The sequence below is a fragment of the Rhinoderma darwinii genome, chromosome 5 (assembly GCF_050947455.1).
Source record: "Rhinoderma darwinii isolate aRhiDar2 chromosome 5, aRhiDar2.hap1, whole genome shotgun sequence".
Lineage (NCBI taxonomy): Eukaryota > Metazoa > Chordata > Amphibia > Anura > Rhinodermatidae > Rhinoderma > Rhinoderma darwinii.
The window spans coordinates 340,361,418-340,649,775 of record NC_134691.1 but is presented as its reverse complement, the minus strand read 5'-3'; the positions used below and the strand labels follow the sequence as shown (position 1 = coordinate 340,649,775).

Genomic DNA, 288,358 nt, shown 5'->3' with positions numbered 1-288,358 from the left:
TGCCCTCAATAATCTTATTATACCGCCATACAATGCCAAATATCACCACCATACAACACAATCGTCCATCTCATACTGTCATACAATGGCAAATATCCCCACCATACAGTGCCCTCATCCATCTCATTATACTGCCATACAATGCCAAATATCACCACCATACAGCACCTCATCCATGTCATTATACTACCATACAATGCCAAATATCACCACCATACAGTGCCCTTATTCATCTCATCATACTGCCATACAATGCAAATATCCCCACCATAAAGTACCCTCGTCCATCTCATTATACTGCCATACAATGCTAAATATCACCAACATACAGTAACCTCATTAATCTCCTTATACTGCCATACAGTGCCAAATATCACCACCATAGAGTGCCCTCATCCATCTCATTATACTGCCATACAATGCCAAATATCACCACCATACATCACCTCATCCATCTCATTATACTGCCATACAATGCCAAATATCACCACCATACACTGCACTTATTCATTTCATCATACTGCCATACAATGCCAAATATCACCACCATACAGTGCCCTCATTCATCTCATTATACTGCCAAACATTTCCAAATATCACCACCATACAGCACTCTCATTCATCTCATTATACTGTCATACAATGCCAAATATCACCACCATACAGTACCCTCATTCATCTCATCATACTGTTATACAATGCCAAATATCCCCACCATACAGTGCCCTCATCCATCTCATTATACTGCCATACAATGCAAAATATCACCACCATACAGTGCCCTCACCCATCTCATTATACTTCCATACAATGCCAAATATAACCACCATACAGCATCCTCATCCATCTCATCATACTGCCATACAATGCCAAATATCACCACCATACAGTGCCCTCATCCATCTGTGAAGGATGATTTATTTGCTTATATTCTCTGTATGAAATTACATTGTGAATTATCAAGCAGGATGCCGAATTACTAAGATATGTATTATGTGAAAGTGATGATAATGTGTAAATGATTTAGTTTCGTGCAGCAGCCATCTTGTCTGGAGTTCCCATCTTGGTTTTATTGTAGTGAATAGAAAAGTCATTGTTCCTTTAATACAAGTAATGTTGATTTCGTATGTTTTATCTTTGACCTTGGTTCCCATGCGAAGTTGGATAGGGAGGGAGATGGGAGGGAGATGGGAGGGTGGCAAGTATGCGTGAAGGAAGGTCTCCCCCATCTCCACGAGGACATTCTGTCCAAAAGAGATTAGACACCTGCAAAACCTAATGTGTGAAGAATTATAATGATGTATCTGGGATGTATTTTATTGTATGCTTTTTACTGAATAACAAATATTGTTACATTGTCTCTGATTGGTTTACCTCAAGCCGACACCCCTTCTGAATTTCAGTTTAACAGTTTGAGTTTGGTAATAAATCCTTCAGAGGAGCATTTTGAGCAGCGTCTGTGTGTTGTCTTCTCCTCTCTCGATATATATCGGTGAAATATCCTAATTAGGATTCTGACTATTTTTAACAGCAGTAATGTCTAAAAATGTTAGTGTTTTGTGTATGGGGTTAAAATCAGTTCCACTTTTTTTCATTTTTTATGTAATGTGTCTTATCTTCGCGCACGCGCAGTCGTCTGTAACTGCACCAAGCGAGAAAAATATTACAGCCGGCTGGATCTGTTTGTAAAAAGATAAAAGCTATACTGCAGATTAATGTGTTATAATGTGATAAGATTTAATGTTGGAATGTTTTGATGTTAATTCAAATGTATTAAACTACAGATATTGTGAGACACGGGGTCTTGATGATGTATGTGCCCCCTCTGTTCCTTATTCTTATGTACAGCTTATTGGTTTGCAGTAATTAATATTACCATATATATTATTTTCTGTGTTCTTGAATAACTAATTACATTTGTCTTGTTTTGTTTTCACACATGAGGCACGTGCTATGGTGCTGCCTAAATGTTATTTTTGAAAATGTGAGATGTTTTACAGGTAAATGGTTGCAGGTCATTTTAAAGATAAAATGTATTTTTGTCAGGAGAAAGTAATCTTTTTTTGTTCCAGGCTGTTGTGTATTACAGGGGGCTAAATTAGTGCCACCCCGATAGAGTGCCTAATTTTATTATGTTGACCTGTAGTTTTGAACCCTGCTACATTACTTTCGCAGAGACCAGATAGGAGGGAATGGTGAAGGGACTGATCAGGTAGTTTTGTTTTGTGTTTTATTTTGTTTTGAATTAATGAATTTGGTTCTAGGAGATCTACAAAATGTGTATGAGCTTCAAGGAGTAACCCAGATTAAATGTGTATGACAGTAACCTACATTTTGAGGTTTTTCTGTGTAGATGGTTCCAGATCCTTCCAGAACGGTGAATATGGCACTGGGTAAGCTGTGCTGTAGTCTCCACCCAATATGAGGTATTGTGTAAGAGACCATCCCCCTCCAGCAAATTTACACAGGAGGCGAGGTGACGTCACTCACAGATGAGTCTTTACAGATTTAGATGGGGAGAAGGCAAAACAAAAAAATTGTTTGAATATTGTTTATTTTATGCCAGATTTCCGTAACATATTTTGTTTGTTTTTGTATTAATCAGGTATTTACAGGACCTGGTGGGTGGGATTTACAAGTGTTCTGGATCATCAGATGAATGTGGAACAATAAAACTCCACCCTTTTGAAATGTTCTATCTATATGTGACATGGGTTTCCAATGTAAATTTGTAATGTAGACATACTTTATCATATACAGCATGTGTAGAACAGGATACGAGGCACAAGGTAAATTACCCAGAAACCACTCTCACCTTCTTGTTCATCTCAAGGAGCTGGAGGTGCTCGCTGAGGCTTGTAACCTGGCAGAAGGTAAGACGGCCGACATTTACACTGACTCTAGGTACGCTTTTGGCATCGCCCACAATTATGGGCCCATTGGTAGTAGGAACTTTATTGGATCATCGGGTAAGCCAATTGGGAGAGCAAGAGAGGACAGAACTGACAACAAGGATATATGCAGCCAGGTATCAGTAAATTGGCTTGTCCCTGGATACAATAATGCCACCGCTAGGTTTGTAGCAGCCGGCATGATGTGCGCATGGCATTACATAGGTAAAACAGCAAAGGTACCTGTGAAAAGTGCAGCCCGGCCAGATTAACAGTCCCAGCAACTGCAGAACATACAACTACCCGAGGTAGAAGTGTATGACAATGTGCTCATGTGTGTAGACCTGTTCTCAGGGGGGCCTGAAGCCCGGCCTGTATTTTCCCCACTGCAGACGTTGTGTGTAAGTGACAGGGGTACAATGTTATCCCAAGTATTGACCTGATGTTTGTACAATAAGATATCAGCAGTTCTCCAGATGTTATCCCTCAGTTAGTTTGTTTAACCCCTTAGTGACCACTAATACGCCTTTTTACGTCGGTCACTAATGGGCTTTAGGCTAGGCTGACGCCTTTTCACGTCAGCCTAGTCTAAGTCCTGCACGGGTCTCCCGTGCAGGCAGGAGCCGGGGCTCTGCTGTCTGATGACAGCTGAGCTCCTGCTCCAACGCCCGCGTCAATAGCGACCGCGGCATTTAACTTTGTTTACAGAGGGAGTGCGCTCCCTCTGTCACCCATCGGCGGCCCGCGAATGAAATCGCGGGTCTCCGATGGGGTGTCATGGCAGCCGGGGGCTTGATAAAAGCCCCCAGGTCTGCCCTGGACATATTCCTGTTAGGACGCGCCGGAGGCACGTCCTAACAGATTGCCTGTCAGATTTACACTGACAGGCAATAATGCTCTGGTATACGAAGTATACCAGAGCATTATAGCAGCGATCGGAATATCGCACAGTAAAGTCCCCTAGTGGGACTAATAAAATCAGTTATCAAAGTGAAATAAAGATTATTAATAAAAAGTACAGTAAAAAAATAAATAAAACCATTTTTTTCCATAAAAAGTGGTTTTATTTAGTAAAAGTGTAAAAAAATAAAAAAAGTACACATATGTGGTATCGCCACGACCGTAATGACTCCATTAATAAAGTTAATATGTAAATTAAACCGCAAAGTGAACACCGTAAAAAAAAACGCAAAAAACCATGGCGAAATTGCAATTTTTTTCCATTGCCCCCCAAAAAAGTCATAATAAAAATGAATCAATAAGTTTCATGCACCCCAAAACAGTACCATTCAAAACTACGTCTTGTCCCGCAGAAAACAAGCCCAAAAAATCACTACATTGATGGAAAAATAAAAAAATTACGGCTCTTGGAAAGCGACGATGCAAAAGCAAATAATTTTAGTTCAAAAGTGTTTTTATTGTGCAAAAGTCGTAAAACATAAAAAAAACTCTACATATGTGGTATCGCCGTAATCGTACCGACCCATAGAATATGGTAACATGTTATTTACGTCGCATAGTGAACGGCGTCAATTTAAAAACGCATAGAACAATGGCGGAATTTCAGTTTTTTTTTATAATCCCCCCCAAAAAGGTTAATAAAAGTTAATATAAAAATTATATGTACCCAAAAATGGTGCCATTAAAAAGCACAACTAATCCCGCAAAAAACAAGTCCTCATACAGCTATGTAGATGAAAAAATAAGAACGTTATAGCTCTTTGAATGCGACTATAGAAAAACGAAAAAAAAAATAGCTTGGTCATTAAGGCCTAAAATGGGCTGGTCACTAAGGGGTTAATAATTGTATTTAAGAAGTGTTGTGGGAATATTAAATACTGAAGTTAAGTTTCATGTAAAGTTCTGGACCAGCCTTAGCATTGGACTATCAGAGTCATGCGTCAGATAAAAGGTACAGAAGCGGAATATTCCCATTTGAAAACATTTTTAGTTGTTTGTTTTTTGTCGTTGTTATTGTGAAAGGAAAATTCTGTGCAGTGTTTGTGTGTGTGTGTGTGTATGTATATATATATGTATATAAAGAAGGAAAATGAGTTTGCATGTATTATTTCTAGTTATTGCTCAATGTGAACGTTTGATGTAAAGATGTTATTTGTTAATGTTTTTCTTCAAATTAATTATTTGATTAAGATCAATTAATGTTTATACAATGAAAAAGTTTGTTCTCCACAGGAAGAGTCCAACTGGGAGCGGAAGGCGTGAGAACCAGATTCTAACAGAATGTGGACGGATAAGGGAAGGTGAATCGGTAACACCCAAGGCACTCTTGATGGCTCTTGCATTGATGGTGTATGACCTCACATATGCCCCAAGACTGCAAGGATCGATTTGGTAAGATCTAATTGGTATGTCCCAGGCTTTACAGCTGTTGCTGCTAAATTCTGTTAGAGCTGTTTGATTTGCCTACAGAACAGTCCTGGCAGACCGGTGCCAACCTTATCATACCCACCTCCCACAAAGAGAAGAGCCCTTGAGAGGCCTTCCCATGCAATACAAATTAGAGTAAGAAAAATTGGTTTGCGACATTTGTCAGATAAACATGTGGAATCTGTGTATATTTTGATGAGCTGGAAATGTTCCAGGCAATCAGCTCAGATCAAGGTACAAATCCTGCTGGAAAGCGTGACACCAAGTGCAAATGAAATGTACCCAATAATTACACATCTTCTAGGTGCCCTGTCCATTGGAACAGAGAAGTTTTTCTTATATAAAAGGTGTTTGTTTGATTTAGTTTAAGGGCCTGACATTGTTATTGTATGTATTTAGAACAACTTTTATAGTACGTAGATGTTATCACCAGATTAGTATTTATTTTAACAATTGACAAGGGTTGGGGGTCCCCAGCAAGTGCCAGTAAACATGAACTAAAAGATTTTTAATACGATGAACTCCATTACTGAGGTGCGGCAGGCGCAGCCGGAGCCAGTACAACGCGTTTGTCATGAACTGACGGCAGTGTCACAATTCCAAGCAGCCGCCCAGACAAGTAACTTATCGGAGGAAGAGTACAGCTGAGCGGAGGGTTTGTGGTGGTCATAATAACACTCCACTAATCCGCCTACGTGGGATCTCACCCCAGGCTCACAGCATGAGGTGTTGTGTACAGCCCGGTGACGTAAACTAAAAGAGACGGGGTCTGAAAGATGAGAAGGACCAAACCAAGTCCTGATGACATCAGCAAAGTTCAAAGTAAGGACCAAAGACCTGAGTGAATCCATCAGCAGTATCAAGTGTTTTAATCAGAAGACAGGAGAAGAAGAGGACGATGATGTACATGACTTGTCAATACACTGGTGGGACCCCATACCCAAACCGGACATTGGTGATGGCATCATATTAGTTGTGGCCCTATTGATATATTGTTTGAGTTTCATAATCATAATATATAATTTCTGTAATTTAATATGAGAAAAAGGGGGGTTTGTGAAGGATGATTTATTTGCTTATATTCTCTGTATGAAATTACATTGTGAATTATCAAGCAGGATGCCGAATTACTAAGATATGTATTATGTGAAAGTGATCATAAAGTTTAAATGATTTAGTTTCGTGCAGCAGCCATCTTGTCTGGAGTTCCCATCTTGGTTTTATTGTAGTGAATCGAAAAGTCATTGTTCCTTTAATACAATTAATGTTGATTTCGTATGTTTTATCTTTGACCTTGGTTCCCATGCGAAGTTGGATAGGGAGGGAGATGGGAGGGTGGCAAGTATGCGTGAAGGAAGGTCTCCCCCATCTCCACGAGGACATTCTGTCCAAAAGAGATTAGACACCTGCAAAACCTAATGTGTGAAGAATTATAATGATGTATCTGAGATGTATTTTATTCTATGCTTTTTACTGAATAACAAATATTGTTACATTGTCTCTGAATGGTTTACCTCAAGCCGACACCCCTTCTGAATTTCAGTTTAACAGTTTGAGTTTGGTAATAAATCCTTCAGAGGAGCATTTTGAACATATCAGTGTGTCTGTGTGTTTTCTTCTCCTCTCTCGATATATATCGGTGAAATATCCTAATTAGGATACTGACTAATGGAGTGTGGCCTTGAGAGTCTGTTTGGACTCGTATAAATTTCAGTCTAATATATTTTGAGCGATGGATTTCCACGACACATCTCATCATACTGCCTTACAACACCAAATATCACCACCATACAGTACCCTCATCCAATTCATTATACTGCCATAAGATGCCAAATATCACCATCATACAGTGCCCTCATCCATCTCATCATACTGCCATACAATGTCAAATATCACCACCATACAGTGCCCTCATCCATCTCATCATACTGCCTTACAATGCCAAATATCACCACCATACAGTACCCTCATCCATCTCATTATCCTGCCAAACAATGCCAAATATCACCGCCATACAGTATCCTCATTCATCTCATCATACTATTATATAATGCCAAATATAACCACCATACAGTACCCTCATTCATCTTATACTGCCATACAATACCAAATATCACCACCATACAATATCCTCATCCACCTCATTATACTGCCATACAATACCAAATATCACCACCATACAGTACCCTCATTTATCTCATCATACTGTCATACAATGCCAAATACCACCAGCATACAGTACCCTCATCCAGCTCATTATACTGCCAAACAATGCCAAATACCACCATACAGTACCCTCATTCATCTCATCATACTGCCATACAATGCCAAATATCACCACTATACAGTGCCCTCAGTCATCTCATCATACCGCCATACAATGCCAAATATCACCATACAGCACCCTCATTCATCTCATCATACCACCATACAATGCCAAATATCACCACCCTACAGCACCCTCATCCATCTCATTATACTGCCATACAATGCCAAATATCACCACCATACAGTACCCTCACCCATCTCATTATACTGCCATACAATGCCAAATATCACCACCATACAGTACCCTCATTCATCTCATCATACTGCCATACAATGCCAAATATCACCACTATACAGTGCCCTCATTCATCTCATCATACCGCCATACAATGCCAAATATCACCATACAGCACCCTCATTCATCTCATCATACCACCATACAATGCTAAATATCACCACCATACAGCACCCTCATCCATCTCATACTGCCATACAATGCCAAATATCACCGCCATACACCACCATCATCCATATCATACTGCCATACAATGCCAAATATCACCACTATACAGTACCCTCATCCATCTCTTACTACCATACAGGGCCCTCATTCATCTCAACATACCACCATGCAATGCCAAATATCACCATACAGCACCTTCATTCATCTCATCATACCACCATACAATGCCAAATATAACCACCCTACAGCACCCTCATCCATCTCATTATACTGCCATACAATGCCAAATCTCACCACCATATAGCACCCTCATCCTTCTCATACTGCCACACAATGCCAAATATCACCACCATACAGCACAATCATCCATCTCATACTGTCATACAATGCCAAATATCCCCACCATACAGCACCTCATCCATCTCATTATATTGCCATACAATGCAAAATATCACCAACATACAGCACCTCATCCATCTCATTATATTGCCATACAATGCCAAATATCAGCACCATACAGTGCCCTCATCCATCTCATCATACTGCCATAGAATGCCAGATATCCTCACAATACAATGCCCTTATTCATCTCATCTTACTGCCATACAATGCCAAATATCACCACCATACAGTGCCCTCATCCATCTCATTATCCTGCCAAACAATGCCAAATATCACCGCCATACAGTATCCTCATTCATCTCATCATACTATTATACAATGCCAAATATAACCACCATACAGTACCCTCATTCATCTTATACTGCCATACAATACCAAATATCACCACCATACAATATCCTCATCCATCTCATTATACTTCCTACAATGCCAAATATCCCTACCATACAGTGCGCTCATCCATCTCATTATACTGCCATACAATGCAAAATATTACCACCATACAGTACCCTCATTCAGCTCCTTATACTTCCATACAATGCCAAATATAACCACCATACAGTATCCTCATCCATCTGTTCATACTGCCATACAATACCAAATATCACCCCCATACAGTACCCTCATCCATCTCATCATACTGCCATACTATTCCAAATACCACCACCATACAGTGCCCTCGTCCATCTCATCATACTGCCTTACAATGCCAAATATCACCACCAAACAGTGCCCTCGTCCATCTTATACTACCATACAATGCCAATTATCACCAGCGCAGCATTTTCTCAATATTATGCAGTGATATATACTGGCATAATATTGCCATATAATGCAAAGAAACACCAGCATCAAGTGCCGATGGAAAAGTGCACCTTTTTTGGGAGGGGGGGATTTTTGAGAGGTGAAAGTTTATTAACAAGTTGTTTGAAACAAATATCCTTCTCCTTACAGAATTATACAGCTCCCATAGATCTCAATACTAATGAGTTTGCCTACTGGAGGCTGAAGGCAGAACAAGTTTGATCATAGAACGCATGTGACGGCGTCTCTCACTAAACGGGTGGAGGGGGGGGGTGCTGATCACTAGGACCCCCCCCCCCCCCAGTGTAATTGTATACAATAGGGCAGATTTACTATGGTCTACAGCTAGAATGTGTCGTGAACTGCTCCTTATTTTGGAACGTTTCATTTTAGACTAATTTATGAAAAGATGTTTGCGCCTCACTACAAACTCGTGCCTGCAGGCAGATGTGGTCCTGTAGGGAGATGTGGTCCTGCAGGGAGATGTGGTCCTGCAGGGAGATGTGGTCCTGCAGAGAGATGTGGGCCTGCAGTACAGTCCTGCGGGAAGACGCGGGGCAATGGGCCTGCAGTGCAATCCTGCAGAGACGTGGGGTAATGAGCTGGATCTTCTATGATTTATGAAGTTGCATAATTGTACAGAGAAGTATGGGGGTACAGAGAAGTATGGGGGGGTACAGAGAGGTGGCCCATAGCAAATATCACATAAGCGCCCCCACCTGGTGCTTGTTCACATCAACACAACCGCCATTTAAATACAAGGAGACTCATTGGTTGTTTCAGCCGGGTGACCCTGGGTTAAATTCACCCCTTCCTTGTTTGATAATGATGTGAAGTCTATGAGGACGGAGAACACTTGGCAGAATTATACTGTACAGGAATGATGGAGCCAACCTGAGCTGTGGCCCCCTCCCCATTCATTGGGCCCCATAGCAGCCGCCTCTGTGGAATAATCCCCTTTGGATGAACATCTGCACCAAGAAAAGTTATGATTACAGATCTGCAGAACGGTCGCATCACTGGTTTAGGTCAGTGATCTGCAGCCTGCGGCTCTCCAGCTGTTGTAGAACTACAAGTCCCAGCACAACCTGACAGTTCACAGCTTTACCTTAGGGAGGCAGCAACTTTTAACTTTTTTTGTGTAGTCATTATCTAAGAGCCATAGCTTTATTTTTCCATTAATCGAGCGGTGTGAGGGCTTAGATTTTGCTGGACAAGCTGTAGATTTTATTGGCGCAATTTTACGATAGATGCGAGTTTTTAATCACTGTCCATTAGATTTTTTAGGGGGCGGATTGAACAAAAAATAAACAATTCTGGAATTTCTTTTTCAGTTTTCATCGTGAAGTGTAATTTACCTGTTAACTCTTTTCTGCACGTTGATGCGATTACGGCGATATCAAATGTATAGAATTTTTTTTTTTGTTTTACTACTTATGAACAAAAAAAATCACCTAAAATTATTTCTGTTTTTTCTGTTGACATTTTCTTAGATCCATATTTTTTTGTATGAATCTAAGAATACGAGGGCTTGAATATTGCAGCAAGAGTTGACGGTTTCTTCATTTATACCACCATTTTACATTCTGTTTTTTGGGAGGGGGGGGGGGGGTAAACAAAAACAGCAACCTAAGGGCAGATACAGACGGACGTTGCGTTTTTGCGCGCGCAAACAGCGGAGCGTTTTGCGCGCGCAAAAAACATTTGACAGCTGCGTGTGTCATCCGTGTATGATGCGCGGCTGCGTGATTTTCGCGCAGCCGCCATCATAGAGATGAGGCTAGTCGACGCCCGTCACTGTTCAAGGTGCTGAAAGAGCTAACTGATCGGCAGTAACTCTTTCAGCACCCTCGACAGTGAATGCCGAACACAATATACAGCAACCTGTTAAAAAAAAAGAAAAAGTTCAAACTTACCGAGAACTTCCCGGCCGTTGCCTTGGTGACGCGTCCTTGGCGACGCGCCTCTCTTGACATCGGGCCCCACCTCCCTGGATGACGTGGCAGTCCATGTGACCGCTGCAGCCTGTGCTTGGCCTGTGATTGGCTGGAGCTGTCACTTGGACTGAATTGTCATCCCGGGAGGTCAGACTGGAGGAAGAAGCCGGGAGTTATCGGTAAATCAGAACTTCGTTTTTTTTTACAGGTTCATGTTTATTGGGATCGGTAGTCACTGTCCATGGTGCTGAAACAGTTTAACTCTTTCAGCACCCTGGACAGTGACTATCTCCGGATGTCGCGTACCGGAAATTTTGACGGGTTCGGCCAAAACGAGTTTGGCCGAACCCGGTGAAGTTCGGTTCGATTGTCCGGGTTCGCTCATCTCAAAGACACTCCATTTGGATGTTTGGAAACAGAAAAGCATGTGGTGCTTTTCTGGTTACATTCATCCTTTTGACAGCTGGTGCGCTGTTTCAGTCGGTTCGCACGGAAGTGCTTCCGTGCGACCTGCGTGGTTTTCACGCACCCATTGACTTCAATGGGTGCGTGATGCGCGAAATACGCGGAGATATTGAACCTGTCGCGCTTTTTGCGCAGCTGACAAACGCTGCGCAAAAAGCACGGACTGTCTGTACTGCCCCATAGACTTGTATTGGTCTGTGCGTGGCGCGTGAAAACCACGCGGCCCGCACGGACCGAATACACGCTCGTGTGAATCCCCCCTAAGACTTCTACACTGCTTCTGTACACGACCAACCTAGAGGACATTGTTAAGCCTCCGGCTGCCATAGCCAGGTGGTCAAGTCACGGAAGGACCAATGTGGCAGTAGAGGAAGCCCCCAACTCTGTCTAGCAGTGTAGATGACGCAGATGCTATTGACCGCAGAATCCAAGGGGTTTAACGAACGATATCGGAGTTAGCTCGATTCCCGGCCAGTGCACTTGAGAGTCAGATGTTGATGGTGTGGTCTCCGCTACAGAGCAAGCGCCATGCAGGTGTAATATATGGCGCTGATGTTAAAGACTACCCGCCCTCGCTCCGTGTGTGAATGTGTATGTATGTATGTATGTGTGTGTGTGTGTGTGTGTGCGTGTGTGTGTATATATACATAAATATGTGTGTGTGTGTATATATACACTACCGTTCAAAAGTTTAGGGTCACTTAGAAATTTCCTTAGTTTTGAAAGAAAAGCACAATTTTTTTCAATGAAGATAACATTAATCAGAAATACACTCTATACATTGTTAATGTGCTAAATGACTATTCTAGCTGCAAACGTCTGGTTTTTAATGCAATATCTACATAGGTGTATAGAGGCTCATTTCCAGCAACCATCACTCCAGTGTTCTAATGGTACATTGTGTTTGCTAACTGTGTTAGAAGGCTAATGGATGATTAGAAAACACTTGAAAACCCTTGTACAATTATGTTAGCACCGCTGTAAACAGTTTTGCTGTTTAGAGGAGCTATAAAACTGGCCTTCCTTTGAGCTAGTTGAGAATCTGGAGCATTACATTTGTGGGTTCGATTAAACTCTCAAATTGGCTAGAATAAGAGAGCTTTCATGTGAAACTCGACAGTCTATTCTTGTTCTTAGAAATGAAGGCTATTCCATGCGAGAAATTGTCATGAAACTGAAGATTTCCTACAACGGTGTGTACTACTCCCTTCAGAGGACAGCACACACAGGCTCTAACCAGAGTAGAAAGAGAAGTGGGAGGCCCCGCTGCACAACTGAGCAACGAGACAAGTACATTAGAGTCTCTAGTTGGAGAAATACACGCCTCACAGGTCCTCAACTGGCAGCTTCATTAAATAGTACCCGCAAAACGCCAGTGTCAACGTCTACAGTGAAGAGGCGACTCCGGGATGCTGGCCTTCAGGGCAGAGTGGCAAAGAAAAAGCCATATCTGAGACTGGCTAATAAAAGGAAAAGATTAATATGGGCAAAAGCACACAGACATTGGACAGAGGAAGATTGGAAAAAAGTGTTATGGACAGACGAATCGAAGTTTGAGGTGTTTGGATCACACAGAAGAACATTTGTGAGACGCAGAACAACTGAAAAGATGCTGGAAGAGTGCCTGACGCCATCTGTCAAGAATGGTGGAGGTCATGTGATGGTCTTGGGTTGCTTTGGTGCTGGTAAAGTGGGAGATTTGTACAAGGTAAAAGTGATTTTGAATAAGGAAGGCTATCACTCCATTTTGCAACGCCATGCCATACCCTGTGGACAGCGCTTGATTGGAGCCAATTTCATCCTACAACAGGACAATGACCCAAAGCACACCTCCAAAGTATGCAAGCACTATTTAACGAAGATGCAAGCAGCTGGTATTCTATCTGTAATGGAGTGGCCAGCACAGTCACCGGATCTCAACCCCATAGAGCTGTTGTGGGAGCAGCTTGACCGTATGGTATGCAAGAAGTGCCCATCAAGCCAATCCAACTTGTGGGAGGGGCTTTTGGAAGCATGGGGTGAAATTTCTCCCGATTACCTCAGCAAATTAACAGCTAGAATGCCAAAGGTCTGCAATGCTGTAATTGCTGGAAATGGAGCATTCTTTGACGAAAGCAAAGTTTGAAGGATAAATTTATTATTTCAAATAAAAATCATTATTTCTAACCTTGTCAATGTCGTGACTATATTTTCTAGTCATTTTGCAAATCATTTGATAAATATAAGTGTGAGTTTTCATGGAAAACACAAAATTGTCTGGGTGACCCCAAACTTTTGAACGGTAGTGTATGGTCAGGGATCATTAGCATGTATATTGTTTGCAAAAATATCCTTACATACATATTTATATATATCAGTATATTACACAAAGAACTTGAATGGAACAAGATGGAGTCTGCATAAGGAACACGCCTATGGAAGACACCGCTCCTGGAATGCAAGAGGTGTGTACAGATGAACTCACAGCTGAATGGAGCCAATAGGGCTTAAGCATGTCCCAGCTTCTTACAGAGAAGATTCTTTGTAACCTCTTTGTTCAATAAAGTTTAATTGTACTTCCTGCTTCACTGAGGGAGGATCTCTACCAATATTTGTCTGTCTGGTACATGTCTTCCATGCATGCCCTCAGTTTCCAATTTACAGAGGTGGCTATTCGGTGTGAAATAACAGGGAAAAGGAAGGAACGCCCGACTAACCATCCTCTGGGTAATTAGGGACTAGATAGAAAATATAACTTGTCTTATACAGGGGCACGCGGGCACGATAAGACATGTGATAAGTCGTGGGTAATATTTTGGCCAGACCAAGAGAGTTGCAGACCAAAATGTCGTTATATTTTGGTTAGACTACAGAGTTGCAGACCAAAATGTTGTTCTATGTTGGCCAGACCACGGTGAACTGGTCACTAATGGGTTGCAGACCAACAATTGTTATATAGATTACGTGAAGGATATAGAAGGTTAGAATGGATGGTTTGCGGTCCATATTCAAATCATCAGTATCACCCGTACCCGGACGATCCTATTCGTATGATTTGGTGATGCATAGGGGAGGGCGGCTACAAGCCGGAGACTGGGCAAAAGGTATTCAGTGAGAACAAAGGGAAGTTGGAAATAAGAAAGGCATTGTATTATGTTATATGTATTATAAACCACAGGACTAGCCATCGCCCTATAATGGCGGCAGTCCCTCATGTTGGGTGTGTCCTCATTGTGGGCAGCAAAACCCCTCACAGATGAGCAATGTGTTTCCTGTGGGAGAGGCCGCCCCCCACTCCCTGATGAGTTCACGCCCGGCCCAACCAAATCAATATGAAATGATAGCCTTGCTAATTTTGTCATTTCCCTCAGTAAAGAGTTGACAGTAACACATGCTGCAGTGTTTTCTTCTATTCTAGATTCCGTCCCAGGGGTGCAGGACGCTGTGCACTGGTGAAAAGACACGTCATCATAATATAGAGATAGTGGCTAACAGATTGGACACTGTTACAGATTATGTGTTTGATGTTTTGAACGTAGATAATGCCTATATAATAGTGTGATGAATGATTGCAGATACGTACGTTATCTTGAGTTGTTGTACAGATGTGTGACTCTTGGAGGTTCATTGTATGGGAGAATTTTTGCCAGCATTGAAATTGTTAAGATTGTGAGAATAGAAGCTGTGAGGAGTGAGTGTGTGACCCCCTCCTGTAGAATTTGATGTAATGTGTGTGATGTGCGCAGTGTGAAGTCTGAAAAGCAGACTGATATAAGCTTATATATAGAGCATGGACTCATGAGACAAGGGATTACAATATTGCACTGATTTTAGATCTATATTGTATGCTCTTATTTTCAACAGCAGTAATGTCTGAAAAAAAATAAATTCTTAGTGTTTTGTGTATGAGGTTAAAATCAGTTTCTTTTTTTCTGTGTAAAGGAATGTTTCTTATCTTTGTGCATGCGCTGTTGTCCTAACCTTCACCCAGCGAGGACAATATTACAGACCGGTGGATATGTCTGCAAAATGATAAAAGTTACGCTGCATATTTATGTGTTATGATGTGATAAGATTTAATGTTGGAATGTTTTGATGTTAATTCAAATGACTTAAAATACAGATATTGTGAGACACGGGGTCTTGAAAATGTATGTACCCCCACCTTTCCCTATTTTTATATATAGTTTATTGGTTTGCAGTAATTAATATTACCAGATATATTATTTTCTGTTTAATTGAATAAATAATTACAATTGTTTTGTTTTTGTTTTCACACATGAGGCACGTGCTAAAGTGCTGCCTAAATGTTATTTTGGAAAATGTGAGATGTTTTACAGGTAAATGATTGCAAGTCATTTTAAAGATAACATTTATTTTTGTCAGGAGAAAGTCATTTTTGTTCCAGGCTGTTGTGTATTATAGGGGGCCGAACTAGTGCCCCCCAGATAGAGTGCCCAACCTTATTAAGTTGAGATGTAGTTTTGAACCATGCTACATTATTTTTGCAGAGTCCAAAAAGGGGCGAATGGTGAAGGGAATGATCAGGTACAATTTTGGTTTGTTTTGAATTAATGAATTTGGTTCCAGGAGATCTACAAAATGTGTATCACACAAAAAAACCTATAACTAGGAGTCTGACACACGAAAAAAATGGGTTAAAAAATATATGAAAGTTTATTAAATCAATTAAAATAAACACATATATAAAATTTGTAGAGATGCAAACCACAAGAAAAAATGGACAACCAGAACACATGTCACATCGAACAGCACAGTGCGACCAGGCTGAGCACACCTGTGTTAAGTAACAGTCATAATGGTGTTCAAACAGCCAGCCATGGGTCACTGAGAGGTACTGGGAGACAAATGCATCAACAGTATATACACATTGGTAATTAGTCTACACAGTATGTCTAGGGCAGTAGTACATCACAGTTCCAGAGAGAACAAGTACATCGAGTAGCGGGAAATAAAGATATATCCTAATGAACTGTGCATGATGTGCACATGTCTCTTACCCATGACAGAGTGCAAGTGACTGGCGTCCAACTTTCTAGGGAACTGTTTGGTGTCCTCCATTTAGGTATAGTATAAAAATGTGTATCAGACTCCAATGAGTAATCCACATTAAATGTGTATGAGAGTAACATAAATGTTCAGGTTTTTCTGTGTAGATCCTTCCAGAACAGTAAATATGGCACTGGGTATGCTGTGCTGTAGTCTCCACCAAATATGAGGTATTGTGTAAGAGACCATCCCCCTCCAGCAAATTTACACAAGAGGCCGAGGTCACTCACAGATGAGTCTTTACAGATTTAGTAGGGAAGGAAGTGAAAATTATCTGAACATTGATAATTTTATGTAAAGATTTTAGTAATTTTTATTTGTTTTTGTATTAATCAACTATTTACAGAACCTGATAAAAGTGAGATTCTCAAAGTGTTCTTGTAGCGTCCATGGCCGCGGGCCGTCGGGTTCACTCACCTCTCGACGCCCGCAGCCATGGATCCGTGAGCGCTGGTCCCCATCTCCTTCCTAGGAGACACCAGCGCTCACTTCAGCTCCGTTCTGATATGTCCCGTAGGGTGCGCGCGCACGCTCGTGCCTGGCCTTAAAAGGGCCAGCGCGCGCAAATAGGAAGTCGTCATCATCATCAACTGCCACGATTTCCTGGTCTATAAGAAGGCCCCAGGCCCCAGTCTGTCTTGCAAATGGTCCCTTAGTGTTTCCCGTTCCAGTTGTTACCCGTGACTTGTTCCGTTGCTGTGCCTTTAGTATCTAGTCGTGCCACGTCCCGTGTCATCTGCCACATCTGAAGGAATCCGCCACGTCCTGTGTCATCTGCCACGTCTGGAGGAATCTGCCACGTCCTGTGTCATCTGCCACGTCCGAAGGAATCCGCCACATCCTGTGTCATCTGCCACCTCCGGAGGAATCCGCAACGTCCTGTGTCATCTGCTACGTCTGGAGGAATCCGCCACGTCCTGTGTCATCTGCCACGTCCGGAGGAATCCGCCACGTCTGGCGCAACCTGCGACACCTGTGTCATCCGCCACATTTGGCGTTATCTGCTGCACCCTTCTCCATCTGTGCCAGAGCTGCGGCCACCGTCTGGACTATCCAGGTACCCTTGTGTGGGACATTGTATTTCTGGGGTTTTCCTGTTGTTTGGCCAGCTGCCTCCCCGCTACAGCAGTACGGCCTGCTCGCAATCTGCCATCTACCCTGGACGATCTTATCCTATGCGCCTCCCGGGTTGACATGATGAGACGGGAACGTTCCCAAGAGGTTCTCCGGGAGAGAGAACTTCCTAGGCTGGATTCTACTTTTCAGCAATCTTCCTCAGTCGTCCCACCAGAGGATCCCATGCAGAGTAACTTTGTGAAATTGTCTACCCAGGAGAAACAACGCAGATGCACTTCTGGACTTTGTCTGTATTGCGGCCTCAGAGGCCATATTGTGCGTTTGTGTCCCCAGAGGCCAGAGAGACCCCATTGCCTAGGATTGGTTGGAGAGACAACCCTAAATGGAACGGTACCTAATAAAGCCTTCTGTTCCAAGTTGACTATTCCTGTGACCCTAGTATCCGGCGAGAGGACGCATCAAGTTTCTGCCTACCTTCATCCAGAAAGAGCTTGTGGATCATCTTCAGTTGCCCACAGTTCCCCTAGAGACGTCTTTGGCTGTTGCCTCAGTTAATGGACTGCCTCTGCCGGACCCCATCGTTTCTAAAACCAAACCGTTGATGCTCCAGGTTGGAGTACTTCATTCTGAATTAGTTTCTTTCCTTGTTTTGCCCAAGGCCATCAATCTGGTTCCGCTGGGCTTGCCTTGGCTTCGACTACATGCCCCAGTCCTGGACTGGAATTCTGGAGAGGTTCTCCAATGAGGCTCCAAGTGCCATGGTTGTTGTCTGTTGCAGATCCATCCTGTCAATCCTCCTCTGCCTCAGTCATTTTGCGGGTCTGCCTCCCCAGTTTGCTCAGTATGCAGATGTTTTCAGCAAAAGGGAAGCTGAGACGCTGCCTCCACATTGGACTTATGACTGACCCATTGAACTGGTTCCTAATGCCTCTCTCCCCCGTGGACGGGTATATCCTCTCTCCTTGCCAGAGTCTCTATCCATGTCGGCCTATATCAAGGAGAATCTGGCGAGGGGTTTCATACGAAAGTCTTCCTCCCCGTCCGGGGCTAGATTCTTCTTCGTTTAAAAGAAGGACGGATCCCTTCGACCCTGCATTGACTACCGTGGTCTCAACCAGATCACAGTCAAGAACAAGTACTCGTTGCCACTTATTTCTGAGCTGTTTGATCGCATACGAGGAGCCAAAATTTTTTATAAGCTAGACCTGCGGGGGGCTTTTCGATCTAGTCCGGATTCGCCGGGGTGATGAATGGAAGACGCATTTAACACCCGGGACGGGCACTACGAATACCTAGTGATGCCCTTCGGACTGTGTAACGCTCCCGCAGTGTTTCAGGAGTTTATTAACGATATCTTCTGAGATCTACTCTATGTCTGTGTTGTTGTTTATCTCGATGATATTTTGATTTTCTCCACAGATCTGACGACTCATCAGAGGCATGTCCGTCAGGTTCTACTACAATTAAGGGAGAATCATTTATACGCCAAGCTAGAGAAGTGTGTCTTTGAGAGAAGTTCTCTTCCCTTCCTGGGCTACATCATCTCGGATCAAGGCCTCAAGATGGATCCTAAGAAAGTGAAAGCTGTCCTGGAGTGGCCACGTCCTCAAGGCTTGAGGGCCATACAGCGGTTCCTGGGATTCGCCAATTTCTACTGGCAGTTTATTCCTAACTTGTCTTCTCTGACGGCCCCCATCTCGACCCTTACCAAGAAGGGTGTGAACGCCAAAGTGTGGACTCCAGAGGCAGAGTCCACATTTATTATCCTCAAGAGAGCCTTCACTTCAGCCTCGATCCTCCATCATCCTGACGTATCTCGGCAGTTCTCTCTGGAAGTGGACCCTTCCTCTGTTGGTGCAGGTGCACTTCTGTCCCAGAGGAGCTCCAAAGGAAAGGCAGTAGTATGTGGCTACTACTCAAGACTTTTTTCTTCTGCTGAGCGCAATTACTCCATTGGAGATCGAGAGCTACTGGCCATCAAATTGGCCCTGGAGGAGTGGAGACATCTTCTAGAGGGCGCTGCTCACCCCATCCTGATCTTCACCGACCACAAAAACCTTACCTACCTTCAGTCTGCACAACGACTGAATCCCCGTCAAGCCAGGTGGTCGCTGTTCTTCACCCGTTTCCAGTTTGTGCTCCACTACCGTCCCGCGGACAAGAATGTGAGGGCCGATGCCCTGTCCAGATCGTTTGAGACGGAAGACACGGTGGAGTCCCTTCAGACTATCATAGACCCGTCCTGCATTGTCACTGATAATCCTCTGCAGGTTAGAGACATCCCTCCTGGGAGGACTTTTGTTCGGTTGGCAGACAGGAGAAGAATTCTCCGCTGGGGACACAGTTCTAAACTGGCTGGGCACGCTGGTGTCCGTAAAACCTGAGACCTGATTGCTCGTCACTTCTGGTGGCCCACGCTACCTAAAGATCTTCTGGACTTTGTCTCTTCTTGCACAATGTGTGCTTCTAACAAAGTGACTCACTCCAAGCCTGCCTGCTTCAACCTCTGCCTGTACCCAATGCCCCCTGGCAGCACATTGCGATGGACTTTGTCACAGACCTTCCCCCCTCAGCAGGATGCAACACTGTCTGAGTGGTGGTGGACCGGTTCTCTAAGATGGCACATTTCATCCCGCTGACCGGCCTACCTTCTGCTCCTCTTCTGGTGAGTCTCTTCATTCTACACATCTTTCGCTTGCATGGCTTGCCTCTTCACATCGTGTCAGATCGGGGTGTTCAGTTTACCTCAAGGTTCTGGAGAGCCCTCTGTAAACTCCTGGATGTGAGATTGGACTTTTCCTCAGCTTATCACCCCCAGTCCAATGGGCAAGTTGAAAGGATCAACCAGATCATGGAGAATTATCTCCGCCACTTCATCTCTTCACAGCACGATAACTGGGTACAGCTTCTTCCATGGGCCGAGTTTTCATACAACAACCACACAAGTGAGTCTACCAATTCCACTCCGTTTCAAATTGTATACAGTCAACATCCTAGAGTCCCTCTTCCTGTGTCGACTTCATCTCTGATACCCGCTGCTGACTCTGCATATGGGGACTTCCTGCGAATCTGGCAACAGACCCGGTCCTCTATTTTGCGGCTCTCTTCTCCTAGTATCTGCCTTTCGCTTCATGCGATCTACTGCCAGCAAAATAGAGGACCGGGTCTGTTGCCAGATTTGCAGGAAGTCCCCATATGCAGAGTCAGCAGCGGGTATCAGAGATGAAGTCGACACAGGAAGAGGGACTCTAGGATGTTGACTGTATACAATTTCCGGGGACTAAAGTCTGGCTGTCCTTTCGGAACATTCGCTTGAGGGTACCTTCATACAAGTTTGCTCCCAGGTTCCTTGGTCCTTTCGAGATCCTGCAACAAATCAACCTTGTCTCCTATAAGCTGCGGCTGCCTCCTACCCTCAGAATCCCCAACTCCTTTCATATGTCCCTCCTGAAACCAGTGGTCCTGAACCGCTTCAGCAAGACTTCTAGTTCCACAGCACAGTTGCTCCCAGCGGTCCTTCTGATGTATTCGAGGTAAAGGAGATCCTGGACTGCAAAAGGGTAGGAGGAAGGACTTTCTATTTGGTGGACTGGAGAGGGTTTGGTCCTGAGGAGAGGTCCTGGGAGCCAGAAGAGAGCCTCAGTGATACTGCTCTTATTAAAAAGTTCCTCTCTCGCTCTGGCCCGAAGAAGAGGGGGCGTAAGAGGTGGGATAATGTAGCGTCCATGGCCACGGGCCGTCGGGTTTACTCACCTCCCGACGCCCGCAGCCATGGATCCGTGAGCGCTCACTTCCGCTCCATTCTGCTGTGTCCCGTAGGGTGCGTGCGCACGCTCATGCCGGGCCTCAAAGGGCCAGCGCGCGCAAATAGGAACTCGTCATCATCATCAACTGCCACGATTTCCTGGTCTATAAGAAGGCCCCAGGCCTTCTAATCCTTGCCTGAGTGTTGTTAGTTTTCCCAGTCTTGCAAATGGTCCCTTAGTGTTTCCCGTTCCAGTTGTTACTCGTGCCTTGTTCCCTGTTCCTGTTTTCCGTGCTGTGTCTTTAGTATCTATTCGTGCCACGTCCTGTGTCATCTGCCACGTCCGGAGGAATCCGCCTCGTCCTGTGTCATCTGCCACGTCCGGAGGAATCCACCACGTCCTGTGTCATCTGCCACGTCTGGCGCAACCTCCGACACCTGTGTCATCCGCCACGTTTGGCGTTATCTGCTGCACCCTCTCCATCTGTGCCAGAGCTGCGGCCACCGTCTGGACTATCCAGGTACCCTTGTGCGGGACATTGTAGTTCTGGGGTTTTCCTGTTGTTTGGCCAGCTGCCTCCCTGCTACGGCGGTACGGCCTAGTGGGTCCACTAACCCGCTTCGTGACAGTTCTGGATTATCAGATGAGTGTGGAAAAGTGTATAACATTTGTTTTTATTTTAGAGAATGAAGACGCCACCCCTTTGAAATGTTCTATCTATATGTGACATGGGTTTTTAATGTAAATTTGTAATGTAGAAATACTTTATCATATACAGCATGTACAAGACAGGATACGAGGCACCAGGTAAATTATCCAGGAACCACTCTCACCTTCTCATTCATCTCAAGTAGCAGAGCTGGAGGTGCTCGCTGAGGCTGTAACCTGGCAGAAGGTAAGATGGCCGACATTTACACAGACTCTAGGTACGCTTTTGGCATCGCCCACAATTATGGGCCCATTGGTAGTAGTAACTTTATTGGATCATCGGGTAAGCCAATTGAGAGAGCAAGAGAAGACAGAACTGACAACAAGGGTATGTGCAGCCAGGTGTCAGTAAATTGGCTTGTCCCTGGATACAATAATGCCACCACTAGGTTTGTAGCAGCCTGCATGATGTGCGCACGGTATTACATAGGAAAAACAGCAAAGGTACCTGTGAAAAGTGCAGCCCGGCCAGATTACCCATCCCAGCGACTGCAGAACATACAACTACCCGAGGTAGAAGTGTATGACAATGTGCTCGTATATGTGTAGACCTGTTCTCAGGGTGACCTGAAGGCCGGCCGGTATCTTCCCCACTGCAGACGTTGTGTGTAGTGACAGGGGAACAGTGTTATCCCAAGTATTGAACTGGTGTTTGTACAATAATAAGATGTCAGCAGTTCTCCAGATGTTATTCCAAAGTTAGTTTGTTTAATAACGATATTCAAAAAGTGTTGTGGGAATATTAAATACTCAGGTTAAGTTTTATATAAAGTTCTGGACCAGCCTTAGCATTGGACTATTTGAGGCGTCAGTATTATGTTTGTGTAAATGATAACTTCTCAGTGCAAGTAGATTCCCATTTGAAAATATTTTTGTTATATATATATATATATATATATATATATATATATAAATAAATAAAAAGAAGAATCAGTTTGTATGTATCAGGTTTAGTTACTGCCCAGTATGAACGTTTAACATAAATCTGCCATTGTTAATGTTTTTCTTCAACTCAATTACTCATTATGCGATGCAAAGCTTGTTCTCCACAGGAAGTGTTCAACTGGGAGCGGAAGGCGTGAGAACCAGATTCTAACAGAATGTGGACGGCTAAAGGAAGGTAAACCGGTAGCACCCAATGCACTCTTGATGGCACTTGCATTGATGGTGTGACCTCACATATGCCCCAAGACTGCAAGGATCAATGTGGTAAGATCTAATTGGTATGTCACAGGCTTTACAGCTGATGCTGGTAAATTCTGTTAGAGCTGTTTGATTTGCCTACAGAACAGTCCTGGCAGACCGGTGCCAACCTTATCATACCCGCCTCCCACGAAGAGAAGAGACATTGAGAGGCCTTCGCAGGTAAAACAAACCAGAGTAGGGGGAGAAAAATTGTCAGATAAACATGTGGAATCTGTGTATATTTCTGTGAATAGGAGATGTTCCAGGTAATCAGCTGAGAATAAGATATAAATCTTGTAAAAAGGGGAACACCAAGTGCAAATACAATGTACCCAGTAAATACACATTGTCTAGGTGCCCTGTCCAGTGGAATAGAGAAGTTTTTCTTACATAAAGGTGTTTGTTTGATGTCGTTTAAGGGCCTGACATTATTATTGTATGTACTTAGAACAACTTTTATAGTGTATGCGGATGATGTTATCACCAGATTAGAATTTATTTTAACAATTGACAAGGGTTTGGTCCCCAGCAAGTGCCAGTAAACACGAACTAGAAGAATTTTAATATGATGAACTCCATCACTGAGATGCGGCACCAGCCTGAGCCAGTACAACGCGTTTTTCATGAACTGACGGCAGTGTCACAATTCTAAGCTTTCCAGAGGAAGAGGACAGATGTGCAGGGTTTGTGGTACTCACAATAAAACTCCACTACTCCGTCTACATGGGATCTCACCCCAGGCTCACAGCATGAAGTGCTATGTACAGCCCGTTGACGTATACTAAAAGAGACGGTGTCTGACAGATGAGAAAGACCAAACCAAGTCCTGATGACATCAGCAAAGATCAAAGTAAAGACCAAAGACCTGAGTGAATCCGTCAGCAGTATCAAGTGTTTTAAAAAGTAAGTGACCAGGTGGAGGATAATAATAAATCCCCCACTGGACACCACCGTACAGTCTGACTCCACAGAAGAGCAGAAGACAGGAGAAGAAGAGGGCGATGATGTACAGGACTTGCAATGAACTGATGGGACCCAAAACCTGAGGGTGATAGCATGAGATTGGTGATAGCATTATATTATTAATTGAGGCCCTATTGTTTATATTGTCTGAGGTTTATAATTATAATGTGTTTAAATATGCCAATCTGAGGAGTTTTATGTGGAGGTGTGAGGTGAAGGTCACTGGTTGTTGTCACTCATATGTAAGAAATACATGGCAGCAATGAGAGCCCGGAGGCTATGTTACTCGGGTGTCTTTAGGTTTGGGGAAGATGCTGCCCATGACCTGTTATATCTGCAGGGGTAAAAGTCCCATTCTTACAGTAAGTGGCAGTGCGACAATTATGACTAATACAAGTGCCGTGGAGGAGAAGTTTGGATTATTGCCAATATTAGTAGGTTCAACAGTCAAGAGGGCGAGGGGCTTAGAAGCCAGATTCGAGGGTCCATACCAGGTCCCTCTGATCTCGCCCACTCCAGTCAAGCCGGGATGAAGGCCGACATGGATCCACGCCTCGCACTGCAAGAGGGTCTCTTCCAAAGAATGACTATCACCATATACATCCTTATCCTTTTTCGTGTTATTGCACAGAGTGCTGAGGGGGGACATGTAGCAATCACCCAGGCTGATGGGGTGACCACTTCTTGTCATAATTCTTCTAATACACATGTAGCTACATACCAGTTTGGATTTGAGTCTGCATGCCATGAATAAGGACACAGACGTGTCAGAAACGCGTAGGCACATTTGAACAGGGCTTACTGCTATCCTTCACCTAACATTCATTCCTGTACTCTGCCACAGAACTACTCCATATAGTTCTATCATTTTTATCTTTGTTATACCAATAAAATTGGAACAGGAGTTCCTTTTTAACGCACACCCAGCGCTGGATCTTGGTTCTGTTTTTTCTTCCTGTTGTTTACCGCTGGCCGCGTGGGAATCCGGGCGCTGTCTGCACTCAGACACAACTAAACGGTGAGCTGGAGGTCTACCTCCCCCCTCTTCCCCATTCATAAATTTTGTGTTTGAATTTGAGTCTCTTATCCCAATTATTACCGTTAATAAATATGTAGACTGGATTAATTATACATATTAGAACCAGCAGCGGTTTGTAAATTATACCAAGACAACCATCCTGTATCCTGAGGAGAATAGGGAAAGTTAGGACCATTCCGAAACCTTGGAAGTCCAGGTACAAAGGGGGGTTACTCATAAGGAGTAGCTCGTCTCAAGCTGGTGAAGAAATCCAAAACCCCTACCCGCCTGGTTCGAGTGGTCAGTAGTAGGTTGCTAGGCAAGACTCAGGGATAGAGTAATAACATTTTTAGGGGGGACTGTCAGGGATCATTACCATGTATATTGTTTGCAAAAATATTATCCTTACATACATATTTATATATATCAGTATATTCCACAAAGAACTTGAATGGAACAAGATGGAGTCTGCATAAGGAACACGCCTAAGGAAGACACCGCCCCTGGAATGCAAGAGGAGTGTACAGATGAACTCACAGCTGAATGGAGCCAATACGGCTTAAGCACGTCCCACGTTCCTACAGAGAAGATTCTTTGTAACCTCTTTGTTCAATAAAGTTTAATTGTACTTCCTGCTTCACTGAGGGAGGATCTCTACCAATATTTGTCTATATATAGCGTGCAGAGTGGGAAGGGCTGAATGGCATGCTGGAAGTTGTAGTCTCACAGCAGTTAGAGGGGCAGGTTACAGATTTTTGGTTTTTGGTGCTTTTTAATGGAGACGACATATAACAATGTATCAGCAGTAAATTGTATCAATATAGAGAAGAAAATTGATATTATAAGCTGGAGATTATACAGAGATAAAGTCCTAATAAGGAGGAGTAACAATTCGCAGGATATTATAATAGTCTCACAATCTCCTCCTCATCACATCTGGGAAACAGCAGCGGGTCTAGAAGTATCCGAATATTATATGGAAGTGTTTGTTATAATGTATAGGCCTATATACCTGCTATATACACATTATTAGTCCATCCTGTACTCCACCCATCATCCAATCCAGTGTTATGTTATATCCCAATAATACAGACCCCATACTGTATATACGAATGATCGTCCTGGATGTATCAGTGTTATAATCAGTAGAAATGACTCCAGAATGACATTGTGTAGAAATAAAAACATTGTCTCCCCTTCTCCAAGGCTTCAGGGGCTAAGGGGGAGAATTTAGAGAACATTTCCTCTATATAGAATTGGATTGGCTGCTCGGCCTTGTACCGTCCCTTTAAATATCAGTTGCTGCTGCTCAAGATGTCACGGAATGTTGTGGATGTTGGCTCCGCCCCTGCACATTATGATATCACTCACATTATATAAGGAGCTGCAGAGCTGACACTCCTTTGAGGGTTGTAGTTGTTGGTGTCAGGTAAGTCCGCTGTGTCTGTGGCTCCTGTTGTGTCCTTCATTATCTTCTATCACGTCTCGTCCTCTTCAGCAATGGTCACTTCTGAGGAAAACCCTGACTTTTCCTCCTTTTGTAGGTTTAGAGTTGGTGAATTACAGAGAATCAGGTAAATCCATCTTTACAGTAAATGTACAATGTGTCTGATAACGCTCAGAAGCTGCTTCTAACCAGAGGACATTCTCATCTTCACTGTATGGACCAACATTATTAGTGACGCACATTACATAGAGACATGCCACTGCCAGGGGGCCCATAGTGAGAGGGGGCCCGGCCCTGAACTTCCCTCCTACTTCTTGACATTGGGTAATAGCATTTTCCTGCAGCCACCACTATGGGGAGCTCACTGTACACAGCTCCTATTATTAGTTCAATAGTAGTGTAAATCCATATGCAGTGAGCTCCCCCTAGTGGTGGCTGGAGACTGCCAGACCTTTATCATTTGCTTTTTTTTTTAACCCCTTCCCACTCAGTTTAATACATTTAGGTCGGGCTGAGCGCATCGTTTGCGCTTAGCTCAGTAATAGTACTGACTTGAGTTAACATGGCGCCATCTTTCCCCGGCACGTGTTTGAGCTGTGATACCTGCTGTTTCTGACAGCAGGCTATCACAGCTCAGTGTGCAGGGACCGATCGCGGTGGTCCCCGCCGATTAACCCCTTAGAAGCCAGGTTCAATAGCGTTCCCAGCTTCTTAGGGGTTAAAGCACCATTGACGTCCCGCGACACTATCTGGGCGCCAATGGCTGCTATGGCAACCGGATGCCTAACAGTGGTATCTGGCTATGCCATCTACGGAAGCCTAGTGGGTCATGACAAAGTCAAGGTGTCCAGTTTCCAAAATGAGGTCACTTTTAAGGGGTTTCCCCTGTACTGGTACCTCAGAAGCTCTGCAAATGCGACATGGCGCCCAGAAACCAATCCAGCAAAATCTACACGTCAAATAGCTCTCCTGCCTTTCTGAGCTCTGCTGTTTGTCCTACCAGAAGTTTATTACCACATATGGGGTATTGCCGTAGTCAGGAGAAATTGCTTTACAAATGTTGGGGGGGCTTTTTCTCCTTTATTCCTTGTCAAAATTAAAAATTCGTACCTTTTATCGGAAGAATGTGATTTTCAATTGCACAGCCTAATTCCACAAAATGCAGCAAAAAACCTGTGGGATCTAAATGTCCACTATACCCCTCGGCACTATACTCCTTGCGGCGTGTAGTTTGCCAAATAGGGTCACTTTTGGAGGGTTTCCACTGTTTTGGCACCACAAGACCTCTTCAAACCGGACATGGTGCCTAATAAAAAGGAGGTCTCATAATCCACTGGGTGCTCCTTTGCTTCTGAGGCCGATGCTTCAGTCCATTACCACATTAGGGCCACATGTGGGATATTTCTAAAATCCGAAGAATCTTGGCAATAAGTATTGAATTGCCTTTCTCTGGTAAAACCTTCTGTTTTACAGAAAAAAAAATTGAATAAAAAGGATTTTCTGATAACAAAAATGAAATTTGTAAATTTCACCTCTACTGTGCTTTAAATTCCTGTGAAACACCTAAAGGGTTAATAAACTTTCTAAATGCTGTTTTGGATACGTTGAGGGGGTCTACTTTCTAAAATGGGGTGTTTTATGGGGTTCAAAGCCACTTCAGGACTGAATTGGTACCTAAAAAAAAAGGCTTTTGAAATTGTATTCAAAATATGAGAAATTGCTGCTTATGTTCTAAGCTGTGTAACGTCCTAGAAAAAAAAAATAATGTTCAAAAAATGATGACAACATATAGTAGACATATGGGAAATGTGAACTAGTAACTATTTTGGGTGGTATAACCCCCGGTCTTACAAGCAGATGCATTTAAATTCAGAAAAATGCTATTTTTTTTTCAGATTTTCCCTAAATTTTGCTATTTTTCACAAATAAACACTGAATATATCGACCAAATTTTACCACTAACATTTAAAGCCCAATGTGTCACGAGAAAACAATCTCAGAATCGCGCGGATAGGTTTAAGACATTTAGAAGTTATTACCACATAAAGTGAAATATGTCCGATTTGAAAAATGGGCTCTGAGCCTTAAAGAGGCTCTGTCACCACATTATAAGTGCCCTATCTCCTAAACTCATTGGCATAAAGCTAAAAATCGCTCATAAAGTGGTAAAAATAGATAGTTTTTCTAAATAAAAAGCACTGCTGTCATCTACATTACAGCGCCGATCTCCTTATGGAGGAGATAGGGTACTTATAATGTGGTGACAGAGCCTCTTTAAGGCCCAAACTAGGCTGCGTCCTTAAAGGGTTAAGGGAAAAGGGGGCTTTAAGATTTAACCGAACAGAAAGATATGTGAAGTAGTTAAGATCACGCTAGACTTGATGGGTGCACATAGAAAGAAGTATTCGGCACACCAGTTTTTGAAGCTGAATTTTTTTGTAGTAAATGCCAGTGGCTTGGTGCGACGTTTCGGTCACAATCGACCTTCATCAGACACTGAGTCGTTCTGGGGACTGGTGTATCCTGTAAATCGGCGCTATTTGATAAATGGCAGCTGACCGCTTGGTATAGGCGCCTGTAACTGCTATAAATGACGGGGTTCTTGTTTGGATACCAGTGAGTGGGCTCTGTGTGTGGGTACCGATCTTGAGTTGCAGGTACAGGTTGGGTATTATTACCATTAAGTTGGTACTGAAGATCTTGGGTGTTGTAGAAGTCCTCAGTGGCTGCTATAGGTTGGGTCTTGGTGGTCCGGTCCAGGTAGAGGACAAGTATCAGTAAGTAGATACAGTAGATATGTGTACAGGTCTGGAGGTGTAGAGAAAACATGAGTATTGTGGTTTTAGTTCTAGGTTCAGGTCTTGAGATGCGGGTTCAAGTTGAGGTGGGGTCTGGTTAATTAGACTAGTTCATCACTCTCTTCTAAATTACTGTCTGATCTTAAGTAGATTTTCCTTATGGACTCTCGCTGTCTTATTTACCCCTAGTATTGAGAGAAGTGAAACAGAGATGATGGAGAAGGAGGTGGAGGAGACGGAGGAGGTGGAGTGGACGGAGGTGGAGGAGATAAACATTCAGCTGGAGCCGGAGGAGGTGGAGGAGCCGGAGGAGGTGGAGGAGCCGGAGGAGGTGGAGATAAACATTCAGCAGGAGACGGAGGAGGTGGAGATAAACATTCAGCAGGAGACGGAGGAGGTGGAGTGGACGGAGGTGGAGGAGATAAACATTCAGCAGGATGAAGATGATGTGGAGGAGATGGAGGAGGTGGAGGAGACGGAGGTGGAGATAAACATTCAGCAGGAGACGGAGGAGGTGGAGTGGACGGAGGTGGAGGAGATAAACATTCAGCAGGATGAAGATGAGTTGGAGGAGATGGAGGAGGTGCAGGAGACGGAGGAGGTGGAAGTGGAGGAGGTGGAGTGGACGGAGGTGGAGGAGATCAACATTCAGCAGGAGGAAGATGTGCTGGAGACGGAGGAGAAGGCGTAAGTGGCAGAGATGGACTTTCAGTTATTGCTGTATGTATATCCCTGTAAAGTATTGTGTAAGGAGTCAGGACGTTGATTTAATTGCATTATCAAAACTGGTGCAAAAATAAAAGTTGTGCCGTTGCCCATAACAACCAATCAGGTCGCATCTTAATTTTCCAATGGGCCATAGAAAAATGAGCGTTGCAATCAGAACTGCTCCTCCTTCACCTTACATGAGTTTTGATAAATCTGCAACATCCATAGTAAAAAGGCCACAAATTCTATCAATATGTTACATAGGACATAGAGCCCCAATGATCTCATTCATCAGGAAAACAGGGAAACCTTCATAATGTCGCTGGACTTCATACATATAAATGCAGTGATCTGATTGGTTGTTACTATGAAAATATGAGTTTTCAGAAATGACGACCAATTGTATTATTTATATGGATGAGAATATTCCTAAGCTGTATATTTAATGTTTCTCATTGTATTACTCAAACTGGTGGTGGTGGAGTGTGAACAAATCTGAGATACCAGTAGGGTAATTATATTATAGAATAATAAGAGAATATAAGCGTCTTCCTTACGAGGTGACACAGGAGTAGTCCCACCATATGTACAAATATATTATTATAAAGGAGAATTATGCTGTATAATTAGTGTGGAAGTACAAAGAAATAGATTCTGCAGTTTATTTCTATATATTTATCTAAGAGACTCGATATATCGATGACGTTTTTCTGTAAATTAGTCCAGATAGATAAGGGGTTAATTATATAGCGACATGGATTGTAGATATAATTTATTATTACTGGTAAATAATATAATTATCATTGGGGGGTGCCAAACATGCAGTATGTTATACCTTACAGGGGGGGGGGGATATGAAGGGGAATATGGGTAGTGCCTGTTAACCAGCCTGTGAAAAAATTGACAGCGCCTTTTATTATGGATACCATGTAAGTGTATAAAGCGAGCGGGGCCGAACCAAAACTGCTGGAGCCGATGGGGTCACAAACTTTATGTAACTTTAGAGCCGACTCATTACAGAACATTACACACAGAATTCTTTAGATTTATCCCATTACGTTAGAGGGATACAGAACAACTACTCCACAATCTCCATATAATCTGTGCCCCCAATAGAGGTCAGAATAAAATTTTGATTAGTTAGCAGATGATATAATTTTTGTTCAATGTCTAATAGAAAGGAAAAAGTCGAACTGGTGGAGGAGAAGGAAATATCAAGGGTGGAGGAAAAGGAGGAGGAGGAGGAGGAAATAGTAAGAGTGGAGGATGTGCAGGTGGAAGTTGAGGAGGAAGTGGCAGAAGATTATAAAGAGAACATCGCTGAGAACATGACAAGGTGAGTAGTCCAGATATAATGAGCTGATTATATGCAGACATTATAGACATATAATATCTATAGCCAGCTGTACAGAGAACTACCATTGGGGGCGCCAGTCATGTACCACATTGAACTTTAGGTGTGGCCAGAGACAGGAGTGTATGAGGGGTTTAAAGGGAAGGTGTCACGAAAAAAAAAATGTTTTATATGTTATTGCTTTTAGTATGTTATTAAAATAAATTTTATTTATTTGTGTTTTTGTGTTTTACTTTGTTCTTACTTTTACTTCTCTATGGGGGCTGTCATTTTTTTTTTCATCTCTGTATGTGTTGATTAATGACACATACAGAGATGGAATACGGCACATACATCCCCATAGTGAATGCAAACGAGAGCCGTTCCATTCACTGCAACGTTCGTCGTCTGTGTGGGAATGGCACATGCGCCGCTCCCACACAGTCCAAAAGGAAGGTCTTCGGCAGAGCGACATCCGGCGCCATTTTCATGTGGACCGGAAGCCGCGGCCGGACAGTAAGATGACTACTTCCGGTCGCGGCTTCCGGCCATATGTTCAGAAGCAAGGACTAGGAGCGGAGGCAGCAGGAGCAAGTAAGTTATGTCTGTGTATGTTCGTGTCATACGGTGTGATTACCACTGTATCTAATCCTCCTACACTGTGCAGTCGCTCAAAAAATGGCGGCACACAGTGTAGGAGGTTTGAACATTCAATCCCCTCCTTTCTCCTGGCACTAGCCCGGGGGGGTTCACACTTTTTGCAATACTTTGAGCTCCGTCTCATCAAGTCTCCACCGAACGTAACACATGACAATCTCAGTGCACATAACCTTATAGACTTATCCTGGGAAGTGTCCTCCACTCATCACATGGAGCTGATCTTATTTTCCTGCATTTTTCCTTTAGGACAAGACGCAGGTGGTGGAGACCGAAGTGCCTCAGAAGAAGCAGAGAGAAGTACATGTGAGTGATAGTTTACCTGCAGCGGCCACTAAGGGGAGCTCCCATTATAGTCTATAATAAATCAGCATGCAATGAGCTCCCCCTTGTGGCGGCAGAAAGATTGTAGATATAATTTATTACTGGTAAATAATGTAATTACCATTGGGTGCCAGGCAGACATGCAGTATGTTATACCTTACAGAGGGACTTGAAGGGGAATATGGGCAGTGATGGGCAGTGGCAGTTAACCACAGCTGTTTTTTCTATTATAGAATAAGAACAGTGGAAAACCCTCCTTATATGATGGATACCATGTAAGTGTATATAGCGAGTGGGGTTGAACTAAAACTGCTGGAGACCAAGGGGGTCACAAACTTTAGCGCCGACTCATTATAGGACATTACACACAGGATTATTTAGGTTTATCCCATTATGTTATAGAGATACAGAACAACTACTCCACAATCTCCATATAATCTGCGCCCCCAACAGAGGCAAGAAGAAAATTCTAAATTTGTTAATAGATGATATAATTTTTGTTCAATGTCTAATAGCAAAGAAAAAGTCGAACTGGAGGAAGAGGAGGAGGAAATATCAAGCGTGGAGGAGGAAATATCAAGCGTGGAGGATGTGGAAGTAGAGGAGGAAGTGGAGGAGGAAATATCAAGCGTGGAGGAGGAAATATCAAGCACGGAGGAGGAAATATCAAGCACGGAGGAGGAAATATCAAGCATGGAAGATGAGGAAGTAGAGGAGGAAGTGGGGGAAATAGTAAGCGTGGAGGATGTGCAGGTGGAAGTTGAGGAGGAAGTGGTAGAAGTCATCGCTGAGAACATGACAAGGTGAGTGCACAGTCCCGATATAATGAGCTGATTATATGCCGACATTATAGACATAGAATATCTATAGCCAGCTGTACAGAGAACTACCATTGGAGGGCGCCAGTCTTGTACCACATTGAACTTTATGTGTGGCCACAGACAGGAGTGTGTGAGGGGCTTAAACGTGTTTGAATTGGTGTTGGTTTAGAGGTTCTGGTAAGTTTATAGAACACAGAGCTGAATTTCCACGGCTATAACCCGGGGGTTCACATACTTTTTGCAATACTTTGTCAGGTGTCACGTTCTGTGGAGACTTAACGAGACAGAGCTCAATCTCAGTGCACATAACCTTATAGACTGATCCTGGGAAGTGTCCTCCACTCATCACATGGAGCTGATCTTACTTTCCTGGATTTTTCCTTTAGGACAAGACGCAGTTGGTGGAGACCCAAGTGCCTCAGAAGAAACAAAGAGAAGTACATGTGAGTGATTGTTGCCTTCAGTTTACCTGAAGCGGCCACTAGGGGGAGCTCCTATTATAGTCTATAATAAATCAGAATGCAGTGAGCTCCCCCTAGTGGCGGCAGAAAGAGTATTATAAAACATTTTTACAAATAATAAAACTGCTCCAAGGGTGGGGGGGATGTTCCAGGCACTAGGATCCCCCCTATGTTTCCTCATGTAGGAGTTGATGATTAATTCTTATCTTTCCCCCGCAGAATCCGAGAGAATAGACAACCAAGGTAAGTACAAGACTATGGACGACCCCTTTCCTCTTGTTTATTAGGGCCAATAAAGGTAATAGAGGAGGATCACCCCCATCAGGATCCTCATCTATTAGATAGAGCCGAGAGACGACCTCCCCTTAGAGGGCCATTTACAGCCCAACATTGAACACTTGAGTTTCCTGGAGAGCTCCCAAGTCTTGCCTCCTGATTGTGGGGGCACCTAGTCGCAGGACCCCCATAATTAGCTCATCTCTCCAGGACGTGTCCCAAGGTTGTCCAAAAGTGGTCACCCCAGTAATCCCCCTGCCCCAGTCTAAACCCTACTCGCCAGTCACCGCTGTCCCCACAAGACCCGTTCCCTCTCATGAAAGTCTCACCCTGGGTTTATTTTCTGTAGGTTCCCCAGATTTCTTTCCTGCTTCTTCAGCAATGACACCATCGAATAAGTGGCGCGGCATCGTGAGGAGTCGCTGAGGCTAAATTATTAGAAAGTTCCTCTGGACATTGTCATCTGTTGCAACAGACAACCAGGAGTCATACAGCGCTGTCCAGTGCCCCCCGGTCCAAAGCCGCACCAGAGGGCGTTCCTGCAGTGAAGTACTAGATCGCCCACCCCTGAGGATCCAGATGAAGAACAGGTTTGTTGGCCAGAACATTATTATTGGAGGTTTCCCATTATTGTATTTACTTAGTGTATAGTGTAAACCAAACATCTCCAAGAATGCAATGCAGCAGTACATTATAGATGTATAGGAAAAATGCTAATGGATGTTCAGTTCTGGTGGATGCAGCTCTGGTAGTGACTACAGTATCAGCTCAGTATCAGATGAATGAAGTAAATCTACAATGCTGCTCTCTTACAGGTGGAGCTGTATACTTTGTAACGCACTTTTCTTATCTAGCAGACTGTTCCACCCCGGAATCTCATTTCCGCTCTCCGACCGAGACCATCGCGCTCTCCAGGACTTCCAGTAACCGCACCGAGCAGGGACAAGAACCAGCTTCAGCCTGATCCTGCGGAAGTCTGACCCTCCCGGACTGACAGCAAAGACTCCAGACAAAAACCCTCGGCCCCTCGTTCAAGAACTCGGTATATGGTGAATTACTAGATATTCCATGGATGGCCACGGAAAAGTTTATAACATTTTACTTGTAAGAACGGAAAATCTTCAGGAAAATGGCAGAAAATAAAATATTATTCATTGTTCCTTACTCAGTGGAGTCTCCTTGTTGGTCCCCCTCCCCCACCGGCACTGGGAAGCTGTATGTTGAGTGCAGTTGTTCCCAGTAGTTGACCATTATGGTGACTGTTCCCCTTTGAGACATGTAATGGGTCGTGTAAAGCCATTCTGACAATCCGATCACATGTGAACGATTCAGGCCGAGCATGACTGCAGTGGAGGACGGGCAGTGTCATTGACTTCAGTGGGTTCTGTACAATGTATCACCACAGGGAAACCAGCGAGGATCTAGTGAAGGAATTGAAGTAACACCTGATACACTGTGTTATGTCTAGTGCAGGGTCCGCAGGGGTGGAGCATGAAAAAGTGCATCCGATGTGGGGGAGGGGAGACAAACGAGAACCTGTACGGACCAGCCTGAGTGTAAGATAAAAGTGGGATCATTTCCAGGACAGGCAGCTTCCACACTCACTAGGGGGGAGGAGATCTGAGGTATACCTCACATGAAGGCTATATGGCAAATTATATATCTGTGCTTCAGAAGACATTAATTTCATCAAACCAGCGGTGTAGTTATAGGTAAAGCAGAAGGAGCAGTCACACCCGGACCCTGGTACTTGAACGACAAGTAATCACCACCATACAGTGCCCTCAATCATCTCATCATTCTGCCATACAATGTCAACTATCACCACCATACAGTACCCTCATCCATCTCATTATACTGCCATACAATGCCAAATATCACCACCATACAGCACCCTCATACATCTCATTATACTGCCATACAATGCCAAATATCACCACCATACAGTACCCTCATACATCTCATTATACTGCCATACAATGCCAAATATCACCACCATACAGTACCCTCATACATCTCATTATACTGACATACAATGCCAAATATCACCACCATACAGTGCACTCATCCATCTCATTATACTGCCATACAATGCCAAATATCCCCACCATACAGTGCCCTCATCCATCTCATCATACTGCCATACAATGCCAAATATCCCCACCATACAGTACCCTCATCCATCTCATTATACTGCCATACAATGCCAAATATCCCCACCATACAGTGCCCTCATCCATCTCATTATACTGCCATACAATGCCAAATATCACCACCATACAGTACCCTCATCCATCTCATCATACTGCCATATAATGCCAAATATCACCACTATACAGTGCCCTCATCCATCTCATCATACTGCCATACAATGCCAAATATCACCACCATACAGTACCCTCATCCATCTCATCATACTGCCATATAATGCCAAATATCACCACCATACAGTGCCCTCATCCATCTCATCATACTGCCATACAATGCCAAATATCACCACCATACAGTACCCTCATACATCTCATTATACTGACATACAATGCCAAATATCACCACCATACAGTGCACTCATCCATCTCATCATACTGCCATACAATGCCAAATATCACCACCATACAGTACCCTCATCCATCTCATCATACTGCCATACAATGCCAAATATCACCACCATACAGTACCCTCATACATCTCATTATACTGACATACAATGCCAAATATCACCACCATACAGTGCACTCATCCATCTCATTATACTGCCATACAATGCCAAATATCCCCACCATACAGTGCCCTCATCCATCTCATCATACTGCCATACAATGCCAAATATCACCACCATACAGTACCCTCATCCATCTCATTATACTGCCATACAATGCCAAATATCCCCACCATACAGTGCCCTCATCCATCTCATTATACTGCCATACAATGCCAAATATCACCACCATACAGTACCCTCATCCATCTCATCATACTGCCATATAATGCCAAATATCACCACTATACAGTGCCCTCATCCATCTCATCATACTGCCATACAATGCCAAATATCACCACCATACAGTACCCTCATCCATCTCATCATACTGCCATATAATGCCAAATATCACCACCATACAGTGCCCTCATCCATCTCATCATACTGCCATACAATACCAAATATCAATACCATACAGCACCCTCATCCATCTCATACTGCCATACAATGGCAAAATGATTACATGGCCAAACCTTCATAGAACCATAGAGGGTGCATATGCAGGAAGCATAGAGCACCGGTTCAAGTGACAGGGCAATAAGGTACCCGCATCTATAAACGATTGTCCCAAGCAGTGTATCCATGTTACTGCACAAAGCCGATCTTGGAAAGATTTTCAGGGAGTAGAGATGACCCACTACCAGAGGCGAATCGTAATGAGGGCAATCCAGAATACGGGGACAAACACTCAGGGAGCACATTTGCTTCCGATTTTAAGCAAATTTCATCCATAAGCCAATGTCCTTCTGCTAATCGCATTTATATCAGTAAAGGCCGCTGCATAGTCTATGTCTCGCACCCCCCACCATAAAACACAGTATAAAACGTTAGTGGCATATTCCCACGTCTCCCCTAAATCCTTTGCCCCTGGCGATCCAGCGCTGAGGCTCCAGCGCCAGTCCCGGGGCTTGTTTACATGCAAGTAGCATGGGACCGCTGCAGCCAATCAGAGGGCTCAGAGGGGCTCTTGGGTGACAAATCATATTTCTGGCTTAATAATACAACATATAGCAGCTGATTGGTTGCAGCGGTCACATGGTATGTGCACGTAAACAAGCCCTGGGACTGCCTCTGGAGCTTCAGCGCTGGATCGCCGGGGGCAAGGATAGGTAATTATTGCTTTTTTGGTTTATTTTATTTGCAGCCCCTAAGACAAGATGTTCACGTCCCAGATAACCTCAAATACCAAATCAATCTGCATATTTTTTTTTTGGGCGCAAATAACATTTTATGTTACGGTCAGAAAATGGCAACATTTAGCAAAATCGCGCACATGGTCTGATAAAGTTGGCGCATGCGCGCTGGACACTTGCCTCTTTCTCATGGTTGGCGTATTTGACAGCAATATACTGCAGTAAAAAAAAGTGGTGCCTTTTTTTTTTTTGACACTTTCCAAAACTATTAAAAGTTGGCGTAAAAAGTGTCGAAAACGCAAAATAAATTTGATGCACGTGAAGAACTCTACGGTCTCTAGAAACGCCATTGTGAGTTATGACCATTTCCGGTTTACCTGGGGTATAATTCACACTTGCCAAGAATATCTGAAAGGTTCCCGGAAAAATGGGAGACCCCCCCCCGCCACACTCTCCCTTCCCCCGTCCCTGCGGTTTTTAATCCTCGTTACTCCTGGATACCGCTGCTGCAGACGTCCTGATGCCGGGTTCAGGGGGTCTGTATTTATGTAGGGGGACTGGGGTCTATTTATCTCAGGGGTCTAGTCCAGGGTCTGTCTGTATGCCCCCGCTAGGGTCTGTCTGTATGCCCCCGCTAGGGTCTGTCTGTATGCCCCCGCTAGGGTCTGTCTGTATGCCCCCGCCTGTGAATAACCATGATTATGTGGTTACAACGGCGTCTGACAAGGGGGATATATTATGCTGCAAGTGAACAGTTGGAAGCAGGAAAAATGGGGAAGTTAAAAGGCGTCATGCACACGGCCATTTCTGTTTTGCGTATCGCAAAACATGGATCCTTGTGTGTTTCATGTGCTGTCCGTTTTTTCTATGGACCCATACTCTAGAATGGATGAGACGGACCCAAAACACGGTCAGGAAGAGAACCAGTTCTATAATTTGAAGAATGGACATAGGGATACACAAAAAAAACAAAAAACGGATGTGTGCATGGCGCCATAGAAACAAAGGGGTTTGTTTTTTTTATCCACAAAGGGGAAGAAAATTGTAAAAAATAAAATAAAAGGATAGGACGCTGAAGAAAACAACGGTCGTGTGCATGAGCCTTTAGGATCTGAGTGACTCTGGCAAGGATTAGACGACTGGGTCAGACAACTCCAGAGCAGCCGGTCTTCTGGGGCGTTCCCGGTATTTAGTGGTCAGTACCTACCCAAAGTGCTGCAAGGAACGACAAGCGGTGACCGGCGACAGGGTCATAGGCGCACAAGGCTCATCGATGTGCGGGGGAGGGGAGGTTAGCCCGTCTGGTCCGATCCCACGGAAGATCTACTGTACCACAAATTACTGATAAAGTTACTGCTGTTTGTGATAGAAAAATGTCAGAACACGCAGAACATCGCAGCTCGCTGTATATGGAGCCGTGAAGCTGCAGACCGGTCAGAGCGCCCCCTGCTGACCCCTGTCCACTGCCGAAAGTACAAACAATGGTCACGTGATCATCAGAACTGGCGCAATGGAAGAAGGCGCCTGGTCCGATGAATCATGTGGACGGCCGGGTGCGTGCGAGTCACTTACCTGGGGGAGAGATGGCAGCAGGATGCATTATGGGAAGACAAGCCGGCGGGGGCAGGGTGAAGATCTGGACAATATTCTGCTGGGAAACCTTGTGTCCTGACATTCATGTGGATGTGACACGTATCACCGACCTAGACATTGCTGCAGACCCCCCCCCCCATTACAGGGCATCGGTATCACCTAATGGCAGTGCCCCCGCCACATTGTTCAGGAATGATGAGGAACATGAGAAAGAGTTCAAGATGTCGTCCATCAGTGATGCACTGGAGAACCGTCCGATCCACGGAGGCCGCACCTCACAACTGACAGGATCAGCGCTGACGTCTCGTGCCGGAGACCACGGGAACCTCCAGACGTCTTGTGGAGTCCATGACGAGGGGTCAGAGCTGTACGGGGGGCACGAGGGCGACTACACAACATGAAGGGGGTGGTTATAATGTTATGGCCGATCGCTGTGTATATATATTTATTTATTTCTATTACCATCTGATAATCCAGAATAGTTAATTATTTTAATGTACATCGATATCACAGACAACCCCAGCATTCTTGGCCCCCTTCATGGAAACGAGATACAACTCCTATTTCCATGAAGATTCCTCGGATCGGGGGATGTTACGACCTTTCGGATTTACCGAATTCCACATACGATCCCGGCGACGTTCACATAACAGTCATTTATCAACGAAACACAAAACGTGTTAAAAAAAAAAAAAAAAAAACAAGAATAAACCAACAATGTTTGTAAAATAAAACTGCATTTCTCCAGACGTGGGACGTTTACAGGCAAAAGAAACAAATGAATACAAACCATCCAAAAATGTACATTAAATTATACAAGTGTATCGGGTGAAGGTACGGTGTGGACTCCGCCTACAATGGGGGGGGGGGAAAGGAATTAAAAAATAAATTAGGGGGAGAGGATATGAAGCATTGGGGGAGGGGGATCGTTGGGGAGGAGTCATGAGGCTCGATGATTTCTCTTCCCTGCCCCCTGCTGGACTTCTATCAAATATACACCAATTATCAGTCATAAATAAGCCCCACCCATGAACAAGAAGCCCCACCCACCAATGCATGCAATTAGGGTGTACAGCTAGAGACAGGCTCCACCCAGCCATAGTGGAGGAAGTCCCTAACATAGTAAAGGGCATGTCCACTCCACCCACAGGCTCCGCCCACACAGGTATGGCAGTACTTATGGATATCCATCGTGCACTGGTGCCGGGTGCTACTGCGGCTCCAGGCAAAGAACATCGGTCTCCATCGCAGTGGCCTACAGGGGTGAAGCGGGAGTCTAGGAGTGGGCTTGGGTTACCATGAAGGGCGGGCAAGTAATGGACAATGTATGATCAGGAATAAAGATGGGAGTGGGGAACGCGCCATTTGGGGTGAATTATGGGGGACAGTAATCCGCAAAGTATGGATGCTGAAGAGCCTCATCTGCCGAAATTCTCTGAACCGGGTTACACTTCAGCAAGTTCTGGAAACAGAGAAGAGAATCTGTATGAAGAAAGAGTCTGAGAAAAGAGATGATCACGTGGGGCTCAAGCGGGAAGGAAATAAGAGACCCCTCCCCCAATCGTTAAAGTACACGCCCCCCCCCCCCCCATATATGCAATCACAAGTCTGGCTTAAAATGGTATTCTGACTTTTCTTTGGTTCCATAGTCATTAAATCTAATTATTCTGCATCTTTGTAATAAACTGCCGCAACCTGGAAACAATCAACAAGTAGGGCAGCCACTGCGCTATATAGCTATATATATAAAAAAAAAAACCTATATACTCCGAAAGTGGATTCTGCCCTACTGGTCAACGTAAAAAGCCACATCCGCTATACACATATGTATTCAAAAGACTAAGGCCTCGTGCACACTTCCAACACCGTTTACACTGCCGTTTTTGACGGATCCGTGTGCCCGGTTTAGCGGCCGTGTGCACTCTGTGTTTCCGAGCGCCGAGCATGGCACTGTCCAGGGTGCTGAAAGTTAATGGGCTACACTGATCGGCGGTAACTCTTTCAGCCCCCTGGACAGTACCATGCTCGGCGCTCGGAAAATACAATTTTAATGAAATAAAAAAATAAGTTCATACTTACATTCCTCCTGTCCGGCCTCCAGCGATGACGTTTCATCCATGTCACCGCTGCAGCCAATCACAGGCTGTAGTGGCGGTCAGTATGATGTCAGAAGGCCGGCCTCCAGGTATGACACTTCATCCCACGTGACCGCATCTGCAGCCAATCACAGGCTGCCGCGTCATACAGGAAGAAGAGGGACTCGTCACCAAGACAACGACCGGGTAAGTATGAACTGATTTTTCTTTTATTTTTATCAGCAGCCGCTTCTCTCTATCAGTGCTGGATAGAGAGAAGGGGCTGCCGATTAGTGTAATATTTCTGTAATGTACTTCTGCCCGCCCGTTGCTAGGCAACGGCTCCGTCACACACGGACGCCTTCCGTGTGCCTTCAGTTTTTTTGACGGCCCCATTGACTTGCATGGGCCTCACGGTCACGGAATCTCGGACCACAGTAGGACATGCTCTACTGTGGATCGGAACGGAGCAACGGGACCGTCAAAAAAAACTGAAGTGTGCATGGGGCCATTGAAATGAACGGGTCAGGGTGCGAGCCGTCAGAAAAACAGATAGCACCCTGAAGAAAAACACTGAAGTGGACATGAGGCCTAAAGAGAGATATCAAAAAAACTAAATATCAGATTTTTCAACAGCAGCTTGTTGATGGTTTCCAGGCAGCAAGAATTTGTTTGGTTTTCTACACAAAACAGACTAAAAAAAAAAAGTCAAGAGACAAGTATTACAAAGAGGCTGGACTGAGTCAATGGCCAGTCAATAAAACGTTCATTTACAGGTGTAGTAGTCTATGAATACTGGGAGTTGTAGTTCTACAACAGCCGGAGACCACGGATATACACAGACGGACTTGTGGCTGAGATACCTGTAATAAGTCTCTTCCAGTCGCATTCAGCTTAGGGACAACATTCACTAGAGACGTCGTAGCCGGATACATGGGGTAGGGCTGGAAAACAAAACGCAAACGATGCCATAACTAAATACACGATGGAAGATGAAGTCGCCGTGGAGATCCACAGGTCTGCACAGTATGACGAGGCGCCGCACTTTAAAGAGGTCTAAATAAAGTTTGTTGAAAACATCTCATGTACACGCCCCCTTTTCAAATAAAACATCCCCCAATAGAAACTCAGGGACTGAAAGGCCATAAATGGTATGTGGGCGTGTCCTTCATTCTTTTCAATAAGCTTTATTGATACAGTTTCAGAAAACACTTTTAATCCAGCATTTCACAGCCTGGCTCGACCTAATGGTCCAGAAGCAGCAAGATGTGGTAAACCGACTGTATCAACACCACATAGCTGCAGCATCAAGCTGTTGCTGCCATCTAGTGGTAAAGTATCAAACTACAGGTCATCACGGTTACACAACCACAAGCAACATACCCAAGGGAATACATAAGAACTTTATTTTTTTTATTAGAAAGTGAAAGGCGGAGTTCACACAGGGCAGATATACTACATAATAGTACACAGCGTATCCGCCCTGTGCGCCGCAGGGAACTCCGGGAGGAAAAGCGCAACAAACTGTGGTGCAGTTTTTCGCCCGGAACGTTCGCTGTGGAAAACTGCAGCCGCGGTCACACGGGATGAGACTGAAACGTCACAGCCGAGGTCACACGGGATGAAACGTCATCCCAGCAGACCGTGCTGGATGGAGGAACACAGACTTCTGGGTAAGGCCCCATGAACGCGACCGTAAATTTTTGGATCAAAATTACGATCCGTAATTACGGGCCCATACATTTCTATGGTCGACGGACACCTTCCCGGATGTCTACGAGAGTGTCCGTGCCGTAGAAACCTGACGGAAAAAATAGGACATGTCCTATTTTTTCATTTTACAGACCGTGCTCCTATACCTTATAATGGGAGCACGGCTCGAAAAAAACGGACGTCTGTCCGTAATTACAGGCACCGTCGTGTGCATGAGGCCTAAGTATGAGATTTGTATAAATTTTTTCTTCGTTGCGGTTTTTGCGTTGGAATCGCTGCGAACCCGCCACAAGAAAACGCAACAACTGCTATTTGTTGCAGGATTTACTTTCCCATTGAATTCACTGTGGAAAACCCGCAACAAATAAGCAGCGATTATGTGAATACAATTGTCGCGCTGCATGTCAACGTGAACGTTTTATCCGCTCAGTATTTACGCAGCGTGAGGACGGGATTTGTTTAATCTCATCCAATTTGCTGCTACTGTATTTTCTGCAGATTTTCCGCAACTAATTCGGTTGCGGGAAAACCCGCAGTATTTACGCAACGTGTGATCTGACCCTTAAAGGAAAACCGTATTGCGAAAAAAAAAAAAGATTGCAAATCTAATTTGTAGTTTTTCAGGGGTTTTCTGGATTTACTTAAAAGTTTAATAATTTTATCATGAAAAGTTCAGCAACTTTCTAATACTTTCAGGGAGATTTATCAAAACTGGCGCAGCATGGTCACGTTTTACCTACGTTAAACGTGTGCGTCCAGACAAAGCTCCCGACCTATACCTTACACGTAGACTGTGATGGCGGCCGGGTCCTTCAGGCGCTGGGCAGCAGGTAAGAGGACTACATTTCCAATATATAGTCACATGTTTTATTGGCAAAAAATTACCTGTGTGCAAAAATGTTATTTGGGCTGGGGGGATGGGTAATTATTTGCGTGGATTTGGGGTACCATTTATACATGGGTGCCTGCAACGTGCGTCCATGCCACAGAGGGTGCTGTTCATTATGGGAAAGGAATGTGTGTGTGTAAATGTGTGTATGTGTGTGTGTGTCCTCAATTAATTGATCATCAGAAAGTTCATTTATTTCAGTAATTCTATTCAGAAAGTGTCTCTCATATTCTATAGATTCATCACACGCAGAGGGATCTCGTATATTCTATAGATTCATCACACGCAGAGGGATCTCCTATATTCTATAGATTCATCACACACAGAGGGATCTCGTATATTCTATAGATTCATCACACACAGAGGGATCTCCTATATTCTATAGATTCATCACACACAGAGGGATCTCGTATATTCTATAGATTCATCACACACAGAGGGATCTCGTATATTCTATAGATTCATCACACGCAGAGGGATCTCCTATATTCTATAGATTCATCACACACAGAGGGATCTCGTATATTCTATAGATTCATCACACACAGAGGGATCTCCTATATTCTATAGATTCATCACACACAGAGGGATCTCGTATATTCTATAGATTCATCACACGCAGAGGGATCTCCTATATTCTATAGATTCATCACACACAGAGGGATCTCCTATATTCTATAGATTCATCACACACAGAGGGATCTCGTATATTCTATAGATTCATCACACGCAGAGGGATCTCGTATATTCTAGATTCATCACACACAGAGGGATCTCGTATATTCTATAGATTCATCACACACAGAGGGATCTCGTATATTCTATAGATTCATCACACACAGAGGGATCTCCTATATTCTATAGATTCATCACACGCAGAGGGATCTCGTATATTCTATAGATTCATCACACGCAGAGGGATCTCGTATATTCTATAGATTCATCACACGCAGAGGGATCTGTTTCCTGCAGTTTTTTCTTCTAATGTTGATGATTATGGGAACAGTTACTGTAAACCCCAAATTGTGTGTCTCAGAATATGAGAATATTGGGTGTTAGTTGCAGCTTGTCGCCTCCTGGTGACTTTCTAATCAGCGAATCAACACAAAACACCCGCAGAGGTTTCCCGAGTCTTTACAATGACGGGTCTGCAGCTCGGTGTCCACAGTCCTGGTATCAGAGGAAAGTACATTGTGCATTACATTGGGAAATCTCGGTCCCAGAGTCTGGAGGAAGAGCAGAGAGGAGTCAGTCCAAGTGTCCTGCGCTCCAGGGTGAAGTGTCCTGCGCTCCAGGGTGAAGTGTCCTGCGCTCCAGGGTGAAGTGTCCTGCGCTCCAGGGTGAAGTGTCCTGCGCTCCAGGGTGAAGTGTCCTGCGCTCCAGGGTGAAGTGTCCTGCGCTCCAGGGTGAAGTGTCCTGCGCTCCAGGGTGAAGTGTCCTGCGCTCCAGGGTGAAGTGTCCTGCGCTCCAGGGTGAAGTGTCCTGCGCTCCAGGGTGAAGTGTCCTGCGCTCCAGGGTGAAGTGTCCTGCGCTCCAGGGTGAAGTGTCCTGCGCTCCAGGGTGAAGTGTCCTGCGCTCCAGGGTGAAGTGTCCTGCGCTCCAGGGTGAAGTGTCCTGCGCTCCAGGGTGAAGTGTCCTGCGCTCCAGGGTGAAGTGTCCTGCGCTCCAGGGTGAAGTGTCCTGCGCTCCAGTGTGAAGTGTCCTGCGCTCCAGTGTGAAGTGTCCTGCGCTCCAGTGTGAAGTGTCCTGCGCTCCAGTGTGAAGTGTCCGCAGTCAGTGATGGTTTGGGGGCCGTGTCATCTGCTGGTGTTGGTCCACTGTGTTATATCAAGTCCGGAGTCAGCGCAGTGTCTAGCGGGACATTTCCCGGCACTTCACACTTCCCTCTGCTGACAGCTTTATGGAGATGCGGATTTCATCTTCCAGCAGGACTTGGCACCGGCCCGCACTGCCAAAAGTGCCAACACCTGGTGTAATAACCACAGTATCACTGCGCCTGATTGGCCAGAAAACTCACCCGACCTAAAACTCATATAAAATCTATAGGATATGGTCAAGAGGAAGATGAGACACCGGACACAACAATGCAGGCGAGCTGAAGACCGATATCAAAAGCAACCTGGGCCTCCATAACACCTCAGCAGTGCCACAGGCTGATACCCCTCCATGCCACGCCGCATTGATAACACCTCAGCAGTGCCACAGGCTGATCACCTCTATGCCACGCCGCATTGATGCAGTAATTCATGCAGAGTCGGAGCCCCGGCCAAGTATTGAGGGCAGATACTGGACAGACTTCTCAGTAAGATGACATTTCGGTATTAAAAATCATTTGTGAAATTGGGCTTCTATAATATTCTCATTTTCTGAGACACTAAATTTTGGGTTTTCAGTAACTGTTCCCAGAATCATCAACATTAAAAGAAAACAATGCTGGAAACAGATCCCTCTGCGTGTGATGAATCTATAGAATATACGAGATCCCTCTGCGTGTGATGAATCTATAGAATATACGAGATCCCTCTGCGTGTGATGAATCTATAGAATATACGAGATCCCTCTGCGTGTGATGAATCTATAGAATATACGAGATCCCTCTGCGTGTGATGAATCTATAGAATATACGAGATCCCTCTGCGTGTGATGAATCTATAGAATATACGAGATCCCTCTGCGTGTGATGAATCTATAGAATATACGAGATCCCTCTGTGTGTGATGAATCTATAGAATATACGAGATCCCTCTGTGTGTGATGAATCTATAGAATATACGAGATCCCTCTGTGTGTGATGAATCTATAGAATATAGGAGATCCCTCTGCGTGTGATGAATCTATAGAATATACGAGATCCCTCTGTGTGTGATGAATCTATAGAATATACGAGATCCCTCTGCGTGTGATGAATCTATAGAATATACGAGATCCCTCTGTGTGAGATGAATCTATAGAATATACGAGATCCCTCTGCGTGTGATGAATCTATAGAATATACGAGATCCCTCTGCGTGTGATGAATCTATAGAATATATGAGAGAGACTTTCTGAATTGAATCACTGAAATAAATGAACTTTTTGTTGATCTTCTAATTCATAGAGAGACTGGTATATATATATATATTATATTTAATCAATCATTTTATTTTTTATTTATTTAATAAATATACTTTTTACAAAAACACCCATGTCACATTTTTGCACTGATTGCCCCGGGGCGGAGGATCCCGGGAGGACAAGATCCGTGCCCTTCTAGCATTTTTCTGTACACAAATCACATATAATAATGCCGGACTGAGCTCAGCTTCCCATCCCCCGACTCACCTTATAGTCCGGTAATTTGGTCATGGCCGGCCATTGCTCCTCAGTCGGGGTTCCGAGCAATGTGAGTTTGGTTAAGGAAAAGTCACAACTACAATGTTGATGTTAGTGCCTGAAAAATGTGCCCCCCCCTCCCCCATGGGGTGTCACATCCACGGCTCAATAAGGATATCGGAAAATCCTCTTCAATTGGTCGTCTACATCGTTTCCGGGAAATAGCGGCCTCCCGGCGTTGGCCAGCTCTGTAAGAATGACAACAGGAAATGTGTGATGCACTGAAGTTTCAAAATTCTACATAAAAATTCCAATAATCCATCATCTGATGGTCCAGAAATCCCAATAAGAAAGCCCGTAATGAAAAGAATCCCGTGCCAGCGGAACAGTACAGTGATCTGATAGTCCGACACCGGTTCCTCTGCGGTGGACGGGGGCGATCAGGAGTCTCCTACATCAGGGGGCCATATATACACATGTATATGTTTGTGTTTTAGAAAGTCCAATAGTTCGGAATATCACATAATCTGCCACTTTGACAATCCATAGATACCGGATTATCAGAATATACTGAGACAATATAGGAAATCTCTCTGCTATCTAAGGATTTCTTCCGTGCAGGTTCTCTGCTCTATGCTGGTCTACGACCTTCCGATAATCCAGAATATCTGACAATTTGGCACCTATTCGATCCCATTGAGATATATATATATATATATATACACACACACACACCTGACATCGTTGTTCGGGGATCACTACCAATGACCATGACCACCCCTCTGCCGGACTATTAGCTAATTGTCTATTAATCTGGCAACTGGGATATTTTTTGCCGGATTATCAGAATTTCCGGATTATAGGAATTAACTTTTATTAATAATATTCTACATATACAAAACGGCAGCGAAACCTTCTAGGAAAACACTGATCAGTTAAATGGTGAAGTGTAAAATAAATATTTACCTGCGAAGATGCAGCCGGCCGACCACATGTCTATAGAAGTGGAGTACAGTTTGGCACCAAATAGAACATCAGGTGGGCGATACCAAAGAGTCACCACCTAGAGGGAGACATGGTAAAAGTGGAACATTCCATAGATAAAAGGGGAACCCCAGGCTGCAAAGTCAAAAGTATTGTAAAAAAACGCCAGGCTCACCTCAGCGGAGTAACAACGTACAGGTATACCGAACGCCCGAGCCAGACCAAAGTCCGCCAGCTTCAACTCTCCATTCTGAAAAGATGAGGTCACATGTAGAAAAAGCCAATATTAACTGCCCCAAGCTGGTAAAAAAAAAACCTCTTACTGAAATAACCACAGGGGGCAGTATTATAGTAGTTATATTCTTGTATATATGGGGCAGTATTATAGTAGTTATATTCTTGTATATAAGAGCAGTATTATAGTAGTTATATTCTTGTATATAAGAGCAGTATTATAGTAGATATATTCTTGTATATAGGGGCAGTATTATAGTAGTTATATTCTTGTATATAGGAGCAGTATTATAGTAGTTATATTCTTGTATATAGGAGCAGTATTATAGTAGTTATATTCTTGTATATAGAGGGCAGTATTATAGTAGTTATATTCTTGTATATAGGGAGCAGTATTATAGTAGTTATATTCTTGTATATAGGGGGCAGTATTATAGTAGTTATATTCTTGTATATAGGGGGCAGTATTATAGTAGTTATATTCTTGTATATAGGGGCAGTATTATAGTAGTTATATTCTTGTATATAGGAGCAGTATTATAGTAGTTATATTCTTGTATATAGAGGCAGTATTATAGTAGTTATATTCTTGTATATAGGGGGCAGTATTATAGTAGTTATATTCTTGTATATAGGGGGCAGTATTATAGTAGTTATATTCTTGTATATAGGGGCAGTATTATAGTAGTTATATTCTTGTATATAGGAGCAGTATTATAGTAGTTATATTCTTGTATATAGGAGCAGTATTATAGTAGTTATATTCTTGTATATAGGGGCAGTATTATAGTAGTTATATTCTTGTATATAGGGGGCAGTATTATAGTAGTTATATTCTTGTATATAGGAGCAGTATTATAGCAGTTATATTCTTGTATATAGGGGCAGTATTATAGTAGTTATATTCTTGTATATAGGGTGCAGTATTATAGTAGTTATATTCTTGTATATAGAGGCAGTATTATAGTAGTTATATTCTTGTATATAGGGGGCAGTATTATAGTAGTTATATTCTTGTATATAGGGGGCAGTATTATAGTAGTTATATTCTTGTATATAGGGGCAGTATTATAGTAGTTATATTCTTGTATATAGGAGCAGTATTATAGTAGTTATATTCTTGTATATAGGAGCAGTATTATAGTAGTTATATTCTTGTATATAGGGGCAGTATTATAGTAGTTATATTCTTGTATATAGGGGGCAGTATTATAGTAGTTATATTCTTGTATATAGGAGCAGTATTATAGCAGTTATATTCTTGTATATAGGGGCAGTATTATAGCAGTTATATTCTTGTATATAGGGACAGTATTATAGTAGTTATATTCTTGTATATAGGGGGCAGTATTATAGTAGTTATGTTCTTGTATATAGGGGCAGTATTATAGTAGTTATATTCTTGTATATAGGGGGCAGTATTATAGTAGTTATATTCTTGTATATAGGGAGCAGTATTATAGTAGTTATATTCTTGTATATAGGGGGCAGTATTATAGTAGTTATATTCTTGTATATAGGGGCAGTATTATAGTAGTTATATTCTTGTATATAGGAGCAGTATTATAGTAGTTATATTCTTGTATATAGGAGCAGTATTATAGTAGATATATTCTTGTATATAGAGGCAGTATTATAGTAGTTATATTCCTGTATATAGGAGTAGTATTATAGTAGTCATATTCTTGTATATAGGAGCAGTATTATAGCAGTTATATTCTTGTATATAGGGGCAGTATTATAGTAGTTATATTCTTGTATATAGGGACAGTATTATAGTAGTTATATTCTTGTATATAGGGGGCAGTATTATAGTAGTTATGTTCTTGTATATAGGGGCAGTATTATAGTAGTTATATTCTTGTATATAGGGGGCAGTATTATAGTAGTTATATTCTTGTATATAGGGAGCAGTATTATAGTAGTTATATTCTTGTATATAGGGGGCAGTATTATAGTAGTTATATTCTTGTATATAGGGGCAGTATTATAGTAGTTATATTCTTGTATATAGGAGCAGTATTATAGTAGTTATATTCTTGTATATAGGAGCAGTATTATAGTAGATATATTCTTGTATATAGAGGCAGTATTATAGTAGTTATATTCCTGTATATAGGAGTAGTATTATAGTAGTCATATTCTTGTATATAGGGGGCAGTATTATAGTAGTTATATTCTTGAATATAGGGGGCAGTATTATAGTAGTTATATTTTTGTATATAGGGGCAGTATTATAGTAGTCATATTCTTGTATATAGGAGCAGTATTATAGTAGTCATATTCTTGTATATAGGAGCAGTATTATAGTAGATATATTCTTGTATATAGAGGCAGTATTATAGTAGTCATATTCCTGTATATAGGAGTAGTATTATAGTAGTCATATTCTTGTATATAGGAGCAGTATTATAGTAGTTATATTCTTGTATATAGGGGCAGTATTATAGTAGTTATATTCTTGTATATAGGAGCATTATAGTAGTTATATTCTTGTATATAGGAGCAGTATTATAGTAGTTATATTCTTGTATATAGGGGCAGTATTATAGTGATTATATTCTTGTATATAGGAGCAGTATTATAGTAGTTATATTCTTGTATATAAGAGCAGTATTATAGTAGTTATATTCTTGTATATAGGGGCAGTCTTATAGTAGTTATATTCTTGTATATAGGGGGCAGTATTATAGTAGTTATATTCTTGTATATAGAGGGCAGTATTATAGTAGTTATATTCTTGTATATAGGGGGCAGTATTATAGTAGTTATATTCTTGTATGTAGGGGCAGTATTACAGTAGTTATATTCTTGTATATAGGAGGGCAGTATTATAGTAGTTATATTCTTGTATATAGGGGCAGTCTTATAGTAGTTATATTCTTGTATATAGGAGCAGTATTATAGTAGTTATATTCTTGTATATAGGAGCAGTATTATAGTAGTTATATTCTTGTATATAGGGGCAGTCTTATAGTAGTTATATTCTTGTATATAGGGGGCAGTATTATAGTAGTTATATTCTTGTATATAGAGGGCAGTATTATAGTAGTTATATTCTTGTATATAGGGGGCAGTATTACAGTAGTTATATTCTTGTATGTAGGGGCAGTATTACAGTAGTTATATTCTTGTATATAGGAGGGCAGTATTATAGTAGTTATATTCTTGTATATGGAGGCAGTATTATAGTAGTTATATTCTTGTATATAGGGGCAGTCTTATAGTAGTTATATTCTTGTATATAGGAGCAGTATTATAGTAGTTATATTCTTGTATATAGAGGCAGTATTATAGTAGTTATATTCTTGTATATAGGAGCAGTATTATAGTAGTTATATTCTTATATATAGGAGCAGTATTATAGTAGATATATTCTTGTATATAGGGGCAGTCTTATAGTAGTTATATTCTTGTATATAGGGGGCAGTATTATAGTAGTTATATTCTTGTATATAGAGGGCAGTATTATAGTAGTTATATTCTTGTATATAGGGGGCAGTATTACAGTAGTTATATTCTTGTATGTAGGGGCAGTATTACAGTAGTTATATTCTTGTATATAGGAGGGCAGTATTATAGTAGTTATATTCTTGTATATGGAGGCAGTATTATAGTAGTTATATTCTTGTATATAGGGGCAGTCTTATAGTAGTTATATTCTTGTATATAGGAGCAGTATTATAGTAGTTATATTCTTGTATATAGGGGGCAGTATTATAGTAGTTATATTCTTGTATATAGGGGCAGTATTATAGTAGTTATATTCTTGTATATAGGGGACAGTATTATAGTAGTTATATTCTTGTATATAGGGGCAGTATTATAGTAGTTATATTCTTGTATATAGGAGGCAGTATTATAGTAGTTATATTCTTGTATATAGGAGGCAGTATTATAGTAGTTATATTCTTGTATATAGGAGCAGTATTATAGTAGTTATATTCTTATATATAGGAGCAGTATTATAGTAGATATATTCTTGTATATAGGAGCAGTATTATAGTAGTTATATTCTTGTATATAGGGGCAGTATTATAGTAGTTATATTCTTGTATATGGAGGCAGTATTATAGTAGTTATATTCTTGTATATAGGGAGCAGTATTATAGTAGTTATATTCTTGTATATAGGGGGCAGTATTATAGTAGTTATATTCTTGTATATAGGAGCAGTATTATAGTAGTTATATTCTTGTATATAGGAGCAGTATTATAGTAGTTATATTCTTGTACATAGGGGCAGTCTTATAGTAGTTATATTCTTGTACATAGGGGCAGTATTATAGTGATTATATTCTTGTATATAGGAGCAGTATTATAGTGATTATATTCTTGTATATAGGAGCAGTATTATAGTAGTTATATTCTTGTATATAGGAGCAGTATTATAGTAGTTATATTCTTGTATATAGGGGCAGTATTATAGTCGTTATATACTTGTATATAGGGGGCAGTATTATAGTACTTATATTCTTGTATATAGGAGCAGTATTATAGTAGTTATATTCTTGTATATAGAGGGCAGTATTATAGTAGTTATATTCTTGTATATAGAGGGCAGTATTATAGTAGTTATATTCTTGTATATAGAGGGCAGTATTATAGTAGTTATATTCTTGTATATAGGGGGCAGTATTATAGTAGTTATATTCTTGTATATAGGGGCAGTATTATAGTAGTTATATTCTTGTATATAGAGGGCAGTATTATAGTAGTTATATTCTTGTATATAGGGGGCAGTATTACAGTAGTTATATTCTTGTATGTAGGGGCAGTATTACAGTAGTTATATTCTTGTATATAGGGGCAGTATTATAGTAGTTATATTCTTGTATATAGAGGGCAGTATTATAGTAGTTATATTCTTGTATATAGGGGGCAGTATTATAGTAGTTATATTCTTGTATATAGGGGCAGTCTTATAGTAGTTATATTCTTGTATATAGGAGCAGTATTATAGTAGTTATATTCTTGTATATAGAGGGCAGTATTATAGTAGTTATATTCTTGTATATAGGGGGCAGTATTATAGTAGTTATATTCTTGTATATAGGGGCAGTCTTATAGTAGTTATATTCTTGTATATAGGAGCAGTATTATAGTAGTTATATTCTTGTATATAGAGGGCAGTATTATAGTAGTTATATTCTTGTATATAGGGGGCAGTATTATAGTAGTTATATTCTTGTATATAGGGGGCAGTATTATAGTAGTTATATTCTTGTATATAGAGGGCAGTATTATAGTAGTTATATTCTTGTATATAGAGGGCAGTATTATAGTAGTTATATTCTTGTATATAGGGGGCAGTATTATAGTAGTTATATTCTTGTATATAGGCGGTAGTATTATAGTAGTTATATTCTTGTATATAGGAGCAGTATTATAGTAGTTATATTCTTATATTTAGGAGCAGTATTATAGTAGATATATTCTTGTATATAGGAGCAGTATTATAGTAGTTATATTCTTGTATATAGGGGGCAGTATTATAGTAGTTATATTCTTGTATATAGGGGGCAGTATTATAGTAGTTATATTCTTGTATATAGGAGCAGTATTATAGTAGTTATATTCTTATATTTAGGAGCAGTATTATAGTAGTTATATTCTTGTATATAGGAGGCAGTATTATAGTAGTTATATTCTTGTATACAGGCGGGCAGTATTATAGTAGTTATATTCTTGTATATAGGCGGGCAGTATTATAGTAGTTATATTCTTGTATATAGGGGGCAGTATTATAGTAGTTATATTCTTGTATATAGGAGCAGTCTTATAGTAGTTATATTCTTGTATATAGGAGTAGTATTATAGTAGTTATATTCTTGTATATAGGAGCAGTCTTATAGTAGTTATATTCTTGTATATAGGGGGCAGTATTATAGTAGTTATATTCTTGTATATAGGGGGCAGTATTATAGTAGTTATATTCTTGTATATAGGGGTAGTATTATAGTAGTTATAATCTTGTATATAGGGAGCAGTATTATAGTAGTTATATTCTTGTATATAGGAGCAGTATTATAGTAGTTATATTCTTGTATATAGGGGCAGTATTATAGTCGTTATATTCTTGTATATAGGGGGCAGTATTATAGTAGTTATATTCTTGTATATAGGAGCAGTATTATAGTAGTTATATTCCTGTATATAGGGTGCAGTATTATAGTAGTTATATTATTGTATATAGGGGGCAGTATTATAGTAGTTATATTCTTGTATATAGGAGCAGTATTATAGTAGTTATATTCTTGTATATAGGAGCAGTATTATAGTCGTTATATTCTTATATTTAGGAGCAGTACTATAGTAGTTATAGTTTTTTTCCCGTCTTCCATGTATTCTTACCCGGTTGATGAGTAGGTTTTGAGGCTTGAGGTCTCGGTGCAAAACGTTGCGACTGTGGCAGAACGCCAGACCTTTCAGCAGCTGATACATGAAGGACTATTGGAGACAGAGGAGCTGTGAGATTCGGTCACACTTTACACAAGGAACTGAATAAAACCATAACAATGTAGATGAATGGAAACCGTCACATCCAGACACAATTCAATGACAATGGACAACCTGCTAACGCGCTCCACGCTCCCCCTTCTTGGGCATGATGTTCAGTTATGTCAAATGTCATGAGGATGACAGATTTGACTACGTGTCGCTATTTGCTCTTTCGGTATCCAGTGTTTTAATAATTTTGTGTCTGTAATAAAATATGAATTTATTTTCTATAGTTGGATGTAAATGTTGCTTGATTTTTTCCTTGCTTTGATAGTCCTTTTTTGGAGGTAAGTAATGGTCAAACAATAACTTGTAATGCCAACATGTGGGTCACCGTATAATGAAAGTGGCAAAAAGATGGCATGAATACCGGATATGGATAGGATAGAATATAAGAGATATATATATAAAAAAAAAAAAAAAAAAAAAAAAAAAAAAAAAAAAAAAAATCGCTTTATAACCCATATATATCCAACTACAAAAATAAATTCGAATAGAACGCACGACGCGGTAATACACGATGCGCAGAGACGCCGGGGCGAAAATCACGATGCGATCAGAACCACGTACAATATAGGCCATAAAAACCACGACTAAAGACCCACAGACCCCATATGTAGAACAATGGCGCTAGATCAACAAAGAGCAATGGAAGTCACCGGAACAACTCACTTTTACGATTTCTGGGTCCAGGTCGCCATTACAGCTGTCAAAGTATTTTTTTAGATCCTGTAATACAAAGGACGGAGAAATGAATACGGCTTCGTTCACATCTGCGTCAGTGTCCCGTTCCGACGTCAGTCGACTACGCTATTGATTCCGGCAAAACGACGGAACCCTCGAACAACTGAGACAAACGGAAACCATAAGGACCGGACCCGTCACTATTGAAATCAATGGTGATGGAAACCTTTGGTTACCGTTTGTCAGTCAGGGTCCCGTTCTGACGGAAAGCTCCGATGGATGGGACCCTGGCGCAGATGTGAGCGAAGCCTAAGGGTATGTGCACACGCTAGCTGTCATTTACGGCTGAAATGACAGCCTGTTTTCAGAAGAAAACAGCTGCGTCGTTTCAGCCGTAAAAGCAGCTCCTCGTATTATGCGAGGCTTCTGAGACGCTCGTAAATCTTGAGCTGCTCTTCATTGAGTTCAATGAGGAACGGCTCAAATTACGTGGCAAAGAAGTGCCCTGCATATAATGTATAGAAGTGTCCCGCATATAATGTATATAAGTGTCCCGCATATAATGTATATAAGTGTCCCGCATATAATGTATATAAGTGTCCCGCATATAATGTATATAAGTGTCCCGCATATAATGTATATAAGTGTCCCGCATATAATGTATATAAGTGTCCCGCATATAATGTATAGAAGTGTCCCGCATATAATGTATATAAGTGTCCCGCATATAATGTATAGAAGTCTCCCGCATATAATGTATAGAAGTGTCCCGCATATAATGTATAGAAGTGTCCCGCATATAATGTATAGAAGTGTCCCGCATATAATGTATATAAGTGTCCCGCATATAATGTATATAAGTGTCCCGCATATAATGTATATAAGTGTCCCGCATATAATGTATATAAGTGTCCCGCATATAATGTATATAAGTGTCCCGCATATAATGTATAGAAGTGTCCTGCATATAATGTATAGAAGTGTCCTGCATATAATGTATATAAGTGTCCCGCATATAATGTATATAAGTGTCCCGCATATAATGTATATAAGTGTCCCGCATATAATGTATATAAGTGTCCCGCATATAATGTATATAAGTGTCCCGCATATAAATGTATAGAAGTGTCCCGCATATAATGTATATAAGTGTCCCGCATATAATGTATATAAGTGTCCCGCATATAATGTATATAAGTGTCCCGCATATAATGTATAGAAGTGTCCCGCATATAATGTATATAAGTGTCCCGCATATAAATGTATAGAAGTGTCCCGCATATAAATGTATATAAGTGTCCCGCATATAATGTATATAAGTGTCGCGCATATAATGTATATAAGTGTCCCGCATATAATGTATATAAGTGTCGCGCATATAATGTATATAAGTGTCGCGCATATAATGTATATAAGTGTCCCGCATATAATGTATATAAGTGTCCCGCATATAATGTATATAAGTGTCCCGCATATAATGTATATAAGTGTCCTGCATATAATGTATATAAGTGTCCTGCATATAATGTATATAAGTGTTCCGCATATAATGTATATAAGTGTCCCGCATATAATGTATATAAGTGTTCCGCATATAATGTATATAAGTGTCCCGCATATAATGTATATAAGTGTCCCGCATATAATGTATATAAGTGTCCTGCATATAATGTATATAAGTGTCCTGCATATAATGTATATACGTGTCCTGCATATAATGTATATAAGTGTCCCGCATATAATGTATATAAGTGTCCCGCATATGATGTATATAAGTGTCCCGCATATAATGTATATAAGTGTCCTGCATATAATGTATAGAAGTGTCCGGCATATAATGTATATAAGTGTCGCGCATATAATGTATATAAGTGTCGCGCATATAATGTATATAAGTGTCCCGCATATAATGTATAGAAGTGTCCCGCATATAATGTATAGAAGTGTCCCGCATATAATGTATATAAGTGTCCCGCATATAATGTATATAAGTGTCCTGCATATAATGTATATAAGTGTCCTGCATATAATGTATATAAGTGTCCCGCATATAATGTATATAAGTGTCCCGCATATAATGTATATAAGTGTCCCGCATATGTATATAAGTGTCCCGCATATAATGTATATAAGTGTCCCGCATATAATGTATATAAGTGTCCCGCATATAATGTATATAAGTGTCCTGCATATAATGTATATAAGTGTCCTGCATATAATGTATATAAGTGTCCCGCATATAATGTATATAAGTGTCCCGCATATAATGTATATAAGTGTCCCGCATATAAATGTATAGAAGTGTCCCGCATATAATGTATATAAGTGTCCTGCATATAATGTATATAAGTGTCCTGCACTTCTTTGCCGAGGCAGTCCATTTACGCGTCGTCGTTTGACAGCTGTCAAATGACGACGCGTAAATGACAGGTCGTCGGCACAGTACGTCGGCAAACCCATTCAAATGAATGGGCAGATGTTTGCCGACGTATTGTAGCCCTATTTTCAGGCGTAAAACGAGGCATAATACGCCTCGTTTAAGCCTGAAAATAGGTTGTGTGAACCCAGCCTAAGAGAGACAAGCGAAGGCTGGATTTACACGGATCAATTATTACCCCTTAACCCTTTAAAAACAGACATTTTTTTCATTTTTCACTCGCCGCCTTCCAAGAGCCATAACGTTTTTATTTTTCCGTCAATAGAGCGCTGTGAGGGCTGATTTTTTTGCGGGAGGAGTTGTAGTTTCTACTGTCACCATTTAAAGTACCATATAATGTACTGGGAAACGGGAAAGAAATTCTGTGTGAGCTGAAATTGGAAAAAACGTATTCCCCCATTGTTTTTTGTCTTTCGCCGTGCTGAAAAACGGCAACTTAACTTTATTCTGCGGCTCAATACGACCACGGTGACACCAAATTTAGAGAGTTTTTTTATTTTATCTTTTACAAAGAATAATTAAAAATTTTATTTTATTTTTTTTAAAGTGTTGATACATTCGGAGAGTCATAACTAATTTTTTGCGGGACGAGCTGTCGTTTTTATCGGTACATACAGCTTTTTGATCCCTTTATTTTTGCTACAGTGACCAACAATAACGGTATATTGTAATAGTTCGGACTTCTACAGATGTGGCAATAAAAATTCGGTTTATTTTTTACATTACTTCAGACGGGAAAAAATGGGAAAAGGTGTTTTTTTTTTTTAACTTTTAATATTTTTTTTTACTTTTAACAACTTTTTTTTTTTTTTTTTTACCCTCCATACTTCCCTATGACACTGATCACGTACATAATGCGTCAGGGGGTTAAAGGGTTATTCCCATCTCAGACATGTATGGTACAGGTAGGCGGCTGCTGGCTGTTGCTCAGCTGTTCCCCTAAAATGGTTGTACAGGATTAATAAAAACTTGGCTGCAATTTTCCAAAAACAGCGCCCCATCTGTCCACAGGTTAAGTGTGGTAATGCAGCTCAGACCCATTCGCTTCAATATAGCGGAGCTGCAATACCAGACACAACCCATGGACGGGTGTGGCGCTGTTTTTGGAAGATAGCAATGTTTTTCTAAACCTGGACAACCCCTTTTAACGCCTATAGAAGTGAATGGAGAGAGCCGCACACATGCACCTCACCAGACGGGACTGGGATCGAAGGACTCCCATTCTCCACAAAGACTCATGTCCCACAGGCGAGACCTCCACCCAACAGACATTTATGGCATATCCGGTGACTGTACGGCAGGTCAATACTATCTATTGCTCCCTGTTATCAGCCATCAGGCTAGGGAGAGTTAGGACTGATCACTACAATCCATTGACTGACATTTACCAGATGAGTTTAAATCGTAAAGTCTGCAAATAATTCCTCCTGACTGGACCCCCGGAGCATATACGAGGTCCGGCCACCACTCACCTGATCACAATACTCAAAGACCAGCGTCAGCTTCTTGTCACTGTGAAGAACATCGTGTAACCTGCCAACAAGCAATGAATGACAGCGTGAGGAAGAGCGGATGACTATGGCAGAGCCACGTGGGCTGTATGGTTCCCTGGTACCGAGCCGCATGGCCCCCCGTAAGCTGCAGCACAGACCCTGTCGGGTGCCGTACATACAGGAAAAATATAGCCATACAACTCCGTCCAGGAAAAAAAAAAAATGGGACAAAAATCTGGTTACTAAAGCAAGCGGAGGTAGTGAATACCATGGTGACTGCTGCCAAACTGCTTTCAACTTCTCTGCGCTGCTAATCCAGGTTTGATCTGCAGAGATCACGTCGTGTCAGGTTGCTAGGGATACACAGTCTTTTCAATACGGTTGTCAGGCAGGATGTCCCTAGCAACCAGTCTGTCTCAGTACTTCAGCTCAAGGCAAAATGGTTACTAAGCGGAGGGCAGAGAAGGGGCGAGGAGGCCGGGCAGGAATCACTCTTCACTTGTCTCTCTCACTGCCGTAGTAATCAGATTGGTGGCATATCCCTGTCAGTCCTCCAGATGGGACAGGGTCCCTGCGGAGAAACGCCATCCATTTCTATCAGCATTATACCCCTTTATAGGTCCCTAAAAAGCCGCCATTCTTTTATTTCTCCCTTCCCCCGATTGAGAAGTCTTTTTATCTCTCTACGTGCCGGACAGAGCGGTTTAGGTTCCCGCCACATTGGCGCCGAGTGGTGGAGACCCCCCCAGTGTCTTTTATTCATGTATTAGCATATCAGCCGCCAAAATGAACAGGGCCGATGGCGGGGGAAGGAGGCACCTAGGGGAAGCTCACCAATCAGGGGAAGGCAGGAATAAAAAGGTACGGTGGCGATTTAGCTTTTTTGGGTATTTGACGTGTCCCCTTTAATTGGCCCCCATTGTGCGTGCGACAGGACGATGTCCGTGCTAGAAGAATAGAATTAATACAGCGGTCGCCTTCTTACCTTACGATGTTCTTGTGTTTCAGCTCCTTCAGTAAGCAGATCTCTCGGAGGGCAGAGCTGGGGACCCCCTGTAGAGACAGATGGGGGTCTGACATATAGAGAACAGAGACCCCTTATACAGAGCACGTACCTTCAGCGACGCGGCCCCGCTCACCTCATCATCGTCGTCCAGCCTCACGCGTTTCAGAGCCACGATCTCATGGGTCTCCCGATTCTTCGCTTTGAACACCGTGCCGTAAGTACCTGCCGTGAGACGCAGCAGACGGAGTTTTATACCACACGGACTAACCATTACCAACTATACATTCCCTGAATGAGGGCGGAAGTGAAGAAAACTGGAAGATGGGCAGGAGAGACACGTCGTCACCGCTGCGCCATTCACAACACCACAAACTAAAGAATCAATGACATCATCAGGAATCACGACTCCCTGAGCAGAAACCTCCACACGGGGGACGCAGGACTGACACCAGCCATGTCTCTCCTGCCTCCTTGTTTCTATAAAGAACTGTTAGCATAGATGATACTATAGAGGAGGATGAGGACAGTAGTCCAATGCTATGGAGGAGGAGGAGGTTGAGGACAGTAGTCCAATGCTATGGAGGAGGAGCAGGTTGAGGACAGTAGTCCGACGCTATGGAGGAGGAGGAGGACAGTAGTCCGACGCTATGGAGGAGGAGGAGGACAGTAGTCCGACGCTATGGAGGAGGAGGAGGACAGTAGTCCGACGCTATGGAGGAGGAGGAGGACAGTAGTCCGACGCTATGGAGGAGGAGGAGGACAGTAGTCCGACGCTATGGAGGAGGAGGAGGACAGTAGTCCGACGCTATGGAGGAGGAGGAGGACAGTAGTCCGACGCTATGGAGGAGGAGGAGGACAGTAGTCCGACGCTATGGAGGAGGAGGAGGACAGTAGTCCGACGCTATGGAGGAGGAGGAGGACAGTAGTCCGACGCTATGGAGGAGGAGGAGGACAGTAGTCCGACGCTATGGAGGAGGAGGAGGACAGTAGTCCGACGCTATGGAGGAGGAGGAGGACAGTAGTCCGACGCTATGGAGGAGGAGGAGGACAGTAGTCCGACGCTATGGAGGAGGAGGAGGACAGTAGTCCGACGCTATGGAGGAGGAGGAGGACAGTAGTCCGACGCTATGGAGGAGGAGGAGGACAGTAGTCCGACGCTATGGAGGAGGAGGAGGACAGTAGTCCGACGCTATGGAGGAGGAGGAGGACAGTAGTCCGACGCTATGGAGGAGGAGGAGGACAGTAGTCCGACGCTATGGAGGAGGAGGAGGACAGTAGTCCGACGCTATGGAGGAGGAGGAGGACAGTAGTCCGACGCGATGGAAGAGGGATGAGGACAGTAGTCCGACGCGATGGAAGAGGGATGAGGACAGTAGTCCGACGCGATGGAAGAGGGATGAGGACAGTAGTCCGACGCTCTGGAAGAGGGATGAGGACAGTAGTCCGACGCTCTGGAGGGGGATGAGGACAGTAGTCCGACGCTCTGGAGGGGGATGAGGACAGTAGTCCGACGCTCTGGAGGGGGATGAGGACAGTAGTCCGACGCTCTGGAGGGGGATGAGGACAGTAGTCCGACGCTCTGGAGGGGGATGAGGACAGTAGTCCGACGCTCTGGAGGGGGATGAGGACAGTAGTCCGACGCTCTGGAGGGGGATGAGGACAGTAGTCCGACGCTCTGGAGGGGGATGAGGACAGTAGTCCGACGCTCTGGAGGGGGATGAGGACAGTAGTCCGACGCTCTGGAGGGGGATGAGGACAGTAGTCCGACGCTCTGGAGGGGGATGAGGACAGTAGTCCGACGCTCTGGAGGGGGATGAGGACAGTAGTCCGACGCTCTGGAGGGGGATGAGGACAGTAGTCCGACGCTCTGGAGGGGGATGAGGACAGTAGTCCGACGCTCTGGAGGGGGATGAGGACAGTAGTCCGACGCTCTGGAGGGGGATGAGGACAGTAGTCCGACGCTCTGGAGGGGGATGAGGACAGTAGTCCGACGCTCTGGAGGGGGATGAGGACAGTAGTCCGACGCTCTGGAGGGGGATGAGGACAGTAGTCCGACGCTCTGGAGGGGGATGAGGACAGTAGTCCGACGCTCTGGAGGGGGATGAGGACAGTAGTCCGACGCTCTGGAGGGGGATGAGGACAGTAGTCCGACGCTCTGGAGGGGGATGAGGACAGTAGTCCGACGCTCTGGAGGGGGATGAGGACAGTAGTCCGACGCTCTGGAGGGGGATGAGGACAGTAGTCCGACGCTCTGGAGGGGGATGAGGACAGTAGTCCGACGCTCTGGAGGGGGATGAGGACAGTAGTCCGACGCTCTGGAGGGGGATGAGGACAGTAGTCCGACGCTCTGGAGGGGGATGAGGACAGTAGTCCGACGCTCTGGAGGGGGATGAGGACAGTAGTCCGACGCTCTGGAGGGGGATGAGGACAGTAGTCCGACGCTCTGGAGGGGGATGAGGACAGTAGTCCGACGCTCTGGAGGGGGATGAGGACAGTAGTCCGACGCTCTGGAGGGGGATGAGGACAGTAGTCCGACGCTCTGGAGGGGGATGAGGACAGTAGTCCGACGCTCTGGAGGGGGATGAGGACAGTAGTCCGACGCTCTGGAGGGGGATGAGGACAGTAGTCCGACGCTCTGGAGGGGGATGAGGACAGTAGTCCGACGCTCTGGAGGGGGATGAGGACAGTAGTCCGACGCTCTGGAGGGGGATGAGGACAGTAGTCCGACGCTCTGGAGGGGGATGAGGACAGTAGTCCGACGCTCTGGAGGGGGATGAGGACAGTAGTCCGACGCTCTGGAGGGGGATGAGGACAGTAGTCCGACGCTCTGGAGGGGGATGAGGACAGTAGTCCGACGCTCTGGAGGGGGATGAGGACAGTAGTCCGACGCTCTGGAGGGGGATGAGGACAGTAGTCCGACGCTCTGGAGGGGGATGAGGACAGTAGTCCGACGCTCTGGAGGGGGATGAGGACAGTAGTCCGACGCTCTGGAGGGGGATGAGGACAGTAGTCCGACGCTCTGGAGGGGGATGAGGACAGTAGTCCGACGCTCTGGAGGGGGATGAGGACAGTAGTCCGACGCTCTGGAGGGGGATGAGGACAGTAGTCCGACGCTCTGGAGGGGGATGAGGACAGTAGTCCGACGCTCTGGAGGGGGATGAGGACAGTAGTCCGACGCTCTGGAGGGGGATGAGGACAGTAGTCCGACGCTCTGGAGGGGGATGAGGACAGTAGTCCGACGCTCTGGAGGGGGATGAGGACAGTAGTCCGACGCTCTGGAGGGGGATGAGGACAGTAGTCCGACGCTCTGGAGGGGGATGAGGACAGTAGTCCGACGCTCTGGAGGGGGATGAGGACAGTAGTCCGACGCTCTGGAGGGGGATGAGGACAGTAGTCCGACGCTCTGGAGGGGGATGAGGACAGTAGTCCGACGCTCTGGAGGGGGATGAGGACAGTAGTCCGACGCTCTGGAGGGGGATGAGGACAGTAGTCCGACGCTCTGGAGGGGGATGAGGACAGTAGTCCGACGCTCTGGAGGGGGATGAGGACAGTAGTCCGACGCTCTGGAGGGGGATGAGGACAGTAGTCCGACGCTCTGGAGGGGGATGAGGACAGTAGTCCGACGCTCTGGAGGGGGATGAGGACAGTAGTCCGACGCTCTGGAGGGGGATGAGGACAGTAGTCCGACGCTCTGGAGGGGGATGAGGACAGTAGTCCGACGCTCTGGAGGGGGATGAGGACAGTAGTCCGACGCTCTGGAGGGGGATGAGGACAGTAGTCCGACGCTCTGGAGGGGGATGAGGACAGTAGTCCGACGCTCTGGAGGGGGATGAGGACAGTAGTCCGACGCTCTGGAGGGGGATGAGGACAGTAGTCCGACGCTCTGGAGGGGGATGAGGACAGTAGTCCGACGCTCTGGAGGGGGATGAGGACAGTAGTCCGACGCTCTGGAGGGGGATGAGGACAGTAGTCCGACGCTCTGGAGGGGGATGAGGACAGTAGTCCGACGCTCTGGAGGGGGATGAGGACAGTAGTCCGACGCTCTGGAGGGGGATGAGGACAGTAGTCCGACGCTCTGGAGGGGGATGAGGACAGTAGTCCGACGCTCTGGAGGGGGATGAGGACAGTAGTCCGACGCTCTGGAGGGGGATGAGGACAGTAGTCCGACGCTCTGGAGGGGGATGAGGACAGTAGTCCGACGCTCTGGAGGGGGATGAGGACAGTAGTCCGACGCTCTGGAGGGGGATGAGGACAGTAGTCCGACGCTCTGGAGGGGGATGAGGACAGTAGTCCGACGCTCTGGAGGGGGATGAGGACAGTAGTCCGACGCTCTGGAGGGGGATGAGGACAGTAGTCCGACGCTCTGGAGGGGGATGAGGACAGTAGTCCGACGCTCTGGAGGGGGATGAGGACAGTAGTCCGACGCTCTGGAGGGGGATGAGGACAGTAGTCCGACGCTCTGGAGGGGGATGAGGACAGTAGTCCGACGCTCTGGAGGGGGATGAGGACAGTAGTCCGACGCTCTGGAGGGGGATGAGGACAGTAGTCCGACGCTCTGGAGGGGGATGAGGACAGTAGTCCGACGCTCTGGAGGGGGATGAGGACAGTAGTCCGACGCTCTGGAGGGGGATGAGGACAGTAGTCCGACGCTCTGGAGGGGGATGAGGACAGTAGTCCGACGCTCTGGAGGGGGATGAGGACAGTAGTCCGACGCTCTGGAGGGGGATGAGGACAGTAGTCCGACGCTCTGGAGGGGGATGAGGACAGTAGTCCGACGCTCTGGAGGGGGATGAGGACAGTAGTCCGACGCTCTGGAGGGGGATGAGGACAGTAGTCCGACGCTCTGGAGGGGGATGAGGACAGTAGTCCGACGCTCTGGAGGGGGATGAGGACAGTAGTCCGACGCTCTGGAGGGGGATGAGGACAGTAGTCCGACGCTCTGGAGGGGGATGAGGACAGTAGTCCGACGCTCTGGAGGGGGATGAGGACAGTAGTCCGACGCTCTGGAGGGGGATGAGGACAGTAGTCCGACGCTCTGGAGGGGGATGAGGACAGTAGTCCGACGCTCTGGAGGGGGATGAGGACAGTAGTCCGACGCTCTGGAGGGGGATGAGGACAGTAGTCCGACGCTCTGGAGGGGGATGAGGACAGTAGTCCGACGCTCTGGAGGGGGATGAGGACAGTAGTCCGACGCTCTGGAGGGGGATGAGGACAGTAGTCCGACGCTCTGGAGGGGGATGAGGACAGTAGTCCGACGCTCTGGAGGGGGATGAGGACAGTAGTCCGACGCTCTGGAGGGGGATGAGGACAGTAGTCCGACGCTCTGGAGGGGGATGAGGACAGTAGTCCGACGCTCTGGAGGGGGATGAGGACAGTAGTCCGACGCTCTGGAGGGGGATGAGGACAGTAGTCCGACGCTCTGGAGGGGGATGAGGACAGTAGTCCGACGCTCTGGAGGGGGATGAGGACAGTAGTCCGACGCTCTGGAGGGGGATGAGGACAGTAGTCCGACGCTCTGGAGGGGGATGAGGACAGTAGTCCGACGCTCTGGAGGAGGATGAGGACACAGTAGTCCGACGCTCTGGAGGAGGATGAGGACACAGTAGTCCGACGCTCTGGAGGAGGATGAGGACACAGTAGTCCGACGCTCTGGAGGAGGATGAGGACAGTAGTCCAACGCTATGGAGGAGGATGAGGACAGTAGTCCAACGCTATGGAGGAGGAGGAGGACAGTAGTCCAACGCTCTGGAGGAGGAGGACGACAGTAGTCCGACGCTCTGGAGGAGGATGAGGACAGTAGTCCGACGCTATGGAGGAGGATGAGGACAGTAGTCCGACGCTCTGGAGGAGGATGAGGACAGTAGTCCAACGCTCTGGAGGAGGATGAGGACAGTAGTCCAACGCTATGGAGGAGGATGAGGACAGTAGTCCAACGCTATGGAGGAGGATGAGGACAGTAGTCCGACGCTCTGGAGGGGATGAGGACAGTAGTCCGACGCTATGGAGGAGGATAGTAGTCTGATGCTATGGAGGAGGAGGAGGACAGTAGTCTGATGCTATGGAGGAGGAGGATGAGGACAGTAGTACGAGTCTATGGAGGAGGATGAGGACAGTAGTCCAACGCTATGGAGGAGGATGAGGACAGTAGTCCGATGCTCTGGAGGGGGATGAGGACAGTAGTACGAACCTATGGAGGAGGAGGACAGTAGTCCGCCGCTATGGAGGAGGATGAGGACAGTAGTCTGACGCTATGGAGGAGTATGAGGACAGTAGTCTGACGCTATGGAGGAAGATGAGGACAGTAGTCTGACGCTATGGAGGAGTATGAGGACAGTAGTCTGATGCTATGGAGGAAGATGAGGACAGTGGTACGATGCTATGGAGGAAGATGAGGACAGTAGTACAATGCTATGGAGGAGGATGAGGACAGTAGTCGGACGCTATGGAGGAGGATGAGGACAGTAGTCCAACGCTATGGAGGAGGATGAGGACAGTAGTCCAACGCTATGGAGGAGGATGAGGACAGTAGTCCGACGCTCTGGAGGAGGATGAGGACAGTAGTCCAACGCTATGGAGGAGGATGAGGACAGTAGTCCAACGCTATGGAGGAGGATGAGGACAGTAGTCCAACGCTATGGAGGAGGATGAGGACAGTAGTCCAACGCTATGGAGGAGGATGAGGACAGTAGTCCGACGCTCTGGAGGGGATGAGGACAGTAGTCCGACGCTATGGAGGAGGATAGTAGTCTGATGCTATGGAGGAGGAGGAGGACAGTAGTCTGATGCTATGGAGGAGGAGGGTGAGGACAGTAGTACGAGTCTATGGAGGAGGATGAGGACAGTAGTCCAACGCTCTGGAGGAGGATAGTAGTCTGATGCTATGGAGGAGGAGGAGGACAGTAGTCTGATGCTATGGAGGAGGAGGGTGAGGACAGTAGTACGAGTCTATGGAGGAGGATGAGGACAGTAGTCCAACGCTATGGAGGAGGATGAGGACAGTAGTCCGATGCTCTGGAGGGGGATGAGGACAGTAGTACGAACCTATGGAGGAGGATGAGGACAGTAGTCTGACGCTATGGAGGAGTATGAGGACAGTAGTCTGACGCTATGGAGGAAGATGAGGACAGTAGTCTGACGCTATGGAGGAGTATGAGGACAGTAGTCGGATGCTATGGAGGAGGATGAGGACAGTGGTACGATGCTATGGAGGAAGATGAGGACAGTGGTACGATGCTATGGAGGAAGATGAGGACAGTAGTACAATGCTATGGAGGAGGATGAGGACAGTAGTCGGACGCTATGGAGGAAGAGGAGGACAGTAGTCCGATGCTATGGAGGAGGATGAGGACAGTAGTCTGATGCTATGTAGGAAGATGAGGACAGTAGTACGATGCTATGGAGGAGGATGACAGTAGTCTGATAATAGGGCCCTTATGGCAATAAAATACCCCTATAAGTACGTGCAGGCCGCACATCCTCGGCCTTTCCTAGTCGCCTCCGCGGGTTTTCTCACCTTCTCCGATCTTTTCCAGCTTCTCGTATTTCTGCATCTCGCTGCTGTCAGGCCTCTTCCGGAATGCGCATGCGCGAAAATCTGACCACGCCCAACCTCTAATCTATGCATAAAGGACGAGCAAAAAGGCGTTCTCCTGACCAATAGCTATAGACTTTCGGATGACGTCATCCTAGAACTAATTTCCATGGTAATAAACAGACGCTGTGCCCGCCCATCTTTTGAGTACGCAGTTACCATGGGGCTGTGGGTGGAGCCATCCTCGGTTGTTTAATTTCGGCCATATTTGTACACCCATCATAAAGTTTAGAGGACACATTTTTTTTGAATGACAGCAAGCAGAGGTCTTGAAAACCGTGAATAGTTGACACAGAAAGCCTATTGGAGAACTGTATAACTTTTCATTATATTAATAAAAATATGTGCCGATTCCGGAAAAAAAATCCTTTAACCAATTACGCTTACCACCGTCTATATAGGACACAGCCGCAGTGACATGTCGTGATTAGTCTCTTGACTGCATTCTCCATAGGCTCAGAAATAAACGCATATCTGGTTACGACCTGACAGTTGTGATGTGACCAGAAGGATAGAGTTAAATTGACCCATGTACGGCGGACTTAGGCTTCGTTCACATCTGCGTTGTGTCATCCGTTTTAGCATATCCGTTGAAATAAAAAAGAAATGGACAGACTAAATGCAACGGAAGGTAAAATATGTTCGTGATATCAATGGTGACGGAAACATTGCTAATGGTTTCCGTTCGTCACCATTCCAACAAATCAATAGCGCAGTCGGCTCCGCTATTGATTCCGTCATTAAAACGGAAAACTGCCGGAATGGTGACGAACGTAAACCATTTGCAATGTTTCCGTCACCATTGATATCAATGGTGACGGAAACGTTAGCTGTGGTTTCAGTTTGACTTTCCGTTGCGGAGTTCACCCGACGGAAACCTCCGACAGAACCCTGGAACGGAAAGCCAACGCTGATGTGAACAGGCACTAACCGAGCACAACTGACACGAAAATAAAACCCATTGAAAGCAATGTTTTTTTTTTTACAGAAACGTTTACTTCCGTTCTTGTGATCCTCTGACGGATGCGCTAGAACGGAAGTCACAACACAGATGTGAACGCAGCCTTAGGCTCAGTTTAACATCACGTTATGGGACTGTGTTTGCCGCATATGGGGAAATCTAGTGGGATATACAACAAACTAACATAAAGCCCCGATTTATGCCTCTGTATACCATTACTAGGCCCACGTGCAAAAAAAAATCCCCGGATACAGTGAGGTATAGGTTTATTTTTTGCGGTGGACAACTGTGTAGCAAAGCACCCTACGTTTTCATATAGTTATAAATAACGGTAAACCAACATACCTGCCCGGCGGATACCATAAAGACGTTCTTTTAGCCGCTGTTGGGTTATAGGAGTCTAAGGCCCTGTTCACACAGAGTTTTTTTAACACATTTTATTGACGTGTCGTAAAACATGCCAAAAATGCCTCCGATTGATTTCAATGGGAGGCGGAGGCGTTTTTTCCCCGCGAATGGAAAAACCGTCTCGCAGGAAAAAGAAGCGACATGCCCCATCTTCGGGCGTTTACGTCTCTGACCTCCCATTGACATCAATAGGAGGCAGAGAAGCGTATTTCGCAGCATTTTTGCAGAATTACCTGCCTGCAAACAACTCTGTGTGAATAGGGACTTAGGCCCGTTCAGCATATGTGCCGAAAGCAGTGGCAGATCATTATTAGGGTGGTTCGGGCGGCCGCCCGGATCCCAAGGCTCCCATAGCCGCCCGAACCGCACATGATCGCACGGGCCCCCTCATGCCCGGTGGCGTCGCTAGTACCGGAGGGGGCCCCGGTGCTAGCGGCAGCCACATTCATTTGTATCTGAGTCCTCAGGACTCAGACACAGATGAATACTATAGGCTGCAGCTCACGTTAGGCCTGCAGCCTATAAGGCGCTGGGAAGACTCCCTGCGCAGGCCGGCGTGAAGAGGTTCTGCATCATGCCGGTCTGCGCATGCGTCTAGTCCGGAGGATTCACACGCGTCTAGCTTGAGCGGCCGCCACGGTGTAAGGGGAGTAAACTGTATATATTTTTTTAGGTGGGGACTATCGCTGTGTATATATTCAATGAGGGGGGGATTGCTCCATTACACTATATACAAGGGGGGGGAGCGCTGTGTGACACTATATACAAAGGGGGAGCGCTGTGTGACACTATGTACAAGGGGGGAGCGCTGTGTGACACTATATACAAGGGGGAGTGCTGTGTGACACTATATACAAGGGGGGAGCGCTGTGTGACACTATATACAAGGGGGAGCGCTGTGTGACACTATGTACAAGGGGGAGCGCTGTGTGACACTATGTACAAGGGGGGAGCGCTGTGTGACACTATATACAAGGGGGAGCGCTGTGTGACACTATATACAAGGGGGAGTGCTGTGTGACACTATATACAAGGGGGAGTGCTGTGTGACACTATATACAAGGGGGGAGCGCTGTGTGACACTATATACAAGGGGGAGCGCTGTGTGACACTATGTACAAGGGGGAGCGCTGTGTGACACTATGTACAAGGGGGGAGCGCTGTGTGACACTATATACAAGGGGGAGCGCTGGGTGACACTATATACAAGGGGGAGCGCTGTGTGACACTATGTACAAGGGGGGAGCGCTGTGTGACACTATATACAAGGGGGAGCGCTGTGTGACACTATGTACAAGGGGGAGCGCTGTGTGACACTATGTACAAGGGGGAGCGCTGTGTGACACTATATACAAGGGGGAGCACTGTGTGACACTATGTACAAGGGGGGAGCGCTGTGTGACACTATATACAAGGGGGGAGCGATGTGTGACACTATGTACAAGGGGGGAGCGCTGTGTGACACTATACACAAGGGGGAGCGATGTGACACTATATACAAGGGGGGAGCGCTGACACTATATACAAAGGGGGAGCACTGTGTGACACTATGTAGAAAGGGGGAGGGCTGTGTAGCACTATATACTGTACAATGGGGGGCAGTGTGGCACTGTCCACAGCGGTATGTGTGTGGAGCTCTTTACAGAGGGGGCTTTGTGGTGCTATTTACAAGAGGGGGGGGGCTGTGTGGCGCTATCTATAGGGGGCTGTGTGTAACTATGGGGGGATGTGTGATATATACAGTGGCTCTGTGTGGCACTATGTACAGGGGGCTGTGTGGCGCTATCTATGGGGGTGTGTAATATCTACAGGGGCTGTGTGTGGCACAATGTACAGGGGGCTGTGTGTGGCACTATGTACAGGGGGCTGTGTGTGGCACTATGTACAGGGGGCTGTGTGTATGTGGTGTTTTACAGCGTGTGGTATGATTATATTCAGGCGCACAGCGTTTGGTGCTATTATATTTAGGGGCACAGTATGTGGCACCATGATAATTTTATTTTCGTTTATAGGTGTGGAAATGTTGGAAAAGTGAAGGGCCGAAGACATCGGAATGGCAAATTCTGCCGAAATGGGTCATGGCCGGGAGAAGTCGTCATGAGCTCTGGACCAGATGGAAAAGAAAAAAAATACTAGAATCTGAGACGTCGTCACCTGTGAGTCACTAGATTTATAGAGAATCTGTCCCCTCTCCTGACATGTTTATTATAGGAAATCCTTGTATTTCACAAAAAGTCTTTCTGAACTCCAGGACTGATAGACAATTCCCCTTGTCAGGAGGTTGTGTCCCGGCACAGTGTGATACTGTCAGTATGTAACACCCATTTGTTAATGCTTGCCCAAAAAGGTAGTGTTAACAATAGTTGCGGTGCGGAAGGGAGGCCCAAGTTTAGGTAACAGCCCAGGGCCTATGGTCTACTTAATCCGCCACTGTCCGGAAGTATCACTTTGCCTATTTGCTGAACGTGACGTGAACGTAGCCTAAAAGAGGTTTCCGAATCCTGAGTAAATCAACTATAATTACTGTAAAATGAGAAGTTCTGCAACATTCAAATATACTTTATCAAACATTCACCATTTTGAAGATCTCTGCTTACGGTCAATGAACAGAAACACTGATGCACGGCTCATTACAGTGAATTTCAGATTTCTCGTATCAAACGTTGAAGCCAGGTGAGCAGGACTGGGTCACAACATGTTTTCAGACTCTGGATGTAGACGATAGTTTCCATTCATTGTCAGCAGGCAGAGATGTTGCCCATGGTGCGAAATTAAAGTGCGCAAAGTCTATTAGAAGGTTATAGAACTTTTCAGTTTACGATGATTTGGCTTTATTGACATAAGAACGGACCTCCTTACGGAACCACATTTTTACCGGTTTCTTGTCCTCCTGCGAGTTCGGCCTTCTCAGCAGGTCCGCCAGTGCTCAGCATCTAACATGTCTCCATCCACAGATAGACCAGATCTTACTCCAGTGTGATAGCACCTGCCTTGTCCCAATTCTTTGTACTGTTTATTTTCATTACATTGTTCTCCTATGAAGGGTTCTTGTGGTGTCCTGTACTGATCCTGAGTTACATCCTGTATTATACTCCAGAGCTGCACTCACTATTCTGCTGGTGGAGTCACTGTGTACATACATTACATTACTTATCCTGTACTGATCCTGAGTTATATCCAGTATTATACTCCAGAGCTGCACTCACTATTCTGCTGGTGGAGTCACTGTGTACATACATTACATTACTTATCCTGTACTGATCCTGAGTTATATCCTGTATTATACTCCGGAGCTGCACTCACTATTCTGCTGGTGGAGTCACTGTGTACATACATTACATTACTTATCCTGTACTGATCCTGAGTTATATCCTGTATTATACTCCAGAGCTGCACTCACTATTCTGCTGGTGGACTCTCTGTTTACATACATTACATTACTTATCCTGTACTGATCCTGAGTTACATCCTGTATTATACTCCAGAGCTGCACTCACTATTCTGCTGGTGGAGTCACTGTGTACATACATTACTTATCCTGTACTGATCCTGAGTTACATCCTGTATTATACTCCAGAGCTGCACTCACTATTCTGCTGGTGGAGTCACTGTGTACATACATTACATTACTTATCCTGTACTGATCCTGAGTTATATCCTGTATTATACTCCGGAGCTGCACTCACTATTCTGCTAGTGGAGTCACTGTGTACATACATTACATTACTTATCCTGTACTGATCCTGAGTTACATCCTGTATTATACTCCAGAGCTGCACTCACTATTCTGCTGGTGGAGTCACTGTGTACATACATTACATTACTTATCCTGTACTGATCCTGAGTTACATCCTGTATTATACTCCAGAGCTGCACTCACTATTCTGCTGGTGGAGTCACTGTGTACATACATTACATTACTTATCCTGTACTGATCCTGAGTTATATCCAGTATTATACTCCAGAGCTGCACTCACTATTCTGCTGGTGGAGTCACTGTGCACATACATTACATTACTTATCCTGTACTGATCCTGAGTTATATCCTGTATTATACTCCGGAGCTGCACTCACTATTCTGCTGGTGGAGTCACTGTGTACATACATTACATTACTTATCCTGTAGTGATCCTGAGTTACATCCTGTATTATACTCCAGAGCTGCACTCACTATTCTGCTGGTGGAGTCACTGTGCACATACATTACATTACTTATCCTGTACTGATCCTGAGTTACATCCTGTATTATACTCCAGAGCTGCACTCACTATTCTGCAGGACGAGTCACTATGCACATACATTTCTTATCTTGTACTTATCCTGAGTTAAAGACTGTAAAATACTCCAGAGCTGCACTCACTATTCAATAATTAGGCAGTTGTGCTCACCAGAAAATGAATATTCACGACACATCGTCTACAATACAAATAGACATCACATCACCAAGTTGTTCCTGGTCATACCAATAGAAGCCCCTGCTGCCAGTGACCGCCCGAGGATCATGATCTTTTCATGACGAGGGAGCCACATACCTGTAGACTTCAGAAAACCTTTTATTTAATTAGGGCAATAAACAATGTCAGACCTTGCTATAATACATCTGTATACTCCTATATACTCCTCATTTCCGAGAAACAGAACTATATAGAGGTTTTATTACTTATCTATATATCCTTACACAGGAGTAGTCACCACACACGTATTCTGTGTCAGATTCTATGTAATACTGGAAGATAATCTACCAAGAGCTCCTTTATCTGTAAATTGTGTGCAAAGTGAGACTAGGAGCAGCAATAAGGAGCTCCTCTCCTGTATACAGACGTGAGGATATTACATCAGCGAGGAGCTGCTCTCCCGTATACAGACGTGAGGATATTACATCAGCGAGGAGCTGCTCTCCCGTATACAGACGTGAGGATATTACATCAGCGAGGAGCTCCTCTCCCGTATACAGACGTGAGGATATTACATCAGCGAGGAGCTCCTCTCCCGTATACAGACGTGAGGATATTACATCAGCGAGGAGCTCCTCTCCCGTATACAGACGTGAGGATATTACATCAGCGAGGAGCTCCTCTCCCGTATACAGACGTGAGGATATTACATCAGCGAGGAGCTCCTCTCCCGTATACAGACGTGAGGATATTACATCAGCGAGGAGCTCCTCTCCCGTATACAGACGTGAGGATATTACATCAGCGAGGAGCTCCTCTCCCGTATACAGACGTGAGACTATTACATCAGCGAGGAGCTCCTCTCCCGTATACAGACGTGAGGATATTACATCAGCGAGGAGCTCCTCTCCCGTATACAGACGTGAGGATATTACATCAGCGAGGAGCTCCTCTCCCGTATACAGACGTGAGGATATTACATCAGCGAGGAGCTCCTCTCCCGTATACAGACGTGAGGATATTACATCAGCGAGGAGCTCCTCTCCCGTATACAGACGTGAGGATATTACATCAGCGAGGAGCTCCTCTCCCGTATACAGACGTGAGGATATTACATCAGCGAGGAGCTCCTCTCCCGTATACAGACGTGAGGATATTACATCAGCGAGGAGCTCCTCTCCCGTATACAGACGTGAGGATATTACATCAGCGAGGAGCTCCTCTCCCGTATACAGACGTGAGACTATTACATCAGCGAGGAGCTCCTCTCCCGTATACAGACGTGAGGATATTACATCAGCGAGGAGCTCCTCTCCCGTATACAGACGTGAGGATATTACATCAGCGAGGAGCTGCTCTCCCGTATACAGACGTGAGGATATTACATCAGCGAGGAGCTGCTCTCCCGTATACAGACGTGAGGATATTACATCAGCGAGGAGCTCCTCTCCCGTATACAGACGTGAGGATATTACATCAGCGAGGAGCTCCTCTCCCGTATACAGACGTGAGGATATTACATCAGCGAGGAGCTCCTCTCCTGTATACAGACGTGAGGATATTACATCAGCGAGGAGCTGCTCTCCTGTATACAGACGTGAGGATATTACATCAGCGGGGAGCTCCTCTCCCGTATACAGACGTGAGGATATTACATCAGCGAGGAGCTGCTCTCCAGTATACAGACGTGAGGATATTACATCAGCGAGGAGCTCCTCTCCCGTATACAGACGTGAGGATATTACATCAGCGAGGAGCTGCTCTCCAGTATACAGACGTGAGGATATTACATCAGCGAGGAGCTCCTCTCCCGTATACAGACGTGAGGATATTACATCAGCGAGGAGCTCCTCTCCCGTATACAGACGTGAGGATATTACATCAGCGAGGAGCTCCTCTCCTGTATACAGACGTGAGGATATTACATCAGCGAGGAGCTGCTCTCCTGTATACAGACGTGAGGATATTACATCAGCGGGGAGCTCCTCTCCCGTATACAGACGTGAGGATATTACATCAGCGAGGAGCTGCTCTCCAGTATACAGACGTGAGGATATTACATCAGCGAGGAGCTCCTCTCCCGTATACAGACGTGAGGATATTACATCAGCGAGGAGCTGCTCTCCAGTATACAGACGTGAGGATATTACATCAGCGAGGAGCTCCTCTCCCGTATACAGACGTGAGGATATTACATCAGCGAGGAGCTCCTCTCCTGTATACAGACGTGAGGATATTACATCAGCGAGGAGCTGCTCTCCAGTATACAGACGTGAGGATATTACATCAGCGAGGAGCTCCTCTCCTGTATACAGACGTGAGGATATAGCATCTTCTTCCAGATATATTATTAAATGAAGTATTTTTTCTCCTGCATCACTGGGATTCCTGGTTTTGTCTACGTATGAGCTCTGCATACAAGCCGCCCTTCCTCAGCAGCTCACGATGGGTTCCACTCTGAGAAAAAAAGACAAGAAATAGTTTCATTAGTGCCATCCCGGTCAGCTATAAAGCATAGCTCTGCTTCTGAACATCATTTTGCAGTTTATATCTAGATACAATGCAGAGTAATTTTGAAAATACTTTACTTTTTTATTTCGAACATATCTTATACTCTAGTCACATCCAGAGCAGCATTCAAAATTTTGTCTATGAAGATTTTCCGTCAGCCCTGCAGGACCACACATGAACCTACTGCCCGCTACCTGCTCTTTCACATTCAGTATGGAAAGTGTGACCAAAAGCAGCAACAAAGATATGACACCAGTAAGAAGCTCCTCTCCTGTATAGAATAAGGAAAATCTGACATCAGCAAGGAGCTCCTCTCCAGTATAGAATAATGAAGATCTGACATCAGCAAGGAGCTCCTCTCCAGTATAGAATGAAGATCTGACATCAGCATGAGCTTCTCTCCTGTATAGAATAATGAAGATCTGAAATCAGCAGGAGCTTCTCTCCTGTATAGAATAATGAAGATCTGAAATCAGCAGGAGCTTCTCTCCTGTATAGAATAATGAGGATCTGATATCAGCAAGGAGCTCCTCTCCAGTATAGAATAATGAGGATCTGACATCAGCATGAGCTTCTCTCCTGTATAGAATAATGAAGATCTGAAATCAGCAGGAGCTTCTCTCCTGTATAGAATGAGGATCTGACATCAGCAAGGAGCTCCTCTCCTGTATAGAATAATGAGGATCTGACATCAGCTTCTCTCCTGTATAGAATAATGAGGATCTGACATCAGCAGGAGCTTCTCTCCTGTATAGAATAATGAGGATCTGACATCAGCAAGGAGCTCTTCTCCTGTATAGAATAATGAGGATCTGACATCAGCAGGAGCTCCTCTCCTGTATAGAATAATGAGGATCTGACATCAGCAGGAGCTCCTCTCCAGTATAGAATAATGAGGATCTGACATCAGCAGGAGCTCCTCTCCTGTATAGAATAATGAGGATCTGACATCAGCAGGAGCTTCTCTCCTGTATAGAATAATGAGGATCTGACATCAGCAGGAGCTCTTCTCCTGTATAGAATAATGAGGATCTGACATCAGCAGGAGCTCCTCTCCTGTATAGAATAATGAGGATCTGACATCAGCAGGAGCTCCTCTCCAGTATAGAATAATGAGGATCTGACATCAGCAGGAGCTCCTCTCCTGTATAGAATAATGAGGATCTGACATCAGCATCAGCTTCTCTCCTGTATAGAATAATGAGGATCTGACATCAGCAGGAGCTCCTCTCCAGTATAGAATAATGAGGATCTGACATCAGCAGGAGCTTCTCTCCTGTATAGAATAATGAGGATCGGATATCAGCAAGGAGCTCCTCTCCTGTATAGAATAATGAGGATCTGACATCAGGAAGGAGCTCTTCTCCTGTATAGAATAATGAGGATCTGACATCAGCAGGAGCTCCTCTCCTGTATAGAATAATGAGGATCTGACATCAGCAGGAGCTCCTCTCCAGTATAGAATAATGAGGATCTGACATCAGCAGGAGCTTCTCTCCTGTATAGAATAATGAGGATCTGACATCAGGAAGGAGCTCTTCTCCTGTATAGAATAATGAGGATCTGACATCAGCAGGAGCTCCTCTCCTGTATAGAATGAGGATCTGACATCAGCAGGAGCTCCTCTCCAGTATAGAATAATGAGGATCTGACATCAGCAGGAGCTTCTCTCCAGTATAGAATAATGAGGATCTGACATCAGCATGAGCTTCTCTCCTGTATAGAATAATGAGGATCTGATATCAGCAGGAGCTTCTCTCCTGTATAGAATAATGAGGATCTGACATCAGCAGGAGCTTCTCTCCTGTATAGAATAATGAGGATCTGACATCAGCAGGAGCTCCTCTCCTGTATAGAATAATGAGGATCTGACATCAGCAGGAGCTTCTCTCCTGTATAGAATAATGAGGATCTGACATCAGCAGGAGCTTCTCTCCTGTATAGAATAATGAGGATCTGACATCAGTGAAGCATTAATCGCCTGCAAACAATAAGGCTCTTGTAAGAAGATATTCTCCTTTACTGAGCAACAAGGAGCTTACATAAGCCAGGAGCTCCTCTCCTTCTCAGCTCTGCAGCTCCGGATGTGAATTTAGCAGTTAAACTGAACACCTCGTTCTATGTTGTGTATGTAGCGCGGCGACTCACCTCAGCAATACGGCCCTTTGCCAAGACCACGATAATATCAGCATCCGCAATGGTGCTGAGTCGATGAGCAATAACCAGCACAGTGCGGCCGGATGAAGCACGATCCAGGGCTAACTGTACCGTCCTCTCAGACTCGGAATCCAGCGCGCTGGTAGCTTCATCCAGAATTAAAACACGGGGGTCCTTGAGGAGAGCGCGAGCGATGGCCACCCGCTGCTTCTGACCCCCAGAGAGGGTAACTCCGCGCTCACCTGTCAGTCAAGACAAACGGTATACAAAAAGAGAGGCATGATAGAACATTCACCGGTACAGGGGTGTCAGCGGGTAACACGGCCCTATTGTCACATATAGGGGGGTCTTTTTTTCCACTACTATGTGGGTGAGAAGATGAGTAGTTGGGAGATATTTTTAGCGCTCTTCAGTTCTGGTGATTATGTGAAGATCTGTGCATGTAGACATATATATGTATTTGGGGTATAATAAGATTTTTTTTATATTTTACAATTTATGTTTTATTCGTTTATGTAAAAAATTTCCCCGGCAGAAAAAGGGTTAAATAGAAATTTCATCGTATAGTGGTACTATAGAAAACAATCCCATAAACTGCGGGGTTTGATGCTAAAGCATTGCAGGACGGCCCGCCAATATCACATGCCCTGCATCCTGCCCGGTTACAGGCCGCTTTCTACTATGCAGTAATCTACTGCCTATTCACGGACTGCAGACGTCTCCAAACAGCAGCCTGTAGTCTGCTGACAGATAAAGGGAAGCACAGGCGGCCCTGCTACAGGGGGAAATTATAATTATAGGATTCTAATAGAGAGTTGTGATTTTAGACCTGCTGCGAGACTCACCGAGCAGCGTATTATATCCATCCGGAAAGTTCCGGATAAAGTCATCAGCATTTGCCAGTTTTGCAGCTTCATGGACCTCGGTGTCACTGGCGTCCGGTCGTCCAAAACGAATATTTTCCATGATGCTTGTTCCAAAGAGAACAGGTTCCTGAGTGATCAGAGAAGATGGACAATAAGCCGAAATATATGAAGTACCACAGAGAGATCTCCTCTGCCCCCTTATTACAGTGCAGTGATCTCCTGTCCCCTTATTACAGTGCAGTGATCTCCTCTGCCCCCTTATTACAGTGCAGTGATCTCCTTTCCCCTTATTACAGTGAAGTGATCTCATCTGTCCCCTTATTACAGTGCAGTGATCTCCTCTGTCCCATTATTACAGTGCAGTGATCTCCTGTCACCTTATTACAGTGCAGTGATCTCCTCTGCCCCCTTATTACAGTGCAGTGATCTCCTGTCACCTTATTACAGTGCAGTGATCTCCTTTCCCCTTATTACAGTGCAGTGATCTCATCTGTCCCCTTATTACAGTGCAGTGATCTCCTGTCCCCTTATTACAGTGCAGTGATCTCCTGTCCCCTTATTACAGTACAGTGATCTCCTCTGTCACCTTATTACAGTGCAGTGATCTCCTGTCCCCTTATTACAGTGCAGTGATCTCCTGTCCCCTTATTACAGTACAGTGATCTCCTGTCCCCTTATTACAGTGCAGTGATCTCCTGTCCCCTTATTACAGTACAGTGATCTCCTGTCCCCTTATTACAGTGCAGTGATCTCCTGTCCCCTTATTACAGTGCAGTGATCTCCTGTCACCTTATTACAGTGCAGTGATCTCCTGTCACCTTATTACAGTGCAGTGATCTCCTGTCACCTTATTACAGTGCAGTGATCTCCTGTCCCCTTATTACAGTGCAGTGATCTCCTGTCACCTTATTACAGTGCAGTGATCTCCTGTCCCCTTATTACAGTGCAGTGATCTTCTCCTGTCACCTTATTACAGTGCAGTGATCTCCTGTCCCCTTATTACAGTGCAGTGATCTTCTCCTGTCACCTTATTACAGTGCAGTGATCTCCTGTCCCCTTATTACAGTGCAGTGATCTTCTCCTGTCACCTTATTACAGTACAGTGATCTCCTGTCACCTTATTACAGTGCAGTGATCTCCTCTGTCCCCTTATTACAGTGCAGTGATCTTCTCCTGTCACCTTATTACAGTGCAGTGATCTCCTCTGTCACCTTATTACAGTGCAGTGATCTCCTCTGTCCCCTTATTACAGTGCAGTGATCTCCTGTCACCTTATTACAGTGCAGTGATCTCCTGTCCCCTTATTACAGTGCAGTGATCTCCTCTGTCCCCTTATTACAGTGCAGTGATCTTCTCCTGTCCCCTTATTACAGTGCAGTGATCTCCTGTCACCTTATTACAGTGCAGTGATCTTCTCCTGTCACCTTATTACAGTGCAGTGATCTTCTCTGTCCCATTATTACAGTGCAGTGATCTCCTGTCACCTTATTACAGTGCAGTGATCTCCTGTCACCTTATTACAGTGCAGTGATCTCCTCTGTCACCTTATTACAGTGATCTCCTCTGTCCCCTTATTACAGTGCAGTAATCTCCTGTCCACTTATTACAGTGCAGTAATCTCCTGTCACCTTATTACAGTGCAGTGATCTCCTGTCACCTTATTACAGTGCAGTGATCTTCTCCTGTCCCCTTATTACAGTGCAGTGATCTCCTCTGTCCCCTTATTACAGTGCAGTGATCTTCTCCTGTCCCCTTATTACAGTGCAGTGATCTCCTGTCACCTTATTACAGTGCAGTGATCTCCTGTCCCCTTATTACAGTGCAGTGATCTTCTCCTGTCACCTTATTACAGTGCAGTGATCTCCTGTCCCCTTATTACAGTGCAGTGATCTTCTCCTGTCACCTTATTACAGTGCAGTGATCTCCTGTCCCCTTATTACAGTGCAGTGATCTTCTCCTGTCACCTTATTACAGTACAGTGATCTCCTGTCACCTTATTACAGTGCAGTGATCTCCTCTGTCCCCTTATTACAGTGCAGTGATCTTCTCCTGTCACCTTATTACAGTGCAGTGATCTCCTCTGTCACCTTATTACAGTGCAGTGATCTCCTCTGTCCCCTTATTACAGTGCAGTGATCTCCTGTCACCTTATTACAGTGCAGTGATCTCCTGTCCCCTTATTACAGTGCAGTGATCTCCTCTGTCCCCTTATTACAGTGCAGTGATCTCCTCTGTCCCCTTATTACAGTGCAGTGATCTTCTCCTGTCCCCTTATTACAGTGCAGTGATCTCCTGTCACCTTATTACAGTGCAGTGATCTCCTGTCCCCTTATTACAGTACAGTGATCTTCTCCTGTCACCTTATTACAGTGCAGTGATCTCCTGTCCCCTTATTACAGTGCAGTGATCTCCTGTCCCCTTATTACAGTGCAGTGATCTTCTCCTGTCACCTTATTACAGTACAGTGATCTCCTGTCACCTTATTACAGTGCAGTGATCTCCTGTCACCTTATTACAGTGCAGTGATCTCCTGTCCCCTTATTACAGTGCAGTGATCTCCTGTCACCTTATTACAGTGCAGTGATCTCCTCTGTCCCCTTATTACAGTGCAGTGATCTTCTCCTGTCACCTTATTACAGTGCAGTGATCTCCTCTGTCCCCTTATTACAGTGCAGTGATCTCCTGTCACCTTATTACAGTGCAGTGATCTTCGTCACCTTATTACAGTGCAGTGATCTTCTCTGTCCCATTATTACAGTGCAGTGATCTCCTGTCACCTTATTACAGTGCAGTGATCTCCTCTGTCCCATTATTACAGTGCAGTGATCTCCTGTCACCTTATTACAGTGCAGTGATCTCCTCTGTCACCTTATTACAGTGCAGTGATCTCCTCTGTCCCCTTATTACAGTGCAGTGATCTTCTCCTGTCCCCTTATTACAGTGCAGTGATCTCCTCTGTCCCATTATTACAGTGCAGTGATCTCCTGTCCCCTTATTACAGTGCAGTGATCTCCTCTGTCACCTTATTACAGTGCAGTGATCTTCTCCTGTCCCCTTATTACAGTGCAGTGATCTCCTCTGTCCCCTTATTACAGTGCAGTGATCTTCTCCTGTCACCTTATTACAGTGCAGTGATCTCCTGTCCCATTATTACAGTGCAGTGATCTCCTGTCCCCTTATTACAGTGCAGTGATCTTCTCCGCCACCTTATTACAGTGCAGTGATCTCCTGTCCCCTTATTACAGTGCAGTGATGTCCTCCGCCACCTTATTACAGTGCAGTGATCTCCTGTCCCCTTATTACAGTGCAGTGATCTCCTGTCCCCTTATTACAGTGCAGTGATCTCCTCTGTCCCCTTATTACAGTGCAGTGATCTCCTCTGTCACCTTATTACAGTGCAGTGCTCTCCTGTCCCCTTATTACAGTGCAGTGATCTCCTCTGTCCCCTTATTACAGTGCAGTGATCTCCTCTGTCACCTTATTACAGTGCAGTGCTCTCCTGTCCCCTTATTACAGTGATCTCTTCTGTCCCCTTATTACAGTGCAGTGATCTCCTCTGTCACCTTATTACAGTGCAGTGATCTCCTCTGTCACCTTATTACAGTGCAGTGATCTCATCTGTCCCCTTATTAGTGCAGTGATCTCCTGTCCCCTTATTACAGTGCAGTGATCTCCTGTCCCCTTATTACAGTGCAGTGATGTCCTCCGCCACCTTATTACAGTGCAGTGATGTCCTCTGTCCCCTTATTACAGTGCAGTGATCTCCTCTGTCCCCTTATTACAGTGCAGTGATCTCCTCTGTCCCCTTATTACAGTGCAGTGATCTCCTCTGTCCCCTTATTACAGTGCAGTGATCTCCTGTCCCCTTATTACAGTGCAGTGATCTCCTCTGTCCCCTTATTACAGTGCAGTGATCTCCTCTGTCACCTTATTACAGTGCAGTGTTGATTCTTAGTCCACTTATTACAATGCACGGTCTGTCCTGCCGGGTGAAATCTACTTCTATTACTTCATCGTATATTTACACAGCGTGGATTCTGTAATTTACCTGGTTGATGTATCCGATGACCTCCCCTCTTAACCACGAGGGGTCAAGTGAACGGATGTCGACTCCATCCAGTTCCACCGCACCCTGGACGGGGTCATAGAAACGCTCCACCAGCGCAGCCACTGTGGACTTTCCTGATCCCCAACAAAAACAATGGTCAGTATGAATATTATACAGATGTCTATGAGGAAACAACGTGACAGCTGCTGCCCTATTCCGGTCACAGATTTCCGCAGGATTTGTTTATTACGGTTACTTATTTCACTGATCATATTTTCTCACCTCCCCCGGATTGTCCCACGATGGCCACCGTCTTACCAGGGGGCACATACAGGTCAAAAGATTTCAGGACTTCTTGACCCGGCCGAGTGGGGTAACTGGAGGAGCAGAATTGTATGTATTATTGTGCAGCACAGTCAGTGGTAACATGCTGTGTAATACTAGGACATGGTCAGTCATCTATGTCAAGGGGAACCACCAGACAGATGAAAAAAAGGCCCTTAAAAAAAAAAATGTGAAAACTGCTTCATAACCTCTTACTTCTAGGCTTAGATCTGAACACTTGAAGTTACAGGCCCAAAGCCTGAGGCTGCACTACTGAGAAATTCTGATAACCGATCCCAATCAGCATCCACAACCCCCTCACTCCTTCGCACTACACGACCACAGCGAGGAGGACATTGAGTGGAGCGGTGGTTAAGCATGCACCCTGCCGATCACTAGAACAGGGGTCTCGAGCCCCTCGATCCTTCTTACTGCACCCCCCGCAGTGAGGAGGAGCTTGAATGGAGAAGAGGTACAAGTATGCACCCTGCTGCTCCATCCTAAGTCTATGCGGCTGACAGAATGAGAATGGAGCGTCAGGGTGCGTGCTCATCCTCCGCTCCATCAAGCTCCTTGAGGAACGAGGGGCTTTGGACCCCTGTTCTAGTGATCAGTGGGGCTCCCAGCAATCAGACATTTGCCCTCTATCCTTGGGACATCCCCTTTAAATTAATTGTACAGGATTTGAAAATCATGGCTTCTTACAAAAACAGCGCCACCTTCTTCCAAAGGTTGTGTGTGGTATTACAACTCAGCCCCACTCATGTCAATATTGAACACAACGCATAGACAGGTGTGGAACGGTTTCTAGAAGAACGCCGCCATGTTTCTCTAGACCTTTACAGCCCCTTTAAATACTTGATTAATGGGCCTCAGATCAGGCGGTGACGCACCCTAACACACTAGCGCAGAATGGCAGGTGTGTAACAAAATGTACTAAAATAAATGCTATAAAATTCTATCGTAACCGTGCAAATATGTATTATGTCGCCTATGATGATTTGTCAGATCTTACCTGAAGGAGACATCTCTGAAGTTTATTTCTCCCGTTAGCTGAGGAAGTTTCTTCCCTCCTCTCAGTGGGATCTCTGGCTGTAAACGCATGAACTCAAAGACACGTCCCCCGGCACTGAGACCCCGGACCACCTAAGACACAGAAATACAGCAGATAAAAAGGGGAGAGAGGAAAAAAATATGTTTTTGAAAATATAAAAAAGCATGAAAGATTCAGGCCTGGTGAACTTTAGAGGTACGTTCACACAGGGCGGATACGCTGCGCAAAAACACACAGCACATCCGCCCTGGACCCCGCAGGGAATCCCGGCCGAAAAACACAACCAAATTGTGGTGCAGTTTTTCAGCCAGAATGCCCGCTGCGGAAAACAGCAGGTTAGAGATAAAAAATATTTTAAAAAAAAGAAAAAAAAGCTTATACTTACCCTTTGTCATAGCAACACGTCCCTTTGATGTCCTGCAGTCCGGCCTCCTGGGATGAAGTTTCATCCCTTGTGACCGCCGCAGCCTGTGATTGGCTGCAGATGTCACAGAGGATGAAGCGTCATCCCTGGAGGCCGGACTGGACACAGGATTTTTTTTTTCCCCGAGTTGGGATTTCTGCTGCGGAATCGCAGCTTTTCCGCCGCAAAATTTGCAACATTTGCTATTCGTTGCGTGATTTACCTCCCCATTCAATTCAATGGGGAAAACCAGCAACAAAAAAGCGATTCCGCAACAAATTGACAGAGTGAGGATTTAAAAAAAAACGCACCGAAGGTCAATTTATGATCATTTCGTCGGCTGATTTTTTACGCCGAGTGGGGACGAGATTTGTTCAAACTTCATCTTTCTGTGGCTACTGAAATACGCTACCGATTTTCTGCAACGAAATACGTTGCGGAAAAACCGCTGTATTCATGCTACGTGTGAACATACCCTAAAAGTCATAAAATCCAGACCCCTCCCCCACCAATGCCAAGAGGAGTCAGTGCTGGAGCGGACTATAATAAGGACCGTTCTTGGGGTCCAAGTTTTTATAATGCATCTGATTGATGAGCTAAAAGTATTTTTCAGACTGCCCCTTTAAATATGAGGGATTTGTATAAAATAGGGATCAGTGATCCTTACACTTCTCGCTCTTCCTACCTCTACACCCCCAGATCTCATTGGTCCACGGAACTCACCTGTCCAAAGAGCACCGAAGTGTTTGCCATAGACCTGTGTAAAATACAATACAGTCAGGGGGTACCATGGTAGCGGTGCCCCCCCCCCTCCTAATTACGTCGAAGCACCGGATGACGACTATCGCCGCGTGGACGAACCTCTGTACGGTCTGAGATGCCACCAAGAAGGACATGAGGTCACCGGCCGAGAGTTCATTTCCTGCCATCAGTGATCCGCCCGCAAATATGGTCCCCAGGACGATACCTGCCCGGACGGAAGAGAGGATCAGTATACAGTATATACAGCTCTACACATACTGTATGTCCCATATAGCACCTAGGACCCTATAGAACAACCACTTCATCTATACAGCACAGATAACCCTTATAGGTCGCAGCCTCATATATTGTATAGCCTATAAAGCATTTGGGGCCCTATAATATTCCAAACAGCACTGATGACCCTATATATAGGATCTCATACATATTCCATACAGCCATAGAACCCTATAGACCGAAGCCCATACATATTCCATACAGCACTGATGAACCTATAGAGAGGATCTGATGTATATTCCATACACTAATAACCCTATAGAACAACACAATCCATACAGCAAAGGTGACCCTTATAGTCAGAACGTCATATACTGTATGGCCCACACAGCATGGAGGCCCCTGTGGAAAAAAAACCTCACAATTATTCCATACAGTACAACTGAATGTATTTAGATCTGTCCCATACGGCACTGATGACCTTAAAGACAGGATATCTATAAGACCCCATAGACAGACCCTCGTGTATACTCCATGCAGCAGACGTCCCTTGTAGTCAAAACCTTGTAAACCGTATATATCTATAAAGCATCAGGGACGCTATAGACAGAATATATTCTACAGACACTGACAAAATCTTCTATCTATTCCATCCAGCAATGAAGTATATAAGTGGTTACCCTATAGACAGGATCTCCCGTGTATTCCAAATGGTACTGGAGACCCTGTATACAGAATATAATATATGACCCATTTGGCAGTGGTGAATATGGACCATAGTCTCATGTATATTCCATAAAGTAGTCGTGACCCTATAGAGAGTATACATCATATGGCCAGTACCGCACCAATGACCCTATAGAGAGTATACATCATATGGCCAGTACAGCACCGATGACCCTATAGAGAGTATACATCATATGGCCAGTACAGCACCGATGACCCTATAGAAAGAGCCTCATGCACAGTAAATGTAACTCACAGTTCAGAGCGATGTTGGAGAGACCCTGAAATACGGCGATTCCAACACCCAGAACTTCATTCACCTGAGAGGACTTGTCGACCTCGGCGGAGTACGTCCTGTATGGAGGAAACACGGACAAGTCACCGGATACAATACAATGACACAATAGTTCTATCTGTATCTAGGAAAGCTGGGTGACAAGCAATATGGCCGCCAGTGGTTGTCACCCGGCCGGAATCACTAGTGCTAATATTTCCTGTGCTTAGTGTAATACTGCGCTCTCCAACACTCACGCCACCTCGCGGTCTTCCATGGCGAAAGCCCTCACCGTGCGCACATTTCCTATCGCCTCATCGGCCACACCTGTCGCTTTGGCAATCTGAAGTATGAGAAAACGGAAAACAAAATATATTGTAAACACGACTGATCACGCTCATGTGCCCCGTGGCTATATCCTTAGGGCGCGGTATAATCAGATGAAAATTGAGAAACTCTATACCTGTTCCTGAGCGCGGCGCGACAATCTGCGCAGAAAAGAGCCAATAACGGCCCCGGCTCCCACCAGCACGGGCATCACCACCACCAGGAGTCCGGTCAGTTTTGGGGAGATGTAATAGAGGGATATGAAACAGCCAAATGTCTGGGTGATGTTCCTGAGCCCCTGCAAGTCATAGCACGAAACGCGTCACCACTACACGGGTCACAACCAGTAACAAGAGTCACCCAGCTTTCTAAAGACCCTGAATGGCATACAAATCTGCATTGTGTAGCATTGTATTCTTGCCCCCATTCATTATTGGTAGAAGAACATTCATCGGATCTCACCTGGGATATGACCTGCTTGAATGCGGACTTGAACTCCTGGACGTCGGAGGTGAGACGATTTACTAAGAGGCCGGTCTTCTGTGCGTCAAAGAAAGCCACATCCTGGCTGTGACGGGAAGAGGATCAGAGATGAGGAGGGTTTGTTACAATGTGTCAGAAGGTAAAAGCATTTAGCCTGGAGTCCAGGAAAGGAGAGAAAACGGTGTTGCTGCTGTGTTAAGTACGGTCTTCACGGATACATTGTAACAAACCCTCAGCCCTGTGAATAGGACTAGAGCAGCCTCTGAATGTGAAAAAACGAACGTTCCCATGTTCACTGACAGCAGAGATCTTAATAATAGTACAGAAGTGAAACCGCCAGGCGACAGCACAGCTACGGAACGGCAGGCGACAGTGCTACTAGGACAGAGCGCACAGCGCTACCGTCACAGAGCGACAGCGCTACCGTCACAGAGCGACAGCGCTACCGTCACAGAGCGACAGCGCTACCGCGACAACGCTAACGCGACAACGCTAACGCGACAACGCTAACGCGAAAGCGCTACTGCGACAGCGACAACGCTACTGCGAGAGAGCGACAGCACAGCTAGGGAGCGGCAGGCGACAACGCTACTAGGGGCCACCAGGCGACAGCGCTACTAGGACAGAGTGCCAAGCGACAGCGCTACTAGGACAGCGCTACTGCGACAGAGAGACAGCGCTACTAGGGGACACCAGGCGACAGCGCTACTGCGACAGAGTGACAGCGCTACGACAGAGCTACTACAACAGAGCGACAGCGCTACTAGGGGCCGCCAGGCGACAGCGCTACTAGGGGCCACCAGGCGACAGCGCTACTAGGGGCCACCAGGCGACAGCGCTACTAGGGGCCACCAGGCGACAGCGCTACTAGGGGCCACCAGGCGACAGCGCTACTAGGGGCCACCAGGCGACAGCGCTACTAGGGGCCACCAGGCGACAGCGCTACTAGGACAGAGTGCCAAGCGACAGCGCTACTAGGGACCGACAGACGACAGAGCTACTACGACAGAGCGCCAGGCGGCAGCACAGCTAGGGAGCGGCAGGCGTCAGTGCTACTAGGGGCCACCAGGCGACAGCTCTACTAGGGGCCACCAGGCGACAGCTCTACTAGGGGCCACCAGGCGTCAGTGCTACTAGGACAGAGCTACAAAGACAGAGTGACAGCGCTACAAGGGAACGCCAGGCGAAGGCGCTACTAGGGAACGCCAGGCGACAGCGCTGATCTCCACAGGAGAAGATGTGGAGTAGTCAACCGGAGTATAACGTTTGGGTTCTGCCGAGCTGACCTAGTGCCTCCATATGTTGATCATCAGATCAGATGGCAAATTAGACGCTGTTAGATGACAATATGCAGAAGGAAACCTGCGGATTTGCAGACAGGACACAGGACTGTAGAATACTCACTGCAGAAGGGATGTGAACAAAGCCTTCCTCATACTCCCAGCAACTCGCTCCCCGACACGAGAGAGCAGAATGATATAACCGCATGTCAGCAAGCCCTGAGTGTGTATACAAGCAAGAGTCAGTCACCGAATAGAAATATATACAGGGTTAATAAACCAGATATCACCCCCTACTGGTCAGATAAGGAAAGGACATGCAGTCTGTGCCTCCACACCATTCATGGTGACAGACTAATAACAGGAACTAGAATTCATAATATCATTGGCTTATTATAATATTAATGAAAATCTCAGCCCTGCAGCGCAATCTCTCCATAATGCAGGCGGCAGCAATACCATCATTAACCACTAGAGGTCCCTCCATTCCACAACACATTCTCTATATATACAGCATATACAATGTTAGCTCCAATTACTTGCTGAATATTACAGAAACTGAAAGAACACACACTAAATATATATATATAATAGCATCCCCTGTATTGACAAAAGTTATGGACTACGCTTCATTAAAGTGAAGAAAAAAAACAAAGGGTAAAAAGAAATAGAAACTGCCTGAACGAATAAAAAAAGGACACTTTGGGCCCATTATAGCGAAGTCTTACATTGAACATATATAAAATTTGGGAAAAACCTTCATCCCTTTAGCAGAATGCAAAGTCTCCAAGATGCTGCTGCCTGCAATACCATCCCTGGCCACTGAGGGCAAACGTATGTACAGCAAGGACCCTAAGAAGTCTAATAAGGCCCTGTTCACACAGAGGATTTTGAGGGCAGAAAAAAATGTTAAAGCAGATTTTCACCTGCCTGCACATTCTTGCCACGGTTTTCTCCCAGTGGCCATTGAGGACCGCAGGCAAAAACACTGCGAAAAATACTTTTTCTGCCTCCCTTTGATATCAGAGGCAAAACCGCTGCAAGAAAGAACATGCAGCCTCTCTATCCCGCGAGCGGCTTAAAGCCACTGCGGGAAAATAACGCCTCCGATTGAAATCAATGGGAGGCGGTTTCAGGCAGTTTTTTGGCGCTGATTCCAAGGCACTTTCCGCATTAAAATCAGCGGCATAAAACCCTGTGTGAACTGGGCCTATGAGTGCCGTGTCACTGCTCCGTGCAATGCGGAGGTTGTATGGAGCCATAACACGGCCATGGGCATGAGCACTATGATTGCAAGCTCTTCAGTCTGTCCATATGCCGCAGTCCAAACTTTCACTTCCAATAGTGAACTACTTGTTCTCAGGGTCACTCATTTACAGCCTACTAAAGATCCAATGTCACAGCTCACCTGGGCTGCATACAAAGACAGCAACTTCATGGCCGGACCGCGAACATCCCGGATGTAGTCCCCAGCGTGCTCCCGTGTGTAGCGGGACACCACATTCACCAGATCCCCCAGGATAAGTGGAATCTGTATATTCAAGAATGCTGCACCGAAAGCCAGCTAAAGAAACAAGAGAAAATGGTAAAACAACAGGGGCTATGCATGTCTATAAAGCTTGGGTGACTCCGTGACTAAACGATAGCTGTTAAAAACAGCTGCTGTTGGAATTACTGTGTACATACATTACTTATCCTGTACTGATCCTGAGTTACATCCTGTATTATACTCCAGAGCTGCACTCACTATTCTGCTGGTGGAGTCACTGTGTATATACATTACATTACTTATCCTGTACTGATCCTGAGTTATATCCTGTATTATACTCCAGAGCTGCACTCACTATTCTGCTGGTGGAGTCACTGTGTACATACATTACATTACTTATCCTGTACTGATCCTGAGTTACATCCTGTATTATACTCCAGAGCTGCACTCACTATTCTGCTGGTGGAGTCACTGTGTACATACATTACATTACTTATCCTGTACTGATCCTGAGTTACATCCTGTATTATACTCCAGAGCTGCACTCACTATTCTGCTGGTGGAGTCACTGTATACATACATTACATTACTTATCCTGTACTGATCCTGAGTTACATCCTGTATTATACTCCAGAGCTGCACTCACTATTCTGCTGGTGGAGTCACTGTGTACATACATTACATTACTTATCCTGTACTGATCCTGAGTTACATCCTGTATTATACTCCAGAGCTGCACTCACTATTCTGCTGGTGGAGTCACTGTATACATACATTACATTACTTATCCTGTACTGATCCTGAGTTACATCCTGTATTATACTCCAGAGCTGCACTCACTATTCTGCTGGTGGAGTCACTGTGTACATACATTACATTACTTATCCTGTACTGATCCTGAGTTACATCCTGTATTATACTCCAGAGCTGCGCTCACTATTCTGCTGGTGGAGTCACTGTGTACATACATTACATTACTTATCCTGTACTGATCCTGAGTTATATCCTGTATTATACTCCAGAGCTGCACTCACTATTCTGCTGGTGGAGTCACTGTGTACATACATTACATTACATATCCTGCACTGATCCTGAGTTACATCATGTATTATACCCCAGAGCTGCACTCACTATTCTGCTTGTGGAGTCACTGTGTACATACATTACATTACTTATCCTGTACTGATCCTGAGTTACATCCTGTATTATACTCCAGAGCTGCACTCACTATTCTGCTGGTGGAGTGTGTACATACATTACATTACTTATCCTGTACTGATCCTGAGTTACATCCTGTATTATACTCCAGAGCTGCACTCACTATTCTGCTGGTGGAGTCACTGTGTACATACATTACTTATCCTGTACTGATCCTGAGTTACATCCTGTATTATACTCCAGAGCTGCACTCACTATTCTGCTGGTGGAGTCACTGTGTACATACACTACTTATCCTGCACTGATCCTGAGTTACATCCTGTATTATACTCCAGAGCTGCACTCACTATTCTGCTGGTGGAGTCACTGTGTACATACACTACTTATCCTGCACTGATCCTGAGTTACATCCTGTATTATACTCCAGAGCCGCACTCACTATTCTGCTGGTGGAGTCGCTGTGTACATACATTACATTACTTATCCTGTACTGATCCTGAGTTACATCCTGTATTATACTCCAGAGCTGCACTCACTATTCTGCTGGTGGAGTCACTGTGTACATACATTACATATCCTATACTGATCCTGAGTTACATCCTGTATTATACTCCAGAGCTGCACTCACTATTCTGCTGGTGGAGTCACTGTGTACATACATTACATTACTTATCCTGTACTGATCCTGAGTTACATCCAGTATTATACTCCAGAGCTGCACTCACTATTCTGCTGGTGGAGTCACTGTGTACATACATTACATTACTTATCCTGTACTGATCCTGAGTTACATCCTGTATTATACTCCAGAGCTGCACTCACTATTCTGCTGGTGGAGTCCCTGTGTACATACATTACTTATCCTGTACTGATCCGGAGTTACATCCTGTATTATACTCCAGAGCTGCACTCACTATTCTGCTGGTGGAGTCCCTGTGTACATACATTACTTATCCTGTACTGATCCTGAGTTACATCCTGTATTATACTCCAGAGCTGCACTCACTATTCTGCTGGTGGAGTCACTGTGTACATACATTACATTACTTATCCTGTACTGATCCTGAGTTACATCCTGTATTATACTCCAGAGCTGCACTCACTATTCTGCTGGTGGAGTCACTGTGTACATACATTACATTACTTATCCTGTACTGATCCTGAGTTACATCCTGTATTATACTCCAGAGCTGCACTCACTATTCTGCTGGTGGAGTCACTGTGTACATACATTACATTACTTATCCTGCACTGATCCTGAGTTATATCCTGTATTATACTCCAGAGCTGCACTCACTATTCTGCTGGTGGAGTCACTGTGTACATACATTACATTACTTATCCTGTACTGATCCTGAGTTACATCCTGTGTTATACTCCAGAGCTGCACTCACTATTCTGCTGGTGGAGTCACTGTGTACATACATTACATTACTTATCCTGTACTGATCCTGAGTTATATCCTGTATTATACTCCAGAGCTGCACTCACTATTCTGCTGGTGGAGTCACTGTGTACATACATTACATTACTTATCCTGTACTGATCCTGAGTTACATCCTGTATTATACTCCAGAGCTGCGCTCACTATTCTGCTGGTGGAGTCACTGTGTACATACATTACATTACTTATCCTGTACTGATCCTGAATTACATCCTGTATTATACTCCAGAGCTGCACTCACTATTCTGCTGGTGGAGTCACTGTGTACATACATTACATTACTTATCCTGTACTGATCCTGAGTTACATCCTGTATTATACTCCAGAGCTGCACTCCCTATTCTGCTGGTGGAGTCGCTGTGTACATACATTACTGATCCTGAATTACTTCGGCTTGTGCTGCCCCCCTCAGATTTCCCCTGTACCCCCTCTCAGAATCTGCTTACAATGACGGCCGTGATCAGCGCCAGAAGCTGCGGTCGCAGGAGCTTCCAGAACTCGGTCCAGCAGAACTCTGGTTCCGGTCTCTCCCTCTCGGACACGACGGGCGGATGGAATTGCACCTCCAGCTGGCACAGGGCGACCTTCCCTCCCAACCCCACAAAGGCTGGGCTAAGCAGAAGTGCCAGTGTCCTGCCCTTGTTGGTGGTTCTGCCAGACCAGCGGGTGGCATCTCGGAGGCGGGCATAGAGCTTGAGGCGTGGAGACGCAGGAGGAGACCGTGAGATGCAGGAGAGCTGGAGGTGCCTGGAAGAGAAGGTCAGACATCAGAGGGTGTCATGCAATCCTGCCCTTCTCTCTCCTATTCCTCTGGCTTTATATGTGTCAGTCCTCACTGTCGCTCTTGTATTCTATTCACGAAGCAGGATCCGGATGGGCAGGACATGGGGCCACAACCTTTGCGGTTTGTCTATTTCTCTTCGCAGCTAAAGGCTAAAAACTTGCAGCCTATGCAAATCTCTGGACAAGAGTATTTTTCATTCACTGCCAGCTAGCAGAGATCTCTTTAATGCAAACCGAATGCAGTGCTTGTAGCTCTACAGACGCTGGGATTTGTAGTTCTACATCCTGTCATGTCATTTGTCAGGGGACAGCCCGAGCCAAATGGAAGGACAAGAAAGACACTCAGTCTCGACCTCCCCGGTGTATGCCGGGAGTTGTAGTCCCTCACTCGCTGAAGAAACTACGCTTGCCGGCGGGCTGTGCGCGTGACGTCACATCTTACCTGACAGGGCCCGGGCAGCGGCGTAGCCCAGCCTGCATAAAGTGCAGCAGCATGACCGGCAAGATGTACCGGTGACCCCTTCACACAGCTCCACCCTCACCGGGAACAGTCCCACCTCAAATCACACTCATTGGCTAAATGTTGATCATGTGATCAAGAAAGGGGTGGGGCGGCAACAAAAACTAGTTTTTCACGTGGACCCGAATAATAAAGCGGGACTCGTGCGGGAGCCCGGGACTGAGCCACGGAGCCGCTTCAGCGTCAACGTATTATATGCCTATGAAGCACCAATCAGAAGGCGTGTATCATGGTCATGTGATCTTCGTGACAGGGCGGGAACGTCAGAGCCACTAGACCTCAACCTCTGAGGTAACAACCTGAGAAGTCACGTGTCACCCCCCATGTGACTGACAAGATGTACATACTACATTACTTATACTCCAGAGCGTAGATCAACCAGCATTCCCTGCGTGTTCAACGTCTGCACAGAGCTTTCTCAGGTGTATTGCATTCTGGGATATGTTGTGTTTACACCCGGCTCTGTACTGTCTAAGGCCTCGTTCACATCTGCGTTGGGGTCCCGTTCTGGTGTTCCGTCCGAACGGGAACCTGAACAGACACAAACGGAAACCAACTGTGATGGAAACGGAAACCTCTGGATTCCTTTTGTGTCTGTTCAGGGTCCCGTTCGGACGGAACACCAGAACGGGACCCCAACGCAGATGTGAACGAGGCCTTAGCGCAGCTATTAAACGGTGTGTGTAAATACATTTGTTCTTTCCTATAACAATCGGCAGAATCGTGAATGCAGCTCTGGAGTATATAGCTCTGGATGACATCAGAACTCACTGTTTCTAGTTGTATTTAAAGGGTAACTAAACTTTCAAAAAACTTTTGATATGTCAGAAGTTTTGATCAGTGGGGGTCCGAGCACTGAGCCCCCGATCGACCGATCGCTAAAACGAAGCGACAGAATCACTCGGGTAAGCGCTGTACATATCATTAGATACAAAAGCTGAGCAGACAGTATCGCACATGATAGGCTTAGATACAGCAGCTAAGAAGTATCACTTCATGATAGCATGAGATACGCAGCTCAGCAGACAGTATCACACATGAACGAATTAGATACACAGATCAACAGACAGTATCACACATGATAGGATTAGATACACGGCTCAGCAGACAGTATCACACATGATAGGATTAGATACACAGCTCAGCAGACAGTATCACACATGAACGGATTAGATACACAGATCAACAGACAGTATCACACATGATAGGATTAGATACACAGCTCAGCAGACAGTATCACACATGATAGGATTAGATACACAGCTCAGCAGACAGTATCACACATGATAGGATTAGATACAGAGCTCAGCAGACAGTATCACACATGATAGGATTAGATACATAGCTCAGCAGACAGTATCACACATGATAGGATTAGATACACAGCTCAGCAGACAGTATCACACATGATAGGATTAGATACACAGCTCAGCAGACAGTATCACACATGATAGGATTAGATACACAGCTTAGCAGACAGTATCACAGGATAGCATTAGATACACTGTTTAGCAGACAGTGACACAGGATTAGATACACAGCTCAGCAGACAGTATCACACATGATAGGATTAGATACACAGCTCAGCAGACAGTATCACACATGATAGGATTAGATACACAGCTCAGCAGACAGTATCACACATGATAGAATTAGATACACGGCTCAGCAGACAGTATCACACATGACAGGATTAGATACACGGCTCAGCAGACAGTATCACATGATAGGATTTGATACACGGCTCAGCAGACAGTATCACACATTATAGGATTTGATACACGGCTCAGCAGACAGTATCACACATAGGATTTGATACACGGCTCAGCAGAGAGTATCACACATGATAGGATTAGATACACGGCTCAGCAGAGAGTATCACACATGACAGGATTTGATACACGGCTCAGCAGACAGTATCACACATGATAGGATTAGATACACAGCTCAGCAGACAGTATCACACATGATAGGATTAGATACACGGCTCAGCAGAGAGTATCACACATGACAGGATTTGATACACGGCTCAGCAGACAGTATCACACATAGGATTAGATACAGCAGACAGTATCACACATGATAGGATTAGAAACACGGCTCAGCACACAGTATCACACATGATAGGATTAGATACACAGCTCAGCAGACAGTATCACACATGATAGGCTTAGATACACAGCGCAGCAGACAGTATCACACATGATAGGCTTAGATACACAGCTCAGCAGACAGTATCACACATGACAGGATTAGATACACGGCTCAGCAGACAGTATCACACATGATAGGATTAGATACACAGCTCAGCAGACAGTATCTCACATGATAGGATTAGATACAGCAGCTCAGCAGACAGTATCACACATGATAGGATTAGATACACAGCTCTGCAGACAGTATCCCACATGATTGGATTAGATACAGCAGCTCAGCAGACAGTATCACACATGATAGGATTAGATATAGGGCTCAGCAGACAGTATCACACATGATTGGATTAGATACACAGCTCAGCAGACAGTATCACACATGATAGGATTAGATACAGCAGCTCAGCAGACAGTATCACACATGATAGGATTAGATACACAGCTCAGCAGACAGTATCACACATGATAGGATTAGATACATGGCTCAGCAGCCAGTATCACACATGATAGGCTTAGATACACAGCTCAGCAGACAGTATCACACATGATAGGATTAGATACAGCAGCTCAGCAGACAGTATCACACATGATAGGATTAGATACACAGCTCAGCAGACAGTATCACACATGATAGGATTAGATACATGGCTCAGCAGCCAGTATCACACATGATAGGCTTAGATACACAGCTCAGCAGACAGTATCACACATAACAGGATTTGATACACGGCTCAGCAGATAGTTTCACACATTATAGGATTAGATACACAGCTCAGCAGACAGTATCACACATGATAGGATTAGATACAGTGGCTCAGCAGACAGTATCACACATGATAGGATTAGATACACAGCTCAGCAGACAGTATCACACATGATAGGATTAGATACACAGCTCCGCAGACAGTATCACACATGACAGGATTAGCTACACGGCTCAGCAGACAGTATCACACATGACAGGATTAGATACACGGCTCAGCAGACAGTATCACACATGATAGGATTAGATACAGTGGCTCCGCAGACAGTATCACACATGACTGATTAGATACACGGCTCAGCAGACAGTATGACAGGATTAGATACACAGCTCAGCAGAGAGTATCACACATGACAGGATTTGATACACGGCTCAGCAGACAGTATCACACATGATAGGATTAGATACAGTGGCTCCGCAGACAGTATCACACATGACAGGATTAGATACACGGCTCAGCAGACAGTATCACACATGACAGGATTAGATACACGGCTCAGCAGACAGTATCACAGGATTAGATACACAGCTCAGCAGAGAGTATCACACATGACAGGATTTGATACACGGCTCAGCAGACAGTATCACACATGATAGGATTAGATACACGGCTCAGCAGACAGGATTAGATACAGCAGTCAGGTGACATGAGTCGGGGGTTGGACACTGCTCGGCAGGCCTCCGGCCTGGTGTGTGCTGCGCTGCGGCAGGGAGGGGGTTACATCTTGTTGTCACAGATCTGGGCCTTGTATTACACAGCTGAGCAGCCAGTCAGGAGGCAGGGAGGTCCCTACAACAGATCCCGCCCCCTCCTAATCCCTGACCAGCTGGAACATTACAATAGCACAGACAGGGCCCCCAGCAACAAAACCCCCTCCAGCAAGAGGCAGAGCCGTCACCCCCCTGTGCCCCCCGTCACCCCCTGCCCGCAGCTGCTCCAGGGACACGGCAGTATCTGCAGCATGCAATGACAAGAGGAGCCCCGGACAGACTGGGACAAGGTGAGACCTGATCCCTCTACTTTCTGTGTATAATCAGGGTCCTTTAAATGGTGCGGCGTCCGCGGGCACGTTACAGGGGTCTATAGGCTCCGCCGGCCCCGGTGCAGCTGCTGTACAATATATCCCGGCTATAGAATTCCCAATATACGGAAATATTACACCCGTGCGGTGGTCCGTCCATGACGGGAGTGTGGACTGCAGCGGAGGATGGGTGTCATAATAGTATCACACGGGCCAGGACCCCAGCCCCACACTGACCCCGACCCAGTAATAACGTCCGGTCATTATATATAGACATTATACAGCCTGAGCGATCACTGACCCCGACCCAGTAATAAAGCCCGGTCATTATATATAGAGACCTTATACAGCCTGAGCGATCACTGACCCCGACCCAGTAATAACGCCCGGACATTATATATAGAGACCTTATACAGCCTGAGCGATCACTGACCCCGACCCAGTAATAACGCCCGGTCATTATATATAGACATTATACAGCCTGAGCGATCACTGACCCCGACCCAGTAATAACGCCCGGACATTATATATAGAGACCTTATACAGCCTGAGCGATCACTGACCCCGACCCAGTAATAACGCCCTGTCATTATATATAGGGACATTATACAGCCTGAGCGATCACTGACCCCGGCCCAGTAATAACGCCCGGTCATTATATATAGAGACATTATACAGCCTGAGCGATCACTGACCCCGACCCAGTAATAACGCCCGGTCATTATATATAGAGACATTATACAGCCTGAGCGATCACTGACCCCGGCCCAGTAATAACGCCCGGTCATTATATATAGAGACCTTATACAGCCTGAGCGATCACTGACCCCGACCCAGTAATAACGCCCTGTCATTATATATAGAGACCTTATACAGCCTGAGAGATCACTGACCCTGACCCAGTAATAACGCCCGGACATTATATATAGAGACCTTATACAGCCTGAGCGATCACTGACCCCGGCACAGTAATAACGCCCGGTCATTATATATAGACATTATACAGCCTGAGCGATCACTGACCCCGACCCAGTAATAACGTCCGGTCATTATATATAGAGACATTATACAGCCTGAGCGATCACTGACCCCGACCCAGTAATAACGCCCGGTCATTATATATAGAGACATTATACAGCCTGAGCGATCACTGACCCCGACCCAGTAATAACGCCCGGTCATTATATATAGAGACCTTATACAGCCTGAGCGATCACTGACCCCGACCCAGTAATAACGCCCGGTCATTATATATAGAGACCTTATACAGCCTGAGCGATCACTGACCCCGGCACAGTAATAACGCCCGGTCATTATATATAGACATTATACAGCCTGAGCGATCACTGACCCCGACCCAGTAATAACGTCCGGTCATTATATATAGAGACATTATACAGCCTGAGCGATCACTGACCCCGACCCAGTAATAACGCCCCCCTTTTCATAATATTCAGAGAATCTCTAGTGACTGGTATAGTGCCAAGGGACTGGCGCAGGGCAAATGTGGTGCCTATTTTCAAAAAGGGCTCTAGGTCTTCCCCGGGTAATTATAGACCAGTAAGCTTAACATCCATCGTGGGGAAAATGTTTGAGGGGCTATTGAGGGACTATATACAGGATTATGTGACAATAAATAGCATTATAAGTGACAGCCAGCACGGTTTTACTAAGGACAGAAGTTGTCAAACTAACCTAATCTGTTTTTATGAAGAGGTGAGCAGAAGTCTAGACAGAGGGGCCGCTGTGGATATAGTGTTTATATGAGAGGAGAGCAGAAGCCTAGACAGAGGGGCCGCTGTGGATTTAGTGTTTTTGGACTTTGCAAAGGCATTTGACACTGTCCCCCATAGACGTCTAATGGGTAAATTAAGGACTATAGGTTTAGAAAATATAGTTTGTAATTGGATTGAGAATTGGCTCAAGGACCGTATCCAGAGAGTTGTGGTCAATGATTCCTACTCTGAATGGTCACCGGTTATAAGTGGTGTACTCCAGGGTTCAGTGCTGGGACCACTATTATTCAACTTATTTATTAATGATATAGAGGATGGGATTAATAGCACTATTTCTATTTTTGCAGATGACACCAAGCTATGCAATATAGTTCAGTCTATGGAAGATGTTTGTGAATTACAGGCAGATTTAAACAAACTAAGTGTTTGGGCGTCCACTTGGCAGATGAGGCTTAATGTAGATAAATGTAAAGTTATGCATCTGGGTACCAACAACCTGCAGCATCATATGTCCTAGGGGGAGCTACACTGGGGGAGTCACTTGTTGAGAAGGATCTGGGTGTAATAATCTGCAGCATCATATGTCCTAGGGGGAGCTACACTGGGGGAGTCACTTGTAGAGAAGGATCTGGGTGTAATAATCTGCAGCATCATATGTCCTAGGGGGCGCTACACTGGGGGATTCACTTGTTGAGAAGGATCTGGGTGTACTTGTAGATCATAAACTCAATAACAGCATGCAGTGTCAATCAGCTGCTTGTAAGGCCAGCAGGATATTGTCGTGTATTATAGAGGCCTGGACTCGCGGGACAGGGATGTAATATTGCCACTTACAAAGCATTAGTGAGGCCTCATCTAGAATATGCAGGTCAGTTCTGGGCTCCAGTTCATAGAAAGGAGGAAAAATACAAAGAAGAGCAACGAAGCTAATTAGGGGCGCGGAGAATCTAAGTTATGAGGAAAGATTGAAAGAATTAAACCTATTTAGCCTTGAAAAAAGACGACTAAGGGGGGACATGATTCACTTATATAAATATATTAATGGCACATACAAAAAATATGGTGAAATCTTGTTCCATGTAAAAACCCACTCAAAAAACAAGGGGGCGCTCCCTCCGTCTGGAGAAAAAAAGGTTCAACCTGCAGAGGCGACAAGTCTTCTTTACTGTGAGAACTGTGAATCTATGGAATAGTCACCGCAGGAGCCGTCACAGCAGGGACAGGAGACACCACAGGAGCCGTCACAGCAGGGACAGGAGATGGCTTTAAAAAAGGCTTAGATAATTTCCTAGAACAAAAAAATATTAGCTCCTATGTGTAGAAATTTTTCCTTCCCTTTTCCCTTCCCTTGGTTGAACTTGATGGACATGTGTCTTTTTTCAGCCGTACTAACTATGTAACTATGTAACTATGTAACTATGTAACTATGTAACTATGTAACTATGTAATATATAGGGACATTATACAGCCTGAGCGATCACTGACCCCGACCCAGTAATAACGTCCGGTCATTATATATAGACACATTATACAGCCTGAGCGATCACTGACCCCGACCCAGTAATAACGCCCGGACATTATATATAGAGACATTATACAGCCTGAGAGATGACTGACCCCGGCCCAGTAATAACGCCCGGTCATTATATATAGACATTATACAGCCTGAGAGATCACTGACCCTGACCCAGTAATAACGCCCTGTCATATATAGAGACATTATACAGCCTGAGCGATCACTGACCCCGACCCAGTAATAACGCCCGGACATTATATATAGAGACCTTATACAGCCTGAGAGATCACTGACCCTGACCCAGTAATAACGCCCTGTCATATATAGAGACATTATACAGCCTGAGCGATCACTGACCCCGACCCAGTAATAACGCCCGGACATTATATATAGAGACCTTATACAGCCTGAGAGATCACTGACCCTGACCCAGTAATAACGCCCTGTCATATATAGAGACATTCTACAGCCTGAGCGATCACTGACCCCGACCCAGTAATAACGCCCGGTCATTATATATAGAGACCTTATACAGCCTGAGAGATCACTGACCCCGACCCAGTAATAACGCCCGGACATTATATATAGAGACATTATACAGCCTGAGCGATCACTGACCCCGGCCCAGTAATAACGTCCGGTCATTATATATAGAGACATTATACAGCCTGAGCGATCACTGACCCTGACCCAGTAATAACGCCCTGTCATATATAGAGACATTATACAGCCTGAGAGATCACTGACCCCGACCCAGTAATAACGCCCGGACATTATATATAGAGACATTATACAGCCTGAGCGATCACTGACCCCGACCCAGTAATAACGTCCGGTCATTATATATAGAGACATTATACAGCCTGAGCGATCACTGACCCCGACCCAGTAATAACGCCCGGTCATTATATATAGAGACATTATACAGCCTGAGCGATCACTGACCCCGGCCCAGTAATAACGTCCGGTCATTATATATAGAGACCTTATACAGCCTGAGCGATCACTGACCCCGACCCAGTAATAACGTCCGGTCATTATATATAGAGACATTATACAGCCTGAGCGATCACTGACCCCGGCCCAGTAATAACGTCCGGTCATTATATATAGAGACATTATACAGCCTGAGCGATCACTGACCCCGACCCAGTAGTAACGTCCGGTCATTATATATAGAGACATTATACAGCCTGAGCGATCACTGACCCCGACCCAGTAGTAACGTCCGGTCATTATATATAGAGACCTTATACAGCCTGAGCGATCACTGACCCTGACCCAGTAATAACGCCCTGTCATATATAGAGACATTATACAGCCTGAGAGATCACTGACCCCGACCCAGTAATAACGCCCGGACATTATATATAGAGACATTATACAGCCTGAGCGATCACTGACCCCGACCCAGTAATAACGTCCGGTCATTATATATAGAGACATTATACAGCCTGAGCGATCACTGACCCCGACCCAGTAATAACGCCCGGTCATTATATATAGAGACATTATACAGCCTGAGCGATCACTGACCCCGGCCCAGTAATAACGCCCTGTCATTATATATAGAGACATTATACAGCCTGAGCGATCACTGACCCCGACCCAGTAATAACGCCCTGTCATTATATATAGAGACATTATACAGCCTGAGCGATCACTGACCCCGACCCAGTAATAACGCCCGGTCATTATATATAGAGACATTATACAGCCTGAGCGATCACTGACCCCGACCCAGTAATAACGTCCGGTCATTATATATAGGGACATTATACAGCCTGAGCGATCACTGACCCCGACCCAGTAGTAACGTCCGGTCATTATATATAGAGACATTATACAGCCTGAGCGATCACTGACCCCGACCCAGTAATAACGTCCGGTCATTATATATAGAAACATTATACAGCCTGAGCGATCACTGACCCCGACCCAGTAATAACGTCCGGTCATTATATATAGAGACCTTATACAGCCTGAGCGATCACTGACCCCGACCCAGTAGTAACGTCCGGTCATTATATATAGGGACATTATACAGCCTGAGCGATCACTGACCCCGACCCAGTAATAACGTCCGGTCATTATATATAGAAACATTATACAGCCTGAGCGATCACTGACCCCGACCCAGTAATAACGTCCGGTCATTATATATAGAGACCTTATACAGCCTGAGCGATCACTGACCCCGACCCAGTAATAACGCCCGGTCATTATATATAGAGACATTATACAGCCTGAGCGATCACTGACCCCGGCACAGTAATAACGCCCGGTCATTATATATAGAAACATTATACAGCCTGAGCGATCACTGACCCCGACCCAGTAATAACGTCCGGTCATTATATATATAGACATTCTACAGCCTGAGCGATCACTGACCCCGGCACAGTAATAACGCCCGGTCATTATATATATAGACATTCTACAGCCTGAGCGATCACTGACCCCGACCCAGTAATAACGCCCGGTCATTATATATAGAGACATTATACAGCCTGAGCGATCACTGACCCCGGCCCAGTAATAACGCCCGGTCATTATATATAGAGACATTATACAGCCTGAGCGATCACTGACCCCGACCCAGTAATAACGCCCTGTCATATATAGAGACATTCTACAGCCTGAGCGATCACTGACCCCGGCACAGTAATAACGCCCGGTCATTATATATAGAGACATTATACAGCCTGAGCGATCACTGACCCCGACCCAGTAATAACGCCCGGACATTATATATAGACATTATACAGCCTGAGCGATCACTGACCCCGACCCAGTAATAACGCCCGGTCATTATATATAGAGACATTATACAGCCTGAGCGATCACTGACCCCGACCCAGTAATAACGTCCGGTCATTATATATAGAGACCTTATACAGCCTGAGCGATCACTGACCCCGGCCCAGTAATAACGCCCGGTCATTATATATAGAGACATTATACAGCCTGAGCGATCACTGACCCCGGCCCAGTAATAACGTCCGGTCATTATATATAGAAACATTATACAGCCTGAGCGATCACTGACCCCGACCCAGTAATAACGTCCGGTCATTATATATAGGACATTATACAGCCTGAGCGATCACTGACCGCCCGGTCTTTATATATAGAGACATTATACAGCCTGAGCGATCACTGACCCAGGCCCAGTAATAACGCCCGGTCAGTATATATAGACATTATACAGCCTGAGAGATCACTGACCCCGACCCAGTAATAACGCCCGGTCCTTATATATAGACATTATACAGCCTGAGCGATCACTGACCCCGGCCCAGTAATAACGCCAGGTCAGTATATATAGAGACCTTATACAGCCTGAGCTATTACTGACCCCCCTCCCCCTGATAACGTCCGGTCATTATATCTATAGACATTATACAGCCTGAGAGATCACTGACCCCGACCTAGTAATAAAGCCCGGTCATTATATATAGGGACATTATACAGCCTGAGCGATCACTGACCCTGACCCAGTAATAAAGCCCGGTCATTATATAGAGACATTATACAGCCTGAGCGATCACTGACCTTGTATTGATCCTGTTTTACATCCGGTATTTTCCATCAAATCTGCAATCACTATTCTGCTGTTTTTTTATTGGAGACAGTCAGCAAGTTTGTGGACAGAACCCCTCCCCCGAACCGCTTAGCTGAGCTCCTACGATTCAGGGGGGCAGTTAGTTGTTCATACATCCGATATCTGTACTGTGCCTGGTGTACAGACGACCCTTTCTAGAATGCAAATCACTAGAGCAAGCACTGTACAGACGCTGAACAAGCCGGGAATGCTGGTAGATTTCAGCTCTGAAGAATTATGACTGCATCTCTGGAGTATAATATAGGCTGCAAATGCTCACTTGTCGTTGATCGCTTTTTTTATGAAGGCATAAAAATTGTATGCGGACAGCACGTCCCCTCATGTAAACGGCAGTGCTGACGACAATAATGTATCGTGTGTGAGAGGAGGAGGGACGAACGGAACCCCTCACCATCATTGCTATGTGACAATGATCGTAAATGAGCGCCGATCAACCTCCTATGTCGTCAATCAGCGCTCGTTACAGACGGTTTATCTGGCAATAGAAAAGAACCCTTAGGATCAGTAGGAGATAAAAATAAGTAATGTAATGTATGTACACAGTGACTCCACCAGCAGCATAGTGAGTGCAGCTCTGGAGTATAATACAGGATATAACTCAGGATCAGTACAGGATAAGTAATGTAATGTATGTACACAGTGACTCCACCAGCAGAATAGTGAGTGCAGCTCTGGAGTGTAACTCAGGATCAGTACAGGATAAGTAATGTATGTACACAGTGACTCCACCAGCAGAATAGTGAGTACAGCTCTGGAGTATAATACAGGATATAACTCAGGATCAGTACAGGATAAGTAATGTAATGTATGTACACAGTGACTCCACCAGCAGAATAGTGAGTGCAGCTCTGGAGTATAATACAGGATGTAACTCAGGATCAGTACAGGATAAGTAATGTAATGTATGTACACAGTGACTCCACCAGCAGAATAGTGAGTGCAGCTCTGGAGTATAATACAGGATATAACTCAGGATCAGTACAGGATAAGTAATGTAATGTATGTACACAGTGTCTCCACCGGCAGAATAGTGAGTGCAGCTCTGGAGTATAATACAGGATATAACTCAGGATCAGTACAGGATAAGTAATGTATGTACACAGTGACTCCACCAGCAGAATAGTGAGTGCAGCTCTGGAGTATAATACAGGATGTAACTCAGGATCAGTACAGGATAAGTAATGTAATGTATGTACACAGTGACTCCACCAGCATCATAGTGAGTGCAGCTCTGGAGTATAATACAGGATATAACTCAGGATCAGTACAGGATAAGTAATGTAATGTATGTACACAGTGACTACACCAGCAGAATAGTGAGTGCAGCTCTGGAGTATAATACAGGATGTAACTCAGGATCAGTACAGGATAAGTAATGTATGTACACAGTGACTCCACCAGCAGAATAGTGAGTGCAGCTCTGGAGTATAATACAGGATGTAACTCAGGATCAGTACAGGATAAGTAATGTAATGTATGTACACAGTGACTCCACCAGCAGAATAGTGAGTACAGCTCTGGAGTATAATACAGGATATAACTCAGGATTAGTACAGGATAAGTAATGTAATATATGTACACAGTGACTCCACCAGCAGAATAGTGAGTGCAGCTCTGGAGTATAATACAGGATGTAACTCAGGATCCGTACAGGATAAGTAATATAATGTATGTACACAGTGACTCCACCAGCAGAATAGTGAGTGCAGCTCTGGAATATAATACAGGATGTAATTTAAGAATACTACATCAGAAATAGTAAAGTTGTCTTCAGAGATACACTTTGAAGGATTTTCATAGTATGTATAATTTTATTAATTCAGAAATATTCCTTACTAAAGACTTCACGTTTTCCCAGGAGTGATCTTGTCTCTTGGACCCGGTAGGACGGTTCTGTTCTCACGTTATTGTTCCTGTACATTTGCAGATCTGTCAGTGATTTCTTCTACCAATCAGTTCTCTCTGTAGGGAGTGTAAGTTACGTCCTATTGTGGCTGACGTTATTATGTGGTCACTGGTTGTCGGGATCGCATCCCAGGAAGACTCCCCATGGCACTCCATCTGCCCCAAGGGGGACATGCTAGGGATCGGACCCATCACAGAGCTCGTCTGCTCTGCTGTCCCCTGCCATGATGAATCCGGAGCGGTCCGTGTTTTACCAACCCGGACCTGTTTAACTATGGTATTGCCAATATGGGCCTATCCTGGGAATCTTACCGGCAAGGTCCATGTAAAGAATAGGGGATTCCTTAGACTCCGCACCCTCTGTTTACCTGTGCCAACTCTATAAGGTCTCATTGATTTATCCTCTTTGCCTGCTGCCAAACCTCTCCTATGCTACAGTGAACTCCACTTTTGATAGGTTTGTATAGTGCCGCTGAAGTCTATAACTGTTCCACTCTGCTACTCTGCATCACAACTCCTCAGCGATCACTCTAGTGCCGACCTACACTAGACGGGACGGGCATCCAAGAACGCTCTTGGACTTACTGTCTGGATGGAGCGTAGCATTGGTATATGTCTGGCTCTATTATAAGGCTCTTGGAAGGTACTGATCCTCCTTGCGGAGATCCAGCTGGCAGTGCTCCCTGGGAAAAAAAAATATGCTAAATATTTTTTTCTCTCTCTACCTCTCTGGTGCCACCTATAAGTAGCTCTCCTGTAAGTGCACGACCCATTATACAATCTCGAAATGTGACTCTGGTTAATAGCCAAACCAGGGACCCCCCATCTATAGGCAGCGCGGTGTAGGGTTCTGGTTGGCTGAATGAGATGCCTCTGACGCAGCTTTTTGGAAGGTCCTGATTCTCCTTGCGGAAATCCAGATAACACACGGCTCTTGTGTACAACCAGAAGCTCTGACAGAGCCTCTCCGGTGATACCCGGCATATGGACGTGTATCAGGACTGTATCTAATCCGATCATGTTATACTGTCTACTGGGCTGCTGTATCTAATCCAATCATGTGTGATACTGTCTGTTGAGCTGTGTATCTAATCCTATCATGTGTGATACTGTCTGCTGAGCTGCTGTATCTAATCCTATCATGTGTGATACTGTCTGCTGAGCTGCTGTATCTAATCCTATCATGTGTGATACTGTCTGCTGAGCTGCTGTATGTAATCCTATCATGTGTGATACTGTCTGCTGAGCTGTGTATCTAATCCTATCATGTGTGATACTGTCTTCTGAGCCACTGTATCTAATCCTATCATGTGTGATACGGTCTGCTGAGCTGCTGTATCTAATCCCATGTGTGATGCTGTGTATCTAATCCTATCATGTGTGATGCTGTCTGCTGAGCCGCTGTATCTAAGCTTCTGGATAAAACGTCTTCCTTCAGACCGAGTCTTGTGCAGTTTATTTTGGTCTGGTTCTCGTGATGCTGGAACATCTGTATAATTAGAGGCTGCAGGCAGGGGGCGCTGTCTGTCGGTTCCCCCGCACTGTGTGATTGGTCGGGATGTGACATGAGGATCAGCTCAGCAGTGAGCAGCAGGTGGAGCAGGATGGCGTGTGAAGGCGACGTCCTCGTGTACCAGCAGTGCCGCATGACAAAGTCCTTACTGCACAGCAAACGCTGCCACTAATCTGGTGTCCGCTGTGGTTCTAGCGCAAATGACTCCCTTCTATTACTTTATAGGGAAGTCCTTCTATATACGCACGTGTTATATGTTCTGTTTTTATTAAATCGCCAGGGAGACCCCACAGATCGTCCCAGATGCTTTTCCCCATTTCTTCAATTATATCTGACTCCGGGAAACTGGGTGACAACCAATAAGGTCGCTGGCCGAGCTGGAGGTATCCCCACACTCTTGAGTGGCAATTGTACATTAGTTTGAGACTGTCCGAACGCCTATCAGGGCTCCGGGAAAGCTGGGTCGGTAGCTGTAATTATCCAGCGTTGCGCTTCTTCCTCCGCCATGATAACGCGCTGTGTGTTTACGGTCCTCGCAGCCTGTGCGTGGCGCCGGGTGACTCTCGGGTGACTGGTGTGTCCGGTGACGGGGGACAATGTATTTATAATATTCTGGAGAATGAAACGTGAGCTCCGGCCTTGTTATCTCATCACTGTAGTCGTCATCTGGGCCGGGGGTGAAGGATCGCTGCCCCGCCCTGACCGTGCATAACTAGGGAGGCCTCCTCCAGTATTGGCTTTATATATAAAGGGGGCCTCTAACTCCAGAGTCCAACACATGAAATGTAAAGAATCTGCCCAGTGGCCGATCTCAATTAGTGTGGACAACCCCTCCCCGTATGAAGGAAGCGGCGCAGCAGGGGCGCCCCAACTTCTGCCGGGACAGGTAAGTAATGGTGGGCACTGTGTGGCCGGCTCTGTTATGGTGGGGGCACTGTGTGGCCGGCTCTGTTATGGTGGGGGCACTGTGTGGCCGGCTCTGTTATGGTGGGGGCACTGTGTGGCCGGCTCTGTTATGGTGGGGGCACTGTGTGGCCGGCTCTGTTATGGAGGGGGCACTGTGTGGCCGGCTCTGTTATGGAGGGGGCACTGTGTGGCCGGCTCTGTTATGGGGGGGGCACTGTGTGGCCGGCTCTGTTATGGTGGGGGCACTGTGTGGCCGGCTCTGTTATGGAGGGGGCACTGTGTGGCCGGCTCTGTTATGGAGGGGACACTGTGTGGCCGGCTCTGTTATGGAGGGGGCACTGTGTGGCCGGCTCTGTTATGGAGGGGGCACTGTGTGGCCGGCTCTGTTATGGAGGGGGCACTGTGTGGCCGGCTCTGTTATGGAGGGGGCACTGTGTGGCCGGCTCTGTTATGGAGGGGGCACTGTGTGGCCGGCTCTGTTATGGAGGGGGCACTGTGTGGCTGGCTCTGTTATGGAGGGGGCACTGTGTGGCTGGCTCTGTTATGGAGGGGGCACTGTGTGGCTGGCTCTGTTATGGAGGGGGCACTGTGTGGCCGGCTCTGTTATGGAGGGGGCACTGTGTGGCCGGCTCTGTTATGGAGGGGGCACTGTGTGGCCGGCTCTGTTATGGAGGGGGCACTGTGTGGCCGGCTCGGTTATGGAGGGGGCACTGTGTGGCCGGCTCGGTTATGGAGGGGGCACTGTGTGGCCGGCTCTGTTATGGAGGGGGCACTGTGTGGCCGGCTCTGTTATGGAGGGGGCACTGTGTGGCCGGCTCTGTTATGGAGGGGGCACTGTGTGGCCGGCTCTGTTATGGAGGGGGCACTGTGTGGCCGGCTCTGTTATGGAGGGGGCACTGTGTGGCCGGCTCTGTTATGGAGGGGGCACTGTGTGGCCGGCTCTGTTATGGAGGGGGCACTGTGTGGCCGGCTCTGTTATGGAGGGGGCACTGTGTGGCCGGCTCTGTTATGGAGGGGGCACTGTGTGGCCGGCTCTGTTATGGAGGGGGCACTGTGTGGCCGGCTCTGTTATGGAGGGGGCACTGTGTGGCCGGCTCTGTTATGGAGGGGGCACTGTTTCTAGTAGTATAACCGGCACTCCCAAGTGTGGCCCTTCATACTGGTACAATCTGGGCCCTTCGAATAGTCTGTGATCTCTATAAAGGAAGAACCCCCCCCCCCCCTCAGAATATCCCCCATAAACCAGAGAGGAGGGGGTCTCTGGATAGGACAGTTATTGTACCAAGCACAAATTAATGTAGAGGGTCCCGATCGAGAGACCCCCTCTATCTGCTGGACAATCCCGTTCTATGTTGAGGGGCCCCGGGGACCTGTGTAATGATCAGCGTGTTACCTGCCGTTTCATACCCCAAAAAAAGAAAGAAATAAGGGCCCTAATTGCAGAACCCCCTGCCTAAAGGTTGCTGTAGAAGATAGCCCCCCCCCCCATAAGAACCCTTCCATCGATGGACCCCTATAAGGGTCCCCGTCACTGATAGGGGTCCTTATGGGTAAGCAATCCACAATAGGGGCTCTTATGGGGGCTATCCCTGCTAGAAGCCTTTATGGAGGGGCTGTCATGGATGCCCCCCCATAATGGCCCTTTCGTGGATAGACCCCCATAATGGCCCTGTCGCCTGCTGTTGTCCGCCCTTCACGGGTCTGAGTAGATGGCGGCTGTTTCCGGCTCATTGTGAGTCACTTTCTAATTACCAGTGAAGTGTTCCCTCAGCTATGTATGAATGCAGTCGCCCCACATATCACCGGGTGGTGGCCCAGCGGGCGGCACGGAGGTCACACGTGTCAGGGCCAAAGTGCCACCTCCAGTTTTAACCCTCGCACGACTCCTAATCTATTCCCTACATGTAAAGCTACGCTCGATCCATAGATATGATTTATTTTCTAACATTCGCTCTATATTCGGCTTTTTCCATATGGAATTGTTATGGTCGTGTGAATGACGCCGCTTACTCTGTGGGATTTAAAGGGGAAGTCCATGAACGACGCACCACAAGTGCTCTAATGTTTCTAGGTATTTTTTTCAACTTTATCCCCATGAGCAGATATCAGAGACGGCAATGGAGGACGCCGCCGAGATCCTGTCATATGAAACGTGTGTACATTGTTAGAATTCTATTTCCCCTTTAAAAGTTAGAGGACGGCCGTGTGGCGGCTTTTGCCCGGGTCGGCCGTGTGGCGGCTTTTGCCCCTGTCGCCCGGGTCGGCCGTGTGGCGGCTTTTGCCCCTGTCGCCCGGGTCGGCCGTGTGGCGGCTTTTGCCCCTGTCGCCCGGGTCGGCCGTGTGGCGGCTTTTGCCCCTGTTGCCCGGGTCGGCCGTGTGGCGGCTTTTGCCCCTGTTGCCCGGGTCGGCCGTGTGGCGGCTTTTGCCCCTGTCGCCCGGGTCGGCCGTGTGGCGGCTTTTGCCCCTGTCGCCCGGGTCGGCCGTGTGGCGGCTTTTGCCCCTGTCGCCCGGGTCGGCCGTGTGGCGGCTTTTGCCCCTGTCGCCCGGGTCGGCCGTGTGGCGGCTTTTGCCCCTGTCGCCCGGGTCGGCCGTGTGGCGGCTTTTGCCCCTGTCGCCCGGGTCGGCCGTGTGGCGGCTTTTGCCCCTGTCGCCCGGGTCGGCCGTGTGGCGGCTTTTGCCCCTGTCGCCCGGGTCGGCCGTGTGGCGGCTTTTGCCCCTGTCGCCCGGGTCGGCCGTGTGGCGGCTTTTGCCCCTGTCGCCCGGCTCGGCCGTGTGGCGGCTTTTGCCCCTGTCGCCCGGCTCGGCCGTGTGGCGGCTTTTGCCCCTGTCGCCCGGCTCGGCCGTGTGGCGGCTTTTGCCCCTGTCGCCCGGCTCGGCCGTGTGGCGGCTTTTGCCCCTGTCGCCCGGCTCGGCCGTGTGGCGGCTTTTGCCCCTGTCGCCCGGCTCGGCCGTGTGGCGGCTTTTGCCCCTGTCGCCCGGCTCGGCCGTGTGGCGGCTTTTGCCCCTGTCGCCCGGGTCGGCCGTGTGGCGGCTTTTGCCCGGGTCGGCCGTGTGGCGGCTTCTGCCCCTGTCGCGCGGGACGGCCGCGTGGCGGCTTCTGCCCCTGTCGCGCGGGACGGCCGCGTGGCGGCTTCTGCCCCTGTCGCGTGGGACGGCCGCGTGATGCCCATTCAGGGCTTCTGCCTCTGTGACATACAACGATCAGTGTAACTCTGGCGGGACGGTTATATAACGCCCATTTCTTTTACCGCCGTTAACGTGGTCTAGTGATTCCTGTGATTAACCCTTTATTGGCAGATTTTTCATTGTGTTGTCTCTATACAGTATACGGTTAATGCCGCTGTCTCCGTGACTGGTGATTATATCCCGTGTTGTGGTTGGTTGCTGTGAGCCGGGTGGAGTTTGTCGCTTGATGTCCTCAGGCGGCGGCTGGAGTGTAATCCTGCAGATTGTAATCACCTGGAGTCGGTGCAGACAGGTGACAGCAGCGGGCGGGCTGACAGGAGGATCACACGAATCCCTGGCACTGAGACTGGCAGGTAAAGCTGAACGTCGTGTCTATAGTCCTCCTGAAGGACTGCGGGAGGACTGGACCCATCACTCTGTCCCATAGATTACAATGGGTGAATCGATTCGCCAATTACTCGCTTCAATTGATCCAATGGCGAATTGATTCGCAAGTCATAAAAACGTAAATAGCGCAAAAAATCTATTTTTTTTTTGTCTGCGGTGTTTGGCCACTTTTGCCCGTTTTGGGAGATTTTACGGTCGGGTTTCCTACGCGAGGCTGACCGCTAACTGATATATGAGGATTTACCTATTGGATATTTTTTCGCCAGCGTATTTTTCAGGGGAAGGTTTCGGCAATAGTCTCCCGTGTAGGGTGCTATAGGCCGGTTTTAAAAGACGCTAACGGGCTGATATGTTTATGGGGTGATGGCTGACGGAATGGTCTAACGTGATACAGCCGACTGCGCTCTGCTTAAAGGAGAACTCCACTTTTGTACAACGATTTACAGCCTTCCGTAGTGATGATCTACATAAAATGTTTAGTAACTTTCTGAATACTTTGCTCTACATATCTGGTACTGATCTTGAGTTATATCAGGTCTTCTACTCTAATCACATCCAAAGCTGCATTCAAAAATCTGCTGATTTCCTCTTCTCAGAACATTGTGGATCTCCGGTGACAGTTACATAGTTAAAGCTAAGCTGTTCGGTCAAACTCGCTATCTTTTTTATTTTATTTATTTTTTTAAGTTGCGACCAGCAGAATTTTGAAAGCAGCTCTGGGTGTGACTAGAGAAGATGACTTGAAAAAGACAAATAGAAAACAATGGTAAAGTACGGCACTTGCGAAGGTACTAAACTTCATGTATATCTGAAATGTTGAAAGCGGGATTACACTGGATAAGGTCCCTTTGTTGCTATTGAATATTCAGGAGTCCGAGAAAGCTGGGTCACCCTCCCCCTCTTGGAGACGTATTAACACAATGGTTGTCACCCAGCTTTTCCACAGTCAGAAAAAAAATTAGGCGTTTCTGATTTCTATCAATCTTAGGGGGAAATGTTCATTTAAAGAAGTATAAATAAAGTTGATTGAAGGAAACGCAATAGATAGACATTCCTCATCTGTGTCACTCGCCATAGTCACCGTCCCCCGTCTGTAGCAGCGGGTCCTGATAACTGCCCCCGGGGGCAAAATGTTGACATATAATACATTACAGATTGTGAGCACGTGCTTTGTTCTCTTCAATAAACTTTATTTATACCGTCCTGGATCGCCCCTTTAAGGGCCCCTACTTTGTGTCTGGCCATAATACAGGATACGTGAATCTGGGAGGGTGTCCGGGAGCCGGGGTGACTCTTTATACGTCACCTCTTACACTTGTTTATCCGGAGTGCACGTGGCCTGTGTCACTGTCACTTGGCTGCCGGCCAGAACACGGTGTGCCCTCAGCCTGGGAGAATCGCTGCTTGTGGATCTCCAGGAAAAGCTAAGAATAATCCTGGTTATATCCCCGGGATCGGACGGGCGTAACGATTCTACACTCTGGTCCAGTGTATAGTCAGACATTACAATCTGTGCCCCCCCCCCCCCCCGTATCCCCGGGGTCCCCATAGTGCAATGTACAGGGACAAGCCGCGTCCTGTCAACTCCGCATATAGGACTGTATTTACAATTAGCTGGCTTTATCCCGGCACCGACGTCACATTTCCCAGCATTCCCTGCTGGTTCAGTGTCTGTTCTGGACTCCAATCATCTCCAGAGCTGCGCCCACAATTCTGCTAGCTTATTCATGATGGCCCTGACGTCCCATCCTCCAGGGTCTTCTGCTGGTTCAGTGTCTGTTCTGGACTCCAATCATCTCCAGAGCTGCACTCCGAATTCTGCTGGCTTTTTCTTGGCACTGACCTCGCATCTCCCTGCGTCGCCTGCTGGTTCAGGGTCCATACAGGTCGTGCTCCATTGTATATTGTGGGAGATGATTTCACCACATCATAGCCTGATGTAGGAAAAGAACAGAGGTTTTTGCATTTTAGGCTCTTCGCTAAGCTGGTAGGGGTGTTTCTGGCATATTGCATGTGACTTCCAGCAGAATTATTAATGCAGCTTTGGATGTGAGTGGAGTATAATATAATAATCATTTATCGGTTAACCTCCGTGATTGTTTGTGTTCTCAGCTGAGCTGGAGTGGGCGATGTCTTGAGAATGGAGCCTCAGGAGCAATTCCGAGAGTATCAGAGGTTAGAAGACTTCGAGGAGGATTCACCGCCAGGAGAGGACGACTTACTGGTGCATGTCCCAGAAGCCGTCAAAGGTGGGAGTCCGGCTAGAAACTGGCGCGGTCAATGGTCCTCCTGCGTTATAGCGACAGAGACTTCTTGTGTATTTGACCCTTTTATGGCCCTAGTCATTTACATTACAAATTTGGTGCCGTTCCGGCATCGTCAGACATTGGAATCCCCTCCGTCAGTGCTGTGTGATGACGTGTCATCCAGTACTGTCACATGACTGGTCACAGCGGTGACGCCACTATGGATGACACGTTCTGGCGCAGCGATGGCAGCAGTAAGGACACTATGGACGAAGCCCATACATTGTGTTACGCCTGTTGTATGGGGCCGAGGGACGGGACATGACACCGCGATTATCTCTCTGCCGTTTATTGAAACGCTGTGTCAGGCTCCGCCCCCTCAGCCGTTGTACTAGGTAAAATACTATTTAGCAGTTTTGTCCGGAGTGTTCCTTTAAGTCATGACTGTATTTAATTATTCGCCCTGGATTAGAGGGGTATTCCCATATGAGACACTTATGGCATGGCCACAGGATATTCCATTAATGGGTGCAAGTTGCACCGCGGTACCCCCACATCCAGACGGAGAGGTGGCTGCCCATGTGAGCGTCTCTCCTTTCACTTCTATGGGAGTTACGGAAACAGCCGAGACAAGTGACGACCTCTAAAAGAAAGGACGGAGAGAAAAAGTTGCAGGACGGTGCTGTTGACTGAGGTCTGAGGCTAAAAAGTTGCAGGACGGTGCTGTGGACTGAGGTCTGAGGCTAAAAAGTTGCAGGACGGTGCTGTGGACTGAGGTCTGAGGCTAAAAAGTTGCAGGACGGTGCTCGTGACTAAAGTTTTAGGCTTTGTCCTTTGTGTCTCATGTTTCTTTCCTTCCCCCTCCAGACTCCTGGCATCACATTAAGAACTTGGACAACTTTTTCACCAAGATATCCTTTCCAGCGAAACCTACAGTTACCACACAAGCTGCGTAAAACGTTCCGGGGGACGGATGAGGGTTTGTTGGAAAAAGATTCCCAGGCCCAATAATCTCTCCTAACGAAGAAGCTCAAGGACTTGCTCCGTCTATCACAGCTTGGAAGGGGGGGGGGGGGGGGGAGTCACCCGTCTTTCCCAGACCCCTGACATTCAGTAATACAAACCCTGCTCCGACATCGCTGCAGGAATCTGTGACCAGACCAGTGGGAGAAGTGATATAATAAGACACGGCTGACTAGATCATTTCTCCACCAGACAGTAGGGGGCGACTCAGGGATCTATATTTATGGGGGGGTATATTTTTCTTCTGTTATTTGCGGGGGGCACGGTCTTGGAAATCCCTGGGAGTATACAAGTACATGTAATGATGCTGCCCCCTGGTGGTGGAGCGGCTTCGCTGACAGTTCTTGAGTCTTTTTATACTTTTCCTTGACCGCACGCTGCACGTTTATCACTTTCACCAGAAGAATGGCTTCGCCTGCATGGTGCTGTCCGACTTCTTTGAACTTATGTAAGTAGAAACCTCTCCCTTATTAATTCTTCAGATCTGATCTGCAATTGTTTACCCTTCTGGTGTATCTAATCCTATCATGTGTGATACTGTCTGCTGAGCTCTGTATCTAATCCTATCATGTGTGATACTGTCTGCTGAGCCTCTGTATCTAATCCTATCATGTGTGATACTGTCTGCTGAGCCTCTGTATCTAATCCTATCATGTGTGATACTGTCTGCTAAGCTCTGTATCTAATCCTATCATGTGTGATACTGTCTGCTGAGCTCTGTATCTAATCCTATCATGTGTGATACTGTCTGCTGAGCTATGTATCTAATCCTATCATGTGTGATACTGTCTGCTGAGTCACTGTATCTAATCCTATCATGTGTGATACTGTCTGCTGAGTTGGTCTGATTGTCTATTAGCCACCCCTCCCTGGATCTATGTCCTTACACTTGTGGCTGGTGTAGATTGTAAGCTCTTGGGGTCTCTCCTTGTGTAATATCTGCCCCCGTTTTACCTCCTTTGCAGCCAGTTCCTGTTTGTCGTTACGTTCACCACCTTCTTGTTTCACTGTGTGGAATACGACGTCCTCTTTGCCAATAAACCTGTCAACCACACGCACTCAGGGGTCAATCCCGACCGAAACAAGGTGACCCTGACCGATGCCATTCTGTCTGCCCAGCAATGTGCCCTCAGGTATGTGCCATGATCAGAACGAATATTCCTTATCTAGTAATGTAAAACCGTCATCTTCGTTATATATTGTCTGTATACAGTGACTCCACCAGCAGAATAGTGAGTGCAGCTCTGGAGTATAATACAGGATGTAACTCAGGATCAGTACAGGATAAGTAATGTAATGTATGTACACAGTGACTCCAGCAGCAGAATAGCGAGTGCAGCTCTGGAGTATAATACAGGATATAACTCAGGATCAGTACAGGATAAGTAATGTAATGTATGTACACAGTGACTCCACCAGAAGAATAGTGAGTGCAGCTCTGGAGTATAATACAGGATGTAACTCAGGATCAGTACAGAATAAGTAATGTAATGTATGTACACAGTGACTCCACCTGCAGAATAGTGAGTGCAGCTCTGGAGTATAATACAGGATGTAACTCAGGATCAGTACAGGATAAGTAATGTATGTACACAGTGACTCTACCAGCAGAATAGTGAGTGCAGCTCTGGAGTATAATACAGGATGTAACTCAGGATCAGTACAGGATAAGTAATGTAATGTATGTACACAGTGACTCCACCAGCAGAATAGTGAGTGCAGCTCTGGAGTATAATACAGGATGTAACTCAGGATCAGTACAGGATAAGTAATGTAATGTATGTACACAGTGACTTCACCAGCAGAATAGTGAGTGCAGCTCTGCAGTATAATACAGGATGTAACTCAGGATCAGTACAGGATAAGTAATGTATGTACACAGTGACTCCACCAGCAGAATAGTGAGTGCAGCTCTGGAGTATAATACAGGATGTAACTCAGGATCAGTACAGGATAAGTAATGTATGTACACAGTGATTCCACCAGCAGAATAGTGAGTGCAGCTCTGCAGTATAATACAGGATGTAACTCAGGATCAGTACAGGATAAGTAATGTAATGTATGTACACAGTGACTCCACCAGCAGAATAGTGAGTGCAGCTCTGGAGTATAATACAGGATGTAACTCAGGATCAGTACAGGATAAGTAATGTAATGTATGTACACAGTGATTCCACCAGCAGAATAGTGAGTGCAGCTGTGCAGTATAATACAGGATGTAACTCAGGATCAGTACAGGATAAGTAATGTAATGTATGTACACAGTGACTCCACCAGCAGAATAGTGAGTGCAGCTCTGGAGTATAATACAGGATATAACTCAGGATCAGTACAGGATAAGTAATGTAATGTATGTACACAGTGACTCCACCAGCAGAATAGTGAGTGCAGCTCCGGAGTATAATACAGGATATAACTCAGGATCAGTACAGGATAAGTAATGTAATGTATGTACACAGTGACTCCACCAGCAGAATAGTGAGTGCAGCTCTGGAGTATAATACAGGATGTAACTCAGGATCAGTACAGGATAAGTAATGTAATGTATGTACACAGTGACTCCACCAGCAGAATAGTGAGTGCAGCTCTGGAGTATAATACAGGATGTAACTCAGGATCAGTACAGGATAAGTAATGTAATGTATGTACACAGTGACACCACCAGCAGAATAGTGAGTGCAGCTCTGGAGTATAATACAGGATGTAACTCAGGATCAGTACAGGATAAGTAATGTATGTACACAGTGACTCCACCAGCAGAATAGTGAGTGCAGCTCTGGAGTATAATACAGGATGTAACTCCGGATCAGTACAGGATAAGTACTGTAATGTATGTACACAGTGACTCCACCAGCAGAATAGTGAGTGCAGCTCTGGAGTATAATACAGGATATAACTCAGGATCAGTACAGGATAAGTAATGTAATGTATGTACATAGTGACTCCACCAGCAGAATAGTGAGTGCAGCTCTGGAGTATAATACAGGATGTAACTCCAGATCAGTACAGGATAAGTAATGTAATGTATGTACACAGTGACTCCACCAGCAGAATAGTGAGTGCAGCTCTGGAGTATAATACAGGATATAACTCAGGATCAGTACAGGATAAGTAATGTAATGTATGTACACAGTGACTCCACCAGCAGAATAGTGAGTGCAGCTCTGGAGTATAATACAGGATGTAACTCAGGATCAGTACAGGATAAGTAATGTAATGACTGTGCTCAGTGATTTATATGATCATTAATTCCAGTCTATTGCTCGTTTGCTTCCATGTGTAGGATTCAGGAAAGCGGCTGGATCATCTTCCTTCTTGTCATGGCGGCCATTTTCTGGCTTTACCGGCTGATTAAGATGTTCTGTAATCTTCTGAGTTACTGGGAGATCCGAAAGTTCTACATCCGAGCCCTGAAAATCCCCTCGGTGAGTGGTCGCCGGGTGTCGTGCTCGGTGCTGTACGTCTCGTCGCCGCACTGTACTCCATCTGTATATGGTAATTGTTTACGTTGCTCCTTGTGTTTCCGTCCCCTCATTGGCCTGCTCTTCTTCTCTTCTCGCCCCGTCTTGTAGGACGAGTTGTGTAACTTCAGCTGGCAGGAGGTTCAGGCCCGTCTCATCTCCCTGCAGAGGGAGCAGCCCATGTGCGTCCACAAGAAGGAGCTGACCGAGCTCGACATCTATCACCGTATCCTGCGCTTCAAGAACTACATGGTGGCCATGATCAACAAGAGCCTCCTCCCCGTCTGCTTCCGCCTCCCTCTGGTCGGAGAGGTCACGTTCCTCAGCCAGGGCCTCAAGTACAACCTGGAGCTTCTCTTCTTCTGGGGCCCCGGGTCCCTCTTCCAGAACAAATGGAACCTGCAGCCCAAGTACAAGCGTCCGGGGCAGAGACTGGAGCTCGCGCAGGAGCTGAGCCGCACCATCGTCCTCCTCGGACTGGCCAACCTCTTCCTGTGCCCATTCATACTGGTCTGGCAGATCCTCTACGCCTTCTTCAGCTACACCGAAGTCATTAAGAGGGAGCCGGGCAGTCTGGGCGCCAGACGTTGGTCACTCTACGGTCGACTCTACCTGCGCCATTTTAATGAGCTGACGCACGAGCTCCAGGCGCGGATGAGTCGCGGTTATAAGCCGGCAACCAAGTACATGAACTCCTTCGCTTCGCCGCTATTGGCCATTGCCGCCAAGAACCTGGGCTTCTTCGCGGGGTCCCTGCTGGCCGTCCTCATTGCACTGACCGTGTACGATGAAGACGTGTTGACCGTCCAGCATATACTGACCGCCATTACTGTACTAGGAGTCTTGGTCACTATAGCCAGGTGAGTGACCAGCCGTATGAAATCCTCTCAGGAGGGGTAATCGTTATGGTAGATATTGTGCGCAGGTGGAGTGTGGTTTAGTGTCTCTGCTTCATTCGTTATTCTGCCTGCAGGTCTTTTATCCCTGATGAGCACATGGTCTGGTGTCCGGAACAGCTGCTGCAATGTGTCCTAGCCCATATACACTACATGCCGGACCACTGGCAGGGGCACGCTCATAAGTCGGAAACCCGCGATGAATTGGCACAGCTCTTCCAGTACAAGGCGGTAAGTAGTGCTTGGGTCTGTGGGAAGCGAAATATAGTCGGGTATTGTACGGTGTGGGTCTCGCAGACATATGTAGTAGTGTTGGGTGGTGTAGTGTAGGTTCTGCAGTCATATGTAGTAGTGTTGGTTAGTGTAGTGTTGGTTCTACATTCATGTAGTAGTGTGGGTTTTGCAGTCATATGTAGCAGTGTTGGGTGGTGTAGTGTGGGTTTTGCAGTCATATGTAGCAGTGTCGGGTGGTGTAGTGTAGGTTCTGTAGTCATATGTATTAGTATGGGTTTTGCAGTCATATGTAGCAGTGTTGGGTGGTGTAGTGGGTTTTGCAGTCATATGTAGCAGTGTCGGGTGGTGTAGTGTTGGTTCTGCCTTCATGTAGTAGTATGGGTTTTGCAGTCATATGTAGCAGTGTCGGGTGGTGTAGTGTTGGTTCTGCCTTCATGTAGTAGTATGGGTTTTGCAGTCATATGTAGCAGTGTTGGGTGGTGTAGTGGGTTTTGCAGTCATATGTAGCAGTGTCGGGTGGTGTAGTGTTGGTTCTGCCTTCATGTAGTAGTATGGGTTTTGCAGTCATATGTAGCAGTGTTGGGTGGTGTAGTGCAGGTGTTGCAGTCATAAGTAGCAGTGTTGGGCGGTGTAGTGTAGGTTCTGCAGTCAGTCATGTAGTGTAGGTTCTGCAGTCATATGTCATAATGTTGGGTGGTGTAGTGTTGGTTTTGCAGTCATATGTAGCAGTGTTGGTTGTTGTAGTGTAGGTTCTGCAGTCATGTCGTGGTGTAGTGCAGGTTCTGCAGTCATGTCGTGGTGTAGTGCAGGTTCTGTAGTCATGTTGTGGTGTAGTGCAGGTTCTGTAGTCATGTCGTGGTGTAGTGCAGGTTCTGCAGTCATGTCGTGGTGTAGTGCAGGTTCTGTAGTCATGTCGTGGTGTAGTGCAGGTTCTGTAGTCATGTTGTGGTGTAGTGCAGGTTCTGTAGTCATGTTGTGGTGTAGTGCAGGTTCTGTAGTCATGTTGTGGTGTAGTGCAGGTTCTGTAGTCATGTTGTGGTGTAGTGCAGGTTCTGTAGTCATGTTGTGGTGTAGTGCAGGTTCTGTAGTCATGTTGTGGTGTAGTGCAGGTTCTGCAGTCATGTTGTGGTGTAGTGCAGGTTCTGTAGTCATGTTGTGGTGTAGTGCAGGTTCTGTAGTCATGTTGTGGTGTAGTGCAGGTTCTGTAGTTATACGCTGTATGTTGTAGGGTTTTCCACTGGACGGGCTGTGGGGTCATCCGGGTGTGTGATTTGCCCGTTCCTCTCGCCCTCCTCTTCATGTTTCTGCTGTTTGTAGGTCTTTATTCTAGAAGAACTTCTCAGCCCGATCATCACCCCGTTCATCCTGCTCTTCTCCCTGCGTCACAAATCCCTGGAGATCATCGATTTCTTTCGGAACTTTTCGGTGGAAGTTGTGGGAGTCGGAGATATTTGCTCTTTTGCTCAGATGGACATCCGGAAACATGGAAACCCGCAGGTGACCGAGAACGGGGCGAGGTCTAAGCCTAAAGTGAAGCTCCACTTAAAGGGGTTGTCCCAAGATTAACATTGATCAACAGGACCGGTAATGTGTGATCACTGGGGGCCCACCGATCACTAGAATGGGGGTCCGGAACCCTCCGCTCCTCATCACTGCACCCTCCGCAGTGAGGTGGAGTGTGAATGGAGCGGAGGACGAGCGCGTGCGCTGCTACTCCATTATAAGTCTATGGGACTGACGGAGGCCGCGGGGCGCAGCGCTCGGATGTTTCCGTCAGTTCCATAGACTTTTATAATGGCGTAGCGGCGCACGCGCTCGTCCTCCGCTCCATTCACACTCCACCTCACTGCGATGGTGCAATAAGGAGGATCCATTCTAGTGATTGTGGGGGTCCCGGGGGTGGCGCCCCAAGTGATCACACGTTTATTACCTATCCTGTGGATAGGTAATGAATGTTTATCTTGGAACAACCCCTTTTTATACAGTGTGGACACCTCTGCATCCATTTTTTTTTCGGATCGCTCCAATATGTCTAATATAGATTTTAAATCAAAACGACTTATTGCGCCATTTCTATCGTTTTTTGTTCACAGCTCATATGCAAACCGATGTGTCTCCATGTTTACAGATTATAAACAATCCCTCTGTAGTTGACCGACTCTCTCTTCTCCTAGTACCGCGTGATTGCAGGATCAGACTACACATTTGTTTGTAGTCTGTAACCATGGAGACACATCTGTTTGCATAGGAGCTGCAGACACAAAACAGGAGATTTTTCATCAAGAATATTTGAAAGTTGCTTCATTCCGATTGGAGATACGTTATAGCCGTAAAAAAAACAAATGGTTGCAAAAATGGCGCCAAGATTTGGCACCAGAGTGGTCTGCGCACGATGGGCATGTGCCCCAGGTTGTGTATACAGAGTAAATCACCTTGCGCCGTTTTGTCTTGCCCACAGTGGATGTCGGAGGGGCAGACCCAGGCCTCCGTGTACCAGCAGGCTGAGAATGGGAAGACTGAGTTGTCCCTGATGCATTTCGCGATCACGAACCCGCAGTGGCACCCCCCGCTGGAGAGCTCCGTGTTCATTGGCCACTTGAAAGAGAAGGTTCAACAAGACGCTGCCAATGCCCCCCCTGCCCAGCAGATTCTGTGTGAGGCCCCTATTTGCAGCTCTATCCTGTCTAATGAGTCTGGAACCGCGGTCAGTACTGTCCGGCCTTAGCTCCTCCCACTTCGCCATTTATGTTTTTTGCTTTTCGCCTTTGCTAATTCTTTTATATTTGTTTCCCTCTTTAGCCTGACAATTTGCTGGCCAGTGTCCTGGTTCATCCGGTCCTGACCGCCAGTGGATTACCTACCCGAGACCGCCGCTTTGCCCAGCCCACCACTACAGCATCTGCTGCGGCAAGTGTCCTGGCATCTCTGTCCGTGTCGCAGATTTCCAGTCGACCACAAGGGTTGCACTCCAATACTTCTCTGTACAACAGCGACCGCACTGTCCTACAGCAGAGGTCAGTGACCCGATCAGCAAACTTCGCTTATTTCCTATTAACCGTATTTCCACCATTTAGGACGATGGCGGTTAAAATCCGATTTAAAAATGGCGCATGGTTTTAACTGCAGGTTTTTTGTCGTACAGAGTTTTTAGATCATCTGTAATAGACCTGCAAATAGCCATCAATTCATTATTGTATAAAGTACAGTGAAGTTTACCGCTCAGACGGCACTGGTAACAGTCCAATATCATTCAGTATAGACACTCTCTCCCAGAAAAATGCAGTGGACAGTCCGCAATCCAATGAGGGTGTGGATGGTAATTCTTATCCTTGTAGTTCCACCAAGCTCCTTATCGTCTCCCTCCACATTCAAAGAACTCCTGGTAGGAAAAGGATCTTATGTCTCTAATAGATGGAAAAAGGAAGACACGTCGTGCAACACCCTCTGCAAAAAGATCGCTCCACGCCAAGTTTAATCCATACTCACAGAAGTAACAAGAAATAAAAGCATCAAGGTAAGTAAAAAACTTTACAATTTCTAGGCGGTGCGCCAAACACTCTGCCCAAAAATCCTAGTATTGTACATCGTAGGGCACCGAATATAAAGGATAAAATGACTCATAGTTTTATAAAAGCTCCTACAAAACCAATTATTGCGACAAAAGGATTTTTTTCCTGTAACAAGTGTAACGCTTGTAAAGAAGTGGGGTGTAATAAAAGAAAGGGGAATGTTACCTTTTTTATGGATGCCGAAAATATGAGATCAAACATTTGACAACGTGTAATACTAAAGGGGTTATATTCTCACTGCAGTGTCCCTGTGGGCAGTTCTATGTGGGACGCACAGGCCGCAAACTGAAAACTCGAATAGCAGAACACTGTAATAACATCAGAAAAGGCAAGATGGACCGTAGCGTGTCAGCACAACAGTCAATTCCACCATAAAGATCCCAAGGACACGAAATCCTTTGCTATTGAGACAATTGATAATCATTGGAGGGGGGAGGATTTTATTAAAAAAATGAGCGAACAAGAAAGTTTTTGGATCTATCCATTAAAAACGCCTCAGCCCTTAGGACTCAATTCAGACTTCGAATTGAAGTGTTTTTTATAAAAATGTTTTTTTTTTTGTTTATACAAGTACTTATTAATATTGGTGAGATATCATCTGATAGATATGCTGGTCCATATTGGTAGTTCCATGTTATGAAAACAATTATGCAAAAAAAAAAATAATGCCCTATGTATAGTATTAGTAAGAGACTTGTTCACACATAGCATTTTGACCAAGGGATCTTGTCTCAGCAGAACTCAATTGTTCTGATTAGCTGCAGCTCACTGAAGCTCTAGAGATTGGCCACAGTTCAGACTAAGTGGAAAAATAGAGAGAGAAAAAATAAAACTGATAAAATATAAATAGATCAGACTAAGGGCAGATACAGACGGACGTTGCGCTTTTGCGCGCGCAAAAACCATTTGACAGCTGCGTGTGTCATCCGTGTATGATGCGCGGCTGCGTGATTTTCGCACAGCCGCCATCATAGAGATGAGGCTAGTCGACGCCCGTCACTGTCCAAGGTGCTGAAAGAGCTAACTGATCGGCAGTAACTCTTTCAGCACCCTCGACAGTGAATGCCGAACACAATATCGAAAAACCTGTTGAAAAAAAAGAAAAAGTTCGTACTTATCGAGAACTTCCCTCCCGGCCGTTGCCTTGGTGACGCGTCCTTGGTGACGCGCCTCTCGACATCGGGCCCCACCTCCCTGGATGACGCAGCAGTCATGTGACCGCTGCAGCCTGTGCTTGGCCTGTGATTGGCTGGTGCTGTCACTTGGACTGAATTGTCATCCCGGGAGGTCAGACTGGAGGAAGAAGCTGGGAGTTATCGGTAAGTCAGAACTTAGTTTTTTTTTTTACAGGTTCATGTTTTTGGGGATCGGAAGTCACTGTCCATGGTGCTGAAACAGTTTAACTCTTTCAGCACCATGGACAGTGACTATCTCCTGACGTCGCGTACCGATAATTTTTTTTTGCCGGGTTCGGCCAAAACTAGTTCGGCCAAACCCGGTGAAGTTCGGTTCGGTTGTCCGGCTTCGCTCATCGCAAAGACACTCCGTTTGGATGTTCGGAAACAGAAAAGCACGTGGTGCTTTTCTGGTTACATTCATCCTTTTGACAGCTGGTGCGCTGTTTCAGTCGGTTCGCACGGAAGTGCTTCCGTGCAACCTGCGTGGTTTTCACGCACCCATTGACTTCAATGGGTGCGTGATGCGCGAAATACGCGGAGTTATTGAACCTGTCGCGCTTTTTGCGCAGCAGACAAACGCTGCGCAAAAAGCACGGACTGTCTGTACTGCCCCATAGACTTGTATTGGTCCGTGCGTGGCGCGTGAAAACCACGCGGCCCGCACGGACCGAATACACGCTCGTGTGAATCCCCCCTAAGTGGAAAATTAGAGACAGAAAAAATATAAAACAACTGATAAAATATAAATAAAAATCAATATAATGGATATGGGATGATTTGTGGAATCTAACCGACTATAAAGGTGGCAAATAGGCTTGTTTAGCATAATATATTATATATATTTTTTTACTTTTTAAAGAGATTAGGCATTTATATAAAAATAATAAAAGTGTATATATATGTATACGATTATGATGGTAAGATCAGATTATCTCTATATATTGCAGAGATCATTGTGGGTGTATATGTTTTTTTTAACCATTTTTTATGTATGTAAATTTATGTAAATTTAAATGATATGCGGCTTTATAAACCTGTTAATTAGACACGTCACACATGCCCCAGAGGAAGCCGGCAGGGCGAAACCCAGGGTCGGGCGAGAGTGTTTGGCGTGCCGCCTAGAAATTGTAAAGTTTTTTACTTACCTTGATGCTTTTATTTCTTGTTACTTCTGTGAGTATGGATTAAACTTGGCGTGGAGCGATCTTCTTGCAGAGGGTGTTGCACGATGTGTTTTCCTTTTTCCATCTATTAGAGACATAAAATCCTTTTCCTACCAGGAGTTCTTTGAATGTGGAGGGAGACGATAAGGAGCTCGGTGGAACTACAAGGATAAGAATTACCATCCACACCCTCGTTGGATTGCGGATTGTCCACTGCATTTTTCTGGGAGAGAGTGTCTATACTGAATGATATTGGACTGTTACCAGTGCCGTCTGAGCGGTAAACTTCACTGTACTTTATATATGTTATTTAGGGTATTTGTTGGATCATACCCAATTTAGTTTTGCCTGCTCCGGTCTGAGAGAGATTTTGTGGGTATTTGAGCCAAGAGAAACCACCATTATAATTCATTATTGTATACAGGATCGGGAGAACCGCCGCCATCTGTGTATACAGCGCCGCTCTGGTGGCAATGAGCTGGTACTGCAAAACAACAAGAATGACTCCATGTGCCGATCGATAATAATTGCAGTCACTTCATTCATTCCTTGATCCTGATGTTTTGTGTTCCATAACGTTCGTAGTTTGTCGGATGTTGGGGGTCGTTGTCCCTGTAATTAATGATCTTGTCTTCTCTATCAGCACCATGTCTCCGAGTGACTCCCAGATCCAGAGCATCTCCCGCTCGTCCCTTCTGGCCTCAGAATTTGCATCCGCTGAGATGAGCCTACACGCAATCTACATGCATGAGGCGAGTACACGCTCCTTACATACATGACGTCTGCGCTGCGCTCCGGTCTGTGTTGCTGCGCTGGTCCTCCATATAGTCATAAAAATCTTCTCTCTGTCTTCCAGGTCCACCAGAATCAGAACTCCTCACAGCGCCCTCTAGGGATGTGGCAGGTGGCAGACATGTCACCACATCAAAGGCAACCCCCAGGTACAATCCATCTCCTTATAAAGATTCATATACAGTAATAATCCCCCCCCTGCCTCGGTGGCGCCGCTCCCCTCCGCCTGGGCGGCGCCGCTCCCCTCCGCCTGGGCGGCGCCGCTCCCCTCCGCCTGGGCGGCGCCGCTCCCCTCCGCCTGGGCGGCGCCGCTCCCCTCAGCCTGGGCGGCGCCGCTCCCCTCAGCCTGGGCGGCGCCGCTCCCCTCAGCCTGGGCGGCGCCGCTCCCCTCAGCCTGGGCGGCGCCGCTCCCCTCCGCCTGGGCGGCGCCGCTCCCCTCCGCCTGGGCGGCGCCGCTCCCCTCCGCCTGGGCGGCGCCGCTCCCCTCCGCCTGGGCGGCGCCGCTCCCCTCCGCCTCGGCGGCGCCGCTCCCCTCCCGTCAGATTTGCCTCTTTACCCATCCTGCGGCCTCTTCATGGTGATTCTCCCCTCCGCCTCGGTGGCGCTCCCCACCGCCTCGGTGGCGCTCCCCTCCCCCTCCGGTGGCGCCGCTCCCCTCCCCCTCGCCGGCGCTCCCCTCCCCCTCCCCTCCCCCTCGCCTCGGCGGCGCTCCCCTCCCCCTCGGCGGCGCTCCCCTCCCCCTCGCCTCCGGTGGCGCCGCTCCCTTCCCGTCAGATTTGCCTCTTTGCCCATCCTCCGGCCTCTTCATGCTGATTCTCTCCTCCTTGCACACGGCAGGCAGCAGGTCCGGACATCAATCCGGGTATCAGGGTCTTCGTCTCAGTGGTTGGGAGGAGGAGGAACAGGAGGCAGAAGAGAGAACCCCCCTGCAGGCAGCGTCACCCGGACACAGCACAAGCAGCAGTGGAAGCAGTTAGCACGAGACGCCTGTGAGTTGGGGTACAAGGGGCACAGGAAGCCGATCTGATGGGGGACGGATGTGATTATATAGTATATTATAATGTACAGAAGAAGCTTTTATAATAAATTCTGTTCAATTTCAGGGTTGGGGAATGTAGTACCAGCAGACAGTATCACACCTGATAGGCTTAGATACACAGCTCAGCAGACAGTATCACACCTGATGGGCTTAGATACACAGCTCAGCAGACAGTATCACACCTGATGGGCTTAGATACACAGCTCAGCAGACAGTATCACACCTGATGGGCTTAGATACACAGCTCAGCAGACAGTATCACACCTGATAGGCTTAGATACACAGCTCAGCAGAGAGTATCACACCTGATGGGCTTAGATACACAGCTCAGCAGAGAGTATCACACCTGATGGGCTTAGATACACAGCTCAGCAGAGAGTATCACACCTGATGGGCTTAGATACACAGCTCAGCAGACAGTATCACACCTGATGGGCTTAGATACACAGCTCAGCAGACAGTATCACACCTGATGGGCTTAGATACACAGCTCAGCAGAGAGTATCACACCTGATGGGCTTAGATACACAGCTCAGCAGAGAGTATCACACCTGATGGGCTTAGATACACAGCTCAGCAGAGAGTATCACACCTGATGGGCTTAGATACACAGCTCAGCAGAGAGTATCACACCTGATGGGCTTAGATACACAGCTCAGCAGACAGTATCACACCTGATGGGCTTAGATACACAGCTCAGCAGACAGTATCACACCTGATGGGCTTAGATACAGCAGCACATACTATAACTTCTGTCCTTTCTTGCAGGTCCCTTTATTACATGACGTATATTTCTCCGGGATTTCAGAAGATATTGGTTTGTGCTTTTGCTTCTATGACAATGGATGGGGGGACATTTTGTGATATTCGCTATACACTAAGGGGCCCCGTGTCCCTCCCTCTTCTTAAAGGGACAGCGTTTGTATTAACGTCAATGACTTGAATAAGCTACTCGCCGTTTGTATCAGAAGAGATTAGAGTGTTTCCTTACAGTGTTATTATCTATGGTCTCCGACAACCTCAACTTCACCAATTTATGATCGACCGCCAGGACCAAGATCGCTGGTGGCCGACCTGTCCAGTCCCTGCTGCTGCTTTGTGGGAGCCTCCAGGCGCTTTCTCCACCTATCACCTCGATCATTGACCTAACACTACTCATCAATGAAGGCGCAGACATATGGGAGCACTCCGCCATCAACAGTGACGTCACAGCTGGTGGGTGGTGCTTCATCCCAATGGCGGATGCCGGGACATGCGGTTTAAAGGGACGCGTGTGTGTATCAGAAGTGCCTTTTGTACTGGGATGAGCTGCCTGTCCGTGGCAGAGGACCTGCATTTATATCTAAGCAATGCTGCGCCAAACACATTTCATGTGCTGCTCTCATCGATGCCTCTAGGGGGCGACGTCACCTGCTCAATGGGCATCCTAAACTGCACCAGCCCATTGGCTGATCCATATTCACTACAAAGCAGAATGACCCTTTTTATTAATGTGTTTTTTTTTTTTTAATTTTATTTTATTAAAGGGGGTCTCCATGAAATTAGATGCCAGCCGGTGACTACCCCCCCCGCCTCCATGGACATACTGCTCTCTGCTGCCTGCCTATTAGCATAACCTTAAATATGTACATTTTATCTGTTCAGCACTCAGAGGTACAAACCGCGGTAAAGACTCCAGTGCAGGATCGGGAGGCGGCGAATATTTTATACCGTGTATGGAAATAATTAAGGACGGTGTCCTCTATAACACGAATATACCACACGGGGGTCGGTTTCTGCTCAGGAAGTGAGATGTGTAAAGGGAAATGTCTCCCCTTCTTTATACGTGGCCATGGAGATGACTGACGCTAGTGCTCTCCGTTATCAGTCCGTACGGGGCCGGGCAGGACTAATATTTCTGACAGTCGTGAACGTCCTTTATTTAGGTCTCTGCCTCTATGAGGCTGGAGACAGGTGACAACTAACCCGCCCCCTATATCGGACACCTCCAGCCGCCGTCTGTCCGATAATCCGGAAGGGATGGGGGAGGGGGTTGGTACGTAGAGTATTGTACAGGTAAAGAATTTGGTGCTTTATGGGATATTGGATGGTGTCCTGGGTCACAGGGTCTGCTCCAACTGTATATAGTAGGGGTGCACTCAGAGGACGTGGAGCTGTTAACCATGACAGTGCCAAGCTGTGCCCATGGATGAGGAGGAGGGGGGGGGGCAGCTCTGTGCCGCCCTCTATAGACGCACTGCAGGCGCGGGCTACGGCATGGCTCATTTTGCAATAAATGTTTACATCCTTGTAGATAATAATGGCGTCCGTGTCATTTCTTCTTTAGTCGTTCTAGATATTCTATTGGTATAGAGACAAAGCGCTGGGGGTGGGTCGCTGCTGCGCGGAACCGGAAGATAATGCACCTACGTCTTCTATTGCTATTTATTGTGCGGTACAATTCTCTGTTATCAGCCATTCCAGGCCAGCAGGAGGCTGAAAAAAATGATAGAACCCGTCCTATTCTTGTCAGTAATTATGGCACGGACTCCCCCATAGAAGTCTATCGGCGCGTCCGTAAATAGGGACGGCTACTGATGTGCATCCGTATACTGTCTGTATATACGGGAGCGTTGCTAGGCAACAAGTTGATGACATCATTTGCAAGCTCGCTCTTTTTGTAAGGATCCGTATATATGGATGCAATACGGACCGTATTTACGGACACCCTTCGCTATATACGGATGCCTATATTTCGGGATGGATGAAAATCCGGTCGTGTGCATGGGGCTTTAGGCTGGGGAAACGCTGACCGGTTAATGCGATCTATTTTCTTCTGTTATCTGCTATTTGTGTCTTTCAATATCCAAAGCGTTTATCTTTCAGGAGCCTGGAAAATGCAGAGTCGTATCCGTAGTCACCCAGCTTTCCCAGAATCAGATATAAAGTTCTAGACATAGCCATTGAGATTATATATAGATGTTGATTGACTGATTATCACCAGCCCTGACTTCCAGCCAAATGTGCATGTTATTTCAACAAGGAGGGGAGATAAGTGGTGCCAGAGGCCTCCACTGCTGTTAATCTCCAGGGGAAGCAAAGAATTGGCCTAGAGAGCCAGGGCTGGGGAGAAGCGGTGGGTGCCCACCTAGAATGGCATGAAGCACCAGAATCTGGGTTTAAAAAATAAAAACCTGACTGCATTGGATGATGTAATGGCGGCTGCTTCTCTCGTTCATTATGGCGGAGCGCTGGTTATTAGCCATCCTGACAGCACTGCCGTCCAATGAGGGTGCTCTATCCTAACGAGAAGCTCTCATTGGTTGTGGACTGTACACAAGCAACGTGCTGTTTTGGAGTGAGAGCAGGAGGAGGCGCCGCTGATCAATCTGACTGGCGTATACTCTCCTGAACTGAGCATAGTATGTATGAGGGGAGGACAGGAGCACATTACCCCGCCCCTGAGGATCCTTGTTTAACGCCAGCCGGAGGGGCACAGTCTGGCAGCGTCGAGGGTCTGGGTCATGCAGGGTCCAGACCTGCCACTGCAGCCTGAGACATGAGACCTCACAATGACGCCACGTGAACCGACTCCGCCCGGAGAAGACGCGTGTCTAGCGACAAGTGACATATTCGTTCTTTATTAATGAGTATAAGACAATAACGAGGAGCAAAATATAAAACACCAACTAAATGTGCATCGTTATCACAGACACCTGCACAAGACCGAGGCGGCGATAACTCACTGATCACTCAGGCTATGTTCACACGGCTTCTTTTCGGCCGTTTTTCGGGCCGAAATGCGCTGAAAAATCGGTTTAGAAAAATAAATGAAGGAGGTGCTTTTATTTTTCCCTTCATTTCTTGAACTACTGTTGCGCGCAGCACACGGAAGTGCGTCCGTGTGCCGCACCCATTGCCTTCGATGGGTGCGTGATGCGCAAAAAACGCTCAAGTATAGGACATGTCGTGAGTTTGACGCCGCGGACACGCGCTGCCTGAAAAACACAGAATGTCTGAATGTCCCCATTGCCTTACATAAGTCCGTGCGACCCGCGTGATTTTCACGCGCGTATCACGGACGTGAAATACGTTCGTGTAAATAAGGCCTCAGAGTGATAGAGGCGTGAGGCACCCAGCACCTCGTATATCAAACACCAGGGGGAAAAGGCCTTGTTGCCCATGGCAGACATTTAAAAAAATGAAAGCTGGACTTTGATTGGTGGGCTCAAGCGCCGCAATGGCGACATTTTTATTTGTTAGGTGTGAATGCCAGGTATCACCCGCTGCACCCACACGCGGTTAATGGCGCCTGAGTATTTAACGTCTTCGTGGATCCCATTGTGACTTTACTCAACTGTAGTTTATTCAACTCATAAGAAGCTTTATTTAAAATCATGGTGCGCAAAACATGAAATCCAATCAGCTGTCAGCAATCGGGTGGAGTGCACGTTGTCTTATTAGGCGCTGACGTGTGATTGGCTGCTGCAGCGTCAGACACCTCGTAATGACAGATTTTTGGGGTGTCGCTCTCCGATGTGCTTGTATATAATAAGCGTGTGCCGTGTCTGCGCATCTCCCAGTGTGAACGCCGTCCTCCTCCGTGTTCAGTGCGGCCGTCACGTCTCTCGCTTCTCCTGCAGGGACATAGACTGACACCGCACACGAGACGTCACCTCCTGTGTCCTCAGTGTGATGCCAAAAATGTCCTCATGGTATCGGTTCTGGTCCTGGAGAGAAGAGAAGACGCTTAGGACAAAATCCATCTTCTAATATCCAATCAGATCTCACCAACCATACATCCACCTCCAATCTGATCTCACCAACCATACAATACATCCACCTCCAATCTAATCTCACCAACCATACAATACATCCACCTCCAATCTAATCTCACCATCCATACAATACATCCACCTCCAATCTAATCTCACCAACCATACAATACATCCATCTCCAGTCTGACCTGACATGCCATATAATACATCCACCTCCAATCTGATCTCACCAATCATATGATACATTCATCTCCAATCTGATCTCACCAACCATACAATACATCCGTCTCCAGTCTGACCTGACATGCCATATAATACATCCACCTCCAATCTGATCTCACCAATCATATGATATATTCATCTCCAATCTGATCTCACCAACCATACAATACATCCGTCTCCAGTCTGACATGCCATATAATACATCCACCTCCAATCTGATCTCACCAATCATATGATACATTCATCTCCAATCTGATCTCACCAACCATCCACCCAGCCATCTCCACTCTAATCTTACTAATCATATAATACATCCACCTCCAATCTGATCTCACCAACCATACAATACATCCATCTCCAGTCTGACCTGATATGCCATATAATACATTCACCTCCAATCTGATCTCACCAATCATATGATACATCCATCTCCAGTCTGACCTGATATGCCATATAATACATTCACCTCCAATCTGATCTCACCAATCATTTTCTACATTCACTTTAAATTTAATCTCGATGAACATCTAATACAACCACAGCAATCTGATTCTACCAAACATATAATACATCCCCTTCCAATCGTATTTTACCAACCTGATCTCAATACATCCATTTCCAATCTTATCTCGCCAACCATATAATACACCCACATGCGATCTGATCTTACTAATCATACAATACATTCACCTCCAGCCTGATCTCACCAATCCGATATCAATGAACATTTAATACAGTACATCAACTGCAATCGGATTCTAACAACCGTATATTCAATCCACCGCCAATCTGATCCCACTTTAAATTCAACACAGCGCCCGTACGTCGTACCCTCAGCTCCCCAATGTATTCTCCAGCTTCAACGATGCTCAAGTCCCCCTGAGACACAAGTATGAGCTGGACGGTCTGCAGGACGTCGGTGGCCATGGTGACATCCCCACATATGTACATGTGCCCGTTGTTGTGACGCAGCACGTCATACACGTGACACGCCAGCTGCGTGCGCAGGACGTCCTGTACATAGGTCTGAAAGAGAAGAAACATGGGCTCAGAGGTGCCAGGCCTGAGACATACCAGCCCGCATATAAGAAGCATATTCAGGGAAACTAAACCACAGTGACCGCCACAGTGACCTCGACAGCCAACGTCCCTCCATTACTATCGCATCAGAATGTCTTATGTGCTGGAAATAGGGCCAAATTCTGTGCTGGTGATACATCTTTATAGCAGTCGGAGCTCTGTTTTTTCTGATACAAAGTTCCAAATCTCCTGCATAGACCTAGTAACGTGATAAAATTCTGTCTAGCAGCAGCCACCACTAGGGGGAGCTTATCATATATTACGCAGAGAACAATGAGATCCATATAATCCATAAGCAGTGAGCTCCCCCTAGTGGTGGCTGCAGGCCTTTGTTTGCATTGACTGACAAAAATAAAATAAATGGCTGAAAAGTTTAACTGCCTGTTGTGGCCACTTGGTATAATAAATGCTGCTCCTCTGAACCTTCTTGAATTCATGAGGACCCACAACTTAGACTCTGCTATTCTTGAGAACAGCAGAGTTTGTCTCCCCTCTTTCAGAGGAGAGTGTGCTGATCACGGACTAGAAGTATAAGCAACATGTATTCTGGCAGGTGGCCACTAGATGGCGAATGAGATCCATGTAGAAATAACCCTATAAAAACAAACCTGCTCATTCATATAATCACCAATTAACTCTTTCCTGTGCAGGGTCATCTCTTACCTTTGGACAGTCCGGCTGGCGTGAGAAGGCCGTGTAGATCTGGGCGAGGGCTCCCCTCTTCTGGGCGTCAGAAGTTTCCTCCTTATATATATGGTCAAGTTCTGCACATCTGGATCCAAAAACCAAAGTCATTTCACCAACAGCCAGACCTAGAACAGAGATCAGATCCATGGAGGCGACAGTGATGGATAATGGGCCCCTGGATAAGTCAAGGGCCACTCACAATGCTATAGCCACCAAACAAGAGGCCTAGTTGTCCTTATTTTAATTTTCTGATCCAAAATTTAAAGGGTAGTCCACCTAAACAGAAAATTAACCCCCAGCTGTGAATACTATTGGTGGGGTCTGTTCCACCTCATGAAGTCCTCGCCACTAGTTCTCCTCATCTACAACATGGGAACTGAGTTGTCAGAGTACTTTTCAGGACATTCAGATTCTACTGGATACAGAGCCGCTAATTTTTAGACAAAGAATTGATTTATAGTCTGACAACCAAGTTCACACGCTCCTGTTGCAGGCAATAAAGTGGATATCCAGTCATACAAAGGTTTTCTTACCTTTATTTTCTAGATCATAAAGTCTCTGCTGCCAGAAGCCCCTGAAAGGCGCAATACCAGTCCCCGGTCCCACCAGGATGCACGGAGCATTAATGTCAAGTGGTAGACGGAAGGTTGGAGCCCTGCACAGAGAAAAGTATAAATGTTACATCACATCTAAATACAATATACATCATAGTAACAACTACGCAAAAGAGAAGTTATATATTTATACATAGGGAGCAGCATTATAGTAGTTATATTCTTGTATATAGGGGGCAGTATTATACTAGTTATATTCTTGTATATAGGAGCAGTATTATAGTAGTTATATTCTTGTATATAGGAGCAGTATTATAGTAGTTATATTCTTGTATATAATAGGCAGTATTATAGTAGTTATATTCTTGTATATAATAGGCAGTATTATAGTAGTTATATTCTTGTATATAGGGGGCAGTATTATACTAGTTATATTCTTGTATATAGGAGCAGTATTATAGTAGTTATATTCTTGTATATAGGGGCAGTATTATAGTAGTTATATTCTTGTATATAATAGGCAGTATTATAGTAGTTATATTCTTGTATATAATAGGCAGTATTATAGTAGTTATATTCTTGCATATAGGGGGCAGTATTATACTAGTTATATTCTTGTATATAGGAGCAGTATTATAGTAGTTATATTCTTGTATATAGGAGCAGTATTATAGTAGTTATATTCTTGTATATAGGGGCAGTATTATAGTAGTTATATTCTTGTATATAGGGGGCAGCATTATAGTAGTTATATTCTTGTATATAGGGGGCAGTATTATAGTAGTTATATTCTTGTATATAGGAGCAGCATTATAGTAGTTATATTCTTGTACATAGGGGGCAGTATTATAGTAGTTATATTCTTGTATATAGGAGGCAGTATTATAATAGTTATATTCTTGTATATAGGGGCAGTATTATAGTAGTTATATTCTTGTATATAGAGGCAGTATTATAGTAGTTATATTCTTGTATATAGGAGGCAGTATTATAATAGTTATATTCTTGTATATAGGGGCAGTATTATAGTAGTTATATTCTTGTATATAGAGGCAGTATTATAGTAGTTATATTCTTGTATATAGGGGGCAGTATTATAGTAGTTATATTCTTGTATATAGGGAGCAGTATTATAGTAGTTATAGTCTTGTATATAGGGGGCAGTATTATAGTAGTTATATTCTTGTATATAGGGGCAGTATTATAGTAGTTATATTCTTGTACATAGGGGGCAGTATTATAGTAGTTATATTCTTGTATATAGAGAGCAGTATTATAGTAGTTATATTCTTGTATATAGGAGGCAGTATTATAATAGTTATATTCTTGTATATAGGGGCAGTATTATAGTAGTTATATTCTTGTATATAGGGGGCAGTATTATAGTAGTTATATTCTTGTATATAGGGGCAGTATTATAGTAGTTATATTCTTGTATATAGGGGCAGTATTATAGTAGTTATATTCTTGTATATAGAGGCAGTATTATAGTAGTTATATTCTTGTATATAGGGGGCAGTATTATAGTAGTTATATTCTTGTATATAGGGAGCAGTATTATAGTAGTTATAGTCTTGTATATAGGGGGCAGTATTATAGTAGTTATATTCTTGTATATAGGAGCAGTATTATAGTAGTTATATTCTTGTATATAGGAGCAGTATTATAGTAGTTATATTCTTGTATATAGGGGGCAGTATTATAGTAGTTATATTCTTATATATAGGGGGCAGTATTATAATAGTTATATTCTTGTATATAGGGGCAGTATTATAGTAGTTATATTCTTGTATATAGGGGGCAGTATTATAGTAGTTATATTCTTGTATATAGGGGCAGTATTAGGGCGGGTTCACACGTGGCGGAATTTCACTTAAATTCCGCTGCGGACACTCCGCAGCGTTAATCCGCAGCGGTGCCGTTTGTCCATTGACTTACACTTTAATTTAGCAGTGTTCGTTTAGACGAGGCGTAAAATTCCGCTGCGGAGCATAGGCTGCGGAGCGGAATTTGGTGTCCGCAGCATGCTCTGTCTGTTGCGGAGCAGTGGCGGACTCATGGCGGAATTTCTCCATTGACTTCAATGGAGAGTCAAAATTCCGCAATGAAGTCCGCAGATCTTATGTGTGCTGCGGAGCGTATTCGTTTTACTACCATGACATTTCTTCATTCTGGCTGGACCTATGTATTTCTAGGTCTACAGCCAGACTGAGGAAGTCAATGGGGCTCCCGTAATGACGGGAGCGTTGCTAGGAGACGTCTGTAAATAGTCACTGTCCAGGGTGCTGAAAGAGTTAAGCGATCGGCAGTAACTGTTTCTGCACCCGGGACAGTGACTACCGATCTCAATATACATGTATCTGTAAAAAAACATATAAGTTCATACTTACCGAGAACTCCCTGCGTCTGTCTCCAGTCCGGCCTCCCAGGATGACGTTTCAGTGTAAGTGACGGCTGCAGCCAATCACAGGCCAAGCACAGGCTGCAGCGGTCACATGGACTGGCGCGTCATCCAGGGAGGTCGGGCTGGATGCCGAAAGAGGGACGCGTCACCAAGACAACGGCCGGTAAGTATGAAAATCGTTTACTTTCACTAGGGAAAGTGCTGTCCCTTCTCTCTATCCTGCACTGATAGGGAGAAGGGAAGCACTTTTCCCGCAGTCCGCAGCAGCTAGTCCGCATCAATGTACTGCACATTTTGTGCAGATCCGCAGCAGAATCTGCAACGCAGATTCTGTGCGGCATTGATGCGGACAGTTGCGGAGGAAATCCGCCACGTGTGGTCATGCCCTTATAGTAGTTATATTCTTGTATATAGGGGCAGTATTATAGTAGTTATATTCTTGTATATAGGGGCAGTATTATAGTAGTTATATTCTTGTATATAGGGGGCAGTATTATAGTAGTTGTATTCTTGTATATAGGAGCAGTATTATGGTAGTTATATTCTTGTATATAGGAGCAGTATTATAGTAGTTATATTCTTGTATATAGTGGCAGTATTATAGTAGTTATATTCTTGTATATAATAGGCAGTATTATAGTAGTTATATTCTTGTATATAGGGGGCAGTATTATAGTAGTTATATTCTTGTATATAGCGGGCAGTATTATAGTAGTTATATTCTTGTATATAGGAGCAGTATTATAGTAGTTATATTCTTGTATATAGGAGCAGTATTATAGTAGTTATATTCTTGTATATAGGGGCAGTATATAGTAGTTATATTCTTGTATATAGGGGGCAGTATTATAGTAGTTATATTCTTGTATATAGGGGCAGTATTATAGTAGTTATATTCTTGTATATAGGGAGCAGTATTGTAGTAGTTATATTCTTGTATATAGGAGCAGTATTATAGTAGTTATATTCTTGTATATAGGAGGCAGTATTATAGTAGTTATATTCTTGTATATAGGAGCAGTATTATAGTAGTTATATTCTTGTATATAGGAGGCAGTATTATAGTAGTTATATTCTTGTATATAGGGGCAGTATTATAGTAGTTATATTCTTGTATATAGGGAGCAGTATTATAGTAGTTATATTCTTGTATATAGGGGCAGTATTATAGTAGTTATATTCTTGTATATAGGGAGCAGTACTATAGTAGTTATATACTTGTATATAGGGGGCAGTATTATAGTACTTATATTCTTGTATATAGGGGGCAGTATTATAGTACTTATATTCTTGTATATAGGGGGCAGAATTATAGCAGTTATATTCTTGTATATAGGAGGCAGTATTATAGTAGTTATATTCTTGTATTTAGGAGCAGTATTATAGTAGTTATATTCTTGTATATAGGAGCAGTATTATAGTAGTTATATTCTTGTATACAGGGGCAGTATTATAGTAGTTATATTCTTGTATATAGGAGCGGTATTCTAGTAGTTATATACTTGTATATAGGGGGCAGTATTATAGCAGTTATATTCTTGTATATAGGAGCAGTATTATAGTAGTTATATTCTTGTATATAGGAGCAGTATTATAGTAGTTATAGTCTTGTATATAGGGGGCAGTATTATAGTAGTTATATTCTTGTATATAGGAGCAGTATTATAGTAGTTATATTCTTGTATATAGGGGCAGTATTATAGTAGTTATATTCTTATATATATAGGTGCAGTATTATAGTAGTTATATTCTTGTATATAGTGGCAGTATTATAGTAGTTATATTCTTGTATTTAGGAGCCGTATTATAGTAGTTATATTCTTATATATATAGGTGCAGTATTATAGTAGTTATATTCTTGTAAATAGTGGCAGTATTATAGTAGTTATATTCTTGTATTTAGGGGCAGTATTATAGCAGTTATATTCTAATATATATAGGTGCAGTATTATAGTAGTTATATTCTTGTATATAGGGGCAGTATTATAGTAGTTATATCCTTGTATATAGGGGCAGTATTGTAGTAGTTATATTCTTGTATATAGGAGCAGTATTATAGTAGTTATATTCTTGTATATAGGGGACAGTATTATAGTAGTTATATTCTTGTCTATAGGAGCAGTATTATAGTAGTTATATTCTTGTATATAGGGGCAGCATTATAGTAGTTATATTCTTGTATATAGGAGGCAGTATTATAGTAGTTATATTCTTGTATATAGGGAGCAGTATTATAGTAGTTATATTCTTGTACATAGGGGGCAGTATTATAGTAGTTATATTCTTGTATATAGGAGCAGTATTATAGTAGTTATATTCTTATACATAGGGAGCAGTATTATAGTAGTTATATTCTTGTATATAGGAGCAGTATTATAGTAGTTATATTCTTGTATATAGGAGCAGTATTATAGTAGTTATATTCTTGTATATAGGGAGCAGTATTATAGTAGTTATATTCTTGTTTATAGGAGCAGTATTATAGTAGTTATATTCTTGTATATAGGGGCAGTATTATAGTAGTTATATTCTTGTATATAGGGAGCAGTATTATAGTAGTTATATTCTTGTATATAGGGGCAGTATTATAGTAGTTATATTCTTGTATATAGGGAGCAGTACTATAGTAGTTATATACTTGTATATAGGGGGCAGTATTATAGTACTTATATTCTTGTATATAGGGGGCAGTATTATAGTACTTATATTCTTGTATATAGGGGGCAGAATTATAGCAGTTATATTCTTGTATATAGGAGGCAGTATTATAGTAGTTATATTCTTGTATTTAGGAGCAGTATTATAGTAGTTATATTCTTGTATATAGGAGCAGTATTATAGTAGTTATATTCTTGTATACAGGGGCAGTATTATAGTAGTTATATTCTTGTATATAGGAGCGGTATTCTAGTAGTTATATACTTGTATATAGGGGGCAGTATTATAGCAGTTATATTCTTGTATATAGGAGCAGTATTATAGTAGTTATATTCTTGTATATAGGAGCAGTATTATAGTAGTTATATTCTTGTATATAGGGGGCAGTATTATAGTAGTTATATTCTTGTATATAGGAGCAGTATTATAGTAGTTATATTCTTGTATATAGGGGCAGTATTATAGTAGTTATATTCTTATATATATAGGTGCAGTATTATAGTAGTTATATTCTTGTATATAGTGGCAGTATTATAGTAGTTATATTCTTGTATTTAGGAGCCGTATTATAGTAGTTATATTCTTATATATATAGGTGCAGTATTATAGTAGTTATATTCTTGTAAATAGTGGCAGTATTATAGCAGTTATATTCTAATATATATAGGTGCAGTATTATAGTAGTTATATTCTTGTATATAGGGGCAGTATTATAGTAGTTATATCCTTGTATATAGGGGCAGTATTGTAGTAGTTATATTCTTGTATATAGGAGCAGTATTATAGTAGTTATATTCTTGTATATAGGGGACAGTATTATAGTAGTTATATTCTTGTCTATAGGAGCAGTATTATAGTAGTTATATTCTTGTATATAGGGGCAGCATTATAGTAGTTATATTCTTGTATATAGGAGGCAGTATTATAGTAGTTATATTCTTGTATATAGGGAGCAGTATTATAGTAGTTATATTCTTGTACATAGGGGGCAGTATTATAGTAGTTATATTCTTGTATATAGGAGCAGTATTATAGTAGTTATATTCTTATACATAGGGAGCAGTATTATAGTAGTTATATTCTTGTATATAGGAGCAGTATTATAGTAGTTATATTCTTGTATATAGGAGCAGTATTATAGTAGTTATATTCTTGTATATAGGGAGCAGTATTATAGTAGTTATATTCTTGTATATAGGAGCAGTATTATAGTAGTTATATTCTTGTATATAGGAGGCAGTATTATAGTAGTTATATTCTTGTATATAGGGGGCAGTATTATAGTAGTGATATTCTTGTATATAGGAGCAGTATTATAGTAGTGATATTCTTGTATATAGGGGCAGTATTATAGTAGTTATATTCTTGTATATAGTTGCAGTATTATAGTAGTTATATTCTTATATATAGGGGGCAGTATAATAGTAGTTATATTCTTGTATATAGGGGGCAGTATTATAGTAGTTATATTCTTGTATATAGGAGGCAGTATTATAATAGTTATATTCTTGTATATAGGGGGCAGTATTATAGTAGTTATATTCTTGTATATAGGAGGCAGTAGTATAGTAGTTATATTCTTGTATATAGCAGCAGTATTATAGTAGTTATATTCTTGTATATAGGGGCAGTATTATAGTAGTTATATTCTTGTACATAGGGGGCAGTATTATAGTAGTTATATTCTTGTATATAGGGGCAGTATTATAGTAGTTATATTCTTGTATATAGGGGCAGTATATTGTAGGAGTTCTATTCTTGTATATAGGAGCAGTATTATAGTAGTTATATTCTTGTATATAGGGGCAGTATTATAGTAATTATATTCTTGTATATAGAGGCAGTATTATAGTAGTTATATTCTTGTATATAGGGGCAGTATTATAGTAGTTCTATTCTTGTATATAGGGGCAGTATTATAGTAGTTATATTCTTGTATATAGGGGGCAGTATTATAGTAGTTATATTCTTGTATATAGGGGCAGTATTATAGTAGATATATTCTTGTATATAGGGGGCAGAATTATAGTAGTTATATTCTTGTATATAGGAGGCAGTATTATAGTAGTTATATTCTTGTATATAGGGGCAGTTTTATAGTAGTTATATTCTTGTATATAGGGGGCAGTTTTATAGTAGTTATATTCTTGTATATAGGAGCAGTATTATAGTAGTTATATTCTTGTATATAGGGGCAGTATTATAGTAGTTATATTCTTGTATATAGGAGGCAGTATTATAGTAGTTATATTCTTGTACATAGGGGGGCAGTATTATAGCAGTTATATTCTTGTATATAGGGGGCAGTTTTATAGTAGTTATATTCTTGTATATAGGGGGCAGTTTTATAGTAGTTATATTCTTGTATATAGGAGCAGTATTATAGTAGTTATATTCTTGTATATAGGGGGCAGTATTATAGTAGTTATATTCTTGTATATAGGGGGCAGTTTTATAGTAGTTATATTCTTGTATACAGGGGCAGTATTATAGTAGTTATATTCTTGTATATAGGAGCAGTATTATAGTAGATATATTCCTGTATATAGGGGGCAGTATTATAGTAGATATATTATTGTATATAGGAGCAGTATTATAGTAGTTATATTCTTGTATATAGGGGGCAGTTTTATAGTAGTTATATTCTTGTATATAGGGGCAGTATTATAGTAGTTATATTCTTGTATATAGGAGCAGTATTATAGTAGATATATTCTTGTATATAGGGGCAGTATTATAGTAGTTATATTCTTGTATATAGGAGCAGTATTATAGTAGATATATTCTTGTATATAGGGGGCAGTATTATAGTAGTTATATTCTTGTATATAGGGGCAGTATTATATTAGTTATATTTTTGTATATAGGGAGCAGTATTATAGTAGTTATATTCTTGTATATAGGGGCAGTATTATAGTAGTTATATTCTTGTATATAGGGCAGTATTATAGTAGTTATATTCTTGTATATAGGAGCAGTATTATAGTAGTTATATTTTTGTATATAGGGAGCAGTATTATAGTAGTTATATTCTTGTATATAGGAGCAGTATTATAGTAGTTATATTCTTGTATATAGGAGCAGTATATAGTAGTTATATTACATACACAGGAATATAGCACTCCCCGAGCACTATCCTCTCCTGGTTCTAATATAGAAGATCTTACCCTCTTACAAAGCAGGGGACGGGCGCCCCAGGAGTCAGCTGGTCCAGCCATGTGGAGCAGACACCATAATGAAGAGGACCTTTGTTTTCTACAGAAGATAATGGGGAGGGGATTTTTGCAGCAGAAGACAATTATACATTATTTACAGATATACAGAGGTTCATGTATCGATTATTCTACACCAGAAAAATTCTGCGATCATGTCAGAATATGCGGCGCATAAAATGCAAAATTTCTTCATCCATTACGACAATTATTCCATAAGTAAGGGGCCGTGAATAAGTTATCATTATACTGTGACAAATTAAGCATCACGTTAGGCCCCTAAAAAAGAAAGGTGCAGATTTATGATGAGCGGCCGCTCCTACAGGTTTCAGTCCGGCTCACTGTACAATGTGTCGCAGGTGCCGCCATTTTTAAACACTCCATCAGGAGAAACTTAACGTGGTTTACAGATCAACCCCATAAATGTCCTACACCCCCTCGTACAATATATACTTACCCTGCGTGTGATACGACACCACTGCCACGGTCAGGTGGATCTGGTCGGGATAGGCTTCGAGGGAGGAGCTGATGGAGTAGTATCTCGGCTGGAGGAGAGGTAACTGGGTGAGGAGTAGTGAGCTGGGGACACTGATGGATGGGAATTCCTCCAGCACCTCCACCAGAGTAGGGCATCGGTGCCACTTCCACTCCTCGTACTGACGGGCATCCTGCAGGAGGTGGCATAAGTTATATTATATTCCTATTCCCGATTCTGGAATTAGCCTCCCTGGGAGATAAACCAATTGGGCGTATTAATGTCCTCTCAGTTCTTGGGGGATCCTACCTTCTATTATCTCTATATACCCTAATAAGCCAAATGTAGAGGGTTTATCCAAGGTTGCCTACCCTATAAAGTGCATATTCTTCCTCTTGACTTCACCATCAGAGATCTGCAGAGTTATATATGAAAGGCCTTCTGAGGGGAGGAGCCAAGGTAAACTCCACCCCCTGTTCCTCATGGGCGGTATAAACCTGAGCCACTCCCTTTCATTATCAGCACCATAATATCAGCAAACAAGGAACGCTTAGATCGGGAGTTTCCAAGTCGTCTTCCCTAGAAGAACCTTTTTTTCCCAGAATCGGAGAGGAAGTTTGTGACCGAAACTTCAAGTAACCCTCAGTATTAGTTATACCTGGCTGAGCGTCTCCAGTCTCTGCCGCTCCTCTTGATCCTCACATACTACGCTCAGCAGCTGCAGTAGTTGGGGTGTGGGGGGAGTAGTAATGTCCAGGTAATTAGTCAGTGCCTGTCGCAGTGTACAAGGTGGGATTCTAGTGTCGGGGACCCAGGTAGCCTTATTACCAGTCCCCAGCCCTGTGAGGATAAACATACAAAGCCTTAGACAAGTGACTGCAGTAAGGAGGACCACCGAGGAGGTGGCATCTCATACTTACGCCGGTTCGAGTCTTTGTCCAGGATTTCCACCTGCACAGTGTCGTTGGCGGGTGGAGGGTCTTCCACACGTTCCAGTAGAGATTGCACCAGTTCTTCTCGGTTACATGGGAAGACGCCTAAGTGGTCTCCAGGAGAATATCCCAGTTCACTCTGACCGTCGGTGTTCAGCTTCATCAAGATGGTTGAGCGGCTGGGGTAGAAGATGAGGGACAATGCAGGTGAGAGATATATGGAGATGTAAAGCCTACCTACGATCACAATGCCCCTTCCCGAAATACCCCTCACTAAACAGATATCCTATAACCCACAATGCTTCTTATTCCTGCACCTTTTACTCCTGGTCTTGCTTGTTTATATTTTATTCTGAAGCTGAAGACTTTCTTGTGTGGACTTGTCATGCTTCTTTATGCCTTAAAGGGGTCATCTTATGAGACATCCCCTGTCCATATGCCCTATTAGAGTATGTGGACCTTATAGAAGGGTTTCCCCCGCTCTGGACCTCTCTATAAGCCAGAATAGAGACCCGCTCTGTAGGATTAGCTCCTGTTCTGGCGGACTCGAGCCATCCAGGTATTACATAGATGGCCATTTATTTGAACAGCCGCCATGTAATACTACATTTCCCCTGCAGTGGCCGCTGTAGGAGAAATGCCTGGCTGTTTGCGGCTTCCCCCAGGGGGTTCTCTGCTGCTTTAATTCCTATTAAAGGGGCTTTCTCAAGTCTATGAAGTGGTAGTCTATTGTGTAGAAGACAGAAATTCTCCATGCACTGACTTCCTCTTGAGTTTGCGGTGGGCTTCTGCTTATACAGGGAAGCCAATCTGAACAAGCAGTGCTGCAGTTAAAAGCATGGGGAAGAATCAAAGCAGAAGCTTGATATCCTCCCCCTGAAGAGTTGGACATCGGACTACCTCAGACGTCAATAGACAATGCAGATAAGCCCGTACACAGGCACCAAGTCTATGATCCAAACACCTGAGCCATCACTTTACTCCAATTACTGCGCCTCACCTGGACTTCTCACTTTGTAAATTCTCCTTTAAAATTAATGTTGTCTCGTAGACCTTCCTTCTGTGCACCTGAAAAAGGCCTAAGGGAAAAAAATCAAACCAACTAGATCCAATGTAAAAATAAGTCTGCAGGGTAAAAAAAACAAAAACAAATGTCGCCCCCTAGTGGTGGGAGCTGGGTATTGAATGTATGGTTTGCTGCAATTTTTAGATTTTGAATGGAGTGAACCTTTAAGAAAACATCGAATAAGGGTCTGAAAAGAATTTCACACAGTAGGTTAAGGGTTAAAGGGGCATTCCGACCACCTTTATGTTCTCCAGTCACTTCTAAAGCTGCATTACACAATTCTTCTAGATGCTACTTCTTAAAGGGGTATTACCGGCTTAATAATAAAATGTTATTCTTTGTATAATGAAGAGTTATTGACTTTCTGTATCAATTTCTCACGGTTTTCAAGATCACCGCTTGCTGCCATTCAATAGGAACCTTTATTATTAAACAAAAAAAAACCTGTCCTGGTCAGGTGACGGCCAGACGGGTGCACGCCTAGTTACAAGACACCGCTCTGATAAACATACTGTAACGAGGTGTGCACCTGTGTCCAACACATGACCAGGACAGATTATGCAATATTGAATGACAGCAAGCAGAGATTTTGAAAAATATGAAGAACTGATGCAGAAAGTAAACTGGAAAATTGTAGAAATTATCATTATACAATGCGTAACCTATATTTACTGAAACTAGAAAATACCCCTTTAATAGACCTCCAGTAGCAGCCGGAGGGAACACCAAGGTTCCTTTATGGGGGTCTCTGAGAGTCCCCTAAATTAAAATGGGGGATGCAAACCCACCCAGTATTATACACACAGCTTCCTTACGCCCCTGCTCCGCCACCTCTGTCCAACGTTTTACCAGGCAACCATGCTAGTTAAATTTGCACCACCAATATCTTCCACTGTATTGCATACTGGGAGAAGTAGTTCTTTCTACATTGGACCACAGTACAGTGCTTGTTGTAAAGACTAGACCTCCTGGATTGCTGGTCAGTAGAGAAAACTGTACACTGAGCTGGCAGCTGTGAGGTCAGATCTGTGAATTGTGAATGCAGCTCTGGAGGCGATTGGAGTATGAGATGATCTAAATCAGGACAAGAGAAGTATTTGCAAAATTGCAGCTCTTGTCGTGTACATTGTATTCAGGTGTAAACTGTAAACTGGTGCTTTAAGGTGAGAACCAGGAACCTGGTGAAGCGCGATCAAGTTGGCGTTACAAATGGTTTCATGAAATACCGGTAATGAGGTCCGGAGAGGAGGCCTGGATGGACATGCGGTAATTTGACCTCTGCCAGCCGGCTTTGGCTTGAAAGAAGTCCTTGACCTTTAAGTCTGCGTCATCGCCAACGCAGAACGTGTCACACGCGGCCTGGGAAGGGGGAGGGGTAAAAGATGAGACCATTTAATTATCAGCATCAAGTATCAGTCTGTCTATGATGGAAAAATGGCGTCAAAACATGCAACAGGTTTATCAAAATGACACATAACAAAGGGGGCGTGGCCAGGCAGCTACATGGGACTGCAGGTAACACTACTACATTATCTGTAATCAGAGAGTTATCGCTGTGTGTTATCTGTGGTGTTACATAGGACTGCAGGTAACACTACTACATTATCTGTAATCAGAGAGTTATCGCTGTGTGTTATCTGTGGTGTTACATAGGACTGCAGGTAACACTACTACATTATCTGTACTCAGAGAGTTATCATTGTGTTATCTGTGGTGTTACATAGGACTGCAGGTAACACTACTACATTATCTGTACTCAGAGAGTTATCACTGTGTTATCTGTGGTGTTACATAGGACTGCAGATAACACTACTACATTTTCTGTACTCAGAGAGTTATCATTGTGTTATCTGTGGTGTTACATAGGACTGCAGGTAACATCTACTACATTATCTGTACTCAGAGAGTTATCACTGTGAGTACAGATAATGTAGATGTTACCTGCAGTCCTATGTAACACCACAGATAACAGAGAGTTCTCACTGTGTTATATGTGGTGTTACATAGGACTGCAGTTAACATCTACTACATTATTTGTACTCAGAGAGTTATCACTGTGTTATCTGTGGAGTTACATAGGACTGCAGGTAACATCTACTACATTATCTGCACTCAGAGAGTTATCACTGTGTTATCTGTGGTGTTACATAGGACTGCAGGTAACACTACTACATTATCTGTACTCAGAGAGTTATCACTGTGTTATCTGTGGTGTTACATAGGACTGCAGGTAACATCTACTACATTATCTGTACTCAGAGAGTTATCACTGTGTTATATGTGGTGTTACATAGGACTGCAGGTAACATCCACTACATTATCTGTACTGAGAGAGTTATCACTGTGTGTTATCTGTGGTGTTACATAGGACTGCAGGTAACATCTACTACATTATCTGTAATCAGAGAGTTATCACTGTGTGTTATCTGTGGTGTTACATAGGACTGCAGGTAACATCTACTACATTATCTGTACTCAGGGAGTTATCACTGTGTGATCTGTGGTGTTACATAGGACTGCAGGTTTGTGTTATTATGGTTCACAACCTGTGCAACGAATTCAGCTCTGCTACATCTGTTCTTATTTTTCTGTTGTGGTGAATAGGTTAATGACCTGACATCAGGGGACAGTAGCAGGTGGTTGGGGGACTGCAGGTTAATCATGACTCCATGCTGTCCCTCCCTCCTTATCACTCTCCATTTCCCCCTCTCAGCAGCAGGGAAGGAAAGCGATTGTGATAGAGGGGCTGCAGTGTTTATCCAGCACAGTCCAGGACAGACCCTCCCTAACATGAGGCCAGGAGGAAATGACAGCGAGACCCGAAGCCTGGACGTCCTGAGAACATAACATTACACCGACTACCACTTCACGCTTTCAGCGCAAAAGAATTGCAAAACTGATGCTACCCTTCCACATAGACTATAGAGAAATAATATAAAAAAATTATAATCTGTGGTGATCTTATCTTCTACTCCAGTTACAACCAGAGCTGTGTTCAAAAAGTCTGCTGGTACCCTGTTGCCAGTGCATTATGGGAGCTCAGACGATAATTACACATTTCGTTAGGTCACATGTCTAATGGAAATCAAGTACAGATAGGTTTCAAATACTAACAAGCAGAATAATGAATGCAGCTCTGGATGTGACCGAAGTACGAGGCACGACAAAACCAGGACCAAATAAGTCAATTTACTGAACATTATATGTGGATATGAACTAGTTTACGATATTGCTTTAAATCCGGTTGTATCCTCTTTAGTGATGTCACTTTTCATATCTCAGAGGAAAGCTACAGTATGGGGGAAGGAGGAAAGTTAGGAGGAAGCAGGGCGCTGGCGGAACACCATTGTCTGTCTTATCTTCTTGTAGATAAGGATGGGTGGTCTAGGTGACTAATGGTTTCCATTCGCACCCCCGTTTATCTGTGACACCAACTAAAATGTAGATTGTGTAACTGAGACGCGGCCAACAAAAAGTTGCAGGTATTTTTTGTTCTTCTTTTTGGGTGACTTTCCATATGAAAATTCATCCTGATGTATTGCAGTTTTTATACTGTCCACTAGATGTCAGCACAACAAATTACTGTCCAGACTAGTAATGAAAAGCATCTTGCTTTACACCCTGCTGTGAAATAAATGTGATTATTGTATTATCCCTGGAAGGAAAATGAAAAATAGCAAATAGAAAAAAATATTAAACATGGGGAGAAAGAATCACAGAATCAGGTGCCGAGACCTCCACAACCCGACTGATGGGGTGTCGGACATTAACGAGTATTTTCCCCAAAAAAGGAAAAACAAAATGACTTCCAAACAATCGTTTTTTTCTTTCCTGGACTCCAGAATGCCAAATCTGAACAGTAATGCGTTAATAGACAGATCTGCCATTCAGGAGCTGAGAAAAGCTGGGGTAGAACCTCCTTGGGGGCTGTAATGGTATTTATATTGGTCTTCACCCAGTTTTCCAAAAACCATTGCTAGCTCCTCTGTGCTAATTTAGTCTTGACTATTAGACCTAAATAATCTAAAACAGATCAGTTGCTAGGGACATGTTGCCTGACAACCTCATATATAAGGCGGTTACATTGTATCATTAGTAACCAGACAGAGTTGTCACATTTTGTCGTTCCTCTTCTCAGCCTGCACTATTAATCAGATTTTTGACTTAATAAATTTAGGATGATTTGCCAAGAGGAAACGATATGAGGCGGAAATATTCCTTTATGTAAACGCAGGTTCCCCCCAAACTCTGAGCTGCCATGTTATATGTTTTCACCTTGAACACAGCCATGGCCCAGGCGCGGAAGGATTCCTCCTGCCCACAGAGCTCATCTCCCTCCCCAATCTCCAGGATACGTTCTCCTCCCAGCTCCTCCAGTCGCGTGTCTACTGCGTGTCCGAAGGCACAAAAATGGGGGTACGCTCGAGAACCCAGGCCGAACACCGAGAACCTGGAAGACAAAGAAGAAGACAATGGAAGAACTTGAAGTGTATGGAAATTATGTTACAGTCTTAAAAAAAACCCTGTATGAATAGCAATTACCTAGTATATTAACATTTATATTTATTTTACTCTTATTTTCAGAGAATAAAAATTCCCTGCTGCCTTTCAATTACATCATATCTTATACTCTAGTCACATCCAGAGCTGCATTCACAGTTCTACTTGTTTCCTTTTAATTGTAAGGGTATGTGCACACACACTAATTACGTCCGTAATTGACGGACGTATTTCGGCCGCAAGTCCCGGACCGAACACAGTGCAGGGAGCCGGGCTCCTAGCATCATACTTATGTACGATGCTAGAAGTCCCTGCCTCGCTGCAGGACAACTGTCCCGTACTGTAAACATGATTATACTACGGGATAGTTGTCCTGCAGCAAGGCAGGGACTCCTAGCGTCGTACATAAGTATGATGCTAGGAGCCCGGCTCCTTGCACTGTGTTCGGTCCGGGACCTGCGGCCGAAATACGTCCGTCAATTACGGACGTAATTAGTGTGTGTGCACATAGCCAAAGACCACAAGATGGTAAATCTCCCTGTTACCCCCTGTTGCTTTAATGTCTGCAGAGCACATGTTCTGTTATAGTGAACAGCAGGAGACAGTAGAGAGCTTGATGGAAACCTCACATCTACCACAATTCATTGCAGCAACTGAGAAAGATCAGACAAATTGATCCCCTAAATCACCAACCTACGGAATGCAAATAACAAAGGGATGTCACTCAGCCAGTGTAACCTAATATTGGCAACCTGATTCGTAAGTGAAAGTTAAATTAGGCACCAATATTAATGGATTTGTAGTATAGACTTCAATATATTACCTGAGTGTCCCCAGGGGCCCCGCACTGTCAGTGTTGCTGGACTCCTTCCGCTTCTTCTTCCAAGTGGTGACAAGTTGATCAGTCTGGGACACGCTGTTAAAACGCGTCTTGTAGCTTCTGCAAAATCAGATTGGAAAAAAATGGTCATTACTAGTTGTGGGAGGGGGGAGAGAACAGCACCTCAAGTTTGACATAATAGATGTATGCAACAAAGCACTTGGTTTCCTGAAAATAGACAGTAGAATACTGCCCCCTATGTACAATAATCTAACTACTATAATACTGCCCCCTATGCACAAGAATATAACTACTATAATACTGCCCCTATATACAAGAATATAACTACTATAATACTGCCTCCTATATACAAGAATATAACTACTATAATACTGCCCGCTATATACAAGGGTATAACTACTATAATACTGCTCCTATATACAAGAATATAACTACTATAATACTGCCCCCTATATACAAGAATATAACTACTATAATACTGCTCCTATATACAAGAATATAACTACTATAATACTGCCTCCTATATACAAGAATATAACTACTATAAGGGTATGTGCACACACACTAATTACGTCCGTAATTGACGGACGTATTTCGGCCGCAAGTCCCAGACCGAACACAGTTCAAGGAGCCGGGCTCCTAGCATCATACTTATGTACGATGCTAGAAGTCCCTGCCTCGCTGCAGGACAACTGTCCCGTACTGTAAACATGATTACACTACGGGACAGTTGTCCTGCAGCGAGGCAGGGACTCCTAGCATCGTACATAAGTATGATGCTAGGAGCCCGGCTCCTTGCACTCTGTTCGGTCCGGGACTTGCGGCCGAAATACGTCCGTCAATTACGGACGTAATTAGTGTGTGTGCACATACCCTAATACTGCCCGCTATATACAAGAATATAACTACTATAATACTGCTCCTACATACAAGAATATAACTACTATAATACTGCCCCCTATATACAAGAATATAACTACTATAATACTGCCCCCTATATACAAGAATATAACTACTATAATACTGTCCCCTAAATACAAGAATATAACTACTATAATACTGCCACTATATACAAGAATATAACTACTATAATACTGCTCCCTATATACAAGAATATAACTACTATAATACTGCCCCCTATGTACAATAATCTAACTACTATAATACTGCCCCTATGCACAAGAATATAACTACTATAATACTGCTCCTATATACAAGAATATAACTACTATAATACTGCCTCCTATATACAAGAATATAACGACTATAATACTGCCCTATATACAAGAATATAACTACTATAATACTGCCCCCTATATACAAGAATATAACTACTATAATACTGCCCCCTATATACAAGAATATAACTACTATAATAATACTCCTATATACAAGAATATAACTACTATAATACTGCTCCCTATATACAAGAATATAACTGCTATAATACTGCTCCTATATACAAGAATATAACTACTATAATACTGCCCCCTATATACAAGAATATAACTACTATAATACTGCCCCCTATATACAAGAATATAACTACTATAATACTGCCCCTATATACAAGAATATAGTTACTATAATACTGTCCCCTATATAAGAATATAACTACTATAATACTGCCTCCTATATACAAGAATATGACTACTATAATACTGCCACTATATACAAGAATATGACTACTATAATACTGCCACTATATACACAAGAATATAACTACTATAATACTGCCCCTATATACAAGAATATGACTACTATAATACTGCCACTATATACACAAGAATATAACTACTATAATACTGCCCCCTATATGCAAGAATATAACTACTATAATACTGCCCCTATATACAAGAATATAACTACTATAATACTGCCCCTATATACAAGAATATAACTACTATAATACTGCTCCTATATACAGGAATATAACTACTATAATACTGCTCCTATATACAAGAATATAACTACTATAATACTGCTCCTATATACAAGAATATAACTAATATAATACTGCCCCTATATACAAGAATATGACTACTATAATACTGCCCCTATATACAAGAATATAACTACTATAATACTGCTCCTATATACAGGAATATAACTACTATAATACTGCCCCTATATACAGGAATATAACTACTATAATACTGCCCCTATATACAAGAATATAACTACTATAATACTGACCCCTATATACAAGACTATAACTACTATAATACTGCCTCCTATATACAAGACTATATATACTATAATACTGCTCCTATATACAAGAATATAACTACTATAATACTGCTCCTATATACAAGAATATAACTACTATAATACTGCCTCCTATATACAAGAATATAACTACTGTAATACTGCCCCCTATATACAAGAATATGACTACTATAATACTGGCCCTATATACAAGAATATAACTACTATAATACTGCCCCATATATACAAGAATATAACTACTATAATACTGCCCCCTATATAAGAGAATATAACTACTATAATACTGCCCCTATATACAAGAATATAACTACTATAATACTGCTCCTATATACAAGAATATAACTACTATAATACTGCTCCTATATACAAGAATATAACTACTATAATACTGCCTCCTATATAAGAGAATATAACTACTATAATACTGCCTCCTATATACAAGAATATAACTACTATAATATTGCCCCCTGTGTACAAGAATGTAACCACTATAATACTGCCCCTATATACAAGAATATAACTACTATAATACTGCCCCCTATATACAAGAATATAACTACTATAATACTGCTCCTATATACAAGAATATAACTACTATAATACTACTCCTATATACAGGAATATAACTACTATAATACTGCTCCTATATACAAGAATATAACTACTATAATACTGCCTCTATATACAAGAATATAACTACTATAATACTACTCCTATATACAGGAACATAACTACTATAATACTGCTCCTATATAAAAGAATATAACTACTGTAATACTGCCCCCTATATACAAGAATATAACGACTATAATACTGGCCCTATATACAAGAATATAACTACTATAATACTGCCCCATATATACAAGAATATAACTACTATAATACTGCCCCCTATATAAGAGAATATAAATACTATAATACTGCCCCTATATACAAGAATATAACTACTATAATACTGATCCTATATACAAGAATATAACTACTATAATACTGCTCCTATGTACAAGAATATAACTACTATAATACTGCCCCCTATATACAAGAATATAACTACTATAATACTGCTCCTATGTACAAGAATATAACTACTATAATACTGCTCCTATATACAAGAATATAACTACTATAATACTGCCCCCTATATAAGAGAATAGAACTACTATAATACTGCCCCTATATACAAGAATATAACTACTATAATACTGATCCTATATACAAGAATATAACTACTATAATACTGCTCCTATATACAAGAATATAACTACTATAATACTGCCTCCTATATACAAGAATATAACTACTATAATACTGCTCCTATGTACAAGAATATAACTACTATAATACTGCCCACTATATACAAGAATATAACTACTATAATACTGCCTCCTATATAAGAGAATAAAACTACTATAATACTGCCTCCTATATACAAGAATATAACTACTATAATATTGCCCCCTGTGTACAAGAATGTAACCACTATAATACTGCCCCTATATACAAGAATATAACTACTATAATACTGCCCCCTATATACAAGAATATAACTACTATAATACTGCTCCTATATACAAGAATATAACTACTATAATACTGCTCCTATATACAAGAATATAACTACTATAATACTACTCCTATATACAGGAATATAACTACTATAATACTGCTCCTATATACAAGAATATAACTACTATAATACTGCCTCTATATACAAGAATATAACTACTATAATACTACTCCTATATACAGGAATATAACTACTATAATACTGCTCCTATATAAAAGAATATAACTACTGTAATACTGCCCCTATATACAAGAATATAACGACTATAATACCGGCCCTATATACAAGAATATAACTACTATAATACTGCCCCATATATACAAGAATATAACTACTATAATACTGCCCCCTATATAAGAGAATATAAATACTATAATACTGCCCCTATATACAAGAATCTAACTACTATAATACTGCTCCTATATACAAGAATATAACTACTATAATACTGCTCCTATATACAAGAATATAACTACTATAATACTGCCTCCTATATACAAGAATATAACTACTATAATACTGCTCCTATGTACAAGAAAATAACTTCTATAATACTGCCCACTATATACAAGAATATAACTACTATAATACTGCCTCCTATATAAGAGAATATAACTACTATAATACTGCCTCCTATATACAAGAATATAACTACTATAATACTGCCTCCTATATACAAGAATATAACTACTATAATATTGCCCCTATATACAAGAATATAACTACTATAATACTGATCCTATATACAAGAATATAACTACTATAATACTGCCCACTATATAAAAGAATATAACTACTATAATACTGCCTCCTATATAAGAGAATATAACTACTATAATACTGCCTCCTATATACAGGAATATAACTACTATAATATTGCCCCCTGTGTACAAGAATGTAACCACTATAATACTGCCCCTATATACAAGAATATAACTACTATAATACTGCTCCTATATACAAGAATATAACTGCTATAATACTGCTCCTATATACAAGAATATAACTACTATAATACTTCTCCTATATACAGGAATATAACTACTATAATACTGCTCCTATATACAAGAATATAACTACTATAATACTGCCTCTATATACAAGAATATAACTACTATAATACTACTCCTATTTACAGGAATATAACTACTATAATACTGCTCCTATATAAAAGAATATAACTACTGTAATACTGCCCCTATATACAAGAATATAACTACTATAATACTGCTCCTATATACAAGAATATAACTACTATAATACTGCCCCTATATACAAGAATATAACTACTATAATACTGCCCCTATATACAAGAATATAACTACTATAATACTGCCCCTATATACAAGAATCGAACTACTATAATACTGCTTCTATATACAAGATTATAACTACTATAATACTGTCCCTATATACAAGAATATAACTACTAGAATACTGCTCCCTATATACAAGAATATAACTACTATAATACTGCCCCTATATACAAGAATATAACTACAATAATACCGCTCCTATATACAAGAATATAACTACTATAATACTGCTCCTATATACAAGAATGTAACTACTATAATACTGCCCCCTATATACAAGAATATAACTACTATAATACTGCTCCTATATACAAGAATATAACTACTATAATACTGCCCCCTATATACAAGAATATAACTACTATAATACTGCCCCTATATACAAGAATATAACTACTATAATACTGCCTCCTATATACATGAATATAACTACTATAATACTGCTCCCTATATACAAGAATATAACTACTATAATACTGCCCCTATATACAAGAAAATAACTACTATAATACTGCTCCCTATATACAAGAATATAACTACTATAATACTGCCCCTATATACAAGAATATAACTACTATAATACTGCTCCTATATACAAGAATATAACTACTATAATACTGCCCTTTATATACAAGAATATAACTACTATAATACTGCCCCCTATATACAAGAATATTACTACTATAATACTGCCTCTTATATACAAGAATATAACTACTATAATACTGCCCCCTATATAAAAGAATATAACTACTATAATACTGCTCCCTATATACAAGAATATAACTACTATAATAATGTCCCTATATACAAGAATATAACTACTATAATACTGCTTCTATATACAGGAATATAACTACTATAATACTGCCCCCTATATACAATAATATAACTACTATAATACTGCTCCTATATACAAGAATATAACTACAATAATACTGCCCCCTATATACAAGAATATAACTACTATAATACTGCCCCTATATACAAGAATATAACTAATATAATACTGCCCCCTATATTCAAGAATAGAACTACTATAATACTGCCCCCTATATACAAGAATATAACTACTATAATACTGCCCCCTATATACAAGAATATAACTACTATAATACTGCCCTCTATATACAAGAATATAACTACTATAATACCGCTCCTATATATAAGAATATAACTACTATAATACTTCCCCCTATATACAAGAATATAACTACTATAATACTTCCCCCTATATACAAGAATATTACTACTATAATACTGCCCCCTATATACAAGAATATGACTACTATAATACTGCTTCTATATACAAGAATATAACTACTATAATACTGCCCCCTATATACAAAAATATAACTACTATAATACTGCCCTCTATATACAAGAATATAACTACTATAATACCGCTCCTATATATAAGAATATAACTACTATAATACTTCCCCCTATATACAAGAATATAACTACTATAATACTGCTCCCTATATACAAGAATATAACTAGTATAATACTGCCCCTATATACAAGAATATAACTACTATAATACTGCTCCCTATATACAAGAATATAACTACTATAATACTGCCCCCTATATACAAAAATATAACTACTATAATACTGCCCCTATATACAAGAATATGACTACTATAATACTGCTTCTATATACAAGAATATAACTACTATAATACTGCCCCCTATATACAAGAATATAACTACTATAATACTGCCCCCTATATACAAGAATATAACTACTATAATACTGCCTCTATGTACAAGATTATAACTACTATAATACTGCTCCTATATACAAGAATATAACTACTATAATACTGCCCCCTATATACAAGAATATAACTACTATAATACTGCCCCTATATACAAGAATATAACTACTATAATACTGCCCCTATATACAAGAATATAACTACTATAATACTGCCCCTATATACAAGAATATAACTACTATAATACTGCTCCCTATATACAAGAATATATCTACTATAATACTGCCCCCTATATACAAGAATATAACTACTATAATACTACTCCTATATACAAGAATATAACTACTATAATACTGCTCCCTATATACAAGAATATAACTACTATAATACTGCCCCCTATATACAAGAATATAACTACCATAATACTGCCCCTATATACAAGAATATAACTACTATAATACTGCCCCTATATACAAGAATATAACTACTATAATACTGCTCCCTATATACAAGAATATAACTACTATAATACTACTCCTATATACAAGAATATAACTACTATAATACTGCCCCCTATATACAAGAATATAACTACTATAATACTGCCCCTATATACAAGAATATAACTACTATAATACTGCCCCTATATACAAGAATATAACTACTATAATACTGCTCCCTATATACAAGAATATAACTACTATAATACTGCCCCCTATATACAAGAATATAACTACTATAATACTGCTCCTATATACAAGAATATAACTACTATAATACTGCCTCCTATATACAAGAATATGACTACTATAATACTGCTCCCTATATACAAGAATATAACTACTATAATACTGCCCCCTATATACAAGAATATAACTACTATAATACTACTCCTATATACAAGAATATAACTACTATAATACTGCTCCTATATACAAGAATATGACTACTATAATACTGCTCCTATATACAAGAATATAACTACTATAATACTGCTTCTATATACAAGAATATAACTACTATAATACTGCCCCTATATACAAGAATATGACTACTATAATACTGCTTCTATATACAAGAATATAACTACTATAATACTGATCAGTGTGGACGCGCTCTGTCATAGAACACGTGGAGTGTGCGCAGATAATTGTCGCTTTCACCGCTTTTCTAGTCATAACATGAATAATGTGAGAACATAACTGGGCTCTAAAATTAATCTGAAGCGTTTCCTTCCCGGGGATCCTGTTTCCTGCTGGATGGGGGAGAACGTCATATAATAAATGATTTGTTCAGCCGTGTTCTCAAGAAATCTGATAATTAAGTATTCTTGGCTGGGGGAGGGGAGCGTCAGGTGGTGTATTATGGTCTTTAATCTGTATTATGTCCCAGGGCTGTAGTGACCGTGTAGCAGCCACCGGTCCAGTGCTATATACCGGTCACTGCAGGCAGATTCTCTCTATATTGATGTCTTATTGCAGCACATTATAAGATGTCCACAGAGTTATCATTATACCGCACTCGGGGGCCTCATTTTCTCTTTTTGACATAAAAAATGCTCAGTTAACTATAGCCAACAGAGGACGATGGGCATAAATCAGCAAGTGGGGTATACAAGGGGCCCATAGACCTGGAGCCATCGCTGACCATCCCCCTCCTCTCCCATATGTACTCACTTCTGTTGCTCCGGCTGGAGGGCAGATACGTTAGGTGAGGTCATCTCCATAAGTTCCCGGGCAAACTCCTATGGATTGTAAGACGCGCCATTAGACGTATATGGAGATGATGTAAGTATCGGAGATATTATAATGTGATTTTAGCAAGATGTAGTAACTCTATTTACCTCACCGTTCTCTGGTGGGTCACCGTTGCCAAATGTACTTGTTACTACCAGAACCAGGGTCTCGTGCTCCAGGTTGACCGTGTCATACTCGTCCATACAGATCACCTACCAAGAAAATATCATAAAGGCGAGGACTGGTGGGAATCATGAAGATGGCCTGACCAACAAGACATACATGGTGAAACTTCTATCAAAAACACCAACGACTACAGATCAATACCATTCCCCTACCATCAAGAGCAGAATTCTGCTCCTTAGTATCAACATACCTTGACTGCATCATCTACTTGACCAGCTGGGCCCACATGCACCAGGCAGACCCTCTGAAGCAGTAGGTCCTTTCATTCTTACTTCCACATGCCCAAGTCAAAATGGGATCTTGCTGCACAGACGGTGTGCCCCCACCAACATGACTGAGCCTGACCACATACCTATCCCCAATTCTCCCACACAACCAAAGATGAAGCAAGTCAGTCCATGCATCCCTAACCAAAGCATCACATCTTGACAGGTAAGAGTTTTCGAAAAAGAAATATTGACCATTGGCTAAACTAGACCCTTAATCCATCTGTCGCCTCCAATACTCTTGTTCTTTTGAAATAATCCCCAGACAACTTGAAGCAATAGTCTGATCTATAATTCCAAGGTCCCCGTCCTCTTGTTTGGTCTGTTAAAAAAACACTCACTGGGATTTCCTTACCCAAGTTACACTGCCCCCTGTTCAACAACTATCTTCTTACCTTGGGATCGAAGGCATACGTGAAGATATTGAAGAGCTTCTGAGCGTAGGCCTCTGATCGTCCGGTCTCCGTGGCATAGAGGATGGTGGCCTTCACCCTCCGAGCCATGGCTTTTCCCATCAATTTAGCGGAAAACTTCACTGCACTAAAAAACCAAGGAGAATCTGTCAATCCATTTTAGACTTTAATGTTGGGACATTTCCACCTGATATGTGGATCTTGACATGATACTTTTAGGATGTCATAGAAGGTCTTAGGACTGGTGGGTTTCTAGACCTCCATCCACCCAATAGGATAGTCCATTATTTATACAACAGTAGACAAGGTCAACATATTAAACTCCTGCATCATCTTATGGTCTTACTTTGCTACTTCCTTGAAGGTCCTCTTTCTGGTGATGGTGCTCTGAGATCCCTTCCAGATATGATTCTTCCAGCCGTCTGGCTGCAATATCAAATTATTATTGAGACGGTGTCAAGAAGTCACAGAACAGGTCATTACGGCAGAATAACTGGACAACAGATGATTAGATGGATCATAATACATGGTATCACCATCAGCTAAAATACTGGTGGTGGCACCTGCACAAAAAAAGGGTCTGAGAACAAGGAAAGGTCTCACCAACTATAAGGCATAAAAGAAACTCTGAGGTCCCGTCTTCTGCTCATTGGCAGCTGGGACCAGAGTTCTCACGTACCTGGTATAGGAAGGAAGGGGTAAGGTGGTAATTGACCATCTCTTGATGAAATACAGGAGTAAGACTGCCAGACAATGGTGGCACAATCCAAACCCAGTCTGCGGGGCAACCTCCGCGTAAGCGGGTCTCATGTTCCATGTGTTTCATGAAAGACTCTGTGGCTGCATGGTGGTCCACGATGGTGACTTTATCACTCTATAATAGAGACAACAGTAGACATGTTATTAGTGTTATATGTAATAGTATCCATGTTTATTTTTATACAGTCACCACAGGTTGTGTCGCAGGTTGCCTAGCAACCATATGTCTTCCCCTCTGGTGACTACCACTTGAGTACACATAGTATAAGTAGTATTACACACTATACAGAATCTAGGACTATGTCTCTTCATGAATTTCTTTACAGCTTGAGGTACTTTATGCTGCATAGCAACCTATTTTCTGGGTGACCACCATTTGAGTACATGTAGCTTACACATGGTCAGGGGTGGTTCTATTTGTTGTACAACAGACTACCTCCTCATGCTGAACAGACTTGGTGATAAGCTTCAAATAAGGGAAGGAAGGAGGTGTCGATGTAGGGTTACCTGGTAGCTATGTAGAACAGCGATGTTAATCTCCAGAGCAGCCCTGTCCTTCCACAAGGATGAGGTTTTTTTGGTGTCCAACCCGAGCCTCTTGGCCACATCCTGTGAATATAGTCATTGTCTAAATCAAGCAGGTAAATAACTAAACATAAAATGCGATAGTTCTGTGTAAATCCTGCCGACTACGCCAAAAATGACAGGACAAAAATACTAAGTATGTATAGATCTCCCAAATGCCGTATAGAAGAGCAGGTGCTTCACACTGAACCAGCACGAGCCACAAGGTGGTAAAAGGTCTTGCTGTCTGGGAGCTAGCAGGAAACCCGCAGGACTGTGAATGTGACTGGAGTATAAAACATGATTTAGCTCACAGTCAACACAGGATAAATAAGTTACTCACCATCATATGTAGATATAACCTCTAATGTGATGTTTAGTGATCGTGCTAAGCTTTGATAAACATACTATTCATCATCTCAGTCCCTGGAGCGTCAAATCTTTATAATAATTGACAACATTAGTCAGTAGGTCATGTATGTGACTGCCAAATGTTGCATTTGTATTTGGCTGACATATGAAGCGGTTGGATGGAGCCAGGGAATTGTTTATGGCAATTTTCCAGGGGGTCCTCAGGGTTTCCTGTGTACTATTCCAACACATATTGCATCCTGTATCTTCGGGAGCGGTGTTTGCTGCTTGCTGTGCGATTCTCATATTTCCTTTTAATCTCTGTGACGACCTCTGCACGTAGGGATGTGTTGGCTTATATATAGAACAATCATTCTGAGCAGTTACATAGCTATATCGAACATACTATAGAGAGTCTCACTATATTCATCCAGAAGGAGGCAGGTAAAGCATGTAAGGTACAGCTGTATATTATATTATATTATATACAAGCAAACCTGGAAGTCCAAAACGGTTCACAATATTCTATGTTATCTTACTTAATTTCTTATAATGAGGATTTTTTTATGCATCCTAAAATTTGATTAGCCTTTGCAGCATCTGTCTGACTCTAAACTTCAGCAATTTAGTTTGATTCACTATCTTCTTTTCTATCTCAATTTTTCAGAAGATTATTACACTACAACAGGGAGCTCCGAGAGCTTTTTTTGTAACTCCTACTTAATTCAGTGGAGAGTGAATGCCCATGCGTGGCCATAACTCCATTGAGAACAAGTAATGGAAACCACTCTCTGAGATTGCAATGAGGAACTGTAGATGGGCCAACTGAGCTTGGCCCTCCATAGCGAACATAGCAGCTGCCGAGACTTCTTCTATCATACATAAGTCTTATATGGAAAGAAAGGTACAACCCTCCACAATTCAATGTACTTACCTCAGATATATTATATCGATAAGAGTCGCACAGGTTCCGCATCCCAATTTCAGTGCTCATGTACCAGCCATTAAACGGCACCGCTGGGAACTCCAACCCTCCAATCTCCAGGAGTAAGCTGCTCACGGCAGGCAATGCGTACCACTTTAATCCCAATTCTGCAAACCACTCGTAGCTAGAGAGCAAGGGAATAAAAAGCAACAACAACAATATAGATCTTAAACGCATGTACATGTTTCTAAAATATATTTGATAAATATAGATAACATAAAATGATAGCAGAACAGGGTTCCTAAATCCCTAGGTTCAGTCACTGTGTGCATTCTCTTCCTATTGAAAACACTGTTTAAGTCTTCTCTGGCCTTTGGTAGGTATCAGACAGCTACTTCCTGTCAAAGAAGCTATTGTCAGCCATATTAGTTGACCTTGGGTTGCTTTTCTGTCACCCGGTCAACCAGAGGATCCAGCACTGCCTTCTCTCAGGTCTCCCCGGCAGTCAATCACAATAATAGAGCTAACTCCCTCATCCCTCTAACTGTGCAGAGACTTCATCATAAGGCTTTCGACACACAGACCAGAGCCTTTACCCTCTTTTATAGCTTATAAGACCATTAGTGAGGGAGGAAGTAGCTAGCTTCTTCTGCTAATTTGATTTTAATAGAAATCAATATAGTTGGGGCATAATTGTAAATCAAGACATCCTTGGAGGTCTAGCGAAATAAAGGGGGTACCAGAAAAATCTGCTAGTTTAGTTAGTTTATGGGCTTGAGGTAATGTCCCTGTTGAAAGGTTAATAGTAACTTCCTGTGAAGGAGTTTATGGAGGCCTCCTTGGAGGCCTAGAGCATTAAAGGGCTTGATGGTGCCATCCCTGGTGGTGAAGTGGTTTAATTGGTGTTCCCAACTTAGACATTTATGGTATATCCAAAAGACATGCCATAAATGTCTGATCGGTGCAGGTTCCAGAGCTGGGACCCACATTGATCTCCAGAACGGGGTCTCTGCTTGGAGACATCAAGGCGGGCAATGAGGTGGCCACGCGGCTCTCTCCAATCAATTTTATGGGAGTTTTGCAAACTCCTGAGCAAGTGGACTCGGCCCTTTCCATAACTTCCTGAAAATAGAACGATTAAAATATTGTTTATTAGATTGTTCATTAAAATGAGCTATCCTAGCCCTCAGTACAATATAACAGGCTCAGATGAGGTAGTCAGTAATGACTCCAAGTATCTCCAAGCTAACCTGGGATGCTGTAGCGTTCTTCTCAAAGCTGATTGGTAGCTAGAAAGGAGGCTCGGCACTCATCCTGCAACGTCATTGTTTTGACGTGTTCACTGCGGGTTGGTGCCTGGCCTAAGCTACGTCAGCAGAGTGGGTGGGATATGGCCTGTCAAATAGACCGGAACTTCGCCGGCGCGTGTGCGGCCAATGCATTAGAGTCGTACACGCGCCGTGAGGTTTAACAAGCACACAATTGTGCTAGCCGGCAGAATTAACAGTGAAACAAAAACTATATTGAAAGAATTGATAATCCCTGATGATGTGTCACTTATATATGTGGCACTGAAACGCGTTAGTCAGTAGAATATATCATGAGGGGAGAGGCGTTGCTTGGTGGTTGGAACTACACTATCACATCAGTACACCTCTCCTCATTACTGACTACCTCATCTGAGCCTGTTATATTGTACTGAGGGCTAGGATAGCTCATTTTAATGAACAATCTAATAAACAATATTTTAATCGTTCTATTTTCAGGCAGTCAATTTGATAATTAACGGAACGAAACATTCTATCATTGTGCTTATTTTGTACTTTCCATAACTTCCATACAAATGAATGGAAAAACTTCACCACTTCTCCAATCATTCTCCACCTGAATGCAGTAGCTGCCTTACCAGGCGAGATGGCCAGAATTGGGACCCGCCTCTATCAGATATCTACGCCATGTCTTGTGGATATGCCATACATGTCTGAAAACACCCCTGGAGGTCTATGGTGGTGATGGGGGTTGATGGACACATCCCTGGTAGTCTAGGGCAGTGAATATGGATAATGGTTAAATCCCTGGTGGTCTAGATCTAGCATGTCTCTACTCAATAGAAAGCCATACAGTTGAGAGCCTGAGACATAACTATATTAAAATATATATAGATTATTTTTTTTAAACCTGTGGAAATACACTTCTATGAATCTTCAGAATAGACACTAGTAATTTAGTTTCAGATGAAGACCGTATCTTTTGTTGGCCATCAACACGTTCTAATGAAAGATATGGAAAACATTTTGCTTACGTTGGGTGTCTCAGGGGGACCTCTAAGACAAGATCAGAAGGAATTTCGAAGACTTTTGGATCATCTCCATTGGCTTGTAAGAGAAGAGGCAACACATCAAATCTGCCACCTTTTGGTTTCCAGCCCAGCTGGACGCATAGCTGTAAGACGAAGAGTGGCGATTAAGGCCTTTGAGGAACATCTAGAGCTCAGAGCGCGACTCGTAGACCAATATTCTTTGGTCCAATATATTTCTTATTGTTAGCAGAGAAAGTGGAGATATTATGTGAAGATACAGGAGACGTAAGCTTTAACAATGAGTGGACACTGAGAACATATTGACCAATAGTGATGATGATTGGAAGACCCCAATGGAAACTCGAAAGGAGACAAAAATATTGAGCAGAAGATCATAAACCAAGAACGACATATGAGTATAACATGTTGACCAATAGTGATGATGACGACGACTTTGTAAGGAGATCATGATATTGAGCAGAATATCATAAACCAAGGAAGACATAGACTACATAAGAGAAGACTCAATGTATAAAGTTAGTAAAAGTTGAGCACCAGAGAAAATCCCACCTCGGTCAACTCAATGTTTATTGGATCTCCCACCACAGTCTCATCCTCCTTTCTATATCCCGCATAGCGGATTAACTGACTGTTCCAGATCCTGAAATCTGAGGTCCCATCTTTTCTCTGAGGGAAGATGGTGATGGCTGACCTGTGAACGTAACGAAATAACGTGAAAAACCCATAAGGCGATGGAGGCTACATCAAGATGCCTCAAATGAGGAGTGGGCAAAGTAGAGACCAAGGAGTTGGTGAATGTAAATTAAATGGCACCAATACCCCTTAAGGGTCTACTGTTCTCTTTGGGTACACCAGGATCATCGATAGAGCATTCAATGTACCCAATCATTGGTTTACACATGGTGGGCACCAGTTGTAGACCACCTCAGAGACTACTATGTATGCAACATAGGTGTCAAGCCCAGAGAAGGACTCATTAGTCGTGAAGGTGATCGTCCTTCTCTGCCCACCTGTCACACTGTACCTGAGGTTGCCTTTGTTAGTGGCGTATTTCATATGGTTGCAGATGTAGGTGAACATCTCATGCGTGCTCCGGCAGTCCCTGGCATCAAACAACTGCAGAGATACAAACATAAGATCTACAGCTTCTCGAATAGGAAATGCAATTCTATAATCCATAATAGAAGTCGTCCTAGATATTCCACAATCCGTCTTTAGACCCTGAAGTACCTGAAGCTTTGACCACTGTATCCTGCCCACGCATCGGGAAGTGTTCCTCCAAGCCTGCTTGGCGCCAAAGATCAGCTCCGTCTCTTTGAGTTGATAGGATCCTGTGGTGAGGATCTCCTGCTCCACCTCCTTCATTCGCTCGACGTGAGACTTTGACTGGGATCTAACAGATGCATGAACGTTGTATTACGGTAGGAATCTGGTATTATTTTAGAGTTTCTAAGAGGTGCTGATGAGGTTCAACGGACCCAAACAGATCTGACCACGTCCGACTAATAAATACCCTATGTCCTAAGATAACACTGGAGCGAGGCAATGACTTTCAGGGTAGCTACCTATAGATGGCGCTAGAGAGAGAGAGTTATAAGGAGCACAAGTCTCAGGATGTCAGGGCATGATTAGAGTAGTAGTCCTGCCACACCAACCCCTTACTGCTGCATCAGACATGGCCTGTATGGGGACGAAGATTGAAGGGATGACCAATGACGACAATGGACCCACCTCAAGAATAGATTTCAGAACGATCCATGCTTTAGAGGTGGTTCAGTATCCCCGACCCAACCTCGTGGTTTCCCAAGCAGCGATTTCGGACTTTTCTATGACAGGTATACCACAGGACATTGGCAAATCCTTCCCCTGTCCTATACAATGCAGAACTCCCCTGTCTCTACCCCATAGCTCTGTTCATCCTGAGCCTCCTGGTGTATTTAACAGAGCAGTAGGAGGCAAAGGAACTGTAACCCTGCACTGACAACCCTTACGGGCACCATGATGGCGGACATTAGCGTTTGGCACCTACACTCACCTTTTGATGGAGTTGTAGTACTGGTTGATGAAGTCCTTGGCTTTGGGAAGAAGTTCCTCTGGGGATTTTGGTTCTTGTGGTTGAGGACAGGTCATCTGGGGTGGCAACATGACGGAGCCCAAGCAGCGGGCCTTTGTGCATGCCACATCCTGCGTACAAGTGATTCTGTTATATTTGGAAAACTGGGTGTAAAGCAATACGGCTGCCATTACACCCCCCACGAGGATTGTCACCCAGCTTTGCCAAACCCATGAATGCCAAATCGGCCTGGTTACTTCTCCTGCTCGATTATTGCTGCATAAATAAGCAGATTAGCCATTCAGAAGTCTGGGAAAGTTGGGTGATAAACCTTTAGGGTATTGTAATGGATCTGATCACTTGAAGTTACAGGCCCAAAGCCGGGGGCTGCACTACTGGGAGACCCAGAGGACAAAACGTTGCCTTCTGATTTCATCCAGGGGCCATATTGTTACGGAAACCTTGTGTGGATCCAAATCACCATCCACATCAATGTCCACAGATTAAAAATAAAATTTAAGTTAGTTCGGATGTACATACTTTTGTGGATAGTCATTTGGGTGCACACAAGGTCATTTACTTTGGTATTTTTGTACAGATTGAGTTATTTCACATTTTTTTTTTACCATTCACAAACTTCTGCTGGTTGCCATTGGAAACAGACAGCAATTTAGCGCCTCAGTGCTGTCAGACATGTGACCTAACAGCCCAGCTCTAACTACAATTATCATCTGAACTCCCACAATGCACTGCTCAGAATTGAAAAGCAGTACAAATAAGGCTGTGTTCACATTAGCATTGGAGGTCTCGTTCGGAGCTTCCGTAGCTAATTTTGTAAGATTTGACTGGAGAATATTGATGCATGCGACAAACCCAAAGGACCCCATAATGGTGATTATGGGACCTCAGCTGGGACATGTCTATGTAGGATTATGGAGACTGTTGATATGGGTTCTTACCACTAGGTGGCGCTGGTAACTCACTGCTCTGTATTCCGCACATTACTTGATTGCTTTCCCTAAGAAGAGCTGCATGAATAGCGATTCCCTAATGTACCTCGTCCTCTAATATCAGCGCAAACAGGAATGATCCAATAATGTAAATGAAAGCCACAATAAAAGCAAATTGCCGGCAGCGACATAGGATGTTTATGACAGTCTGCCATAGCTCCATAGTCATCATACAGACTGCAACCTGTACCTTGTCAACAAGAGTGATAATGGAAGTGTATCAGGGAATTGCTATTCATGCAGTTCCCTAATATATTTGTAGGTTCCCCGAAGGAGAACTTTAAGGGAGCCCTGAATACACCTCAGTAAAGGAGTCTAAGTCTGCAGAACACATGGAGATCTCTGTTGTAGGGGGATGGATGCTCCACTATGTACATACAGTGTAGACTATAGATTTCAGGGTATGCAGACATTGTCCTACCTGCTTGGTCTGCACATTTAGCATGTCGTAAGACAGGGTCTGGTTCTCCCAGTTCTTGATGCGGAGACATTTCTGGTTCTGACCTCCGTTAGCTGTACTGTAAGGGAACATAAAAGGTCTGTAAATGTCAACTCATCGGACGCAGGACATATACCGTACTCCCCTCTGATCACCATGTAACAGTTTACATATAAAATTAATCTCCATAAACAGATCCTTATCCAGATCCAGATACTGATCCTGAGTTAGGCTGGGTTCACACGTGGCGGAATTTCACTTAAATTCCGCTGCGGACACTCCGCAGCGTTAATCCGCAGCGGAGCCGTTTGTCCATTGACTTACACTTTAATTTAGCAGTGTTCGTTTAGACGAGGCGTAAAATTCCGCTGCGGAGCATAGGCTGCGGAGCGGAATTTGGTGTCCGCAGCATGCTCTGTCTGTTGCGGAGCAGTGGCGGACTCATGGCGGAATTTCTCCATTGACTTCAATGGAGATTCTAATTTCCGCAATGAAGTCCGCAGCTGTCATGCACATGTTATGTGTGCTGCGGATGCGTCTTGCTTTTTTAACTTGACATTTCTTCATTCTGGCTGGACCTATGTATTTCTAGGTCTACAGCCAGACTGAGGAAGTCAATGGGGCTCCCGTAATGACGGGAGCGTTGCTAGGAGACGTCTGTAAATAGTCACTGTCCAGGGTGCTGAAAGAGTTAAGCGATCGGCAGTAACTGTTTCTGCACCCTGGACAGTGACTACCGATCCCAATATACAGCAACCTGTCAAAAAATAGAAGTTCATACTTACCGAGAACTCCCTGCTTCTGTCTCCAGTCCGGCCTCCCAGGATGACGTTTCAGTCTAAGTGACGGCTGCAGCCAATCACAGGCTAATAACAGGCTGCAGCGGTCACATGGACTGCCGCGTCATCCAGGGAGATCGGGCTGGATGCCGAAGGAGGGATGCGTCACCAAGACAACGGGCGGTAAGTATGAATTTCTTTGACTTTCACAAGGGAAAGTGCTGTCCCTTCTCTCTATCCTGCACTGAATAGGGAGAAGGGAAGTACTTTTACCGCAGTCCGCAGCAGCTAGTCCGCATCAATTTACTGCACATTTTGTGCAGATCCGCAGCAGAATCTGCAACGCAGATTCTGTGCGGCATTGATGCGGACAGTTGCGGAGGAAATCCGCCACGTGTGGTCATGCCCTTATACTCCAGAGCTGCACTCACTATTCTGTTGGTGGAGTCACTGTGTACATACATTACATTACTTATCCTGTACTGATCCTGAGTTACATCCTGTATTATACTCCAGAGCTGCACTCACTATTCTGCTGGTAGAGTCACTGTGTACATTACATTACTTATCCTGTACTGATCCCGAGTTATATCCTGTATTATACTCCAGAGCTGCACTCACTATTCTGCTGGTGGAGTCACTGTGTACATACATTACATTACTTATCCTGTACTGATCCTGAGTTACATCCTGTATTATACTCCAGAGCTGCACTCACTATTCTGCTGGTGGAGTCACTGTGTACATACATTACTTATCCTGTACTGATCCTGAGTTACATCCTGTATTATACTCCAGAGCTGCACTCACTATTCTGCTGGTGGAGTCACTGTGTACATACATTACATTACTTATCCTGTACTGATCCTGAGTTATATCCTGTATTATACTCCAGAGCTGCACTCACTATTCTGCTGGTGGAGTCACTGTGTACATACATTACATTACTTATCCTGTACTGATCCTGAGTTATATCCTGTATTATACTCCAGAGCTGCACTCACTATTCTGCTGGTGGAGTCACTGTGTACATTACATTACTTATCCTGTACTGATCCTGAGTGCCATCCTGTATTATACTCGAGCTGCACTCACTATTCTGCTGGTGGAGTCACTGTGTACATACATTACATTACTTATCCTGTACTGATCCTGAGTTACATTCTGTATTATACTCCAGAGCTGCACTCACTATTCTGCTGTTGGAGTCTCTCAGGATCAGTACAGGATAAGTAATGTAATGTATGTACACAGTGACTCCACCAACAGAATAGTGAGTGCAGCTCTGGAGTATAATACAGGATGTAAGTCAGGATCAGTACAGGATAAGTAATGTAATGTATGTACACAGTGACTCCACCAGCAGAATAGTGAGTGCAGCTCTGGAGTATAATACAGGATATAACTCTGGATCAGTACAGGATAAGTAATGTAATGTATGTACACAGTGACTCCACCAGCAGAATAGCGAGTGCAGCTCTGAAGTATAATACAAGCTGCAGGCTATATTAAACCCACAGCTTAATAACAGCAGGATACCATTCTACATTGCAAATATTTATTAGAGTCACATAGTAAGAATTACAGATCCAACAACAGTAACTTGTTAAAGTCTCCAAGTGATTTTCTCCTAATCTATGCATTAGGTGTTCATGGGTTAATGAGCAGAACTAAATGGGGTATTAATGTTGAAGCGGTTGTACAGGATTAGAAAAAGATGGCTGTTACCTTCTAAAAACACTGCCAAACCTGTCCACAGGTTGTGAGTGGTATTGCAGGTCAGTCCTATTTATTTCATTGGAGCTTAGCCGCAATACAAGAACCAACCGATGGACAGGTATAGCAATGTTTCTAGAAGAAAGCAGCCATGTTTTTCTAATCCAATCAGATCCTGTTCATTTCGAATCCACAAACAGCAGCATGTTGACAGTTTCCAGCTGGCAAGAGATAAATTATTATTTTTTGACTGGCACTGGACGATATTGAAAACAGCGAAGAGCATTAACAATGTGCTAAATTATACGGGGGGGGGGGATATGTGTAGCAGGACACGATGCACATGGATCTGGACGTGGAAAAGCTGACCTCGCAAACCAACGGACGTCACTTTCCTGAACAAAACAATGGAAATCCCGGCACCTTTCACGGCCGCTACGCTGGCTTGGGCTTGATGGGAAATGAGATGTTAATATTAAAACTGGGCTCGTCTTTCCTATATACTGGTGTGTACACCTGGGGAAAGTGCAGGAGAATAAGTGTGACCTCCAAGTCATCACCTCATGCCAACCAGAGACCACAATCATGGTGCTGATGAGGGTCAACGGACCCAAACAGATCTGACCACGTCCGACTAATAAATACCCTATGTCCTAAGATGACACTGGAGCGAGGCAGTAACTTTCAGGGTAGCTACCTATAGATGGCGCTAGAGAGAGAGAGAGTTATAAGGAGCACAAGTCTCAGGATGTCAGGGCATGATTAGAGTAGTAGTCCTGCCACAGGTTGGAGATCACTGCCCGAGAGTATTCTGCAAGTTGCAATATCTCATGTTGTCTAGCAGCGCTATATCAGGGAGGCCCTTTTTAGGGGTGAACACTTTGGTCAGACAGGGGAACGGGTAGGGGGAAAACTGAGAAAAGTATCGCACTATGCAGGTAAACAGTGAGATACATCACCCAAACCCTCCCCCGGGCAGAGCGCTACCTGAATCACTGTGCCCGGGGAAGCTCCTGATATCACCGTCTATATATGGACGGTGACGGTTGGACCTTTGACATGTCGGAATACTCGGCCAGAGGGTCCGCAACGCACTGGCTGGCGTTTCTGTTCCCCGGAGAAGTCTCATATATGGATAGTGATGTGATTTACATCCGTCACTTATAAGCTCCCATGTTAAAAACAGTAAACCGTGCAGTATACTTTTTATTTTTTATTTTGCGGGGTCCCTCAGGATGGAATAGTGTGATCTACTAGACTGTGCCATCCTCCAAAAAACATAATAATGGGTATACGGACATATACCAGCCCGACGGAGACTAAAAGGACACACATTATGGTCTCTGCTGGACTAATGGAGCCCTATAAACACGCGAATCGTAGAGCCAAAACGTGATGTGAACAGGGCCCTGACCCGACCGTTCCAGCATGGATGGAGCTATAATATATATATAATGACTTTTGCTTTATGTTGTGTGTATATTGATACATGTGTAATATGTGTAAAGTATTTATTAAACGTTACTCTGTATACCAGTTGTTAAGAAGCCAGCACTAAGTTGCCTAGCAACCCCCATCTTCCTGTCTGGGTGGCCACCACTTGAGCACATGTAGCGGTGTGTATGGGAGTGGTCACAGGAAGTTCTGTGCGCTGTACTATTTACTTCCTCTCCACGTGGCACATGAAATATGGAAGTTTAAAAGGGCCCGTCCAGGATTACTAAAAGTTGTATTTTTCAGTGTTTTTTTTTTTTTTTTTGTAATCCTCAACAATTTAGTGCAGGTAGAAGAGTGTAAGTTTAACCCCTTGCGCGTCACTTTGAGACTCCATTTAATGGGGGCGTATTTACCCAGTAGCTCATCTATATAGGGCTTCTAGTAGATGTAGTGGTGCTCGGGCTTCTCGTGGCGTGAGTCCTGCAGGGAGTAGTAGTCCCCAAAACTGACAGCATGAAAAATATGAGCCCCGATCTTATTTCTTATCATTGCTGCGACGCGTGGTCAGGGGAGATGGAGACGCAGCTGCCAAAATATAAACACAATGTCCAGCGCAATGAGATACGGGAAATTATCACCTGATCCGGTATTAAACCCCCCAACGTCACATGACCACCGTGCAGAAATACCGGACCAACGGTCGCCAAAAAGAACAGAGGACAAATTCACGAATGTCCATCATTGCTGGGGGGGAGCCAGGGTCCAGAATTTTATGGTTGTTCAAGATAGTCTGCAGAATATATCACTATGTGTCTGTCAGGAGGTAGAGGAGCGATGTTCTGCAGATCTGTAGAGAGGTCAGTGGTGTAATAATCTGCCGGATATATCACTATGTATCTGTCAGGAGGTGGAGGAGCAATGTTCTGCAGATCTGTAGAGAGGTCAGTGGTGTAATAATCTGCAGGATATATCACTATGTATCTGTCAGGAGGTAGAGGAGCAATGTTCTGCAGATCTGTAGAGAGGTCAGTGGTGTAATAATCTGCAGGATATATCACTATGTATCTGTCAGGAGGTGGAGGAGCAATGTTCTGCAGATCTGTAGAGAGGTCAGTGGTGTAATAATCTGCAGGATATATCACTATGTATCTGTCAGGAGGTAGAGGAGCGATGTTCTGCAGATCTGTAGAGAGGTCAGTGATGTAATAATCTGCAGGATATATCACTATGTATCTGTCAGGAGGTAGAGGAGCAATGTTCTGCAGATCTGTAGAGAGGTCAGTGGTGTAATAATCTGCAGGATATATCACTATGTATCTGTCAGGAGGTAGAGGAGCAATGTTCTGCAGATCTGTAGAGAGGTCAGTGATGTAATAATCTGCAGGATATATCACTATGTATCTGTCAGGAGGTGGAGGAGCGATGTTCTGCAGATCTCTAGAGAGGTGAGTGGTGTAATAATCTGCAGGATATATCACTATGTATCTGTCAGGAGGTAGAGGAGCAATGTTCTGCAGATCTGTAGAGAGGTCAGTGGTGTAATAATCTGCAGGATATATCACTATGTATCTGTCAGGAGGTAGAGGAGCAATGTTCTGCAGATCTGTAGAGAGGTCAGTGATGTAATAATATGCAGGATATATCACTATGTATCTGTCAGGAGGTAGAGGAGCAATGTTCTGCAGATCTGTAGAGAGGTCCGTGGTGTAATAATCTGCAGGATATATCACTATGTATCTGTCAGGAGGTAGAGGAGCAATGTTCTGCAGATCTCTAGAGGTCTGTGGTGTAATAATCTGCAGAATATATCACTATGTATCTGTCAGGAGGTAGAGGAGCGATGTTCTGCAGATCTGTAGAGAGGTCAGTGGTGTAATAATCTGCAGAATATATCACTATGTATCTGTCAGGAGGTAGAGGAGCAATGTTCTGCAGATCTGTAGAGAGGTCAGTGGTGTAATAATCTGCAGAATATATCACTATGTATCTGTCAGGAGGTGGAGGAGCGATGTTTTGCAGATCTCTAGAGAGGTCAGTGGTGTAATAATCTGCAGGATATATCACTATGTATCTGTCAGGAGGTAGAGGAGCGATGTTCTGCAGATCTGTAGAGAGGTCAGTGGTGTAATAATCTGCAGAATATATCACTATGTATCTGTCAGGAGGTAGAGGAGCAATGTTTTGCAGATCTGTAGAGAGGTCAGTGGTGTAATAATCTGCAGGATACATCACTATGTATCTGTCAGGAGGTAGAGGAGCAATGTTCTGCAGATCTGTAGAGAGGTCAGTGGTGTAATAATCTGCAGGATATATCACTGTATCTGTCAGGAGGTAGAGGAGCAATGTTCTGCAGATCTGTAGAGAGGTGAGTGGTGTAATAATCTGCAGGATATATCACTATGTATCTGTCAGGAGGTAGAGGAGCAATGTTCTGCAGATCTGTAGAGAGGTCAGTGGTGTAATAATCTGCAGGATATATCACTATGTATCTGTCATGAGGTAGAGGAGCAATGTTCTGCAGATCTGTAGAGAGGTCAGTGGTGTAATAATCTGCAGGATATATCACTATGTATCTGTCAGGAGGTAGAGGAGCGATGTTCTGCAGATCTCTAGAGAGGTCAGTGGTGTAATAATCTGCAGGATATATCACTATGTATCTGTCAGGAGGTAGAGGAGCGATGTTCTGCAGATCTCTAGAGAGGTCGGTGGTGTAATAATCTGCAGGATATATCACTATGTATCTGTCAGGAGGTAGAGGAGCAATGTTCTGCAGATCTGTAGAGAGGTCAGTGGTGCAATAATCTGCAGGATATATCACTATGTATCTGTCAGGAGGTAGAGGAGCGATGTTCTGCAGATCTGTAGAGAGGACAGTGGTGTAATAATCTGCAGGATATATCACTATGTGTCTGTCAGGAGGTAGAGGAGCAATGTTCTGCAGATCTGTAGAGAGGTTAGTGATGTAATAATCTGCAGGATATATCACTATGTATCTGTCAGGAGGTAGAGGAGCAATGTTCTGCAGATCTGTAGAGAGGTCAGTGATGTAATAATCTGCAGGATATATCACTATGTATCTGTCAGGAGGTAGAGGAGCGATGTTTTGCAGATCTGTAGAGAGGTCAGTGATGTAATAATCTGCAGAATATATCACTATGTATCTGTCAGGAGGTAGAGGAGCGATGTTCTGCAGATCTGTAGAGAGGTCAGTGGTGTAATAATCTGCAGGATATATCACTATGTATCTGTCAGGAGGTAGAGGAGCGATGTTCTGCAGATCTGTAGAGAGGTCAGTGGTGTAATAATCTGCAGGATATATCACTATGTATCTGTCAGGAGGTAGAGGAGCGATGTCCTGCAGATCTGTAGAGAGGTCAGTGGTGTAATAATCTGCAGGATATATCACTATGTATCTGTCAGGAGGTAGAGGAGCAATGTTCTGCAGATCTGTAGAGAGGTCAGTGGTGTAATAATCTGCAGGATATAACACTATGTATCTGTCAGGAGGTAGAGGAGCAATGTTCTGCAGATCTGTAGAGAGGACAGTGGTGTAATAATCTGTAGGATATATCACTATGTATCTGTCAGGAGGTAGAGGAGTGATGTTCTGCAGATCTGTAGAGAGGTCAGTGGTGTAATAATCTGCAGGATATATCACTATGTATCTGTCAGGAGGTAGAGGAGCAATGTTCTGCAGATCTGTAGAGAGGTCAGTGGTGTAATAATCTGCAGAATATATCACTATGTATCTGTCAGGAGGTGGAGGAGCGATGTTCTGCAGATCTGTAGAGAGGTCAGTGGTGTAATAATCTGCAGGATATATCACTATGTGTCTGTCAGGAGGTAGAGGAGCAATGTTTTGCAGATCTGTAGAGAGGTCAGTGATGTAATAATCTGCAGGATATATCACTATGTGTCTGTCAGGAGGTAGAGGAGCGATGTTCTGCAGATCTGTAGAGAGGTCAGTGGTGTAATAATCTGCAGAATATATCACTATGTATCTGTCAGGAGGTGGAGGAGCGATGTTCTGCAGATCTGTAGAGAGGTCAGTGGTGTAATAATCTGCAGAATATATCACTATGTATCTGTCAGGAGGTAGAGGAGCGATGTTCTGCAGATCTGTAGAGAGGTCAGTGGTGTAATAATCTGCAGGATATATCACTATGTATCTGTCAGGAGGTAGAGGAGCAATGTTTTGCAGATCTGTAGAGAGGTCAGTGATGTAATAATCTGCAGAATATATCACTATGTATCTGTCAGGAGGTAGAGGAGCAATGTTCTGCAGATCTGTAGAGAGGTCAGTGGTGCAATAATCTGCAGAATATATCACTACGTATCTGTCAGGAGGTAGAGGAGCAATGTTCTGCAGATCTGTAGAGAGGTCAGTGATGTAATAATCTGCAGGATATATCACTATGTATCTGTCAGGAGGTAGAGGAGCAATGTTCTGCAGATCTCTAGAGAAGTCAGTGGTGTAATAATCTGCAGGATATATCACTATGTATCTGTCAGGAGGTGGAGGAGCAATGTTCTGCAGATCTGTAGAGAGGTCAGTGGTGTAATAATCTGCAGCATATATCACTATGTATCTGTCAGGAGGTAGAGGAGCGATGTTTTGCAGATCTGTAGAGAGGTCAGTGATGTAATAATCTGCAGAATATATCACTATGTATCTGTCAGGAGGTAGAGGAGCGATGTTCTGCAGATCTGTAGAGAGGTCAGTGGTGTAATAATCTGCAGGATATATCACTATGTATCTGTCAGGAGGTAGAGGAGCAATGTTCTGCAGATCTGTAGAGAGGTCAGTGGTGTAATAATCTGCAGGATATATCACTATGTATCTGTCAGGAGGTAGAGGAGCAATGTTCTGCAGATCTGTAGAGAGGTCAGTGGTGTAATAATCTGCAGGATATAACACTATGTATCTGTCAGGAGGTAGAGGAGCAATGTTCTGCAGATCTGTAGAGAGGTCAGTGGTGTAATAATCTGCAGGATATATCACTATGTATCTGTCAGGAGGTAGAGGAGCAATGTTCTGCAGATCTGTAGAGAGGTCAGTGGTGTAATAATCTGCAGAATATATCACTATGTATCTGTCAGGAGGTGGAGGAGCGATGTTCTGCAGATCTGTAGAGAGGTCAGTGGTGTAATAATCTGCAGAATATATCACTATGTATCTGTCAGGAGGTAGAGGAGCGATGTTCTGCAGATCTGTAGAGAGGTCAGTGGTGTAATAATCTGCAGGATATATCACTATGTATCTGTCAGGAGGTAGAGGAGCAATGTTCTGCAGATCTGTAGAGAGGTCAGTGGTGTAATAATCTGCAGGATATATCACTATGTATCTGTCAGGAGGTAGAGGAGCAATGTTCTGCAGATCTGTAGAGAGGTCAGTGGTGTAATAATCTGCAGGATATAACACTATGTATCTGTCAGGAGGTAGAGGAGCAATGTTCTGCAGATCTGTAGAGAGGTCAGTGGTGTAATAATCTGCAGCATATATCACTATGTATCTGTCAGGAGGTAGAGGAGCAATGTTCTGCAGATCTGTAGAGAGGTCAGTGGTGTAATAATCTGCAGAATATATCACTATGTATCTGTCAGGAGGTGGAGGAGCGATGTTCTGCAGATCTGTAGAGAGGTCAGTGGTGTAATAATCTGCAGGATATATCACTATGTGTCTGTCAGGAGGTAGAGGAGCAATGTTTTGCAGATCTGTAGAGAGGTCAGTGGTGCAATAATTTGCAGGATATATCATGATCCATCACGATTGTTGTAAATAGATCAGTCCTCTCCATCCCGGATCTCAGGTCAGCTGAGCCTGTGTGTAATTACCAGTGCAGGTCTCATATTTACCTCTCTTTTCGCAGCCTTTGGCTCCTTGACATTCTGATCAGGATTTACACAGTTCACCTGGGGGTCTGGGGTCACCTGGCTGCAGGGAAGAGACATCGCAGGGACCCCCCAATCCATCAGTCATCCTTTTCAGGAAACAAATGCCTCAAAATAGGACAATAAGACTCAAAACTAATACACACACAGGGCACTCTACTCCCTAACACACACACACACGGGGCACTCTACTCCCTAACACACACACACACTGGGCACTCTACTCCCTAACACACACACTGGGCACTCTACTTCCTAACACACACACACACGGGGCACTCTACTCCCTAACACACACACACTTGGCACTCTACTCCCTAACACACACACTGGGCACTCTACTTCCTCACACACACACACACACACACACACACACACACACACACACACACACACACACACACACAGGGCACTCTACTCCCTAACACACACACACACACACACACACACACACGGGGCACTCTACTCGCTAACACACACGGGGCACTCTACTCGCTAACACACACGGGGCACTCTACTCCCTAACACACACACTGGGCACTCTACTCCCTAACACACACACACGGGGCACTCTACTCCCTAACACACACACACACACACACACACACGGGGCACTCTACTCCCTAACATACACACACGGGGCACTCTACTCCCTAACACACACACACGGGGCACTCTACTCCCTAACACACTGAGCACTCTACTCCTTAACAAACACACTGGGCACTATACTCCCTAACACACTGGGCACTCTACTCCCTAACACACACACACACACACGGGGCACTCTACTCCCTAACATGCACATGTGGCACTCTACTCCCTAACATGCACATGTGGCACTCTACTCCCTAACATGCACATGGGGCACTCTACTCCCTAACACACACACGGGACACTCTACTCCCTAACATGCACATGTGGCACTCTACTCCCTAACATGCACATGGGGCACTCTACTCCCTAACACACACACGGGGCACTCTACTCCCTAACATGCACATGTGGCACTCTACTCCCTAACATGCACATGGGGCACTCTACTCCCTAACACACACACGGGACACTCTACTCCCTAACACACTGGGCGCTCTACTCCCTAACACACACACATGGGGCACTCTACTCCCTAACACGCACACGGGGCACTCTACTCCCTAACATGCACACGGGGCACTCTACTCCCTAACACACACACAGGGCACTCTACTCCCTAACACACACACTGGGTACTCTACTCCCTAACACACACACTGGGCACTCTACTCCCTAACACAAACACACGGGGCACTCTACTCCCTAACATGCACATGTGGCACTCTACTCCCTAACATGCACATGTGGCACTCTACTCCCTAACATGCACATGTGGCACTCTACTCTTTAACATGCACATGGGGCACTCTACTCCCTAACATGCACATGGGGCACTCTACTCCCTAACATGCACATGGGGCACTCTACTCCCTAACACACACACACGGGACACTCTACTCCCTAACACACTGGGCGCTCTACTCCCTAACACACACACACACACACACACACACACACACACACGGGGCACTCTACTCCCTAACATGAACATGGGGCACTCTACTCCCTAACACACACACGGGGCACTCTACTCCCTAACACACTGGGCACTCTACTCCCTAACACACACACATGGGGCACTCTACACCCTAACACACACACACACGGCACCCTACTCCCTAACACACACACACAAACACACACACACACACACACACACACACGGGGCACTCTACTCCCTAACACACACACACACACACGCACGCACACACACAGGGCACTCTACACCCTAACACACACACACACACACACACACACGGGGCATCCAACTCCCTAACACACACGCACCGGGCACTCTACTCCCTAATGCACACACATGGGGCCCTCTACTCCCTAATGCACACACACGGGGCCCTCTACTCCCTAACACACACACATGGGGCCCTCTACTCCCTAACACACACACATGGGGCCCTCTACTCCCTAATGCACACACACAGGGCGCTCTACTCCCTAACACACACACACACACACGGGACGCTCTATTCCCTAACACACACACACACACCGCACTCTACTTACTATACATTAGTTAGCACTTACTCGCAGATACAGAGTGTGTCTGATTGACTACAACTTCCACAACCCGTCACTACTACTCAGAGCACCTACTCACTGATACAGAGTGTTTCTGATCCGCAGTTCAACTAATTCTGAAGGCATTTATTCACTGAGACACATTTCTGGCACACTTTGTATTGGTGTGTATGTGCTCTTAGTAGTAGTGACAGAGTGTTTCTAGACCACTTATTCACAAATATTCAGCACCTATTCAGTGATCTAGTGTTTCAAGCCTATCTACAAATATGGCACTTACTCACTAAAAATCCAGTTTTTCTAACCTACTTCCTCGATTAAAGAGCACTCACTGATCCAGTATTAGCCTACATACTAATGCTCAGAGTACCTACTCACTGAGCCAGTATTTCTAGCCTATTTACACACAAACTCAGAACACTTACTCACTGATCCATTGTTTCTGATTCACTTTCTAAGGACAGATCTTGGATTATTGCGTTTGCACGTTAAATTGCATTGCGATTTTGGAATGCATTGTTAGCGAATGGCAGTGATGACGTCGCATGTGTAGATTTCAACCTCAGTTTGTGCTGCCAAAGACGGCTGATATATTGCCTGTGAGTTTCGCAATTTTGCAGTGCAGTATATCATAACGCCATGGAGTCCTGGCCTTACTAGAGCACATATTCACTGGCACAGTGTTTCTGACCCACCTGCTCACTAATACCCAGAACACTTACTCACCAATCCCCAATGTACTTGGCTTAGTAGCTCATTAACTCACTAGGCCATGAGATTGATGGTAACTATACAGTGTACTCTCCAGCCGACCTCTAATACACAAGACACACAACTCCACATTCGCAAGTCGCATCATTTACCACATGACGGTGCACTTACTCACTGTTCACTATCACGCAGCGTACTCACTAGTCATTCCTGAGCACCTGCCCTTATCCTCGTACTTCTCCAGCTCTTATCGTCCCTACATCTGAAGTGTCCCTCAGTCTCTACGTCTGCTCCGTCACTTCCAATGACCTTTTTCATTAGTGAGCTATGTAAAGCCGGACACGGACACCCGATCTGGGCACATTATCAGGCGGTGTACTGAGCTATATCCAGTAATCGTGTGATTAGCACCTACATACAGACACCAGCGACACATACATTACACACACCAGCGACACATACATTACAGACACCATCAAAGTATACAGTGAAGGAAATAAGTATTTGATCCCTTGCTGATTTTGTAAGTTTGCCCACTGTCAAAGACATGAACAGTCTAGAATTTTTAGGCTAGGTTAATTTTACCAGTGAGAGATAGATTATCTAAAAAAAAAAACATAAAATCACATTGTCAAAATTATATATATTTATTTGCATTGTGCACAGAGAAATAAGTATTTGATCCCTTTGGCAAACAAGACTTAATACTTGGGGGCAAAACCCTTGTTGGCAAGCACAGCAGTCAGACGTTTTTTTTGGAGTTGATGATGAGGTTTGCACACATGTTAGATGGAATTTTGGCCCACTCCTCTTTGCAGATCTTCTGTAAATCATTAAGATTTCGAGGCTGGGAACGAGTGCTGGAGGCCCAGGACACTAAGGGGCTTATTTCGGTGCTATATAGTATGCTACTTACTAAATTCCTAGGAGATCCGTTGGTAGAGACTAGACGAAAATGGGAAGAGGATGTAGGGACGATAGCGGATGAAGAATGGGAGGAATTAATCGGATCGCCCAAAATAATCTCTATTAGTGTGGCACACAGGAGGTCGCAACTCTTTCTGCTGCATAGGGTGTATAGGACACCTAAGGTGCTGTGGCAAATGCGAATTAGAACAACAAAAGAGTGTCCCAGATGTATGTTTGATGGAGCAGATATAAAGCATATGTTTTGGAGTTGCCCAAAGCTGAATATATATTGGAAAGCAGTGAAGGGAATGGTATCTAGAGTATATGGTAGAGATTTCCCACTGGAACCTAAGATCTTTTTATTGGGTTGCATGGGGGAGGAAGGAGGAGATGGGGTAGAATTACTGGCTATAAAAAAGGTTCTGTACCATCATAGGAAATTAATTGCAAAATATTGGTTGCAGGCGGATCCCCCGGAGGTGGCTGAGCTAGTTGGATATGTTAATCACACAGTATCACTGGAACACCGAATATATCTAAAAAGAGGGGCAATGCATAAATATGAGAAGCAATGGAGTAAATGGGTGAACACCTATAGTAATGCGGCACATTAGATGGGATTTGAAGGTGGACTGACGCATATATATGTGTAAAGTATGGTGAAATCACGGGCAGGCATACAGGAAGGAGGGAAGAGGTGGAGGGACTTGGCGAATCAAGGAACAGAGGAGGTACTGCGAAAGGGGGGGGGAGGTCGGGTGTTAGGGTTAGGGAAAGGGATATATATACTGGTACAACTAATGATGATGGAAGGCAAAGTGTAATGTAAATTACAGGAATTTTGTTCTAAGCACAAGATGTTATGTTGGTACTTTGCTTTTTCTCCTGTTGACTGATTCTTTGTACTTTATCAGAAATGAAAAGGATGTATAATTCATGTTGTATTTTCAATAACAACTTGTCTGATTTAAAAAAAAAAAAGATTTCGAGGCTGTCGCTTGGCAACTCGGATCTTCAGCTCCCTCTATAAGTTTTCGATGGGATTAAGGTCTGGAGACTGGCTAGGCCACTCCATGACCTTAATGTGCTTCTTTTTGAGCCACTCCTTTGTTGCCTTGGCTGTATGTTTCGGGTCATTGTCGTGCTGGAAGACCCAGCCACGAGCCATTTTTAATGTCCTGGTGGAGGGAAGGAGGTTGTCACTCAGGATTTGACGGTACATGGCTCCATCCATTCTCCCATTGATGCGGTGAAGTAGTCCTGTGCCCTTAGCAGATAAACACCCCCAAAACATAATGTTTCCACCTCCATGCTTGACAGTGGGGACGGTGTTCTTTGGGTCATAGGCAGCATTTCTCTTCCTCCAAACACGGCGAGTTGAGTTAATGCCAAAGAGCTCAATTTTAGTCTCATCTGACCACAGCACCTTCTCCCAATCACTCTCAGAATCATCCAGATGTTCATTTGCAAACTTCAGACGGGCCTGTACATGTGCCTTCTTGAGCAGGGGGACCTTGCGGGCACTGCAGTATTTTAATCCATTACGGCGTAATGTGTTACCAATGGTTTTCTTGGTGACTGTGGTCCCAGCTGCCTTGAGATCATTAACAAGTTCCCCCGTGTAGTTTTCGGCTGAGCTCTCACCTTCCTCAGGATCAAGGATACCCCACGAGGTGAGATTTTGCATGGAGCCCCAGATCGATGTCGATTGACAGTCATTTTGTATGTCTTCCATTTTCTTACTATTGCACCAACAGTTGTCTCCTTCTCACCCAGCGTCTTACTTATGGTGTTGTAGCCCATTCCAGCCTTGTGCAGGTCTATGATCTTGTCCCTGACATCCTTAGAAAGCTCTTTGGTCTTGCCCATGTTGTAGAGGTTAGAGTCAGACTGATTCATTGAGTCTGTGGACAGGAGTCTTTTATACAGGTGACCATGTAAGAGCTGTCTATAATGCAGGCACCAAGTTGATTTGGAGCAGTAACTGGTCTGGAGGAGGCTGAACTCTTAATGGTTGGTCGGGGGTCACATACTTATTTCTCTGTGCACAATGCAAATAAATATATAGAATTTTGACAATGTGATTTTCTGTTTTTTTTTTTATATATATAATCTATCTCTCACTGGTAAAATTAACCTAGCCTAAAAATTCTAGACTGTTCATGACTTTGACAGTGGGCAAACTTACAAAATCAGCAAGGGATCAAATACTTATTACAGACTCCAGCGAAATATACATTACACACACCGGCGACACATACATTACACACACCAGCGAAGTATACGTTACACACACCAGCGACACATACATTACACACACCGGCGACACATACATTACACACACCGGCGACACATACATTACACACACCGGCGACACATACATTACACACACCAGCGACACATACATTACATACACCAGCGACACATACATTACACACACCAGCGACACATACATTACACACACCAGCGACACATACATTACACACACCAGCGACACATACATTACATACACCAGCGACACATACATTACACACACCGGCGACACATACATTACACACACCAGCGACACATACATTACATACACCAGCGACACATACATTACATACACCGGCGACACATACATTACACACACCGGCGACACATACATTACATACACCAGCGACACATACATTACATACACCAGCGACACATACATTACATACACCAGCGACACATACATTACATACACCGGCGACACATACATTACACACACCGGCGACACATACATTACACACACCAGCGACACATACATTACATACACCAGCGACACATACATTACATACACCGGCGACACATACATTACACACACCGGCGACACATACATTACATACACCGGCGACACATACATTACATACACCGGCGACACATACATTACATACACCAGCGACACATACATTACATACACCAGCGACACATACATTACATACACCAGTGACACATACATTACACACACCAGCGACACATACATTACACACACCGGCGACACATACATTACACACACCAGCGACACATACATTACACACACCAGCGACACATACATTACATACACCAGCGACACATACATTACATACACCAGTGACACATACATTACACACACCAGCGACACATACATTACATACACCAGCGACACATACATTACACACACCAGCGAAGTATACGTTACACACACCAGCGACACATACATTACATACACCGGCGACACATACATTACACACACCGGCGACACATACATTACATACACCGGCGACACATACATTACACACACCAGCGACACATACATTACACACACCGGCGACACATACATTACACACACCGGCGACACATACATTACATACACCAGCGACACATACATTACACACACCAGCGACACATACATTACACACACCGGCGACACATACATTACACACACCAGCGACACATACATTACACACACCGGCGACACATACATTACACACACCAGCGACACATACATTACACACACCAGCGACACATACATTACACACACCAGCGACACATACATTACACACACCAGCGACACATACATTACACACACCAGTGACACATACATTACACACACCAGCGACACATACATTACATACACCAGCGACACATACATTACACACACCAGCGACACATACATTACATACACCAGCGACACATACATTACACACACCAGCGACACATACATTACACACACCGGCGACACATACATTACACACACCGGCGACACATACATTACACACACCGGCGACACATACATTACATACACCGGCGACACATACATTACACACACCAGCGACACATACATTACATACACCGGCGACACATACATTACACACACCAGCGACACATACATTACATACACCAGCGACACATACATTACACACACCGGCGACACATACATTACACACACCGGCGACACATACATTACACACACCAGCGACACATACATTACACACACCAGCGACACATACATTACATACACCAGCGACACATACATTACACACACCAGCGACACATACATTACACACACCAGCGACACATACATTACACACACCAGCGACACATACATTACACACACCAGCGACACATACATTACACACACCAGCGACACATACATTACACACACCAGCGACACATACATTACACACACCAGTGACACATACATTACACACACCAGCGACACATACATTACACACACCAGCGACACATACATTACACACACCAGCGACACATACATTACATACACCAGCGACACATACATTACACACACCAGCGACACATACATTACAGACACCGGCGAAATATACATTACACACACCGGCGACACATACATTACACACACCGGCGACACATACATTACACACACCAGCGACACATACATTACATACACCAGCGACACATACATTACACACACCGGCGACACATACATTACACACACCGGCGACACATACATTACACACACCAGCGACACATACATTACATACACCAGCGACACATACATTACACACACCGGCGACACATACATTACACACACCAGCGACACATACATTACACACACCAGCGACACATACATTACAGACTGGCTGCAGAGCATTATATGGAGATCCCCAGCCAGGCTGCAGAGCATTGAGCCTCAAGTACACATCCGTGACCCTTTATATGGCCGCAAATCACGGATTTGCAAAACACAAACCGCAAACAGATGACTTCAGTATGCGGTCCGTAGTTTTAACGGACCAATTAATAGAATGGTCGAGACTGATCCGCAAAAACGGACAGGAATAGGACCTGTTCTATTTTTTGCGGAACAGGCCACACGGATCCGCAAAAAAAGGATGGCACACTGAAGTATTTCACTGAAGTGTGCTTGAGGCCTCATTCACACGAACGTCGTATAAGTCTGTGTGACGGCCATTAAAACAACAGCTGTCACACAGACGCATCTATTTCAATGGGGCCGGTCACACGGCTGTTGTTTTAACGGACTGTGTGAAGGGTCCGTTGACAAATAGAACATGTCCTATTATCTTCCGTTCTCACAGATCCCTCAATAGACTCAAGTCTATGAGGGATCCATGAAAACGGGTCCCACACGGGTGCAACTCGGATGTGAAAAACAGTCGTTTTTCACGTCCGAGTTTGCACTCAGTCGTGTGAATCTGGCCTTATACGGAGGTTCCCAGGCAGCAGAGCATTATATAGCACGATTTTTGCTGCATTTTTTCTGCGCACGCACGCACGCACACGCACACAGACTCTATGTGTCATCACAAGATTATATTCAGACGTTGCAATCGAGGTGTAGGTAAAACCGCATCCAAAAACGCAAGAAGTTTTTGGATGCGGTTTTTATCGCACCTCAACATCTGAATGTACCTTTAGGTCAGGATCCCACACACAGTGTCGATGCAATTTTTGGTTCTGGGTTATGCTCAAAATCCAAAGTGTATTCAAAAGGAAGGAAAGTTATACAGAAAAGACTGACGCGTCTCTTTCAGTCCATTCCTGTGTTTGGCTGAACGAAAAAAAAACTGCATCAAAACCTGTGTGTGTGATCCTGGACCGAGGCTGCATTGGGCGTGAGCCTACATTGGGTGTCTTGGTATACGTTTCTGTATCCTGGCTGGGGTCCGGAACATCAGCCCGTGTTGTCGCTGTGCCGCTTGAACCCATTTTTAACGAAAAAAGTGATAACGGAAAGAGGCGGCCACATGCCACCCTTAACATCCCGGACTGGCAGCGATCTTCTATCTTATTGGAAGACCACAACCAATCCCACCCTAAAATCCTGACCTATGATAATAGCATTTATGGTCAACGTGAAGGGTTAACCGGCACCAGCTGAAGTCCATTCATTTGTGAGGAATGAGCAGGGACGGGCTACGATCATTGTTCTGTTCACTAGCCGGATACAATGAGGGAACGCAGTGTTACATAGTTACAGCCGCGGGATCGTCTCGTGTTCCTCAGTCCAGGACCGGAGCGGTGGCCCCCAGGGGTCCACCGAAGGGTAAGGTGTTCTGGATTCGTAGACCGTTCACGCTGGGCCGTCTCCTCTCCAGAAATGACCCCAGCACTGGGCTGCAGAGCTTGCAATTACTGCGATGACGATGCGTGAATCACGTGATCCGGACATTTGACTCGCTACTTCACAAACAATCGTTAGGCGAGCGCCGCGTAAACCCCGAGATTCAGATGAGATTTACGGGTCGATCTGGTGATTTTATATTGTCCAGCTGTATAAATCCCCCGGCGTCTATTTTAATCCCCTATTAGCGTCTACCCGCAGGAGATCGGGGTGATGCCACAAGTGGGGGCTGGTGGACTCACCTGGGGGTCACCTTCTCGGTCAGGGGCACCTCCTCTTCCACCGATTCGCCCTCCTTGCGGCAGAAGTTTAGGGAGAATGGAGCCTGCAGGTCCTTGAGGTGACTGGCGGAGTTACCCATTGATAAATGGGTAAATCTCACTACCTAGAACTCTGCAGAGCAAGACTCAGACAGGAAACGTCTCTTCCTTTCCCCCCCCCCCCAAATAACAATGCTTAGGAGCAGCCCTTCCCGAACGAGGTAGCCCCCGGTCACCGCGTCTCTGCCCCCTGGACCACAGACCACCCTTCTAAAACGTCTTATCCTGTGAGTGATTTCTAGGAGGGGGCACCTGGCGTAATCTTACAATGACGCCACGCTCAAATTTCCTCACCCGATTATTACAACATGGAAACGGATGGTCCCAATCATTGCTTAACCCGTGTCGTGCCAGCACCGCGCCAAGAGCGTCCCCGAATACTGAACAATATAAGCCGGGAAATGTAAAGCTGCGTGGTTGTCAGAGACTGTATCACACATGATGGGCTTAGATACACAACTCAGTAGACTGTATCACACGTGATAGGAAAAGAAATAGCAGCTCTATCACACGTGATAGGATTAGATACACAGCCCAGCGGACCGTATCACACATGCTAGGATTAGATACAGAAGCTCAGACAGTATCACACGTGATGGGATTAGATACACAGCTCAGCAGACCGTATCAAACGTGATAGGATTAGATACACAGCCCAGCGGACTGTATTACACGTGATAGGATTAGATACACAGCTCAGCAGACAGTATCACACGTGATAGGATTAGATACACAGCCCAGTGGACCGTATCACACATGCTAGGATTAGATACACAGCCCAGCGGACCGTATCACACATGCCAGGATTAGATACAGAAGCTCAGCAGACAGTATCACACGTGATGGGATTAGATACACAGCCCAGCGGACCGTATCACACATGCTAGGATTAGATACAGAAGCTCAGCAGACCGTATCACACATGCTAGGATTAGATACAGAAGCTCAGCAGACAGTATCACACGTGATGGGATTAGATACACAGCTCAGCAGACCGTATCAAATGTGATAGGATTAGATACACAGCCCAGCGGACAGTATCACACGTGATAGGATTAGATACACAGCTCAGCAGACAGTATCACACGTGATAGGATTAGATACACAGCCCAGTGGACCGTATCACACATGCTAGGATTAGATACACAGCCCAGCGGACCGTATCACACATGCCAGGATTAGATACAGAAGCTCAGCAGACAGTATCACCCGTGATGGGATTAGATACATGGCTCAGCAGACAGTATCACACGTGATGGGATTAGATACACGGCTCAGCAGACAGTATCACACATGATGGGATTAGATACACTGCTCAGCAGACAGTATCACACATGATAGGATTAGATACACATCTCAGCAGACAGTATCACACATGATAGGATTAGATACACATCTCAGCAGACCGTATCACGCATAAGCTTAGATACAGCATCATGTTAGGACCTTAATACTAGGAAGGATTTTCAGGGATATATAGAGACGCCGCTCCGTCCGGCAGCCGCTTATCTGGGTGATCATATTGGGGTTCAGGCACTACACGCGTTGATTTACGTCACATTTCGTGTTGATCCGGCAGTCGGACCCCGCCGATCCTGCATTTATACCATATCCTATTCATATGTCATAAATGTCACTGGTGGAAAAGACTTCATTTCTTTAGTGACATCGCTGCCCACTCTTTAGTCTTAAGACCCTCAAAAAATGTGTGTTAGAAATCCTCCTCTAATACCGACCAAGAGCCATTCCTGGTTTATTTGTGACTTCTACTCCCGAGGTTATAGGGACGGAGAGTGACAAACCGCATTCTTCTGTTTCTGGGAAAGCTGGATGCCAACCAACGTGTCCCCATCACCACTCCGCTTTCTCAGAGTCCTGAGAGGATAGCGTCGTCATTCAGGACTATAGAAAAGAGGGGTGACGACCCCTGTACTAGCCATAATCACTACTACATTGATGGTCACCCAGCTTTCCTAGGAGCAGATATAATGAAGATACGACTGAATAACGTGACAGAAGAGGACGACACCTGGAATCCTGTGGATTATAAATACTGGAATAGGGGTAGGCTGCAAATTTTGGGTATAGTGAGATGCCATGTTGGGAGTTGTAGTACATCTAGACCCCATTTTATAGAATGAGATAAATACATATGCAACTTTTTCGGCATAAAACCCCTCCTGCAACCTGCATGTGTGAAACTACAACTCTCAGCATGCCTAGAAGACCGCAGATAGTGAGGGCTGGAGAGTCCCAGACCACCGATGTATCGGAGATCGGGGATTCTGCCTTGGAGGTTGTTCTTGCACGTACCCGTCTAGGAGTTGGGGTCCAGTCTGGGGGGACGTGGATTCCATCGTTGTCTGCAGGTAAGAATAGACCGACTCTGCTGGGTGTAGTGCTCCTCGAATCGCTGCTCCCAGGTGCACACAACCAGGATGGGGAGGTGTTTATAGGTATTCGGCACAGCCAAGGGCACAATTACGCAAAGTCACACGGTGCTGAGTTAGACCCGGGTTACACGGAGACTTTCTGCTGCGCTACCGATTAATTTTTAACTCTTGAGTGACCGCTGCAGTCCAATTAAATACATTGAGTTGTATACAATCTTGTGGACTGCAGCGGTCACTCAAGAGTTAAAATCAATCGGTAGCGCAATAAAAAGTCTCCGCGTAGCCCTGGCCTCGTGCACGCGACCGTAATTTTCATCCATCCGCAAATACGGAGCTGTAGTCATTTATAGTCATCCGCAACTTATCTGTATATACGGCGCGGTGTCCGCAAATACGGATCGTAGTGCATCCGTATATACAGGGAGGAACCTTGGGTAATCCCCTGGTTGTCGCATAGCAACGCTTCCGTAATTATGGAAGGGCCCATAGAGTTCTACGGGGGGTCCGTGACGTAATTACAGACAAAAAAATGACGTGTTCTATCATTGGCGGATGCTTTCTACCGCACGCGCACCCATCCGTAAATATACGTAAAGGTGTCCGTGACCCGTAGAAATGAACGGGTCCATAATTTAATCCGTAATTACAGATCCATTAATTACGGATGAGAACTACGGTCGTGTGGGTAATCACGGTCCGGCCGCGGACAGCCACCTGCATTTGCGGACCGTAAATATGGGAGCACGGTCTGTAAAAGCTAAAAACAGGACATGTCATATCTTTCGCGGAGCCTTTCTACGGGACGGACACGTAAATATCCGAGAAGGGGTCCGTGGTCAGTAGAAGTGAAGGGGTCCGTAATTATAGTCCGTGATTACGTGAACGGTCAAGTGCCGGGGGCCTAAGTGAGAGGTTGTGAGAAATCCACAAAAAAAAAAATCCATATCCACAGAGCAAACACGGACTGCAAGAGCAAGGACAACTAATCCTGCTCCACCTGCGTCCTAAAATCTATACACTGTTTATAAAGTAGCAAAAAAAAAAATGCTTTGGCTATTCCCCCCCACCCCGTTTATTCACCTGTTGTAAAACTACGACTCCCAGCATACCCTTGACAGTCTGCATCCCCCGTCCAATCAGTGTGGAATTCCTACTGATGATGTCATCAGTTTCCCCTTTTTCCCAAGGGTTTGATCTTCCAGCCAAATGTGTTTTGGGGCTAAGGGTATGTTCACACGGCCTATTTACGGACGTAATTCGGGCGTTTTTGCCCCAAATTACGTCCGAAAATAGCGCCTCAATAGCGCTAACAAACATCTGCCCATTGAAAGCAATGGGCAGACGTTTGTCTGTTCACACGAGGCGTAATTTACGCGCCGCTGTCAAATGACGGCGAGTAAATAGACGCCCGTGTCAAAGAAGTGACCTGTCACTTCTTTGGCCGTAATTAGAGCCGTTATTCATTGACTCCAATGAATAGCAGCGCCAATTACGTCCGTAATGGACGCGGCGTTCAAGCGCCTGCACATGCCGTTACGGCTGAAATTACGGGGATGTTTTCAGGCTGAAACATCCCCGTAATTTCAGCCGTTACGGACGCCCTCGTGTGAACATACCCTAAAAGGTGACCTACCAAAAGCAAGATATAAAGCCCCTTTTCTCCACAAAAGATATTAAAAACTTTTTGAATGACCTTAATGTGTGGGGATATCCCCATGACAGCACTTCCTGTCTTTTAGGATGTTCACATCCTAAGTGAGTTGAATTGTGGTAGTAAGGTTGTCCTTTTCAATACCCCCATGACAACACTGTACTCCCAGAGTATTTGACAGTAAGTGTTGTCATGGGGACACATTACCAAAAGAGCTGAAATGGACTGTCAAATCAACCAATGCCATCTCCACACTGGAATAAGGTAGTGAAAAACGGTTTTCACATATTTAATGTGCATGAAAGGAGCGGCGTGTATAATACTGTACGTTGTTCTCCTTTATCGGGGAGCTCTATTTTTGGAGCCTTTTTGGGAAGAAATTTTTGTAAACCTCAATGACCTAATTATATCTTGGATCAGAATATTTCCCATTAGACACCGGTGTTACTATAGGAAACAGACTTTTGGCCAGAGTTCTACTTATTGCAGACCCGTGAGCAGCGCAAGGAAAGGACTGGAACGCCTGCACCGGAGCTCTGTAAAACAAATGACAAAAATGGAGCTACACCTTTAAATGGGTTGTCCAGGATTTAAAGATATGGCTGCCGTCCACCTCTTGTGTGGTATTCTTGCAGCTCGTCCCCATTCACTTCAATGAAGCTGAGCTGCAGTACCAGACACAACCCATGGACAAGTGTGGCGCTGTTTTTGGAAGAAGGCAGCCATGTTTTTCTAATCCTGGACAACCCCTTTAAGTGAACCTGTCACCGGATACTGCTTGACAGTCACACCAATCGGAGTCCCCTCCTCTCTGAGATAAGAGGGGTCACATGACATGCATCCCTGCAACCCAGACTCCTAGAAAGCACAAAGAGTCAGGGGGGCGGAGCTCACATCTTCTGGACAATTAGAACATCAAGGAGCCAATTTATTGCTGGACGTGTGCCCAGTGTTTCAGTTTGAATAGGACATTGTCCTGATGCCCACATCTAACGGGACTACAAGTGCCCTCGAAAACCCGTCCTACAGCCCATCATGGATAAGATAGAAGTCGTTCTCCTGGAAATTTACTAAAAAAACAATCAACGACCACAAAAATCCTCAAGAAAAGTGTCAGAGGGGAAAAAAGTCATTGAGGTCGGAAGCTTTTACCGAATATTCGAGAAGATCGGAGGATGGGCAGGAAGTCCCGCAATGACAAATGAGTGAGGGGGAAAAATAAGAGCCCCCCTGTGAGTATTTATGGGGCTTCCTGATGTGACTCTACATACCCAAACACATCCAAGGGCATGGGCACCGCATCATGTATCCGCCATGTTCTCTGGAATGTTTAACCCTTTCTGGTTAAGATCGAATAGTAATATATTTGGACCTGCATACTGATTGTTTCCATGTATGAAATATACGGGGCTGGAATTTCTCTTTAAGGCAGAGTGCAGGGGCAATGAACAGGACAATAGGAAGATGATCGGAAGCCGAGCCGCCACGATCACTCATCACCGCGGTTACACAGTTCACCGCTGTACTCCGTCGTTACAGGTTTTCCCCGAAAATTCTTTATTTTGATGTTGCTTGCAGGAAATATTCAGCCTGTGACTCTCATGTATCGGCTCCTGGAGTCCCGAAGGGGATTGTAGATCTTAAAAAAAACAAACAAAAAAAAAAACAACGTTCTAATTGCGTTTCAATTTCTCACCATTTCCCAGATTTCTGCTTGCTGTCAGTGAATGGGAACATTCTTGTTTTTGTCCAGAGGCTGAAACCCTTAGGTCTGTTCAGGTTATGTTCACATTGTTACTAAAAAAAACTTCTGAAAATACGGAGCTGTTTTCAAGGGAATAGTCAATGAAAAACGGCTCCAAAAACAAGGTGTAAAAAAACGCCCCGTCGGAACAGAACGCTGTATTTCCCATTGAAATCAATGGGCAGATGTTTGGAGGCTCACAGAGGATTGTCTAGACTGTATACAAGTGTAGCAAACACTCAGCTGTGAGAAGTATTAGGGTATGTTCACGCGGGCTATTTTCGGCCGTTATTTGGGTCGCAAACATCCTGAAAAACGGCTGAAACATCGGAAGCAGAACGCCTCCAAACATCTGCCCATTGATTTCAATGCACCGCCGTTTTTCAAAATTGGCGCATAAAAATCTGCCGCGAAAAAGAAGTGCGTGTCCCTTCAGCCGTTTTTGGAGCCGTTTTTCATAGACCCTATTGAAAAACGGCTCCAAAAATAGCTGTAAAAAATGCAGCGAAAAACGCAACTTTGATTAAAAAACGGCTGAAAATCAGGAGCTGTTTTCCCTTGAAAACAGCTCCGTATTTTCAGACGTTTTTATTTTGTGTGTGCACACAGCCTATGTTCACACAGAGTTTTTTACAGGCAGAAAATTCTGCCTCAAAATTCTGTTTGGAATTTTGAGGCAGATTTTGATCTGCCTGCACGCCGTTTGCCGCGTTCTTCGCTCATGCCCATTGAGCGCCACGGGCAAAAACGCCACAAAATACGCTTTATCTGCCTCCCATTGATGTCAATGGGAGGTCAGAGACGTAAACGCCGGAACATAGGACATGTCGCTTCTTCTTCCCGCGAGACGGTTTTTCCACTTGCGGGAAAAAAACGCCTCCGCCTCCCATTGAAATCAATGGAAGGCATTTTCGGTCGTTTTTTGGGCGCGTTTTCAGTACATTATCCAGCAGGGGGCGACAATGAGCTCAGGAGAAAGTTCCTCCCAGAGTAAAGAGAATATAAACCGCTGCTGCGCCCTGATGCATGATGGGAGGGACATTCACAGTAGAAATAAAGGGATTTATTAATGCCTAATTTATAAAACGTCTTCCCCACATGACTTAGGAATGATCCCTGCGCCGGAGATCGTGATATCAGTGGTGACTAGGACTGCCCTTTAAGAACCTCAGCCGGGAACTTCGACCTCTCCAGGGACAAATCTTCTGTTCTGCCAGGCTGTGACCGCCCGTGTCCCCCGCACCACGCTGCCACCACGTCCTCGCCCTGTATCTTGTTCTGTTTAAACAGAAGTCCAGTTTTGGCAGCATGTCATCCCCTTCGTGCCTCCCCGTGTGATCAGGACTGGTGGTCCACCACTTTTTGACTGTCACCCCCCCCCCCCTTTCTTTCCTTTCCTGGGAAGGGAGGGGGCACAATCCCTTCCTCTGGCATTATTGGAAATCCGGCAGGACCTGGCAGTTTAGTGACGTTCGGACGCAGTCGACCCTGCAAAGAAAAAATATCATTCTTCTCAATGTTTTTCTAGCCCTGAGCTGCTGGTCCGCGTCTACTAAGCCGTGCTCTACCCAATGACCGGTCTCGTTTCATCCACCAGGGGTTGTAGTGCGCCGGTCCAGCAGTAACATAAACAGCTGAGCTGTTCTCTTTTCTGTGCCTGGATCCGCTGGGAGTATTGAGTATTAGGACCCATGGTCACGTATGAGGTAGAGGAGGGTATGAACCCCCCCCCCCCCTACTAATTATTGAGTTCAGGTGTTTCAGCCACAGCCAATAGGTGAATAAAATCCGGCACACAGCCATGTAATGCCCATAGAGAAACATCGCCGGTAGTACGGGTCGTAGTGAAGACTTTACACGTGGCACTGTAAAAACTCCATGACCGCAACCGAACGGCGAAAAAAATGCAAGTGTTCATTACCACATCGCAACGTGTCGTACTGGAGACTCTGTCACGTATACAAGGTATAAAGAAGTCCATTTAAATTGCGGAATTGCCGTTTTTCTGTCGCGGGTTTTCCTCTTTGAATTCAATCGGTAAAACCTGCCACAAATTGCAGATGTCGTGATTTTTTTGCGGCGGAGAAGCTCCGATTCCGCTGCACAAATCGAAACTCCGAAATAAAGTTATATTTACCCAGATCTCTCTGCTTCTGCGTCCAGCCTGGCCTCCAGGGATGACATTTTCATCCCATGTGACTGCTACAGCCAATCACAGGCTTCAGTGGTTGCATGGGATGAAACGTCATCCCAGGAGGCCGGGCTGCAGGACGTCAGAGGGACGCGCTGCCATGACCACGGGTAAGTATAGTTTTTTTTTTGCTATTCTCCACAGTGGACATTCCAGTTGAAAAACTCTACCATAATTTGGTGCGGTTTTTCGGCCAAAAGTCCCTGTGGGGACCAGGGAGGATATGCTGTGTAGCTTTATGCAGCGTATCCGTCCTGTGTCGACATAGCCCACCAGCGCACGCGTCCGCAATATTAGTGGCATCTGCGCGATCGGGTAAATGGCTCCGGTAATAGAAACTAATTAAGCAGCGACATCACAGAGGCGGGAAACGTACTATTCACCAATAGCATTGGATCTTTCCAGTCGTTATAGGGACGTTGTATACGTCTCCTAGGCGACTTGCAACCTCACTGTAATTACAACGGCGTCCCTCTGACGTCCTGCAGCCCGGCCTGTGATTGACTACAGCAATCACAAATACGCAACATCTTCTCTTTGTGGCGGGTTTGAGCTCCCCATTGTATTCAATGAAAAACCAGCGATTCCGCAGCCTAATTTGACATGGTCCGGATTTTTTAAAACGCACCGCAGGTCAATTTTATTAACAATTTTTCGGGCATTTTTTACGCAGCGTGTGGAGGGGATTTGTTCAAAACTCATCCCCTCTGCTGCTACTGTATTATGCTGCGGAGTCTCTATTTACACTACGTGTGAACATGCCCTTAGCGTGAGCGCACGGGAACAATAACCATATATCCGTATTTATACAAGTCAGCAGCTACGCACAACCAACGAGTCACCCCGCGGCAATGATAATATCAAAGTGTGAAACCGGATAACAAAACGCTCCCATAAGGATATAAGACAGGTCCTTCTCTATGAATTACAATATCATCAAAAAGTTCATTTATCTCAGTAATTAAATTCAGAAAGTCTCCCTCGTATATTCTATAGATTCATCACACGCAGAGGGATCTCGTATATTCTATAGATTCATCACACGCAGAGGGATCTCGTATATTCTATAGATTCATCACACGCAGAGGGATCTCGTATATTCTATAGATTCATCACACGCAGAGGGATCTCGTATATTCTATAGATTCATTACACACAGAGGGATCTCGTATATTCTATAGATTCATCACACGCAGAGGGATCTCGTATATTCTATAGATTCATCACACGCAGAGGGATCTCGTATATTCTATAGATTCATCACACACAGAGGGATCTCGTATATTCTATAGATTCATTACACACAGAGGGATCTCGTATATTCTATAGATTCATTACACACAGAGGGATCTCGTATATTCTATAGATTCATCACACGCAGAGGGATCTCGTATATTCTATAGATTCATCACACACAGAGGGATCTCGTATATTCTATAGATTCATTACACACAGAGGGATCTCGTATATTCTATAGATTCATCACACACAGAGGGATCTCGTATATTCTATAGATTCATCACACACAGAGGGATCTCGTATATTCTATAGATTCATCACACACAGAGGGATCTCGTATATTCTATAGATTCATTACACACAGAGGGATCTCGTATATTCTATAGATTCATTACACACAGAGGGATCTCGTATATTCTATAGATTCATCACACACAGAGGGATCTCGTATATTCTATAGATTCATTACACACAGAGGGATCTGTTTCCAGCATTGTTTTCTGTTAATGTTGATGATTATGGGAACAGTTACTGAAAACCCAAAATTTTGTGTCTCAGAGAATGAGAATATTATATAAGCCCAATTTCAAAAGTGATTTTTAATACCGAAATGTCGTCCTACTGAGAAGTCTGTCCAGTATCTGCCCTCAATACTTGGCCGGGGCTCCGACTCTGCATGAATTACTGCATCAATGCGGCGTGGCATGGAGGTGATCAGCCTGTGGCACTGCTGAGGTGTTATCAATGCGGCGTGGCATGGAGGTGATCAGCCTGTGGCACTGCTGAGGTGTTATCAATGTGGCGTGGCATGGAGGCGATCAGCCTGTGGCACTGCTGAGGTGTTATCAATGCGGCGTGGCATGGAGGTGATCAGCCTGTGGCACTGCTGAGGTGTTATCAATGCGGCGTGGCATGGAGGCGATCAGCCTGTGGCACTGCTGAGGTGTTATCAATGCGGCGTGGCATGGGGGCGATCAGCCTGTGGCACTGCTGAGGTGTTATCAATGCGGCGTGGCATGGGGGCGATCAGCCTGTGGCACTGCTGAGGTGTTATGGAAGCCCCGGTTGCTTTGATATCGGCCTTCAGCTCGTCTGCATGGTTGGGTCTGGGATTTCTCATCTTCCTCTTGACAATACCCTATAGATTCTCTATGGGGTTTAGGTCAGGTGAGTTTTCTGGCCAATCAGGCGCAGTGATCCTGAGGTTATTACACCAGGTGTTGGCACTTTTGGCAGTGTGGGCAGGTGCCACGTCCTGCTGGAAAATGAAATCATCATCTCCATAAAGCTGTCAGCAGAGGGAAGCATGAAGTGCTGGGAAATGTCCTGCTAGACGCTGCACTGACTCTGGACTTGATATAACACAGTGACCAACACCAGCAGATGACACGGCCCCCAAACCATCACTGACTGCGGACACTTCACACTGGAGCGCAGGACACTTCACACTGGAGCGCAGGACACTTCACACTGGAGCGCAGGACACTTCACACTGGAGCGCAGGACACTTGGACTGACTCCTCTCTGCTCTTCCTCCAGACTCTGGGACCGAGATTTCCCAATGAAATGCAAAATGTACTTTCCTCTGATACCAGGACTGTGGACACGGAGCAGCAGACCCGTCATTGTAAAGACTCAGGAAACCTCTGCCGGTGTTTTGTGTTGATTCGCTGATTAGAAAGTCACCAGGAGGCGACAAGCTGCAACTAACACCCAATATTCTCATATTCTGAGACACACAATTTTGGGTTTTCAGTAACTGTTCCCATAATCATCAACATTAGAAGAAAAAACTGCAGGAAATAGATCCCTCTGTGTGTGATGAATCTATAGAATATACGAGATCCCTCCGTGTGTGATGAATCTATAGAATATACGAGATCCCTCTGTGTGTGATGAATCTATAGAATATACGAGATCCCTCTGCGTGTGATGAATCTATAGAATATACGAGATCCCTCTGTGTGTGATGAATCTATAGAATATATGAGATCCCTCTGTGTGTGATGAATCTATAGAATATACGAGATCCCTCTGTGTGTGATGAATCTATAGAATATACGAGATCCCTCTGTGTGTGATGAATCTATAGAATATACGAGATCCCTCTGTGTGTGATGAATCTATAGAATATACGAGATCCCTCCGTGTGTGATGAATCTATAGAATATACGAGATCCCTCTGTGTGTGATGAATCTATAGAATATACGAGATCCCTCTGCGTGTGATGAATCTATAGAATATACGAGATCCCTCTGTGTGTGATGAATCTATAGAATATATGAGATCCCTCTGTGTGTGATGAATCTATAGAATATACGAGATCCCTCTGTGTGTGATGAATCTATAGAATATACGAGATCCCTCTGCGTGTGATGAATCTATAGAATATGAGGGAGACTTTCTGAACTGAATTACTGAAATAAATTAACTTTCTGATGATCAATTAATTGAGAAGGACGTGTGTATACTCTGAGCCAGGAATTAAATATTAATAATAATGGCTGTCAAGTAATGAAACCATAGGCTACATTCATTGTGCTATAAATGACATCATGCCACCGCTTCTAAAGACGCCTCCCTACATGTGCGCCATGACCTCCCCTCAAAGCAAAAATTATGAGTTCCCAGAACCATCAGGCAGGGAAGAACCCCTATATCCAGGTGGCAGCCTGCTGCCTGGAGGAGGAGGAGGTGGTGGTGGTGGCAGCGGCACCACCAAAACCAACAGCCGTCACCCCCTTCTGCACTACAATTGTATCTGCGTCTATAGGACGCAGGTACAATTGAATGATTCACGAGCACTGGCAGGGGAAAGAACATCAGTTCCTTGCCCTGCCATTCGGCGCCTTTCAATGATGCAGACGGCATGATGACGTCATCGCTCCCGACGTCGTTGCTAAGGAGGTCTGCATCGCTAGAAGTCGGCGCGGGAACAGGTGAGTGTATATAAAGTTTGTTTTTCAGTGAACATTGTGAGTGGAATTATCTACAGGGGGCACTGTCTAAAGCAGGCTCTATGGGGGGCACTATATACAGGAGGGTACTATCCACAGGGGGCTCTATCTACAGGAGGCTCTTTGGGAGGTATTATATATAGGGGGGCACTATAAAGGGCACTATCTACGGGGGGCTCTATAAAGGCCACTATCTACAGGGGTCTGTATGGAGGCCACTATCTACAGGGGGCTGTATGGGGGCCACTGTCTTCAGGGGGCTGTATGGGGGCCACTATCTACAGGGGGCTGTATGGGGGCCACTGTCTTCAGGGGGCTGTATGGGGGCCACTGTCTTCAGGGGGCTGTATGGAGCCCACTATCTACAGGGGGCTGTATGGGGGCCACTGTCTTCAGGGGGCTGTATGGGGGCCACTATCTACAGGGGGCTCTATGTAGGGCACTGTCTACAGGGGGCTGTATGGGGGGCACTATCCACAGTGGGCTCTATGTTTTTATAGTGTGTGACACTATTCTATTCAGAGGCACGGTGTATGGTGCTATTATATTAAAGGGCAATTTGTGCGGCACTATTTGAATTTTATCTTTTGTTTATAGGTGTGGAAATGTTTAAAAAAAGTGAGGATCCGAAGACTTCTGAGAAGCAAACTCTGCAGCAATGGGTCCTGGGCAGGGAGACGTCGTCATGGAGGTCTGGATCGGATGGATAAGCAAAGAGAAATAGAAAAACAAGAATCTGAGAATGTCACCTGCGAGTCACATTTAAATGTAAATGTTTATTCTCCCTGTGACTGATCAGTAATGTATTCACTGTATGATCTGTAGCGAGATGATGGGTGGTATCGATCTTTTTTGTGGAACGGCAACTCCCAGCATATCCATGCCGTTTTTAAGGCCATACTAGGAGCTGTATACCGGCAGGAGCCAAACTGAATTTGCAAATGATCTCTGTACGGAGCTGTATTTGTGCTGGTGCTGTATATACGTGCTGAGCTTTGTTCCGGTGCTGTGTATACGTGCTGAGCTTTGTTCCGGTGCTGTGTATACGTGCTGAGCTTTGCTCCGGTGCTGTGTATACGTGCTGAGCTTTGCTCCGGTGCTGTGTATACGTAAGGAGCTTGGTTCCCGTGCTGTGTATACGTAAGGAGCTTGGTTCCCGTGCTGTGTATACGTAAGGAGCTTGGTTCCCGTGCTGTGTATACGTAAGGAGCTTGGTTCCCGTGCTGTGTATACGTAAGGAGCTTGGTTCCCGTGCTGTGTATACGTAAAGAGCTTGGTTCCCGTACTGTGTATACGTAAGGAGCTTGGTTCCCGTGCTGTGTATACGTGCTGAGCTTTGTTCCCGTGCTGTGTATACGTAAGGAGCTTGGTTCCCGTGCTGTGTATACGTGCTGAGCTTTGTTCCCGTGCTGTGTATACAGTGAAGGAAATAAGTATTTGATCCCTTGCTGATTTTGTAAGTTTGCCCACTGTCAAAGTCATGAACAGTCTAGAATTTTTAGGCTAGGTTAATTTTACCAGTGAGAGATAGATTATATATAAAAAAAAAAAAAGAAAATCACATACTCAAAATGATATATATTTATTTGCATTGTGCACAGAGAAATAAGTATTTGATCCCCTACCAACCATTAAGAGTTCAGCCTCCTCCAGACCAGTTACACGCTCCAAATCAACTTGGTGCCTGCATTATAGACAGCTCTTACATGGTCACCTGTATAAAAGACTCCTGTCCACAGACTCAATGATCAGTCTGACTCTAACCTCTACATGGGCAAGACCAAAGAGCTTTCTAAGGATGTCAGGGACAAGATCATAGACCTGCACAAGGCTGGAATAGGCTACAAAACCATAAGTAAGACGCTGGGTGAGAAGGAGACAACTGTTGGTGCAATAGTAAGAAAATGGAAGACATACAAAATGACTGTCAATCGACATCGATCTGGGGCTCCATGCAAAATCTCACCTCGTGGGGTATCCTTGATCCTGAGGAAGGTGAGAGCTCAGCCGAAAACTACACAGGGGGAACTTGTTAATGATCTCAAGGCAGCTGGGACCACAGTCACCGAGAAAACCATTGGTAACACATTACGCCGTAATGGATTAAAATCCTGCAGTGCCCGCAAGGTCCCCCTGCTCAAGAAGGCACATGTACAGGCCCCTCTGAAGTTTGCAAATGAACATCTGGATGATTCTGAGAGTGATTGGGAGAAGGTGCCGTGGGCCCCTGTTACTATAGTAACAGACTGTACTTACTTTCCTGGTTCCGGATCGCAGCGGAGGTCCTGACGTCAAGAGCTATGCGCCGCGCACAACATCGAGAGGACAGAACTTCCGCCGCGGCTGAAGAGGAAGGTAAGATTAATATCCCTGTCTGCTAAAGCTGATTGGCGGGGTCCGACTCCCGGGACCCGCCAATCAGCTGTTTTGAAGGGGCCGTAGCACTCGTACGAGAGCTGCTTCCCCTTCATTTCGGTCACTTCATTCCGGTCACGCTGTGAATCAGTGTCGGCGATTCAGTGTGAGCGAGTAGTGAAATGAAGGGGAAGTAGTTCTCGTACGAGTGCTGCGGCCCCTTCAAAACAGCTGATTGGCGGGTCCCGGGAGACGGACCCCGACACATCAGCTATCGATGGCCTGTCCGGAGGATAGGCCATCAATGTTTAGGGACTGGACCCACCCCTTTAAGCCTACGATGTAGCAGGCTTAGATACATGGCCCATGAGACAGGATCACAGATTGTGTGATCCTGTCTGCTGGGCCCTGTATCTAAGCCAATCACATGGTAGGCTTTGATACATGGCCCATGTGTGATCCTGTCTGATGGGCCCTGTATATAAGCCTACCACACTGTAGGTTTAGATACAGGGCCCCAGCACACAGTAATCTTATACTGTATAAGATTACTGTCTGCTGGACCCTGTATCTAAGCCTACCTTGTGGTAGGCTTAGATACAGGGTCCCACAGACAGTATCACACATGGGCCCTGTATCTAAGCCTAACACGTGTTACTAATCGTTTTATTTGTGTGCTTTCTTACATGTTCGGCCGTTGGACTACGGCGGATTCCAGGACTACTTCGATGACGGCTTTTTTTTTTATTATCAATAAAATGGTTAATGAGGGTTGTGTTGTTTTTTTTTTTTTATTTCAATGAAATATTTTTTCTATGTCTTTGTGTTTTTTTTTTAAACTATATTACTATCGCCTTAATAATGGCTGCTGGCTGAGTGACAGCATCCATTGCTAAGGCGGGGCTTAGTGTTAGCCGGTGCAGAGGCTAACACTAACCCCCTTTATTACCCCGGTACCCACCGCCACCAGGGGTGCTGGGAAGAGCAGGGTACCATCCAGTACTTGACCATCTGTAGTGATGGTCGGCCACTGGGGCGGCCGCAGGCTGGTATTATCAGGCAGGGACAGGCCAGAAACAGTGGCCCTTCCCACCCTGGTGATGCTAGGCTGCTGCTGCTTTATTGTATCTGGCTGGTTATGAAAAATGGGGGGGACCCCACGTCATTTAAAAAAAATAAAATAAAAAATAATTGGAAAGAACGATGTCGGGTCCCCCCTCAATTTTCATAACCAGCCAGATACAACACAGCAGCAGCAGGCAGCATTACCAGGGTAGGTGCCACTGTTTTTGGCCTTCCCCAGCCTAATACTACCAGCCTGTGGCCGCCCCGGTGCCTGACCGTCACTACAGATGGTCGGGTACTGGTTCGTACCCGGCTCTTCCCAGTACCCCTGGTGGCGGTGGGTACCGGGGCAATAATGGGGGTTAGCCAGCGGCCATTACTAAGGCGGTGATAATAAAGTTTAAAAAGATACAAGCACATAGAAAAAATATTTTATTGAAATAAAAAAACACAACCCTCATTAACCATTTTATTGAGAATAAAAAAACGCCGTCATTGAAGTCCTCGAATCCGAAGTCCAACAACCGAACCTGTAAAAACACACAAAAATAATCAGTAACACATAAAGAAGCAAAATTATTATTCTTACCTTTCCTGGGTCCAGCGCTGGAGCCACAATGTCAGCAAGCTGAGTCCTGTATCTAATCCAATCATGTGTGATACTGTCTGCTGTGCCACTGTATCTAATCCTATCATGTGTGATACTGTCTTCTGAGCCACTGTATCTAATCTTATCATGTGTGATACTGTCTTCTGAGCCACTGTATCTAATCCTATCATGTGTGATACTGTCTGCTGATATCAGTATACCTGACGAAGGGACCAGTCCAGTCCAGAAACGCATCGTCTTCTCAATAAAAGATCTCCTAGATCCTATGCACTTGACTCCGTTCCTGATCCTCTTCAGCCTGGCGCCGATACCCGTAATTACACTGCATTTTTTTTCTCTTCACCTTCTGACTCTCACCTTGTCCTAGGTACTAAGGATTTAGCACCAAGGGACTGCAGTGGGTGGCAGCCGGCTATCTACACTTCACCACCTCATAAGAGTCTTGTAGGAGCGCCGCCATCCCCTCACGTTTTTGCTGTACTAACTCTGTCTCGAATGACCTGGACAAGGCATCGGCCCTCACATTCTTGTTGGCCGGACGGTCGTGGAGCTCGAACTGGAACCGGGCAAAGAACAGCGTCCACCTGGCCTGACGAGGATTCAGTCGTTGGGCCGTCTGGAGAGAAGTGAGGTTTTTGTGGTCCGTAAATATCAAGATGGGATGAACTGCGCCCTCTAATAGATGTCTCCACTCCTCCAGAGCCAATTTGATGGCCAGTAACTCCCGATCCCCAATCGAGTAGTTGCGTTCTGCGGAAGAGAAGGGCTTAGAGTAATAGCCACATACCATTGACTTGCCCTTGGAACCTCTCTGGAACAGGGGTGCACCAGTACTGACAGAGGAGGCGTCCACCTCCAAAGAGAACTGTCGAGAAACATCTGGATGATGGAGGATAGAGGCTGACGTGCAGGCACTCTTCAGGCTATTGAATGCGGACTCTGCTTCTGGAGTCCACACCTTGGCATTCATGCTCTTCTTGGTGAGGTTAGACATAGGAGATGTCAGTGAAGAGAAGTTTGGAATGAACTGTCTGTAAAAATTGGCGAATCCTAGGAAGCGCTGTATGGACCTCAAGCCTTGAAGGCGTGACCATTGCAGGACGGACTTTACCTTTTCAGGATCCATCTTGAGACCCTGATTCGAGACTATGTAGCCCAGGAAGGGTAGAGCATCTCTCTCAAACACGCACTTCTCCAACTTGGCGTACAGGCGATTCTCCCTTAACCGCAGCAAAATTGACAGACATTTCTCCGATGAGTCATTGGATCTGGAGAAATAATCAAGATGTCATCAAGATAGACCACAATACAGACATAGAGGAGGTCACAGAAGATGTCATTAACAAACTCCTGGAAGACCGCGGGAGCATTACACAGGCCGAATGGCATTACTAGATATTCATAGTGTCCATCACGAGTGTTAAATGCAGTCTTCCATTGGTCACCATGGCGAATCCGAATTATGTTGTAAGCCCCATGCAGGTCTAGTTTGGAAAAAATCTTAGCACCACGTATATGATCAAACAGTTCAGAGATGAATGGCAACGGATACCTATTTTTCACTGTGATGTGGTTGAGACGCCGGTAGTCGATGCAAGGACGCAGAGAACCATCCTTTTTCTTGACGAAGAAGAACCCGGCTCCTGCCGGGGAGGAAGACTTCCGTATGAAGCCCATCTCAAAGTTCTCTTTAACATAGGCGGACATGGACAGAGTCTCTGGCAAGGAGAGCGAATATACTCTACCACGGGGAAGGGAAGCACCAGGAACTAGGTCGATAGGACAGTCATACGCCCGGTGTGGGGGAAGCGTCTCCGCCTCTTTCTTGCTGAAGATGTCCAAAAATGCAGAATAATGACCAGACAATCCTGCCAAGGACCGAGGCAGAGGAGGCTGAGCTGAACGATTCTGTACCAGGCAACAGTTGAGACACTCGGGGCCCCACTGGAGAACCTCTCCATAATTCCTGTCCAGGACGGGGGCATGTAGCCAGAGCCAAGGCAGACCCAGCAGCACGGGGTTGACGGCCTTGGGCAGAACAAAGAACGAGAGGAGCTCGGAGTGGAGGGCTCCTACTTGGAGCCTCAGCGGCTTGGTCACAGCTATAATTGGGTCTGGCAGAGGTAGTCCATTTACAGATGCAACCATCAATGGCCTCTCCAGAGGGGTAGTGGGCAATTGGAGATCCACCAGGTCTCTACTAATGAAATTAGCAGCGGATCCAGAGTTCAGATACGCTGAGACTCGATGTGTTTTCTCGCCGGACACTATGGTCACGGGAATAGACAATTTAGACGAAAGTCCTTCTTTACCCAAGGTTGTCTCTCCCACCAACCCAAGGCTCTGGGGCTTTTGGGGACACAGACTCACAAGATGGCCTCTGAGGCAATATACAGCATCAGAACAAAGATCAGTACAGATATACATCACCGGAACCAATCTCAGTACATATATATATACAGTGCCAGAACCCAGCTCCGTACATATATACAGCTCCAGAACAAAGCTCGGTACATAAATACAGCAAAAAAGAAAAAACAAAAAAACCCTCTAGGATATATCAGCACTCACATGGGTATCCATACACATGTGAGTGCTGATATATCCTAGAGGGTTTTTTTGTTTTTTCTTTTTTGCTTTAATTACTAGGATAGCACCGTGTGGCATTCGGTCCACAAAATTTCTTGGGTTATTGGATATCAAATTTTTTTCTTTTTTACATAAATACAGCACCAGAACCAAGATCAGTACATATATACAGCATCAGAACAAAGATTAGTACAGATATACATCACCAGAACCAAGCTCAGTACATATATATACAGTGCCAGAACCGAGCTCAGTACACATATACAGCTTCAGAACCAAGCTCGGTACATAAATACAGCACCAGAACCAAGATCACTACATCTATACAGCACCAGAACAGGCTCAATACATATATACAGCATCAGAACCAAGCTCATACATGTATACAGCACCAAAACAAAGCTCCGTACATAAAAAAAAGCACCAGAACCAAGCTCACGACATATATACAACACGAGAACCAAGCTCAGTACATATATACAGCCCCAGAACCAAGCTCAATATATAAATACAACACCAGAACCAAGCTCAGTACATATATACAGCCCCAGAACCAAGCTCAATATATAAATACAACACCAGAACCAAGCTCAGTATATATATATATATATATATACACACACACAGCACCAGAACCAAGCTCAGTACAATGGTACGGCTATACTGGGAGTTGCTGTTCCACAAAAAAAAATCATACCACCCATCATCTTGCTGCAGATCATAGAGTAACTACAGTGCTGATTAGAGGCAGAACACTTACATTAAAGGGGTTTTCCCACAAGGGACGTTTATGACATATCCACAGGATATGTCAGATAGATGCGGGACCCACCTCTGGGACACGCACCTATTTCTAGAACGGTCCCTCCAAACCTCATTTTAGCTTTGTTTGTTATCGCTGATTTTATGGTTGGGAGTTCCGAAAACAGCGTAGCTCGCTGAGTTACGCTGTTTCCGTAACTCCCATAGTATTGAATAGCAGTTACGGAAGCAGCACAGCATGCGAGCTACGCTCTTTGCGTAACTACCATTCAGTGAGTTCTATGGGGCTTACGAAAACAGCGTAGCTCAGCGAGCTACACCGTTTTCACCTTCATGGTCGGAAATCAGCCGGCACACACAGAGGTAGAACGGGGTTTACGGGCCCCGTTCTAGAGATAGGTGCGGGTCCCAGAGGTGGGACCCGCATCTATCTGACATTTATGACATATCCTGTGAATCTGTCCCTTGTCATAAATGTCCCTTGTCAGAAAACCCCTTTAAGTTACTCACATGTGACGTCTTTTCAGATTCTAGTTGTTCTTTTCCTCTTTTTCTTCTCCCTCCGGTCCAAACCTCTATGATGACGACTTCTCCTGGTCACAGCCCATTTCTGCAGTTTTCCGCTCATATGTCCTCAGCTTCTCACTTTTCAAACATTTCTGCACCTATAAACGCAGATAAAATTTTCATGGTGCCACACTCTATGCCCCTGAATATAATCGTATCCCACACTGTGTCCCTGATTATACTCGCACCATACACTGTGTCCCTGATTATAAAAGCACCATAAACTGTGTCCCACACACACTACCCCATGTAGATAGTGCCCCCAAAGAGCTTCCTGTAGATAATGCCCCCCCATAGAGCCCTCTGTTGACATGGTCCTCCATAGAGCTCCCTGCAAACAGTGCCCCCCATAGAGCTCCCGGCAAACAGTGCCCCCCATAGAGCCCCTGCACACAGTGCCCCATAGAGCCCCCTATAGACAGTGCCCCCATGGAGCCCCCTGAATATAGTGCCCTACATAGATCCGCTGTAGATAGTGGCCCCAGGAGATCCCTGTAGATAGTAGCCCCTGTAGATAGTGCCCAATAGATAGTGCGCCACATAAAGCCACCTGTATATAGTGCTACACATATAGCTCCCCTGTAGATAGCGCTCCACATATAGCTCCCCTGTAGATAGCGCTCCACATATAGCTCCCCTGTATATAGTGCCACCCATATAACTCCCCTGTAGATAATGCTTCACATATGCTCCCCCTGTAGATAGTGCTCCACATACAGCCCCCTGTAGATAGTGCTCCACATACAGCACCGTGTAGATAGTGCTCAAAATATAGCCCCCTGTAGATAGTGCTCAAAATATAGCCACCTGTAGATAGTGCCACACATATAGCCCCCTGTAGATAGTGCTCCACGTATAGTGCCCCCTGCAGATAGTGGCCCACATATAGTCCCCCTGTAGATAGTGCTCCACATATAGCCCCCCTGTAGATAGTGCTCCACATATAGCCCCCTGTTAATAGTGCTGTACATTTAGCCCCCCTGTAGATAGTGCTCCACATATAGCCCCCTGTAGATAGCACTCCACATATAGCCCCCACCGTAGATAGTGCTCCACATATAGACGTCATTGCCCCGCTTGAGTCCGTAAAAGGCGGCGTTGTACGGCAAGTCATTCTGCCCTGCCAATCAGTATCTTTCAACGACGCAAGCGACGCAATGACGTCATCACGCCGCTTGCGTCGTTTTAAGGCGCTGATTGGCAAGGTGTCATTCCCTTCCATTCAACGACGCAAGCGGCGTTGGAAGGTGCTCGCTTATGCATGCAATTGTATCTGAGTCCTATAGAAGCAGGTACAATTATAGTGCAGGAGGGAGTGGCAGCAGCTGGTTTCTGTGGCGGCGCTGCCCCCTCAGAGAGGCAGCAGGCCGCCGCCCAAGGAGAGATTCTCATCTCGCCTCATGGACAGTGGGGCCCTACCTACACGTATCATACACATATCGTACACGTATCCTACACACATATTAATTCACTTTGACCACAAAATAAAATAAATAAATCAGACCCAGAGGTAATATTCTATGGCAGTGCGCTGCGTTCATACACTGTCTGAATACATATTTTTGCAATAATACTATGAAGCCAGGCCATATAGAGCTAAAGAGTGTATATGAGAGCTGCAGATATACTCTAAGGTCTTGTTCACATCTGCGTTAGGTTCTGTTGATGGGTTCCGTTAGACCTTTTCCTCAGGGGAACCCATGAACGGAAAGCCAAAAGGAAACCACAGCTTCCGTTCGCATTACCATTGATTTGGTTGCAATTGGTTTCCATTCCATAAAGTTTCAGTTTTTTAGCAGTTGACTACACTATTGTTTTTGCTAAAAAAAACTAAACCTTACGGAACGGAGACAAACCGAAACCATTTGCAACAAAAGCATTACCATTGAAATCAATGAAAACTATGGTTTCTGTTTGGCTTTCCGTTCATGGGTTCCTGACAGAAAGGTCTAACGGAACCCATGAACGGAAGCCCAACGCAGATGTGAACGAGACCTTAAAGGGGTTGCCCGGGCACATTCAATTGATGACCTTCCAGCTCCGTACACTGCATATAATCCGGTACCGGGAGGCAGCCGGAACAGTTAATCGGTGCGGGGTCTGGGTGTCAACCCCCTACGATCGTATACTGATGACCTATCCTGTGAATAGGTCATCAGTTGCCCATGCCAGAACAACCCCTTTAAAGAGGCTCTGTCACCAGATTTTGCAACCCCTATCCCCTATTGCAGCAGATAGGCGCTGCAATGTAGATAAGAGTAACGTTTTTTTTTAGTCGATGTAGCTACTTACCTGCAAACGCTGATGCTGCTGCAGAATCAAATGTAGCCTCTGGTGCCGATGTGTCCTCGCTCGTCCGACACGATGCAGGACCTGGGGCAGGAAGTGACGTCACAGCGTGATCTCTCGAGAACACGCTGTGTGTCTGCACTGCCAGAAGCTGGGTGGTAACGAAGAGAAGTGGATGATGCTGATTCGTCAGCATCATACACTTCTATTCACAACGCCCAGCTAGTAAAAGAAGTAAACACACCCAGATGTACATACACAAGACACGCCCAGATGTACACACACAAGACACGCCCAGATGTACATACACAAGACACGCCCAGATGTACATACACAAGACACGCCCAGATGTACATACACAAGACACGCCCAGATGTACATACACAAGACACGCCCAGATGTACATACACAAGACACGCCCAGATGTACATACACAAGACACGCCCAGATGTACATACACAAGACACACCCAGATGTACATACACAAGACACGCCCAGATGTACATACACAAGACACGCCCAGATGTACATACACAAGACACGCCCAGATGTACATACACAAGACACGCCCAGATGTACACACACAAGACACGCCCAGATGTACATACACAAGACACGCCCAGATGTACATACACAAGACACGCCCAGATGTACATACACAAGACACGCCCAGATGTACATACACAAGACACGCCCAGATGTACATACACAAGACACGCCCAGATGTACATACACAAGACACGCCCAGATGTACATACACAAGACACGCCCAGATGTACATACACAAGACACGCCCAGATGTACATACACAAGACACGCCCAGATGTACACACACAAGACACGCCCAGATGTACATACACAAGACACGCCCAGATGTACACACACAAGACACGCCCAGATGTACATACACAAGACACGCCCAGATGTACACACACAAGACACGCCCAGATGTACACACACAAGACACGCCCAGATGTACACACACAAGACACGCCCAGATGTACATACACAAGACACGCCCAGATGTACTTTAGAAAGCCTCATTTGCATAAATATAAAATAGCTTATAACTTGGCCAAAAATGCTCGTTTTTAAAAAAATAAAAACGTTCCTGTAATCTACATTGCAGCGCCGATCACATGCAATAGCAGATAGGGGCTGCAAAATCTGGTGACAGAGCCTCTTTAAGTACTATATGGCCTGGCTGCAGCAGTTGTCTGGGGTCTGAATTATTATTTTATTTTTCTAATTCTCTGTTATTGCGACATATATTATCTGTGGTCTGAATATATTTTTATTCAAGTAATGGAAGGGGTTTGTGTTCTGGAGACCAGTGAGTGTGAATAGGGGACCTGATTAACCCCTTCCCTCCGAAGACATTTTTCCGAATTTTTTTTTTTTTCTTTTTTTTTACTCCCCACCTTCCAAAAGCTTTAACATTTTTATTTTTCCATCGATCTAGCCGTATGAGGGCTTGTTTTTTTTGCGGGAGGAGTTGTAGATATAATGTACTATGAAACTGGGAAAAATAGCGATTCCTCCATTTTTTGGGAGATTTGTTTTTATGGCATTCACCCTGCGGTAAAAATGACGTGTTAACTTTATTCTGTGGGTCAAGACGGTTACAGCGATACCGAATTTATATTATGTTTTCATTTACCGAATTGACAATGTAACTATGTTGTTGGTGCATTATTTTAAAATTTGGGGCCCCTCTTGTCATTTTGCCTATAACCGGCCCTGGTAACTCTATACATTTATATGACACTGAGCGCCACTACTTGATCTCTTCCATAAGAGTTTTTTTTGCTTCCACGTGGAAAACGCTATTTCTTACTGTTCTTGGGTGCGGGGTGTACGTGCCTATTGACCTCTTCATTTAGATATATGCAAAGTAACCGGAGACGTCTGCCTTTTGACTGTGTCAGTCACTGGACTGCGCTGCTCTATGTCTCCAGTTCATACGTTTAGTATAACTTTTTATTAGTTCTGGATCTCCACGTTGTCTCCCCTTATACGCGACGCAGCAACATAATCAGCGCTATGTCGCATACAACGTCATGTCACAGCCCGGCGTCAGAACGTTCTATGAGGCGCGCTGGAGCGACAAGGGGACTCGGGCGCAAGAAGAGGCGCGGTGTGGTGATCATTAGGTAGGGGCCCTTACAAGGTACATAAAGTGACATTTATGCCAGCTAGGAGCTGGCGTAGATTTCCAGTGCAATTTACACCAGCGTTCTGGCGCAAATTATAATACATTATTGAGGCTGCGGTGGCCCCGTCCCCTTTACCCAAAGCGAGGGTGACGCAAAAAGTCTTCTGGGCCCTTTTGCGACTCTTCTATGCCAGTAAACTGGTGTAGAAAGGATGATAAATTAGCCCCTAAATGTTTCAATTCTTCACCATTTTCAAGATATGTGTTTGCTGTCAGTGAATGAGAACACTCTGCTTTACATTCAGAGGCAGTAAACCCTGTACAGAGCTAGTGCTGGATACAATTGTGTTCAGTCTAGACAATGCTCTGTGATTTACACACATGAGCAGCACAAATCTCATGTTTGCTACAATGTATCGGTTTGGATTCCAGGTTCTTTAGATCACAAAGCATTGTCTAGACTGATACATTGTACCCACATCTCAGCTGAGCGCAGGACTAGGTAGGTACAGGTTGACTGAATGTAAACCAGTGATCTCGTTTGCTCCCTCTATCAGGCTGGAGAGAGGATGACTGTAGTGTTCTTCCATGTGATGAGAAGTGCAGAAACCTCCCCTCACCCATGACCACTACTTTATGTCACACATCCCCAGTGCTGAGAACCTACGGAGACATTACATCCATAGGTGTGAGTCAGCTGCATAGTTAAAGGGCGTTTCTCAAAAGAAAAAAGATTCCTGGAAATCTCGGCCCGAGTCGTTACTCTTTTGAAGTTTTCTAATATTCTATTTTGGTCATCTATCTGAGTATTAGATGCAGGGCCCCATTCCTGCCTGTGTAAGTGTCAGTCTTCACTTTAATTCTGGTATTGTATTCATGAATCAGGAGGCGCTGGATGAACAGAGTTACCCGGTGCATGGATGGAGATTGGAAATGTGGGAGGAAATGGAAAAAGTGAATAAAACCGGTCAGATTCCTCTATGACGTGCGACTATCCTCAGTGGCAATGCTGCGCGTGTGACTGCGATCTACTGGGCAGCATCATCGTCCTTCATCCATAGGAGCTACCGCCACGTTATTCTGTCTCACCGTCATGGGAAGTCCATAGCCTGGCAGGCTGATACCCCCCTCCTTCATTGGAAACAATCTGTATTATAACAGACCCCTGCACCAGAGTACGGTCCGTGCATGGGAAGCGGCAGGGTGTGGGCCTTTCATCTATATATAGATGTAACGCTGTCAAATTGTGAACCACAAACACAATGCCCCGAGCTGAGGCTGTGAGATCTGCGGGACCTTCCACAGGTTATATCACGCTGCCTCACGTGCATCCGCCTGACACTCTTAAAGGGATCGTCCTCTGGGGTTAACCCATTACCATTAGACTCTCTCGCTCTGTAGACCCAGAATATCTATGCAATATGGTGGCAACTCCCCACAATCTACAAGACAGGGACATCATAGAGGGGGGTCCCAGCCCTAGACCCTCCTCTATTATCCAGACCAGAGAGTCGATAAGTAACAGTGACTTCTGCTCAGGAGGACTCGGCCCAGCCATATATTACATAGTCACATCTCCATGCGGGGGAAATATACGGACTGATGAAGCTTCTGAGGTTCCAGGAGCCGGACCTACAGTGGACAGATAATTGCCAGAACAGATTTTTCTTAGAGAAGGGGTCACCCTTGTGAGGTGACCCTTAAAGGCAATTTCCTGAAATGTATAGGACCTGGAGCATCCATGTAGTACAGCGGGACCCAATCTGATTAACTGATCTGTGCATCTTGTTATGGGGAAGACATTTTTGTAACCCCCCCCCCCCCCTATATATTGTTATTTGAGATATCTATGTTCTACCCTGCCAGGACCTTCCTCCTCGATGACATCACCATAACATTTCAGTTCCCAGAACACTTTGTTGTGGGGGAGCGTCCATACCTGCACAAGGTGGGCTCTGCTCAGCCTGCCTCTGTGCCAAATGGGATAGACAAAGCCGGTTTTAAGGGGATGGAAGCCCACTGGGAAATTACCAAGGGCCCCTGTATCCTAAGGGGCCCCCAAAGATGGAAACCCAGAAGCAAACTAAAACCACCAAAAATTATTTCGCGGTATATGCCACTTTATGGTGATATTATGTGTGCTGTATATGGCAGTATTATGTGTGCTGTATATGGCAGTATTATGTGTGCTGTATATGGCAGTATTATCTTGCACTATATGGTGGTATTATGTGTGCTGTATATGGCAGTATTATCTTGCACTATATGGTGGTATTATGTGTGCTGTATATGGCAGTATTATCTTGCACTATATGGTGATATTATGTGTGCTGTATATGGCAGTATTATCTTGCACTATATGGTGGTATTATGTGTGCTGTATATGGCAGTATTATCTTGCACTATATGGTGATATTATATGGGCTGTATATGGCAGTATTATCTTGCACTATATGGTGGTATTATGTGTGCTGTATATGGCAGTATTATCTTGCACTATATGGTGATATTATATGGGCTGTATATGGCAGTATTATCTTGCACTATATGGTGGTATTATGTGTGCTGTATATGGCAGTATTATCTTGCACTATATGGTGATATTATATGGGCTGTATATGGCAGTATTATCTTGCACTATATGGTGGTATTATGTGTGCTGTATATGGCAGTATTATCTTGCACTATATGGTGATATTATATGGGCTGTATATGGCAGTATTATCTTGCACTATATGGTGGTATTATGTGTGCTGTATATGGCAGTATTATCTTGCACTATATGGTGATATTATGTGTGCTGTATATGGCAGTATTATTTTGGCACTATATGGTGGTATTATGTGTGCTGTATATGGCAGTATTATTTTGGCACTATATGGTGGTATTATGTGTGCTGTATATGGCAGTATTATGTGAGCTGTATATGGCTGTATTATCTTGGCACTATATGGTGGTATTATGTGAGCTGTATATGGCTGTATTATCTTGGCACTATATGGTGGTATTATGCGTGCTGTATATGGCAGTATTATTTTGGCACTATACGGTGATATTATGTGTGCTGTATATGGCAGTATTATTTTGGCACTATACGGTGATATTGTGTGTGCTGTATATGGCAGTATTATTTTGGCACTATATGGTGATATTATGTGTGCTGTATATGGCAGTATTATCTTGCACTATATGGTGATATTATGTGTGCTGTATATGGCAGTATTATTTTGGCACTATACGGTGATATTATGTGTGCTGTATATGGCAGTATTATGTGTGCTGTATATGGCAGTATTATCTTGCACTATATGGTGATATTATGTGTGCTGTATATGGCAGTATTATTTTGGCACTATATGGTGGTATTATGTGTGCTGTATATGGCAATATTATTTTGGCACTATATGGTGGTATTATGTGTGCTGTATATGACAGTAAAATTTGGAAATATATGGTGGTATTAATTTAGTGTAGAAGTCTTGGTGCAGGGAGAGGAAGGAGGTGACCTGTGTCCATCACCTATTGTCAATGGTGAATCAGGTGTTCTCTATATAGAGGTGTTACCCGTCAGTGTAATCCTGCATGTGATGATATTATAATGAGATGACTGGTGAGGAGCGATCTATACAGAACAGGAATGATCAATCTATTATGAATGGTGACTCCTGTTATCTGTATATAGGTGTTACCTGTCAGTGTAATCCTGCCTATGATGATAATGAGATTAGCTAGGTTTGAGTTCAATGGTGAGGGAAACGGAAGCTGAGGTTTCCGTTTGCCTTTCCGCTGAGGGGTAAACCCGACGGAAACCTCCGACGTAACCCCTCAGCGGAACACAGAGGGTGATGTGAACACAGCCTTAAATAGGACGTCAACATTTTTTTATTTTGCGTGCGTTTTTTAAGCCAATGCCAGGAACGGAACATAAACAGAAGAAATATATTTTTTTTAAAAAAGGCCTTATAGGTCTCCTCTGCTGGATCCAATTCTGGTTTTAGCTTACAAATTTAATTAAAAATCTGCAGTAAATCTGCACTGTGGGAACCCAGACTAAGGCCTTATTCACACGAACGTGTTAAACAACGGCCGTCACACGGACCTATGTAATTTAATGTGGCCGCTCATACGGCCGTTGTTTCAACGGACCATGTGGAGGGTCCGTAAGAAATTAGGGCATGCCCTATCTTTTCACGCCTCACGCATTCCCTTCATAGACTCTGATCTATGGGGAATGCGTGATATCGCGTCCTGCAGCGCAGAGCACGAATGCACCATGGACGTGAAAAATGGCAGTTTTTCACGTCCGAAATGCGCAACGCTCGTGTGAATTCGGCCTAAGAGTTTGGCTGTGATTATTGCTGCCAAAGATAAAGCAACCAATTATAATGTGTAAGGGGGCTAATACTTTCCAGAGGAATAAAAAAATATTATATTTTAGCTTAAGATCAGTGTCCCTAATATACAATAACAGATTTTCTATAAAGGGAGCGAATACTTTTTCACAGCGCTGCGTAATAATAGTAAATGGACAAAGAAATAAAAGATTTAGCATTTTTATGAGCCAATAAATCTAAGAATATAAAATTACCTAATAAACACTGAGCGTCTTTGTTTTATGAGTGGGACAGAAGTACTGACTGTACCGGGTGACAGGGTGTACACATTACTGAAACGCAGTCATGGAGGATGTGGCGCTGTCACATGATCTGGCTCCAGTCAGAAAACAGCAACCTGTGAATGAGGAGTCATTTATACATTTTATTACAACTGCTGAGGAAATTACTGAGAACAAGTCATCATTCACCAGAAACCACACACAGAACTGGTTTTAGAAAAAAAAGTAAGTATCTGCTTATTCTAAAAACAATACTGCCCCCTATGTACAAGAATATAACTACTATAATACTGCCCCCTATGTACAAGAATATAACTACTATAATACTGCCCCCTATATACAAGAATATAACTACTATAATACTGCCCCCTATATACAAGAATATAACTACTATAATACTGCCCCCTATGTACAAGAATATAACTACTATAATACTGCCCCCTATGTACAAGAATATAACTACTATAATACTGCTCCTATATACATGAATATAACTACTATAATACTGCCCCTATATACAAGAATATAACTACTATAATACTGCCCCCTATATACAAGAATATAACTACTATAATACTGCTCCTATATACAAGAATATAACTATTATAATACTGCTACTATATACAAGAATATAACTACTATAATACTGCCCCCTATATACAAGAATGTAACTACTATAATACTGCCCCTATATACAAGAATATAATTACTATAATACTGCCCCCTATATACAAGAATATAACTACTATAATACAGCTCCCTATATACAAGAATATAACTACTATAATACTGCCTCCTATATACAAGAATATAACTACTATAATACTGCTCCTATATACAAGAATATAACTACTATAATACTGCCCCCTATATACAAGAATATAACTACTATAATACTGCCCCTATATACAAGAATATAACTACTATAATACTGCCCCCTATATACAAGAATGTAACTACTATAATACTGCTCCTATATACAAGAATATAACTACTATAATACTGCCCCCTATATACAAGAATATAACTACTATAATACTGCCCCTATATACAAGAATATAACTACTATAATACTGCCCCCTATATACAAGAATGTAACTACTATAATACTGCTCCTATATACAAGAATATAACTACTATAATACTGCCCCCTATATACAAGAATATAACTACTATAATACTGCCCCATATATACAAGAATATAACTACTATAATACTGCCCCCTATATACAAGAATATAACTACTATAATACTGCTCCCTATATACAAGAATATAACTACTATAATACTGCCCCTATATACAAGTATATAACTACTATAATACTGCCCCTATATACAAGGATATAACTACTATAATACTGCCCCCTATATACAAGGATATAACTACTATTATACGGCCCTCTATATACAAGAATATAACTACTATAATACTGCCCCTATATACAAGAATATAACTACTATCATACTGCCTTCTATATACAAGAATATAACTACTATCATACTGCCTTCTATATACAAGAATATAACTACTATAATACTGCCCATATATACAAGAATATAACTACTATCATACTGCCCCCTATATACAAGAATATAACTACTATAATACTGCCCCCTATATACAAGAATATAACTACTATAATACTGCCCCTATATACAAGAATATAACTGCTATAATACTGCTCCTATATACAAGAATATAACTACTATAATACTACCCCCTATATACAAGAATATAACTACTATAATACTGCCCCCTATATACAAGAATATAACTACTATAATACTGCCTTCTATATACAAGAATATAACTACTATAATACTGCTCCTATATACAAGAATATAACTACTATAATACTGCCCCTATATACAAGAATATAACTAGTATAATTCTGCCCCTATATACAAGAATATAACTACTATAATTCTGCCCCTATATACAAGAATATAACTACTATAATACTGCTCCTATATACAGGGATATAACTACTATAATACTGCCCCCTATAAACAAGGATATAACTACTATAATACTGCCCCTATATACAATAATATAACTACTATAATACTACCCCTATATACAAGAATATAACTACTATAATACTGCCCCCTATATACAAGAATATAACTACTATAATACTGCCCCCTATATACAAGAATATAACTACTATAATACTGCTCCTATATACAAGAATATAACTACTATACTACTGCCCTCTATATACAAGAATATAACTACTGTAATACTGCCCCTATATACAAGAATATAACTACTATAATACTGCTCCTATATACAAGAATATAACTACTATAATACTGCCCCTATATACAAGAATATAACTACTATAATACTGCCCCTATATACAAGAATATAACTACTATAATACTGCCCTATATACAAGAATATAACTACTATAATACTGCTCCTATGTACAAGAATATAACTACTATAATACTGCTCCTATATACAAGAATATAACTATTATAATACTGCTCCTATATACAAGAATATAACTACTATAATACTGCTCCTATATACAAGAATATAACTACTATAATACTGCCCCCTATATACAAGAATATAACTACTATAATACTGCCCCTATATACAAGAATATAACTACTATAATACTGACCCCCTATATACAAGAATATAACTACTATAATACTGCCTCCTATATACAAGAATATACTATAATACTGCTCCTATATACAAGAATATAACTACTATAATACTGCTCCTATATACAAGAATATAACTACTATAATACTGCCCCTATATGCAAGAATATAACTAATATAATACTGCCCCTATATACAAGAATATAACTACTATAATACTGCCCCTATATACAAGAATATAACTACTATAATACTGCTCCCTATATACAAGAATATAACTACTATAATACTGCCTCCTATATACAAGAATATAACTACTATAATACTGCCCCCTATATACAAGAATATAACTACTATAATACTGCCCCTATGTACAAGAATATAACTACTATAATACTGCCCCTATATACAAGAATATAACTACTATAATACTGCCCCTATATACAAGAATATAGCTACTATAATACTGCCACCTATATACAAGAATATAACTACTATAATACTGCCCCCTATATATACAAGAATATAACTACTATAATACTGCCCCCTATACACAAGAATATAACCACTATAATACTGCTCCCTATATACAAGAATATAACTACTATAATACTGCTCCTATATACAAGAATATAACTACTATAATACTGCTCCTATATACAAGAAAATAACTACCATAAGGGTATGTTCACACGATGAGAGGCATTTACGTGTGAAAAGACATACTGTTTACAGCTGCCTCGTTTCACACGTAAATGCTCCTCCTCGTAATTTACGAGGCGTCTGTGACGCTCGTAAATCTTGAGCTGTTCTTCATTGAGTTCAATGAAGAACGGCTCAAATTACGTTGCAAAGAAGTGCCCTGCACTTCTTTGCCGAGGCAGTCAATTTACGCATCGTCGTTTGACAGCTGTCAAACGACGACGCGTAAATTACAGGTCATCTGAACAGTACGTCGGCAAACCCATTCAAATGAATGGGCAGATGTTTGCCGACGTATTGTAGCTCTATTTTCAGGCGTAAAACGAGGCATAATACGCCTCGTTTACGCCTGAAAATAGGTCGTGTGAATCCAGCCTTATACTGCTCCCTATATACAAGAATATAACTACTATAATACTGCTCCTATATACAAGAATATAACTGCTATAATACTGCTCCTATATACAAGAATATAACTACTATAATACTGCCTCCTATATACAAGAATATAACTACTATAATACTGCCCCTATATACAAGAATATAACTACTATAATACTGCTCCCTATATACAAGAATATAACTACTATAATACTGCCTCCTATATACAAGAATAGAACTACTATAATACTGCCCCTATATACAAGGATATAACTACTATAATACTGCTCCTATATACAAGAATATAACTACTATAATACTGCCCCCTATATACAAGAATATAACTACTATAATACTGCTCCTATATACAAGAATATAACTACTATAATATTGCCTCCTATATACAAGGATATAACTACTATAATACTGCTCCTATATACAAGAATATAACTACTATAATACTGCTCCCTATATACAAGAATATAACTACTATAATACTGCTTCTATATACAAGAATACAACTACTATAATACTGACCCCTAGATACAAGAATATAACTACTATAATACTGCCCCTATATACAAGAATATAACTACTATAATACTGCCTCCTATATACAAGAATATAACTACTATAATACTGCCTCTATATACAAGAATATAACTACTATAATACTGCCCCTATATACAAGAATATAACTACTATAATACTGCCCCCTATATACAAGAATATAACTACTATAATACTGCCCCTATATACAAGAATATAACTACTATAATACTGCCTCCTATATACAAGAATATAACTACTATAATACTGCCCCTATGTACAAGAATATAACTACTATAATACTGCTCCTATATACAAGAATATAACTACTATAATACTGCCCCCTATATACAAGAATATAACTACTATAATACTGCCCCTATATACAAGAATATAACTACTATAATACTGCTCCTATATACAAGAATATAGCTACTATAATACTGCTCCTATATACAAGAATATAACTACTATAATACTGCCCCCTATATACAAGAATATAACTACTATAATACTGCCCCATATACAAGAATATAACTACTATAATACTGCCCCCTATATACAGGAATATATCTACTATAATACTGCCCCTATATACTAGAATATAACTACTATAATACTGCCCCTATATACAAGAATATAACTACTATAATACTGTCCCTATATACAAGAATATAACTACTATAATACTGCTCCTATATACAAGAATATAACTACTATAATACTGCTCCTATATACAAGAATATAACTACTATAAGGGCATGCCCACACGTGGCGGATTTCCTCCGCAACTGTCCGCATCAATGCCGCACAGAATCCGCGTTGCAGATTCTGCGGCGGATCTGCCCAAAATGTGCAGTAAATTGATGCGGACTAGCTGCTGCGGACTGCGGTAAAAGTGCTTCCCTTCTCTCTATCAGTGCAGGATAGAGAGAAGGGACAGAACTTTCCCTAGTGAAAGTAAAAGAATTTCATACTTACCGGCCGTTGTCTTGGTGACGCGTCCCTCTTTCGGCATCCAGCCCGACCTCCCTGGATGACGCGGCAGTCCATGTGACCGCTGCAGCCTGTGATTGGCTGCAGCCGTCACTTAGACTGAAACGTCATCCTGGGAAGCCGGACTGGAGACAGAAGCAGGGAGTTCTTGGTAAGTATGAACTTCTATTTTTTTTACAGGTTGCTGTATATTGGGATCGGTAGTCACTGTCCAGGGGGCAGAAACAGTTACTGCCGATCGCTTAACTCTTTCAGCACCCTGGACAGTGACTATTTACTGACGTCTCCTAGCAACGCTCCCGTAATTACGGGAGCCCCATTGACTTCCTCAGTCTGGCTGTAGACCTAGAAATACATAGGTCCAGCCAGAATGAAGAAATGTCATGGCAAAAAAGCAAGACGCATCCGCAGCACACATAACATGTGCATGACAGCTGCGGACTTCATTGCGGAACTTAGAATCTCCATTGAAGTCAATGGAGAAATTCCGCCATGAGTCCGCAACCAGTCCGCCACAACTCCGCAACATCCATTGCATGCTGCGGACACCAAATTCCGCACCGCAGCCTATGCTCCGCAGCGGAATTTTCCGCTTCGTCTAAACGAAGCCTACTAAATAGAAGTGGAAGTCAATGGAGAAATGGCTCCGCTGCGGATTAACGCTGCGGAGTGTCCGCAGCGGAATTCAAGAGCAATTCCGCCACGTGTGGCTTTGCCCTAATACTGCCCCTATATACAAGAATATAACTACTATAATACTGCCCCCTATATACAAGAATATAACTACTATAATACTGACCCCATATACAAGAATATAACTACTATAAGGGCATGACCACACATGGCGGAATTCCTCCGCAACTGTCCGCATCAATGCCGCACCTAATCCGGGTTGCGGATTACGGCTGCGGATCTGCACAAAATGTGCAGAAAATTGATGCGGACTGGCCGCTGCGGACTGCAGGAAAAGTGCTTCCCTTCTCCCTATTCAGTGCAGGATAGAGAGAAGGGACAGCACTTTCCCTAGTGAAAGTCAAAGAAATTCATACTTACCGCCCGTTGTCTTGGTGACGCGTCCCTCTTTCGGCATCCAGCCCGACCTCCCTGGATGACGCTCCAGTCCATGTGACCGCTGCAGCCTGTGCTTGGCCTGTGATTGGCTGCAGCCGTCACTTACACTGAAACGTCATCCTGGGAGGCCGGACTGGAGACAGACGCAGGGAGTTCTCGGTAAGTATGAACTTATATTTTTTTTTACAGATACATGTATATTGGGATCGGTAGTCACTGTCCCGGGTGCAGAAACAGTTACTGCCGATCGCGTAACTCTTTCAGCACCCTGGACAGTGACTATTTACAGACGTCTCCTAGCAACGCTCCCGTCATTACGGGAGCCCCATTGACTTCCTCAGTCTGGCTGTAGACCTAGAAATACATAGGTCCAGCCAGAATGAAGAAATGTCATGGTAGTAAAAACAATACGCTCCGCAGCACACATAAGATCTGCGGACTTCATTGCGGAATTTTGACTCTCCATGGAAGTCAATGGAGAAATTCCGCCATGAGTCCGCAACCAGTCCGCCACTGCTCCGCAACAGACAGAGCATGCTGCGGACACCAAATTCCGCTCCGCAGCCTATGCTCCGCAGCGGAATTGTACGCATCGTGTAAACGAACACTGCTAAATTAAAGTGAAAGTCAATGGAGAAACAGCTCCGCTGCGGATTAACGCTGCGGAGTGTCCGCAGCGGAATTTAAGTGAAATTCCGCCATGTGTGAACCCGCCCTAATACTGCTCCTATATACAAGAATATAACTACTATAATACTGCCCCCTATATACAAGAATATATCTACTATAATACTACCCCTATATACAAGAATATAACTACTATAATACTGTCCCCTATATAGAAGAATATAACTACTATAAGACTGCCCCTATATACAAGAATATAACTATTATAATACTGCCCCTATATACAAGAATATAACTACTATAATGCTGCCCCTATATACAAGAATATAACTACTATAATACTGCCCCCTATATACAAGAATATAACTACTATAATACTGCCCCTTATATACAAGAATATAACTACTATAATACTGCCCCTATATACAAGAATATAACTACTATAATACTGCTCCTATATACAAGAATATAACTACTATAATACAGCTCCCTATATACAAGAATATAACTACTATAATACAGCTCCCTATATACAAGAATATAACTACTATAATACAGCTCCCTATATACAAGAATATAACTACTATAATACTGCCCCCTATATACAAGAATATAACTACTATAATACTGCCTCCTATATACAAGAATATAACTACTATAATACTGCCTCCTATATACAAGAATATAACTACTATAATACTGCCTCCTATATACAAGAATATAACTACTATAATACTGCCCCTATATACAAGAATATAACTACTATAATACTGCCCCTATATACAAGAATATAACTACTATAATACTGCTCCTATATACAAGAATATAACTACTATAATACTGCCCCCTATATACAAGAATATAACTACTATAATACTGCCTCCTATATACAAGAATATAACTACTATAATACTGCTCCTATATACAAGATTATAACCACTATAATACTACCTCCTATATACAAGAATATAACTACTATAATACTGCCTCCTATATACAAGAATATAACTACTATAATACTGCTCCTATATACAAGAATATAACTACTATAATACTGCTCCTATATACAAGAATATAACTACTATAATACTGCTCCTATATACAAGAATATAACCACTATAATACTACCTCCTATATACAAGAATATAACTACTATAATACTGCTCCTATATACAAGAATATAACTACTATAATACTGCTCCCTATATACAAGAATATAACTACTATAATACTGCCCCCTATATACAAGAATATAACTACTATAATACTGCCCCTATATACAAGAATATAACTACTATTATACTGCCCTATATACAAGAATATAACTACTATAATACTGCCCCTATATACAAGAATATAACTACTATAATACTGTCCCTATATACAAGAATATAACTACTATAATACTGTCCCCTATATACAAGAATATAACTACTATAATACTGCCCCTATATACAAGAATATAACTACTATAATACTGCTCCTATATACAGGAATATAACTACTATACTGCCCCTATATACAAGAATATAACTACGATAATACTGCACCCTATATACAAGAATATAACTACTATAATACTGCTCCTATATACAAGAATATAACTACTATAATACTGTCCCTATATACAAGAATATAACTACTATAATACTGTCCCCTATATACAAGAATATAACTACTATAATACTGCCCCTATATACAAGAATATAACTACTATAATACTGCCCCCTATATACAAGAATATAACTACTATAATACTGCTCCTATATACAAGAATATAACTACTATAATACTGCTCCTATATACAAGAATATAACTACTATAATACTGCTCCTATATACAAGAATATAACCACTATAATACTACCTCCTATATACAAGAATATAACTACTATAATACTGCTCCTATATACAAGAATATAACTACTATAATACTGCTCCCTATATACAAGAATATAACTACTATAATACTGCCCCCTATATACAAGAATATAACTACTATAATACTGCCCCTATATACAAGAATATAACTACTATTATACTGCCCTATATACAAGAATATAACTACTATAATACTGCCCCTATATACAAGAATATAACTACTATAATACTGTCCCCTATATACAAGAATATAACTACTATAATACTGTCCCTATATACAAGAATATAACTACTATAATACTGTCCCCTATATACAAGAATATAACTACTATAATACTGCCCCTATATACAAGAATATAACTACTATAATACTGCCCCCTATATACAAGAATATAACTACTATAATACTGCTCCTATATACAAGAATATAACTACTATAATACTGCTCCCTATATACAAGAATATAACTACTATAATACTGCTCCTATATACAAGAATATAACTACTATAATACTGCTCCTATATACAAGAATATAACTACTATAATACTGCTCCTATATACAAGAATATAACCACTATAATACTACCTCCTATATACAAGAATATAACTACTATAATACTGCTCCTATATACAAGAATATAACTACTATAATACTGCTCCCTATATACAAGAATATAACTACTATAATACTGCCCCCTATATACAAGAATATAACTACTATAATACTGCCCCTATATACAAGAATATAACTACTATTATACTGCCCTATATACAAGAATATAACTACTATAATACTGTCCCTATATACAAGAATATAACTACTATAATACTGTCCCCTATATACAAGAATATAACTACTATAATACTGTCCCTATATACAAGAATATAACTACTATAATACTGTCCCCTATATACAAGAATATAACTACTATAATACTGCCCCTATATACAAGAATATAACTACTATAATACTGCCCCATTATACAAGAATATAACTACTATAATACTGCCTCCTATATACAAGAATATAACTACTATAATACTGCTCCTATATACAAGAATATAACTACTATAATACTGTTCCTATATACAAGAATATAACTACTATAATACTGCCCCTATATACAAGAATATAACTACTATAATACTGCCCCTATATACAAGAATATAACTACTATTATACTGCTCCTATATACAAGAATATAACTACTATAATACTGTTCCTATATACAAGAATATAACTACTATAATACTGCCCCTATATACAAGAATATAACTACTATAATACTGCCCCCTATATACAAGAATATAACTACTATAATACTGCCCCCTATATACAAGAATATAACTACTATAATACTGCCCCTATATACAAGAATATAACTACTATAATACTGTCCCCTATATACAAGAATATAACTACTATAATACTGCTCCTATATACAGGAATATAACTACTATACTGCCCCTATATACAAGAATATAACTACGATAATACTGCCACTATTTTCAGGATAATATATAAGAGCACCCTGATGTTGGACACCCCTCCGTATAACATCCCCTCCCCCCCTGCTGATAGAGCTGTGGCTGCTCCATGTATTTATGGGGTCGTGCTACTTTTCACACTGTCCTGGCCCTCGTGACACTTATTCTGGGAAGTCATTGATCTTGGAGAATGGAGAGATTTCCTGTGACACACGAGTGATGGACGCACCCAAAGATGAATTGGGAAAAAAGTTCACAGAGAAAGTTGTAGTAATGAAACACCCCCAGGTCTCCTGTTCTCGTGACTTCCTGCAGCTTAACACATAATTCCCAGAAAATACCAAAATGTCTCATGATTGTTCCTCCTTAATGATTATCTGGGGAGAGTATGACTGGTCCTTCCCTTATGTCACATCCTGACCAAATACATCACCCCAAAACATACCTCTTCCTGCCCTCATGAACCACCACCCCAAAAAAATATCTATATTCGATCACACGCATCAACCCCAAAAATACACCTCTCCGTGATCTCATACCGTACCCCAAAATCTGTCTCAGACCTCATATATTACCCCCAAAATACACTTCTCCCTGACCTTATACCGTACCCCAAAAATATCTCTCTCTCAGATATCATAGATCCCCACCAAAAATACACCTCCCCCTTAATTTATATATCACCCCCAAAAATACACCTCCCCCTTAATTTATATATGACCCCAAAAATACACCTCCCCCTGTTTTTATACGTCACCTCTCCGACCTTGTAAATGTATCTTCTAAGCGTCATATTCTTGTGAAGAGAAAGTGACATACTCTAATCTGACCAGGAGATGGCGCCAGTGGCGCAGTAGGTCAGATAACATTTGGAGGGGGAATGGCTGCCTCATGCCATGGAATATCACGCTACGTAACCTGAACTGCGCTCATTGTGAAGCCATTAGGGGCGACAATTATTTTTGAAAAATAAACATTTTTGAAATCGTAAACTCGACGCCACAGATAAGAAGTTTACGAATCTGCTTCAAAAATCGCGGACCAGTCTGTCAATTTTCTGCTTTCTCCCGGGATGTGGCCTTTATTGATGGAGCTGAAGTGTCCACAGGACTAAGTGCCACCTGAGGGCTCACATGTATAGTGCTGATCAGGGTGCCTACAATAATAGAGTGAGATAGAGTTCCCCCATGAACAGAGCCAGCCAGGCCCCCCGCCTGAATAGTGCCATCCAGGCCCCCCACCCCTAAATAGTGCAGCCAGAGTCCCCCCCTGAATAGTGCCAGCCGGAGTTATCATAGGTATAATGTAAGATGGTGGTCAGATGAATAGTGCCAGCCAGAGTACCTCCATAAGTACTGTCATTCAAAGTGCCCACATATGAAGTGTCACCCAGAGTATCCCCATAAATAATGCCAGACAGAGGGCCCATAGGAATAGCACCTGTTCCCATAAATAGCACCAGAGTATCCCCATGAAAATTGCCAGAGTGCCCCCTTGAGTAGTGCCATCTAGATTGTCGGTATAACTTATGCCAGCCAAAGTGCTCATAAATACAACCAGTTGGAATTCTTCCATGAATAGTGCCACCCAGACTATCCCCATAAATAGTGCCAGCAAGAGTGCCCACAGGAACAGCGCCAGCCAGTGTGCTCTCATGACTAGCACCATAAAGAGTGCTCCATGAAAAGTGCCACCCAGTGCCCCCATGAATTGCTCCAGCCAGAGTGCTCCCATTCATAGCTCCAGCTAGAGTGCTCCCATTCATAGCTCCAGCCAGAGTGCTCCCATTCATAGCTCCAGCCAGAGTGCTCCCATTCATAGCTCCAGCCAGATTGCTCCCATTCATAGCTCCAGCTAGAGTGCTCCCATTCATAGCTCCAGCCAGAGTGCTCCCATTCATAGCTCCAGCTAGAGTGCTCCCATTCATAGCTCCAGCTAGAGTGCTCCCATTCATAGCTCCAGCCAGAGTGCTCCCATTCATAGCTCCAGCCAGAGTGCTCCCATTCATAGCTCCAGCTAGAGTGCTCCCATTCATAGCTCCAGCTAGAGTGCTCCCATTCATAGCTCCAGCCAGATTGCTCCCATTCATAGCTCCAGCTAGAGTGATCCCATTCATAGCTCCAGCTAGAGTGCTCCCATTCATAGCTCCAGCTAGAGTGCTCCCATTCATAGCTCCAGCTAGAGTGCTCCCATTCATAGCTCCAGCTAGAGTGCTCCCATTCATAGCTCCAGCTAGAGTGCTCCCACTCATAGCTCCAGCCAGAGTGCTCTCATTCATAGCTCCAGCTAGAGTGCTCCCATTCATAGCTCCAGTCAGAGTGCTCCCATTCATAGCTCCAGCTAGAGTGCTCCCATTCATAGCTCCAGCTAGAGTGCTCCCATTCATAGCTCCAGCTAGAGTGCTCCCGTTCATAGCTCCAGCTAGAGTGCTCCCGTTCATAGCTCCAGCCAGATTGCTCCCATTCATAGCTCCAGCTAGAGTGCTCCCATTCATAGCTCCAGCTAGAGTGCTCCCATTCATAGCTCCAGCTAGAGTGCTCCCATTCATAGCTCCAGCCAGAGTGCTCCCATTCATAGCTCCAGCCAGAGTGCTCCCATTCATAGCTCCAGCCAGATTGCTCCCATTCATAGCTCCAGCTAGAGTGCTCCCATTCATAGCTCCAGCCAGAGTGCTCCCATTCATAGCTCCAGCTAGAGTGCTCCCATTCATAGCTCCAGCCAGAGTGCTCCCATTCATAGCTCCAGCCAGAGTGCTCCCATTCATAGCTCCAGCTAGAGTGCTCCCATTCATAGCTCCAGCTAGAGTGCTCCCATTCATAGCTCCAGCTAGATTGCTCCCATTCATAGCTCCAGCTAGAGTGCTCCCATTCATAGCTCCAGCTAGAGTGCTCCCATTCATAGCTCCAGCTAGAGTGCTCCCATTCATAGCTCCAGCTAGAGTGCTCCCATTCATAGCTCCAGCTAGAGTGCTCCCATTCATAGCTCCAGCTAGAGTGCTCCCATTCATAGCTCCAGCTAGAGTGCTCCCACTCATAGCTCCAGCCAGAGTGCTCCCATTCATAGCTCCAGCTAGAGTGCTCTCATTCATAGCTCCAGCTAGAGTGCTCTCATTCATAGCTCCAGCTAGAGTGCTCCCATTCATAGCTCCAGCTTGAGTGCTCCCATTCATAGCTCCAGCCAGAGTGCTCCCATTCATAGCTCCAGCCAGAGTGCTCCCATTCATAGTTCCAGCCAGAGTGCTCCCATTCATAGCTCCAGCTAGAGTGCCTCCTTGTGTAGTGCCAGCTAGATTGTCCCTATAAATAGCACCAGCTGGAATGCCCACATAATTAATGCCAGCCAGTGCCCCCATGAAGAGGGCAGACTAACAGGGAAGTGACATGTGAGCAATGAAGCAGACAAGTGGCGTTTATGTCAGCTCGTCTGCCAATGCCAACCTCTACCCCCTCCATCAGTACTGGAGAACTCTATATACCACTGTGTGCGCCATCTGCGCCCTCGTATAATAAACCGCTTCTCCTGTAGCTTACAGCGGATCTGGTTCAGAGATGATCGTCCTGTTATCACGGGGGAGCCGGTTTACTGGAGGTGACGCTCGTTTGGAAGCAAATAATGGCAACAATGGGGGAGGGGCAGTATTATTCCTACATTCAAAAATGGCGCAAATTTTACCAATCGTGTACAACATTCACAAACGGACGGTCGTATGTAGACAAGTGGCCAGAAATGTCATGTAAATAATGCAGAACCTTCTAATACATCTCAGCTGCTGCAGAACCTCATAATACACACCCAGCTGCTGCAGAACCTCATAATACACACCTTAGATGCTGCAGAGCCTCATAATACACACCCTAGATGCTGCAGAACATCATAATACACACCTCAAATGCTGCAGAACCTCATAATACACACCCTAGATGCTGCAGAGCCTCATAATACACACCCTAGATGCTGCAGAACCTCATAATACACACCCTAGATGCTGCAGAACCTCATAATACACACCTCAGCTGCTGCAGAACCTCATAATACACACCCTAGATGCTGCAGAACCTCATAATACGCACCCTAGATGCTGCATAGGCTCATAATACACACCCTAGATGCTGCAGAACCTCATAATACACACCTCAGCTGCTGCAGAACCTCATAATACACACCTCAGCTGCTACAGAACCTCATAATACACACCCTAGATGCTGCAGAACCTCATAATACACACCCTAGATGCTGCAGAACCTCATAATACACACCTCAGATGCTGCAGAACCTCATAATACACACCCTAGATGTTGCAGAACCTCATAATACACACCCTAGATGCTGCAGAACCTCATAATACACACCTCAGATGCTGCAGAACCTCATAATACACACCTCAGCTGCTGCAGAACCTCATAATACACACCTCAGCTGCTGCAGAACCTCATAATACACACCTCAGCTGCTGCAGAACCTCATAATACACACCCTAGATGCTGCAGAACCTCATAATACACACCTCAGCTGCTGCAGAACCTCAATATCTAGCTGCTGGAGGAGTGTTTTATCAATGTCTTACTACTCCTTACTCCACACCAAGATGTTTTTAGTGCTGGGTCTGCGTTACCCCCTCAGTGCTGCTGAACCGGTACAGTGTGGAGCTGACCGCAGATGTGCATAGGAAGATGTGATTTCTATACTGAATGTCATTGAGCCGAAATGTGCTGCTGTGTGTGGGGCAACTTCCCTAATAATACGGCGCATAAACATGTAATCTATGATGTCATCACGCGCTGAATGACCCGCAGAAGGATCCAGAGCACATTTCTTTTTTTTATAAATTCTTTTATTTGTAATTTTATATCACAAATCGTACAAATGATATACACAACAAAGTGCGAAAATGGCAGTGAAAAACATGCAACAGATCACAGGTCAGTTATCAGCTTCACATCACATTTCATAGGCCTGGAAGAGCTGGATACAGGATGAGGGTGACATCTGCTGGCAGTAACATAGAACTGCAGCTTCTGGCACAGCAGGAATAAGGCTATGCTCAGGACGACGCAGAAGTAGCTCATGTCTGGGTGGAGGCCATTCTGAGCCGCTGCCGCCGATTACGTCAAATTTGACAGGAAGAATAGCGATGTATGCGGTGCTTCTCTGTCCAGCAAAGCGATGGCGACCTCCGCGGTACCTGACGGACCCTATTGTAAGTTAGGCTGAGTTCACGTCTCGTTTTTTCTGTACGTCTGACGCGCACGTTTTGACATGAAAAAACGGTTTCCGAACGTGTCTCGCAGCGTGTCCACTGATTTCTATGGTCAGGACGGACGCCATCATGGTGGAGTTTGTGCTTACGTTTTGTTTTCTGACATTCTATCCTTTTTTTTCCCCCCATGTCCCTAAAAGCGCAGTCTACTACACACTCTACTACACACTCTACTACACAGTCTACTACGCACTCTACAACGCACTCTACTACGCACTCTACTACGCACTCTACTACGCACTCTACTACGCACTCTACTACGCACTCTACTACACAGTCTACTACACACTCTACTACACACTCTACTAGGCTTCTCCGTATCTTTCCAAAACATAAACCACACGTATAGGTTTTTATTTGTATTGAAGTCAGGGGTGAGGTATGGACGACGTGTGCAATCTTATACCCTACGTGTTTGTCACTATATATGGGAAATCTTGACTTTACAAAGTTTGATTTCGCTCAAGAACAAAAAAACAAAAAAAATGTATACGTTTTTAGAAGAACGGACACAAACTGTTATGGCCGGAAGGAGGGGAAAGGGATAAGTGAGCCCTAATCTACCCACCGCCCTGTCCCTGCCTACTTGCAACGACCCGCCCTAGGCGACGGGGTACAACTGGGCGGCGGTCCCTACGCTAACTAAGTGCAAGGGAATACAAACAGGGAACAAGCAAGGGAAGGGGCAGTAGCCCTTCGGAACACCGTGAGGAAACCAGAGTGGTGAACGAGCCAGTCAGAATCAGGATGTCACGAAGTACACGAACGCAGAGCAAGGAGCAGTAAGCAAGCCGGGGTCAGAGCGAAGCAGGATAAGCAGGAGCTGAAGCAAGGCTGAAGCAAGGCAGTAGCAGGCTGGAGCAAGGCTGTAGAAGGGCCAGGAAACCAGGAAGAATCACAAGCAATGAGGAAGAGAAAACGGCAGGTATAAATGGCCAGGGGGCGGAGCTAACTCCGACTGACCAGGCCGCGATAGGCTCTCCCACTCCTGAGCCTGCCACCCTGATTGGAGGGAGCCGGAGTCAGTCTAAGAGGTCCGGCCTCAGGTGTCGACTGATTAATCCTGGGAGTATCCACAGAAGTAGTGCCTGGCAGATCCCTTACAGTACCCCCCTTTTATGAGGGGCCACCGGACCCTTACTAAGAGGAGCTGGTTTAGTGGGGAAGAGAAGGTGGAACCTCCTGACCAATACCCCAGCGTGAACATCTCGAGCAGGTACCCAAGTCCTCTCCTCCGGCCCGTATCCTCTCCAATGGACCAGGTACTGGAGGGAGCCCTGGACCATCCTACTGTCCACAATCTTGGCCACCTCGAATTCCACCCCCTCAGGGGTGAGAATGGGAACAGGAGGTTTCCTCGAGGGGGACCAGGACGGGGAGCAGCGTTTAAGGAGGGAGGCATGAAAGACGTCGTGTATGCGAAAAGATGGGGGCAGCTCCAGACGGAAGGATACAGGGCTGAGGACTTCAATGACCTTATAAGGCCCAATAAATCGGGGAGCAAATTTCTTGGACGGAACCTTAAGGCGCAAGTTCCTAGATGATAGCCACACCAGATCCCCGACGATAAACCGGGGGTTAGCAGAACGTCTACTATCCGCCTGAATTTTTTGTACGCTCTGAGACGCCTCTAGGTTCTTCTGAACCTGGGCCCAGACTGTGCACAGTTCCCGATGAACGACCTCTACCTCGGGATTATTGGAACTACCAGGAGAAACGGAGGAGAACCGTGGATTAAACCCGAAAATACAGAAAAACGGGGAGACCCCTGACGAGTTACTGACCCGGTTATTCAGGGAGAATTCGGCGAGGGGAATGAATGAGACCCAATCAAATTGACAGTCAGAGATGAAACACCATAAATATTGTTCCAGGGATTGATTAGTCCTTTCCGTTTGGCCATTAGTTTCGGGATGGAAGGCGGAGGAGAAGGACAGATCAATCTCCAACTTTTTACAAAAGGCTCTCCAAAATAATGAAACAAATTGTACCCCTCTGTCAGAAACGATATTGACAGGGGCGCCATGGAGACGCAAAATGTGTTTAACAAACAAAGAAGCTAACGTCTTGGCATTGGGTAGTTTCTTAAGGGGCACAAAGTGGCACATCTTGCTGAAGCGGTCTACTACCACCCACACCACCGACTTGCCTTGAGATGGAGGCAAATCGGTGATAAAATCCATGGAGATATGGGTCCAAGGTCTCTGGGGAATAGGCAAGGAACGTAGCAAGCCCGCAGGTCGGGATCTGGGGGTCTTAGACCTAGCACAAACCTCACAAGCGGCGACGTAGGCCTTAACGTCTTTAGGCAACCCAGGCCACCAATAGTTTCTGGCAATGAGGTGCTTGGTACCCAGGATGCCAGGATGACCAGCTAGTGCGGAGTCATGGTTTTCCCTAAGTACCCTTAGCCGGTATTGCAGGGGGACAAACAGCTTGTCCACAGGGAGGTTCCCGGGAGCTGAACCTTGATCAGCCGCAATATCAGAGACTAAATCAGAATCAGTAGCAGAAACGATTATACCAGGAGGTAAAATACAAGCAGGATCCTTCTCGGAAGGAGGATTGGCCATGAAACTACGTGACAGTGCATCAGCCTTAATATTTTTGGACCCAGCCCTATAGGTAACCAAAAAGTTAAATCTGGTAAAAAATAGCGCCCATCGAGCTTGTCTCGGATTAAGCCTCCGGGCAGATTCTAGGAAAACCAGATCCTTGTGGTCGGTGAGGACCGTTACCTGGTGTCTGACTCCCTCCAGGAAGTGACGCCACTCTTCAAAAGCCCATTTAATGGCTAAAAGTTCGCGGTTGCCAATATCATAGTTACTCTCCGTGGGCGAAAACTTCCTGGAGAAGTAGGCACAGTGGCGGAGATGGGTGAGGGACCTGGTACCCTGGGACAAGACAGCCCCCACTCCCACCTCGGACGCGTCAACCTCCACGATAAATGGCTCCATTTGGTTGGGCTGAACCAGCACTGGGGCCGAGATAAAGCACTTCTTGAGGGTCTCAAAAGCCTGGACGGCCTCAGGAGGCCAGCGGAGGACATCAGCACCCTTGCGAGTAAGGTCCGTAAGAGGCTTAGCGACGACCGAGAAGTTGGCAATAAATCTCCTGTAATAGTTAGCGAACCCCAAAAAACACTGTAACGCCTTCAGGGAGGCAGGTTGGACCCATTCCGCCACAGCCTGAACCTTGGCAGGGTCCATGCGGAATTCATGAGGAGTGAGGATTTGACCCAAAAATGGTATCTCCTGTACCCCAAACACACATTTTTCGGTTTTAGCAAACAGAATATTTTCCCGGAGGACCTGGAGCACCTTCCTGACATGCTCAATGTGGGAGGACCAGTCCTTGGAAAACACCAGTATGTCATCAAGGTACACTACAAAAAAAATTCCCAGGTAATCTCTCAGAATTTCATTAATAAAATTCTGGAAGACAGCAGGGGCATTACACAACCCAAAGGGCATGACCAGGTATTCGAAATGACCTTCGGGCGTGTTGAACGCAGTCTTCCACTCATCCCCCTCTTTGATGCGGATAAGGTTATATGCCCCCCGTAGATCAAACTTAGAGAACCATTGGGCTCCCTGAACCTGATTAAAAAGATCCGGAATCAAAGGAAGGGGATATTGGTTCCTTACAGTGACCTTATTCAAGTTACGATAGTCAATGCACGGCCTAAGGCCTCATGCACACGACCGTATTTTTTCCCACCCGTAAATACTGGCGTAAATACGGGTCCGGTGTCACACGTATTCCACCCGTTTTGCACCAGTATTTACGAACCCGTGCTCGTAAATATGGGTCCGGTGTCACCCGTATTCCACCCGTATTTACGAGCACGTTTTTGGCGGCAAAATAGCACTGCACTAATCGGCAGCCCCTTCTCTCTATCAGTGCAGGATAGAGAGAAGGGACAGCCTTTTCTGTAATAAAAGTTAAAGAAATTCATACTTACCCGGCCGTTGTCTTGGTGACGCGTCCCTCTCTTCACAGCCAGCCCGATATCCCTGGATGACGCGGCAGTCCATGTGACCGCTGCAGCCTGTGATTGACCTGTGATTGGCTGCAGCGGTCACATGGCCTGAAACGTCATCCAGGACGTCGGGCCGGATGTCGAGAGAGACGCGTCACCAAGGCAACGGGTGGGAGACCGGACTGGAGGAAGCAGGAAGTTGTCGGTAAGTATAAACGTCTTTTATTTTTATTTTTTACAGGTTTATACTGATCGGTAGTCACTGTCCAGGGTGCTGAAAGAGTTACTGCCGATCAGTTAACTCTTTCAGCTCCCTGGACAATGACTATTTACTGACGTCGCTTAGCAACGCTGCCGTAATGACGGGTGCACACATGTAGCCACCCGTCATTACGAGAGCTCCATAGACTTCTATGGACTGTCCGTGCCGTTATTACGGCCTGAAATAGGACATGTTCTATCTTTTTCAACGGCACGGGCACCTTCCCGTGAGAAAACGGGAAGGCACCCGTCGCCAATAGAAGTCTATGAGCCCGTTATTAGGGGTTGTAATTACGACCCGTAATAACGGGAGTTTTTACGGTCGTGTGCATGAGGCCTTAGACCACCATCTTTCTTCCCCACGAAGAAGAAGCCAGCACCTACAGGAGAAGTCGAGGGGCGAATGAAACCCTTGGCCAGGCATTCTTGGATATATTCACTCATGGCTTCACATTCAGGACATGAAAGATTAAATATCCTACCCTTAGGAAGCTTGGCACCTGGTACCAAATCGATGGCGCAATCGTATTCTCTATGAGGAGGTAACACTTCGGAGGCCTCCTTAGAGAAAACATCAGCGAAGTCCTGAACAAACTCAGGTAGCGTGTTCACCTCCTCAGGGGGAGAAATAGAATTAACAGAAAAACATGACGTCAAGCATTCATTACCCCATTTGGTAAGCTCCCCAGTATTCCAATCAAACGTGGGATTATGCAACTGCAACCAGGGAAGGCCTAAAACCAAATCAGACGACAATCCCTGCATCACCAGTACAGAGCACTGCTCCAAATGCATGGAGCCCACAAGGAGTTCAAAAACAGGGGTATGCTGTGTAAAATAACCATTAGCAAGAGGAGTGGCGTCGATACCCACTACCGGGACAGGTTTAGGCAAATCAATCAAAGGCATAGCTAGAGACATAGCAAATTCCACAGACATGATATTAGCAGATGACCCTGAGTCCACGAAGGCACTGCCGGTAGCAGACCTACCACCAAAAGAGACCTGAAAGGGAAGCAAAATTTTATTACGTTTCATATTAACGGGAAATACCTGTGCGCCCAAGTGACCTCCCCGATGGTCACTTAGGCGCGGAAGTTCTTCCGGCTGCTTATTCTTGCGCCTCGGACAATTGTTCACTTGATGCTTGTCATCCCCACAATAGAAGCAGAGACCATTCTTCCTGCGGAGCTCTCTACGTTGTCGGGGGGACACGGAGGCCCCGAGTTGCATAGGTACCTCCGAGTCTTCCATGGAAGAGCGAGGAGACGGGACCTCGGGGGGAATCGCAGGGAAGTCAGAGGGGAAAACACTGAAACGTTCAAGCTGTCGTTCCCTGAGACGTCGGTCAAGTCGTACTGCTAAGGCCATAACCTGATCTAGGGATATACCGATAAGATACCAACAGAGCAGGATACCAGCACAGAGTAATAGTCAAACGAGTGTACAGCAATGTTGCTGGACTATATAACATCTACTGTGTTGAATCCTGGGTAATAACCAAGATGACCTTGGTGCATCGATCAACAATTAACATGAGAACAATCCAAGAAAATATGATCGACTAAAGCACATAAAGTTTATAGAACAATATACAAAATTTTATTAGAATAAAAAACACATGAAACAATAAAAGTGGAACAGGGAATGAGTCACTCAATAAAAAGACATCAAAAAACGGTCAGAAACCAGGTATGAATGTTACGAGAGTATATAAATGGTATACGTATTATTGGAGCAGCAAAAGAGAATTGTATATAGTCTCATGCACAGCTGTGTCTGATAGAGCCACAGAAAATTTGTGAAAAGTCAGAAGAACATCCAATGACATCCAACAGATGTATACAATCCAGTACACCTATTGAAAGGTATATGATATAAATTACATATAGGCGTGTAAGCGTGATAGTTATCTGAATGGACATAAAGGGTTAACGAGAACTGCAACCCATGATGTGGATGCTGCAAGATGAACACTGGAATGTCAAATGTATAAAGTGCATGGGCTCAAACAGACAGAAAGCAGACAGATGGAAGTCAATAGCAGCTCTCTACCAAAGAAACAGTGTGAAACATACCGGTGGACATGGTGAAGATATGGACCGAGATGTCTGTACCCATTCCCTGTTCCACTTTTATTGTTTCATGTGTTTTTTATTCGAATAAAATTTTGTATATTGTTCTATAAACTTTATGTGCTTTAGTCGATCATATTTTCTTGGATTGCTCACCTGATCTAGGGAGTCTGAAGAGGGGTAGCTAACAAGCAGATCCTTCAGGGCGTTAGATAGGCCTAACCTAAACTGGCACATTAGGGCAGGGTCATTCCACCGAGAAGCTACACACCACTTTCTAAAGTCAGAACAGTATTCCTCCACCGGTCTCCTACCCTGACGTAAGGTCACCAGCTGACTCTCGGCCAAGGCAGTCCTGTCAGTCTCGTCGTAAATGAGTCCGAGGGCAGAGAAAAACCGATCAACAGAGGAAAGTTCAGGGGCGTCAGGAGCCAAGGAGAAGGCCCACTCTTGGGGCCCCTCCTGGAGACGGGATATAATGATTCCCACCCGCTGGTTCTCGGAACCTGAGGAGTGAGGTTTTAGACGGAAGTAAAGTCTGCAACTCTCCCGAAAGGAGAGAAAAGTCTTACGGTCCCGTGAGAACCGGTCAGGTAACTTGAGGTCAGGTTCTAGAGGTGAGGCGAGGGGTGCTACTATAGCAGCGTCAGGCTGGTTGACCCTCTGAGCCAGGGCCTGGACCTGTAGAGAGAGGCCCTGCATCTGCTGGGTCAGGGTCTCAAGGGGGTCCATGATAGAGTAGGGAAAAAGGGTAGACTAAGTATAGGGCTTGTGATTATGTTATGGCCGGAAGGAGGGGAAAGGGATAAGTGAGCCCTAATCTACCCACCGCCCTGTCCCTGCCTACTTGCAACGACCCGCCCTAGGCGACGGGGTACAACTGGGCGGCGGTCCCTACGCTAACTAAGTGCAAGGGAATACAAACAGGGAACAAGCAAGGGAAGGGGCAGTAGCCCACGGAACACCGTGAGTGGTGAACGAGCCAGTCAGAATCAGGATGTCACGAAGTACACGAACGCAGAGCATGGAGCAGGAAGCAAGCCGGGGTCAGAGCGAAGCAGGATAAGCAGGAGCTGAAGCAAGGCAGTAGCAAGGCAGTAGCAGGCTGAAGCAAGGCAGTAGAAGGGCCAGGAAACCAGGAAGAATCACAAGCAATGAGGAAGAGAAAACGGCAGGTATAAATGGATAGGGGGCGGAGCTAACTCCGACTGACCAGGCCGCGATAGGCTCTCCCACTCCTGAGCCTGCCACCCTGATTGGTGGGAGCCGGAGTCAGTCTAAGAGGTCCGGCCTCAGGTGTCGACTGATTAATCCTGGGAGTATCCACAGAAGTAGTGCCTGGCAGATCCCTTACACAAACAGATAAAAACTTATACTACAAAAAAAGTAAGCGTCGTCGTATACCACAAACGTGTGCACAAAACCAGGTGTGGACTTAGCCTAAATGTGGCGGGCAACACATCCGGCTCTGCATCGTGGCTTCCATTATATACGAATGTAGATGTGACTAGCGCCTCTTGGGAAGGGGAGTGGTGTTATGGGGGAAGGGGAGTGACACCCACAAACTGCACTGAGCAGGGGATATACACCGTGTGAGTTCAGGGCAGATGTAGAATCTTGGGTGAAGGTTGAATGTGGCGGCGCCCCACAGCGCATCACGGTAACGTATGGGCGGAATCCTCTTTCCAGTGTAACATAAAAAGCTTAATCCTCGCATCATAAACATCACTACAACTTTCAAAAAGACTTTATGTCCTCATCATTTTCTTGATCTCTGCTTGCTGTCAGCGAATGGAAACATTCTTGTTTATATTCAGAGGCTGAAAACCTGTACAGTCCTAATAAGTCGTACAGCTCAGGGTTTGTTACATTTTACCTGCACCTGGGGTGTGAATAGAAATAGTAGAAAAGCTCGGAATACGCCGCCCCCATCCCCCACTCAGAGCATACTTTATATCCACCATTACATTTTTAGCTCCATAATTCTGCGCTGATTCATTGTATAATATATCTGTATTGTGGAGCTGGTTTTCTAACTTGATAACTGATATCATTATGTATTCCAGCAGCCACCACTAGGGGGAGCTCACTACATATAGATTTATACAGCTAGTATTGAACTCAATGGGAGCTGCTTAAATCTGTATGCAGTGAGCTCCCCCTATTGGCAGCTGCAGGTACATATTATGACAGGGGGGTTTTCAAACGCACACTTTTCAAACCACGTTATTTCTGCGACGCTCCCACTACCCTCTGATTTTTACGCTGCAAGTAGTGGTCTGCACTTATCCACAAGCCAGGCCCTTTATATCACAAGTTCTGAGGGCTAGGCTAGTGTATATGTGCTGACCTCTACTGGTAGCATAAAAACCGGCGTAGATAGTGCCACTCTCAGTGCCCCTTGTAGATAGTGCCACACACTGCCCATGTAGATAGTGCCACAGTGTCCATTTTAGTTAGTGCCACACACCGCCCCCTGTATATAGTGTCACACACCGCCCCCTGTATATAGTGTCACACACTGTCCCCTGTATATAGTGTCATACACTGCCCCCTGTATATAGTGCCACACACCGCCCCCTGTATATAGTGCCACACACCGCCCCCTGTATATAGTGCCACACACCGCCCCCTGTATATAGTGTCATACACTGCCCCCTGTATATAGTGTCACACACCGCCCCCTGTAGATTGTGCCAGTGCCCCCTGTAGATACAGGGGCGTAGCTAGGGGGGGCAGGCGGGGCATGTGCCCCAGGCGGAACTTAGAGGTGGGCGCCAGCGCCACCTCCTCCTGCACTATAATTGTACCTGTGTCTATAGGACACAGGTACAATTAGAAGCAATGAATAGCCGGGTACGTTCCGTGCCCGGCCATTCAGCTCTTTTGTACCAGTGACGCTTCCGTCGCTGAAAGGCGCTGAGTGACAGGAAAAGTCATCCTGCCCAGCCAATCAGCACCTTTCATAGACGCTGCGTTCAACCCCCTGGTGACCTGCGCAGAAGAGAGCAGGTCTCCATGGCTGCCGGCCGGCGTGGGAGCGGGAATAAGGTGAGTTTGAATAGTTTGTTATTTTATTGTAATAAAAAAGTGTGTGACTTTATCTACAGGGGGGGCTTTATCTACAGGGGGGGCTTTATCTACAGGGGGGGCTTTATCTGCAGGGGGGCTTTATCTACAGGGGGGGCTTTATCTACAGGGGGCTTTATCTACGGGGGGGGGGGCTTTATCTACAGGGGGGCTTTATCTACAGGGGGGGCTTGATCTACGGGGGGCTATATACTGGGGTGGGCTATCTATGGAGTACTATATACAGGGGTGGGCTATATCTGCAGGGGGGCTATATACAGGGGTGGGCTATCTATGGAGCACTATATACAGGGGTGGACTATATGTGGAGCACTATATACAGGGGTGGACTATATCTACAGGGGGGCTATATACAGGGGTGGGCTATCTGTGGAGCACTATATACAGGACTGGATTATTTGTGGAGCACTATATACAGGTGTGGGCTATATCTACAGGGCTCTATATACAGGGGTGGGCTATCTGTGGAGCACTATAGGAGGAGATATTTGTGGGACACTATATACAGGGGCGGGCTATATGGGGGCACTATCTACAGTGGGCACTATGGGGGGCACTATCTAGAGGAGGCACGGTGTGTGTGTGTGTGTGTGTGTGTGTGTGAGACACAGTGTATGGTGTATGGTACGCTATTATAATTAGAGGTGCAGTGCATGGTGCTATTATATTTAGTAGTGTGTGGTATAATGAGAGCTTTATCTTTGTTTATAGGTGTAGAAATGTTGGTAAAGTGAGAAGCTGAAGACATCTGAGCGGCAAACTGCAGAAATGGTCTGTGACCGGGAGAAGTCGTCATAGAGATCTGGACCGGATGGAGAAAAAGAACTAGAATCTAAGACGTCACCGGTGAGTCACTTAATGTAAATTTTTATTCTGCCTCTAATCAGTATTGTAGTCACTGTATGATCTGCAGCGAGACGATGGTGGTATGTTTTTTGTGAAACAGCATCTCCCAGCATATCCTTACCATTGTTCGGGCCATGCTGGGAGCTGTAGTTTTACGCCGTACAAACCTATACGGCAGGGGTTGCACTAAATTGAGCTGTATTTGTGCTGGTGTTGTATTTATGTACTGAGCTTGGTTCTGGTGCTGTATATATGTAATTAGCTTTATTTTGGTGCTGTATCTATATAATGAGCTTGGTTCTAGGGCTGTATATATGTACTGAGCTTGGTTTTGGCACTGTATATGTGTACTGAGCGTTCTGGTGTTGTATATATGTAATGAGCTTGGTTCTGGGGCTGTATATATGTACTGAGCTTGGTTTTGGCACTGTATATGTGTACTGAGCGTTCTGGTGTTGTATATATGTAATGAGCTTGGTTCTGGGGCTGTATATATGTACTGAGCTTGGTTCTGGGGCTGTATATATGTACTGAGCTGGGTTCTGGGGCTGTATATATGTGCTGAGCTGGGTTCTGGGGCTGTATATATGTAATGAGCTTGGTTCTGGGGCTGTATATATGTACTGAGCTTGGTTCTGGGGCTGTATATATGTACTGAGCTTAGTTCTGGGGCTGTATATATGTACTGAGCTGGGTTCTAGGGCTGTATATGTGTACTGAGCTTGGTTTTGGGGCTGTATATGTGTACTGAGCATTCTGGTGTTGTATATATGCAATGAGCTTGGTTCTGGGGCTGTATATATGTACTGAGCTGGGTTCTGGGGCTGTATATATGTAATGAGCTTAGTTCTGGGGCTGTATATATGTACTGAGCTGGGTTCTGGTGCTGTATATATGTACTGAGCTTGTTCTGGTGTTGTGTATATATGTAATGACCTTAGTTCTGGGGCTGTATATATGTACTGAGCTGGGTTCTGGGGCTGTATATATGTAGTGAGCTTAGTTCTGGGGCTGTATATATGTACTGAGCTGGGTTCTGGGGCTGTATATATGTACTGAGCTGGGTTCTGGGGCTGTATATATGTAATGAGCTTAGTTCTGGGGCTGTATATATGTACTGAGCTGGGTTCTGGGGCTGTATATATGTACTGAGCTTGGTTCTGGGGCTGTATATATGTAATGAGCTTGGTTCTGGGGCTGTGTATATGTAATGAGCTTAGTTCTGGGGCTGTATATATGTAATGAGCTTGGTTCTGGGGCTGTATATATGTAATGAGCTTAGTTCTGGGGCTGTATATATGTACTGAGCTGGGTTCTGGGGCTGTATATATGTACTGAGCTTTGTTCTGGTGTTGTATATATGTAATGACCTTAGTTCTGGGGCTGTATATATGTACTGAGCTTGGTTCTGGTGTTGTGTATAGAACTATATTGCTTGTAAAATGTACAAATGTTTTTATGCACGAGTTACATAAAAAGAAATGTGGAAAAGAAATGACACGTCATTGGTAGAGAAAACAAACATGGCGAGGGGGAAGATGTCGGGAAAGAGGTTGGGGGGGGGGGGGGGCGCGAAACTGAATCTTTGCCCCGGGTGCTGGAGAACCTAGCTACACCTTTGTGTAGATAATGCCACACACTGTTCCCTGTAGATAGTGCTACACACTGACCCCTATAGATAGTGCCATACACTACCTGCTATAGATAATGCCACACACTGCCCCTGTAGATTGTGCCACACGCAGTCCCCACGTAGGTAGTGCCAATGTAGATAAATTCCGTTCCCATGTACATAGTGCCACACGCAGCTCTCCCAATTCCCTCCAGTGATGCAGGTCTGGTCTCTTCTGACCACGCCAGCTCGAACGGAACGACGATGCCTGCACCACAAGAATAGCGTAGTATGGCGGGGAAGGGAACTGATGGTTCCCTTGCCTCGCCAGCACTGTCCATTGTAACCACATGGATACAATAGTGAGTGCCATAGTATGTAAGGGCTTTCCGGCCCTGGTTACAGGGGGGGGGGTTCCAGGCTACTGTAAACCCCCCTGCGTTTGGCTCTTCCCATAGAGGCCCCAGAGCAGTTGCCTGTCCTGCCACCATGGTAAGTATGCCACTGACCTGCACTGATACATTGTAGCAAACTATCAGGACTGGAAACAGATCTGGGCTGCTGATGTGTCTACTTCACAGAGAATTGTAGACTGGATACATTGTAGCAATGTCCTGCCATGATACGAGGATACATATGTCGCTATCCTGTGCCGGTCTGTACACAGGTGCGAGCTGTTGGAATTTGGGGGAAAGATGGCGCCATACACTGATAAATGGGATGCATTTTTCAACCGCCATATTTGTGGTGATATTTTCATCATTTTTAGACCCCCCCCCAGAATTGGATTCTCGCTACGTTCTATGGGGACCGCTTATCTCTCCACAGGATTCCTAAAATAATCGCAGCGCATAGTTTCTCCTTCAGGGGTTCAGAGGACAAGTCACAACCCTCATTATCTCCTGTCACTGGGAGGTGACACAGAACGAGCGTCTCTGCGCGGAGGATTTCTCTGGTGTGCTCAGATAAGGCAGGACAGAGATTTACAGAACTCGCTCCATATGTAATATATATATATCAGTATAATGACTTCCCGCAGTCTCACTGTAAACCTCTTCTCAGCATCGCCCTAATATCACCCGCCTGAGGCGAGGAGGAGGCACTGAGGGGGGGCTCTGGTAAGAATATTCAGAGACGAGGTTTCCACGGCTGCACCCCAATAATCTAGGGGCTCCCTGTCTGTACAGATTGTACTGAGAACAGATCCTGACAGACGCGACAAATTCCAGGCGATATCAGCGATCATTGCTGCCCATGTCCCTGCGGGCAGCAGCTGTCAGCAGCCTCTCCACCTCCATAGTCTACATTGTCCATTCGGCGCTATGTGACAGTCCAGTGAACGGCGCCTCCCCTCCCCCGAACCACTAGATTTTCCTCTTCAATACATAATTCCTCATTAGTTCTTGTGTTATCGTCTTCTCTTAATAAAAGTTCTGTTCAGCCATTTCTTACTTATATCTGTTCCTGGGAAAGCTGGGTAAATCCAATACGGCCGTCATTAAGGTTCAGACAGCGGCCGTCACCCGGCTTTACCTGACTAGTTATATAATGAGAAAGCAATGGAGGTAAATCAAGACACACAGCTTAAAGCTGCTGGGAAAATCTGTACTAGGGCCCCCATTAACTGCGTGGGGCCCCCAGTACAGCTGCCCTGTTATGTGGTAGAGGGATCTTTGGGCCTCCTGGCCCCGGCTGCAACCACAACCCCTGCAATGAGGAGTAACATTGAAAAGACTGTAAGTATTTTGTAATCATCTTGTCTTATACTCCAGTCACATCCAGAGCTGCAGGTTTCCTGAGAGCTCTCAGGGGTATTAATGCAGTGACATTGCACCCATTGTGATATAATGTCACATGACTAGGACGTCCAATGGTTGTAGGTCGCTGTGACATTGCGTCCATTGTGATATGTCACGTGACTTGACCAGCCAATGGCTGACGGTTGTAGTGACTTTGCATCCATCGTGATGTCACATGACTCGGTCATCCAACGGCTGAAGGTCAGAGTGACGTTGCATCCTTAGTTACATAATGTCGCATGACTAGGTCGTCCAATGGCTTACAGTCACAGTGACATTGTGTCCATGATATAATGTCATATGACTAGGTCGCCCAACGGCTGAAGGACGCAGTGACATTGAGTCCATAATGATATAATGTCACATGACTAGGTCGCCCAACGGCTGAAGGACTCAGTGACAGTGTCCATAATGAAATAATATCACATGACTAGGTCGCCCAACGGCTGAAGGACGCAGTGACAGTGTCCATAATGAAATAATATCACATGACTAGGTCGCCCAACGGCTGAAGGACGCAGTGACGTTGCGTCCATCGTGATAGAATGTCACATGACTAGGTCAACCAATGGCTGAAGGATACAGTGACATTGTGTCCATAATGATATAATATCACATGACTCGGTCATCCAATGGCTGAAGGTCGCAGTGACGTGCCCTCCATTGTGATATAGTGTCACATGACGAGTTTATCCAATGGCTACAGGGATGTTGCATCCATAGTTATATAACGTCTCATGACTTGGTTGGCTTTAGGCCGCAGTGACGTTACGTCTGTACAGGTTGTTTAAGATGTGGAGGGGTCTGCTTCTTTTTCCCGAAACAGCGCCCCTCCTGTCCATATATGCACGGAGCAGCTGCTGCTGTTGTTGTTTTTATTTTTGATCTGATTTTTTTTATTGTACTATTTTAATGAATGTATCATCCCACTATCTATGTGTTTTAAGACGGTTCGTACGTGATGCTTTCTTATATGGCCAATTATTTCTTAGCTGCTTCCTATAGGCTGGCGCTCTTGTCTATTACTTTTAACTTCTGACGTCATTGGCTGCCACATTTCGGGCGGTTCTACTTTAACTAGTTTTACATAAGTGTATGCACAATAAAGGCGGTGTTCTTCTCCCTGTTTGTATCTATGACCTGAGGAAGAAGCTGGTCCAGCGTTGAAACGCGTAGCCAATAAAGACTATTCTCATTCTATGGCCTTTTATCTGATGACATCAGCGCTGTTAGTGAATTTCCCGTATTTTATCCATTGCTAAATTTTGCAGAAATACTACTGTCCACCGGCAATGGACTAGCTGCAGTTGTCATCTCCATCCACTTAACCCCCCACAACAGTGTTGTGCCTGTAATTTGCACCTCTCCAGGTGAGCATACCTGCTACTTTATCTCCATTGTTTTCAACCTGGGTGACCTACACCATCAGGCGCTGTGCATTTTTTTTTTCCATTTTAAATTTACTCCTGTCTATGGACCACGTCTGGTATCCAACAGAATGTGGCTGAGCTGCAATACCAGACACAACCCATGACCAGGAGTGGCGCTGTTTTTTGTTCTAATCTCTACCGGAGAACAATGGTGTCTGTCCCTGAAATGACAACAGAAATCTCCTTTAAGGTGCTATAGAGGGAGTGTCTCCTGCCTGGCCATTATGGCCTTCAGTACATAAATCTGGATACACACGCCGGTGGAGTGTGTCACGAGCGGCGGGACGTTCCGGAATTTATTCAGAGTATATGATTTCTCCAACCACAGGAACAGGGTCATTAGCCAGGAATGGTAGTCATCCGTCAGCCGCATGTGGTCAGCGGATGTGTCGCCGGCATCTCGCTAATGGGAAGATTGAGCAAAGGGCATGAAAACTCCATAAACCTGCCCGAATGCCTGTTTTATGGACGCGGCAGATTCCAGCATCTTCTACATTTGCCTTGCGGCCTTGGCACCAGGATAGAAGCACAAAGTATATTGTGGCGTCGTGACCGATCGGATTTATAACATAGATCTCACAAATCCCCAATAAATAGAAGCTGTCAGCCCGTCCTCTACATCTAAACTCGAGTCCCTCTGTAAATCCTTTGCGTTACTTATCTTGTTGTGATCCTGAGTTACATGATGTTCTCTTCTCCATTCACACATAAAGCCACACATGCCACCACCAGACTCCCGGAATTAGGAGAAATCTCCCAGATGAGCAGACAAAGCACCCGGGTGCCCCACATCATCTAATCCAGGTGTAGGTAACCTTTTTTGTATGACGTGCTGTTAAAAAAATAAAGTCAATGATAAGGTACCCAGTGTGCCACGCAAACATGAAAGTCATATAATACAAGCTGTTACCACATGTGACATAAACCAATTCATCAGGTAATTAAACTTACATTTCAGTGTGACCCTTGTCCCTGACTTACCGATCTGTAGTGCATACGAGGCTATTGAACACCAGCTCAGGGATGGTGCACCTAGGAGAGACCACGATTACTGTACACCAGCAGAGGGACGGTGCACATAGGAGAGACCACAGCTACTGTACACCAGCAGAGGGACGGTGCACATAGGAGAGGTCATGGCTACTGAACACCGGCTCAGGGACGGTGCACATAGGAGAGACCACGACTACTGAACACCAGCTGAGAGACGGTGCACATAGGAGAGACCACGACTACTGAACACCAGCTGAGGGACAGTGCACATAGGAGAGGCCACGGCTACTGTACACCAGCAGAGGGACGATGCACATAGGAAAGGCTATGGCTACTGAACACCTGCTGAGGGACGGTGCACATAGGAGACCACGGCTACTGAACACCAGCTGAGGGACGGTGCACATAGGAGAGACTTTGGCTACTGAACACCAGCTGAGGGGGTGCACATAGGAGAGACAACGGCTACTGAACACCATCTGCGGGATGATGCACATAGGAGAAACCATGGCTACTGAAGAACTGCTGAGGGACAGTGCACATAGGAGAGACCACGGCTACTGAACACCTGCTGAGGGACGGTGCACAGAGGAGAGACCACAGCTACTGTACACCAGCAGTGGGACGGTGAACATAGGAGAGACCATGGCTACTGAACACCAGCTGAGGGAGTGTACATAGGAGAGACCACGGCTACTGAACACCATCTGAGGGACGATGCACATAGGAGAGACCATGGCTACAGAAGACCTGCTGAGGGACAGTTCACATAGGAGAGACCGAGACCGCGGCTACTGAACACCATCTGAGGGACGATGCACATAGGAGAGACCATGGCTACTGAAGACCTGCTGAGGGACAGTGCACATAAGAGAGACCACGGCTACTGAATAACAGCTGAGGAACGGTGCACATAAGAGAAACTGCAGCTACTGAGTAACAGCTGAGGGACGGTGCACATAGGAGCGACCATGGCTACAGAACACCTGCTGAGGGACAGTGCACATAGGAGAGACCACAGCTACTGAATACCAGCTGGGGGGCTGCACAGAGGAGAGAACGCGGCTACTGAGCACCAGCTTTGAGGCGCTGCACATCGGCTACTAAACCCCAGATTTGGGGGGGTGCACATAGGAGAGACCACGGCAACTGAACACCAGCTCGGGGGGGGGGGGTGTGCACAAAGGAGAGACCGTGGCTACTGAACATCAACTCGGGGGGGGGGGGCTGCACATATGAGAGATCACAGCTACTGAAAACCAGCTTTAAGGGCGTGCACATAGGAGAGAGAGAGCTGCCAACTTTTTCTTTTACGGAGAGGTTACCGAACGCTGTCCTTGTAACGCTGAACACAAGGAAAGAGAGCAGCTCTGCATTGTGTGCATGCCAAGCGTTCAGCAGCAACAAACACAATGAAGCGTCACTCTCTCTCTGTGTTCAGCACCGCCAAGCACACAATGGCGCTGAACACTGGGAGAGGGAAGTGTGCTAGCAAACCATGCCACATGTGGCAGTTGTGGCACTGGTGTCACAGGTTGATGACCCCTGATCTAACATATACCCGCCTCTCCCCGTTCCTGCAGTCCTCACTTCTGGGCCGCACAGGGATGGGGAGAGGGGGCTGCACATCTGGTCTGGCGTCTGCATTGATTAAAGAGTCTCTGTCACCACATTATAAGTGGCCTATCTTGTACATGATGTGATCGGCGCTGTAATGTAGATTACTGTGTTTTTTTTTATTTAGAAAAACAATATTTTTTTACGGAGTTATGACCTATATTAGCTTTATGCTAATGAGTTTCTCAATGGACAACTGGGCGTGTTTTACTTTTTGGCCAAGTGGGCGTTGTGGAGAGAAGTGTATGACGCTGACCAATCAGTGACCAATCAGCGTCATACACTCCTCTCCATTCATTTACACAGCACATAGTGATCTAGCTATATCGCTATGTGCAGCCACATAAACACACTATAACATTACTGGAGTGTCCTGACAGTGAATATACATCACCTCCAGCCAGGACGTCATGTGTATTTAGAATCCTGACACTTCTGTAGCGTCTCTGTGAGATTTACAGCAAGGCAAGCGTAATCTCGCGTAATTAGGATGTAACCTGTCATTTCAAACGAGATTACGCTTGCCTTGCTGTAAATATCACAGAGACGCTACAGAAGTGACAGGATTCTGAATACACATCACGTCCTGGCTGGAGGTAATGTATATTCATTGTCAGGACACTCCAGTAACGTTATAGTGTGTGTATGTGGCTGCACATAGCGATATAGCTATACCACTATGTGCTGTGTAAATCAATGCGGAGAAGTGTATGACGCTGATTGGTCACTGATTGGTCAGCATCATACACTTCTCTCCACAACGCCCACTTGGCCAAAAAGTAAAACACGCCCAGTTGTCCATTAAGAAACTCATTAGCATAAAGCTAAAATAGGTCATAACTCCGTCAAAACTGAATAAAAAAACACTGCTGTGATCTACATTACAGCGCCGATCACATCATGTACAAGATAGGCCATTTATAATGTGGTGGCAGAGACTTTTTAAGGGGGTCTGGCCTGGTGTCTGTATTAGTTTAGGGGGGTCTGGTCTGGGGTTTGTTTTAGTTAAGGGGTCTGTATTAGTTTAGAGGTCTGGTCTGGTGTTTGTATTAGTTTAGGGGTCTGGTCTTTGTATTAGTTTAGGGGTCTAGTCTGGGGTCTGTATTAGTTTAGGGGTCTGGTCTGGGGTCTGTATTAGTTTAGGGGTCTGGTCGAGGTCTGTATTAGTTTAGGGGTCTGGGGTCTGTATTGGTTTAGGGGTCTGGTCTGGGGTCTGCATTAGTTTAGGGGTCTAGTCTGGGATCTGTATTGGTTTAGGGGTCTGGGGTCTGTATTTGTTTAGGGGTCTGGTTTGGGGTCTGTATTAGTTTAGGGGTCCGGTCTGGGGTCTGTATTAGTTTATGGGTCTGGTCTGGGGTCTGTATTGGTTTAGGGGTCTGGTGTTTGTATTAGTTTAGGGGTCTTGTCTGGGGTCTGTATTGGTTTAGGGGTCTGGTCTGGGGTCTGTATTGGTTTAGAGGTCTGGTCTGGGGTCTGTATTAGTTTAGGGGTCCGGTCTGGGGTCTGTATTAGTTTAGGGGTCTTGTCTGGGGTCTGTATTAGTTTATGGGTCTGGTCTGGGGTCTGTATTAGTTTATGGGTCTGGTCTGGGGTCTGTATTGGTTTAGGGGTCTGGTGTTTGTATTAGTTTAGGGGTCTTGTCTGGGGTCTGTATTGGTTTAGGGGTCTGGTCTGGGGTCTGTATTGGTTTAGAGGTCTGGTCTGGGGTCTGTATTAGTTTAGGGGTCCGGTCTGGGGTCTGTATTAGTTTAGGGGTCTGGTCTGGGGTCTGTATTAGTTTAGGGGTCTGGTCTGGCGTTTGTATTAGTTTAGGTGTCTGGTCTGGTGTTTCTATTAGTTTAGGGGTCTGGTCTGGGGTCTGTATTAGTTTAGGGGTCTGGTCTGGGGTCTGTATTAGTTTAGGGGTCTGGTCTGGGGTCTGTATTAGTTTAGGGGTCTGGGGTCTGTATTAGTTTAGGGGTCTGGTCTGGGGTCTGTATTAGTTTAGGGGTCTGGTCTGGGGTCTGTATTAGTTTAGGGGTCTGGTCTGGGGTCTGTATTAGTTTAGGGGTCTGGTCTGGGGTCTGTATTAGTTTAGGGGTCTGGTCTGGGGTCTGTATTTATTTAAGTGATCTGATCTGGGGTCTGTATGAGTTTAGGGGGTCTTGGGTTTGTATTCATGGTCATATGCGCTAGTTGTGATTTAAATGCGGTAGTTTACGGATGTGTTCTATATAAATGAACGGGGCATTTGGAGAAACATTTTGCGGGGCGCTGCTTCACTCCACACTCTTCAGAATCTCTTTGATGTCCCTTCTCAAAAGTTGGCAAGTTTCTTGCTAGCAGTGCATTGTGGGAGGTCAGATGGCACAGTTAGAGCTTAGCTGTACGGTCACAAAACTGACAAAGGGGAGGGGCTAAACCGCTGTCGGTTTCCAATGGCAACTAGCAGAATTTTAAAAGCAGCTCTGGATGTGAATGGAGAGAAAGACAAAATAAATAAAAGCCTCAACTTTTTACGTAGAGTTAAATTGAGAAATTCTGTTAAAAACAGAATTACAAGTGAGAAAAAGGGAAAGCTGGGTGACTACCAATATCGGTGCTATTACAGCTCACACAGCGGTTGTCACCCAGCTTTCTGGACTCCTGAATGTCAAATCTTCTTAGTTATCAAGATGTATCACTATATGACTAGGAATAGTTGCCACTCAGGAGTTCAGGAAAGCTGGGTTGGACGTGTAACAGCAGCTTTATATGGGTTATCACTCAGCTTTCCCATGTCATTGAGCCATGAGAAGATAGAGTCGATATCAGTAGATTTAATGATATAGTAAATATATTTTTAGATCTGAGTTGATGAATCAGCTGTAAATAGCAAGAGATGTAAAGTGGCCGCAGGGCAATCAGTGTCGGGAATCTCCGCTGCCTGACTCATCTCCAGGATCTACAAATATAACTCATCTATATTACACAAGTATCTAGATGGTCGAGCGCGCACCGAGCTGAAACGTCGTAAAAATATATAGAATAAAACGTACAAAGCTATCTGGAGAAAAAACTGCAGAATCAGCAGAACAGGACTAGACGCTGAATGTTTCTGTGAACTTAGTACAGGTCACACTGGACGGCTGCAACTACAGCGCCTGAATGAGGTCTCTTCTCGGTCACTGTACATCACATTTATACAATTATAGAACATGGGGAAAGGATTCTCGGCAGTAAGAGCAGTAAAGATGCTGAAGATTTATCGAGATTTACCATTCCATTAGACACCAGGGATTTATGATAGAACAGGATGCGAGAATGACCTGAAGAATGAGAGTGAATGATAATGCAAGTTAATAAAACAAATAATTTATAAGAGCTCAGTACAGGTCACTCTGGCCGGCCACGACTACAGCGCCAGAATGCCAATAAATGCAGTAGTTAATGTCCTGGTCAATTACAGTATGATAGTAGGACAGGCCAAGGTGTCTTTTCAGTTACTGCATATCACATTTAAACAATTATAGAATATAGGGAAAAGGATTCTCGGCAGTAAGAGCAGTAAAGGTGTGGAAGAACTATCGAGAATTACCATTCCTAAAGACATCAGGGATTCGTGAGAGAACAGGATGTGAGAATGACCTGAGGATGAAAGGAAATGTTAATTTATTTTATAAGATAATTAATTTATAAGAGCTTATCAAACTGGGTGATGGCAACTACAGCGCCAGAGCGACGATACATTTTTTAAGAATTGTCAGTTATGCTATGATGTAGGATCGGCTGAGATTTATTCTCTGTGACTGCACTAAATTTTTTAATTATAAAGGAAATTGAAAGGATTCTCAGCAGTAAGAGCAGTACAGATGTGGAAGAACTATCTAGAATTAACATCATTCTTTCATGTGTGAAGGTTCTGGAGGATGAGAGTGAATGTAGCTATATTTTATTAGATATTTAATTTCTGACAGCTTAAAACAGGTCACGTAATATTTATACAATTTTAGATGCTCGTAGAAAGAATTCTCGATAGGTAGAGCAGTAACAACTAAAAAAAAAAAAAAAGACCATTAGATTCAGTAATAAATGTACTGATCAACTTTAGTAAATCAGTAAGACACACCAATATGTTTAATCTGTCCAAACAGTTATAGGGGAAGGTGAAAGAGTTCTCAACACTAAAAGCAGTAAAAATGTGAAGTAACAACAAAGAATTAACGTTTCTAGGGACATTAGATTTTCATAAAAGTAGAAGATGAAGCCATGAACTGGTGGATGCGGGAAGAACACGCAATCAGTTAATGTTAAACAACTACTGACAAAAGGGTTCTCACCAGTTAGAGCAGTAAAGATGCCAACCAGCAATGAGGGAGAGAGCAGATGTAGTTTAGTTCTATTTTGGCTGTGGCATCCTGAGAATGTTTCGTCCTTGCATCACACCTATCTGTAACACAATGTGTGGACTGAGGGATTCAATCGTCCCATGACCTTGAGTCATAAAGGGATTCAGAATAGCCTGGAAAAAGTCAGGGCAGAGGTATTTGGGGACCCTTCTGGGTGGTGTCGTCTGGTATTTTATATGCACGCCCAGATATACTCCTCCACCCACACTTGGTTTGTTCACACTGCATCTCAGGGCAGGAAATTCAACGCAGGATATTTAACCTGCAAATCAAACGGTTTATAAACACATCAGAAGATTCCGGGATTTATCTGTCGCTCTTCACAGAGAACAGAACAGGGTTTATTCCGAGTCATCTAAAATAAGGAGACCAAGTGCTGGGAAGAGTGAGACGAGGGAGGCTTCAAATAGAATACTACTGCTAACAAAACCTCACAATATAAATCTACATAAGATGTTGAGTAAATTTACAAATACTTCACTTTACGATTTTGGTACCGAGTATGCGTTATTTCACTTTTTTTCCCACTTACAACCAGAGCTGCTTTTATATTTCATCTTGTTGCCCTTGGAAACAGACAGCAGTTCCACTGTCGGACATGTGACCTGACAGCTAAGCTCGCACAGGGTTAGGCCCCATGCACACGACCGTATTTTTCATCCGTAATTACGGACCCATTCATTTCTATGGGCTACGGACACCTTTCCGTAATTTAACGGACGGGTGTCCGTTCCGTAGAAATGATCCGTAAAATATAGAACATGTCCTATTCTTGTCCGTAATTACGGCACAGACTCCCCGTAGAAGTCTACGGGAGCTTCCGTAATTACGGATAGCTACGGATGTGCACCCATAGCTGTCTGTAATTACGGAAGCGTTGCTGGGCGAGGCCGAGTTTGCAGATGTTGCACATCATTTTTGGTTTTATTCTTTTTGCGGATCCGTAAATACGGATGCAGTACTGAGCGTATTTGCGGACAAAGTCCTGTAAATGCCGATGACTTACCGTATAGTAAAAACAAAATATGGTCGTGCGCAAGAGGCCTAACTGTAATCTGAGCTCCCACAATGCACTGCCCTCTTGAAACTGGAAACCCGGAAAACATTCATGTAATTCAGAATCAGTACAAGTTTTTAAGTGGCATTGCAAAAGTACCGAAACTTCCCATGAGGGAGGGGAAGGCCCTCCTTTCAGGACTCCCCTCTACTAGAATGGCTTACGTATCAAGCTTACCTACACTGGGGGGGGGGGGGGGGGGCTACCCTACAGATTTGTTGGAACAATTGGTGGTGGTGTGAGGGCTTAAGAGATGTGCTGCTCAGCCTGATGATACACAAGCCCCAGTGATTTCCCGAAATAACAAAGACTTCAGAGACATCCCTTTTCAGAACGGAGCTACGGCTGCCATGAGCTGATTGTCATGGTCAGCCAAGTGGTTTTCCTGCAGTGGCCACTACAGGGAAAATGTAGTATTACATGTCGGCCATTCAGGGAGTATTTCTTACAGAGCGGTTATGCTCCATTCTAGGTCATAGAGTGGGGGTCTAGAGCAGGGGACACCCCCTCTATGTTGTCCATAAGGACATGGGTTGTCTTCACGAGACCACCCCTTTGAGGTCATGTAAAAGTTTCAAAGTAAATTACAGCAAATTCATGGCAATATCTGTCTGCGCTACATGTGGATTTGGCTGCGGATTTCACCCTTTGCATTGCTATGGGTGAAATCTGTGGCGAAAATGTCAAAGAAATTCCCAACATAAAGGACATGGTGTAGATATGAAAACCTGCGTCACGCTCTCCGACCCGCGAGGATTATCTATACAACTTGGGTGTGGGGTTTTGCAAAACACCATTGACTTGCATTGCGCACAAATGCGCCACGTGAGAATATGGACTAACGGAGTTTACCGGTTTTATGTAGATGAAGCGTAATCATTGCATAATGAGAAGTTCTGTCACTTTGTAATAGACTTTGGCCCACATGTACAAATACTTGCGTTTCATGCGCCAATCTTAGTGAGTAGCCGGTGACATTAATATGCGATTCATTTATTGCCCGCTATCTTCTGCTGTTCTACGGCGACTCTGAGCGGTCATAGACTTTCCCTAAAATGTACTCGTAAAATGTGAAAAATCTGTGGTTCCGCCATGGCGCCACCCCTTAAACCACGCCTTTTTGGTAAATACCAGCCGCGGTGTAAAAGTGCTACAAGTCACTGCAAAAAGCTGTTTGCCTCAATTTGATACTCTTTTTTCGTCACAATAGCCAAAAAACACATAATGAATGAGAGCCTCTGTATTTCAATTCCTCGCTGTTTTCAATATTTCTGCTTGCTGTCAGTGAATGGGAACAATCTTGTTTACATCCAGAGGCGAAAAACCTGTATAGACCTAATACCCCTCTCAGCTGAGGGATTGTTACAATTGTATCCAGTCTTGACAATCCTTACCCTACACAACATTCCACCTGCACTGATACATTGTAACAAACAGGACAGTAAGGCTGGGTTCACACGTGGCGGAATTTCACTTGAATTCCGCTGCGGACACTCCGCAGCGTTAATCCGCAGCGGAGCCGTTTCTCCATTGACTTCCACTTCTATTTAGAAGTGTTTGTTTAGACGATGCGTAAAATTCCGCTGTGGAGCATAGGCTGCGGTGCGGAATTTGGTGTCCGCAGCATACAATGGATGTTGCGGAGTTGTGGCTTCAATGGAGATTCTAATTTCCGCAATGAAGTCCGCAGCTGTCATGCACATGTTATGTGTGCTGCGGATGCGTCTTGCTTTTTTGACATGACATTTCTTCATTCTGGCTGGACCTATGTATTTCTAGGTCTACAGCCAGACTGAGGAAGTCAATGGGGCTCCCGTAATGACGGGAGCGTTGCTAGGAGACGTCTGTAAATAGTCACTGTCCAGGGTGCTGAAAGAGTTAAGCGATCGGCAGTAACTGTTTCTGCACCCGGGACAGTGACTACCGATCCCAATATACAGCTACCTGTAAAAAAATAGAAGTTCATACTTACCGAGAACTCCCTGCTTCTGTCTCCAGTCCGGCTTCCCAGGATGACGTTTCAGTCTAAGTGACGGCTGCAGCCAATCACAGGCTAATAACAGGCTGCAGCGGTCACATGGACTGGCGCGTCATCCAGGGAGGTCGGGCTGGATGCCGAAAGAGGGACGCGTCACCAAGACAACGGCCGGTAAGTATGAATTTCATTTACTTTCACTAGGGAAAGTGCTGTCCCTTCTCTCTATCCTGCACTGATAGAGAGAAGGGAAGCACTTTTACCGCAGTCCGCAGCAGCTAGTCCGCATCAATTTACTGCACATTTTGGGCAGAACCGCCGCAGAATCTGCAACGCAGATTCTGTGCGGCATTGATGCGGACAGTTGCGGAGGAAATCCGCCACGTGTGGCCATGCCCTAAAGGGTTTTGTGCTCTCTGCGGCAGCCAGTGATTGGTTGCTGTGGTCACATGTTGTAGATGACATGTGATTGAGTTGAGGCTATAAACAAGGCTTGTGGGGATGACACTACTGGTGGAGCAGGATGGGGACCAGTCCTAGGGTCTGGTGGAGCTCGGGGACCACTCTCCAGCTGAACATTATGTCTACTCCTGGCTCAAAGACTAAATCTGAAATCCTAATTCATATCTGACCGGATTTGTTATTATGTACAGATAAATTATAACGAGACAGGGGTCTGCAATGGAGATGACGGGATACAAGGTCTATGTGATACATCTAGATCTCCATCTCTGGGCTCAGTCCTTATTTTCTGCTCCTCCAGAATGTCCCGGGGGAAGGGTCTTGGAATTAGATCTTGAAACCAGTAATTACCCAGGACCACCCATCAATCACACGTCCCCCCATTACAGCCCAGACCCGCACAATGATAAATACTCTTCCATATTTAGAGACTCATTAAGGTTAGGTCTGTATTACAGCCGGCAATGAGGGAGTAGTATCACCATCATCCTCTTCAGGAAGATCCACATTATGTTTCCTTATATTAAGTGAGTGAGAATTCTAAACAGAAGCAGCGAGAAGGAAGGAGACATCTCCACCCGGACTCTACACCAAGGCTCCGGACAGAGTGCCACTAATTGTTATATTAGGGTCTATAATGAAACCCAAAAAAGGGAAGCAACTTTGAAAATCGTCTTGATAAAGATTCTCCTACCGTTTTATGTATACAGCTCCTATGCAGACCTATCTGTTCCTTCCAACTATCTCCTCTTCTACTGTCTGCAAGATATCAAAAGGAGGGAAGCATTCAATATCCAATATGTTAGATGGGACCCCAGTGTGTCATTATCCTGTACCCCAAGTGTCAATGTGTCATTATCCTGTACCCCAAGTGTCAGTTTCATTATGGTGTACCCCAAGTGTCAGTGTGTCATTATCCTGTACCCCAAGTGTCAGTGTCATTATCCTGTACCCCAAGTGTCAGTGTCATTATCCTGTACCCCAAGTGTCAGTGTCATTATCCTGTACCCCAAGTGTCAGTGTATCATTATCCTGTAGCCCAAGTGTCAGCGTATCATTATCCTGCACCCCAAGTGTCAGTGTATCATTATCCTGCACCCCAAGTGTCAGTGTATCATTATCCTGTAGCCCAAGTATCAGTGTATCATTATCCTGCACCCCAAGTGTCAGTGTATCATTATCCTGTAGCCCAAGTGTCAGTGTATCATTATCCTGCACCCCAAGTATCAGTGTGTCATTATCCTGTACCCCAAGTGTCAGTGTATCATTATCCTGCACCCCAAGTGTCAGTGTATCATTATCCTGTAGCCCAAGTGTCAGTGTATCATTATCCTGCACCCCAAGTATCAGTGTGTCATTATCCTGCAGCCCAAGTGTCAGTGTATCATTATCCTGTAGTCCAAGTGTTAGTGTGTCATTATCCTGTAGCCCAAGTGTCAGTGTCAATATCCTGTACCCCAAGTGTCAGCGTATAATTATCCTGTACCCCAAGTATCAGTATGTCATTATCCTGTAGCCCAAGTGTCAGTGTATCATGAGCCTGTACCCCAAGTGTCAGTGTATCATTATCCTGTACCCCAAGTGTCAGTGTATCATTATCCAGTACCCTAAGTGTCAGTGTATCATAATCCTGTACCCCAAGTGTCAGTGTGTCATTATCCTGTACCCCAAGTGTCAGTGTATCATTATCCTGTACCCCAAGTGTCAGTGTATCATTATCCAGTACCCTAAGTGTCAATGTGTCATTATCCAGTACCCCAAGTGTCAGTGTGTCATGATCCTGTATCCCAAGTGTCAGTGTCATTATCCTGTACCCCAAGTGTCAGTGTCATTATCCTGTACCCCAAGTGTCAGTGTCATTATCCTGTACCCCAAGTGTCAGTGTGTAATTATCCTGTACCCCAAGTGTCAGTGTCATTATCCTGTATCCCAAGTGTCAGTGTGTCATTATCCTGTACCCCAAGTGTCAGTGTATTATTATCCTGTACCCCGAGTGGATACAGGATAATGACCGGCCTCCATCCGGACTCTTTGCCGGAGCATAGAATTTTGTAATGGAAAATTTTTGATCTTGTAGGTTTTGTGATAGACGTCCTATAAAAGAAAGAGAAAAAATGAAAGATGAGAAAACAAGTCAATGACGAACATAAACCGTGTGACATAAGAGATCAGAAAAGATGAGGTGAAGGGTCAATGTGAGAGTCCGGAGAAAACAGAAGAGAAACGGAAAGATAATAGTAACTGAAGAAACTGAACAGCAACATGATATAGAAAGAACAAGAAAAGGGAGATAAAAGTACAGAACATCATATGTATTATATCATAATGTCTACAGAAGAAATATCTCTTCAGCTCTACAGAGGGCAGTAGTTATATTCTAGTATATAGGAGCAGTATTATAGTAGTTATATTCTTGTATATAGGAGCAGTATTATAGTAGTTATATTCTTGTATATAGGAGCAGTATTATAGTAGTTATATTCTTGTATATAGGGGCAGTATTATAGTAGTTATATTCCTGTATATAGGGGGCAGTATTATAGTAGTTATATTCTAGTATATAGGAGCAGTATTATAGTAGTTATATTCTTGTATATATAGGAGCAGTATTATAGTAGTTATATTCTTATATATAGGAGCAGTATTATAGTAGTTATATTCTTATATATAGGAGCAGTATTATAGTAGTTATATTCTTGTATATAGGAGCAGTATTATAGTAGTTATATTCTTGTATATAGGGGGCAGTATTATAGTAGTTATATTCTTGTATATAGGGGGCAGTATTATAGTAGTTATATTCTTGTATATAGGGGCAGTATTATAGTAGTTATATTCTTGTATATAGGGTCAGTATTATAGTAGTTATATTCTAGTATATAGGAGCAGTATTATAGTAGTTATATTCTTGTATATAGGAGAAGTATTATAGTAGTTATATTCTTGTATATAGGGGGCAGTATTATAGTAGTTATATTCTTGTATATAGGGGGCAGTATTATAGTAGTTATATACTTGTATATAGGGCAGTATTATAGTAGTTATATTCTTGTATATAGGGGCAGTATTATAGTATGGTAGTTATATTCTTGTATATAGGGGGCAGTATTATAGTAGTTATATTCTTGTATATAGGGGTAGTATTATAGTAGTTATATTCTTGTATATAGGGGGCAGTATTATAGTAGTTATATTCCTGTATATAGGAGCAGTATTATAGTAGTTATATTCTAGTATATAGGAGCAGTATTATAGTAGTTATATTCTTGTATATAGGAGAAGTATTATAGTAGTTATATTCTTGTATATAGGGGGCAGTATTATAGTCGTTATATTCTTGTATATAGGGGGCAGTATTATAGTAGTTATATACTTGTATATAGGGCAGTATTATAGTAGTTATATTCTTGTATATAGGGGCAGTATTATAGTACGGTAGTTATATTCTTGTATATAGGGGGCAGTATTATAGTAGTTATATTCTTGTATATAGGGGGCAGTATTATAGTAGTTATATTCTTGTATATAGGAGCAGTATTATAGTAGTTATATTCTTGTATATAGGAGCAGTATTATAGTAGTTATATTCTTGTATATAGGGGCAGTATTATAGTAGTTATATTCTTGTATATAGGAGAAGTATTATAGTAGTTATATTCTTGTATATAGGGGCCGTATTATAGTAGTTATATTCTTGTATATAGGGGGCAGTATTATAGTAGTTATATTCTTGTATATAGGGGGCAGTATTATAGTAGTTATATTCTTGTATATAGGAGCAGTATTATAGTAGTTATATTCTTGTATATAGGAGCAGTATTATAGTAGTTATATTCTTGTATATAGGAGCAGTATTATAGTAGTTATATTCTTGTATATAGGAGAAGTATTATAGTAGTTATATTCTTGTATATAGGGGGCAGTATTATAGTAGTTATATTCTTGTATATAGGGGGCAGTATTATAGTAGTTATATACTTGTATATAGGGCAGTATTATAGTAGTTATATTCTTGTATATAGGGGCAGTATTATAGTACGGTAGTTATATTCTTGTATATAGGGGGCAGTATTATAGTAGTTATATTCTTGTATATAGGGGTAGTATTATAGTAGTTATATTCTTGTATATAGGGGGCAGTATTATAGTAGTTATATTCCTGTATATAGGAGCAGTATTATAGTAGTTATATTCTAGTATATAGGAGCAGTATTATAGTAGTTATATTCTTGTATATAGGAGAAGTATTATAGTAGTTATATTCTTGTATATAGGGGGCAGTATTATAGTAGTTATATTCTTGTATATAGGGGGCAGTATTATAGTAGTTATATACTTGTATATAGGGCAGTATTATAGTAGTTATATTCTTGTATATAGGGGCAGTATTATAGTACGGTAGTTATATTCTTGTATATAGGGGGCAGTATTATAGTAGTTATATTCTTGTATATAGGGGGCAGTATTATAGTAGTTATATTCTTGTATATAGGAGCAGTATTATAGTAGTTATATTCTTGTATATAGGAGCAGTATTATAGTAGTTATATTCTTGTATATAGGGGCAGTATTATAGTAGTTATATTCTTGTATATAGGAGAAGTATTATAGTAGTTATATTCTTGTATATAGGGGCCGTATTATAGTAGTTATATTCTTGTATATAGGGGGCAGTATTATAGTAGTTATATTCTTGTATATAGGGGGCAGTATTATAGTAGTTATATTCTTGTATATAGGAGCAGTATTATAGTAGTTATATTCTTGTATATAGGAGCAGTATTATAGTAGTTATATTCTTGTATATAGGAGCAGTATTATAGTAGTTATATTCTTGTATATAGGGGGCAGTATTATAGCAGTTATATTCTTGTATATAGGAACAGTATTATAGTAGTTATATTCTTGTAGATAGGGGCAGTATTATAGTAGTTATATTCTTGTATATAGGGAGCAGTATTATAGTAGTTATATTCTTGTATATAGGGGCAGTATTATAGTAGTTATATTCTTGTATATAGAGGCAATATTATAGTAGTTATATTCTTGTATATAGGGGGCAGTATTATAGTAGTTATATTCTTGTATATAGGGGGCAGTATTATAGTAGTTATATTCTTGTATATATGGAGCAGTATTATAGTAGTTATATTCTTGTATATAGGAGGCAGTATTATAGTAGTGATATTCTTGTATGTAGGTGCAGTATTATAGTAGTTATATTCTTGTATATAGGGGCAGTATTATAGTAGTTATATTCTTGTATATAGGGGCAGTATTATAGTAGTTATATTCTTGTATATAGGGGCAGTATTATAGTAGTTAAATTCTTGTATATAGGGGACAGTATTATAGTAGTTATATTCTTGTATATAGGGGGCAGTATTATAGTAGTTATATTCTTGTATATAGGGGGCAGTATTATAGTAGTTATATTCTTGTATATAGGAGCAGTATTATAGTAGTTATATTCTTGTATATAGGAGCAGTATTATAGTAGTTATATTCTTGTATGTAGGTGCAGTATTATAGTAGTTATATTCTTGTATATAGGGGCAGTATTATAGTAGTTATAGTCTTGTATATAGGGGCAGTATTATAGTAGTTATATTCTTGTATATAGGGGCAGTATTATAGTAGTTATATTCTTGTATATAGGGGCAGTATTATAGTAGTTATATTCTTGTATATAGGGGGCAGTATTATAGTAGTTATTGTCTTGTATATAGGAGCAGTATTATAGTAGTTATATTCTTGTATATAGGGGACAGTATTATAGTAGTTATATTCTTGTATATAGGGGGCAGTATTATAGTAGTTATATTCTTGTATATAGCAGCAGTATTATAGTAGTTATATTCTTGTATATAGGAGCAGTATTATAGTAGTTATATTCTTGTATATAGGGGGCAGTATTATAGTAGTTATATTCTTGTATATAGGGAGCAGTATTATAGTAGTTATATTCTTGTATATAGGGGGCAGTATTATAGTAGTTATATTCTTGTATATAGGAGGCAGTATTATAGTAGTTATATTCTTGTATATAGGGGGCAGTATTATAGTAGTTATATTCTTGTATATAGGAGGCAGTATTATAGTAGTTATATTCTTGTATATAGGGGGCAGTATTATAGTAGTTATATTCTTGTATATAGGGGGTAGTATTATAGTAGTTATATTCTTGTATATAGGAGGCAGTATTATAGTAGTTATATTCTTGTATATAGGGGCAGTATTATAGTAGTTATATTCTTGTATATAGGGGCAGTATTATAGTAATTATATTCTTGTATATAGGGAGCAGTATTATAGTAGTTATATTCTTGTATATAGAGGCAGTATTATAGTAGTTATATTCTTGTATATAGGGGCAGTATTATAGTAGTTATATTCTTGTATATAGGGGGCAGTATTATAGTAGTTATATTCTTGTATATAGGGGCAGTATTATAGTAGTTATATTCTTGTATATAGGAGCAGTATTATATTAGTTATATTCTTGTATATAGGGGCAGTATTATAGTAGTTATATTCTTGTATATAGGATCAGTATTATAGTAGTTATATTCTTGTATATAGGAGCAGTATTATAGTAGTTATATTCTTGTATATAGTAGCAGTATTATAGTAGTTATATTCTTGTACATAGGGGCAGTATTATAGTAGTTATATTCTTGTATATAGGAGCAGTATTATAGTAGTTATATTCTTGTATATAGGACTAGTATTATAGTAGTTATATTCTTGTATATAGGAGGCAGTATTATAGTAGTTATATTCTTGTATATAGGGGGCAGTATTATAGTAGTTATATTCTTGTATATAGGGGCAGTATTATAGTAGTTATATTCTTGTATATACGGGCAGTATTATAGTAGTTATATTCTTGTATATAGGGGGCAGTATTATAGTCGTTATATTCTTGTATATAGGAGCAGTATTATAGTAGTTATATTCTTGTATATAGGGGGCAGTATTATAGTAGTTATATTCTTGTATATAGGGGGCAGTATTATAGTAGTTATAGTCTTGTATATAGGGGGCAGTATTATAGTAGTTATATTCTTGTATATAGGAGCAGTATTATAGTAGTTATATTCTTGTATATAGGGGGCAGTATTATAGTAGTTATATTCTTGTATATAGGGGCAGTATTATAGTAGTTATATTCTTGTATATAGGGGGCAGTATTATAGTAGTTATATTCTTGTATATAGGGAGCAGTATTATAGTAGTTATATTCTTGTATATAGGGGCAGTATTATAGTAGTTATATTCTTGTATATAGGGAGCAGTATTATAGTAGTTATATTCTTGTATATAGGGGCAGTATTATAGTAGTTATATTCTTGTATATAGGGGGCAGTATTATAGTAGTTATATTCTTGTATATAGGGGGCAGTATTATAGTAGTTATATTCTTGTATATAGGGGGCAGTATTATAGTAGTTATATTCTTGTATATAGGGGCAGTATTATAGTAGTTATATTCTTGTATATAGGGGGCAGTATTATAGTAGTTATATTCTTGTATATAGGGGCAGTATTATAGTAGTTATATTCTTGTATATAGGAGCAGTATTATAGTAGTTATATTCTTGTATATAGGGAGCAGTATTATAGTAGTTATATTCTTGTATATAGGAGCAGTATTATAGTAGTTATATTCTTGTATATAGGAGGCAGTATTATAGTAGTTATATACTTGTATATAGGGGGCAGTATTATAGTAGTTATATTCTTGTATATAGGGGGCAGTATTATAGTAGTTATATTCTTGTATATAGGGGGTAGTATTATAGTAGTTATATTCTTGTATATAAGGGGCAATATTATAGTAGTTATATTCTTGTATATAGGGGCAGTATTATAGTAGTTATATTCTTGTATATAGGGGGCAGTATTATAGTAGTTATATTCTTGTATATTGGGGCAGTATTATAGTAGTTATATTCTTGTATATAGGGGGTAGTAGTATTATAGTAGTTATATTCTTGTATATAGGGGCAGTATTATAGTAGTTATATTCTTGTATATAGGGAGCAGTATTATAGTAGTTATATTCTTGTATATAGGGGCAGTATTATAGTAGTTATATTCTTGTATATAGGAGCAGTATTATAGTAGTTATATTCTTGTATATAGGGGGCAGTATTATAGTAGTTATATTCTTGTATATAGGGAGCAGTATTATAGTAGTTATATTCTTGTATATAGGGAGCAGTATTATAGTAGTTATATTCTTGTATATAGGGGCAGTATTATAGTAGTTATATTCTTGTATATAGGAGCAGTATTATAGTAGTTATATTCTTGTATATAGGAGCAGTATTATAGTAGTTATATTCTTGTATATAGGGAGCAGTATTATAGTAGTTATATTCTTGTATATATGAGGCAGTATTATAGTAGTTATATTCTTGTATATAGGGGGCAGTATTATAGTAGTTATATTCTTGTATATAGGGGCAGTATTATAGTAGCACTATTATACTACTCACTATGGACAAGAATAAAGCTGCACTTACAGATTACACAAAACTCATCTAAACTCGCTGATATCGAAGGGATCGACCGCTTTGTTATGTGTATGGAGAAAGAAGTATCTGGGGATGTTGAATTTTGACATACCCGATCCTTTGTTCTCGTGGGAGATAAGCAGCTGCTGGAGGGGGACTGGTATTGGCTTATTCTTCTCTCTCCTTTGAAATAAACATTCACGCTCTAATATAAAAATAAAAATAAGAGAATTTTGTAGTTTTAATGAGACATTTGTGGAAATAAAAAACATAGTTGCAGGGGAGGCACGAGGTTTTACTTTTACTTACTATTTTCTCATCTTCCAATATGTGATTCAGCAGCCTTGGTCTAATGTGCCAGGGTCAATCTGTTTTCCGGTAACTGCGCCCGTCTGACAGATAATATACTGGATGGTGGCGACAGAGATAACAAATTCTTTGCCCAAATATGGAGTCCTTTGGAATGGGCACTGAGATTTATGGGACTCGCTGGCACAGAGAGCCTGGCACTATCACGCACTGCAGGTGAAGAGTCTCCCTGCTACATGAGAACCACAGAAAGACGAGCGCTCACTGCAGGCGCATCCCAAAAACACAGCGAAAGTCAGTGACATATCAAATCACAGAAACACAGCGGCAGTGGTCAAGAAATTTAGCTTCAAAACCCCAGTATATAGAAGTCCATCTGTCGTCTTCTTTTGTCCCGTGTTTCTACTCCGCAATTTTATAAAACTGGAACAATATGGCGGCCATTAGGGGTTAAACACATATCAGTTAATGGTGCCACGCACACATCCGTTTTTATTTGCGGATTCGTCTGCCCGATCCGTAAAATTGAGGGCTGGTCCTACCAATGTCAGTTATTGCGTTTGGTCTCGCCCAGTTAAAAAACGGACTGCAGAAGGAATCCATCTGTATGCGGTCTGTTCTTTGACGCCTCGATGAACCGATTTTGAGAAGCGAATTACTATGGCGCAGGACCGACCCGATTTATGGGACAGTCAAAATGCTACCATGACCGGTACAAAAAAGATGACGTCCGTGGGGCGATACAAAAAAAATGATTACCGCATTGTTGGCCCCCAGTGACCTTGGCTGCCGTGTTCTTGTGATGCCAATGCAATTGCTAAATTGATGTCCGATCCCCGGGATAGACCATCAATATCTTATTGGTACAGGGCCGTCTCTTGGTGCCCTCGCCCATCGTCTGATTAGAAGGGGCAGCGGCGATCATGCGAGCGCTCTTTCCCCTCTATTCCTTACCTGCTCCGTACTGTGAATCGCTGACACACCTGGCGGTTTACGGTATTGCGCTGGTATAAGTGTGTCGGCGATTCACAGTACGGAGAAGTAAAAGGAATCAAGGGGAAGAAAGGTGTTTCCTGTGGGTCGGGGCAAGTTGATGACAATTTTCCCTCCTTCCGTTTTTTTTTCTGGACTATTAAATACAGAAGAAATACGGCCGCATAATACGGACAAATGGAACGGATTCGGAGCAAAAACGGAAACAATATGGACCTCAAAAGCGACACTCGGATCCATTTTTTGTGGCCGTATAAAAGGACAAGAATGTGTGCATGAGCCCTAAAGCTTCTACAGAGGTCGTCACCCAGCTTTCCTAGAGTCCAGAATGGTAAATCGTACTATTTGTCCTGTAAAGAGCACTGTAAGGGTCAATGCACACGAAGCGTATTACGTGCGGTTTTGCGTGCGACAAAACCGCAGCGTAATACAGTACCAGGATAGACTGGATCTCATGTCCACGCTGTGTTTTCGGAAACCGCAGCATGTCAATTTATCTCGCGATTCCGCTTGCGAATTCTATCTCCCTAGTTCTGGAGGAACGCGCCGCAAAACGTAAAAACCGCACCGAAGACGCAATAAAAAAATGCACCGTCATGTGCGTTTTTCTGCAAATTTCTTGCTGTTTCCTGTGGTTTCGCTGCGTATTTTCCGCAGCAAAATACGCAACGTGTGCATGTAGCCTAATACCGGCTAGAATGGCGTGTGAGAAGCAGATATACAATAGCGGGACGTCCGTATTTACCGGGAAAGTTTGAGAAATGCTCCTGAAATATTCCACAAATTATTTAAATATTGGTTCAGCAAACACTAACCCTGCAGTCTGTCTCCTCCTTATGTGCGGTCTACTTTATCGCAATCTATCGTTCCCTGTTATCAGCCATTTCAGGCTAGGGAGAGGCGGACTGTAGCACAGCTGAATCCAATCTATTGTTTACTGTTATCAGCCATGAGAGGCTAACGGGCCCATTTTACACAGGTCAATGATCGGGCAAACAAGCGATCATCTAAACGCTCATTCCTGATCATTGTCCTGTGTGAATACGAGAAAGATCAGCCAATGAACGAGCAGACGTTTTTGTAACAATTTATTATCGTTGACGGCGGCTCCGTGTTATCAATGCGCTGCCAACATGATGCAAATGTATCGATTTTATGTCCCTATACGTGACCAATCATGGCTTCCTGTGAGCAAACGAGCGCCGATCAACGAGCTCGTTGATCGGCGCTCGTTTTTACGGCTCATATTTATTCACTGATCCCTACTTTCTGCCACATCTCCAGAGATATTTACATCATATATGTGACTAATATCAGCCGTTCCTCTTATAATGCTCCTGTACTATTATAAGATGTTGATTTGAGGTGCGCTGGCTCTTTAAATTAATATCAGACTGTAAGCTCTGCTGTCCAGGGTTAACGCATGTATTTCAATGGGGCCTGCAAAAAAGCAGCAGTATAGTCCTGGACATTTCCCGTATTGTCAGGGTATGTTCACACGGCTTATCTTCGGGCTGAAAAATCGGAAGCAGAACGCCTCCAAACATCTGCCCATTGATTTCATTGGAAAAAACGGCGTTCTGTTCCAACGGGGCGTTTTTTTTAATACGGCCGTTTTAAGAAACGGCCGCGTAAAAAAACGCCCACGAAAAAGAAGTGCAGGTCACTTCTTCAGCCGTTTTTGGAGCCGTTTTTCATAGGCTCTAAAAATGGCCGTAAAAAACGCGAGTGGCTTAAAAAAACGGCTGAAAATCAGGAGCTGTTTTGCCTTGAAGACCGCTCCTCCGTATGTTCAGACGTTTTTGTGTGTGCACACAGAGCCTCAGTGAGATTTGCTGCGTCCCTGACTGAGGTTTTCAGGACCTTGGACAGAGACCAGAGAACTGGCAGCTTCTGGATGAGACGCAGCATCCTGCAGGCAGAAGTGCCAAGATGATGTGTGACGGGTATGCCACCTGTGAGCCCGCACATCTGGTAGTATGCTGCAGGTGGAGTGATATCACCACACTGGGGGAGGGGGGGACTTGATTGCCCCTTATCGCTCTACCTGATAATAGAGACAATGGATTAGGCAGATGTGATCTCACACAGTCCTCTCTACCACCCTAGACCATCAGTGATGGTAGCATTAACCCCTTCCCTAACCTAGAGCATCACAGATTTTACCACTAACCCCTTCAGTACCCTAGACCACCAGGGATGCTATGATTACCCTCTATACCTAATCCTAGACCACCAGGGATGCTATGATTACCCTCCATACCTAATCCTAGACCACCAGGGATGCTATGATTACCCTCCATACCTAATCCTAGACCACCAGGGATGCTATGATTACCCTCTATACCTAATCCTAGACCACCAGGGATGCTATGATTACCCTCTATACCTAATCCTAGACCACCAGGGATGCTATGATTACCCTCTATACCTAATCCTAGACCACCAGGGATGCTATGATTACCCTCTATACCTAATCCTAGACCACCAGGGATGCTATGATTACCCTCCATACCTAATCCTAGACCCCCAGGGATGCTATGATTACCCTCTACACCTAATCATAGACCACCAGGGATACTATGATTACCCTCCATACCTAATCCTAGACCCCCAGGGATGCTATGATTACCCTCTATACCTAATCCTAGACCCCCAGGGATGCTATGATTACCCTCCTTACCTAATCCTAGACCACCGGGGATGCTATGATTACCCTCTATACCTAATCCTAGACCACCGGGGATGCTATGATTACCCTCTATACCTAATCATAGACCACCAGGGATGCTATGATTACCCTCCATACCTAATCCTAGACCACCAGGGATGCTATGATTACCCTCTATACCTAATCCTAGACCACCAGGGATGCTATGATTACCCTCTATACCTAATCATAGACCCCCAGGGATGCTATGATTACCCTCCATACCTAATCCTAGACCACCAGGGATGCTATGATTACCCTCTATACCTAATCATAGACCCCCAGGGATGATATGATTACCCTCCATACCTAATCCTAGACCACCAGGGATGCTATGATTACCCTCTATACCTAATCCTAGACCACCAGGGATATTTCCATGATCCCCTCTACCACCTTATCCATTAGGAATATTACCATTAACCTCTTCACCACCCTGCTCATAAACTAAGTATATAATCTGATGCTGTGTTATTGGACACCTGATCCGTCTTGCCTGGTCTGCCCGACTGCACAAGGGGCCCAGAAATTCTGTAAGGGGCCCTGGCACTGCCAACTGCTGCCCAGTGCACAACAAGAACACGGGTCATGCCTGGTCATTACTACTATAGCATGATCTCTCTCTCTCTATATATATAGTATAAGATGTTCTATATTATTGAACAGATAAAAGAAATCATAACCGGCTATTTGACTCCGCTGGACTGTATTGAATGTCTCCTTAGTGGTAGAAACGTGCAAGATTGGGTAAAGGAGCATTGCAGAGGGTCGCACTGAGCAGCGGATTCTTAAAGGGAATGTGTCGCTAGAAATATATATTATTTTTCAGTTAAACTGTTAGTATATAAATGATTACACATTGTTTTAATTTTTTTACAAGTCAGGAAATATTATAAATTACATTCTAATTTATAACATTTCCCTGTGCTGGTCACTAGAGGGAGCAATTCCCAAAATTGCAGCATTGGCAATGTGGTAAAGCAACCTCATTGCTTTATGCTGCAAATTTGGGGTAGACACACTCGCTCTAGTGTCCTCAAACAATCCCCCCTCCCTTATCCTGGCTAGTGCCAGGAGAAGGTTGAATCTTCAAACCTCCTACACTGTGTGCCGCCATTTTCTGAGCGAATGCACAGTGTAGGAGGATTAGATACAGTGGTAATCAGACAGTATCACACGAACAAACATAATACACACATCACATACACAAACATAACTTACATGCCTCCTGTCGCCGCTGCCGCCTCCGCTCCTATACCTTGCGTCTTCACTGCCTTAAACATATGGCCGGAAGCCGCGACCGGAAGTAGTCATCTTACTGTCCGGCCGCGGCTTCCGGTCCACATGAAAATGGTGCCGAATGTCGCTCGGCCGAAGACCTTCCTTTTGGTGTGTGTGGGAGCGGCGCATGTGCCATTCCCACACAGACGGCGTACGCTATAGTGAATGGGACGGCTCCCGTTTGCATTCTCTATGGGGATGTATGTGCCGTATTCCATCTCTGTATGTGTCGTTAATCGACACATACAGAGATGAAAAAAAAAATGGCAGCCCCCATAGAGAAGTAAAAGTAAGAACAAAGTAAAAAGTAGAACATGAGAATATAAATAAATAAAATTTATTTTAATATCAAACTAAAAGCAATATTATATTAAAAAAAAAAATATTTCGTGACACCTTCCCTTTAAAGGGCACTTCCAAAGCATTGGACATAACTGCTCAGGGTCTGTGTCTCAAGGAGGACAATAAAACCGCCAGATTTGTATGTTAGAAATCCCAGGCTGCTGCTGCTACATTGATTTCTATTGCCACGCAAGTAGGAGGAGAAGCCAGCTACTTCCTGCCTCCCTGATGTCACCAGAGAACTACACTTCCCAGTATTCTTTAAAAAAGAAAAAACACATTTTTGTTCCAAACTTTACAGATAGATTTAATGAAACACGCCTGAGTGAGGGTCATAGTTATCTCACTGTGACTGCCAGGGAGAGCTAAAAGAGGGAGGGGTGAGTACACTGGGTGACAATGAAAGGAGTCTCATAGGAGCGGCTATGGCGGACAATAGTAAGTATGAGTCAGATAGCTACTTCCTGTCCAGCAAACTGAAGTCAGTAGAAGGATGGAGGACAAACACCACATATTTCCCCTGTCCTGCTAGTTTGCTACAATGTATCAGTGCAGGTAAAATGTATCAGGCTGGAGTCCAGGCAAGTTTAGCTCTGAGGATTGTCTAGGTAGGATACAATTGTAGCAAACCCTCAACTGCGAGAAGTATTAGGTCATAACAGGTTTTCATCCTCTGAATTTATACAAGAATATTCCCATTTACTGACAGCAAGCAGAGATCTTGAAAATAGTGAGGAATTGGAACACAAAAGGACAGATCTACTAAGACTCAGTGTTTCATTTGCCAGTATTAGCGATCTGCTCCGCTGGAGTGAGATGTGACAGGTTTATAAAGGGCGCACACCTCTTAATAAATCTGTCGCATCGTCCCGCTGGCCGTGTGGCACAGTGACCGCAGCTGTGCGTCATCCATTCCCATCCCCCACCAGACATAAAACAATCCTGTTCTCTCCTTAGCGTGTGGCGGCTCATACAAGGTCCTCACGCCGCCCGGTATCACAACTTTATATGAGCCACGTCACGCTGGGGGCCCCGGAGGGAGGAAGAAGAGCGGTGACGTGTGCATAAAAAAAAATAATAATTATTTTATTTATTTCTTTGTCCGGTGGAGGGGGTAGTCTGAATATTGGGGGGGAGGGGGGCACAGTACGGGGAACGGCCCAGACCTCTATCTTGCTACGCCCCACAGAGTGAAACATACGGCAGCTCGGAGCTGGCTTAGATTTCCACTATAATTGACTGAAGTTTTTGGGCGTAAATTAGAATGAATTTGTTGGGCCACTGTGACCCGCCCCCTTTTGCAAAGCCACGCCTCCTTTTGGAAGGCGAATTGAGACTTTTGGGCTCTTTGGCGACTCTTCTACGCCAGAAAACGGACCAAAAAAAGTTGATAAATTCCCTCAAACCATATTAGAAAGTTGCAGAACTTTCCATTATATAACAATTAAACTTCATGTACATTAGACGGGATCTACAGACAGCAGTGGCTCCCTCTACACACTATATATATATATAATTTTTAACATTTTATTATGTTGAGGTCTTGTGCTAAAATAAAAGCAAATTCAAGTTTTTCTTCATCATTCTGCACTCAATACCCCATAATGACAAAGTGAAAACCGAATTTGAGAAATTTTTGTACATTTAAAAAAAATGAAAAACTCAAATTTCGCACAGAAATAAATATTCAGACCCTTTGCTATGACTCTTGACATTTAGCTCTGGGACCTCCCATGTCTCTAGATCATCTGTGAAATGTTTCTGCACCTTGATTGGAGACCATCTGTGGTAAATTCATTTGATTGGACATGATTTGGAAAGACACACCTCTGTCTATATAAGGTCTCACAGCTGACAATGTATATCAGAGCAAAAACCAAGTCATGAGGAGGAAAGAGCTGCCTGTAGAGCTCAGAGACAGGATTGTGTGGAGGGACAGATCTGGAGAAAGGTCCAAAAAAAATGTCTTCTACACTGAAAGTTCCCAAGAGCACAGTGGCCTCCATAATTCTTAAATGGAAGAAGTTTGGAACGACCAGGACTCTTCCGAGAGCCGGCCGCCCCACCAAACCAAGTAATCGGGGGAGAAGGGCCTTAGTAAGAGAGGTGACCAAGAACATAATGGTCACTCTGGCTGAGCTCCAAAGATCCTGTGTGCAGATGGGAGAAACTTCCAGAAGGTCGACCATCACTGCAGCACTCCACTGATCTGGGCTTTATGGCAGCGTGGCCAGGAAGAAGCCTCTCCTCACTAAAAGACACATGAAAGCCGCCTGGTGTTGCAAAAAAAAAAAAAAAGCACCTAAAGGACCTCAGACTGTGAGAAACAAGATTCTGGGGTCTGATGAAACCAACACTGAACTTTTTGCCTCAATTCTAAAGCGTTATGTCTGAAGGAAACAAGGCACTGCCCGTCACCTGCCCAATACCGCCCCTACAGTGAAGCAGCATCATGCTGCGGGGGTGCTTTTCAGCGGCTGGGACAGAGAGACTGGTCAGGGGTTGAGGGAAAGATGAACGGAGCAAAGTACAGAGATATTCTTAATGAAAACCTGATCCGGAGCGCTCTGCACCTCAGACTGGGCCGAAGGTTTACCTTCCAACAAGACAATGACCCATAGCACGCAGCCGAGACAACACAGGAGAGGCGGGGGGACAACACAGGAGAGGCGGGGGGACGACACAGGAGAGGTGGGGGGACCGCACAGGAGAGGCGGGGGGGACAACACAGGAGAGGCGGGGGGGACAACACAGGAGAGGCGGGGGGGACAACACAGGAGAGGCGGGGGGACGACACAGGAGAGGCGGGGGGACCACACAGGAGAGGCGGTGGGGACGACACAGGAGAGGGGGGAGACCACACAGGAGAGGCGGGGGGACCACACAGGAGAGGCGGGGGGGACAACACAGGAGAGGCGGGGGGACCGCACAGGAGAGGCGGGGGGACCACAGGAGAGGCGGGGACGACGACACAGGAGAGGCGGGGGGACAACACAGGAGAGGGGGGGAGACAACACAGGAGAGGCGGGGGGACAACACAGGAGAGGGGGGGAGACAACACAGGAGAGGCGGGGGGACAACACAGGAGCGGCGGGGACAACACAGGAGCGGCGGGGGACAACACAGGAGCAGCGGGAACCACACAGGAGCGGCGGGGGGCAACACAGGAGCGGCGGGGTGATGACACAGGAGAGGGGGGGACAACACAGGCTGATACCCCTCCATGCCACGCCGCATTGATAATAGTTCAGCAGTGCCACAGGCTGATCACCTCCATGCCACGCCGCATTGATAATAGTTCAGCAGTGCCACAGGCTGATCGCCTCCATGCCACGCCGCATTAATAACACCTCAGCAGTGCCACAGGCTGATACCCCTCCATGCCACGCCACATTGATAACACCTCAGCAGTGCCACAGGCTGATCGCCTCCATGCCACGCCACATTGATAACACCTCAGCAGTGCCACAGGCTGATCGCCTCCATGCCATGCCGCATTGATAACACCTCAGCAGTGCCACAGGCTGATCACCTCCATGCCACGCCGCATTGATAACACCTCAGCAGTGCCGCAGGCTGATCGCCCCCATGCCACGCCGCATTGATAACCCCTCAGCAGTGCCACAGGCTGATCGCCTCCATGCCACGCCGCATTGATAACACCTCAGCAGTGCCACAGGCTGATCGCCTCCATGCCACGCCACATTGATAACACCTCAGCAGTGCCCCAGGCTGATCGTCTCCATGCCACGCCGCATTGATAACACCTCAGCAGTGCCACAGGCTGATCACCTCCATGCCACGCCGCATTGATAACACCTCAGCAGTGCCACAGGCTGATCGCCTCCATGCCATGCCGCATTGATAACACCTCAGCAGTGCCACAGGCTGATACCCCTCCATGCCACGCCGCATTGATAACCCCTCAGTAGTGCCACAGGCTGATCGCCTCCATGCCATGCCGCATTGATAACACCTCATCAGTGCCACAGGCTGATCACCTCCATGCCACGCCGCATTGATAACCCCTCAGTAGTGCCACAGGCTGATCGCCTCCATGCCACGCCGCATTGATAACACCTCAGCAGTGCCACAGGCTGATCACCTCCATGCCACGCCGCATTGATGCAGTAATTCATGCAGAGTCGGAGCCCCGGCCAAGTATTGAGGGCAGATACTGGACAGACTTCTCAGTAGGACGACATTTCGGTATTAAAAATCATTTTTGAAATTGGGCTTCTATAATATTCTCATTCTCTGAGACACTAAATTTTGGGTTTTCATTAACTGTTCCCATAATCATCAACATTAACAGAAAACAATGCTGGAAACAGATCCCTCTGTGTGTGATGAATCTATAGAATATACGAGATCCCTCTGTGTGTAATAATCTATAGAATACACAAGTTTCACGTTTTGAATAGAATTACTGAAATAAATGAACTTTTTAATGATATTCTAATTGATAGAGGACTGGTATATATATATATATATATATACACACACACACACACACCTGTAATCCGGTATTTGATAATCCAAAATTCTGGCACCTTTCAGTTGCCATTGATGCCTGTACTGTGTATATATATTCCTGGGATTTTGGGAGATGCTGTGACATTTGATGACCTCCAGAACAGCTGCCAGGAGCCGGTGGTAAAAGCCGCCAATCCCAGAATTAATCCGGCCGCGTGCGCTGGGGACAATTACTGAGGAATCAAGACACGATGAAGAGTCAGAGCATCGATCTGTTAATGCTGCGGGGTCACGTGTACCCAACGCTGCCGGATCAATGCTGGAGGGGGGGTGGGGGTCACCTTGTAAATGTATCATACCCACTGAATATAATGATGTAATGAGGCGTTTATCATCAACCCTTACACTGCTGGAGTGCCGGCACATAGTGTAACTGGAATGGCTGCGATTGGCAATAAAGGGAAACCCCACACAAATATTGGCGAGTTATTATTAGTTGGGGTTCCTCCAATTCTGTATGAATAAACTAAGTGAAGATGACAGAATAGGAATACGACGTCACTCATCAGGACCTGCAGCATCCGCACCGTTACCGGTCAGTACGTCCTCTGCACAGAGCTCCATACGAAAGCGGTTCTTAAAGGAATTGTCCACTCTAACAGATTTTGGGGGGGGGGGGGATTTTATAAAGGCTTTATGCTGCAAAAGTTGCAAATTATGGATCACGCCCTAATTGTGCAATAATTTGAAACTTTTTGCCAATTTTACGCGGCTCTTGCTGCTTTAAAGAGAACCTTTCACCTGCCCAGACATGAGCAGCTGAGTGCAGAGTGTAAATGGCAAGGGGGCCTGTAAATGGCAAGGGGGCGTGTAAATGGCAAGGGGGCGTGATACTTATCGGTGTGACACTGTCCAATCAGCTACGGGCAGTGTGAGAGCGGCTTGTGCTGGTGATCTTTCCCCCTGAGATCACACAGAGTTTCCTTCACTGAAAGAAAAAGTGAAATCTTCTTCTGTTCCGTGGTTGCGCGAGTATCGTTGGCAGCGGCGTCGGAGCTGTGCGTGCGTTCGGGTGCGCGCACGCTCTCACTCTTCAGCTCTCGGCAGACAAGACTGTGTGATCTCGCGAGGGAGATCACACAGCACGAGCCGCCGTGACACTGTCCGTAGCTGATTGGACAGTGTCACAGCGATGTTACACGCCCCCTTGCCAAATACACGCCCCATTGACAGTTCAGGGGGTCATATCGGACGCCAAATATAACGGCATCGATATCTAAATAGTGGAGGATAGAATTTTTTTTTTTTAAAGCGAGACAAGGTTTGTGCAGCCCTGGCCAGTACACGCTGCACTCAGCTACACTTGTATGGGCAGGTGAAAGTGGGTGGGGCTTAATAGGAGGGGGTGTGGCCAACATATTTATTATAATTTACGCCAGAAAGTGCCCCTCTTGCTTCCCGATAAGACTGGAGTATGAAACTAGTCATGGCTGATAACAGAGAGCACAGCAAATGCATACAAGAGAGATACAGAAAGTGTATTGCCACTTCAAGACAACCGCCCTGGACGCTGCAGGGAATTCCGGCTGAAAAAACGTACAAAATTGTGGCGCAGTTTCTCGGCCCGGAATGTCCGCTGCGGAAAACTGCACGTTAAAAAAAAAAAGGCTATACTTACCTGTAGCTATGGCGACGCGCCCCTCTGATGTCCTGTGATTGGCTGCAGCAGTCACATGGGATGAAACGTCATCCCTGGGACGCAGGAGAAGAGGGTTCTGGGTAGGTATGAGACTTTTCTTTCCGAGTAACCATTTTTGTGGCGAAATCGTTGCAAAAATCACAACATTTGCTGCCCGTTTTACCTCCCCATTGAATTCAATGCGAAAACCCGCAGCAGAAAATCAGCGATTCCGCAAATACAATTGACGCGCTGCAGAAAAAAACGACGCATCGCAGATCAATTTCTGAACGTTTTTTCAGCGTGTTTTTTACGCATTTCACACCTCATCCACTCGGCTGCTACTGGATTATGCTGTGGATTTTGCGCAATGAAATCCGTTGTGGAAAATCCGGAGTATTTACGCTACGCGTGAACCCGGCCTGACATGTAATCCTCCGTGACAAGCACCGACGTCGGCGTACGAGGGGTTTGGCGCCACTTTCGGGCGTTTTCTTGTGCATTCTGCCTCATTATCCACATACAGATTTGCTTGTTCAGCTGACAGATGCTGCCGGGAGCCGGGGACCGACATCTACAAACATTTACGCTCCAAGAATCTGAACGTGACATCTGGTGTCGCCAATGTCGGCCTGGCAGGACGCACAAGACGATGCCAATATAACAGGCATCCCCCATGAAGGTTGTCACCCTGCTTTTCCCGAGGGGCAGTTCTTCGTGATAAATCCACTGACTTTATATTTATACAGAATTTGGTCAGATTTGCCATTCAGGAGTCGGGAAAAGCAGAAAAACGGTTAATATGGCTGACGTCCTAGCTCCCTCGGGGGTTGTCTTACAGTCCTGAACGGCGCTAAGTTCCTTACTGATATATTCCCCTTCACTGGAAGCTGTAAATCTGCCATTCAGGAGCCTGGGAAAGCTGGGTGACAATCCACTCTAAGTAACGGCTAGAGGCAAAACAAGGGCATCAATAACTGGCGATTTTGTGGATTTTAGGCAGATTATAGAACAGGTTGTAGTCAGAATAAAACAGACACAATAGAGGTAATAATGTCACCAAGGAAACCGGGAATGACCCCACATACCTGAGCTGAGGCTTCACAGCGCCACCTGGCGGCTCCTCTGCTCACTGCACACTACAGTCACAGCAGCTCCCAGACTCCATCGCTCTGAATATGGGTGTGGTCTGTTACTGCGTGGGGGCGAGGCTCTGCAGCCCGGGCCAAGGGACTGCTGGGTAGTGTGGACTGTGCTAGTGGTGAGAATAAAGTCCTGCAGCCTCTACTGAATTCAGGTATATCTGTATGAGCTGAGGCTTCACAGCGCCCTTTGGAGGCTCCTCTTGTCACTACACACTACAGTCATGGCAGCTCCGGGTGTTTCATTGCTGTGAATGTGGGTGTGGTCTGTTACTTGATAGGGGCGGGGCTCCGCAGCCAGGGCCCAGTGGCTGTTGGGTAATCAGAACCATGTGGTGGGAACGGAGTCCTGCACCCTGTATTGTGTGTGTGTGTGTAATGTATTGTGTACTGTGTGTGTAATGTATTGTGTACTGTGTGTAATGTATTGTATACTGTGTGTGTAATGTATTGTGTACTGTGTGTGTAATGTATTGTATACTGTGTGTGTAATGTATTGTGTACTGTGTGTGTAATGTATTGTGTACTGTGTGTGTAATGTATTGTGTACTGTGTGTAATGTATTGTATACTGTGTGTGTAATGTATTGTGTACTGTGTGTAATGTATTGTGTACTATGTATTGTGTACTGTGTGTGTAATGTATTGTGTACTGTGTGTAATGTATTGTATACTGTGTGTGTAATGTATTGTGTACTGTGTGTAATGTATTGTGTACTGTGTGTGTAATGTATTGTGTACTGTGTGTAATGTATTGTGTACTGTGTGTGTAATGTATTGTGTACTGTGTGTAATGTATACTGTGTGTGTAATGTATTGTGTACTGTGTGTGTAATGTATTGTATACTGTGTGTGTAATGTATTGTGTACTGTGTGTGTGTGTGTGTGTGTAATGTATTGTATAGTGTGTGTGTGTGTGTGTGTGTGTGTGTGTGTGTGTAATGTATTGTGTACTGTGTGTGTAATGTATTGTGTACTGCGTGTGTGTGTGTGTGTGTGTAATGTATTTATTATGTACTCTGTGTGTAATGTATTGTGTACTGTGTGTGTAATGTATTGTGTACTGCGTGTGTGTGTGTGTGTGTGTGTGTGTGTAATGTATTTATTATGTACTCTGTGTGTAATGTATTGTGTACTGTGTGTGTATTGTGTACTGTGTGTGTAATGTATTGTGTACTGTGTGTGTATTGTATTGTGTACTGTGTGTGTAATGTATTGTGTATTGTGTACTGCGTGTAATGTATTGTGTACTGTGTGTGTAATGTATTGTGTACTGTGTGTGTTTCCAGAATTTCTGCATACAAAAAAACCTAACAAAATTTCTGCGCTAGTTTGGCTGGTAACCGCTATGATGGCCGGTGTCTCTGGTGATCGAGTTGTTTACAGGCAGGGGATGTCTCACTTTATCACCAGGGCTAGGCGCTATGTGCTCACCACTACTGGTAGCATAGATAGTGCCCCTTGTAGATGGTGCTCCATACTGTGCCCAGTAGATAGTGCCACACACACCCGTGTAGATAGAGCCATTGTGGCTCCCTCTTGGAGGGGAATCCCCAGCCAGAGTGTTGCTGATGCTCTCCTGGAGGAATCCCAGACGTCACTGTACATATGGAGCGAAGCCAAGGGCACCTCCAGTAGCGGAATCCCCAGCCAGAGCGTCAACAACGCTCTGGCTGGGGATTCTGCTCCATGAGGAGCCCCTGACTTCACTGTCCATATATGGACAGTGACGTCGTCAGGGGCTCCCTCTATGAGTTAAATCCCTGGCCACAGCGTCGGCAACGCTCTGGCTGGGGATTCCCCTCCAGGAGGAGTGAATGGCGAAGCAGGAAGCGGAAGCGGATAGTTTCCTACTCTGCCATAGTATTCAATTGTATCTGCATTTCAAAAGTGTCTAGAAAAAGGTTTAAGGAGTGGTAAAATGTGTCCCATTTATTATTGCCGTGCAGCTGTATAAACCCCTGTATGTGAGCTCCCTCTAGTGGCAGCTGTATAAACCCCTGTATGTGAGCTCCGTCTAGTGGCAGCTGTATAAACCCCTGTATGTGAGCTCCCTCTAGTGGCAGCTGTATAAACCCCTGTATGTGAGCTCTGTCTAGTGGCAGCTGTATAAACCCCTGTATGTGAGCTCCCTCTAGTGGCAGCTGTATAAACTCCTGTATGTGAGCTCCGTCTAGTGGCAGCTGTATAAACCCCTGTATGTGAGCTCCCTCTAGTGGCAGCTGTATAAACCCCTGTATGTGAGCTCCCTCTAGTGGCAGCTGTATAAACCCCTGTATGTGAGCTCCCTCTAGTGGCAGCTGTATAACCCCCTGTATGTGAGCTCCCTCTAGTGGCAGCTGTATAAACCCCTGTATGTGAGCTCCCTCTAGTGGCAGCTGTATAAACTGTATGTGAGCTCCGTCTAGTGGCAGCTGTATAAACCCCTGTATGTGAGCTCCGTCTAGTGGCAGCTGTATAACCCCCTGTATGTGAGCTCCCTCTAGTGGCAGCTGTATAAACCCCTGTATGTGAGCTCCCTCTAGTGGCAGCTGTATAAACTGTATGTGAGCTCCGTCTAGTGGCAGCTGTATAAACCCCTGTATGTGAGCTCCCTCTAGTGGCAGCTGTATAAACCCTTGTATGTGAGCTCCCTCTAGTGGCAGCTGTATAAACCCCTGTATGTGAGCTCCGTCTAGTGGCAGCTGTATAAACCCCTGTATGTGAGCTCCCTCTAGTGGCAGCTGTATAAACCCCTGTATGTGAGCTCTGTCTAGTGGCAGCTGTATAAACCCCTGTATGTGAGCTCCCTCTAGTGGCAGCTGTATAAACCCCTGTATGTGAGCTCCCTCTAGTGGCAGCTGTATAAACCCCTGTATGTGAGCTCCCTCTAGTGGCAGCTGTATAAACCCCTGTATGTGAGCTCCCTCTAGTGGCAGCTGTATAACCCCCTGTATGTGAGCTCCGTCTAGTGGCAGCTGTATAAACCCCTGTATGTGAGCTCCCTCTAGTGGCAGCTGTATAAACCCCTGTATGTGAGCTCCGTCTAGTGGCAGCTGTATAAACCCCTGTATGTGAGCTCCGTCTAGTGGCAGCTGTATAAACCTCTGTATGTGAGCTCCGTCTAGTGGCAGCTGTATAAACCCCTGTATGTGAGCTCCCTCTAGTGGCAGTTGTATAAACCCCTGTATGTGAGCTCCCTCTAGTGGCAGCTGTATAAACCCCTGTATGTGAGCTCCCTTTAGTGGCAGCTGTATAAACCCCTGTATGTGAGCTCCCTCTAGTGGCAGCTGTATAAACCCCTGTATGTGAGCTCCCTCTAGTGGCAGCTGTATAAACCCCTGTATGTGAGCTCCCTCTAGTGGCAGCTGTATAAACCCCTGTATTTGAGCTCCCTCTAGTGGCAGCTGTATAAACCCCTGTATGTGAGCTCCGTCTAGTGGCAGCTGTATAAACCCCTGTATGTGAGCTCCCTCTAGTGGCAGCTGTATAAACCCCTGTATGTGAGCTCCCTCTAGTGGCAGCTGTATAAACCCCTGTATGTGAGCTCCGTCTAGTGGCAGCTGTATAAACCCCTGTATGTGAGCTCCGTCTAGTGGCAGCTGTATAACCCCCTGTATGTGAGCTCCGTCTAGTGGCAGCTGTATAAACCCCTGTATGTGAGCTCCCTCTAGTGGCAGCTCTATAAACCCCTGTATGTGAGCTCCCTCTAGTGGTGGCAGCTGTATAAACCCCTGTATGTGAGCTCCCTCTAGTGGCAGCTGTATAAACCCCTGTATGTGAGCTTCCTCTAGTGGCAGCTGTATAAACCCCTGTATGTGAGCTCCCTCTAGTGGTGGCAGCTGTATAAACCCCTGTATGTGAGCTCCCTCTAGTGGCAGCTGTATAAACCCCTGTATGTGAGCTCCGTCTAGTGGCAGCTGTATAAACCCCTGTATGTGAGCTCCGTCTAGTGGCAGCTGTATAACCCCCTGTATGTGAGCTCCGTCTAGTGGCAGCTGTATAAACCCCTGTATGTGAGCTCCCTCTAGTGGCAGCTGTATAAACCCCTGTATGTGAGCTCCCTCTAGTGGCAGCTGTATAAACCCCTGTATGTGAGCTCCGTCTAGTGGCAGCTGTATAAACCCCTGTATGTGAGCTCCCTCTAGTGGCAGCTGTATAAACCCCTGTATGTGAGCTCCCTCTAGTGGCAGCTGTATAACCCCCTGTATGTGAGCTCCCTCTAGTGGCAGCTGTATAAACCCCTGTATGTGAGCTCCGTCTAGTGGCAGCTGTATAAACCCCTGTATGTGAGCTCCGTCTAGTGGCAGCTGTATAACCCCCTGTATGTGAGCTCCCTCTAGTGGCAGCTGTATAACCCCCTGTATGTGAGCTCCGTCTAGTGGCAGCTGTATAAACCCCTGTATGTGAGCTCCCTCTAGTGGCAGCTGTATAAACCCCTGTATGTGAGCTCCCTCTAGTGGCAGCTGTATAAACCCCTGTATGTGAGCTCCCTCTAGTGGCAGCTGTATAAACCCCTGTATGTGAGCTCCCTCTAGTGGCAGCTGTATAACCCCCTGTATGTGAGCTCCGTCTAGTGGCAGCTGTATAAACCCCTGTATGTGAGCTCCGTCTAGTGGCAGCTGTATAAACCCCTGTATGTGAGCTCTGTCTAGTGGCAGCTGTATAAACCCCTGTATGTGAGCTCTGTCTAGTGGCAGCTGTATAAACTCCTGTATGTGAGCTCCCTCTAGTGGCAGCTGTATAAACACCTGTATGTGAGTGAGCTCCCTCTAGTGGCAGCTGCAGGCAGACTGAATGTTATTCTGGGATTTTCAATTGAATTTTGATTTTTCTCCAGGACTTGTGCCCCCCCACACCCGGTCATATACAGCAGAGGACCGGCCTTCCCATAGAGTGCATTATGGTTTCTTTATTCACTGTTGGTTGCACTGGACAACGTCTTTACTGGTGAGTAATAAGCAACTTACAGTACAGATTTAACACTTTAACGTCCGATGAGCAGCATATATTTAAAATGATGCTCTGCTTTTATGTAAATTTTGCCTTAAGAGCCCTGTGCACGGAAATTGCACGTACAGGCTCTGTGTCCCACCGTGCAGGCTCCGCGCGCATAAATCTGGAGGTGACGTTCGCTCGTCTTATACACAGGGGGCAGCCGTTTGGGCTACCGCTGAACCAGGATTACCTGAGATCTGTAAGTATCTAGTTTTTGTCTAATCCCTGCGGTAATCCCCTCATTTAGATGTCCCTGTCCTGCACCTGGCACTTCAGACCTCCTTTTCTCTTCTCCAGCCCCTCATGCCTCATTCATCCTTCTCTCTTCTCTTCTCCAGCCCCTCATGCCTCATTCATCCTTCTCTCTTCTCTTCTCCAGCCCCTCATGCCTCATTCATCCTTTTTTCTTCTCTTCTCCAGCACCTCATTCCTCATTCATCATTCTCTTTTCTCCAGAACCTCATGCCTCATTCTCTCTTCTCCAGCACCTTATGCCTCATTCATCATTCTCTCTTCTCCAGCACCTTATGCCTCATTCATCCTTCTCTCTTCTCCATTACCCCTCATGGCTCATTCATCCTTCTCTCTTCTCCAGCACCTCATGCCTCACTCATCCTTTTCTCAGCACCTCATGCCTCATTCATCCTTCTCTCTTCTCCAGCACCTTGTTCCTCATTCATCCTTCTCTCTTCTCCAGCACCTTGTTCCTCATTCATCCTTCTCTCTTCTCCAGCACCTTGTTCCTCATTCATCCTTCTCTCTTCTCCAGCACCTTGTTCCTCATTCATCCTTCTCTCTTCTCCAGCACCTTGTTCCTCATTCATCCTTCTCTCTTCTC

At 44.3% G+C, this 288,358-nt stretch overlaps 5 protein-coding genes across 12 annotated transcripts; 2 read left to right on the top strand and 3 right to left on the bottom strand.

The window, feature by feature from the left end:
• Positions 1-26,505: 26,505 nt before the first annotated feature.
• Positions 26,506-34,773, top strand: LOC142653083 (uncharacterized). 4 transcript variants are annotated; one of them, XM_075828787.1, is made up of 11 exons: positions 26,506-26,793; positions 26,909-26,938; positions 29,799-30,296; positions 31,495-31,653; positions 32,557-32,613; positions 32,865-32,906; positions 33,147-33,222; positions 33,271-33,434; positions 33,839-33,895; positions 34,133-34,156; positions 34,539-34,773. In XM_075828787.1, the coding sequence occupies exons 3-11, from the start codon at positions 29,821-29,823 to the stop codon at positions 34,585-34,587; spliced, it is 1,104 nt and encodes a 367-aa protein (XP_075684902.1). In that variant the 5' UTR covers positions 26,506-26,793; positions 26,909-26,938; positions 29,799-29,820; the 3' UTR covers positions 34,588-34,773. The 4 variants fall into 4 exon arrangements, with proteins under 4 accessions (XP_075684902.1, XP_075684900.1, XP_075684903.1 ...); XM_075828785.1 differs by having other exon boundaries at positions 33,147-33,434; XM_075828788.1 differs by lacking the exon at positions 31,495-31,653 and having other exon boundaries at positions 33,147-33,434.
• Positions 34,774-40,394: 5,621 nt separating this feature from the next.
• CDK5 (cyclin dependent kinase 5) lies at positions 40,395-68,622 on the bottom strand. The gene is made up of 12 exons (XM_075827829.1): positions 68,517-68,622; positions 61,137-61,225; positions 60,983-61,050; positions 59,977-60,037; positions 56,056-56,112; positions 55,237-55,332; positions 48,825-48,899; positions 48,632-48,728; positions 47,844-47,913; positions 47,675-47,735; positions 42,615-42,695; positions 40,395-41,138 (listed from the first exon to the last, which is right to left on the bottom strand). Exons 1-12 carry the CDS (start codon positions 68,551-68,553, stop codon positions 41,052-41,054), a joined length of 879 nt encoding a protein of 292 aa, XP_075683944.1. The 5' UTR covers positions 68,554-68,622; the 3' UTR covers positions 40,395-41,051.
• A 7,849-nt stretch (positions 68,623-76,471) lies between these two features.
• Positions 76,472-95,515, bottom strand: LOC142652226 (mitochondrial potassium channel ATP-binding subunit-like). The gene is made up of 16 exons (XM_075827828.1): positions 95,105-95,515; positions 94,326-94,626; positions 91,197-91,352; positions 89,913-90,007; positions 88,488-88,593; positions 88,162-88,323; positions 87,956-88,041; positions 87,681-87,778; positions 86,582-86,687; positions 86,444-86,477; positions 85,279-85,409; positions 84,222-84,316; positions 83,940-84,073; positions 79,871-80,018; positions 79,017-79,267; positions 76,472-76,814 (listed from the first exon to the last, which is right to left on the bottom strand). The coding sequence occupies exons 1-16, from the start codon at positions 95,155-95,157 to the stop codon at positions 76,734-76,736; spliced, it is 2,037 nt and encodes a 678-aa protein (XP_075683943.1). The 5' UTR covers positions 95,158-95,515; the 3' UTR covers positions 76,472-76,733.
• Positions 95,171-131,795, top strand: LOC142652225 (autophagy-related protein 9A-like). 2 transcript variants are annotated; one of them, XM_075827827.1, is made up of 15 exons: positions 95,171-95,473; positions 116,007-116,143; positions 117,008-117,051; positions 117,547-117,611; positions 118,129-118,296; positions 120,447-120,588; positions 120,736-121,484; positions 121,598-121,751; positions 123,072-123,251; positions 124,213-124,458; positions 124,554-124,768; positions 128,308-128,416; positions 128,521-128,605; positions 129,294-129,445; positions 130,264-131,795. In XM_075827827.1, exons 2-14 carry the CDS (start codon positions 116,035-116,037, stop codon positions 129,431-129,433), a joined length of 2,406 nt encoding a protein of 801 aa, XP_075683942.1. In that variant the 5' UTR covers positions 95,171-95,473; positions 116,007-116,034; the 3' UTR covers positions 129,434-129,445; positions 130,264-131,795. The 2 variants fall into 2 exon arrangements, with proteins under 2 accessions (XP_075683942.1, XP_075683940.1); XM_075827825.1 differs by lacking the exon at positions 95,171-95,473 and adding an exon at positions 98,743-99,099.
• Positions 131,796-133,815: 2,020 nt separating this feature from the next.
• Positions 133,816-282,763, bottom strand: NOS3 (nitric oxide synthase 3). Of its 4 annotated transcripts, none has more exons than XM_075827823.1 (29): positions 282,491-282,763; positions 269,726-269,818; positions 263,050-263,185; positions 261,786-261,850; positions 170,724-170,820; positions 169,275-169,423; positions 168,470-168,632; positions 168,264-168,355; positions 167,789-167,930; positions 167,222-167,361; positions 164,929-165,103; positions 163,587-163,688; positions 163,000-163,194; positions 162,667-162,746; positions 162,303-162,447; positions 161,563-161,667; positions 161,396-161,463; positions 152,866-152,982; positions 151,818-151,992; positions 148,769-148,901; positions 147,477-147,555; positions 146,465-146,655; positions 146,203-146,384; positions 145,527-145,737; positions 145,025-145,112; positions 136,775-136,896; positions 136,218-136,366; positions 135,306-135,500; positions 133,816-134,204 (listed from the first exon to the last, which is right to left on the bottom strand). In XM_075827823.1, the coding sequence occupies exons 5-29, from the start codon at positions 170,745-170,747 to the stop codon at positions 134,094-134,096; spliced, it is 3,333 nt and encodes a 1,110-aa protein (XP_075683938.1). In that variant the 5' UTR covers positions 170,748-170,820; positions 261,786-261,850; positions 263,050-263,185; positions 269,726-269,818; positions 282,491-282,763; the 3' UTR covers positions 133,816-134,093. The 4 variants fall into 4 exon arrangements, with proteins under 4 accessions (XP_075683938.1, XP_075683937.1, XP_075683939.1 ...); XM_075827822.1 differs by lacking the exon at positions 282,491-282,763 and adding an exon at positions 269,923-270,858; XM_075827824.1 differs by lacking the exon at positions 282,491-282,763 and adding an exon at positions 269,923-270,858 and having other exon boundaries at positions 263,080-263,185.
• Positions 282,764-288,358: the final 5,595 nt, after the last annotated feature.

Bases quoted from the DNA above. Each gene is read 5' to 3' on its own strand.
- LOC142652225 (XM_075827827.1), top strand. From the start codon at position 116,035: ATGGAGCCTCAGGAGCAATTCCGAGAGTATCAGAGGTTAGAAGACTTC. The intron at 121,485-121,597 runs GTGAGTGACCAG...TTCTGCCTGCAG, and splicing joins GTCTTGGTCACTATAGCCAG to GTCTTTTATCCCTGATGAGC. The intron at 123,252-124,212 runs GTGACCGAGAAC...TCTTGCCCACAG, and splicing joins GGAAACATGGAAACCCGCAG to TGGATGTCGGAGGGGCAGAC.
- CDK5 (XM_075827829.1), bottom strand. From the start codon at position 68,553: ATGCAGAAATACGAGAAGCTGGAAAAGATCGGAGAAG. The intron at 55,333-56,055 runs GTGAGTTGTTCC...TGTCTCCAATAG, and splicing joins TGGACCCAGAAATCGTAAAA to TCCTTCATGTATCAGCTGCT. The intron at 47,736-47,843 runs ATATCCTTATTG...AACCAAACTCAC, and splicing joins CAATTGAAGAGGATTTTCCG to ATTGCTCGGAACCCCGACTG.
- LOC142652226 (XM_075827828.1), bottom strand. From the start codon at position 95,157: ATGCTGCTGCACTTTATGCAGGCTGGGCTACGCCGCTGCCCGGGCCCT. The intron at 88,324-88,487 runs GTGAGATCCGAT...TATGACTTGCAG, and splicing joins TCAAGCAGGTCATATCCCAG to GGGCTCAGGAACATCACCCA. The intron at 85,410-86,443 runs GTGAGTTCCGTG...TCTGTGTCTTAG, and splicing joins CTTCGGTGCTCTTTGGACAG to GTGGTCCGGGGTCTCAGTGC.
- NOS3 (XM_075827820.1), bottom strand. From the start codon at position 190,809: ATGGGTAACTCCGCCAGTCACCTCAAGGACCTGCAGGCTCCATTCTCC. The intron at 161,464-161,562 runs GTAAATAGAGTT...TACAATCCATAG, and splicing joins ACCCACCAGAGAACGGTGAG to GAGTTTGCCCGGGAACTTAT. The intron at 152,983-161,395 runs GTGAGTACATAT...CTGATTTTGCAG, and splicing joins CTCCAGCCGGAGCAACAGAA to AAGCTACAAGACGCGTTTTA.
- LOC142653083 (XM_075828785.1), top strand. From the start codon at position 29,821: ATGATGGAGAAGGAGGTGGAGGAGACGGAGGAGGTGGAGTGGACGGAG. The intron at 30,297-31,494 runs GTAAGTGGCAGA...AATGTCTAATAG, and splicing joins CTGGAGACGGAGGAGAAGGC to AAAGGAAAAAGTCGAACTGG. The intron at 34,157-34,538 runs GTAAGTACAAGA...TATTTTCTGTAG, and splicing joins CGAGAGAATAGACAACCAAG to GTTCCCCAGATTTCTTTCCT.